The following is a 209,744-nucleotide window of genomic DNA, read 5'->3' as shown; positions in this document are numbered from 1 at the left end:
AAATGGCTCAACAGCGCCCCCTGGAACCCAGCCCCTAGGTTTCCACATAACCGATTTTCACCAAAATCGGGCAAGAGGTGTATCGTGAATAATCATGAAAAAAAGTCACAAAGGGCATTATGAAAAACGCAACAGGAAGCCCGCCATTTTCAATTTAGTGGCCATTTTGGCCATTTTGGCGATTTTTACTTTAATGTACTTGTCCCAGGGCTTTCATCAGATCAACTTCAAATTCAGATGAGTGTCATCACAACAAGATGGAGAAAAAAGTTGACTTAAAAAATCAACTTTTCGCCACACCGTGTGACCTTGGCGTGGCATCAAAGTTTGATTAAACGCCATCAAAACACGAGGTTCTGTATCTCGGACAAACACGATCCAATCGAGTCCAAACTAGACACATAAGACAAGAGACCCGGCCTGATGACATCTGCACTGAAATCATGACTTAATATCACAGCGCCCCCTGGTGGCATCAGGAAATGTATGTTTTTTTGCATGTCTTACACTTGGATGTATTTCTCCTCATCCACTGACCTCAACCATGTCAAACTGTATCAAATGGGTCTCAAGACATTGATAATGAAGATATAAGATTACTGTGACTTTTCGTCAAACGCCATACTAATGGCGTGGCATCAAAGTTCATCAACTCGCCATGACACACGAAATTGCTGTAACTTCCGTGTTCATGGTTCCATCTCACTCAAACTACACGTGTGTGTTAACATCCCCCCCCTTAAGATATTCATATGGTTTTAAGAAATGAGCGTGGCAAAAAAACTGACTAGCGCCCCCTAAAGGGCAGCCCTGGCACTACGATTGGTTGACATGTACAAAAATTGATTATGGCATGTGTCTTTTCATAACAAACAAATAAGTCTCTTGGATCGATATGTTAGACCAAACAGGAAGTCCGCCATTTTGGATTTAGTGGCCATTTTGACCATATTCCACATTTTTACTTTGACATACTTGTCCCAGGGCTTTAATCAGTTAATCTTTAAATTCAGATGAGTGTCATCACAACAAGATGGAGATAAAAAATGATTTAGGGATTGTTTTTTTGTCACACCGTGTGACCGTGGCGTGGCGTCAAAGTTCATCAACTCGCCGTGAAACACGAAATTGCTGTAACTTCAGTGTTCATGTTTCTATCTCACTCAAACTACATGTGTGTATCAACAGCCCCCCCCCCTGAAGATATTCATATGGTTGTAAGGCCGTGTGACCGTTGCGTCGAAGTTTGATTAAACGCCATCAAAACACGAGGTTCTGTATCTCGGACATATATTGTCCAATCAAGTCCAAACTAGACATGTAAGACTAGAGTCCCGGCCTGATGACATCTACACAGAAATCATGACTTTAAATCACAGCGCCCTCTGGTGGCTACAGGAAGTGAAGCTTTTATCCTTGCCACAGAGAGGAAATCGCATCCAACGTGGAGACGTGCGCTTGGTCATCGACCGCTCTCTCCCCCGACTGCAACAGGCTTCAACGTGCAGGTGCTCGGGCCCGCAAGTGCTACAACGTAGCTCTAGTTAGGGCCCGAGCACCGAATGGTGAGAGGCCCTATTGAAATTGTAATGATTATTATTATTATTATTATTATTATTTTTCCGGCAAAAGGATGGGCTTTTTGAGGGCTTTAACGTGCTCAAAAAGTTATGAAACTTTGCAGTAAATTAGTTACTGGTGAAAATTTACGTATTCTGGAGTATTTTGAAATGGGCGTGGCAAAATGGCTCAACAGCGCCCCCTGGAACCCAGCCCCTAAGTTTCCACATAACCGATTTTCACCAAAACCGGGCAAAAGATGTTTCGTGACAAATCATGAAAAAAAGTCTCAAGGGGCATTATGAAAAACGCAACAGGAAGCCCGCCATTTTGGATTTAGTGGCCATTTTGACCATTTTGGCCATTTTTGCTTTGACGTACTTGTCCCAGGGCTTTCATCAAATCAAATTTAAATTTAGATGAGTGATATCACAACAAGATGGAGATAAAAAATGATTTAGGGATTGATTTTTCGTCTCACCGTGTGACCGTGGCGTGGCGTCAAAGTTTGATTAAACGCCATCAAAACACGAGCTTCTGTATCTCGCACATACATGATCCAATCAAATCCAAACTAGACACATAAGACAAGGGTCCCGGCCTGATGACATCTGCACTGAAATCATGACTTAATATCACAGCGCCCCCTGGTGGCAACAGGAAATGTCTTTTTTTTTGCATGTCTTACACTTGGATGTATTTCTCCTCATCCACTGACCTCAACCATGTCAAACTCTATCAAATGGGTCTCAAGACATTGAAAATGAAGATATAAGATTACTGTGACTTTTCGTCAAACACAGTATTAATGGCGTGGCATCAAAGTTCATCAGCTCGCCGTGAAACACGAAATTGCTGTAACTTCCATGTTCATGGTTCCATCTCACTCAAACTACATGTGTGTGTTAACATCCCCCCCCTGAAGATATTCATATGGTTTTAAGAAATGGGCGTGGCAAAAAAACTGACTAGCGCCCCCTAAAGGGCAGCCCCGGCACTACGATTGGCCGACATGTACAAAAATCTATGGGGACATGTGTCTTTTCATAACAAACAAATAAGTCTCTTGGATTGATATGTTAGATCAAACAGGAAGCCCGCCATTTTGGATTTGGTGGCCATTTTGACCATATTCACCATTTTTACTTTGACATACTTGTCCCAGGGCTTTCATCAGATCAACTTCAAATTCAGATGAGTGTCATCACAACAAGATGGAGATAAAAAATGATTTAGGGATTCGTCCTTCGTCACACCGTGTAACCGTGGCGTGGCGTCAAAGTTTATCGACTCGCCGCGAAACACGAAATTGCTGTAACTTCAGTGTTCATGGTTCCATCTCACTCAAACTACATGGGTGTGTTAACATCCCCCCCCTGAAGATATTCATATGGTTTTAAGAAATGGGCGTGGCAAAAAAACTGACTAGCGCCCCCTAAAGGGCAGCCCCGGCGCTACGATTGGCCGACTTGTACAAAAAATGATTAGGGCATGTGTCTTTTCATTACAAACAAATAAGTCTCTTGGATCAATATGTTAGATCAAACAGGAAGTCCGCCATTTTGAATTTAGTGGCCATTTTGACCATATTCACCATTTTTACTTTGATGTACTTGTCCCAGGGCTTTTATCAGATGAACTCCAAATTCAGATGAGTGTCATCACAACAAGATGGAGATAAAAATTGATTTAGGGATTTATCGTTCGTCACACCGTGTGACCGTGGCGTGGCGTCAAAGTTCATCAACTCGCCGTGAAACACCAAATGCTGTAACTTCCGTGTTCATGGTTCTATCTCACTCAAACTACATGTGTGTATCGACAGCCCCCCCCCCCCGGAGATCTTCATATGGTTTTAAGGCCGTGTGACCGTGGCGTCGAAGTTTGATTAAACGCCATCAAAACACGAGGTTCTTAGCTCGGACATATATTGTCCAATCGAGTCCAAACTAGACATGTAAGACTAGAGTCCCGGCCTGATGACATCTACACAGAAATCATGACTTTAAATCACAGCGCCCCCTGGTGGCTACAGGAAGTGAAGTGTTTATTGTCCAATAGAGTCCAAACTAGACATGTAAGACTAGAGTCCCGGCCTGATGACATCTACACAGAAATCATGACTTTAAATCACAGCGCCCCCTGGTGGCTACAGGAAGTGAAGTGTTTATTGTCCAATTGAGTCCAAACTAGACATGTAAGACTAGAGTCCCAGCCTGATGACATCTACACAGAAATCATGACTTTAAATCACAGCGCCCCCTGGTGGCTACAGGAAGTGAAGCTTTTATCCTTGCCACAGAGAGGAAAACGCATCCAACGCGGAGACGTGCGCTTGGTCATCGACCGTTCTCTCCCCCGACGGCAACAGGCTTCAACGTGCAGGTGCTCGGGCCCGCAAGTGCTACAACGTAGCCCTAGTTCTTATTATTATTATTATTGTGACTAAAGTGAATTGGCTTTTTGAGGGCTTTAACATGCTGAACTTCTTACCAAACTTTGCAGATAATTAGAGAGTGGTGAAAATTTACGTATTCCGGAGTATTTGGAAATGGGCGTGGCCAAATGGCTCAACAGCGCCCCCTGGAACCCAGCCCCTAGGTTTCCACATAACCGATTTTCACCAAAATCGGGCAAGAGGTGTATCGTGACAAATCATGAAAAAAAGTCTCAAAGGGCATTATGAAAAACGCAACAGGAAGCCCACCATTTTGGATTTAGTGGCCATTTTGGCCATTTTGGCGATTTTTGCTTTGACGTACTTGTCCCAGGGCTTTCATCAAATCAACTTTAAATTTAGATGAGTGTCATCACAACATGATGGAGAAAAAAACTGACTTAAAAAATCAACTTTTCGTCACACCGTGTGTCCTTGGCGTGGCGTCAAAGTTTGATTAAACGCCATCAAAACACGAGCTTCTGTATCTCGCACATACATGATCCAATCAAATCCAAACTACACACATAAGACAAGAGTCCCGGCCTGAAGACATCTACACTGAAATAATTTCTTAAAATCACAGCGCCCCCTGGTGGCTACAGGAAATGTCTTGTTTTTTGCATGTCTTACACTTGGATGTATTTCTCCTCATCCACTGACCTCAACCATGTCAAACTGTATCAAATGGGTCTCAAGACATTGATAATGAAGATATAAGATTACTGTGACTTTTCGTCAAACACAGTATTAATGGCGTGGCATCAAAGTTCATCAGCTCGCCGTGAAACACGAAATTGCTGTAACTTCCGTGTTCATGGTTCCATCTCACTCAAACTACATGGGTGTGCTAACATCCCCCCCCTGAAGATATTCATATGGTTTTAAGAAATGGGCGTGGCAAAAAAACTGACTAGCGCCCCCTAAAGGGCAGCCCCGGCACTACGATTGGCCGACATGTACAAAAATCTATGGGGACATGTGTCTTTTCATAACAAACAAATAAGTCTCTTGGATCGATATGTTAGACCAAACAGGAAGCCCGCCATTTTTAATTTAGTGGCCATTTTGACCATATTCACCATTTTTACTTTGATGTACTTGTCCAAGGGCTTTCATCAGTTTAACTTTAAATTCAGATGAGTGTCATCACAACAAGATGGAGATAAAAAATGATTTAGGGATTGTTTTTTCGTCACACCGTGTGACCGTGGCGTGGCGTCAAAGTTCATCAACTCGCCGTGAAACACGAAATGTTGTTACTTCAGTGTTCATGGTTCTATCTCACTCAAACTACATGTGTGTATCAACAGCCCCCCCCCTGAAGATATTCATATGGTTTCAAGTCCGTGTGACCGTGGCGTCGAAGTTTGATTACACGCCATCAAAACACGAGGTTCTGTATCTCTGACATATATTGTCCAATCTAGTCCAAACTACACATGTAAGACTAGAGTCCCGGCCTGATGACATCTACACAGAAATCATGACTTTAAATCACAGCGCCCCCTGGTGGATACAGGAAGTGAAGCGTTTATTGTCCAATTGAGTCCAAACTAGACATGTAAGACTAGAGTCCCAGCCTGATGACATCTACACAGAAATAATGACTTTAAATCACAGCGCCCCCTGGTGGCTACAGGAAGTGAAGCGTTTATTGTCCAATTGAGTCCAAACTAGACATGTAAGACTAGAGTCCCGGCCTGATGACATCTACACAGAAATCATGACTTTAAATCACAGCGCCCCCTGGTGGCTACAGGAAGTGAAGCATTTATTGTCCAATTGAGTCCAAACTAGACATGTTGGACTAGAGTCCCAGCCTGATGACATCTACACAGAAATCATGACTTTAAATCACAGCGCCCCCTGGTGGCTACAGGAAGTGAAGCTTTTATCCTTGCCACAGAGAAGAAAACGCATCCAACGCGGAGACGTGCGCTTGGTCATCGACCGCTCTCTCCCCCGACCGCAACAGGCTTCAACGTGCAGGTGCTCGGGCCCGCAAGTGCTACAACGTAGCCCTAGTTTTACGTTGTAATGGACTGACCACTAAATGTCGCTATAGGAGCAGTAATCTATACTCTTAGGACCCCCACCCGCCCCTCGGCTCTGCCTCCTGAACCTGACACCGACTCTGACGAGCTGCTCTCCCCGCCGCTGCAGCCTCTCTCCCGGCCTCCCCGTGTGCCTCCACCTGCCTCTCCATCAAGCGGCTGACGGTCCGACGTGGTGATGATCTCTCCTCCAAATGTGTAAGTGTTACTCTTGTTTGCATGTCACTGCTGCACAAACCGCTGTGTGTGTAGCTAACAACACGTTAGCCTTGTTGTTGATAACAGAGCCGTTTCTGAATCTCTCAACGATCATCACTGTCCAGCAGCTTCTTCTTTGTCTGTGGCTCCTGCAGCCGCTGAGGTGATGGAGGCTGATGGTGCTTGTTGATGGACGACGACTCGAGATGGAGGAAATATGAGAACAGACGCTAACGGACCTGGAGGTGTGAGCACAGACAGCAGGTACAGACACTGATCGGGATCCCAGGCTGGCTGATCCAAGAAATGTCCCAAATCAACTGGGTCCACTTTGTTATTTGTGAACATTGTATTTTCAGTTAAATTCACATCACTTTGTTGATCTGCAGTGTGGTAATGTCGAAAGAGAACACACACACACACAGACACACACACACAATCACACACACACACACACACACACACACACACACACACACACACACACACACACACACACACACACACACACACACACACACACACACACACACACACACATATACACAGACACACACACACACACAAAGGATAAACTGATTAAATTGCATAATAACAGAGTACATATAGGTGCTTATTTCAAGTGTGGGTTCATTAGTAGAGCACTAGAATAGAAAGCTAATGAGACAACGCCCCCCCCCCCCCCATGGGGCCTGACACTTGTCCTACTTATAAGAGCAGGGGCTCAGCTACACTGGTTTGGAATCTGTTCTTGATAGTTTCCAGGCTCTTTATGTTAAACGTTGATCCTTTGTGGATGTTTTGGGTCTCTTTGTCTCCTTTTTTCATATTCTTTATTGTTTTTGGTCATTTTTCTGTCCATATGTAATGGTGTTGCTGGATCAGGCGCCATTTGAACAGGTCAGCATTGCAAAATGTGGATGGGATACACTGGGCAGACGGTAGCCGCTTAGCAGCCCATGTGAGAGGGCACGAGTCAGAGTTTACCGGCCTTTGTTAAGACTTTGTCCTTCTATTTTCCATATCGCCTGTCCTGTGAAGGTTGGGTTAAAGACACAGGGAGGACATGTCAACTCCACAAAGAAAGAAACCTTGAACCCTTCAACCTTGAAAGGCCTCAAACACATGTCAGGTTCAAATCTAGAACTTTCTGCTCTAAGGTGACAGCGCTAACCACAAAACCACCATGCAGGATAAAGATGTCACTTCCTCACTAGAAATTATGATCTCTCTTTAGAAGTTACCTACAAAGCCCTTTACAGTAAGAAAATAAAGTGGCCACAACCGAGCCACACAACACTATTTCAGCCAGTCAGCGAAAGGGTGCATTTCTGCTTTTAACAAAGAAAACAAGTAGAGAAGAGCTGATGTGTGGGAAAGGAAGCAGACAGAGGGAGAGGAGGAGGGGATGAAATTTTTTGTTTTTTTGTTCATTCTCCAGAATCCTTTACTCCAGCTGCAGCCCACAGGATGCAAATAGTCACGTTCAGTTTTGACATTGGCAAGTTTGAGGAATCTCAGCTCAAGGTCCACTTACTTTCATGATTGGAGTTTTCATGTCACACATTTGTTTATGCGTCATGTAGATGGACCATTGTTGTCTTATTGTAACTGATCTGAACAGAAATGCCTTTTGGACAAGCAGACTTTAAAGACCAAGTGATACAACTTAACAAAAACTCTAACCATCTACTAATTGGAGCTTGAGCTTGGATTGTTGTTTTTCAAATATTGGGGAATTAGGGCCTGAGCACTGACAGGCACTGACAGGTGAGGCCCTATTGAAATTGTAAGGATTATTATTCAGGCAAATTTATTGGCTTTTTGAGGGCTTCAACATGCTCAAATTCTTACTAAAATTTGCAGAAAGTTAGAAAGTGGTATAAATTTACGTATTCTGGAGGAATTTTCAATGGGCGTCGCAAAATGGCTCAACGGTGCCCCCCCCCCGAGACCCCCGGAACGTGTTCACATTGACCGATCTTCACAAAAATCGATACATAGGTGTATCATGACCAGACAAACAAAAAAGTCTTTAGGAGCAATTTGATAAACGCTACAGGAAGCCTGCTATTTTGCATTTAATGGCCATTTTGGCCATATTCCACATTTTTACTTTGAGGTACTTGTAGCAGGGCTTACATCAGATCAACTTCAAATCTAGATGAGTGTCATCACAACAAGATGGAGATACAAACTAACTCAAAGATCGATTTTTCGTCACACGCTGTGACCGTGGCGTGGCGTCAAAGTTAGATTACATGCCATTAAAACACGATGTTCTGTAAGAGTCCAAGCCTGAACAGCTCTGTGTCAATATTTCCTCAGTCATTATTTATTTTTTTCAGGCAAAACGCATGCAACGCTTCAAAATGCATTCTGGTTTATATTGATGTTTGATGATGAATGAATGTTCAGATGTTGGTCTCACACTTTCACCTTTGACCTCCACGTGTTATGATTTATTTTTTTACATGATAATTACTATACAATTTATACAGCTGTATGTGGTGTATCTAGTGACTGGTTTCTGTGTCCGGCCCACTATGATTTTTAAAATGGAAAAAAAGAATCTTCTCCAAAAATACTTTTTTTGCATCATCTAACCAACAGAGACAACAACATCTTTGAAAAATCTAAAACCATAAATGGCCTTTGTCTTCAGTCTCATGATCACATGATCCATACACATCTATTTTTAGCTTTCAAGAACAGAAGTAGATGTTCCTGTTTTTCTGTCTGATAGCGTTCATCCGTCAGCATCGGGCGCTGAGGACGGAGTGATGCCATCCTCGCTGTGGTGACAGCAGAGAGAGACGCAGGGCCGGATTCTGGGAGACAGAGGCAGGTCACCATGTGCCGGAATCCGTCCAAATACGCCCTCATCTTCCTCTTCCTCGCTCTGTTTGGAGTCCTCTTGCTGCTCCGCAACATCCACACTGTGGAGGTGAGGAAGGAGGATGGATCAGTGTTTGGTTCTAGCTGTTGGTTAATTTTATAGTGTAGCATAAGAAGTAACAGGACCCATCTCTGAATGTACTCCTATCTTTCTATTTCACTGAATTCTAGACATTTTCCAGAGGGGCTATAGTGAGGAAGCAAATCTCCAAGTAAATTGCTCAAAACATTTCCCTTAAAATGTCACGCCAGCCGGGTAAAATCTCCTGAAAATGTCCGAATGAGCCCACGTTAGAATGCAGCAGGAAAGTGTCCGGACAATTTACAGCAAGCGAGTGGGCGATCGATGACGTTTCTATCATGCGAAAGACGCAAAACTGTGAAAATACAAATATCTCAGAGGGGAAAAAAGGAGCGATACACGTAAAGGATGCTGACGAAGATGTCAACTTAGAAAGACAACAGGATCCCAGAGCTTCTGATGCTAGCACTGGGGTTGATGTGCTGTAAACAAAAACACTCAGCGGAATGTCCTGCCTAGTGCATGCTCTACCAGGCGCCTGACGCGTTGTGGTGAACTTTTATGACCCTGACATTCTTCTACTGCATTCTTCACATGTGAAACAAAGTTCCCGTCTGAAAAAAGCTCGAGTGTCGGTTATTACATTAATTTACACTCTTACTGTATTGTGCATCTGTATTCAATGCATTTGAATCTGCCAGTCACAGGATGATTGTTTCATCACCTCCAGCATCTCTTATTTTTTTAGTTGTCATGCTTCTACAAGTCACCACTCTTCTCTTCCTCTCCAGAACTGGAACTGTCACACGATTTCCGCGCTCTACCAGCTGCAGAGCAGGATCCAGTCGTCCTTCCTCCCCACTTTCTATCACAACCACACCTTTTGTGCTCAGCTGGGCCAGAAACCCTCCCCCGAGGATGAGCTGGAAGAGCGCTACCTGCTGGACTCCATCGCCTGGCCCGGGCCGCTCACCCGCTCCGCACAGACGGCCTTGCGCCTGACAAGCGACCCTATGCACAGCCTGTTCGCCATCCTACCCACCAAAGGAGGCAGGGAATGGCACGTGGGCGACCAGCTGGAGGTCCTCGTCCAGATGCACGACTTCCACGGTCGTCCCAAGCGCTACGGCGGCGATTTCATTTTGGCCAGACTGCACTCTCCGGAGCTGGGCGCAGGCGTGGCAGGTAAAGTGCTGGACCACAGGAATGGATTCTACTCGGCTCTGTTCCCGCTCCTCTGGGTGGGATCTGCCCAGGTGGAGGTCACGCTGGTGCACTCCAGCGAGGCGGTGTCGGTGCTGCAGCGGCTGAGAGAAGAGCGTCCCGACCGGGTTTTTTTCAAGAGCCTGTTCCGCTTGGGCTTTCTGTCTGAAACCACTGTGTGTAACATGTGCCTGCCCCCCGACCAGCAGCCACTCTGCAACTACACAGACCTTTACACTGGAGAGCCATGGTACTGCTATAAGCCCAAGATACTCAGCTGCGACACCAGAGTCAACCACTTCAAAGGAGGCTACCTGAAACACCTCATCAGCAACAAGGAGGCGCTGCTCTTCCAGAGGTTTGTCACTGATTGAAGAAAATATTGAATTTTTTTGAAAGGATGAGACTGGTTATATTGGGAGTTTTTTTCTTACTTTGAACAGATCCCATGAAAAGACCAAAAACAACCAACATTGTCCAAAAACGGTTTAAAACACCGGAGTTCATCCAAAATCGATCATCCTGCTTCTAGAAAGTGTGCCAATCGTCAGCTGAATGTTTTCATTTAGCGACTATTTTCAGAGCTAGGCTGTTATAGGATCTTTGAAATCCATCCATTGATTATTGATAACGGTTTGGGAGGGTGTTTGGGGCTAAGTGTCACAGAGTCTGGGAACCCCTTTAAATATTTAGGCACGGTCTAAATGCCCTGTCACATAACTTTGGTTCATTTTGTCTGGCGATATTCGCTACACTTCACCGCATTTGTGACTGTGCTCTAACATTGTTTGTTTTGGTCTTTTGATAGGATTGATGACGGCAACAAAAATGGTATTCTTTAGCCTCAATCTCTAACATTGAACTACTTCTTTTCTGTTTTAGTGGCGTAAACATCAAAGTTCACATACACCCTTCAGGACCCGACAGAGTCACTGTGCTCCCACCAAGAAAAGGTACAGTTCACCTGCAGAGTAACACTAACATTTCAGTTGGAGCACGTTTTTTTGGATTGAATCTACTCAGGTATATTCAGTTCTCTGCACCATTTCTTGGCTTGTGTCAGATAAAGTAGAGGCAGAGAGCAGCAGCGCAAAACCAGACGCCATTATGCTGGCGCCATCGGGGTATTACTACGAGGAGTCATGGAGGCCATTAGGGGGCGCCACAATGCGCCAGTTCAATGATACATCTGCCATCATTCGGTGTTTGAAGGACAAGATGATCCACCTTTACGGAGACTCCACCGTCAGACAGTGGTTTGAGTACCTCATTGCTTTCGTCCCAGGTGAGGGTTGTTTTTTGTCTTAAATTTGTTTCAGTCCTTGTGTATTCCCCCCACCTGACCCTCTGTGTGTTCCTCTCTCCTCAGGGTTGAAGGAGTTCAACCTGAACAGTCCTAAAAACGTCGGGCCTTTCATGGCGGTGGACAACGCGCACAACATCCTCCTGAAATACCGCTGCCACGGCCCGCCCATCCGCTTCTCCACCGTCCTGTCCAGCGAGTTGAGGTACATCTCCAACGAGCTGGACGGCCTCTCTGGGGGTCCCAACACCGTGGTGGTCCTCAGCATCTGGGCCCATTTCAGCACCTTCCCCGTGGAGGTGTACATACGACGGCTGCGCCACATTCGGCTGGCGCTGGTGCGACTCCTGGACCGGGCGCCGGGGACGCTCGTGGTGATCCGCTCGGCCAACCTGCAAGCCCTGGACCCGGAGGTGAGCCTGTACAACAGCGACTGGTACTCCCTGCAGCTGGACGAGGTGCTCAGGGCCATGTTCAAGGGCATGAGCGTCCTGCTGGTGGATGCCTGGCAAATGACAGTAGCGCACCCCCTCCCCCACGACCTCCATCCGCCACCAGCGATCGTCAAGAACATGATAGACATGCTGCTGTCTTACGTTTGCCCAGAGAATAAGAAGAGCTAACAGGAGCAGGGCGGTGACTTGGAGGAAACTAAGGAGTTTTCAGTGTGAATCCACCGATATGTTCTTCAAACCCTGAAGCCAACCCCCCCCCCCCCCCCCTCCTCTACTGAAAGATTGACCAGACTGATCTGACTGAACGATCTGTTACATTTCATCTCAACCAGGAATGCCAAAGACCATGGTGACATGTGCCGAGGTATTTTGTGTGTGCATTACTTTGATTTAACTGGCCCACATCTGCTGTCGTTCTCTCAGAATCACAGTGAGCTTTGTTTCATTCATTTGGCCAAAGTTAAAATCTCAGTGACATTTCGTTTCAGTTTTTTTCTCTCAGGCTGTTCAGTGTTAAAGAATGGTCCTCTGATCCCAGCCACGTCACAACACGTCCACTACTGTCTATATTTGTTTATATGTGTAAACTGTGAGTCCATGTGCACTGAGAATTATCTATAATGTGAACCACATACTACCACATGTTTACTGTATTGTATCATGCATACCATTGCCCTGTAATGCACATGCACGTGTGGCAGCTACAGTATTGGCAACTGTAATTTTCTTTATCATATGTTTTCTTATCTATAATTTCTTTATCCTCTTTTATTTCAAAGATTTAACTGTGTTAGTTCCAGTCGACTTTTACCTGAAGATGTCTCTGACTCACAGATCTGCCTCTTTGCCTTTCAGACAACACATTTTACCGAGGTCAAAATCATCAAATCAAAAGCAGGCATTGTCCGTCCATCCCAGGCTTGACCTTTACGCAATAACTCCTTTGTATTAATATTTTAATTAATATTACAGAATTTCTTTCCATGTTCAGTTTTGTGTTTGGGATGTCCTTTATGGAGATTTGAGTGTTATACAAAAAGATCAAATAGTGTCACATGTTCATTGGAGCCCGACCGATATATATGAAGACAAAAAATTCACTTCATTTTTTATTGAGGTTTGATATTTTATGGTTTAAACTTTATCACCGCCTAAAAACAACCAAATATCTATTGAATGTAAACATATATTTCTGCTTTGTTAAATCGATATAAAGTTTTTACATCAGCGAACATAAACAATGATACAGATGGTGATAGGATCCTATATCGGGCTCTAATGTTCATCATAGGACATCAGTGATGGGGGGGAGAAGAGAGTGTAGATTGTTTATTGAGAGTTTTCTGATCTTTGTGATACAAAGAGATAATGTGCCTATTTTATATCTAATTCCGTCCCTGAATCGAACAAAGTTTTTATTCATAATTTTTAATACCTGAGTTGTTATCATGTATTTCTTGTTTTGTTTTTCATATATTGTTAAAAAGATCAACAAATGTAGCCATTAGCGCAAACTATGGATTATAGATGGAGCAGTAAAAACCAACATGTCTGTGCACTGATCTTCATCATTCAGGTAACTTCAACATTTAAGAATTGATAGATTATTCCTCAGTGCTTCAGAGAGTTGATCACTCATCTGAGAATTTCAGAAAGCCTGAAAGCCAAAGAGTGTAACTACTCTACCCGAGGAGTCAGACTGGACTCGCTTGGATGAAAGAGGCTAGCACCTAAAAATGTGTTTGTTATTGATTATGTTTCATAATCAACCTTTAATCATAACCATCAGTTCATTGTTATCCAGGTGTTGGGTAAAGACATGATTTTTTTTGGTCATATTTATCAGCTCTGTACTTGAAATCAAATCAAAGACTATGTTGTACATCAGCTCTCACTCACATTTTAAAGCCCATTCATTTGATGCCATCATGTTGCTGAGTCAGCACTAAGGTCTGAGCTGTGGTGGACGAGCTCTCATCAATGTTCCGTCGTGTTACTGTTGGAAATGTTGGAGGATTTCAACAAAATCAGATTGCAGCTTATATTAAAAAGAGACATGCAAAATCCTAGTGAATGTGTTTGATGTTTTTGTGAAAGTATAAAGAAAGTTGATGATTGCAGAATTTTTTTGTATATTTTAAAAAGGTGGTAGCCAGTTTTAAATCAGTGGAAACGGTGCGAAATGACCGGTTGAATAATAATAAAACCAGTCAAAGTGTTAAGCAAATGAAATTTAAAAAAACTATGAATCCAGTGTATCCGGCTAACACAAGGCTAAAAAGTAATCAAATTAAACCAGGATGTATCTCAGTGGAGTGTATACCCCTGCCAAGGCCCAACAGACCCTTTAAATTCAATCTAGCTGCACCAGATTGCACAGACTCCTCTAATCCTGTAAGCAAGCGAATGGATGAGGCGAAAACATAGCCTCCTTCCAAAGGAACTGCTCAAGTATTGAGGTTTTGGAGTTCTGTGAAACTGTGTCAAAGAAAGCATTGAAAGGGGATAAAAAAATGCAACAAATCATTCATATTGTGATAACAATTTTATTGAAAAAGTTTAATTTTCCCTTTAAAAAACGTCAAGCTTGTCTGGCAGTACTAAAGCGCTCTGAGCATCATATTCTCTAAGAGTAAAATAAGATAAGATCCATCTCATCTGTAACTTTGGCAAAAACACAACAGGCAGAGCTCCGTACAAAACTGGAGGAAAACACACTACCGCAAAAGAAACATCCCGACGGTCTCACTCAGTCGCTGGCAAAGCCTCCTCTGAACATACTGAAGAAAACAAGCAACTGATAATCACAGAGAAACAGAAACACAGGATGAGGCTGGAGTGTTTTTCAGTGTGTGCAGATTAACAGACGTGCACACACTGACCGGAGTGTGAAATATGAGGAAGCAGCTGAAGGAATGAGCAGGGACACAGAGGATTTAACTCATAATGTGGAGCAATGATGTCCTGAGGTCACACAGTCAGAGGACCCCAGAGCTTCAAAACAAGTTCTCATAGTCTGTGTCGGGACAAGAATGTTTCTCGTGCACCAGCTCCAATGCTTGGGTCAGAAACAGATCATTCACAGCACATGCGTTTAAATACTGCATTACAACATCTCAGCTGGAGAATCTAGTGACGGAGGAGCAGTTTCAATAATAGAGTTATAGATTACACGCTTCTGGATGTTTGATGTATCAAAGATTTTTCTTCGACTTTCAGAGAACGAAACAAAAAAGTACAGCACAGGAAAAAAGACACAAAGGTTTCCGTTCAGACCTGGTATCACCATCCCTCCTGAGCTTAGCGTGAAGTTCCCCGGTTCACACAGGATAATCAAATGATCACTTGTGATTGGATCTTACTAACACACTTATCTGCAATTAAACATGGAAGTCATTTGTGTTTGTGAGGGCCAAATGATTTGTGTGTGTGTGTTGGTGTGTGTCGACGTGAATCAGAGGGAGCGAGCAATGACTGAACACAATGAGCTGCAGATCTACTGTGACCAAGATTCGACCAATGTAAGAGAAGCACTGAGAGGCGCTAAAATAGATTCAACTCATTGTGAAACTGCAGCAGACCAGAGACGTCAGCTGAGCAGCTGCTGGCCCTTCATGTGATCCAGGCCAGATTTGCATTCACACAGCAAAGATGAATGAGATCTCACAACACACTAGGGAGCGTTCACACTTGTGCTTAGAGCCGACCACTTGTGATCGGATCACTCAGGACAAATGTTAATTTGATACCAGGTCTGAACGGGATCATGGAGAATAACTATATACAGCATGTAGCAGTGTTTGATGGGCAGCTAGTTGATAATGAGCACTATGGAAACAACCTTTTTTTTTCAACAAACCATAACAATAAAAAAAAAAAAGTTGCATATCATTGGCTAAGTACGTTTTTATGGAGGCAATGCAGAAATTGTGCGTGATGCCACGGCAGAGTATTGAGTTTAGACACCAGGTGATCACACATCCTGGACCTTGGAGGCCTCCTGTGGCCATTCGTACGTGTCCAGAGTGAAGGAGTCGTAATCAGGACTGTAGATGTGAGACAACACAAACGCCTCCTTGTCTTTAGGCTCGGGGTACACCGAAGCAATGTTGTGTTTGTACGCGTGGTTGACAACCTGGCAGAGAGGGACACGTAAAGGAATATGTGTGAGTGATTGATTAGATATTAATGATTAAGTCAGTCATTCAAGTGGCTATTTGACTCTTCAATGTCACTTAACAGGGTCTGTAAAGTAAAGATTTGATTTTTAAGACCATGATGAATGAAATTTAAGACCTTTGTCAAGAACGTCAGACATGAAGGAATATTAAGGAATATTCCAGAATTGCTGAGTACTGAGATAAATTCTGAGTTCTCACTTCACCATATTTGTAGTTTGGCTATAACGTGCTAATATCTATATCAGTGAGAAAGAAACTACAACACACAGAGACATGACAAACTATGCATGCTGTCAAAACATTTCTCTTTAAAGTGCAACAGAAGATAAATTAGATGAACATTACTATAATTAAGACTTGCTTTAAAACATTTAAAGACCTATTATGTAATATTTAAAATTTCTATGAGCTTAAGGCATAACATTCAGATGATTACATTTCAGACTTTTTAATACACCATGCAGAAACCCAGTTGAAGTATGTTTTTATTTTAAACATGAATGATATTTTTCTACATTCAGTTGATATGAGGGGTTATTAGTGAGCTGTGAGAACATGTTTGATAAAGTAGACATTTTAAATGTCAAAATTTTAAATGTCAATTGCCTCATTTGAATTTTTCTTCTCCAAGTTTTTAGCTCATCGTTCCATAACATCTGAACACGCCACCATACCTCACTATTATATTTTTATGTAGGACGTTCATGTTGAGGACACCTACCTTAACTGCTATCTTGAAGGACACCTCTCTGATGGTGCTCAGAGGAGGATAAAGTCGTCCCTCAGCCAGGTGCTCCTCTGTTACCATGCCAGCGATCGCCTGAGAGACACAATCAATAAAGTTCCACACGTCAGTCTCAGGTGTCAAACACCACATTTCGTTTTTAGAGCATCAAATAAGTAAATAAAACCCAACTTGTTGGACAAATGAACACTTGAACAAACATAAGTGTGATAAGAATGACCTAAAATGACAGAAACCATCAGAAAAATGCCTTTTCAATTTGGTCCATTTCCCATCCACTAGAGGAGACAGGGTTTATAACCAGCACTGAAGCAAGCAGCCAGGAGCCAATCAAGATGATTTTTGGAGCAAGGGAGTTGTCATCTCATCCATCTTTATATTAGGTCTATAGTCAGTGAGAGGAACGTACCTCTGCTGTGGTGAGGAAGATGTCGTCAGATATGTGGCGGACCCTGCAGGCTATAACACCCAAAGCCACTCCAGGAAAGACGTATGCGTTGTTTCCCTGCCCGGGGTAGAAGGTGCGTCCATCAGCCAGCGTCACCTTGTCAAACGGACTTCCACTGGCGAAGATGCCGCGACCCTGATAACAGAGAAGAAGAGGAGAAAAAGAGAGGGATGATAGAGGTATTCTGTGACTGCCGAGGACAGTGACGCACAAGTGTGTTAGGATGTAGATGTCAATATATAAAAGGGAAGGTTGATGGGATATTTTTCTCTATACAACCCGACAATAAAAGATGTCGTATGAATTTACTGGACAGCCATGTGTACATGATTTCTAAAAAGGAAAGATCACTTTCCAAATATTGTCATTTGGGAAATCTTACAAAGTCTCAAAATTCCTGGTCAGTTTGGTGTCAAATTTCCTGATATACTGGAACAGGCCCCGGACATACACACGATATTTCTGGGCAACAAAGACGATCGATAGCTAGAAAGGGTTTAGGAGAGTGCACAGCCCTGCCAGGGCTAATGCCTCTCGCTGTGTTAAAGACTGATTGACTTTTATTTGTTCTCTCTTGGGTCCTGCCCCACCCCTCCACAAAATGTCAAGGAAATTGGTTGACCTGTTTTTATGTTACCCTGCTAAATACAGTAACTAACTAACAAGCAAGTAACCATGAAAACATGACCTCAGCAGACATAACGATGTTTCTGTTCTATGCTGACTTTGGGGTCTACGATCTGCTGAGTGAGCCCCCCTTCAGTGAGGCTGCACACCTCTCACCTCTGTGAGCGTGTAGCACTGCTCCGCTGTGCACTCTGCCTTGCTGGTGGGGTTACTCAGGGCGAAGATGATGGGCCTCTCATTGAAGGACGCCATGTTTTTGATGATCTTCTCAGTAAACGCTCCTCCGATAGCAGCCACGCCTTCATGTTCAGGACACAGAGGGAGAATCCACAATCAGTTTTACAACAGAAATTATTTCAATTAATGAGAGCATGTGAGTAACGGTTTATTTTGTAGGATTCAATTCACATGAGAGCAATCACTGCATCTGGGTTAGTTGGACTTACATAAAATTACATTGTAGTTTTAAGCTGGAACCGTTTTCTCTCCCTCTTTGTTTCCACAATAATGTCGTCGTAAAACATTCAAACACAGTGGATTTTAAGTAGAAACCTTTATGGTCACGTTATCGCAGATTTGATTAGGAAACTGAAAGTAGCTTCCACTTCATCATACATGCAGTGTACGAATTTGAGGACCAGAATTAACATTTAATCCTTGTGAAACTGAGGCATCAGATTAAATAAACAGCATGAATTAGTTGATTTATAGCTAATTACAAAGTTGTTACTGTGGTGAACAAAACTGTAGAGAAAGGAAATTCACCTTTAACAGGTTTCTCTGTTTTTCCACTGATCAAATAAATGGATGAAAGAGACAATGTGGGTTATAAAGTGGTTTCATGAGTTAAATACAACAAAGTTCTTTGAGGGATGTCTCAGGATGTTTAGTGCGACAGCGTCTTGATGACAACCAACAGCTTTACAGCAGAAATCTACCAGTTGAACTCACCTATGATGGCAGTGGGTTTGATGGTTTCCACGACCTCCTCCAGGGTCTTCAGGTGCGGGTGGTCGTGGGCAAACTCCTCCTTCTCGTGGTTTATATTACCTCTTCCCTGAAATTGTTTAAAATTGTGTCTTTTACAAAACTCCACATGGAGCTGTTGGTTATTTATAAGCAGGGGACCTCTGAGAGGACTGAAGAGGCGAGGAACACACAAACCTTCACAATGAGACCCCTGGAGTCGACCATCCAGATCCTCTTGGCAGCTTCCTCTCTGGATACTCCCTCTTTGGCCATGGCCATGATGAGCAGGTTAGCGATTCCCAGAGCCGCCTGGTACAAGAAAGCAAAGTTGGGCAACTCTCCATCTGCCTCACAGTTTGAATTTCGGTCTCATTTTAATCTCTCTGGGATTAACTACAGTTATTTATATTTTGAGTCAGGATAAAAATCGGACAAACGTGTGTCTTCTCACCTCGCCTGCTCCTTGGAAGACAAAGGTGTGGTCTAACAGTTTGTTCTTGGTGAGCTTCAGAGCAGCGAAGACCCCGGCAACAGCTACTGACGCCGTGCCTGAAAGAAAAAACACATTTTCACTGAATCCCTTTTGTAAGAGGATTGAACTGAAAGCTGAAACACAAGACTGTTATTTTATATATTTTGGGCTCTTGATCTAATAGAAAACAGGCTGAAACCTTGGATGTCGTCGTTGAAGGTGCAGTATCGATGCCTGTATTTGTTGAGGATGCGAAAGGCGTTGCTGTTGGCGAAATCCTCAAACTGAATGAGACAGTCCATCCCGTACCTGCCGAGCGACAGAGAGTTGGTCAGACACCACGATCACCTGAACGCCTCCTGCTCACTAATGTTTCCACTCACTTGTCTGTCACCGCCTGCATGAACTCATCCACCAGGTCGTCATATTCCTTTCCTCTGATTCTCTTGTGCCTCAGTCCGATGTACAGTGGGTCATCGAGCAGCGTCTGCAGCAGAAACACTTAATCAGTGAATCATTAAGAGACAACTTGACATTACTCTCAGGATTCGGAGTTGATGACGCCTTTGAATCAGAAGAGGATTACACAAGTCACCTCAGTGACTCTCTAAGCTCGTCTGATATGTAATCTGTGACGACTGATAAGAGGCAGATATGAAGCACTGCACCAGCTCATAAAACCTGATTCCTACTTTCCTGCAGCTCAGCTATTACTCGCCTGGTTGTCAGTGCCGACGTCCAGCAGGACCGGGAGACAATTATGTGGCATAACACCCCCACACGCCGTGTAGAGCGCCAGTTTCCCGACAGGAATCCCCATCCCGTAGCTTCCAAGGTCACCAAGCCCGAGGATACGCTCCCCATCTGTCACAACGATGGCCTTCACAGAGACAAAACACATATTAGGCACATAATGATGCATTGTGTGTGCGTGTGTGTGTGTCTCTGTGTGTGTGCGTATGTGTGTAGAGAGAGAGGGTCATACCTTTATGTCTTCTTCTGGCCAGGAGTTGAGCACGGAGGCGATGTGTCCTTTGTCGTGGATGGTGATGAAGAGTCCTCTGCAAACAAGTAGTTTGGAAAGAGAAGATATTACTATTGGTGGCGTTGGAGATCTGACATGACATTGACTTCATTAATTAAAAGTAATTTCATCATCCTTTGTGTGGAGCCTAAAGTGACTGACATTAAAACATTTTAATACTTTTTATAACCCCAGTGTCTGTGTTTGGATCAAACTCTTGATTGGAGGTTTGGTTATAGATCTGAAAACTGCAGGAATGTCAGGAAAACAAAAATGCGCTGTGAAAACTGAGAGCAAAAATGCTCTCAGTTTTCCTGAGAGTAGGAGTCAGACCTCAACAAAACCCTCAGTGTGAGTCACACTCCTCTGTAAACCCTCACCGTGGTCTCCTGAAGGCGAGTCCGTACTGCTGACATGCCAGACCGACGGTGGGCGTGTACACGATGGGCATGAACTCCTCGATGTAAGAGGTCAACAAACGGTAGAACAGCTTCTCGTTTCTGTCCTGTAGCGTCATCAACAGGATGTACCTGAGACGGAGGAAGAGAGAAATCATGATTTATGGTTTGGAAATTTACATCATGGTCCATGATTTATCAAATATATAAAATATACCTGAACTCAAAATAATTATTCTGCTTGCATCATCTATTTGGAGGGGCAGATGGATTAAAAACAAAAAGAAAAGTCCTATATCATAACCATGCTCTATCATCATGTGTGTTTTATTTAGTACCTTCATTTTGTTCAAAGCATTTTATGCTCTTAAAGCAGCCGAGATACATGACATACTTGAACCAGGACAGCTCCACAGGTTCTTGATGGGACTGAACCCAGGAATGTATTGAGGTTTTAAACTACTAGAACCCTGTTGGCCTCTTTAAAAGCCTTTGTGGTGCAGTGGATACACTTTTAATCACGCGATGAAAGACGAAAACATCTGTGACCCGGCACCAGATGTGACATGCTTAAGAAGATTTAACCAAACAAGTGGGACAGGCCCCCGATAACTATAAGCTCATGTGACAAATCTTGGTCTGCACTTCAGCACAGCGTCCGAGTTTGTTCTCTCACTTGTCCAGAGGGTTGGAGCGTGTCTCGTAGCTCTTCATGACCCGCAGGACCTGCACGTCCTGGGAGAGGAAGCAAGGGGGCAGCAGGCCGTGGATGCCCAGTTGTAGGCGCTCTTCCAGGGTGAAAGCCATGCCCTGCAGGGTGGAAGAAAGATTGGTTTTACAACACTTTGATCTCAGGGAGGAGTTTGCACAAACGAAATAAAAAAAGCACACAATCCAGACCCGAGTGACTCACATGTTAGTCATCACGCTGTGCGGTGAGTCACGACTCATACTTGCTCCCAAATACAGAGGTCTTTTTCATCTTTTTTTCTAAATTATAAATGATTCATTTTTTGTATGGAAACAAAACAAGGCCCAGTAGAAATGTCCTGCGTTGTTCAGCAGTGAATTACATGAGGCCGAGCATTTACTCGGGTGAGCTGTGTGGAGTGAGAGGTTTAATCTATTTATTCTGTCCAATAGCGTGAGAGCCAGAACTCACTCCCTCCCAAATCAGCTCCACTTCTCTTTCCTCCTCCCTTCTTCATCACTCTTTCCATTTCCTCTTGAATCTCACACACCAGAGGAAACACAAACCTACATGAGGAATGAACTCACATTCTATGGTCAGTTTATTTGACCGTGTGTATTTTCTGAACACACTCTTGTCTCAATAAATTGTTCATGCCCTGGAGAGCTGGGTGTGAAATGTGACACTCTATTTGATATTTGGTTTCTAATTAAACCCACAGTTTACAATCGATACCTCTACAGTTGCCCACAAGCCGCATGCTTCCCCATTGAGGAGTATTTTGATGCTGAGCAACACTACAAAGCTTTAAGTTGCACACTGTGTAGCAGCTTTCACTGTAGCTGCCCAACATTAGCTCTGCCTGCAAGGTCAGTTAAGGAGATACTACTGAGATACCTTTAATACCCATGCCCTAAATACCAAACATGAGAGAGAGAGAGAGACAGGCAGTGAGATAGGAAGAAAGAGAGTGAGAGCCACAGAGAGAAAGTTAATGTGGAATACAATTTAAAAATACTATTACCATCAGGGCGCATGGAACTTTTCACATGCAAACAGTATCGACAAATCAGAAGCCGATCGATATGGATTTCTGGGGGCTCATGTTGATATTAGGTCGGAAACAATTCTGATAATATGTCAGGCAATATATGTATTTAAAAAATTGGCAATGAATTCTAGTATGTTGTTATCAAACCCTCATGAGTGAAGAAATGTAATTGAGCCTTAAAAATTTATAGATTACTCTGAGCTCTATTTTAAAAACTATAAATCTGCAAATACTTACAGAACCTGATGCGTTTGTGAAAGGCTCAGGCTCTAAAACAAATGTTGTTCGTCCACATTATCAATGAAATATAGAAATACTTCCAACACTACAGCAATACACATGTACAGAAAGCATGGATGCACAGGTGATAAATTCAGTGTTTCTTTTGCGTCACTTTATAGTTATTTGTTGTTGTTTTATGTCTTTTTAGTTTTGTATTTGCAATGTATTTGTGCACTCTATGACTGGCTGGGCCCTGGGGCCTGTGCCCAGTAGGGCTGCTCAGTAATCCATCCATGAACCATATCAGTGTGAACGTGGCCAAAGAAAAGTCACAGATTAACAGAGTTAAGATAAACCTATTAGAGTGAGCAGGTAAAGAGGCACTAAAGTAAACTCATTAAGGTGACACTCCTGAGCAGCAGCTGTAGTGACGCTAGCCTACACACACGACTCCAGTTCAAACCACATTGTGAAGTACTGTACCGTGGTGTTATAATATCACAGGACAACATATAATTACAAGTCCAATTAAAAAAAAATCCTTCAGTCAGTTTTTATCTCCATCTTGTCGTGATGACACTCATCTCAATTTGACGTTGATCCGATGAAAACCCTGGTACAAGTGTATCAAAGAAAAAATGTGGAATATGGCCAAAATGGCCACTAAATGCAATATAGCAGGCTTCCTGTTGTGTTTTTCCAATTGCACCCAGAGACTTTTTTGTTTGTCTGGTCATGATACACCTGTATATCGATTTTTGTGAAGATAGGTCAATGGGAACACCTTCCGGGGGTCTCGGGCTGTCTCGGGGGGCACCGTTGAGCCATTTTGCGACGCCCATTGAAAATTCCTTCAGAATACGTAAATTTTCACCACTTTCTAACTTTCTGCAAATTTTGGTAAGAAGTTGAGCATGTTAAAGCCCTCAAAAAGCCAATTCATTTGCCTGAATAATAATAATAATAATAATAATAATAACGAGAGACTTGTTTTTTCTCAGATAACTGAGATTCCTACTTTAACCTCTTGTCTCCATTGGTTGATCGAAATTATATCTATTTGGCAAAATTAACACTTTTTAGGTGACATATCAAGGTAGTATGTTGTGAATTATGTTTTATCACCACATCAATCTAGAATTGTTATTTCTATGTTAATGTTTTGGTTAAAGTCATGTTTTCATTTCCTTTTTGTTGGGGACCCAAAATGATTGTCTGCTTCTGCCAACCATGTTTCATATGAACCACAAATCACGTTAAGAAGCAATCACCAGTGAAATTAAATCACTTCCAATACACCTCAATATTGTTTTACTCAAATAAATACCAGCACTGTACTGTATAAAGCTGGTGCTGCACACGTTACAATATAAAAACCTTTTAAATACAAATTAATGGATTCAAGATTCAAGATTCAAGATTCAAGATTCAAGATTTTTATTGTCAAATGAACAGAGATAACATTAAGCACTCGCTGTCAATGAAATACTTGGGTCACAGGCTCTCTTTAAGCAATGCTCAGTAATTTCAACCCAAAAAAATAAAATTAAAATAGAAATAGTATAAAATAGAATAAAAAAGAATTAAATAGAACGAGCACATCCATTTTGAAGCGTTGCATGCTTTTTGTCTGAAAAAAACAAAAATAACCAGTTCTGAGAGAGAGAGAGACGTAACCTTTGCAAGACATAAAGTTTCCTTTGATCTAGGAAGACTGAAATCAAAGGATTCATGGTCCATGTATGTACGCGTTACAGAACATCATGTTTTAATGGCGTGTAATCAAACTTTGACGCCACGCCACGGTCACACTGTGTGATTAAAAAAAAATCCGTCAGTTAGTTTTTATCTCCATCTTGTCGTGATGACACTCATCTCAATTTGAAGTTGATCCCATGAAAACCCTGGTACAAGTGTATCAAAGAAAAAATGTGGAATATGGCCAAAATGGCCACTAAATGCAATATAGCAGGCTTCCTGTTGTGTTTTTCCAATTGCACCCAGAGACTTTTTTGTTTGTCTGGTCATGATACACCTGTATATCGATTTTTGTGAAGATAGGTCAATGGGAACACCTTCCGGGGGTCTCGGGCTGTCTCGGGGGGCACCGTTGAGCCATTTTGCGACGCCCATTGAAAATTCCTTCAGAATACGTAAATTTTCACCACTTTCTAACTTTCTGCAAATTTTGGTAAGAAGTTGAGCATGTTAAAGCCCTCAAAAAGCCAATTCATTTGCCTGAATAATAATAATAATAATAATAATAATATAAAAAATATAAAAATAGTACAGTATATATAGTATATAATATAACATAATATATATTTATATATGATAGTAATTATACCAATATAATAGCAGTATATAGTAATAATGGCAGCAACAACAGTATATATAATAATAGTAAATATAATAATAATGAAAATAAAAATTTTAGGGCTGCAAAGCAGCACTGGGTGGGCCCGAGCACATCCATTTTGAAGCGTTGCATGCTTTTTGTCTGAAAAAACAAAAATAACCAGTTCTGAGAGAGAGAGAGACGTAACTTTTGCAAGACATAAAGTTTCCTTTGATCTAGGAAGACTGAAATCAAAGGATTCATGGTCCATGTATGTCCGCGTTACAGAACATCGTGTTTTAATGGCGTGTAATCAAACTTTGACACCACGCCACGGTCACACCGTGTGATTAAAAAAAAATCTGTCAGTCAGTTTTTATCTCCATCTTGTCGTGATGACACTCATCTCAATTTGAAGTTGATCCGATGAAAACCCTGGTACAAGTGTATCAAAGAAAAAATGTGGATTATGGCCAAAATGGCCACTAAATGCAAAATAGCAGGCTTCCTGTTTTGTTTTTACAATTGCACCAAGAGACTTTTTTGTTTGTCTGGTCATGATACACCTGTATATCGATTTTTGTGAAGATAGGTCAATGGGAACACCTTCTGGGGGTCTCGGGCTGTCTCGGGGGGCACCGTTGAGCCATTTTGCGACGCCCATTGAAAATTCCTTCAGAATATGTAAATTTTCACCACTTTCTAACTTTCTGCAAATTTTGGTAAGAAGTTGAGCATGTTAAAGCCCTCAAAAAGCCAATTCATTTGCCTGAATAATAATAATAATAATAATAACAAGACATAAAGTTTCCTTTGATCTAGGAAGACTGAAATCAAAGGATTCATGGTCCATGTATGTCCGCGTTACAGAACATCGTGTTTTAATGGCGTGTAATCAAATTTTGACGCCACGCCACGGTCACACCGTGTGATTAAAAAAAAATCCGTCAGTCAGTTTTTATCTCCATCTTGTTGTGATGACACTCATCTCAATTTGAAGTTGATCCGATGAAAACCCTGGTACAAGTGTATCAAAGAAAAAATGTGGAATATGGCCAAAATGGCCACTAAATACAAAATATCAGGCTTCCTGTTTTGTTTTTACAATTGCACCCAGAGACTTTTTTGTTTGTTTGGTCATGATACACCTGTATATCGATTTTTGTGAAGATAGGTCAATGGGAACACCTTCCGGGGGTCTCGGGGGGTCTCGGGGGGCACCGTTGAGCCATTTTGCGACGCCCATTGAAAATTCCTTCAGAATACGTAAATTTTCACCACTTTCTGACTTTCTGCAAATTTTGGTAAGAAGTTGAGCATGTTAAAGCCCTCAAAAAGCCAATTCATTTGCCTGAATAATAATAATAAATATTCACAAATCACAATTTGTCTCATAGGGCTTGAACAAGGGTTGGCATCCTCTGCCCTTAACCCTCAACAAGAGTAAGGAATAACTACTAAAACTAAAATTTTTAGGGCTGCAAAGCAGCACTGGGTGGGCCCGAGCACATCCATTTTGAAGCGTTGCATGCTTTTTGTCTGAAAAAACAAAAATAACCAGTTCTGAGAGAGAAAGAGACGTGACCTTTGCAAGACATAAAGTTTCCTTTGATCTAGGAAGACTGAAATCAAAGGATTCATGGTCCATGTATGTCCGCGTTACAGAACATCGTGTTTTAATGGCGTGTAATCAAATTTTGACGCCACGCCACGGTCACACCGTGTGATTAAAAAAAAATCCGTCAGTCAGTTTTTATCTCCATCTTGTTGTGATGACACTCATCGCAATTTGAAGTTGATCCGATGAAAACCCTGGTACAAGTGTATCAAAGAAAAAATGTGGAATATGGCCAAAATGGCCACTAAATACAAAATATCAGGCTTCCTGTTTTGTTTTTACAATTGCACCCAGAGACTTTTTTGTTTGTTTGGTCATGATACACCTGTATATCGATTTTTGTGAAGATAGGTCAATGGGAACACCTTCCGGGGGTCTCGGGGGGTCTCGGGGGGCACCGTTGAGCCATTTTGCGACGCCCATTGAAAATTCCTTCAGAATACGTAAATTTTCACCACTTTCTGACTTTCTGCAAATTTTGGTAAGAAGTTGAGCATGTTAAAGCCCTCAAAAAGCCAATTCATTTGCCTGAATAATAATAATAATAATAATAATAATAATAATAATAATAATAATAATCCTTACAATTTCAATAGGGTCTCACCAGACACCTTTGATGTCTGTGCTCGGGCCCTAATAATAATAATCCTTACAATTTCAATAGGGTCTCACCAGACACCTTTGATGTCTGTGCTCGGGCCCTAATTATGGATAAATTGATGGTTCCAGCTTGGCTGAAACTCTGTTATGTCACAATTCTCTGATACAAAACTCAGAGCTCCCCTCTCACACCCATGATCCAAATACAATGCAAAATAATAATAATAATGAATAAAAAGAAAGGAAGCGAAAAAGGAGGAAACAAGGAAGGAAGATAAGAAGCGATGGAGAAAAGAAGACAATACAACATTAATATTAACTAAAATTTTTAGGGCTGCAAAGCAGCACTGGGTGGGCCCGAGCACGTCCATTTTGAAGCGTTGCATGCTTTTTGTCTGAAAAAACAAAAATAACCAGTTCTGAGAGAGAAAGAGACGTGACCTTTGCAAGACATAAAGTTTCCTTTGATCTAGGAAGACTGAAATCAAAGGATTCATGGTCCATGTATGTCCGCGTTACAGAACATCGTGTTTTAATGGCGTGTAATCAAATTTTGACGCCACGCCATGGTCACACCGTGTGATTAAAAAAAAATCCGTCAGTCAGTTTTTATCTCCATCTTGTTGTGATGACACTCATCTCAATTTTAAGTTGATCCGATGAAAACCCTGGTACAAGTGCATCAAAGAAAAAATGTGGAATATGGCCAAAATGGCCACTAAATACAAAATATCAGGCTTCCTGATTTGTTTTTACAATTGCACCCAGAGACTTTTTTGTTTGTTTGGTCATGATACACCTGTATATCGATTTTTGTGAAGATAGGTCAATGGGAACACCTTCCGGGGGTCTCGGGGGGTCTCGGGGGGCACCGTTGAGCCATTTTGCGACGCCCATTGAAAATTCCTTCAGAATACGTAAATTTTCACCACTTTCTAACTTTCTGCAAATTTTGGTAAGAAGTTGAGCATGTTAAAGCCCTCAAAAAGCCAATTCATTTGCCTGAATAATAATAATAATAATAATAATAATAAATATAACATTTTTAGGGCTGCAAAGCAGCACTGGGTGGGCCCGAGCACATCCATTTTGAAGCGTTGCATGCTTTTTGTCTGAAAAAAACAAAAATAACCAGTTCTGAGAGAGAGAGAGACGTAACCTTTGCAAGACATAAAGTTTCCTTTGATCTAGGAAGACTGAAATCAAAGGATTCATGGTCCATGTATGTACGCGTTACAGAACATCATGTTTTAATGGCGTGTAATCAAACTTTGACGCCACGCCACGGTCACACTGTGTGATTAAAAAAAAATCCGTCAGTCAGTTTTTATCTCCATCTTGTCGTGATGACACTCATCTCAATTTGAAGTTGATCCGATGAAAACCCTGGTACAAGTGTATCAAAGAAAAAATGTGGAATATGGCCAAAATGGCCACTAAATGCAATATAGCAGGCTTCCTGTTGTGTTTTTCCAATTGCACCCAGAGATTTTTTTGTTTGTCTGGTCATGATACACCTGTATATCGATTTTTGTGAAGATAGGTCAATGGGAACACCTTCCGGGGGTCTCGGGCTGTCTCGGGGGGCACCGTTGAGCCATTTTGCGACGCCCATTGAAAATTCCTTCAGAATACGTAAATTTTCACCACTTTCTAACTTTCTGCAAATTTTGGTAAGAAGTTGAGCATGTTAAAGCCCTCAAAAAGCCAATTCATTTGCCTGAATAATAATAATAATAATAATAATAATAATAATTAAAGTAGCAGAACAGACCTTCATGTTTAAATCGTCTCAACTGTGTTTTGACTAGGAATAGTTCACCTATAAATGTCATTTATGAATACAGCTTCCATGGATATTGTGAGTAATGGCAGTGTCACGTTTCACAAATTCCTGAATTGCAGATAAAATCAAAAAGTGAGACATGTCTGGCTTTTTGTGATTCGTGAATTTGTGATTGTTAAAATATTGGACAGAATAAATATAAAGGGAAAATAATATTCTGTTATATCCTCGTTATGTTTTGCAAAGACCCTGGAAATAATGGGTCTGTAATTTTGGAAGGTTTATTAACACTACACAATGTTTCCTCATGCAATTTGTCTACCGAAATAGTAAAGTTGTCCCATTAATATTACAGCTTTATCTCCCCGGAATGTGAGGATGTATTTAGAAAGTTGTTACTTTTTATGTTGCTGCTTTATGATTGAAATAATTGTATTCCCTCATGAATCTCGGTACCTCATAAGGATGAAGCAAAAGTGAAACTTGAAGCCCTGCATCACTTTTATTTATTTAGTACAAAATTATCAATCTAAAGGGATTTTCAACATGTTTACACTTTTAAGGTGGAAAGAAAAAAAAATCTGTTAATGAGAAAACTTTCAGAAAGAGTAACTGGAGGAGGGATCTCTCTTCTTGGACATAGATAACAATAAAAAACTAGTAAACACAAGTATGTTGGAGTCTGAAAACAGTTCGTTTGAATCCAATGAACACATTTCTCTCTGTGCCATATTGTCTATGGTGATTTGGAACCATTACATAAAAGGTACACAATTATTATATCAAGGGTTATATAAACAGCTATGTCCCCAGTTTGACACAAGTTGCAGACATTTGCTGCATGTCACCCTCCTCTCAACGTATTTTCTATCAGTCTCAACTGTCAAAGTAAAGGTGTACAGATCCAATTAGACATTGAAAATTCCTTCAGAATACGTAAATTTTCACCACTTTCTAACTTTCTGCAAATTTTGGTAAGAAATTGAGCATGTTAAAGCCCTCAAAAAGCCAATTCATTTGCCTGAATAATAATAATAATAATAATAATAATAATAAAAATTTTAGGGCTGCAAAGCAGCACTGGGTGGGCCCGAGCACATCCATTTTGAAGCGTTGCATGCTTTTTGTCTGAAAAAACAAAAATAACCAGTTCTGAGAGAGAGAGAGACGTAACCTTTGCAAGACATAAAGTTTCCTTTGATCTAGGAAGACTGAAATCAAAGGATTCATGGTCCATGTATGTCCGCGTTACAGAACATCGTGTTTTAATGGCGTGTAATCAAACTTTGACACCACGCCACGGTCACACCGTGTGATTAAAAAAAAATCTGTCAGTCAGTTTTTATCTCCATCTTGTTGTGATGACACTCATCTCAATTTGAAGTTGATCCGATGAAAACCCTGGTACAAGTGTATCAAAGAAAAAATGTGGAATATGGCCAAAATGGCCACTAAATGCAAAATAGCAGGCTTCCTGTTGTGTTTTTCCAATTGCACCAAGAGACTTTTTTGTTTGTCTGGTCATGATACACCTGTATATCGATTTTTGTGAAGATAGGTCAATGGGAACACCTTCTGGGGGTCTCGGGGGGTCTCGGGGGGCACCGTTGAGCCATTTTGCGACGCCCATTGAAAATTCCTTCAGAATATGTAAATTTTCACCACTTTCTAACTTTCTGCAAATTTTGGTAAGAAGTTGAGCATGTTAAAGCCCTCAAAAAGCCATTTCATTTGCCTGAATAATAATAATAATAATAATAATAATAATAATAATAATAATCCTTACAATTTCAATAGGGTCTCACCAGACACCTTTGATGTCTGTGCTCGGGCCCTAATAATAATCCTTACAATTTCAATAGGGTCTCACCAGACACCTTTGATGTCTGTGCTCGGGCCCTAATAATCCTTACAATTTCAATAGGGTCTCACCAGACACCTTTGATGTCTGTGCTCGGGCCCTAAATACAGTAAAGAGGGGGGTTAATTTGTATAATTATATTGTGTTTTAGAGAAGTCACTGAGGAGCTGTGGTTGTAAAAATGTAGGTGCAAGAGTGTGTTGCCCTTTGTCCATAAAAAGAGAATACACATGACAAAATATGTGGAATAAGTATATGTGTAAAACAGAGCTAATCACCCACGTGTTTTATGAAATTTCTAACAATGTAAATTCTTTAAACTTAATTGAATTTCAAGAATTCTCCAAAAGGCAAAACCACCCATTTCAAGTAGAGCTCCATTTCCTGACTGCTTGCACCGAACTAACCTGTGAGTCAGCGTACAATACAAGTGCTGACTGGGCATCAGCAGGGGAAGGAAGTGCGTTCTACCTCCTTAATCAAAGCTATAAACTCAGCTGAAGCTTCTTTATCTGTGCTGGTGTCCTCATAGAACAGGAAGGCAGCTAAAAAGAAGAGAGTTATTCCCCATTGGCAAGTTTTTTACTGTAAAACCACTGGTGAGTCACTTGCTGGATGTTCTTCTTTAGTTCTGGCACAACCAGTGAAACTGCAGAATCTTTTGGAGGAGCATTATTTTCCTCTTTAACACTGAAAACTACTCTTACCATAATGTGATTCTTTTTAAAGAGAAGTGGGTTGTCAATTCAAACCAAGTCTACACTGAGGATTGACCCTTGAGGAACCCCATGACAAGAAAGGGGAAACTGGAGATTGTGAGTTTCCAACCACAACAGAGAAACTTCTTTTTGACAGATAGGATTGTAACAGATTGTCAGCAGAGCCTTTTAAACCCACCAAGGTTTTATTCCTCCTCTTAGGGATCGACAAGCATCTGAAGTCTCCGTCTTTGGGTATCACAGCCAAACATTACGGGCAAGTAGGAATGGAGGCTGCATGATCTGACCACACCCAGACCTTTAAATAACTTCCACTTCAAAACCCTTTCCTTAACCTCGAATTTATGGTATTATGATTTTACTGAGACTGGGAGAGAGCAGAGATAGGGACAGACAACTGTACAGACAGGAACCATTCATAGCTCTGCCCACTTGACAACCTCACTTTAGATAGCAGCTTTTACACTCATGTGCTACTCCAGTGCCGCATAAATGTGGTATTTACTTGCTATATATGGTATTCTCTGTTTGCATGTGTCTAACCATCATGGCATATGGTATGTAGGACTTCAGGTTTTCTGTTGACACAGTTATGTGACTGTAATGGCAACACAGCTTCCCCGACAGAGAGAAGATCACTTTATTTTTCTTTGCTACACATTTGCACAGCTAAAGCGTTAATGTTGTTTTTGTTGAAAAATGCAATAGCCTACTTATATGACCTAACTATTATTTATACATGTTCTGTAGTTATTGTGTAGAATGTCTCATGTGTGTGTTTTTGCCGTATTCCCAGAGCCTTACAGGGCCTGTGGAAGTCCAGTTTTCATGACCTCTGTATGTGGTGCATGGTCAATAACACTCATGTGCAGGTAACACTGTGAACATGACCCACATAATCCACCCCCAGTATTATGACACAGTAATGAAATGAGCCTAAACGCACGTCAATAACTTAAAACTGCACCTTTCAAATAAATTAATATTAAACTGAGGGTGTGAGAAGATCTGTATATAGAGTTCTTCTAATAATAATAATAATATCACAATAAACTTTATTTATAAACCATTTTTTAAAAACGGACTTATCTGTGAATTTGGGAACAACGTTAAAAGTTAAATGTTGGATATTTTTTAGCTGAATAAATTCCTTATTCTTCAACGTGAAAAGTTTTGGCTTCTCTAAGTCAGTATTTGACAGAAAACAAAACATTTGAGTTTTAGTCAAAACAAATATGAGGATGTGTCTACTTGGGCTCTGAAAACCTGTGACAGTTAACATCCAATGTAATTGGAAACTTAATGTCATAAAATGTTTATTGACCAGGAGATTATTGTTTAATCTATGAAATATACAGCAGGTTAACAGGGGCCCTTTGGGGATCAATGTCGAACATTGCACTTTGTACTTTCAATAAAATTCATAGGCTGCGGAAGCTCTGTATGAGGGTGTGTGTGTGTCTGTGTGTGTGTGTGATTTGTACTGTGAACGGCTGCAAGCGGTTGTGAAGACTAGAAAAGCTCCATGTAAATGTAGTTTACAATTTGATGCTCTAAAATGCAAAATCTCGATATTGGCCCACAAAGATCTCATTTATCAGCTGTGCAGCTTTCACATACAGCACAGTGTTTGGTCCTTACATGTATATAACAATCGTCTTGTTGCGTTTGTTTTTCAGTTATGACTGTCACACTACATAATAAAGAAGTTCTATGGAGTTCATTCGCTGTATATATCTGTTTTTAAAGGGTCATACAACAATGACGGCAATCACCTCTTTCACACAGAGTTAGGAGCACAAAGCTGGTATTAAATGATATATACAGTGAGTTGTTTTAAATGCACTGGTTTCAGATCAGAATTCAGTTTGGCCCAGTTAACAAAGCCCAGGTATGGGAAAGGGAAAATGGTATTGGAGGATCTCTAGTTCACACCCTGACCCTCACCTAGTGTTGTTGTGTATATATAAGCTCCATGAACCTGAGGTGTAGTGATTTGTATTTAAGGATCCAGGCCCTTGTGACCGTGAGGGAAAGTAGCAGACGCATTGTGGACAGCTCACCTTGTTGAGGTGGGGGTTCCTGGTGATATCGTAGCCTCGCTTCTTGGTGCTGATGCTGCCCTTGCGGGTCTTCCCGGAGTGGCAGACCCGCACAGCCTGGAAAGAGGGCCTGTCCGCCGGCAGGCTCCCGGCGGGAGGACCCGCGGACCCGGCCAGGACCCGCAGCCCGCCCGCGGCCGTGCGCCTGCACAGGGACAGCGCTGCTCTGCCCGGGAGAGAGTTCATGTTTCCTGCAGACAACCAGGGAGACGAACAGGGTCAGAACCGGAGGGGGGGTGGAAATACAAAGTAATCTCCCGGTTACAAATATAAAGTAATGACAGGAATGAATCCAGTAAACAACCTGCTGTGAGTGCAATAGCTCTGGAGAAGCTGAGTCACCACAGTGATAAACAACAGCTCGTATTACTCCTTTATCTCAGTGCTAAGAAAACATTAAAACCCGTAATAATAAGGTAGAAAGTATTAAGATGTGGAGACTGAACCTCCAGCCGACGTGTTCCCTGTTTTCACTCAGATGTCCTGCAGCTAGCTCCTGATAGCATCCCGCAGGTTTTAAGAGAATTAGCTCTTTCTTCAGGGGACAATCTGCGCAGCTAATGCTAGCTGGCTAGCAGGAAGCTAACAACCAGCAGCTCCTTGTACCTGGAGATGACGTGAAGCTGCTGTGACCTCAGTCCTCAGGAGACGGTGCGATGCTCCTGTGGGTCAGCGGAGGTTGTGGAACGGGGATCGAACACACGAGCAGCTGATCCAGGATCCTGTGACTTTGACAGTTTGCGCTTGCGGGTCAGTCCGCCCACAGTCCGCCCAGAGCCCGGCCTCTCAGAGCCGAGGAGCCGCCAATCACATGGAGGAGGAGGCGGAGGAGCAGCCAGCACCTCCTCCCTGCTCCCTCACTGTAAACACTCACATCTGTTACAACTCTAAACAGAATCATATCAATGAGCCATTTAGTTTCATCTTGTTGTTGGAAGCACTGAAACAAAAGAATGTGTGTGTATTTTTTTTTGTGCTGCATGTTGTATTTTATTTCTCCTACTTTAATTTGTATACTGATATAGACCTTTAACTGGGGTAACGCCTTTAAAATTAACTTATTTTTTATTTTCTAGATTATTTTCCTTTTAATACACAATTGAATATATATATATATTTACTTAACTTAATACATCTATTCTCTTATCTTATTATTTACTAGATTCAATTTTATTCTCATCCTGCCTCTAGGGTTTCTTCAGTCCTAGTGTCTTACTATCTTGATATAGATATCGAGTCTAGATATAAAGTGTGAGCAATTCATTGATACATACATATTTAATGTTCTGCCTTATTTACATGGCATCAATTGTGTAACTTTGCCGTTGTTCAAGTTTCAAGCCTTCATCCCGTTTTGTTGAACCCACAGCTCAGCAAAAAAAACCACACATATTTGAACTCTGAGTAATTTCTCACAAACATCTCTGCAACATGCAGACGACACATATAGATTGTGTGGCTCCCTCTGCTGGACTACACATGTTCACACACTTTCTGGTTTAACTGGTTTAGTGCCCTCAAGACAAATGATCAGAAATAAATACACAAACATTACCAGTTGCTAAAAAGGTTTTAAAAACAGTTTTTTAATTTAAAAGGGACATTTCTGTCAGTCAAGACCGTCAGACATTAAATGTAATGTCCAAGTACATAAAGTAAAAAAGAACATGAAGGAACCAAGGCAAACTTTCTGTATATTTAAAAATGTTTATTAAAAACATACACATTTAGGACAGTGCATCTCTATTCATGTTTGTAACCAAAACAAACATTAATAATCACAATTATATTTTGGTTTTCGTCCAATAATTACACTAAGAGCTTCGATAGTGTCCACCTTACTTCAAATGTCCACACAGTATTTTCCATTGCTGCTACAGTCTAATAATGTTACTACAGATAAAGATTAAAAACGACACATTAAATAGTACACGATATTCTGTAAAAATAAGAAATTATAAAAAACAAGGACACATCATGTGTCTGAAAAACTCACATAGCATTCATGACAACCTAAATAACAAACACAATGTCACAGTGTCCAACAATCTGTTTGTTAAACAACAAAAGAAAACATTTATCCACCACCAGAAGCGAAACACACACATAACCACTTAATACAAAGACAAGAATCACACACAGTAATTATAACATGAGACCAGGCTTAATATAACTGCAAGTCTCCAATTCAAAGCCTCAAATGAACTTTTTCTTCATGCATAAGAATCATATTTTTACTAAATACACAGTGGAAGTTTATCCATGCAACACATTTTCACAACTTAAGGGTACAAACCAACCAACTACATTCATGCACACTCATTGAACTGATGAAGGTTTCTTTCTGTTTGTCTTCATTTTTCACCGTTCTGGAAACATTCAGGAAAGGGTCTAAATAGACGGAAATGCTTTAGATGACTACGCTCGTGCCACTACGGGAGCTTCTATCCTAAGAGAGAAGAGTGACAGAGATGAGGTTTAGTTACAGGAAGAAATGATTGGTGGACAAATTCAAATTTGGACCTGATGATGGCACGAAAAGAAAAGTTAGGTTACAGATCTTACAGAAAGGCGGTGATAGTTCCTCCGGTCGCTGCTGTGTTCAGGTTCGATCTCAACGGAGGAGTAGCTGGGAGGCTTCTCTGGCCAACCCTTCCCTTTTCCTCCTCTCAGTCCCCTGCTGTCCTCATCGTCAGAGCTCCATGAAGCTTTGCGGCGCTGAGGAGGTGAATAGCTCCTCTCCCGTCGACTAGCTCTGCTGTGCAGCTCCTCCATCAGATCATCTCGACTTCGGGTTCTCGGTTTGGATCCGCCTCCTCTCCTCTTGGCCCTGCTTCCTCTCTCATTCCTTGAACCCCCAGAGGGGGCTCTTCCTCGTCTGTTATCCCAGTCGGAGTCATCACTGTACTCTCGTAAGATTCCTGGCCTGGGTGGAGAGACTTCTCTGTCTCTATACGTACGTCTGTCGCGGTGGGAACTTCCTCCAGAATGATTTGTACTCCCACTGGACGGAATATAAATTCTGGGGGCCCCCCGGGCTCCGCTTCCACCTGCAGGCCCCCTCTGAGAGTTGAAGCTGGGTACACGCTGGATTATAGGAGGCAGAGTGATCACCCTTCTCTCCACCCCTCTCACCCCCATCTCATCAAGGGCCGACAACATACTCGGAGGCCCGGGCGTGTACGGAACTGCTTGAGCAGGCGACTGGCGGTGTAGCTGAGGCCAAGGCTGAAGTGGAGGCCTGTGCTGGACTGTGTGCGGAGCCATTTGAGGTTCCACTATATCCAGCCCCCTCACCTGGTTCTCCAGGTAGTCCAACACCTGGTTGGGTCCTTGAACGCTGCCGTGCATGCTGCCATTCATATGGTGTAGAGGTGGTTGAACGTGCTGGTGCTGCGGGTGCATCTGCTGCATGGGAGCCATGGGAAAGTTTTGTTTTGAAGGGTAGTCCGAGAATGACCCTGGAAAAAAGTTTAATAAAGTATTCAGTTTACAACAGAATTTGGAGACAAATAATTTCCAAAAACTTTTGCTAAGCCAATGGTTATTGGACAACCCGCTCTACTTCCTGGCCTATGTATCCCTATAGAATAGTAGGAGTAGCTAACAAGCACGAGTGAAGAAATTCCACTGACAGTGGTGGGATTTGAACCCACAACTTCTGAGACACAATAATCTTATTCAGCACTTTAGCCACACTACCTTTTCACAAAATTAATTTAGGGTTTGGGATAGGTAGACATTATATCTAGTATATATGATTATGTTATGGGGTGAGCAGGAGGATGTCCAGTCAGTAGTGAACTCTGATGCTTTCACAGGGTCTGGAGAAACACTCAACAAATGATTAACGATGAGTCTAATTGTGCTTTTGTGCCACTCACCTGAATACAGAATGGGGACGCCCGTTTGGGAGGGATGGGAGCTGATGGGAGCGTAGATGGGTTGACCGTTCATCCAAGGAGCCATGGCCTTCTGAGCGTCTCTTATCATCCTGTGCTGCATCACAGCTGTAAACCCAGCAGAGAAGAGACGCGATTAAAAACAGTTAACGTATCTCCGCTCACATATGTCTATGATGATTTTGGTTGATTTTTATTGTTCCAAAGACATCAGGCAGCTGATATTCATGCTCAGAAAAACAGAACTACTGCCGGTCACATAAGGTCAATGTTCAAAACAAAAGCCGAACAAGTTTTACACATCAAGTGACTTAAGATTTTTGGAACATTATAATTCAAATACTTTATATATAAAGTGGTTTAAACTAAACCTGAAGTCACATTCAAAAAGGTTTATATGGTAAAGCATTAAAACCATGTATCATAATATTACACTGTCAAGGGTCATTCTATTGTATAATGAATAATTTACCTAAGAACATGTTATTCATAAAACTTTGTTGCGATGTAGAATGGAATACTTTTTTATTTCTAAATTGTGGATACAAAATAAATAAAAATCAGCTCTTCTACCTTTCTCAGGGCAGCAACATGTCTGAGGACAACACGGGCAGCGGACGTAGCAGCAGCACTTCTGTGGACAGCACTGACAGCAACAGATGCAGAACAGCATGATGAGCAAGAGAGCGCCGATGATGATGAGCAGGACCGTCAGCCAGTCTGGAACAGAAAATAGAAAAAAATGTACTGCTGTCACTTGAAGCACCTCAGTTAAACCAACTAATGCATCCAGGCTAACATGGAGTGAATCAACTGTATTAACGTACGGTAAACGATGAGTTTCACTTCCCGATCCGAGTCCCCCGACGTGTCACCAGCAGCATCGATGTTGCAGTAATACACACCGTTGTCCCACCACATCACCTCACTGATCACCAAGTCCGCCTCTGTTGACAGATGATAGTAAAATAATGTAAAAATACAGAAATATTTGTTTCACAAAGTTCTCCGGTGGGTCACCGACGTCAAAAGGAATAACAATTTTCAGGTGATTACACTATACAACACAATAAAATAAGTTTTAACAAGCCTTTGTTTAGACACTTTTGCTTCTCCAGTTATGATTATAAAATTAAAAAACGTTACAAGGCAAAAGTGCAAAAAAAAAATATATATATATATATATATATATGAACATCGATATTATTATTTCCTGTTTTTATGCAGAAACAATGTATCCAGCCTTTGTGCTGTCTTGCTAAATCATCTAATTACACATCAGTGCATTCAGTAAGATTGCATAGAAATATTAACACTGTTAAACTGACTGTTTTGAATGGTGATTCTTCTCTCTCTGTAGTCAGCCCCCAGGATGGGCTCATTCGAGCCTCTCTTCTGGATCACTGTGCGGACGGTGCGCTGGCGGTCCGGGCAGTCGTTGGACGGGTCCTGACCCAGCTGCAGAGCTGCCTGATAACCTTCAGAAACACAAGTCATTGCATTTATCTTCTTTTTTCTTCTGTTTCTGATATGCTCATTAAACGTTTACTCATGAAAATGATAAGAACTGAATTCAGGTGGTTAGAAGTTAGAGGTAAATAAACTGACATCGAGGTTTGAAAAGCATATTTTACACAGAATTTACGAGGATTTGCTGTTTTGGAAACAAATAAAAATCATATCTCTAAAGGATAAATCAACTGTGAAACGTTCACCATCTATGGGAACCTTCCTGGTGGTTTTTTCTTTCATCCCCATCCTTTGGTTCGGCAACATTACAGCCCTTAAAAAAATCCCTGTCTCTTTTCTGCCTTCGTCTCACCTGTGGAGTAGTACTCCAGCACTGGGTCTTTACAGAAGGACTTGTATCTCCAGGTGACCAGAACATCCTGAAGGTTCGCTGAGGTCGAATAGTCACAGCGTAGAATCACAGAAGCAAACAGAGTCGTGCTCCTCTCCGTCTGTGCAACGATCACCTGGACGGACAGCAGCTCTGACACAAGCAGGAACAACAGTCAAATGAAAAAGTGAGATATAATGCAAAATACTTACATGACACAAAAAAAACATGCTTTGCTTGTGTCATCATAGCTTTACTCTTGGATGGTGGAGTGATAAGAATCTGACCAGACTGGTTTACAGCTTAGCCTTGAGGTCTTTCAGTCTGCCCGCATTACCTCTGTGTAAAGGAACTATTTCATTAAACGTCAATCAGGATCAGCGATTCAGGGCGTGAGAAAGGCAAGCACACTGATGACAGGCAACTGCTGCTAATAGAGATAGAGAGGTAATGGGTTTAAAGGTCAGTGTTTACATGTTGTCTTTTAAATGGTTTTTCAAAGTCCTGTTAGAACTCAGGCGGGCAGCAATTAACAACTTTTATTATCACTTCCTTATATGGTATTAGTTTGAGCAATTAAAAGCTCCCAAATCTAAATATATTCAGTTGACTACTCATTTAGCTCAAGCAATAGCTGATCTGATGTTCTTAAGAATTATTTATCAAGTAATCAAATGACTGTCTTACTTCTATGTTGCATCATGAAGCTCTCACATGACATCATTATTTAGATTATGCCACTCATCAATAGGAATGGTGACAAAATAATAGCAACACATGTTCTTAAGCCAATGGGAAATAACTAAAGCTCAACACTGGGAGGACTGGGCAAAACTGACGAAGGTGACATCGTCATCGTCATCATCTGTTCTCTGCAGATTAAAATCCTCGTTTGGATTTTTTAAAAAAAATATTTTAATCAAATTTTTTCATTTATGTTTTGACCAATTTTAAAAAATATATATTTATTTATCTGATCAGGTGGCAGATCAGTTGTGTGTTAAACCTTCTCTCTGTGCAACACAAAAGCAGTGTATTGATATCTACTGAACTTTTTTTAAATTGCTATTGATGAAAATCGTATAGTGATATTTATTGATATATTTTTATGGCCCAGTAATATTAGAGAGTAAATGCTGTGTACAGAGAAGTAGTGGTGCACAGTCACATGACAACATGTCGGCCTTGTTCTGTTTACACCTGTCGATTATTAACTTGAGCACATTGCCGTGAGTTTTATCTGTCTGTTTAAGTGGCTTCGCTCCACATTCCTGCATATACACACACTGAAAGAACAGATAATAAAGTGTAAATGTTATAAACGTATTAATTCTCTAAGAAGCGAGGCCTCACCTGTCGGTAGGTAAACCAGCAGCAGCAGCACCGTCACTATCGTGTTCCTCATCTCGCTGCTATTTATCCTTCCGCGGAAGCTCTGCTCTTTGTCCCGTCGGCGAGTGAAAATCCTTTAGAAAGTAAAAAGTCTTCGGAGGAAACCGTCCCGCGGCCGCTGCTCTTCATAGTAAACAGACTGCTACTCGGTAGGACGCCATGTTGTTGGGTGGGGGTTCGGTTCCCTGCGCTGAAAGACGAGTCCGTGAAGAGGAAACTTCAGATCTCACAGGTGACATCATGACTCCGCCCCCAGACAGGTGCAACATGGAGGACACAGAAGAAGAGGAAGAAGAGACACGTCACAGTTTCTATCCAAATAACCATTATTTATAACCATTAAATAACCACTATATAAATAACCATTATTCAGCAATTCAAGAAATACATGAATGATATCTGCTCCTTTTGTGGAGAACTCTAACGCTGCTACATTTGTTTTTGGACTTATACTTAATACTTAACTCATATTTACCCTTACCTCATATTTACCCTTACCTCACATTACTGTGGGAAAATGTGTTGTTTGGATGCATAGAGAGTGAGAGGAGACTTTGGCCAAGACTGTTTGATTCATTTAATTATTATTATAATGCAATGTTATTTCCATATTTTAGAATATAGGACAAGATGGTGAATATCCCTTTTACGTTTGTAGGTCTTCTGCACAATTTAAGTTACAAACCAACAGTAGATGTTATCAGGTGTAAGTGGCCACCAACAGATGATAAGGTCATAACCTCAGTTCTGCACCTTGGCGTCATCAGGAGCTTTGGTCATAGTTTGGTCATTTCTGCAGCATGACAATGTTGATCACACAAATCAGTATGTTGAGTAAACCATTTCACTTTTAATTTCTCATTTAAATCCAGGCTAAACAGATAAAACACCAGTCTAAAAGGTAAGATGGAAGAAACTAACATTATATCTAAATCATTGCTTTGTTAATTAGAAACTACTTTGTTTCCTGCTGAGTTCAACGCTTCTGATGAGTCTTATTAAAATCAAATGCTGTTCATTTGGCAACTGATGACATTTTATGTTAATGTTAACATTAATCTCAATCAGTCTCTCTTGTCCCTCAGCATGTGAACACAACTTTTTTATAAAACAGCCGTTGGATTAAAAGGGGTGAAGCCTGTGTTATCTGAATGTAAAGGAGGGAAGCAGAAGGAGGTCAGTTTCACCGAGACCATGGTTTTCATTTATTCAGTTTTGGCAAACAGCCGAAGAGAGTAAGGTTCACTCTCAGGATGAGTCATGTCGAGCGAGTGTCGGAGCTCTTTGTGTGAGTATGTTTACATCTCTTATCCAGGACATAGACCCCGGCCAGCTTCATTATTGACACAAAACAAGCGCGCCTGAGCTGGACTCAAGAGCGGCTCTCAGCTCTCTGAAGTGTGCTGCTTCAAATCCTGGGAAAAATGCTGCATGAATGAAAAGCATCAGTGTCTGTGCTTTCTATCAAAGCCCTTCCTTGGCAGTGTTTAGAGGAAAACATTTAATTTTTTGTGTCCCGGTTTTAAAATATCTACAACATATTTACAGAGGTACCAGAAGCAGCTCATGTGGTACCTCTGCTTCCAGAGTCAGAAGATGTTTGTGACCAGAAATCAAGGAGGGTTAACTTGTTCAGGCCCAAAGACGGCTGCACCAAAGCCTTTGTATGAACTGTCAACATTTCCTATTAAAAATGTAAACATTAAGAGATACTAATTCACAACCTAGACAAGTAGGATGACTCAGAAAAGATGTTCAAAATGAACATATAGTTACACAAAACAGTGAAGAGACAACTTAAACCATGACCACAAACAATGCTGTTGATTAGTTGCTCTTGGTTGGGGGGCCATGTCTGTGTTTAAGGTCCTATTGTCCCATAAACCTTCCATGACAGTAGGTTATTTGACCTATATCCATACTAAAATCGTTTCATTTTAGAACATTTAAAGGTGTTTCTTTAATATTCATTTATTACACAGGATAATCCTTGTGACTCATCATCGTGTAGAGTTTATTACTGCAGAAAATATTGGCTCTTAATATGATTATTTTCTCTTGTTTTATTTTGCGCCTCAGTCCTTTGTAACCTGGCCCCATTCACACTTTTAAAAGCCCTTAATATAAAGTTTTTAAAGTATAACATATGTAGCATGAGCGGTAACATGTGCAGACTGAGTAGATGGAAGTTATCTACAAAACTCTAGTGTTTGTATGATCGTGTGTGTTTGATAAGCTACGATAAAAAGTGGCCAAAGTACACACCAATAATCACACACATTGTTATCAAATAAAACAGCTACACAAACATTCAACTATTTGACAAACAAAAGGTATTAATATCAAAACAATGATCTCATAACAATTTCAATGCAAATGTGTAAGCCCAAAAAACACTTATTGATAATACAACTATACAACTTTCTCATTCAAAAGTGAAACAAGTGTTATAAACAAATTTCTTATAAAATTCACTAGTCTTGGTCATGATTTGTGTCATTTGAGTATCTTTCACCTATAAACATTTGAACAATTTTCTAATAAATTGTCTGATATGTATGATTGAGACTGATGCTGCAATGAGCCTGACTTGGAAATGAAATATCAAAAAAGAAACCACCAGTGAAAATAACTGATAGTTTAGCTCCTGGCTGTGTGTGTTTTCAGGATACATCAATTAAAATGTATTCATTTGAGACGATGAAGCCGTTAATAAAGTTTTCTTTATTCAAAAAGTATTTATTTAAACAGTGCAATTCAAATATGCTGGCAAATTCAAGGTACAGTACTTACATACAGTACAATATCAACAACAGACAACCACACAAATACACAGTGAACCTGAGTTGCAGTGTAGTGAGTATGAAGACTGTAGGAAAACAATAAGACTATGGTGTTCTGCTTAGTTTACAAAAGACCATTGGCAGAGAATTAAAAAAAAACACATCTTGGCACTGGTATGAAGTAAATACAGTCACACAACTTTTAAAAAACTCAGATAAAACTGCTGTACACACCACATACACACTGTCTATATGCAACACATGCAGAAATACGCTGGTGTAATTAATGCACTTGAGTAAAAATGTCCAGTACGAACATAAGCATCCACACATGCTGCTTTGTGCACATTTTTCTTCCATTTATGTTGTTTTTTTTCAGTGCAGTTACATCAGTAAGAGGAGTCAGGCTTCATGTGGCGGATGGCGGAACAGTTATCCCCTCCTGCGTAGCAACAGGACGGTTTAAATGAACGGACTGGCAGTGCTGTGCAGATGGAGGCTGGGAAACCTCGTCACACAATGAGTGAGTCCCTGCTCGGTGCGGTGCTCTGTTAAGGAAAACACCAAGAGCCACACGATTAGAGGCTTCGCATTCATGCTCATGCGAGGTTAGTCCAGCCTGATTTCTGAGGTATCAAAGATTTATTACAGGTTATAGAAGTCATGCAGCTCAAGCTTGAAGAGTAAAGACTGTATCACTGATTCCACACATGATTGTTTTTTGGGTAGTGAGCCTGAAAATAAGTGAGGTAACACTGTGATGGCTGCAGATTATACAAGTTCAAATGTGAATGTGATCATTTCAGTTTCACTTATCATTCATTCACTTCCTTTTTAAAAATACATTTGTTAAAGCTACCTATAAACAAATCAGATTCAGTGTTAAGACCATATAACTTGCATGTACATTGCACAATAGACCGATTATGTACAAAATACTGTGAAACATTCTGAAATGTTAAAGCGGAGACTGGTGCTGTTCTCTTTTGTTCTTACTGTCAACAAAAACGAATGATCAGAACTGTGATTACTTCACTTACCTTCCTGACGTAATAATAATTCTATACCTTCAGTTTTGATTTGATAGATACATTAGAGAGCAGACAAGAAATGAAGGTGGCGAGATAAAGAAGGAACAACAACAACAAAAGTCCCAACTGGATTTGAACCATGGGTGTTGCAGTTAAATGTTCCCAGTCTTAAACACTTTAACAGTGAAATTCTTAGCTTAGCACAAAGACAGGAAGCAGGGCAAACTCTTAGCCTAGCGTAGCTCTAAGACCGAATCAGTTAAATTGTTAAATAGTTAATTTAGCAAAAATATAGGAAAGAATGAAACTGTTAGCCTAAATAAGCAGAATGACTGGAATTAATGAACTTTTGATTAGCTTGACATAAAGACTGGAAGCAGGGCAAAATCTTAGCCTACTTCAGCACAAAGACACAAATAACAGCCATGTTTTATTTAAAAAAGGTATTTGGGGACTATTTTCAGCCATGGATTAATACATATTTGAGAGTTTTGTGAGTTTGCACCAACCCCTGGGCTGTAGACTGTTGGAATATCTAAACTATTTTTGTGGTAATGGCCTTAAACCTGCCTGTCAATAATGAGTAACACACACAATCTCTGTGAAGTCCATGGTGTTCCTGACTATCCCCGTTTTCTTATATATTATACAACCACAATGAGATACAGATCAAATAGGCTAAAGTTTAGTTTCAGTTTCAGTTTTGTGCCCCTCCTCTTCTCAGTTTTTCTATAATTCTTTCATAGAATATTCCTGTGTGTTTGTGTTCAAGGACAAACAGAGAACAATCAAGGTTGAACCAAAACTTGAATGAAGTGTGAGTGTTCACGTGAATATTCAGACATATTGGAAACCCCTTTATCTTTATCTCCCTCTACTGATGTGGTGCAGTGAATAATTCCACTCATGGCAATTGTCTAAAAGAGTAGTTGTTTTAACTGAGACTTTTTTAAGAGATTATGGATGGTGATGATGAAGAGAAAAGGTTTAAGTCAAATTTGCAATATTATTCACTGTCATGGCCTTTTCATGGGATTTGTTGACAATAAGAAAACTATAGAATACCACCAGCCGCATCCTGTAACTATTTACATTATTCAGAGGCTCCTTTCCTGAGGAGCTGAAGAGGAAGGAAGTCCTTGTTCCTGCTACAAGTAACTCACCAGGGTTCGGCTCCTCTCCTCTCTGCCCCCCTGTAGTGTCTGGGACATTCCCTGTTGGGGGCGGGTGTAAGAGAAAGGCCTCATGGCGTGTTCAGTGGCTCGGTATCTGTCTGGCCTAGGAGGTTCTGCAGTGCGGTACCGGTCTGTGGATGGGTCGGCCCTGCGGTGCCGCTCAGCCTCCCACTCAGAGTATGGAGGCAAAGGGTCATCCTCTTCTGGACGGTTGCTAGGCGACCGGCTGTAGTAACTATCGCTGGCTTTTCCTCTGGAGCTGCCTTTGGAGGGAGTGTCACTGTCCTCGTCCGTCCTGCCAGCACCTCGCTCCGCTCCCCGCCCCCTCGCCTTGCTCTCCAACACGTTGTTGAGGAGGGTGTTGTCGTATCCTCTGCTCTGAGGTGGCCGGCACGGACGATCACTGTCCCATGTGTCCCTTCTCTTTTGGGGTAATGGCGAGGGGCTCCTGCGCCCCCAGCCATCATCCTCATTTTTGTAGGAACGCCTGGGAGGGCTGTAATCCCGATCGTACGGGCGGTACGGAGGCTCAGCCCGTCGACTGTGGGAGTCATAAGAGTGAGCAAATTCCTCCAGCTCGTCCAGGGAGCCGGTGCGCCCTCTTCTGCCCAGCGTCTTTCTCTTCAGGTGCTCTGAGCGGGGGTTCCACCTACCAGCAAAAGAGCACGTTCAGTAACTCAGAACACAGTCACATGGGGGGTTACACTTACATCACAAATTAGGTCAGCAATAAATAACCTTGAAAACTGAATGCACAATACATGAAGAATTAGCCAAGAAATAAAATCAAACAGTAAATCATAGTAACTTCCTGGTCACCCCTGATCTGGTGATTGGGATGGAGGGGATAAATGTTGTAGAAAAAGTAAAGAAAGAGAGTGTGATGGAGGCAGCAAGGTCTCTATAGTTGTGGAGGGGTTCATGAATGAAGAGAACGGCCTTGAATTGAATCCAATGTAGGTCAGGGAAATGCTGAATGTGTTGAAAGACTGGTTTGGTTTGTGTAAGTGACGGTAGATAAGCCGAGATATGAATAAACAGTGACTATGTTTACATCAATAAGACATTATGATTACATGAGTGACTAATATAATTCATATTCATAATCTCTATAATCTGATTATGATTTGCATTAACATTGCTACCTACTTGTGTACATTCACAGCCAGAGCATATGTTGTCAAGCAGTTGGAAACGGCCATATGTCGATGTTGCAAAAATGCTTGTTCAGACTATTGTCTTAATCAGGTTAATATTGTAATATTGTGTCCATCGAGGTAAATTAGAAGATGTTGTCCTGCTGCATGTGATGAGATTTAATTGATTAGATATGGGTGGTGTTGCTGAGGTTGCTGTCAGGATTCCTGCTGGGTTGTAAAAGTGTAAGGAGGAAGGCAAAGGTTGGTTGGTTTTTTTGAAGGATTAGGGGCCAATAATCATTTATCACGATTCAGATTGAGAATATTGGCTCGCATCTATGGACAAGTTTCAGTGAGACAGTTAGTCAGGATGGGTGAGTTGCAGCTGGACATCATCAGCATATAAACTGAAAAAAAATACAAAAAAATTAAACTATAAAGCCACATATTGTAGCCTATGTTCAAACAAGTATAGAGCTAATAACAACATTTCATGGGATCTTTACTCTCTTCACACATAAGGACACAAACAGACAAAATTACACTGGTTACATCTTTTGAGACTGCACCTTCGGTCTAGTTCATCATCTGAGAGGTGTTCTCTGTCGCGTCTGAGCCTGTGCCTCTGTGTAGGTGGAACTGCTCTCACTCCTGACTGGCCATCGAGATCTGCGATGGGCGGGAGCGCCTTCATCTGGACCGTCTGATACGTGTGTCTGAAGTCTGTTGTCCCTCCATCGTGCAGGGAGCTCAGTTCTGATAGGCTCCTGGCTGTGGGCACAGATGCATCAACCCAATTTCATCATGAAAATTATTTTCAGGTACACTGTGAAATGTTGTTATCAAACATTTCAAAATAAGAGGTGGTCAGGTAGAAGTACTAAAGAGGTGTATTCGAGAGGAAGCATGTCGCAAACTATATACTGTTTAATATATAATCATGACTGATGATTACAGCTCACTGTGAATTACTGAGGCCCGATATGTTTTCAGTGACCTAGCTCTTTACCATATACGCCACTAGGAGGTTATGTTTTTACGGTGTAAAAAGTAATCAACTGATTTGCACCAAACTTGGTGGAGGAATGGGGCGTGGAAACCCTTTCATGTTGATCTGTTTAAACTGGCGGATCCAGGAAGAGCAAAAGAGATGTGAGGAATTATTTGGCTCTACTAAGTGTCATGTGACTTGTTTTTTGAGTTAGAGATCAAGAGTCATGACCTTTAACTTACAACCGGCACAATAGTGGTGCTGTGCACAACACGATTATCTTAGCTAGCTTTGAACCAGTGTCATCTTTCTGTCGAGCACCCACATTTAAATAAGAAATAAGAAACAATTGAGCGCCCTTGTTGGTCCTAAACCAGATTTGTTAGGCTTGTTGTTGGTGTGTTGGTGTCTTGAGACACCAGTGAGTGATTGTGTTGTTTTTGAAAAACCTGGTGCAGTAACATTTTTCTGCCATTGAGAGACGAAAATGTTTATTTGGACTTACTCTACATGAACTTGTTCCACGTGCCTAAGACCATGTGTTTAGGTCGTTTAAATCGTCCAAATTCTTTTCATGGAATGTTTTCAAATATCTTCAACGCTTTAAGAGTAAAAGAAAGAGGGGCTGAACATATTAACATTCCTTTTAGAAAATGAGAAAGTATTAGAGTAAGATGTTATGAAATGGATGTTAGGATTACATGAGAACTAGTTAATTTACACAAACCATGCACATAACATAAAAAAGACATTTGGACAAACACACACACTGTCACACTGCCACACAGATTTCAGACACTGGCCTCATCTGCGCAGGCTTACGTTTGAGTGCAGCCATCTTGGCAGAGGGAAACTGAGCCAGGTCCTGCTCTATGTAGTACAGAACTTTCGATGAGTCCTGGTCTTGACTGGCATTCAGTCGATAACCACTGCGCACTGTGGATGTGGACACACACACACACCCGTACACACAAAAACACATACACAGTGACAAACAATAATCATGCAACAGACACTTAAAGGCAAAAACTGAGAACCACAAAGATTAGATGTAAACAACAAACATGCATGTGGCTGATGGACATTCCTGTAGTTTCCATGACAGACATGAGGATGAGGGTTAGTGAAGGAAGCGGTTACAGAGCGGTCTTATATCTAGGAACAACATTGATGACACTCACCTGCAGCCAGGTTATGCTCCACTGAAGGGATGGAAGTCATTTTTGGGTCCATGTGGGATGACGGGGCAAGAGGGACCACAGTAGGGACACCAGGGATGTAGTAGGGATACACAGGTACCTGGGCCTGTTGTCCACCCTTTGCCATCTTCCCTGCCTCATACACTGCACAGGATAACAACAAAACAGTAAAACTACAGTTAGGCCATTTGCCCATAGCACTTCCCCTTCGTTTCGCATGTTCACCTGTAGGTGTAGGCTGTCCCCAAACCTGTTGGGACAGAGGGTTAGGGCTGATGCTTAGGACTTGATAGCCCTCGAAACTCTTTTTTTCACACGTCACTAACCCCAAACTAAGGGGTAACCAGAATGTTTTGCAAAATCATCGGCAAGCTTGGAGAGAGGGCCACAAATGTAGTATTTTCTCCAATAATAAGGATTAAAAATGTTCAATAATGATTGTAATATCTTAGTTTAATATCATTTCAATGTAAATGAAATGTAATGAAATAATGCAGAGCATCCAAGCTTTTCAATTAGAAATGTAATTGATACACCTGCATTAGCATGGATGTTAATTGGATATTATAGGTTTGTCAGTTTAGAAACTGCAAACAATAGCATTGGTTTATTTAAGATCTCAACAATGTTATTACAATGAAATCGTTGGGAAAGATTTCAACCACTACCCCTTGTGACTCCGTTTCAATGGGCAAGATAACCCCCGAAAACAAGGGGTTGGGCCAAGGGGTGAAATGGGATGAGCCTTAACCTGCCGTCAATGACGCAAATAAAGAAAGCATAGTCATGTTTTAAAGTAATTCATTCAATTGTTTTGTTACTTACGGTGTCTTGGACAGCAGCAGGTGTCAGGACAGCAGCAGCAGCTGACGTAGCAGCAGCAGGAGTGAGGACAACACTGGCACCAGCAGATCCCCATCAACAACAGGAACAGGACGCTGCCCAGGACTACAGATCCCACAAACGCCCACTCTGGAATAGACATATTTATCTATTATTTCAGGTGCACAGCTTCTTAGTTTAACTTCCTAATAAAGTGATTTTGACAATCAGACAAAACAGTTATTTCTGTTTTCTTAGCAGCAGCTAAAATTTTAGTTTTTGCCAATTATTTAACTTGTTAATTTTAACATTTTGACAACATCTCACCAAAGTTGTTTCGGTGAGTACACTGCCATCATAAACTATAGATATATTGGCCAAATCTACACTTGAATTGTAATTAATTACAACTCTCCTTAAAAATCATGTTATCTTTCTGTGTCTTTCCAAATATGCATCCAAAACCACAGAGTCTTTAAATAGGAAACTTCAGCAGATCTCCAGGGAACTCTAAGTGACTCTTATCCATCATCACATCTCTTAAGTATCCAGACTCTAACAACACACTTCCTCAGGGTGTGCCGTAAACCCAAATCCACTCGAAACCCCTCACTCAGTCAACATGCGTCCCTTGTGAAATTCAAATCATGGCCAATGCATTTCTTTATGTCGCTTCAATAACCTACAGACTATGTGTATATTCAGGTTGGGTTAGATTTTGTAACTGGTAATATTTCCTCAGTCAGACAATGTTTGTTAGTCAAAGTTTTGATTAGTTTGTGAGAATTATACATTAGGTCGCATTAGGAAAGCTAGAAAAGGCCAGGAAATGAGACATAAGTGCAAGTGAAGTGCCGTACCTGGCATAAACTCCACATCAATCTCAGGTAGGAGATCGTCCCGCTGACCTGTCCTGCCTGCAGAGAGAGGGAGAGCAGAGGTGAAGGCCGGCAGAGAAGGCAAAGCAAGAGTCAAAAGGTCAAGCAAATAGAAAATCTGGCAGCAGGGTGGATTATTAACGGCCATGCAGTAACAGAAGGTACTAACTTATCTTTTAAAGAAAGCACTGATGTTTAATTAATGTAATATTAAACTGTTTTAATTAGATTTGGTGAATTATCCTATACGCTGTCTTTTCTTTAAGATCAAAGAGGTCACGTTAACTTTTTAACCTTGTTTGCAGCATGACTATCAGTGGGTCAGTCAAGATATCTCAACAATCATTTAATCAACTGCCTTTCAGTTTCCAAATACATTCATAGTCCTCAGAGGATGAATCCTAATGGTTGCAGGGTTGCACTGAATTTTCCTGTAGTGACAACATGTAAATGTAAATAGTTTTAAGTGAAATATCTCAACAACCGGTGAAATTGCTCCAGACATTCATGCTCCCATCAGGATGAACTGCTGCTGGATCACTTTGGTGAACCTTAAATGTTTCTTCTAGCGCCACCATCAGGTCAAATATTTCAGACTTTGGAATACTTTGGTGTAAATACCTAATTCAGTCTCTGCAAACATATGAACATGAATAAAGGTTACAGTTGAAAGGTCAAACTCATTACTTTGAATCTAAATTTAGGAAGAGGCCTGCAGTGCCATGTTTCTGTGATGAGGTGCACAACAAACATGTGACCTCTCCACAGCACACGAATGAATGCACATGCTGATGTATGTTACGCGCACACAGACACAGACACCATCAAATTTAGAGGTGCCAACAATGTGGGTGAGGACCAAGAGGGGGTTTTGGAAACTGGGGCATATCACGATTCTAGGGCAACAATTTACCACGGGAGTTTGTCTAAAAAGGTTGTGCAAGTGGTGGTTGTGAAACAATGCCTCCTCTGTGTTTCAGCTACAAGTTAAACAGGTCAAAATGTAGGGAACCAAAAGAAATGCAGAAAAGAAAAGAGTCAGTAGGCGTTTGTGTTTCTAATGTGTGTTCATCATGAGGTGGCGATAACAGACTATAATTAAGAGTAAAGACCAGTCACTGTCACTGACTACATGGAGACTTAATAACACTACAGGAAGTTGCTATGGTGACTGGTGCTGAGTATGTGGTTTCTAGGATCATCATTAAAAAAACAAAACGATACACCCCTCCCTGATAAAATAAGTAATCTTGCTTCCCTGGCCTGGCACACTCACATACCATGAGGCTCAGTAACACTGAGTAACCTGAGAGAGCAGAGCAGCTATGCAGGCCTGAGAGGGAGGGAGGCAGTGAAAGATGCAGGGAGAGCAGTAAAGGTTGAGGAATGAATAATGGAGGAGTGCACGAGAAGATTTAGCAAGACAAAAATTGTAATTCCAAGGAAAAATTAAACCAGAGATTAGAGAGACTGTGAGAGAAGAGGCAGGACAAGTTGGTGCTTTAACGCTTCATCAGTCGGATGAGAAGGTTGACAGGGGTATTTGTACAGTTGTACAGTACAAGTACAGTTGAAGCTAGTGCTGAATGCTGGTAAGTTTGGCTGAGCATAGTTCAGCTTGAAGACTGCGAAAATCTGTGGTTTTATGGGAGTTTATGTGAGTATGTGCTAAACTAATAAAAAACAAGATGTAACATGTTAATGGTGGAACTTTAGAGGTACTGATATTGGTTTTAATTTGTCATTTAATGATACAAAACGGGGTGAATAATCATGATTGACAGTTGAGACTGACTCATAACTAGTTGTAGCGCAACTGCTACTCCATCCCCAATCGCTATTGTGCAGATTCTGAGTTCAAATGTGCAAGATGGCAGCGTTCATATCCAGGGTAGTGTGGCTTCATTTCTGGATGCTGGAGACATAGAGATCCATCGTCCATCTTTATATACAGTCTATGGTTTAACCCTGTTTTCCCTGTTACACTAACCTGCTCCTGTCAGGAGGTTGATGTTGAACTGACAAATATGAGACATATAATTATTTTATCATCTACTGCTCAGCACAGTGAAAACTTCAGAAAATGCTTATCTGGTGCTGAAGTGGTTTGACACACTTTCTAATTTTAACTTTGACGGTGTAAAGTGGCAAAGCTAAGACAAAATCTAGTAAAAACCCAGTGTAGTTTGGTTATTCTCTCAAGTTTGACCCCCTCCTTTTCTCCTGTGAGCTGATTATAATCAGATTAGTGCACAGTGGATGAAGATAACATGAAGGAACAAACTTAAACACCAGCTTATCATGGTCAGTTTTAACTTTAAGGAAGAAATCTCCTTTGGGTCATGTTCAAATCCCACTATCATGAGAGTTTACAGCCTCAGTTTGCTCCTTTTCTTTGTCTCTCTTCTTTTTTCTTCCCCTCTCTTTACGTCTGCTCCAGCACCAACCCTTAACGTGCTCCCGTCGGCTGTGAAAAAGACCGTCGCCATGGTAACGGCTTAAGGAGTGGCTTTGGCAACAATGGTCTCCACAATTTCTCTCTCTCTCAGCGAGTGGACACGCTCCTTCAGGTTTCATTAACAGTAGATGGTGAATCTCTGACCTTTAGCACTGAAACATTAGCTGTTCAGTGCAGTTTCAAGAGCTCTGTTTAATCATTAATCAGCGGCGCGCCTTTACAATGGGCAAATAAAACACACCCAAACATAAACGGTTGTGCAGCTGGAAATATGACCACATGGTGTCACAACTCTTACATTCATATTGTTCGACTGACTTAAGATGTACATGAAGTCCAGTCCTGCCAACCTGGCTAACCAATTGAGTCCGTCGTGAGCTGCTTTCAGACATGCACTGAACTCCAGTTATTTTCCTGGGATTGAGGGGCCGTTTGTGAGAAAAGGAAATGTCTGAGTCAGTTGCTCTCGACCCCTAGTAACAGTCAATGAAAACACACGTGAGAATACAACAGGAAAATTACCTGCAAGTTCTCAGCGAGCAATTGGGTGTGTTTGGATGTCAACTCGGAAAGACAATGAGATTCAAGAACTGCCGCCGGAGTTGATGTTTTGTAAACTAACAGGATTCATATCCTGCCTCCTGTTCTACCCAGAAGCAACCCTTAACCTGAAGGTTTTGGACATTTTCCTGTTGTTGTGAATCCGTCTGACCCAGACAATCTCCTGCTGCATTCTAAAGGCAAACTCTGGATAATGCCCAGTCCCAATTTGCTGCACAATTTCTAAAGGTCCATGTCTGAAAATGGCTGTTGTCTTATGAGCTGCACAACCCTGATGTTCATAATGCAAAACTGACTTTACACCAGCCAACTCGGATAAACAAATGAGTCTGTCATAGAGGATCAGGACCATGTAAAGAGGAAAATACCGTTCAACTGTCTCCATGGACAAAGGCAACAAATATACTCTTCTAAAACCTTTACTAATGCATAAAAAGGACACTAAATATGCAACATATAAACATAAATAACCTCAACTGTTGCCAACCAATCATGATCTGGCTCAAAAAGTGTGTACTGTCATTCCTTTCATTAAAGAGTTAAGCACAGACATACCAAGCACAAGTAACTCCAGTTGGCCCTCATTCTTCCCCTCCAGATCGTCAGCAATAATGACTTTACAGAAGTACACTCCACTGTCGCCCCACTTCAGCTCTCCGATCCGCAGGTCTGCTTCTGCACAAAGACAAGAAGATAAGGTTAAAAGTACTGAAGTCAAACAGTGTTTAATCGCTGCATTTTGCAAATTCAAATGTTCCTCTGTGGCGAACTGACATCTGTTTGTTGATTTATGAATACATGATACATCTGCAATTTGACACGTTGAACCTTTCTCTTTTAATTCGATTCTAATCCGTTTTTTTACTTTATTTAAGAAGCATCATAGAATTTAATAAAATGTGAAAATGTTTTGTGAGAATAAGAGTTCAAAATACAAACATATTCAATTCACAATGATATAACAAACGTACATCATCTTTGTGTGTATCTCACTTCGATGAATAATCATTTCTCAAAAGCCCTTATCAATTAATCAGCTAATTGCTATAGCACTAATATAATTATTAAGCTTTGCTGTTGTGTCATCTGCATAAAATCAACATGAAACTAAATTCTAAATGTTTACATGTCAACAACAACCAAAAACCTTATCGTTTAAGTTTTAATTCATCATGTTGGTATTTTTAACTATACTGAATGATGAGATGAGCTGCCTTGTTGCATGTAGGTTGTTCTACCAGTACTTTTGGATAGTGGACAGGTGTTATGTCTTGATAAGGCTTGAGGTTTAAAAAGAGACATGAACAGGCTTGAGAGTAGGAGTTGATGTTTGTGTGAGTGTGTGTTAATGCCTGCTCTATTGTAAGACGAGGACAAAAGGCGTTTATTTAGAGAACAGGAAACACAAAGCACAGTCAGCTATGATTCCTGGTCAGGGATTAATCTCAGGGTGCAGTGGTCAAACAGCTGCAGCCTTTCTTTCTCTTTAAATCATATATTTGTCTCAGAGGATAAGAATGAGGACATTACTGTTTACGATGGAGATGTCTCTGCCTTTGTAGTGCTCAGCCAGCGTCATGGAGGCTCCCTGCGCCGAGGCCACGACCCGAACCGTGCGGCCGCTGTCGGAGCACTCCAGGTGGGAAGTGGCTCCGAGATCGGAGGCCTGCACGCCCAGACTCTCTGGCAGGGTGAAGGAGTCTCGTGTGCGGTCTCGACAGTAGGACTTGTACCACCACTGCACCACCGGGGCCTGGGTGGAGGCCGTTTGGTACTGACATGGGAGGACCACGGACTGGAAGAGCATCCCAAGCCGCTGCTTCTCCCGCACTGTGACATGGACACCATAACACACACACACTGACGCAGACAAAAGAAACAGGGAGAGAAGATGACAGATAAGTGAAAGTGAACGTTTCTCCAATGTCTAGTTCGATAATAACGTCTAATGTCTTCAAACTGCCATCTTGCATAAGCGTCATTAAAGTGCTAATAATAAATTATTTTTACAGCCCGGGGTTACCAGTTTGTATTTATAAATATTCATTCATTACTATTATTATCATATATTAATTTAATGCCATTCATTATTCATTCCAGTCCTGCATAAATTATACCATCGTGTGGGATATTATGTTCATGTTTTTCTATGTTTTTGTTTTAAGGGATCAAATTTCAAGGTTCAAGTCCACATTTTAGGTTGAATTTTTTATACTGCCTGTATTAAAAAGTAGAGCCTGACCAATAGGGATTTTTGGGGGGACATGCAGACAATTACGCAAACCGATTTTTACAATTCAAACTTGATTATACATAACTATTAATTAACAGAAAAAGCAAATGCAAACACATATAACAGTTTTCTTAACCTAAAGTATAAACATAGATGAACATGAAGTATCCTGAAAAATAAACGTTTTCACATATAGTGCACATAGGCAAACATAACATCCAATACTAATATGTCTGTGAAGGGCTTATTTAGGCAGATTTTTTTCGTCTAACAGAAATATCGTTACTAAAGAGACCGTAACTTCAAGAGATGCCCACTTGAAGTATCTACATCAGACTGCTAAGAGTTCAGATTAGCTTTTGATTTCCTGCACAGAATGAAGAAGGTGGATCTTGCTAACTTTAATTGGGAAGGCATGTCTTCTCAGCCGGTATGAACAGAAGGCCCAGTTACCACCGTTTTATGCTATTTTGAAAGGTGTTACTAATATATTTTGTCAAGGCTCATTCATAACAATGGGCTGGACAAAATATCAAAAGGCTGTATAAGTTTCACATAGTCTGAATAGACAAAAAACACTTTATAGACTGTAGGATGATGCACGTGATCACATCTCAGTTGCTGCCCAAACAGCTCTGTATGTTTGTTTGTCTGCTGAGATGCTTCACGATCACACTTCACCTGGGAGATACAGTAATATCAGTCATATCGTCAAAACAAAATAAAGAGAGATTAGGTGTGTGTGAGGGAGGGGGGCTCCTCTGTTGCTTGGTACCAGGGTCAGGAAGGTCAAATTCCAGTGTGTGTGGGGGGCTGGGAGGCCCGTGGAGAGGCAGGGGGTTGTCATCACAGAGGGAGGGAGGGGATGGAGACGCTGGTGGGTGTATTCTGCGAGTCATATTAGCTCTAGGTGGGGCAGGAACTCGCTCTAAATGTTTCCCAGCAGACAGAAAATCAAAACCAAAGACTACTAGCGCGAGTCTCCTTCTGACCGGTAAGAGAAACGTATACAGTGTGCGTTTATCGCCTTCATCTAGAATGCTATATGCTTCTCCTACGTTCCCTCTAAAATGAGAGCAAGTCGGTCTATTTCCACACCACCATTGGACTGCAGCGAACTCTGATTTTCATTATTTAAAAGATGGACGGATTAGTCAGTTAGTCGATTAAAAACAAACTATAATGACACTCAGTAGTGCGCATGTATCCGCCAAGTCCCCTTCAATCCAATCAAGTAGCACCAAATTTCACAGGCTCATGAATATCAGTTCCCTTAATATACTTTTCATCAAGTTACATTAATTATTGTCAGGGAATATTGTCTCAATGTAAAATCCATATTTGCACCAAAATGTAATGGGTTTTTCCCTGACTCATACGGCTTCCTTCCACTTAGTATCAAAGTAAACCGTCTGGATACTTTTGTGTTATCTTGTTCACAAACAAACGACCAAATGCACGGACAGGGGTGAAAACAAATCCTCCTGTTGTGATAATTAAGTCATTGTTTAGTAAATAAAATAATCAGTTATCAAAATTGTCGCTGATCACTTCTGTCTGATTGAGAGTCAAAATGAGTCTCCTAACTCAAATCTGATATGCCTGGATCCTGATGGCTTGGGCCCAAGACATCCATGGACAGTTAACCCCACTAGCCTAAGACTTGTACCCGTGGCACCTAATTTCATGTTAAAAATGTTTGGATGTGATGTACTATATGACTGCATTTGATAAAAGAAATAAAAAGAAGTTAAAAAAAAAAAAAGAGTATCCAATGGGAGTGTTTGTCCTCCATGACACACTGGCCCCGGTCGGCATCACTAGGTTTCTGGTTTCTCTGACAAACAGAGATGACGGTGATTAAACCAAATGATTTTACAGGATGGGAGAGCAGGAGGGGGGGGGGGGGGGCTCCTAAATTCTTCCCATGAAAGAGCATTGCTCTTCCCTTTGTTGCTTTTTTTTCATGGGCCAGTCCATTGTTAGGGCCCCCCTCCCTCTCTTGTCCCACTTGAGGAAGGGAGGAAGGGGGGGTGAAGTCACAGATTCCCGGCCAATGGGAGTGCCTGGCCTTATCCAGCTGGGTGCGGGCAGCCCAATTATCTGCTAGAGATTTGAACCAAACCGTTGCTGCATGTTTGCCATGAGTCTGAGGTGAGAGGAGGTTCTCAGAGGCAAACAGTACCTGCTGGGTGCATCACCTTTAACTACTGTTTACACCGAGCTCACATCAGGTGTGACTCACTGTAGGTTAATGAACAGGTTGCACAGACAGCAGACAGTCTCCTCCTCCTCCTCCTCCTCCGCTTGAGTAAAGACGAGGCCTCAGTTCATAGCAGCATATTTTCAAACAGTGTGTGGTCACAAATGTAGTCCAGGTCAAAGCTCTGTTAGCTCTGCTGCTCATGCTGCATGTTTCCTGAACACCAGCAGACTTTTCCTCTGCAGAGCCGTCACATTTCCTGTCTTTTCTGTGTCACGCATTCCTTCACATTGACTCAACGGCCCAACAACAAAAAAAACACTGATAAGAGTGGATATAGTCTCCATGTTTTATCAATGATTTCACTACAGTGTGACACCAAAACTCAGTCTGGGAAAAGTGAGCATTCACTGTCACGAGCGTGTTTCACCCAGATGTGTCATTGGACGTCTTTAGGACTATTGTGCACTTTTTGAGGTGCAGATTTGCAACAACTGGTGCACTTTATTTTTACTGGAGATTAGGATGTTACTACGGATTACTTTCATTATCGATTAACCATAAAATGACTTTATATTAAATGATTATTTTGCCTAAAAATGCCTGAAGTAATATATTGAAGTAATCATTTTTTTCCAGTTTTGAAAACACAACAGGAAATACCACAAGACTGGTCCACAGCGTAAAGAAGGAGGCACAGAACCCACGTAACATCGAACAAGTTGCTAAATTTATTCAATCAAAGGCCTAAAAGTCCTAAAAATATTCACTCTACTATAAGAAATGTCAAAGAAAAGCACAACATCTTTGTATTAGAGATGCTCTGGCTAAATCAATGAATCAATGATGGATTATTATTAATTCTCTATTGATTCATAGTTACAGGAATAATAATTTCTTATTAAAAGCATTGCATCTTCAGTAAAAAGTAAACCACTCTATACAATATATTATAATAACAACAATATATATAATATACTACACTGTGTATAAACTAGTACATTGGACTAGTTTAGTATAAAGTAATTACCCCAATGTTCACTATTGTACTTCACAGGTTATCTGTACCTAAAGGCCTGTAACAACACAATGATAAACACACATGGAATATTGTTACCATGTGAGAATAGGTGATGTTTACTATAAATATACACGTTATAAATCAGCACACACTATAAATCCAGGGATTAGCAGCGTTACCCTATCAAGCCCCTGATGTGTTATTAGTTCTTAAAAACGGAGGGAAACATTTCTGTAAATGATATTTACAATCTTATCTAAATCACTCAAATGGAAATGCAAAAGAAGAACGAACAGTTAACTTGAAGGAAACCGCCTGTGCGGAGTAACGGTGCCTGGGATAATGAGGCGGTGAGTTTATAGGATCAACCTGTTGCGTAAAAAGGAGACATTTTAGCGCGGGTTAGGAGTTTTGTAGAATCAAAATTAGACTTACATGATGTCCCCAGTAAAACAGCCAGCTGGTATAAGTTCATCCTATTGTCCGTGTTAGAGTAAAGTGCACTTTATCCGCATGTTGCTCATCTCGTCGTGCGCTAAACTGCCGCTGCTGCAAACACAGGAGGCTCCAGAGAGAAGTAACGGGACTGTACCACTTCACACTCAGGGGGTGAGTCCCATCAGCGACACGACGACACAGCACCGAGACCCAACCGCTTCTTCTGCACACGAGTCCACGACACACGACAGGGAGGTTAGTGCTGTGGTTTACGGTTCTTTATTTCTCCCTGCAGCGGCTGTAGGAGCAGATGTCTGCGGCAGAGTCGAGAGGTCTGCCCGGCGTGAGGAGGAGGGAGGGGGGCAGACGGGGGGGACTTGGTTGGTCGATTTCTGGATAATAATCATGATAAATGTCACATTATTATTCATCTTACATTCAGAGCGTCTTTTCCCCAATGAGTAGGTTGTGGGTGAAGGTATAGTTCACCCAAAAATGAAATTTCACTCATTATCTATTATCACCACTATGCCGATGGAGGGGGTGGGTGAAGTGTTGGAGTCCACAAAACACTGCTGGAGTTTCAGGGGTAAACAGCATTGCAGCCAAATCAAAAATAATGGAAGTAAATGTGGAAGATTCTTACAAAGTAAATAAAAAGTACAAAAACAAGCCTCAGTACTGCTCTTATAATGTCAACCAGGTGTCCATAAGCCCTGATGGTCAAATTCGACTAAAAATTAGGTCATTTACACCATTATTTTCATATATATATATATATATATATATATATATATATATATATATATATATATATATATATATATATATATATATATAAAAATGTATATCAATAATAATTGACTTTAAAAATCACAACTCAGGAGCAAAAGAGAACATTAAAGAAATAATAATGTGACATTTTATCATGATAATTATCGATATCTCTATATCATTCTTGGCCAGATCACCCAGCCCTACTTTCCTCCTCTTTTGGCATGTTTAAAAATGTGTGATTTGTATGTCCCATTGTGTATTTTTGTAATAAATTCCTGTATGTTTCTGTGTCTATTCTGTGCGTTAGTCATATTGCTGTGTTTTAGAATATTATTTAATAAAAAAATATCAGTTATTATTGCAGTATAATTTTCATCAATCAATATATCAAAAGATCATTATATATATCCATATAATTCGTAAGCAAGCACATTTTTTGCCAATTTGCTTTATTTAATTCAATTTTCATTAGCTTCAGCTCTTACAGTCAATATAAATCATTTATCACACAAAGTGTAATATGTAATTAATGTAAAGAACAAAAAACAAATTCAAGTTAAACACAAATTCAACATAAACTGACACTCACTTTGCCTCTAATTCAAAGACATACAAAAGAAAAAAAGATGCGATAAGCTTGGCTATTGACGGATGTTCACTACACACATAAAAAATGGCACCATTTTAAAACTAAAAATTGAACAGACATTTCAAATCAGATATAATGCAAATAACTTTCATGAAGTGTAAAGAATATTCATAATACTCTAAAACTATTTTTTCAATAATTACTGCAAAACATAGGTGTCCTATGTGTGCAGGGTATTAGTCATTTATGAGATTTATGAGATTTTTTTATAAAATACGAAAAACACTATGAGAGAAACAATACATATGTAATAAACTATTTAAAAAGGAATATATCTCTGTTTACCATCAGATTTGATTTTTATTTCCTCTTTGACTAATGTGATATACACAGCTTGTTGACAGCACCTCGGCTAAGTTTGGGTTTAGTAAATGAATTCTGATTTTGTGTAATCAGAAGAACAACATGCTCATGTTTTCTTTACCATCTGTTATTCTCCTATATCACGATACCAATACATTATATATTTTTTCTTTTTGTTGACTATTTTAATATATTTATGGTTGTTATTGTAATATACGTTTTTCATTCAGGTCATCCTAATCTGATTATAAATGGTAGCAAGCTGCCACTGGGGTGCAGAGCCAAAAGTTCCCAGGTTGATTTGTGCAACTCAGACCTTCAACTCATGCCTGTGTTGATCGTCTATATAATCGAGACGATCACGGCTGCCGCTATTACGACCACGAGGGTCATCGAGTTGATCTCGGCTGCCACGGTAATTATCACGTTGGTCGTCAAGTCGATCCCTACTGCCGCCATAACGATCACGAGGGTCATCGAGTCGATCTCGGCTGCCACGGGAACGATCGCGTGGATCGTCAAGGCGATCACGGCTGCCACCATAACGATCACGAGGCTCATCGAGTCGATCGCGGCTGCCACGGGAAAGATCGGGTTGTTCGTCAAGTCGGTCACGGCTTCCCTTATGATAGCTAGGTTTATCGTCGAGGTGCTCGCGACTCCCACGATAGTGATCATGCTTGTCGTCCCGGTAACGTTTAGAGTCGATGTTACTGCCCTTGCCACCATCTCTTTCTTTACCACTGCTGTGACTGTTTTCATCATCGTCAAACGTGTGTCCAATTGCTGCAGTGTAAATGTTTTGTGGAGCAGCTCCTTTGTCTTCGTGCTGTTTGTGCTGCTTTGTCTCGTTGCTCGTCTCGTTGTCCAAGTACTGCTCTCCAGCCTCAGGAGCATCTCTGTCATAGAACTCTACTCCTTCAGGAGCACTAACAGAGACAAACAGGAATACTAATAATCAATACACTATAATTAATGTTGCTGGTGGTTGACAGTGGTGTAAACACACATGACACACAATACGTACCCCTCAGCATACTCCTTTTCCTTTTTGCCCTTTCTGCGCCAGCAACAGAAGGCGACGATCCCCAGAACCAGGAAACCAGCGAGGACTCCTACAACTATACCTGCAACTGAGCCCTCACTCATACCGCCTGCAGAGACAGGACGAAACACAAGGGTTTTCTCACTCACCCTATTCGACCACCATTTTGAGTGCAAGTGTTAAACCAGAGTTGGTTTATAAAGATGGACCATGTGTCTCCACTTCCTCCCATTGTGCAAAAATAGCCAAAATATCTTTGATGCAGGCAGTGCCATCTCGTATCATCCTGCTGTCTTTGACGTCATATTGAGCGAGAGTGTGCAGATGTTATCTGGGTTTGGAACTGGTATCTCCCATCCTCTAACATGGAGGAGGCGGATTTTATGACCTATACTGCATCCAGCCACCAGGGGGTGATCAAGATGATTTTACTTCTATTTTTGGGAGCTGTCATGTCGTCCATCTTTATATACAATCGACGTACACGTGAGGCCTAGACATACTAAGAACTGTTAAAACTAAGATAATTGTATCTTTGGAATACTAGAGGGCAGCAGAATAAAACCGTGACCACAAGAATGATGGATTATAACCTGTCACTGACTTTGCAGACTGATATTGTTGATATATTTCATTGTAACTCGTCATTAAGCATTATGAATTTGCTATATGTACCCTTGGTTTAATTGAAAAATGTCAATGAAAAATGTCAGTTCTTGCTCATATCTTTTGCTGGCAGGATGTAATGTACATTAAGTTTATAAGAGCTTTTGTGATGAAAGCAGCTGCAGGAAATAAGCTTAAGGGACATGGAACAGGCAAATGAACTAAAATAGGCTAAAAGGCTCAGAGGAGCTGAATTAAATGGAATTTATTTGATGGTTCATTGTGAAGAGATGAGTAAATAACGTCTTCACACTCACCAGGCGTCACCGCTAAGGTAAAGTTGCAGCTGGCAGAGCCGACTCGATTTGTCGATGTGCAAGTGAAGATCCCTGACGTCTCTCTTGAAATATTGAAGAGAGATAGAACTCCGTCCTCTGCAACATAATGAGATGAAGAGTCATTTGTTCATTCTGACACTGACGAATGGAAAATAAACTCTTGGGCCAGCTCTCAAAGATGTCTGTCTCAACGAAACATACTTTCAGTTGTCTTAGGTGGAAATGCTCTGGGAGCGTTTTTGACATCGAAGTTCTTCCATACATAGACAGGTTGAGGGGATCCCTCCTGAGACAAGCAGGTGAGGGAGATGTCATTCCAGTACTCTGCTCTCCCATTTATGCTGCAGATCGGCGGAGATGGCGGCACTGAGACAAAGCACAGATTACCATGTAAAAACGGTAACTTTATTAAAAGGGAACTCTATTCAATCAACGTAATCATGGAGTCAATGTTTGAATACATGCTTTCACTGCAGACAGATAACTAAAGTACGTCGGTGGTTAACTCTCACCCAGGACCAAAAGGGAAGTTGCGGCTGCTGTGTTTCCCTCGTCGTCATTTGGGATCAACACGGTGCACTGGAAACGACGGCTGTCCCGTATAGTCACCTTTTTTAGGGTGAGTGTGCTCACATGGTTTGTAAGGTCGACCTCCAGAGTGGCTCGGCCTTCAAAGGCAGGTGCAATGTCAACAGGATTATTCATAAAGTAGGTGGCCACCGATTCCTGGAGATATAAACACAAACAACATATATTACGAAGAGATCTGCTCAATTTAATACAATAATAACATATGTTTACAATATAATCAGTGCTGTGCCACAAGTCACCATGATACTGTGAGGTATAAGAGGCTACAGTATACAGTGTGGAGCTGACTATTAGTCGCAGGTCAAATTGATTGAATTGGGTCCAGCAAGCTCAAAGTCAGTAAAAAACTGTGTTTGTCTCCAATGTTCATTGAGGAAACTTTTAAAATAGGAAATTCAAAACAGAGTTTGGTGAATTTGCCACAGAAGCAGCTCTTCTGGTTCAGGAAGCTGGGGATCATTGGTAATATTCACCATCCAGTTGTGTTTATAAGTTCAGTGAGTTGGATAACACAGTCAGAGCTCCGGTCAAGAAATTGATAGGCTTAGTTTTTTCTTTAGTGGCTGCAGAGGGCGCCATTGCTCGGTAAAAGTTCAACACAATTGTGTTGCTGGTTATTGAACGTTGACCCTTCAGTGACTCAACACTCCACAAGTTGGCAGCAAAGCCCTGAACTCCCAACTTTTGCCACCTATATGATGAGTTACCATGAAATTTGGTTTAAATGTTCATGGTCTTCAGAGGATGTATCTCTATAAGTGATAAACTAACCTTCCTCTCAGTGCCAGAGGCTGGGCAGCATGTTCACTTAGTTAATCAAATATTTCAACAGGCACTTGAAGGATTGGCACAAAATGTTTTTACAAAATTTTATACAGGACAACTTTCACTTTAATAAAGATACTACTATCTCACTTGTTTGGAAATAGAGTAAAGTTGAGTTTGCAGTGAACTTGAATTTGTAACTTATCATGTATTTAAAGTCAACATCTTGATAAAAAGTAAACTGCAGTGAATCATCAGTTTCAGGAAGTGTCCTTTGTCCATTTAAGGAAGTGATATTGTTATTAACTCAATAAAATAATAATCCGTTATATACTGAAATTCACTGGCTTGAATGATAAAACATGGACAAAATTATTTGTTAACTTTATCCAGTACCAATGAGTTGTTAGTGTATAATTATATTACTCGGTTACTGAATCAAAATATCTGCTTGTCTTGGCTGGTTTAACATGCATGGCTTAAGTTGTTTGCTAAGTTAGTGATCCACAGTGTTAACTGCATTGGTTATTTTACTGTGCAACATTTTAGAGTTAGGAGGTAATAACAATATGATTGAAATTGTTTTCGGATAGATTTGAAGATAGGAATACACAACAGATATGTTGGTGATGGGAATTAAAGGGTAATAAAGTGACGCAACACTTCACGCCCACAAGTTTGACTTTACATTCCAACCCGTAGTTGAAATAACCCTGATGACCTCATCAACCTTTTTATACCTCTACCACAGGGAACTAAATGTCCTAAGGCCTATTAATACTCAATTTGGCAGGTAAACTTTAAGCGGTTTACCACAATATTTCCGCACTTAGAAAATGTTACCATTACATATTTTTTTACAGGCAGTTAGTTTAAATTCTTACCATTGGATCGTTGATATCCTCGGGGTCGACATCCCAACGAAGGACTATTGTGTTGAAGTCTCGGGCTGGGATGAAGGAGCAGGTCAAGGCAACGTCGCCTCCGCTTGCAACCATGTATTCAGCCTCAGGAATAGAAACCTTTAAGCTCCTGCAGCAGGGCAGCACTGAAACAACAAGGAATACCTAATAACAGATACCAATCCCTGCCCTCCTAAGTTTATAATAATATTACTTTTTATTTTTGCAAAAATGAATGACATCCAATTTTGTAACATGTGACTCAAGAGAGAAATTCTTTAAATCTGAGTAACTTAAACTACAACAGTTTTTTGTATTCAATATATATTCTACACATATATATAAAATAAATAAATAGAATGTTATAAATAGTTAAATCTGAAAAACAAATTTGAGGGAAACCAAACCCTAGTTCCGGTTGTGCAGCAACACGTTAGATTAATGATTAACATGGACGATAATGGCACAGAGGTGTGGTGGTTCATAGAAAAGAGAAAGAATGAAAGTATGAAACCAACCTGTGAGAATCAGAAATAGCTTTCGCCATCCGTCCTGCTTCTTTGTCGTCATCGCAGTAACAGGATAAAACCATCCAGACATTAAAAGATATCTCAAACTGATGGTCTCAGTCCAGGAGAAAGAGCCCGCCTAACCTTCACGGTGAACTCCCAGGTACAGAGAGCATGACTCTTCCAGGTAATAAGTCAACAGGTCAGGTCACATGTTGCCAGAGGGCCAATCATTGAGGAAGAAGAAGTTGTCGTGGAAATTTATCATGAGATTTGAAATAATGAGTTTCTCAGACCGGAGTTGCCGTAGAGCTTTAATTATTAGCTCTGCAGAGGGTTACACAGACAGCAACATGGCTCAGAGTGCAACCATGAGAAGTTAAAAAGGAGGGTTTTTATACAATGTGATAAACAGGAAAAAAAACAGAAAGCAGACAGGCCGTTTGCTGTCTGGCATCACTGTTACAAAAATTAATTTAATTACTCAGTTGATCACAGTCCGTTTATTTTTGTCTTTCTACAAAGCCAAGGTATTTGTGGACATTATATCCCGACAACTAGTGCATTACTCAAACTGACCTGCAGGGGGAAGTATTACACAGAACACATGGAACTCAATTCCATACAAAGAGATGATCACTTGTCTCTAAGTTCAGCAAATCACAGACAATATAAAAACATTATAAACGTCCCTGAGGGATAATGACCTTCGACCCTACTGCTTAAATTAGCACTAGTTTCTGCTGGTTTTGGGCGATTGGCTATTAATAGATAATAACAGCTACCATCAACCTTCCAAAAACAAGCAAACGTTAAATTAAAGGGCCATACCAGTTCATATATTTAACTTGTTAATCTAGTTTTGTTTACATTTGAACAGTTTTACATGGCTATTTTCCCCACAATTCCAGATGCCTCTTGCATTCCGATCGCATGGAACGACTTTGTATGGTCAGATTAACCTGGTGAGGGGCCCCAGGGCAAACATTAACTGCTGAGCCCTCATTAACCCCTCTCTTACCACCCTCTGTGCTGTGTGCATGAAGTCTGACCTGTTCCCATCCAGTACAGTGCTACAGTAGACAATACATTCAACTCCATTACACGCAGGGACAACTTTTTGTTAGATTTTCTTCTGCATAATTCAGGTTATAAAACTAATCCATGTTTGTAATTTTTTAATAAAACAGAGTAAAACACGTTTGCACAGTCCATTTGTAAACGTCCATCTTTGACCTGTTAATCTGTTTCACTGGGTGAGGCAATCTAGTTAGTTGATGTAATTTAATGTTGATGTAATTCAATGGACAGTGAATCTCAATGGGTAAGATTCAGGAAGTGGCTGGAATAGAAGGACACGTGTCTGCACCTCAAAACCCAACGTATCAGAGAAGTGAAATTTCTTGGGTCAGGGGAAGGCCACGGACACATTGACCAGTTGCATTTCAGACAGTTTTTAAAGACAGATGTGTAGAATGGATGGAGTGAGCGAGATCTGTGCAGCTGAAAGTACCAACAATGACAAATCACAATAAAATGGCATAGAAATCAAAAATGTACCGGTTATTTTTCATCTAGATCCATGACTAAAGCTATCTCACAATGATAAAGAAAGTGATATATTGCGTTATCTAACAAACCAAAGTTGGAAAACATATCCACTATAGCGGCGGCCACAAACAGTTATAAAAACAATACTGCTACCATGATTTTATGTTGCTCAAGACTAACTTTTGAGTAGTAATAATATGTTTGTAATTTCCATCTAATAGTCGGGGTCTAAGTCATAAATAAAGATATGTAGGCTAGATAAGAAGAAGTGATGTATTTGATTTTTGAATTTAGCTTTATTTTCTTTATCTTAATCTTCATTTTTCTTTTTGACATTGCTCTTTTTGCTGAGCGGACATGTCCTTGTTTTCACAGTACTGTTAACGTATCAGAAACGGAATTTATTGCTAAATTGGTTTAAACAAACAATACATTACAGTATTACAGTAGTATGTTTGTGCTTATGCATTAATATGAAAATTGGTAAATATTATAAACTTAAGGAAAATATGTGTGCAATTGGAACAATAGATTTGACGTATTTACGGTATGACGGTTACCGATCTCTGAAAGTTCAAGTCTCACAGTAACAGGTGAGGAAATTTATGCCAAAAATAAAACTTGAGCTTTAAACTAGAGCTCTAACATGATGGTGAAAATGAAACTGTAGTTAACCGAGTGTGTTTTATTGTTGTTGTACAGACCTAAACACAGTTGAATTTTCCTGACACCTTATCTTCCCCTGTGATACCTCTGAGTAGTGAATCAATCAATGAAATAAAAGGCTGCTTGATCTGGGACCTGCTAAAGACTCAACTGTTTGACACAGCCTGGTATTAAATCAAGTTATGACCAATTACTTGCAATGCTCTGTCAATATGTATTATTCTAATTATCTGTTTAATTTCCTGTAATTGTTTGCACCTCTTTTTACAATTTGTCACGATGCCCTCGATATATGATGTAAAGCACTTTTGAAATGTGTTGCACCAATAAACCCTGTTGTTATTGTTGTTGTTGTGTAAACAGTGTCAACGTGCTGCGGGTCAGATCCGCCCACGTCCTTCTGGGTAATTTTTTAAGAGCAGTCAGATGATTATTTAAGTATGTAAATAAGTCACAACTCACAACAAACACCCCACCCTCTGTTTTACACTTCTATGTGCGTGTGCGTGTGCGCGGGAGACACACACACACACACACACACGCACACTCTCTCTCACAAACACACACACGCATGCACACACTCGGAGGCAGCCAGGCTCAGGGCTGGGATTTCGGGTTAAATATTCAAAATGGCGGACGGAGGAGCAGCGAGTCAAGATGAGAGTTCAGGACCAGGTAATGATTACAGCATTTTACATATTCATACTCATATTCAAACCGTGTTCGTGGCGAGGTATCGTGCCGGGCCCGCGGGTCGAACCCAGGCGGACCCGCGGAGGAACCCCGGGGTTGTGGCGGGTTGAGTTTATTTTTTTTACACCCAGCGACTCCAACTGTAATTTGACAAGAGGAGGAAACGAGCTATTGCGGTGCGACGGCACATTACATGGAGACATGCCTCCCCCCCTTTGTGTGATTAGACGTGTGTCCGCCGCTACATATTCATACCAGCGCCGACACACAAGGTTTAGCATATTTTATTAGTAGTCGGCGTCGCGGCTCCGCTCGTATCGGACACATTGGAGATGTTTGCCCAGCCGCAGGTTGATGGAAGCGGGGGGATGCTAGCGGGCTAGCGGTTAGCTCGCATGCTAGCAGCCCCGCTTTGTGTTGATGCTTGACGGAGCTTTTTGACCGAGCTTTGCATATTCATGTGCTCGGTGCTCCGGGGCCAGCGGCGGCGCCCGGTCCCCGTTCGAGCCCCCTTGGCGTCCATGTGTCCGGGGGAATGCGGGTTATCTCTGGCTTGTGGAAGGCACGGTGTCACATCTGTGAACACGGAGCTCGACGTGATTTTTTTTTCTACAGCAGAGCATTTTTTTTTTTGCCTCAGCCTTTTGTGTGCACGGCGCAGAGGGAGAGCTCCCGGCAGCCTGTTGTGTTATTCATGCGGGCCTGCCTCCACCGGAGTGCGGACTCCAGCATATTCCTGTGGCTGGAGCCCCCCCACCCCCTTTACAAACACCCACATCTAGTTGTATTAAAGATATAATAACAAATCCAGTAAACTGTACGTGTGACGAGCGGCTGACTGGCTGCGGTTCTCTGAACTTGCTGGGTTCGGAGGCGAACTTCACGTTTGTGATGATTGAATTCTGCTGGAACTCCCGCTGAGGGGGGGTGCAGCTAACAATGGTGGGTTAGTGTCTAGTTCGACTTGTTTCTCAGCAGTGGAAACTACAGGCTGGTAGAAGTTGGGGCCAAGCTTCTGTTTTTCCAACTTTGAGTGGCAGCAGTGTGGATGCTGCTGCTGCTGCTGTTAATCTGCCTCATTTGAATATGTAATTTATTTTGTCGGCTCTTTTCGTGGCTCCCGGCTGAGTTTAATATTTCTGCAGTTTAACCCTGTTTCTGCAGCGAGCGCTTGCAGGAGTTGTGATCCAGTGAATAGAGAGACTGTACCTGTTTGACGACCCCCCTCCTCCCCCCTCTCTCACCCCTCAGCCCGGGGAGGGGTTGTGAGGCCCACTTCCGGAAGGCCATAATAATAACAGGCAGGGCATTCTTACTATTCACTCTGCAGGTTTCATGGCCGGGCAAGACACAGCTTGACACAGCCCGATGACACCGTCCTTTTTCAGACTCGTGTGCTTTGACATTGAGTGGTTTGTGAATGAGGTCAGTCCGTTGTAACGCCACCACAGAGGAGGGGCTTCTCACTTTTCTTTGCTCTAACAGTTAGTTGGAGAGTTGTTTTTTTTGCACCTCTGGCTGCGCTCAGACATGCACAGAAGTTCACACATTTTCCAGACATATTCAAGTATGTGAACATGCAAATCTCAAAGTCAGGTGCTTCCCCCAACATATTAAGGAACTTTCCCCAGCCAACTGCCAAATATCAGAGTGAGCCCATGTGAGATTTTGGAGGGAGATTGTCCGAAAAATTTGCAGCGAGCAAATGGGTCGTGTTGGTGGAGTTTGTAACACGCAATTTGATTGTAGAGAAACAACACGAAAGAGTGCTAATAATTTAAGATTAAAAGAACTTTGTTTTGGAAAGACGGAAAATTCCTTTTGGTGATGAGGGCCGATGCTGGTGTGTTTGAAACAATAACCTGTGATCTCTGCAGCAGAATTTATTGGTTGTGTCCTGCTTTCTCTCCAACGCTCTACTACTACGCAAACGCTGCCCCTCGCCTGAATGTTCCTGACATTCTCCTGTTGTTCTGACTTGTCTGACATGGACAATGTCCTGCTGCGTTCTACAAATCTGAAAGGCAACTCCCGGAAAATAAAATCCAGATATTTTCTGGACTTTCTGTCTGAAAATAGCTTAAGCTGTTTCCATTTTTCTGAACATGTATGTTTTAAGAGGTTTTTTTTTTTTACCATCTTTACTAATCAAAATTAGATATTGAAGAGATCTGGAACTTCTGTCTTTTAATCATTTGGTCTATTTTAATAATATTTATGTCTCAGGCCTTACCGCAGAAGTGGACCTCTTTCTTTATGACGCAAATACCCTACAGTCATACCATTGTTACAACGAGAATCACAGACTAACTTTGCACACACTAATACTATTATCACATTGCAGGCATTACATGTGATATATTGTAACACAGTGGTGATGCTAAGTTATTTTCTTTAAGTCAAGCCAAGTGAGTTAATGCATTAAATGTTGTGAATAGTTAAATTTTCTGTCTGCTAGTATTTTTGGGCAATGAGATCCATTGTATGTATGGAAACACTCTACTTGCACAAAAAATAATGATTGACTTATTAAACTAGGCTACTTAAAGAATAGATGAGAAATAATGCTGTCACCACCACACTTAGGCTACTTTTCTCATTTAATCAGTTTTACAGTTCCACCCTCATTCCAGCCTTGTAGTTCCTCCATGAATATTCATTAATGTAAACACAGTTGCTATGAATAATGCATCACTTGTGGTAATACATTCAGAACATGCCACCTCAAAGTACTGAGGAGTCCTCCATGAAGGCTCCAATCAGACAAGTTTTTTCTCTGTGGATAAAGAGAGTCATAACTAATAAGAGCTGTTTGCTGCGCGCTTGACAGGAAACTACTTTTTTTTGGTGGTTCATTTCTGACTAAACAATGCAAAACAACTATGCCCTGTTTCAAGCATAGCAAGGTAATATGGAAATCTTGCACACAAAAAAAGGCCTTTTATTTGAATAATGTTTTATTTCTTCTTTTGATAAATACCACACTTAGCTTTGAGGTTGGATTAGGCAGAAGCATTTAAAATTGAGAAACACAAGTAACCCCGTTTTGCTAGATACCAAAATACAAATCAGAATTCTAGAGTATGAACCGTGAACTGTAGGTTTCAGGGGTGAACCAACTTAAGTGGGTGAAACTCTGAATAATATGTTACATTTTAGCTGTTTCCAGACATGCATTGGACTGTGGAGGAGGTGCATGTGTGAGCGCAAAAGTCAGAGTGAGACGCTCCGCAGATTTTACTGCAGGAAATTCCATTATATCATATTATTTTTAACAACTGATTCGGTTTATCTCGCATTTGTTTATATAATTGATTCAAGGACATTTTATTCTGCAAGATTAAAGTGTGAGGCCAAGGCACAGCTACATTTTCACAGAGACCTCTAACTTTCACAACATTTTCTGTTTGGAGAGCACCTTAGCAATGGCTGTAAAATGGAAATGTAAATAAAAATGATTCATTCATCCTCTGTACTCTGAGCCCTTAAATGTATCTGTGGTGGAAATGGAACGTGGAGAGTTTTCGTTGGACTTTTTAATGCTTAATGCACAACCGTCAAGTTGTTGCCTCAAATGTTTTCTAATGTAGCCTGTCTAATGAGGATGTCCCCTCCCTGTCATTGTAATCAAGCAGATCATAATGTGTTTTGTCATCAATTATTTTGCTAATATTTGTCAAACCCTGGAGATGATTGGCCAAGCTTTACTGGGCAGGCCACAACCTGTGTACTGAGCACGTGCACATTCAAACAGAGCATGTTGGGGAGGTAATAATTCGGGCAGACATCATGTTCCCATCATTTTAAAGCAGCGACTAGTGGCAAATTTCAAATCCCAACTTGTTCATCAAACTTATTTAATTAGAATCTCAACTTCTTAGACTAGAAGAGCACTCAGTAGAGCTCATATCTTTGCTAAGGCTGAACAGTTTCCTAAAATCAAGCTGCACCAAATTGCACACACTCATAGATATCAGTCCTCTAAAGATGCCTTAGGTGGAAACAAACCTGGATCTGTCACAACATTTATTTGGTTCTATCTTTGGCCATGTCCCATCGCTCCACCTGGGTTTCCTGAACATTCTTACATTAGTTGTTTTGTATTTCTGGTGACAAACAAACCATCCAACGGACCGATACACATGACAGCGGACAAGGAAGAAAAGTGTAATAAAGTTGCCCGACTTTAATGCGTAGTCGATTTGTTTGCCAGCAGTTGGCGCTTATGGTAAGAAGTATTGCAGTAAACAGAGATAATATGTTGCTATGCCAATTACACATGAATAACCATAGGTTGATGCTAATATCAGCATCCTAGGTGATAAATTTACATCTGAATTAAGGTTGTCAGCACCAATAAACTGCAGCAGTGAATCGTGGCTGACCTGTGCATGGGTTGATTGGAAGGAGTTTAATATTCCTACTTTGCCAACCCTGTAGAAACTGAATTTTAATTTGGTTGGAGAGACATTTCCACCTAGCCTGTAGGCAGTTGGCTAATGACCACTCGAGAGAAAACATATTCTCTTACAGCGATGTTACTTTTCATCAGATATCCCTGCATCCTGTGTTTGGTATTTTCAGTGTTGCTTGTTTGCACCACTATTGTCAGATTGTTTTTTTTTTTTAAACTTGAACTGGTATTAAAGGCTATTCTAAATGGTTTGGATATCCATGTTGATTCTGCATTAAACCAGTAAGCTTAAGGGTTATTTGGTTATTAAGTCCGTTAAATTGAAAGATTATCTGTCGTGACCACACATCCTGTCTGCTCAAAACTCTGCTTAGTGCTCAGACGGTTCTAGGTGGGGAGAAAGTGCTCTTGATATATTCTGTATTTAAGATGAAGAATATAGGTATCAGGGCAGAATATGGATGGGCTAATTAAGTTTTTGCTCAGTCTCATGTTGAATCTCTCCGCTCACATTAACGGCCCTGCAGTATTCAGTCAGCCTCCCTGTATTACCCTGCTAATGAGATACCTATTTAAAATTCTCTTCACAGGATATTTGTATAATGTATTGTTCCACAGCATGGTTTTTGCAGACCGTTCAACCGAGTAAGTGTACATGTGTTTAGGTGCACTGCTGATAACTGCCTTAGCATCCATATCTCCTTTGTTTTTCCCATTTGGTTGCATGATGTGAATGTTGAAGAGGTCATTAGGACTTGGACCAATTTCCCAACGTCTCAGACTAACTCTGTGGAGATGGTCTGTTTCAGATATTTTACACCAGTGTGCCAACTGTGTATACTCTGTGGCAGACACCTTGGTAAACAGCAGGCCGGAGCTAAATAAACACTGTTGTTTGAAGTGATGAACAGTGGAGATGGGTGTGGAGTATAATGCAGTATTAATTGACGTTGAAGTGATAACAAAAATATAAATTATTAGTTGATTAAAGCTGTCCATATTTCTGTTTAGGGAGAATAGAAACAGATAAATATGATAACACATCGACGGCTCTCGTGAATCTCGTGATATTAATTAACTACCAGTAGATTTGACAGGACACACCTTTAACAACCTGAGTGAGTTGTAAGACTTTAACATCACCACTCTGACTGAAAGTTACTGTAACATGTCAGCAGGCAGATACAAATACATTACTCCAAGTCTGACAACTTACTTATCTTCAAAAATATATCAAGACAACAAAAACCTTCAGGAGTCACTGGTTGTGGGTTTTTAAAGTACACTGCTGTGTACAAACATTGCTCTCTGGTTGAAGACCTGCCCTTTGTGTACTCGCACTGCTGATAAATATTTGTTTATATATAAGTATATAATATAAGTATGAACTGTGTTAAAGCCACCATGCCCTCTTGGCATCATTAGATCAGGTCAGCTAGTATGTAAATACCTTTGTCCCGCAATGCGATAAGGGAAAAAGTTGATTAGCGCTAAAACCAGGAGTAGCATTGTGGACTTAGTTGGTAAGCCCCTTCCTCTGTAGACTCCAATACAGTCATGCATTCCAGTCCAGTCATTCTGATTCACCAGACACCTGTGCAGCGCCATAGCAAGAGCGTCCCCCCCGCTGTATTAACTCTCCGAGCATGCTGGAAATGAATTTAAAAGGCCCCAAAATGAAATAGTAATGGAATGTAAAGCTAATCTAAATATGCTAATCCCCAAGCACTTCATAAACATAGACAGCAAAAGCCTGCCACCCACTCGCTGTGGTCGCTCGCTGTGGAATGCTTTAGCCACAGGGGGTCTAGCAGTAATGACAGGCTTGTGTTGGATTAATGTGGAGTTATTTATTTCCGTTTGAGCAAGTCCCCCTCCCACCCGCACCCCTCCGTCCTCCTCCGCCCTCCTTAGCAGTTAGGTCGGGTCTCCATGACTCCTGGAGATTCTCTGAACGAACAGTCTTGGACGTGCTATTAATGCAGTCTACTTTACCAACACTCCCAGACCACCCCCGACAAGCCTCACACTGCATTCTGGGATATCTTCGGCCTGGTACCTGCTCTTAGCTAATTACTTTTTAGCCGTGCACTGGCACAATAATTGGTCTTGTGCTGCTGCCTCCCCTCCCTCTGCTGCGCCAAGCGCTAGTTTGAGCACTTTTTTTTCACCCTTTTTTTCTGTCGTCCTTATTCTCCTGTTTTTTTTTTTATCGTCCTCCAAAAGCCATCCAATTAATATGCTAATGAGCTGATAAATATTTATAGGGGTTTAAATTATGCAGAAAGCTTTCAGAGCCCGATGTGAGATGCGTAGCTCGCAGGACTTCAAAGCCTTGCATTGCTAACGAGGCAGGGGCAGATTTGCATACGGCTTTAATCAGCTGAATACTGATTATGCTTCATTATAGAGTTGGGGTGGAGGGTGGGTGGGGGGGGGTGCGGCAGAGCTGGAGGAGGCCGCCAGCTGCATTCGTCGTTTGTTTCATTCCAGCAAGAGAAGGAGAGGGTGAACTTCTTCTGAAGTACACACAGACTTGGCACACTAGAGAGAGATGGAGAGAGGGAGTGCGGTGGAGGCACTGTAAAGAGAGCGGGGCAGAGCTATAAGAAAAGAGAAGAGAGGGAGCGCAGACAGAGCGAGGGAAGGAGAGCTGTTTGCCTAAACTCTGCTGGCTGTCCCGGTGAGCGTATCCCAGTGTTGCTCAGTGAACCGTGCGGTGGACAGTGCCACTGTGTCTGCGTGTAGCTCCGCTGGCATTGAACTCTGCTCGCTGCTGACCAGTGGAGAGTGAAGAGTGGGAGGAGGAGGAGGAGCACAGTGCCGGACAGCCTGTTGGTGGGTTTGCACCGGCGGTGGCAATTTTCCTTGACAGGATCAGCAACCATGCTGGAAAACCCAGGTGGAGCAGCTGTGGGTGAGTGTTTGATCAGCTGGGTTCTGTTGCTGTGTGAGACACAGGTTGCTTCAAGATGTCACCGATGCGAGATGAGTGCATGTATCTGCTCGGGCGGTTGTTTTTTTTCTTCTATCACTGGGATTGTAGATGGAGTTGGTTTGTTTAGGTGATTCCTTTTGGCTCGGTATTGTTTGAATGATGATTAAAATGCCAATGTTGAGAATCATGCAATTATGCAAAATATGCAGGAGACAAGACAGGCCACCCCTCAAATAACTGAAACAGGGCTGTGTTGTGTTTTTATTGGCGATAGTGTGTCTCACTATCTGTCTCTGTCTGGCTCTTCCAGATGCTAAAGTGAATAATCTGTCAGAAACTACTAAATGTGCAATGGAAAGTGGTGACGGGAACACTGGTGAGTGACCTCCAGCTTTTTTGATTGTCTTTTTTTTTTTTTGCCTTTGCCTTTGCTAGGATGTAATCAGGATGTTTTACCGCGACATTCAACAGGTTTCATATACACTACTGAAATGAACATAGCAGATACTACTTGAGAATGCTCACTCCTGTGCACCTTTTTGGTATTATTGGGTCATTTAATAATAGCTGACGGCAGCTTTCTAAAATCCTTGTGAGCAGTTCTCCTTTTGTTTCCCTCACTTGTGAAACTTGAATAGCACAGTAATTTGCTCTGTCTCAGTAATTCACTGATTTAAATGTTAGAATGACGTTTCAGTGCTCATCTTTATGTTTCTGTTGCACAGCGATGACTTACAAAAATATTAATGATACTGTGTGCTTTGAGTTTTTAGTTCTCCCACAGAGTTAATATTTAATTTTATGATGATTCAACAGCATGCATTTGAACATATTTAAGCAGCACTTCTATAACCTTTATACCTGTACATAATGTATTATCACTTGTAAAAATATGTTTTTAACAAAAAATGTTTCACCTGAAATCTGTTACTTTACCTCTACTGAGTTCCCAGTATCGGTTCCTAATTGATATTGTGTTTAACATATATATAATGTCTCTGAGCTCTTCTGAGCGCACTTCTCATGAACCCTATTTCTTTCCTCAGGAATCCAAATCAATGGATTGGACTTTCAGAGACAGACTGTTCCAATCACAAATGCACATGCACAAGCCCTCATCCAACAGGTAAAACATGATGCACACCATTACGTACTTAACGTCACAGGACTTTTTGTTTTTCTGTTTTTGCAGCAGGAGCCTTCTTCTTCGATTTTTAAATGTTATTCTGGTGTAACGACACAGTTTAATTGTAAGCTTTAAAGTGAACGTATGAAGTTTGAACATAGGTATGCTCATCTGCTCTCACACATGCACAAGCAAATCATTTAAATGAGCCAGACTCTCGGGGTGTCGCCAGGCAACGAGGCAGATTAATCAACCCTGTATGCTAATTAGCTGCTCTGCGGTTGCTCGGAAACAGATGGCCGAGAATATGCAAATCTATGCAGAATTTACATGCACTGCATAACAGTTATTTTAATTAGCATATCAACGCCCCCTCCGCTTTCCTCGTCTCCGAAGGCTGCGGCACATTTGAAATACCCACTTTCTCACCTCCTTTTCAATTTAAATTCCTCTCCCTGCTCATTCTCAGAGTGCTGCTCAGGTACACAGAGATTTGATCTTTCATTGTGGTTTGAGTTTCATGCCTTTTTTAATGGAAGTCCGTTCAAATTTAATACTCTTTCCAGTTGCCTTAAGTTAAGACATTAAGAAAGTTTGTCATTTCTTAGTTTTGCCTGTAGGAAAATCTCCTCTAAGCCCCCCCTTCTTTGCTTCACCTCCACTAGTCTAAGTTGGAAGACTCAAGTGCTCTTCCGGCCTCCGTCCAGCAGAGCGTATTGCCTCAAACACAGCTAATGTTGGCCGGGGGACAGATTGCTGGAGTAAGTGGCCTGTTGCCTCACTACTTAAAGTTAAAAACCAATCGTAGCCATGCATCTGAGGTGACACCTGAACGTCAAACAGGAGAGCTCTGGTGATGAAACCATCGCTCGCCCTGATTCTGTGGCTAAGGCTGGTGTCTCCTCTGCCTGTCTGTCTGTTCATCTTTGTGGTTGTTAGGCTATGTCCAAATTCCTCCATACTCGGACATAGTCTTCGCGTTACTACACTCATGGTTGGGCTGACCTCACAACACTACTCATGTCCATCTTCTCCCTAAGGCTGTACTGTAGTTGAGAAGACCAGATGGCTTGTATGCGGCTGCTCGCTGTCGTGCTGTGCGGGAGTGAAGGGCTTCTGTGCATGTGGAGTGTGTGCATGTTTGAGTTTGACCACGACATCAACATGATCATTTGCACTTTTGACCAGCTCAGCTGCATGAGTCTTTCCTCCATTTTGCTTGTCTGGGCTCGTACTAGTGTTGCCATGATAGCCAAGGTTTCAATTGTACTTCGATACCTTTGTGAAAAGTCAAATTTACATATAGAGGTCAGTGCTCTAACCAAATGTATTCAGCATGTTGGTGAATCCACTTTAACTTCAACCTGTTAGGGTGTGTACAAATTGGAATAATCAAAATGAGAAATTGGAATAGGCAGAGCTTCGGTCGACTGCATGCCATACTGGAGCAATTTAAACAGCAGTTGGCAGCAGCATAAACTAATGCAGTCCACCTGCTGTTACTATACTAGGGAACAAATTAAGTGTTTATCTTAAGGTACTTAATTAAGACGGATTCCTCGTCAAGAACAATGAGTTACATTTGTCACACCATAATCCTGTTGTGGTATTGTAGTGGACATGATGGAAATGAAACTTAACATTGGTATCGAAGCCAAAACTTGAGTATAGTGACAACACTAACTCGTCCTGTCTGTGTTATACTTGAAACAGATTTTTGTAAAGGAAGCTTATTGTTTTTCTGTTTCCCTTCCCCCTATCTCTCTCTCTCTCTCTCTCTCTCTCTCTCTCTCTCTCTCTCTCTCTCTCTCTCTCTCTCTCTCTCTCTCTCTCTCTCTCTCTCTCGCTCTCGCTCTCGCTCTCGCTCTCGCTCTGAAACCTCCCTTGTCTTTGCCTCTCTGTCAACGTTTCTCCAGTTGACCCTGACCCCAGCAGTACACCAGCAGCTGTTGCTCCAGCAAGCCCAAGCTCAGTTTCTGGCTGCAGCCGTCCAGCAGTCAGCCAGCCAGCAGAACAGCACCACTGGGGCGAGCATCCCAGCGTCTGGTGCCACACAGCTATCACAGCCCATCCAGATCACACAAGTACGACACAATCATGCAAATCCTCAAAGCATATTTTCACAAATGTTTAAATGTGGTGTTAAGTTGCAACACAAAGTATTGTTTTTAAAAAAGAAGTAGAAATACTACATTTATTTTACAACTGACCTCATGTAACATGTTAAATTAGACTTTTTTTTCAATAAGACTTTTATACACGTTTCAGTCCCCACTGAGGAGGTCATGTTTTCATCCCTGTCTATTTGTTTGTTGGCTGGTTTGTAGGTTTGACATTGTTTCTGTGTTACAATAAAGGATCAGACTTTTGACAATCGCATTGATTTATGTAAATTCTCATCATACAACGTATAACTGCCGTATCAAGGGAGTGCAGATACTATAAATGTTATACATTTTTTCCGAATAGTATGCAAACCTCAAACACTGTATTATTTTACTGAATGAACCAGCAGCTGACATCCGTGTGGATAGTATGAAACTGCAGTAATTTTTCATCTTTGCTTTCAGTCTAAACATATTATCACTAAAAACCGAACACAATACATTATTGTGGTAATTCATAATGTGTTTTTTTCCCCTCCATCAGATACAGCCGCAGAATCTGCCTCAGTTTGTTCTGGTTCAGCCTGGCCACCACATCTCCTCTCCCCATCAGTTCATCATCTCACCGTCGCAACCCCAACCAGGTAAGTTACACACGTGCAGTGTATCATTTGCATGCAGAACAAAATACACAGACAAATTATTGGATTGTCATTTAACATTTCTTTGGATTTTCCCTCCCTTGTCTTTCACTCTGCGGGCATACTGCAAGCCCTTCGAAATCTACCTCAGACCCAACATAACCTCCTGCAGACTCAACCTAACATCAACCTTAAAACTGAGGTTGGTAACGAAGCGAAGCAGGTCCAACACCTGCTAAACTGTTTCAGTTATACTGGTTTGACTTCACCATCAGTAATCCAGGTATAAGAATAAAAACACATCACAAAACCTAGCTATGCTTTTATTTTCTTCTACAGTTTGACTTTTGCTCCCTTTTGCAGACCCCTCAATAACAGTCAAATTGAATCTTTCGATTGAATATTTCTGCAGCCTGCAACTCCACCAGCAGCCACGACTATTCAGACCCTCCACAGTCAGACACCACCCAAGCGGCTGGATACCCCCACTCTGGAGGAGCCGAGTGATCTGGAGGAGCTGGAGCAGTTTGCCAAGACCTTCAAACAGAGACGCATTAAACTGGGCTTCACACAGGTGAGTAAAGGACTGAATAGATAAGTTCAGTGATTCTCAGATTTGCAGTTCCACTCATCTTTTGTGTATATATGTAAATACTGACTCTAATGATTCTTGAACCAAAACCGAGACCGTGGTGGAGACGTCCATGTTTGAACTGGATTTAACTAAACTGTGTTGGGCTTGTCGGGGAGACTGAAACAGACCTTGTTAAATATATGGATTGAGCTCTGGACGTTGAGACTGTGGGAGACACACACGTGCACACAAACCCCCTCTTTCCTATTCTTTGGTTCATGTAGTTTCATGTGAAGTCAAGTTCAACATGTTCTCTAGTGTTCTTCTCTTTACTGTTCCAAATTTTGTTGTTTTAATAAAACCAAGAAATTTCCCCCCACTTTTTCTTACTACCCTGACCCCAAAAGAGATATAAAAAATAAAATGAAGCATGAAGCGAACCGTGGATTCTGAGTATCGTTACAGCCCTAATATACAAATATTTATTTTTATATACAAGATATTGAATTATTGACTCAAAGGGGATTTTTTGCTGTGAATAAAATGAATTGTGACCCTGGGGCTTAAATAACTGTCTCACTCTGTCTCTAGGGTGATGTTGGCCTGGCCATGGGGAAGCTGTATGGAAATGACTTCAGCCAAACCACAATCTCTCGCTTTGAGGCCTTGAACCTGAGCTTTAAGAACATGTGCAAACTCAAGCCACTGCTGGAAAAGTGGCTCAACGATGCAGGTTTGTCCCTGAACCAACCTGAATGAGTCAAACAGAGGCAAATGGCACAAGGGGATAATACTTTTAATCCCCCTGCATGTGCATCCAGTTGTTTTCCTCGCATCTTTATTTGTGTCATGGAACAGGGTGAAGGACCAGTTGTGTATCTTTCCAGTACCTTTTCTTTACCTCCCTCCCTCTCCTTTGTTCCGGTGCTGTTTGTGCAGAGAACCTGACATCTGACCAGGCCCTGTCCAGCCCCAGTGCTCTGGGCTCCCCAGGCATGGGCATAGAGGGGATTAACCGCAGACGGAAGAAGAGGACTAGTATTGAGACCAACATCCGAGTGGCCTTAGAAAAGAGCTTTCTGGAGGTGAGAAACTCTTACTCCTTAAGTCCCCGATATTGATCTGACCAGGAAGTATGTTTCTATTCACATTAAGCAAAACTTAGGGCATGCCATTTGTTGCTTATTGTGCAAAATTCGAAACAAAAGACAGACAAATTTGTAACATTTGGACAGAATAGTATTGCAATGGATCCACAATGGAGACGTGGGTTGTGCAGCAGCAGTGGTTTTGGGGTGGGGAATGTTTTTTTCTGCTACCTGGTTAGCCTGGGTGAAGTTATGTGCATTTTACCAGTTTTTAAGTATGTACAATCATCATAGAATATTGGTGACGTGGAGGTAGCCAATCATTTAGTCTCCTCAGTGCTGACAGGGAATCCCTGGCTTCTTTGTCCTCTTCAAGCAGAACCAAAAACCTACCTCTGAAGAGATCACCATGATCGCTGACCAGCTCACCATGGAGAAGGAGGTGATCCGGGTCTGGTTCTGCAATCGCCGACAAAAAGAGAAGAGGATTAACCCGCCCAGCAGTGGAGGATGCGGCACCCCCATCAAAACCCTCTTTACCCCCAGTAGCCCAATGGTAAGGTTGGCCACTCACACGTAATGATACTTGTAGAACCATTTTGTGAGATGGAGGAGAGATGTTTTCTTTGTAGTTGTAGATCATTGATGCTGAAACTGTGTTTTCAATCCCTCACCTTGTTCTGTTGCTCAGGTGCCCAGCACAGCAAGCCTTGTGAGCAGTTCAACACCCACCACTCTGACTGTAAACCCAGTGATGCCTCTCACCAGCACCAATGTCTCCACTTTGACTTTCACAGGTGTGTGTGTGTGTTTGCTTTTTTGAAAGTGTTTTCCTTATCACACAAAACAATTGAATTTAAGGTTAACTTTTATTTATTGTATTTTCTCCCCATTTTCCCCAAAAGGCACAACAGCTGGAGCTACAAACACTGCATCCGTCATCTCCACTTCACCCATGCTCACCACAGCCAGCTCTCCGTCTTTAAGCCCATCCCCGACTATTCTGTCCACGACCGCGGACAACAAGGCGACCATCTTTTCCCAGGCCCCGACATCCATAGCCACCACTTTGGGGAATGGACAGGTGATAATGGCGTCCCCGGGGCTCACTGCAGCATTGCAGGGGGCTACCCAGTTACCCAACAGTGCTAGCTTTGCTGCTATGGCTGCTGCTGCTGCAGGGCTCAACCCTGGACTGATGGCCTCCTCTCAGTTCCCTCAAGGGTTAGTACTGTTCATGGTCCAACTGGCGATCTAATTCTTACCTTTGTTAATCTTGCTTAGTTGCTCTTCTTCTTCTTTGACCTATATGATCTTCATCTATGTTTGTGTGTGTAGGGGGGCCCTGCTCAGTCTGACTGCCGGTGGCCTCAGTCCTGCCTTCTTGAGTAACAGCACCCTGGCCACCATTCAAGGTGTGTACTAATGTCACCACAACACTACAATTCACTTCCTGTGCACCGTATGGAGCTGGGGTTCCCAGACTTTTTGGAACGTTTGACTGTTTTTCTATTGACATCTCATTTGGATGGTTTGTCTTTCTTCAGAGAAAAAGAGGCTGCATAAAGTAGAGGATGAGCATAAAAACGGAATGAGAAGTCGAAATTAACTTCATTTACGTTATACAGCATTTCATAATGGTCAGTTTCATGAGTTGCACTGACTGGATGTTTTTGCCAATAAAATGGCTTCTCATAGCTCATATGTTTATATCATTTTTATTTCAGCTTTTTATGAATTATATCATCACCTAGAAGCACAGTTCAAGTCTCAGGCTTTGAGATTTGAGAATCTTTGAGTCTTAGGATTTAGATAATCAATAAATACAAGACCAAATAAATTGAGGAGTACATAAATGAGCAAATATAGATGAACATATACAGATACAATGACATATTAACAAATCAGACAAGAAAATTCTGAAATTTAATGAAGCGTAAGCACATTTGCATATTAACGTGGATCATTCAGGCCACGCCCATGGAGTTAATCCTGCAGAGGGAAAAATAACTTCTGCAATTATGAACATTTATCCTGATGTGCGTCAAAAGATTTTGATGATGTATAAAACTAATCCTGCCCTAAGTGAGCACCTTCAACTATCTTGTCCTTCTAACACTAAATCCATCACCTGCTTATTCTGTTTCACATTCTCCACAGCTCTGGCTTCGAATGGCACAATCCCCATCACCTCTCTGGACGGCCATAACCTGCTGTTCGCCAACACCTCTGGCGGGAACGGGCACAACATGGTGACCTTCCTGAACCCCCAGAACCTGTCGCTGCTCAACAGCCCCGTCAGCTTGGTGTCCACTGGGATGGGGCTGCAGGTCGACCCTCACCATCAGTCCATGGCCGCTGTGCCTGTGCAAGCCTCAACCATTCCCGCCACCTCCAAGGCTCAGTGAAGCCAGTCCGGCTGCACCCCGAGTTAACGCCCTATTTCTTATGTCGTGCACTACTCTTATCACACCATATAGGGAATAGGGAGGTCGTTATATGCTCTGTGCTTCACTAACCACGCCACATTCTTTCCGTTATATCTATCATTATTTAATCCTTTTGCTGCCACCAAAAAGAAAAGAATCTCAAATGAGGTTGAGGTTAACTCTTTGCTTTTTTTTTTTGCTGTCTTTTCCTTTATGATTCTTGGATGTTTTTTCCCACACACAGTTGCCAGATGGACACTGTTGTTGGCCTGCCGCTCCTCATGAACCTTGAAAAGTGTCCAGGAAGAAAATATCTTCGGCACCATCAAGCTGTTCACATGTTGCGTGTGTGTGTGTGTGTGTGTGTGTGTGTGTGTGTGTGTGTGTGTGTGTGTGTGTGTGTGTGTGTGTGTGTGTGTGTGTGTGTGTGTGTGTGTGTGTGTGTGTGTGTGTGTGTGTGTGTGTGTGTGTGTGTGTGTGTGTGTGTGTGTGTGTGTGTGTGTATATATATATATCCTCTTTCCAGGTCAGAATTTTCTCTGAAATACTTCTAACCAAAAACTTTAGGATTTTTCTCTTTTAACGTTCAAACTAAACAGATTTATTACTAATTTCACAATGTTCATCATCACTAATGGGGATTTGTGTGTCAACACCCCATCTTTAATTATTTAGGGTTTTTTGGACAGGCCTTGATGTAAATCATATCAAAGTTATATTTTAGAGACCTTTTTTTTTTTATCTTTAGTGTGTGTATTTTTGACATTTTCAGAACTTTGTAAGTCTAATATTAAGTTAAGATTTAACTATCACTTTTTAATCGTGGTTATAAGGCTTTAATAACAAGTAATAAGTGGCGGATATAAAGGTTATAATTGCTTTAAGGGTGGGAGGGACCAGGTGTGTCTCTCTTAGTCTCTCTTTGTGGAAACACTGAGTTTTGCATCACGCTGAAGTGGCGAAGTAGCCGCTAAGCTTGTGTAAAACGGCGGTCTTGGTGCGGATTATTGACACTGACAGGAAATGACTGAAAACGTGATGTTGAGAGCTTTAAAAAAAAAAAAAAAAAGCTGCAGACATGCAATCGTGTGTCTGAAGGGTGATTTCGTATTGGTTGCTGATCCAGTGGAAAACTGTACATTATGTTTGGATTCAGAGGTAGAAAGTAGACGTCTGCATGCGTTCTCTTCAGCTCAGGCAGATGCTGAGAGTTCAGTAACAGCGTTAAGGCTCTACGACCAACTGGTCTTTTTTGTGGAGGACTAGTCGCGGGACATGGTCATCGTACCAAACATGTGATCGTTGGCTAGGCGAGGTTATTGTATTGTGGGTGTTTTTTTTTATTTTATTTTATTTTTTAATACTAGTACCGTTGTATCTACTTGTGCACAGTATCTGTACCAAAAACTGGATTGATGAGCTGCAGTCTGCCTTTTTTGGGAGGAATGGAATTCTGTCTTTCTTTTCTTTTATTTTTTTTGTCTGCAGTCACTTGGCTGGCTAACGTACTTTAAGATATACCAAAAATATTTGTTAAAATAATTGCTGTGTGTAGTCAGTGTCGCTTAGTCTAGTCAATATATTTATGAGAACAGAATCTCTCTTCATTGTCAACAGATCTTAGAAATGCAATATTTTGATGATCATTTTCCAAAGATGACCTTTTTTTTTCTTTTATTTGACCAAGTGTCTCATAGCTCAACGTATTGGCAGCACAACTGACCAAAAAGAGAGGGACTGTTGGTTTGGGGGCATTTGAAAGTATTTTCCTTTTTTACTCTTTGAATAGATTTTTCTTTCAGCGGGTTCTGGCCCCTGACGCCTGATTCTGGTTTCCTTTCAGCCATGGACGGCTTGTTTTCCTTCTTTAATCAGTTTTAGGCCGTTTCGGTAGCAGTTTTTGGACTTTTCTGAAGCAAAAAAGAAAGGTTCTGTTTGTTTTTTTACTAATATATTCAGCCATAAAAACAACAGCTTGAACCAAAGTGGTTTTTCTCAGTAGTTGATGTGCCTGTGCGAGCACACAAGTTGCTGTTCATCTCTTCTTCTTCACGCCGCTGAAAGCTAAATATTTCCCTCGTCGCTCACCTCGATCAATACCTGATAATTCCTGATTTGGTGCTGCTGGACAAGGATCATAGAAACCTAGCTTTAACAACTTGCTGCTGAAGCTCCCGGGGGACTTGTGCTGTTGAAAGGTCTGCATGCTTTCCTATAGCTTTATGACTGCTTCCTGTGCTAGGCAGGTTTTGTGGTTTGGACTCTCCATCTTAGAGGGCTCACCTTTGTAAATGCATAGATCTGTTCATCAGATGGTACTACACCTCCTCTCAGCAACGCCATTTTGAACCAGCATGTTCGGAAACAATATGCTGCTCCCTTAGTCTGTCTGTGGGCTATGATAGTGCCCAGCACAGAGTCAGGCTAAATACTCCTATGTGCTACACATTTGACAAAATCCCAAACAAAAGTAGCATCGTTCTGCTTCTTCCAAATAAAAACAGTGATTACTATCAGATCACTGAGACTGAAAGCAGCAAACATTTGTGCTTGTTATCCTCCTCCTGTGTACGTCTTTTCTGTTGTCGATTTACTTTGACTGAATATACCTCAGCAGCACTTAAACACAAGGTTCACCCTTTGACATTTCTGTGTATAGACCAGTGTAGAATGTATAAGTACTGTCTGGCGTACCATTCAGAGTTTATACTGATAAACCACACATAGGAACCATACATAAAACAGACAACCTACTACTGCTATTTTCTAGTACTACTATTTATGGGGTATTTCCAGGTTTGATTATTATTTTGAGATCCTTCTTGCCAAAGTAAAAGCCTTTCTCTTCGCAGCCCGGCGGGTGTCTGGCTGCTCACAGTTTCCCCGTCTCTGAGGCCACGACAGGCCGAAAAGACTCAGTCCTGCTCCATTGCTGTTCGTAGTTACTAAGAGTTGAACATGTGCTCGCAAGATGAACCAGTTGCCATTGGTATCATAGGATGTTACTGAAATATTTATCTGAGGAAAGACTGAAGAATTAGAGAAACAAACTTTTCTTAATTCTATACATATAAATATATATATAAACACGTGTAAGATATTCATATTTTATATTTGAACTAGTATGTTATCAAGACTGAATGTAGTGTTTACCATGCTTACTCAAAAAAAACTCCCCTAAATCTTCCTTTTTTATTAGTGCGAAAAAAAGGTAATTCTTCTTTTTCCCAAAACCATTGAGACCAAAAACGTAAGAGAAGAAACCTGAGGCCCTGGCGGAGCGTGAGCCGCTGACACCGGGGGGGGGGGCTGGTTCAGGTGCTCCTGGCAGAAAGGTCCTGTGGTTTGGTAGGAGATTCTGAGGCATCCGATCGAAATCTTTTTAGAGATTCTTTAGTTTTTTTGGTTGAGTCATTGTAAACTTGATTTGCTGTGCTGTCTTTAACAATCATTTGATTTTTTTTATATTACTTTATGCCTTTAATTGTGTTGTATAGTGTGAGAGGGCAAGATCACTGGCTTTCGTTTGACAAAGATTAACATTATCATTTATGCCTTATTGTTATGTAGAAGACATGAGCATTGTAGCATTGTTGTTGTGCGTGTGTGTGTGTGTGTGTGTGTGAGCTCACCTGGTGCATTGTTTTCACTGAAACAATACAGTGTACTTTGGGCATTTTTGGCACTTGGGATGATAACGTTGCTACCTATGATTTTTAGGTGTGACTCAGACAGGTTGATGATGCCTGTGAGAAAAGCTTTACTAATAATTCCAGCAGGTGGGTGTGTGTATGTGTGTGTGTATGTGAGAGAGACAGCATGTCTTACAAAGAGAGAAAAGTGAGGGCAGTCTGTAAACCATTATAGTGCATTTTTCCCATCCCGGCGGGTGTTTGAGTGGCTTTAAATAGAGGCGAGACACGGGAATACTTATTTTTGTTGTTTGTCTAGGGGAGGGTTGGGGGTTCCTCTACTGATCAACTCGAGCCTTTAAGCAAGCCAGTTGTTGGTTTCTAATGGTTAGCTACAGTTTGGGTTCTACTTGTGTTCTTCTTTGCTAAGAGCTGATGATCTTCTTGCCACTGACTCTGCTTTGACACTTCGGGTTTCAGTTGGTAATTCTGAGATCTTTCATAATGCTTTTGTGAATCGGGCCACACATCAAGTTGCCCTACGTTGATTCACCACACTGGTTTGTGGGTCTTTACGTGTTGACTTAGGCAGCGTGGAGCACCGTTAAGGCAAAAGGAGCTGTTGTATACCTCATTTCTAACTCGAGACTGAGTGAAACCTGCTTTAATTTACTTAACAAATAAGATAAATATTTTATAAAATCTCACCAAAAAAATGATGAAAATACACAAACTTGTGTCAGTGGAGAAGCGCGGTCATACCTGTACTTGGGGAAGAGTTGAGGAAGATGTTGCCACAAGGGGGAGACAGAATATGTACCAGTACTCATGAATGTCTGCTGTTTTTCTTTCTTTATGTTGCACACTGATATAGTTCAACGTTGGGTGAAATTATATGTTTTTGTCAGGTTAATGTTGCTCTCTGTTATATCAATTAACCACTTGATTGCTATGGTGTAGGTAGAAGTGCATTTTATACGCCTGCCTCTTTTTTTAAGTTTGACAATCTTTTGAATTTTATTTAATTCCCCCCCACTTGGACCTGGTACAGGTATGTTCACGTCTTCTCACGTGGCGCTGTGCTGTTGCAGCCCGCTCTCGCTTCCCTGTGGTACCAACATTAACCAAAGACTTTAACTTGATTGTAAACGAACGACACCCTCTCCCGCCTATCCCCGCCTCACTGCTCAGAATAAAATCCCGGCTGCACGACCTCGATTAACCTATAAAAAAAAAATAAAATATAAAAAAAAATGTTGTAGCTTTTTATTGCATGCGAATGTGTATCTGCCCGGAAGAAAGAACCCCTCCGGCCTCTCGCCCGTGCAGCGGTTTCAGTGCCTGTGGGCAGGGATCGGCGGGGGTTTGAACGGGAGCTGAGCGGGCTTCTCTCTCACAGACACGAACCAAACTGGTGGTAGCTGGGTGGTGTTTGTTAATACACACTGAGGGTTAATCCTGCGCACACTGTACATGCTCAGGACTCTGTATGTTTATCTGTCTTGAGTGCTGTTGCTAGGATGCTCCCCACCTCCACTCTATCCCTCCCTCTCTCTCAAGGACTGTGGTGAAAATGCTGTTCCTGCCTATCGCAGTGTGTCCGTCTCTTCCTCCTCACCTGTACACTGTAGTCCCCGGACATTTACCCTGTTGTCTCCAGGAATACACATCCTGCGACCGCTAAAACTCACTGCTGTGTCCCCTCCTCCTCTTGCTCCCTTTCCCACTTCCACTCCGCTCTCTCCTTTGACATTGTCTCTTCACTACAGACTCTGTTCAGCTGTGACACTATGCATCATGGTCCTTCACTCTGCATGGACTGTGTCCCTCCGGCTCAGACCTCGGACCAACGGGCTTCAGTGACACTTTGTTCAATGCTTTACTCTAACATGCGGCCGTAGGACCTCACGAGCGCTATCCCAAAGCAAAAAATCCAAATATTTAACTTTTGACAAATGCAGATACCAAAGATATCTCTATGTCCTGTGTCTCTCTCTCTCTCTCTCTGTTTTCTGTCCCTTCCACCCTGCAGCATGTGTATTAAGAGACAAACCCGGCACTGGCTTTAGTCCTAGCCTCAGTAATTCCAAAGCTTAGATGTATATTTTGGTATATTTCTGAGAAAAACTTGCGTGAAAAGCGTCTGTTTCTCGTTTGTTTGTTGTAATCTCTCTTTTCTGTCACAGCATGGAACTAATTGCAAAACTGTCTTACTCTTGGTAGGTAAAAGATATAGTATTTTTGTATGTTTTTGGGTGTGTCGTGTGTGATTATCAGTTCACAGCCCAAGTGACCATAGCTTTCAACAAAAGAAAAAACTAAGGAAAAAAAAACGCCAACCATGTACATAACAAGTCTGTATCTCAAGAAATGAATTCTGTAAAACATTAACAACTCATTTTGGAAACTTGGGTTCATCTAAAGGAATGTGTCCCTGTTTCCTCCCTTTTTTCTTACTCTGCAGTCCAATAAGAATTGACTTTCCAGGACTCTAATGTAAAGTCTTGGTTTCCATCCTGGACTACAACACTGAGGGACACTGCTCCGATCTTACTACAACATATAAAAAGACAAAAAATAATAATAAAAAAAACAGGCCTCCAGTCATGGCGGCATAGAACTGAAAGATTGTGTAGGAGTTTTAAATATGTGAAACAGGATACATAGTAGTTTTTGATGCATTTGTCTGCTGTATTTTTGTTTGTTTTGTTTTATACACCTATAAAGATAATCTTTTACTGTAACTGTACAGTTCTCTTTTGTTGTAAACATCATTAAACCATTTTCCAAGTGATTTGACGTGCTTTGTCGTTTTTTGGGATTCCGTCACGCAATATCGTATCGGAGGCAGATCAATTGCCACAAAATTCATGTTCCCTAAAGAAAAGCTAAATAGCTAAATAATGAACATGAATAAATACTTATAATTATCCCAATCTTCTCAAATATATTATAATCTGTTATTATATATTATTCTGTCTGTCTATAGAATTGCAAGCCAAGGAATTGGGAATTAAAAATACATACATACACAATGACAAAACAGTAAATTGCATTTGTAATAATGTGCATTTACAATGTAATAACTGCAGACCATATATTAAATAATTTCTACAACTTCATAACATCTCCACCAGACTAATGTGATATAAACATTTTTGAATTTACTCATTTGGCTTTAGAAATGCTAGACAGGAATTTGTGTTTTTAGAATTTATTGAATACAAATACAGAAAATAAATTTTTTGCATACAATATTTCTTCATAAGAATTTGTGTTGTGAATGTTGGGGTATTTAAAGATATTGATTACAATACAGTTTAACATGGGTGTAATAATTCATGATATGTGTCAATTGTCGAATTCTACTGAATATATTAATAATGACGTAATATACTTGTATATTTACTTACAACTATATTATAATGTACTGTATGAACATTGATTAAATGTTTATACACCACAAAAATGCAATTGCTAGCATAAGAGTTTTGCTCAAAGCAGATGAGGCGCTACCATGGTTTTAAACTTCAAACCAGAAATTATCTATTGATCACTATTGATTCATTTTCTTTACTTATTTAGCGTATAGGCTTCAATGTGAGAAAAGGAGAACAAACTGCCAACTATCACAAAAATTGCATAAAATTTCCACATTTTAGAAGCTGGATGCACAGAATTTTGCATTTTTTCTCGATATATATATATATTTTTTGTTATATGTTATCGTAAAATAGTAGACGCTTAGCTTGTCTGTTAATTGATTGATTAATCAGATACTAATCTAATCTCAGACACAATTAATTGTGAAGCCTGTTGACCCAGCAGTGCTGATGCAGAACATCAGGGGGGAGACTGAGCTGGAGGTGGAGCTGTGCTGGTCAAAGTTTCGTCATCTCTCTGCCCAGGCTGCGACGATTGTGGGGGAGCGAAGGGTGAGAGATGAATAAAGATCAGTCTCAAACTTTTATCTGCATGTTTCCATTCACACTGACCACAGAGCAGAGTTCCCCAGAAGACACAGTTTTAATGGGATAATTCAACCAAAAAGGAAAATTCACTCAGTATCCACTCACCACTAGGGTGGGTGAAGTGTTTGATTCCACAAAAGACATTTGGAGTTTCAGAAGTAAAACAGTGTTGCAGCCAAATCCAATACAATTGGAGTAAATGGTGACAAGTCCAAATGTTTGATGTGAAAAAAGCGAATGGGGAGAATTGGACTCAATCTCAAAAAATATATCTTTACCTTTTTATTAAAACAAGATCAGGGTTCAGTGAGACTTGTTTAGTTTTATGGTTCTTACACATTATTTTACTTAAATGCCACAATTTGAATAACTGTAAAATACTTTTTCTTATGTGAATAAATAACCTTACCTCAGGTTTCTTTCTCCTTTTGACCCTTTTCTAGAGATGTAATACAACATGATGATTGACAGTTTAGGTGGCTGAACAGTTGAGAATGTGACCTTCAAAAGTCTTTATCACAAGAGTAAGTGACTTACTTTTCTTTTTGATGGTTCAAGCATCTCATACGGATCAGCATCCATTGGTCTCCTCAGCTCCTACAGATGAAAATATGAATAAATATAACACGCGGTTCAGCAGCAGAGGTAAACATCATCTTGTGTGTGTGTCAGGGATAATAGTCTCCTTTACCTGGTAAATCCTGCCTTCATCTTCCTGTTTATTGGGGAGAAATACACAAAAAATTATCATAGTATTTTACATGCTTAATTTCAGTTAAGAACCAGACAATAATTATTTGTATTATTGAAGTGACTTTCACGAATAAAAAAGAATGTGGGTTGCAAAAAAGAGACTCACAGGTTCAACAGGTCCACGTGAGAGCTAGAGATGGACAAAGAAAAATAAATCTATTAAACACTAAATATGTATTTTTTTCAAACTATTTTATGGCATAAAGTTCAAACAATAACAGTCAATCATAACAAATGACCCTAACACATTATTTGATGAAGGAGATAATGAAGCAGGGTTGAATTCTTTATCTGATCAACATTGAAATAAATTATTTGTAATGGAAAAGACAAAAAAGAAAAAACACAAGTTTGTATTTGAGAAGCTGAAATAAAAAATGTATTTATGACTTTAGAGCAGTGATTTACTAGTTACTTATATAATTTTATATATGATGTACATGATTTGATATATATGATGTATATTATATAATTTTGTGTTAACATATATATAAGAAAATATAACAAATAATTTGGATCAAATTCTATTCGATGGTTCCAGCTTCTCAAATGTGTTGACATGATGCTTTACTTTGTCACACATGTAAATTAACTGTCCATATTGGTGTTATTTATTTATTTTAACAATTTATTGATAATCTGAAGTTAATGTCAGCTATCTCATGTTTAGTAACTCACCTTTTCTTTAAAGAACAAAGCAGTGACCACGATGCAGTAAATAATCAGGATCCCGTCAAGGAGAAAACAGACGACTGGTTCGGTGAACATATCTACAGAACAAACACAAGAGAAATATTCAACTGCAAGCATATGATGAAGCTAACAGTCCTTTTTTTAAAGGTTCAGTGTGTAGAAATTAGCTACATCTAGTGGTGAAGCTGAATACCCCTCACCTCCCCCTCCCCCTCCAAGCATGAAAGAGAACGTATGGTAGCATTTAGTTGTGATAAAAACTCAAAAGGTGTTGAGTTTGTCCAGTCTGGGCTACTGTAAAAACCATGGCTGCCTTCGTAGAGGGGACCCGCTCCTGGTGTCAATATAAAGTATTTAAATATAAAGGGTACATCATAGGGTAAAGAAAACAACATTTTGTACAATTTAGATGAAACTAACACACTTATGACAACTTCACTATGATTATTTTATATTCAATATCTGCTGATAGATCCCTTTCCCCTAAATCTTACACCCTGGAGCTTTAAGGTATTCAGATGTTTTACTTTTGTAAAAGTTTACTATTTCCTCAGCTACATTCATTTCAGAAAAAAAATTGTGCAAAAAGTCTTTATTCATGCTCAGGAGGGAAATTAATGTTTCTTTAACTTTAATCATGATTGAGTTTCCATTAAGCCATCGTTCATTTATTATTTGTATCTCTGTGTTTTTCTACTGTGACATGTGTCAAAATACAGGAAAAAGGCCGATTGAGGGTAAAACAGGGATTAGTAAGTCAAAATATTTAAAACATAATTAACATAAATCAGATACCACAGCTGATAGCTAAATATCTTGTATTTGTTTTTTGTATTTGGTCATTCATGTTTTACCTTATTTCTAAAAAATAAATGCTTATATTTTAATTAATATTCCTGCTACTTGTTGTCATGTTGAGTTATACAAATAAGACTTTGCATCAAAATACAATAATGATATAAATAAAAAATATAAATAATAAATACTCTCCTTCTCTCTCTGTCTACATATATATATATATATAATTTGTCATTATTGAGATATATATATACAATTCTGTACATATTAACATCGTGAGGTACATGTGAGGATTGAGCAAGACCTCTGAAACAGGAAATAAGATATGTATGTTTATCAGTTTACAGCTTCCTGTCAGTGCGATGGGCTCTGAGGTTTAGGTGCAGGCTCATTTATATGACTCTGCGGTTGGAAAAAATAAAGAAGCTGTGAGATGTTGTAAGAAAAACAGCCAATCGTGGTGATTCACTCCGTCCCATTTCGATCCTCTCAAGATGTCATCTAGCACAGGACTATTTTTAGAATGTGAGATTTAGCAATGTGGCACCAAATTAAATACAATAAACATGCAGGAGAGTCGAATAAATGTAGAATTTTTCACTTCTGAAGCTACTTCAAGGGGACACAGGGGTTTTGTGGACATTGCTGATTAGGTAGGTTGTGTTTTTATATTATGGAGGTTGGGTTTTTTTTGTTAGCAGAATTATGCAAATTTAAACTTGTTGGAAGTGTGGGGTACGGACCAAATAAGTTGTGTTATCTACTGAGTGTTGTGTTTGTCTTGAATGGTGAAAACTGTCTTCAGTGTTATAACTCACACCGCTGTTTCTTTATGAAAGGATAGTGAGTGTTCCTAGGTCAGTCTCATGATGAACATAATAAACATTTATTTTGGATTCATAGAAACCAGATAGACTGCGATCAAAGGTTAAAAAAGGGCCAAAGGTTACAAATGTGAATCCAATTAAAAAATAAAGTTAAATGATTCATTTAATAATGAATGTTGTCGCTGTGAAAACGGATCGTTGGAGAATGACTTTTAATGTTTTCACTCAGTGTCCCGAGGGAGATTATTTATTTAGGCACACTTTCTTGTAAACCCTTCATCTTGATGAATGGTGCTCCAATACATGATGGGATCCAAAAATGGTTTTCTTCATTTGGAAAATATTTTTCTCTCTCTCCATAACTGTGTCATAAAAGAGAGAGTCTGGGAACCATCAAATGTTTGCAAACTTCTGCTCATGACAATTTCTCTCAACACAAACCCAAAGGATGGAAGAGGAGAACATAATTTTATACTCTATGTTGATACTGCCTGGGAATTATAGATTAATTTCATAAATAGGTACTGAAAAATAAAATGTCTCTGCCGTATATAAAAATGTAATATATTTAACTTTGTGCCAATATAAGACAGTGGGCACGGCCGTAACTCAATTTGTTTCCTGCGTTCCACATAGCAAAGATATATACTTTTATATTATGGAATCCAAAATGTGCATGTCTTATATTATTTTATTAACTTATTATATTCCCTAACTCCAAACGTTTGCAAAACTTGAAGTAAATCTCGCCAAACTATAAAAGGCGATTGTCTGCAGCAAACACCACAACGGCTTTTTTTTTTTTTTTTTTTTCTGATGTGATTGCAAATAAATGTAGTTGTCCCTACAGAAATTATTTCAGCAAAAAGTGAGTGAGCAAGGGATTTAAAGAGATTTGACAAGGTTGCATACAAGAGATTCTCCGGACTGTCAGAGGAGGCCTGTGTTACAGAAGAAAACAAGAGTATCCAAATGAGGGTGTAAATACACAACGCTGTGTTGGGTTTAATTTTGTTGAATTAATATAGGAATCTTATTCCTATCACTAACCAGTGGAAATTACTTCCCTTCTTTCACATTAACATACAATTTACATTTAAACTCAATAATACCATTTAGGAAAATATGACTTTGTCTCACTTACCTCTACAGGAAACAGGCACCAGGAGCAAAAAAAGCAGAAACACAACTGTTCTCACTCCGTCCATGTCTCTCTCTCTCTCCTTTTGTCTGTACTAAAACACACTTTTCTCTCTTTCTTTCTATTTATCTCACTCCGTTGCCTCTAGTTGTTGCCCCAGTTAAATGTTTTCTCCTCTCTGATCACAGGAAGTGGCTGAACTGACTGCCGCTCAGTGGACTGACACTCGGTTTTGATGTAGTTTCAACCCCACGCAGCCTTGAACGCCCACAGAGAGAAAGTTTCACTCACTGTGTCCTGTTCAGTGGTTTTGCTTAAAACTTAAAACAAGCACTTCCTCTGGCTCGTTTCAACATCATGGACGAAAACCTCTGCCTTAACATTCAATACATAACCTTTGAATAAACTGTCCATAGTACATTATACATATATAGACATACATATATGAGTGTTTTGAATCAGCTGTCTTTTAATTATTAATAATTTAATCTAATTTCATGTCAGTGGCAGTTGTAAGACAAATTACTTATAATTATTTAATGCCTTATTACATACTGTTTAGTTGTCTTATCATTCATTAAACATGAACACATTCAGCTACTGTATATTACACAAAAATATCTTAATAAGCTTTTTTATGGACCCTTACTGGTTTAATTACACAAATGTATGTTCTTATATTTATTTCTAATGTATAGTCATATAACCTAAGTGTACCACTTATAAATGATGAATAAAGTTGGTAGGGCTCAAATTGTGTGTCAACTTTATAGTGCAGGATAATTGTAGCATCCTAAAAGACTAGAAGGGCGTCAGACGGCATTCACCAAATAGCTCTGTGAAGGCTAACCTTTATCACCATATTTAAGAAGGTAAAAAAATAACCTGATCCATCCCAAAGTTTGATGGGTTCTTCCTAGAGTCATGATCCGCCCAAGCCAACCAAATTTCATGGAGATCAAATCAATAGTTTTGTGAGTAGTCTTGCTGACTTATTATATTTTAAGGAATATATAAGTGATCTCAATTCAATTTTGTCCATTTTAATTATCCCAGACTCAGATAGTCGTGTCAGTAAAAGTCCACTAAAGCCGTGGCAAATGCACAAACACATGTTATCAAACAGAGCTAGACAATCTGATCAAATTAGTAGGAATTAAGTACAACATGTGGCGGTTGGTTAACTGGAAAAGAGAAAATGTGAGGAGTTCATCAGAAGTCTGCAAAAAGACTGATTTGACATATATAGCTAACTCGTTTGAGTTACTATGTGTAAAAGGTCAAAACAGAGGTTGGCCTCATGATATTTATAGGTCAGTTTGTGTGTTTGTGTGTGTCTGTGTGTGTGTGTGTGTGTGTGTGTGTGTGTGTGTGTGTGTGTGTGTGTGTGTGTGTGTGTGTGTGTGTGTGTGTGTGTGTGTGTGTGTAAAGGAAGGGGTTACCATGCACAAGACCTCAGCAGCTTTCCAAAGTATTGTGTCTCGCTCCAGTTGCACAATCACACTGATCTGTGACACCAGTGAATGAGCTATGCAGGTTAAGTTGCACTAAGAGGAGACCGCATTTTCACATGTCTTTGCGAAAATGTTCAGGGTCTTCTGAGGACTGACCTTATGGAACTTTAATTAGACGCCTATACATCCAGGCATCTGGACCCTAGACGCAACAAACAGATTCACATTTTTATTTACATCCCTATTTAATCTCTTTTTAAATATCTAAACTTAATTTAACCATAGAAGTTTTGAACAGAAAACTAAAAAAAAAAAAAACAGTACAGAACAACAACAATATGAGACATTATGACGTCCATACAATTACGTTCATACCATCTAACAAGCATATATATATATATTATGGAATGTGGCCAAGGGGTCTCTATACAGCACTACTCCATTTATAAGTAACTCAACAAGAGTTTTTTCACATCAACATACAAATAATCACATTTTTGTATGAAAAATGTTTATCGATTGTCTTCAATGTTCAGCAACTCAATGTTCAGCAAAGTAGAGCTGCTGAAACCTCAACGTCTCTCGATGGAGCGTCTTCGACAGTCCCCTTCAATTCAATCAAGCTGCTCCACATCACACACACTCATACACGTCCGTTCCCATTAAAAAAAAGGTTTCAGAGCACCTCTATTGTATTTGATTATACTTATTTCTTTAATTTAGTCTTGTAAAGCACTTTATCACTTTCTTTTATAGGTTCTATATACATTTTATTGAGTTTTATTATTATTATTATTAGTAGTAGTAGTAGTAGTAGAACCTCTCTGCATAATGACTATTTTTACACTTTTTGTTTTAGTAAACAAATGTGTGCATCAATTTAATTATTTGGTTAATCTGTGTTTTTTTTATTGAAACATTATCTGTTAAATCAACTTAAAAATGAAAAGTAGTAGTAAAATCTCCCCCTTAAAACACAAACCTCTCGAATGTACTCTCCTGCTGTATTTGTACTGCATGTGGTACATGATGATATCTACCCACACTCTCTTGTATAAGTTGAAATAAACAAGCTGGGGCTGACCACGTGACTTTCTGGGTGGTTCTTCTTCAGTCACATGACCCAGGGGTTCAGTCTCTGCTCCGACCACCGACGCGGCGAACAGAACTCCTGATTCCCGCAGAAATAACTCACCGCCGGCGGCTGTTACTTCACTCCCGGAGCTTCGGGCGTGTGCCCGGGACGTCAGCGGGGGCTCCAGACACCCACAGCGGCTCTTTGTCCTCTCAACGAACCGCGGACTTTTGTTTCCCCCGCGGTTGTTGTGACGCTAACGTTAGCTTAGCCAGCTAGCATAACATCCACTCACCTCGCTAGCCCGCAGCCGCTTCCTGTCCTGACCCGGCGTCCGAGCGCCTGAGCAGCCGGGGAACGGGGACAAGCAGCAGGGTAAGAGCCGGAGAGAAGCCGGATAAGAGCCATGACGCAGACCGCTGTCCAGTCGTGGAGCCTGGGACTAACGCTACACTTGGTTTTAGGTGAGTTATCCCCGGTTTCCTGCTCCGAAGGTCACAGATAACCACAAGTGAATAATGTAATGTGTCAGTGACCATGAAGCTGAGTCGCTGTTTAACTCAGCTGAGTTCACATCTGTGTCCCCGGTCAGCCCGGTTCTCTGAGCACTCAGTCCCTGGAGCCTTAGCCGAGTTCAGGCACTCATGAAGCGGCCAGGGTGAAGTTAGCTCCCGGTCCTCAGGTCTAATTGTCCCCCACTGTCCTGGTCCTCAGACAAGTGAAGGTTTAATGGTGCTTTATCTAGAGCTGCTTCAGTGTTGACTAGACGAAGAGAACAAAAAGCTGTGAAATCGCCATTTTATTTTTGTCTTTTGGAATAAAACAAATGTTTAGCAAAACTGTGTTAAGCTATTGTCTGGATTAATGTGTTCCAGATTTACCAATTGTTTCTGATTCATCTAGACATGTCCCTGTGTGGACTTTGTTGAAATGCTATCAAATCGTATTTTTAATGTGTCTTAACAAATAAAACAAAGATTTCATTAATCAGAGGCTGTGTCATATAGTTTGTCTGGATTGGTGGGATCAGGATTTGTTCATCTGGAGCCAGACCATGCTGGGCTAGATGTCTGATAGAGAAGAAGGGAATTTGTCATACTCGTTTTACAAGACCTCACACAATTTAGAAACTTTCAACAATGTTCAGTATGTCCGAGGTTCTCGAGTCCAGGTTTGTTGAGCCTAATTTGTGTGTTTTCATATAGACCCGGCCTGAATAGTCTGATGTGGTCTAGAAATGGAAAAATTAGGTGTTATTGCAATTGGTTTTTGGTTTTCATGAATAAAATAAGAGTCTTAAACTAGTTCAGAATTTCCAACTTTAGTTTGTGTATTTTTTTTTAATTTGGAACTGGCTCTATTCAGTCTAGGAGAGGGGGGGACAAGTCAGTAAATCACAATTTACGTTGTCTTCACGTATAAACTATTAACGTTAAAAAAGTCTTCTGCTTGTCCGTATTAAAGTGATCAAGATTTGCCCTGTTTAGGTGAAGTGTTTATCTAGAGCCATCTCAACCAGTCTGAACTGGTTGAGATGGATGATGTGAAAAAATGAAGTGAAATCGCCCTTCTAGGTTTTTATAAATAGAATAAGTTTCACAAGACGTATTGCAAATCCGAAACTGAGGTTTTAAACCATGTTCAGTATCCCACAGATTCTCTGTACACACATTTGACAAGTACTTAGTACAATGTGTGTTGTGTTAAGACCTGGTCTGGATAAGCATAAATAAAAGCAGGGAAATTACCTTTTTTGTTTTCACAAATAAAATAAAGATTTCACCTATCAGAGTTTAGTTCTGAGTAAATCAATAGTTGGAAAGTCTATGTCCTCTGAATTGTGGTTTTTGATCTAGACCTGGTCTGATGTGGTCTAAAGGGAGTAGGACTGTGGAATTTTACTTAATTAATTATTAAAACAAAGGCTTTGTGAATCTTAGATTGTATTCAAACTGATTATCTGAATAATATATGTTAATGATGGTTGTAGTTACTTATATAGACCAAGATGAATTAAAAAAAAAAAGGTGAAATATCAATTATTAATTTTTTGTTTTATGAGTGGGTAAATATTTTTTCAAAAAGGTACTTTGTATTTTGTAATTGATTTAGATTATTTTATAGAGATCTGTTCACAATTTTAGAAAAAAATGCATTTTTATGTTAACATTTTAAAAACTACAAAAAAAGTTGTCTGTTTTTAAACATCTTTTCATGAAGGTTTAATATTTCTGTCTTGTATTTTATAGGCATTATCAAATAATGATTAACTTGATGTCACCTGTAATTTAACACCTGACTCATACCTTAATTTATTTTGTAGCCGTCGCTCTGCACCAGGCTTTTGCTACCGTTGCTCCACCTACTGTCGCCCCGACCACCGCTGCACCGCACAGAGACCCCAGCAGCCCTGAAAGAGGAAACTACGTGGTGAGCAGCAATGGTTCCGCCTGCCTGCTGGCATCCATGGGCCTCCAGCTCAACATCAGCTTTACCTCCTTGTCCCAGAATAAGGTATCAAATTATTCTATGTCAATACTGTTGGAGCTACAAATGTAGACAGTCCCAGGTTCTTAAATGCTTCATCTTTTATTATTTTATTTACAGACCGTGCAGGAGGTTGTAAACATTCAGCCTAACTCAAATAGCTCTGGATCATGCAAGTCGGACGTCGCCACCCTGACGCTCACAACAGATGCAGAGAAAACCAACCTCACCTTTTCCTTCACCCTGGTAAGTTACTGCATCTGCTCTCGCTGCTTTGTACGTCACAACCATTTGAATAAATTTAATTTCTCCTTTAGTGTACAGTACAACATTTAGCAGGCTTTCATTTTTTTAAAGTACTTCCTGGAACAGCCAGTAGATGGCAGCTAGAGCCTGAGGAATGGATGAGGACCTGGCACTGACTTCTGTGATACTGTCTTATTTTTCCAGAATACAACATCCAACAAGTACCACTTGAGTGACGTGATTCTGTCCGCAGCCTGGCCAGACATGAAAGGTGAGTGCACTTTACCCCCCAGTGTAAATACAAGCTACCTTCTATCAGATGGATAAGCACATGTCCAACAGATAATATGTTTATAGCCGTTTTGCAATACAATTTGATAATATTATTAATATGACACAGAAAACTTTGGTAATGGTTTATTGTACAAGTCTGTTTTTTATATTGATTTATTGATCATTTCTCAAATTTCATGGAAAGAGACAGACACTAATCACAGATAAACATATAGGTACAGCTTTATCGTCTATTCTAAGAAGTCACAGTTTGTTTTTTTCCATATTGTGACATATTTCCAGGTAATAGTGTATAACCTTCTGTCCCTTGTTTCAGACCCCGTCTCAGTGCACAACAACAGTCTGGACTACTTGCGAGGAAGCCTTGGCTTCTCGTACATGTGCCGAGAGAAGCAAACCCTGGACGTGGTCCAGACTGTGTCCATCAACATCTTCCAGGTGCAGGTGCAGCCGTTCGGTCTGACTGGAAGTCAGTTTGGAGCCGGTAAAACACATAGTTTGACTTGAACGAGAGAAGAGTTTCTCATTATCAGTTAAAGCGCTTTGATGATTGGTCACTGTCTAGTAAAGTGAAATACAAAATGAATTTCCTACTTTGTTTCTTCTCGCCTGGCTCAGCTGAGGAATGTCAGTTGGATGAAGATGACATGTTGATCCCCATCATCGTGGGAGCAGCTTTAGCGGGTCTTGTCGTGGTCGTGCTCTTGGCCTACCTCATCGGCAGGAAGAGGAGCCACGCTGGCTACCAAACCATCTGAGGTGGCTCGTCACTCTCACACCCCCCCACCCCTGGGCCGGAGAGCGATAATAACCACCCATGATATTAACCACTGTTTTATGAGACTTAACACTTCACCTTGTGCCCCTCTGTCCCTGCACCCTTCATCTCTGTGTGTGCTGTTCCTTGCCCTTATCAGTAACACTAGCTGTCATCACTTTGTGAGATTGATATGTGCTTTCTGAACTGACCCACTCTTTCATTAAAAAAGGGACGTTGTTTGGAGATTGAAGTGAAGTGAGGGAGAAGCAGAGGATGTTGTCAGAGGGTCCGCGAGAGTCCTCAACTTGTGTCGTACTATTTATGATTTCTGTAAAAGGAAACTTTGGGGGATTTGAGGGAATCGCTACTGTAGCTTTTCTTATCCAATTCCGGGTGACCATGTTTAATGGTGTCACCCAAGCGAGGTGTGTTATTATGAAGGGAATGTTTCTGGCTGTTTAACTTGATCCACTTCAGACAGTGAAGAACTGACATTTTTTATTGAAACTCGACATTTAGGCCAAGTTTGCAGATTTTAGGGAACACGCTAAAAACATGGAAACCTAATGAAAAGTGTGTGTGTGAGGAGACTCCTGAGTGGCTGTGCTATATTTAGCAATTCATTTTGTCCACTGGGATTTGTGATGAAATGCATGTCTTTCCTTCTTATAGGTACTCAAAACAATTTGTATGAAGATGCAGCTGCAGGCTTTGTAGGGTTGAAGGCATTTTAAGCTTTTTTTCATTTCTCATGAAGAGGTAGTTTTGTTGTTTTTTAGGAAATGGGCTCATTTGTTCACTTGTGAGGATTTAGATGAAACGATTTATAACCCTCTTATATTCACTGAATCTCTAGCTACAGCAAGGACAAGGTTTGCTTAGTTTGGCATTAAGACTTGAAGGGAGGCCAATTTGTTTCAAGTGTTCTCGGTTGGGAGCATTGTATTTTGGAGTAGATTCTAGAAAGTGAACATATCAGGCGTATAACCCGCAAAAATCACAATTTACCAGTTTTGCACATTGGTTCTTGTACAGATATATTAAACTAGACACAGTGGGATGTTAGTCTTTAACTTTTTGACCCCAATGTGTAACACACAACACATCAGGTGCTGATAGGTGGATATTGTTTTTTATCTCCTTGCTTCCAGTCTCTAAGCTAAAGTAACCATCTTCATGCTGCAGCTTCATATTCATTGCACACATGAATATTACGTATATCCCAAAGTTATGATTGGGTATATTTTGGATTCCTTCGATACAAAATCGACTCGCCATGATTTTCTTAAACAATCTAAGAAGTGCTGTCGGCTAAGTGCATGAAAAAGCTCAGGACATAATTGTATGGACATAATAATATTGCTCTGTTAAAGTCCACTGGTTGGTTTTGTTTGTTTGTTTAACTTGGATTTGGGCCTGCTTGGGACTTTGGTTGCTGAATGGAAAGAAGTTGCACTAAAGTCCTGACACCTGGCCCTGTGTAACTGTTCAAATGGCCAAAATGCTCTGGTCAGGGTTCATCAGTGCCTTCCCAGCTGTTACTTGGGTGGTATTATAGCAAAGCCAATATTCACAGAGGTGCTCGCTCACTCATCGACACCACGCGCTGCCATTTCTGGGACATTCTCTTTGTGTCTCACGTCGCCATGTACTGTTACTAGCATTAATATGCATTGTTTGATGTAAAATGCGAAAGTTCCATTTTTTGTTTTGTTTTTGTATGTTTCTCTTCTCCCTCATCTAAATATCCTTGTAGTGACTTGATAAGGTTTTAATGGATTCATTTGAGCTGTTTTCTAAAGGAAAGGTCAATAAAAGTGAACAAACATAACAGTTCGACCCTTTGTTTTGCCTTCATCCAGTTACTCAGCTGTCAAACCTGTTCCTGGTCGCTCTGGTTCCTGCTCAGAAGTGAGAGTTCATTATGTAAGAATAATTGTTGTATTGAAAAGTGAAAATCACTATGCTTTTAATTTGTTTATCATGTATCAAATACGAAATCACAATTTTGTTATGTAAAGAATTAGAGTACATCACTTTTCCTCAACTATTGGTTAAATCCCTGTTAAAGGTTTGGTCAAAGTGTAAAAGGAGTAAAGATTGTACGTCATTGAGGTTTAAATCAGTCTCTAATTGGCTGGAAGTAAATCCAGCAGGACCATGAACTACAGTGTTTTAATAGTTAACAATTCCATACACGTTGCTCATAAGAACTTTTTCCTCCTGACAAATAATGTATCTGTAAACACAGGGTGAGGAAAGTTGTTCAAAGATGTCTGACAGACATGACGTAACAGTCCTCAGGTCCCATGGAGACTGTCTAGACGAGGCTAGTTCAATAAATAATTTTACACAATTAGATATCTCCACGTTGCAGGTGTGGGGCCAGAGGGCTCTTCTCCTGCTAACCCTACCTTAAAGGTAGTGGAATATTTGGTACAGATCACATTTAAAACAATTAAAGTGTCCCAAAATTAACAAACGCAAAGCAACCACAAAGACACCCAATTCCTTTTTGCTGTGTTGTGTTTTTGTGTCTCTTTTTTTGTCTTGTAATATTTCAATTTTTTCAAGAGAGTCTTTTACATATTTATGTACAGGGGTCCATTGTGTCATAATCTGTCCATGACTGTAGGTCAAATACAGATATACAAATAGCAGCTATTTATTGACATATCACATCAGAAGATTTTTATATGTTTATTTGAAATTGATTTATTTCACCAAATTGATCATGTACAGGTTATTGTTGCCAAGAGCCAGAGCTTTGAATTTGAAGACATTTTTCTCTTAATTTACAAATGTTTCCCTGTCATTGACCACAATCTGTTCCCCCAACAAAAATATATTACACCGGCTCCCGCTTAAAGTTTATCTAGGTTGTAGAGAGAGAAGGAATGGAAGTTCATGCCTCTTGAAATGGTGTCCAATTCTCACTTGTAGTTTCAAAGTGGAATTCTACTTTTCATTATTCAACCCCAGGTTTGGCACTGCCCAATAACCGGTTGTTTAAGATGATCATGTTACGCTAAAATGTTCACTTTGTCTAACATTTGTTTGGCAGAGGAATTTTTTAGGTCAATTCAGTTGTAAGGAAATGTGTTCTTGTTAACAATGTACAACTGTTTTCCATAAATGTGGACAGCACCACACCAAATTCTTAACTTTTAATTTGACTTCAAATGGGGAAATATTGGTGAAAAGGGCATTTGATCTTTTTGGTACCATTCAAGAGGCATTGCACTAAAGGTGACCTATTAACAACTGTTATTCTCCACAATAATAAGAACTAATACTAGCATTTCTCTGAGTTATTGCAATACCATAAAGCATCAGATGTAGTATCTATACCTGCAAAAAATATTCATAAGACTGTACCGGCCAGCGAAACTCAAGGTTTAAAACGTTGCTTCAGCACATTCTGCAGATATCCAGTCTGCTGGATTAGGGTTCAACATATCTAAAGCCGACACTACGTCCACTGGTATGTGAGTCCAATAACCGACGAACAGTGGATCCAAAACTTTTACGGTTGTCTCAAGTCCCCCGACAGGATTTGTTGTCTGCATTTCTCTCTCAGTTTCTCAATAGTTGCCATTGAGAGGCTTCCAGGTTCTGTAAATATTTTCTGTTGACAGATAGTTTGAGAGACCGTCAACAAATGGATGAGGAGGGACCTTCAATTTCTCCAAACTCAAACAATTCAGATTTTCATTAGTTCAGATTCTTTCTGAGGTTCATTCATTATCACAGGGAATAAATGAAAGGCCCTTCTTTTAAAAAGGTCACAGCAGTTCCCAATAAACCAAGTATATTGAAATTATTAGCATAATAAGTATTATAAATATTATTGTTTAGAGGAATATCTGGATGAAACAATACTTTTGAAGAAATTACCTTGAGATTCAGAAAGATGTGACAACCATTATGTTCTATTTCCTGACATTTTATACAACAAATGATCAATTCATTATATATTCAGCAGATTATAAAAATTTTATAAACTCTTAGCTGCAGCTTCAATGTACTTAACACAGGGGATTTTCCCCCCCTTAAGTTTGTCAGTGGTGGAAAGATGGCATTGGTGTCAGAACTGTTTCAAAGTACGAAGCAAGTAAAATCAAAAATCCGTAATTGTGATGTGAAAAGTTGTTTGGAGCCATGTTACTGCTAATCTCACCTGCATGAAGGTGTGGCAGTCCAGCGTGAACGCTCCACACGTGATCTGTTTGAAGCACTCGCACACATCACACAGAGAGCGTGCTCTCAGGATCTCCGGCTGGTGGTGAGCAATGAGTGTCAGAGCGACACGGAAGAGAACCTTAGAGCCTTCATAGAACAGACAATCCCAGATGCGTAGAACTGTCTGCGAGTAGAAAGGAACAAGCGAGAAGTCTGTTGAATGACCTGCTTCAAGATCACTGTGACATTCTCATAATGTCTGCCCCTATTCTCACCTCTATTGGGAGGATGTCAATGTAGAGGCAGATGAACCAGCGTGACACCACCAGGGTCCAGATACCGGGATACTGAGCCATGAGCTGTCCGACTGCAGGAGACTTTGTCTTCACCAGCTCATCAATAACCTCCTGGTCAATCTTCAGCCCCAACATGGCCGGGCTGTAATAGTCTATCAAATCCCACAGTTAGATGAGCTGACTCATTGGTCGGCTGTTCAAACACATCTCGTAGATCAGGTCTAAATGTCTCATTTAATCTTCCATCTGAAGTATAGAGAGCTTAATTATACAGATGACAAATGATGTATATTATCACTATTAAATGCTTTAGCTGGCTTCATTCACTAAAGAATCAGTTATTGGTGCACTTGTGGCTTGCTTAGTTAAGCATAAACCATTTAGGCTGAGCTCTTACTGCACCAACTCGGGTTGAGATCCGGCCCGGGACTTTTGCTCTTGTGTATCCTTCTTTCTCACCAACTTTCCTGTCTCTGAACTATCGCAATTAATGAACGTTGAAAAATCTGTCTACAGTCTCCTGAGCTGTTTTTCAGACGACCCACAACAGTGATTATTACAAATATATGTATTGCCTTGTTTGGATATAAGAAAAATTTAGCTTATTATACCTTCATTAAATAAATGTTGATATTATTGATGATCTTAATCTTCAGCTGCACATGGAAAACAACATAATTTCTTCTCTCATTTTTAAAGATAATATCTTGTCTTTCTTCCCCTTGTTAACAGTGACATGTGGGGACCTTTGCTACTGTTGCGTGCTGCCCTCAATTAAACCTGTTGAACATTTTGTCTTTAAAATATGTTTATTTTGAACCCCATATGTATCCCACCTTTGCTCTATCTCTCTGGCTATATTGAAAATATCAGAGGAGGTTTGAAGGGACATGAATTGTGTGTGTGAGGATTCTGAGGAATAAAGAAGACGCTCTACCTGGAAGTATTCTGCCCACCAGTGCATCCATGAGCCAGAAGGATTTCTCTTCATCTTTGGTGATGATGATGAGGTAGCCTACAATGAAGTTCATTCCCTGGAATAAACAAACAATACTTTGTCTGTAGATATAGTTTGTGAGAACATGTGTCACCTTTATGAGTAATACAAGTTATTTACACTGTCTCTATTTATTTAGCTCTCACGTTGCATCTTGAGCTAATAGCTGGGACTAAACTAAACTGCCAGTCCTGTTCTTTATGCAAACAGACACTTTCCTTACCTGACAGTACCCCACTGTTTGATTATGGTGCCCATACGCCAGCAGCACATTGTACAGCGCCCTCTGCAGGCCGGGCTCGGCTTTGCTCTTGAAGAGGACGTTGTTCGGAAAGGTTCTGTTTATATCTACCAAAAATTTAAAAAAGATTCTTATTTCCCAATTATTTTGTGATCTTAAGTTTTATTGAAACAGAGACATCGGTTTAGGACCAAAGGCGCTATCCATACATTTCAACACAGATTTAAAGAATAATAAAAGTGAACACCACAATAACAACAATGAGAGTGACAACAGAAAAGGAAATAAATCTAAATAAATACAAATAAATACAAATGAGATTGTAGCAACTACAAATTATATAGGTTATTTGCCAAAGTGCAATTATCAAGGTAACAATAATGTTTACCAATTTAACTAGACTTACGTGGTTAATAAGGTTGAGTAGTGTGTAGGGTTTTTTGTTAATAGGATTGCAACAACAGTTTAGTCTCACCTGTTTGAATGGTTTCCTTCAGCTTGGGGTCATGCTCCGCGACCAGCAGGGACTGGTAATGACCCGGGTTACTCTCCAGTCGTTCCTGGGCACCACTTGCCGCCATCCAGATCCTGGCCCGGTGCTCGTTGGGAACTCCTTTACGCACGTACCTCTTCACTTCCAAAACACATTTTATAATCCCATCACACAACCACAGAGCGACAGAGCTACAGCGCAACCAAACAGGTTTGTGTTTGAATGTGTGTTTGTACCTGTCAGGTTCTTCTCCACGTGAGGTGTCTCTTGGAGGAGCTTGGACCATCTCATGGATCTTCTGTTGAGGACAGCCACGTACTCGTCCATCATCTCCTTGTAGGATTCAAAATCATGATGTCTCTCAAAGCCGTAGGAGTCAATCCTGCAGGGGGCAAATCCCATCCAACCAAAAGCTTACAAATTAGTACAAAACACTGATGAAGGCTATGAAGAAAGAATCAACAGTGGGGTCACCTTCCTCCCCCACCCTTCTTTCCTTCTCTTTTCTTTCTCGCCTGATGACAGACACTACAACAGCCATACCTGGGTAGGGTTTCTGCAGCAGGGAGATCAAATACCCAACGTGGATGACGAGTGAGTTTTAAGTTACTTTCAAGTGGGATTATAGCAAGGAGCAAAACTCAAGCTTATTTCACATAACAACACAAAGCTGAGATATTTCTGATAATCCTGGAAGCTGCTGTAGGGGCCTGTCAAGTGGGATTATAGGAGCAAAGGAGAAACATTACAGAGCTATATTTCTGATAAGTCTGGTGGAATGTGTACATGTTTTTTTTTAAGTAAAAGGAAATCCGGAAAGTGAGGAAGGAAGGAAGCAATAGTGATTCATCAACCATTTGAAAAACTTAGTAAATAAAGGTGACACATAGAGTCAGAGTCTTACCTCTCACCGCCATTAATACATGTTGGAGGCTGAGCAGCGTTTCCTTGAGTTTCCTTCTCCATCGTGCAACAGGTACAGAGGTTCACCGAGACTCGAAACAACCAGCACGGTGGAGGTTATTTCATTTTTACCTCCGGCTGCTGTCAAGGTAAATAACAAAGCGACCTGAGTTTCCAATGTCTCATCTTACAGCACTCGTTCTCTGAGAGGAGGGGCCAGGTTAGGAGGGACCAGGTGACCTGATGGATTTGCATACAAAACAATTGTAGGAAGAGAATCACGAGAGTTGGCTTTTGTTCTCTTTTATGTCACAGTCCATAATGATGGATAGTAGTAGATCTTAATACAGTGGTGTTAATGATGGTATCAGCAATTTCAAGATTGCCAAGGAGGCAAGGTTTACCCCTGTCACTTTGTTTGGAAGTTTGGAGGTTAGTTAAGAAGATCAAGCAAAACCCACTGGACAGATTAAAGCAAAACTTTAATGCAGGGATGCGTTATAGTTCTGAAAAGAATCCTTGAAAGATTCAATGTGTAAGATTAGGTGAAAAAGATCTTTTGGCAGAAATCTAATTTAATCAATCTAAGTGCTGTTTTCACTAGTGTGTGATCATCTCAATTGTAGGAATTATTTTCTTTGCTATAAAATAAGCCCTTTATATTTAAATACTTTGTATTTACATCTGGAGTGAATCCTCTCCATGGAGGCCGCCATGTTTTTTTACAGTAGCCCAGACTGGAGAAACTAAAAGGCATTATTCTGGATGAAAAAATCTGTCATGGTTTAGGGGACAAATTAGGGCATCTAGTGAATTTAAATGGAATTTGATGAGCAGACTGTTGGGTCTTGGTGGAGATATGCTCTCTACTCAAAGCCCAAAGGTTCCTCAACCTACCACAGATGATAAATGTTCTTTTCTTGTCGGGTTTGGGACAAGATTTTGAAATACAACTCACAGATCATCCTCTGCTGTGGTCAGATACAGAATTTGGTTCAAATTCAGCTAATTGGAATAAAGACATCATTAATTGTATACTAGCACCAAAGAGGTCAATGGTTTGACTGTTTGTCAACAGGTTAACACAAAAACTACAAAACAGACTTCCTAAAAAGCTTGGACGGATGTGACATGGAACAAGAAAACTCATTGAATTTGGGTGCGAATTGACACTACGATCATTTTTTCCCACTTTCTTTAGCATTACAAATTTTTTTTTTTACATTTTAACAATTTCCAAGGGAATAACTTATATTGAAAAAAAATCAACACATTTAAGGGAAATGTGTAAAATTAGCTTTAGCTTGATTTAAGGGGACGGAGGTATGTACTTTGAGTCCTATTCTAGCTTTCAGTGCGTTTTGAACTGAGCCACATCAAAATCTCTATTGTGAATAAGCCAATAAACAAAATAGGTCACATTATTATTGCCATCATACTAATTCTGTTTTATGAAACCCATTCTTGTCTAAACGGTTGTGCTGAATGTGTTAAATAAAATGTTCATTATATATTATGAACAATGAAAGAGCTAAATACATGTATGATTATGGAAAATCTCATGCTTTATTCATCTTTCTTAAATGAACAATATACTTAGGCTACTTACAGGATGTAACAATATATTCTGTTTGCACTACCTTCAGTAACACTGAACAGATGGGCTTGAACAGAAACATGAATATTGAACAGAACAAGAGTTTATTCTTAAGGCTTACGTTATTGTCCTGTTGCCCTCTTCGGTGTCCCGGCTTCTGACGTAAGGGCTCTGTGCTGCCATAACATACAGATATGTGCCATGCAATCCTAAGGGCCTGTACGTGTCTTAACTGTCAATTTGTCTGAACTGCAGCAGAGCAGATTTCTCAGACGGGTCAACTGATGAAATGACTCAACGCTTTCCTCACCTTTTCCAAAGAAATTATCTTTTGAAAATAAATATAAAATCATGAATACTGTGGAAAGGAGTGATTACATTTAGGATTTTAAGACCCACTCCCGACTGCGATTATTCAGTCAAATCAATACCACCAACTAATATCAATCATCTTAATTAAAGCACTGCCTTTACTCTCATTTATTTGTGAAACCAGCCCAAAATGTAGCAAAACGTGTTCAACATGCTTTCAATGAGAAGCTCACAACTCCATGATTTGACAGATCCATCGAACACTTAAACCGACAGCAAATCATCCACAATATTGAGGCATCCCGTTAGAGATCTGAGCATTTCCTGTACATAAAAGAAATCATCTTTTGCATTTATAAATTCAACATATTTATATTATTCTTCATATAGCTCTCTTTGTAAACTGTCCCAATAGATACAGTATGTACAGTAAAAACGGCAACAGTTCAGTTGATGCTGGTGTCGTGAGCATGATGTCCCGAAGTTAGAGTAAGACATTGGAACTTTGCACAGTCACTCAGAGCTTCATATAACAAAACAAAGCTGACTAGAAAGAATCTTAAAACACACTGCATTCTCCTCTCCGGTCCTTTCAGAGTGCACACAGCCAGGAACCTCCTCTCAGTGCTGTGTCCGTCCTCACATACAGGGCTGCGGCCTGACGGCTATCGCTCCTCCTGGAGCAGAGCAGAGTCCAGGATACTGAGTGTCCAACAGGAGAGACATGAGGTGAATCTGGCAGCGTCCATATGACGCCTCAGTCTCACGAGGACAGTTGTTCCCAGTTTTTTTACTCAGCTCCCTGAAAGGGGGTTTCCTGACAGTTCCAAGTGCTTCTGTTTTCTCTCTGAAGTCTACAATTTTCACCTTTTTTGTACAAGTCTTAAAAAAAACTATGAAGTCACTGTAAAAGAAACAACGTTCTGGTTTTCCAGAGTTGCGATTGGATTTAGAGAGTTTTACGTTTGGATCCTGTTACAATCGGTCGAGCGAATTCCACAAAATCATCTATAAGAACTGGCCACGCTCCTGAGAAAGAAAACAAAACATATGATTAGTGTCACAGTGACGGATCAATTATCAATTTGAACTTTTCATCCACTGTTCCATTTCCAACTCACCTTCCTCATCATAATTTGACATGTCATCTGCAATCATGTTACCAAAGTCCAACAATAGATTCCACGTGTCCTTCGGAATTGATCGTTTATGGTGTTCCTGTAAAGAAGAGTGCTGATGTACATACTGGTATATGCAGAGTTTCACACATGCATTTTCTCTTCAACCAGGATGTTTTGTCAGTCATTTAAATGATATTACATTGCAGGTTTTGATCTTATCAAACATCTGGTGTGACTGGCTAATCCCACTCTTTTACAAATATGTTTAACAATCTCTGCATCAAGTGTTGTAGCCCTGAATTAAAAGTTTTCTTCCTTTTCAACAAACCTGAAAACACATATCAGGTGACCATTCATGTACACGGGTCATGTGAGTGCCGGTGTCAACAGAAAGCAGAGTGTCTACTCTACAGCTGGTTGCTTAGTTACAGAGAAAAACTACAAACAAGTAACAACAATGGTGAAAATTAAGAGGCAGGGATTTTTTTCTTCAGAGTTTTTAAACTGTAATCAGGCCAGTGGCGTTTGCAGCATTTAAGGCACTCAAAAACTAGAGTAGTGTGGACGGCAGGCGCAAATGTAGCAACAGTGATGTCTTTTAAAACTAAAACGTAGTAGAGTAGGTGTGACCTTAGTAATTTGATTACCTGAACTCAGTGTGCTCTTATTTTCCTTCTATGTAATTTAAGTATGTACCTCATTACATAGACATCACTAACATTGTTTTTATGTCAAGTAAAATGAGGTCAGGGTTTGTTGTGGCCAGAAAAAGCTAAATCAGTGTCCAGCTATGACTAACATAAAGACTGAACTTTTAGATTTACACTGACAAAAGAAATTGTTTTTAATGTGAATGGCTGATAACCTGCTCGACCCATCCATGCGTTCACTTTGACTCACCAGAAGAAATCTATTCCAAAGATCGAGGAACTTAAATCGTCCTGAGAGAACCAGGTTCCAGTAGGCTACAGCCATCTCCAGGTCTGCAGACACACACAGAGAAGATCAACTCTTAAAAATATATAACAGAACTGGGCAAGGTGCTGTTATTACAATCACTCGGTTTACCTAAACCCTTCTGTCCAGGATTTTTGGCAAAATTAAAGGTGAACTGGTAGAAGTCCTTGAACTTCCCAGTATCTTTTAGCTCCTGCTCTAATCTTGGCAAGATGGCCTTCAGTTTTTCTGGGCTGTCACACCTGAAAATAGAAGACAAAATGAGCAACAGCCTCTGAAGGATCATACGTGAACGAGCCGACCCAACTGCAGCATGACGGTGCATATACCGAAGTGAACTGTGACACATGAGCCTCAAAAGTCAAAACAAGCCGCACTTCCATTGAGTAACTCCACGAAGACACAGAATACTCAAGCGGTGGTTGACTGAGTCTATATATAGACGGCCTTCCCTCCCAAAGAGCCACACCAAGAGATCGAACAGGCAGAGCTACTTCAGCCACAGTGTTTATGTCCCACCCGGTAGCATGTCATAGGCTGTTGATGTCAACACTCACCCCAGCTCCGTCATTCCATCCACAAACTCCTTCTTGGAGAACTCGCACTGAGTGGCCGCACGAAACTTCCATGCAACGACCAGCACGGAGTTGCTGGCTGGATCCAATGATAGGTCATCACAAAACTGCTGGATCCCGTCAATACCAATCTTATTCTCATCCTGTGGATCTATCAGGAAAAACAAAAACAAAAATATATATATATATATATATAACATTTTTGCAAACATGTTGTGCCTATAAGTTATAATATAATTGTTTTGGGAATAGCTCTATTCAATTAAACATATCACAGTATAAAACACTCTTAAATGATCCCACCTACCTTTATAGCGATTGTAGAGCTGCTCCAGCCTTTTCCGGTCAACGGAGGTTTTCATGGATTCCTTACAATAAAGATCTGGGTTCTGAAAATAGTTGTCGGTCGCCACTTCTAGTTTCCAGTCATTCTGCGTGAGGCAGTACACAGCTGTCTTTTCCCCAGCTTGTGTGAAGGACATGAACTGCCGAACCTTGTCCCTCTGCGAAGATTTCAGCTTATGCTGTGTAAGAACAGGACAGGGGCTGTCAGACACCGGTGCAATCAGACCGAGGAGCACCGAAAACAACGCGCACACACAGAACGACACGCAGACAAAAAGACAGAACGAGAACAACACATCTACGAGCATTCAGGCAACGTGGTAAGGACGGTACAGAGCGGGAGGCACTCACAGGCACACTGACACATATTTAAAAAGGTTAGTCTGTCACACCAACACACACACAGGACAGTAGGTGAGCCAAGACGCTGTGGGGATAATTATGTCGAGTCCAAAAGCAACTTGACTGGCTGGGCTTTTCTGAAGGGGGATGTTGTGGATTCTCAGAGCACATGCTGTACCCCTGTGGGCCCCTCAGATAACTACATTCATAGATGTAACATGAGTAGGGTGAAGAGATGCCAGCACCAGGACCTAGAGGTGCAACAAGTCTGGAGTGTAACACAAGCACTCTGCCCGGAATACTTACAAATATATAAATATATATGTATATATATTTTAAAAAGTAATGTTAAAACAGTCAGGATATTGTTAACAGTGACACTGTGAGGACACTTTGAGGAAGGTAAAGTTAAGCTTTAAAAAATGTATGTTTATAAAAGAATATAATAAATCAGTAATGATGTAAGCAGGAAGAGTCCTCAGTGTATATTTCTCTGATGGAGTAAATCCTGAGGACTGTAGCATTAAATTGTAATGTAGCTTTTAAAGACCAGTAATAAACACGGTTCACACTTCAAAGTTAAAATAATACTTTTAGGCAAATTCTAGACGAAATCTAATTCCTGACACTATATAAATGCTATGATCAGCTGATTAATTGATTAGTATATTGTAGCTGCATCAACAAGTTGATAAGACTACTACCAGAAATACAAATCAATGTTTTGATAATCAAATTATAATATCAGTCACTTTTTTAGGTAAAATACCGAACATTTGTTTAGTGTTGCAGATTTGATGTTTTATGTTACAGTAACCTGAATGTTTTGGGGTTTTAAACTGTTGATCAGACAAAAAGAGACATCTGAAGATGCCACTTTGGCCTTTGAGAAACCATCAACTTTAACTTCTCATTTGTTTTGGATATAGATACAAAACCAGTGATCACTTCACCAGGAAACAGACTGATTAATTTATAATGAAAACAACCGCTTGTAGCCATATATAAATACTCAGCAACAAATCTGATATAAGATTCTAAACACGTTAGTTCATTTTTATGAGGTAAAATGCAAAAAAAAAGTTTGAGCTAATCAAATATGAGTTTTATCTTATCTTCTCCTGAAACAATATCAATGTTATGAATATCTAATTAATCAATCTCACAACAAACAATAAGTTGATTATATTAGTTACTGTTTTGATAAGTTAATTATAATATCAGCCACTTTTTACATACAAAAATGCCAAAATTTAGTTTTTTCAGCTTCTCAATGTGCAGATATGAAGTTTTATTTTCTATTTTTTCTCACAGTAACCTGAGTATTTGGGGGTTTTGGGCCGTTGATCAGACAAGAGCAAAACACGTGATCAGTTAATTGAGAAAATAACTTCCTGAGTAATTTATCATGAGAATAACTGCTTGTTTTAGCCGTAGAAAATTATTAGAAAATTTTTTTACATACATTTCTGTAAAGAAAAGTGTTTGAGTTGATCGATCATGATTAAATGCACTTATTGGAAGTTGCATTGGATAAAAGAATCAGCTAAATTATATGTAATGTAATGAATATGACACTTTGCTTGTTTTAATCTTACATTAGATTAGAGTAACCTGAGTAATGTTGATTGGACAGAACAACCAGGTTGAAGACGTCCGCTTGAGCCCTGGGAAAGTGTGTGGTGCAGTTTCTGAGATTTTACAGTATAATTAAATATGTTAAAAAAAACAAAACGGTGTATGACTTGATAACGGGAAATACATCCCAGCATTTATAGATCCTATCCTGAAGAAGCACACAGCAGCAGCACCTCCTCAGAGCAGCTGCACGATCTGAGCACTTGGACGAAGAGTTTCCTGACACCAGAGACTGAAACAGTGACTTCTCCAACCTTCCCGGGTTCATTTTCATTAAACTCAAATCAATTCACGCGTCTGTGGTTGAGCACAGACGCGGATTATGGTGTCACCGGAGTGGGGAACGCTGGGTTAGCATCGTCCACACACACCACCCGGCTAGGAACTTCTCCCGGCTAACGCTAGCTAAGTTAGCCGGGGACTGTCTCGCTGACATTAGCGGTGGAGCTGAACCCGGTGGACCCGGCTGCTGGTGTGGATTACACCGACACAACCCCCTGTAGGTCCGGGTCTGAGCTCCAGAGACTGACCCGAAGTTACCAGGCTACCAAACAAGGACGTGTAGCTAGCTAGCTGCTCTCAAAACATCCACTGACCTTCCCTGTTAACAGCAGCGAACACAAGCGACTGAGCACCGCGGGCTCGTCGGACCGCGACACGACGTGCACTTTTAATACTGGGACCCCAGATGTGAAGCTGGGTCTTCACGGGGCTAAAGCCGATGTCTGGGTTCGTGTTTATTTTGGTTACCTACCATTTTTACACCCGCTGGTTCACCAGTTCGGTAGCCCGAGCGATGCTCGTTGTGCGCATGCGCCAAGGCAGTCGCACAGAGCTATTTATGGTTTGAACAGAAACTGTTCATGTTGTCATTTGACTTATTTCTAAATAATAGTTGTCAAACAGTTAGTGAAAATAAAAATAGAATACAAATCTGAACGATCCCCACAGTATATTACAGCATATACAGTAGTACTCAGAGGAACTGTAAAAAGTTGAATCAACAACCTTTCAACATTTTCTCTAAGAATGCAGGTTGAACTGCAAGACTTTTCTATCAGCCTGCATTAGTTTATAGGTTTTTCATATAATAATATCATATACCCCAGTGTGAAACAATATAATCCACTACAGCCTTAACATTAAATCAACAGTTTTGAATCAACAGTTCCATCCCTGAGACACTGGACATTTTACATCAGAAGGCAGGATTTATTGCAGAACTGCAGTATTAGGGTAGTTTTAGAATATAGATCAGGTATCATTACCTCTCTGCCTTTTTGGAACTAAACATGGCCCTCTTTAAGAACGTAGGACAAGATGGAGATTATCCCTGTTCTACCACACTTATCAATGCCTGTACAACAGTTGATGTTAGTGACCACCAGCAGAAGTTAGGTATAATATAATATAATAAGTATATATCAAATAAACTGGATACTTCCTATGAAAGTTCTACATAAAATAGTGCACACTTATTAATAACAGACTCTTAATATACCCAATTTCTTTCATCATGATTCCCACATAATTCTTAGAGAAATCAATAACAAAAAATATTTTAAAAAAGAAGCCCACCTCTTTGTGTTAAATAGAGTTAAACATACTCCTGGATCTTCCCCCATGATCTGGATCTACACAAAAAATATTTTTCTAAATCCTTCCTGACCCTCACTGGATTATAAATTTACAGTTTACACATAAAGAAAACTATGCGAAGAGTAAAAAAAACCTTCAAAAATATTTCTTATGTAGTGCAGGTTCTGAATTTAAAAGATGAAATGGCCTGACATTGCATAATGGTGATCCTCTTTAAATCAAACCAAACTGTAAAGTAAATGTTTGATTGAAAAGAAGTCTGAGTTAACGGTTGTTTTTCGATTGGAGCAATCTTTAAATTGGTGATTTGGAGTGCAGATCCTAAAATAATGGAAGAAGGATCTGTTATTAAAGAACTGCAGACAAAATATGCAATTTGTTGTTTAACTTGATAAACTGCGATGATGCCTGACTTTAAAAACCTAAGAAATGAATGTGGTAAAAAAGTAAATGTTGTTTGGTTGCTCAGCTGAATTTTATCTCATGAGAAAAGGAATCCACCCTTGAATAAGAGTGAATAACAAACACGGCTCCGCAGCTGATACAGTATCTGTGGGAGCCAGCCTTCCTCTTTTTTGTTGGTTCTGTTTTACAGAGACTAAGGCTCCAATGACATCGAGCACACTGACGTCATGCTAGTCACAGTCACAGCAGCATGCAAATGATCCTTACATTGATGGAAAACTACTGTCAACTCATTCAATGACTTTACACTTGTGGTAAACTGTGGGCTTTACTGTTGTTGAAATTAAACCGATAATAAGAGGTGCTTTGGAGTGAATAAGATGCTATATATATATATATATATATATATATATTCAGTTTGCATTAAAATCTGATACATTGTTGAGATTTCAGTTAATTCTTTATTCTTAGATGTAGAAATTACGCCTACGGGGATTAAAGCAACAAGACCCTTGTGCCTTTATTCATTTCTGTGTTCGGCCTGACAAATGCAGTGGCTTTTTGGTACTTACTTGAGAGCCAAACTTAAAAATGTATCCTGACTGCAAAACTCATCTCATTTATTGATGATCACAATCAGAGGTTGTTGATCCACCAAGGGCATTGGTCACTACAGCCAAGAATAGAAATATATACAGACCAGGACCAGTACAATGATGAGAAATACAAAATATAGGAAAGAGTATAAAATAAAAGGTTTGTCAAACTATGTGCCTTATAATGAAATATATAAAAAAGCCAAGTTGAATGTGTAAAAAAACAGTATATTCAATAATACAGTACAACGGAAGATATTTACATATATTAATATATATATTATTAAGTATATATATATATATATATATACATATTTTCTAAATTTACAAGTTTATTTCATTCATCAACCAAATAAAACAATTTAAAAGCAAACACTAAATGTCAAATCTTGAAGGACAAGGAGCAGAAAGAAGACATTAATTAACAAAGCAAATAATTCAATACAATTACCAATTTAAGTAGCTGCAGGCCAACACAGCCCAGAAGCATTTGAAGAAGTTGTCAGCAGTTACTTCAATTGTATTGGATTTGGCTGCAACACTATTTACCCCTGAATCTTCAAAAGTGTTTTGTGGACTCAAACACTTCACCCACCCCCCCATCGGCATGGTGGTGAGAAGATAATGAGTGAATGTTTTGGTGAACATCGATAACGGGGATATTCGATCCATTCTGGGTGCAACCAAAACTTTTTATCTGCAAGAACCAGAGGAGAATAGAAGTGCGGGAGTGAAGCAAACGCGGCCTCTCCCTCCTGTACGATAGGTGTCGCTGTGAGCACGTTGGACTCCAGTCCTCCGGGCTGCAGAGAAGCAGAGCGTGGGCACGGAGCACTTTGCCTGTTCTGCTGTCGTATCGTCGCCGTCGACCAATCACACTCCTGCAAAGCCAGACACCGCCAAGATCAGATTGAGAGTCGCGCTGCTGTAGCAAGCGGCTAACTCACACAGAGGAGGCTAACGAGCAGCTTGCTAACCTGCGAAGTGCACCGGTAAGTCGCTCCCATCGACTTGTGGCTCGCTGTCAATCCGCTTCGAAAACAAAGTTCTCCGTTTCAAAGACAGGTTTTAGTAAGCGGTCTGCTAGAGCCGCTCTTGAGGACTCGCAGCCCGCGAACAGGAGTTTGATCGAGGCTCATTCTGCTGGTGTTCTCGGTGACAGCTGTGGATTAGCTCGCCGGCTAGCTGCTAGCGTAGCGCTTGTTGGCTAACAAAGCGCCGGTGCTCGAGGCTTTTCAAACCGAAACATCCAGTCAGGTCGTCGCTGAAATAACAAGCGAAGCGTTGCTAACTAGCAGAGTAGCAGCACTCAACACTCCGCCATAACTTTAATGCATTTTCTGATAAGTTGCTAATGGACTGTATGTGTTGCTCAGACTAATGTAGTCATTAAGGGGGGGCTGTGAGTTTAGTGTAACGCTCCACCGTGATTATAACTGAATGGTTATCGTCGGATATGTAAAACTATATGTATTTTTCAAAAACTATTCTCATCACAAACACTCTGTATTGTGGAACTCCATGAGATTACAGGTCAACGCCACTTATAATACACGAACTAAAGTTATTACATTTACAGAATGTAAATATTCAGGTTAGTTTGTTTAATATTGATATTGATATGAGGATTAATGTATTCAGGTGTTCCTGAATGTAAACTCTGGGTGCTGTTATGTTTGTCGCTGACTAGTTGCGAGGTGATAAGTATGTGACAATAAAATGTCAGTGATTGTCAATAACATGAGAAATAAAACAATAATTAGCTTATAGTAACAGGCATTTCAGAAGTTGTTTCCATACAATATTTGCTGTTAGCTTTACATATAGATGATCACCATTCACAGTGGGAGAAAAGCACATTTTGTTTGTGTTTGTTGCCTCCATGTATTTCTGTGGTCCATCTTTCTTCATTTCAAAACGGAGACTTTTTTTAATGCAGCTTCCATAACCGACCAACAGGCAGAATCCCAGCTTCATGAACTGATCAACATCACAACACAGAAACCTGGGGAGGCAACAAACACAGGAGTAAAACACTCAGCACTAATAAAATACTCGAATGAAGGGTAAAAGTACTTCGACTTGACTTAGTTTGTTTCCTGTTCGGAAGGGATTTAGACCTCCTCTTCCTCCATTCTCAAATGCCAACAACAACAGCCGTCGAAGAAACGGGGGAGTGCACTCGTAAGTGCACAGAATTACTATTTTGACTTTATCCTCTCTGGTACACGCACACACCTTTCTTACACGTTCACCCACACTCCAGTTTGTCAGGAATTCGTAGCATGCAACCTGCAAATATGTATATATTTTAACGCGAATCCTTTCCAAAACGTGCAGAGGCTAACGAGCTAGCTAGCTGTGAGTGAGCTGAATGTAACGCTAGCGGTAACAGTTAGCTAGCTGCATTCAACAAAAGCTTGTTCACTGCTGCTCTGGGACCGAATGGATGTTGTTGCTACTCCGTGCATCCTCGTTGTCTGTAACCGTGAGGAACGATCACTTATTAGCGGATCTTTTCGGTGCAGGAAAGTTGAAACGTTTGCTCGACCCGTGGAAGTTCGACGATGCCTCTCCGGAGGACGTGCTCGGTACCTGAAGTAGGCCTCCTGCACACTTAGCGGAGAAAAGTTGTGGCCATCGATGGGTGGTTAAATGTGGATTTCTGCTGTCAAGCTGCATTCAGAATTCTTTCTCAAAGCTTCATATGTTTGAGCTTTTGATCAAATACGCACATTTCCAGTTATTTTTAATCCTATAAGAGGAATATCCGGTCACTCAAGCTAACGACAGTGATGTAGCTTCGTACAATGTGCTGGCAGCAAGCACTTCAATTGGGCCTTTGTGAAGAAATAAGTTTAGTTAAATTGCATAACAAATGTATATGAATGACTGTATTTAAACACAATATTGTGCAGACAAATGTAATGGTATTTGATTTATTATTTTATCATTATTCAGAAGTTTGTCCTCTGTGTGTCTCTAGGGGTCTGAAGAGTGAAGCTTAAAGGGACATTTTCTTTTCGGATTGAATCTCAACTCCTCCGGTCCTTTGGGATCATGGCAAAAGATGTAAGTAATCAAACACATTGGTTTTACTGGAAAACAGTTTTGCTCCAGTTTCACTTTGCAGATACTGTAGCTGATATTAGCTGATGGTATAGTGGTTATGTTGCTGCAATATTCCTATGTTTATACTCCTGGTTTCTTTTTTCAAAGCTGAACTCATGAATCACCTGTAACTTGTTGAATTTTAGATCGTCTTTCGTTCATGTCCTATGCAGGCTGGTTTGATTGAAACAAACGGAGAGCTGAAGGTTTTCATCGATCAGAATATGAGCCCAAGCAAAGGTACAAATTATGAATAATTGTCATCTACATAGAAAGCGTACAAAGTATTTTCTTTAGATAACATGAGGTCAAGCACAAGGAACCAATCTGTCCCCATGTGTAGTCCTATGTGCTAATAGCTGGCCGATAGAGGGCAATGGAGTTTCAATCATTAGCTCTGCTTACTGGTCTTCCTGTGGCTTCTGTCAGGTGTCCTATCTTTGGTTACTGTCCAGCCCACAGCTGCCCCTGTGGCCAAACAGCTGCTACCCAAAACTCTCGGGCCATCCAACGTGAACATCACTGCACACATGCAACATGTGCCACACATGGTGAGTGATGCTCGACAAACGTCTGGCTTTTGTGCTTTCACAACCAAATTTGTGGGAGAGTTTACAGAACCTCTAAATAGTTGTACAAGATTCAGCCTTCTAAATGGTCAGTGACTTGCCGATGCATTAGTGTATACATGTGCATGCTGGGCTTCTCTACTGTGTCTTACTGTTGTGTAAGCCCCCTCCATTATCATTGTGAGGTGACCGGGGCGGAGGGTAGGTGGAGGCAGTTGATCCTAAGCTTATCAACTCTACAGTCAGCAGGATTACACCCATCATCCCATTATACTGTAGATATGTAATATATACATAACATAAATCAGCTTAGATATCCCCTGAGTGATGGAATCGATTCCCAATCTTTTCAATACCTCATTACTATTATTAATTCAAATTTAAAGCAATGTCTTGAATTGATTTGGTCATACCATGGTCATGACCAGTAATTATTCAATAAATATTTCTCAAATATAGAATTTATGTTTTTCCTGATGTGAGGGAGCCCCATTTAAATTTACTTATCTCTTCAGTAAAACTTAATTTACACGATTAATTTTTAATACACATAGCTGGTGTCAAATTTACGTTCCTCATCTGTCAAGACTTGATTACACTGAATTTATGAGAAGAACTGATTTTATGCTGACAGCCTCACAAGATTACAGATGATTTTGAGTTTTAATATTTACTCCTTTCCCTTGTATGTCCTCTGCAGGTAATTGGAACACCTCAGAGACCCACGGTATCAAACACCATTTTGGTGAACAGTCCACATACACCAAGTTCACAGTTCCTCACTCAGAGTCAACCGTCAGACGCCTCTCCATGGTCTTCGGGGTAAGTCCTCAAAAAAAGATCCTCAATTTTATGAATTTGGGGTATTGTCAAGCTCTGTCATGATCAAGTTTTAATAGCATGTGTAAAGTCTGATATTATTCCATGTCGAAAAGGAAATGCATACATTTTGACATGATAATCATTGTGCTTCTATGGGGGGTCTTTTCTGTCTGCAGTAAGCGCGGTAAGAAAGGAGAAAAGAATGGGAAGGGCTTGAGACATTTCTCCATGAAAGTGTGTGAGAAGGTGCAGAAGAAAGGAGTCACCACCTACAATGAGGTTGCAGATGAGCTGGTGGCAGAATTCAGCTCTGCAGATAACCACATGTCACCCAACGACTCAGTGAGTGCGACGTGACATTTGTTTTTCGAAACCATACCAATCAAAATTGTACACTGACATGTTTGGGAAAGGGGGATGAAACCAGATATTTTATTTTAATTAATTTAATTTTCGATTTCGAAGTTATTTTAATATTGATAATCTTCTGTTTTTTCCTTTTTAGCACGTGTATGACCAGAAGAACATTCGGCGGCGTGTCTATGATGCACTCAATGTGCTCATGGCCATGAACATTATCTCTAAAGAGAAGAAAGAAATTAAGTGGATTGGCCTTCCGACCAACTCGGCACAGGAGTGCCAAAACCTAGAGGTAGAAAAACAAAGAAGACTGTTGTTTAATAGCTTGTATTGGGGATTTTAAATCTCAATCATTGTATGTTATCACTCTTACTAATTTATTTTATATTAACTGTAGGTGGAAAGACAAAGGCGGCTGGAGAGGATTAAGCAGAAACAATCACAACTTCAGGAGCTCATACTGCAGGTGGGGAAGAGTTGAATGCTTCTCTGTTTGTGTTGTGGCTGATCATCACTTACAGCCACTTTAGCTCTGATGCCAGCTTAAATGTAACTACATCTCAATGCCACAGAAGTCATGGAGAAGGGATGTGAGCTCTACAATAACTGAAACTGGCCTTTACGTGTTCCTCTACATGTTTCTGCTGTGAAGGAAACATTGAGCAAGTTAAATAAAATAATGCTGTTGCATGCAAAAATTTATATGTTTACTTTGGGTACAAAATGAATGCATCGCAAAGCTTGATAATGTCCTGTGTGTATGTCTTGTCTTAATAGCAAATAGCGTTTAAGAACCTGGTTCAGCGGAACAGACAAACAGAGCAGCAGGCAAACAGACCTCCACCTCCCAACTCCATCATTCACCTTCCATTTATTATTGTCAACACCAGCAAGAAAACTGTCATCGACTGCAGCATCTCCAACGACAAGTACGTGCTTCATCTTCTGCATTTTTATTAAAGTTATAAAGTGTACACCCATATGTCAAGTGGAGCTTCCAGTGTGTGACGCCTGTGGGCTTCTCTCTTTAGAGATAGATCTGACATAAATATGTTGCTTCATCGTAGAGCTGTTTGCAGTGCTTTTGCTTTGTCGTTCTCACTTGTTGCCATCATCAGTGTCAGGAGAAATCCTACTGTGTGGTTGGCCTGTCACCTTGTCATAGTGGAAGCTGTAGCTGTGTGTGTTTTTTTGATCTTCACATCGTTTGCAGCAAGCAGGCACCCGAGAGTGCATTGCGCATGAGATCAAACTGCGCAATTAAGAAATGTAACTAGTGGTGCATAGGTATCAGTAAGTTATAAACCTGATGACAGGCCTAAATGAGACCCGGCTGTTGCTTTTATAGAGGGAAGAACCGCCAATCTGTAACCCTACTGTACAATCACAGTGGGTGGTAAAAAGTGAGATACATAAGTGAGGTTTGTAATGTGCTACAGTAATCAGGATTTTTTAATTCCATTGTTTCCTCTAAAATGTTTATACGACACCATAACTTCTGGGAACATAACTTCTTAATACGGCAATCCATTTTCATATTTGAGACTAGATGAGAAAGGTAAAACAAGGCTTCTTGTTGTCCACTTTATCTAATGTGGGGCTTGTACCCTCCCAAATTGGATGGTATGGCTTTCTCAGTGTTTCAGGGAAACACACAAGGTTTGGAGAAGCAAATAGTCAGTTGAAGGCGAAACATTTCCTCTAGTTTCTTGACTTTGAAATGTAACATTTTTGAGTGGAACCTTATTATTATTATTATTCCTATGTTCCTATAACATATCTTGATGTCTGCCTGCAGTTTGACGGCAGCTGTTTTATTCAAAGTTTTTTGCTATGCTTGCTTAAGAGTCCATGTTTATATATGTAATTACAACCGTTCTGCACTGACCCTACTCCTTAAAACATAATTGATGTTTCCAAAATGCACATTTATCGCACGAACAAAATTTAAGCTGACAAAGTTAACAAGATTTGATATATTGCATTTCTAGTATTTTCCATTCTATGAAAGACACATATTAATCCTTGAACCACATATATAACATTATCATGTCTTTCTCTCTTTCTCATCTGCAGGTTTGAGTATTTGTTCAACTTCGACAGCATGTTTGAGATCCATGATGACATCGAGGTGCTGAAGCGAATGGGCATGGCCTGTGGTTTGGAGGTGGGAAAGTGTTCTCCAGAGGATCTGAAGGTCGCACGTAACTTGGTGCCCAAAGCTCTGGAGCCCTACGTTATAGGTCAGTGCCACAGCTTGTTTGCCCAGAGACAGTTCAATAGTTGGCCCTAGAGATGTCGGGATTTACAGATTTTTGCAATAACCGCGGTTTCATAACTCCAAGAATTGTGAAAACTACGATATCCAACTATGATGTCTTGCCTCTCAGGAGTCATGCAATTTGTGTGTGCGCTTGTGTGTATTACCAAGAGGGAGTTGAAGTAACATCGTTATTTCTACCAACGCTGGCCAAAAAACTTTATCGGAGGAGTTCTCAGTGAGAGAAGAAATCCATGTTTACTTTCGGTTTCTGTCCAGCTCCGAAGGAGCAACTGACATGCAGTCACATACACACTCCATTACACTCCAACCATTATAATTGTAGTCGAGAGTTTAATTCACCTATACTGAGAGGTAATAGTATAATAAGGACATGAAGAATGTGGCTTGAACCATGAGAATATGTCCGTTTATTTGTTCACAACTAGTTCACAACACAGAACAACTTCCTTTGGTGAAGCTTCACAATAAAATCCCCAAACAGATACGCTGCTCATGACGACAGGAAACAAAAAAATTAATAACCAACCTTCCACAATAAAGCAACTTAATAAAATGGCTTACATTGAAATTTTTTAAAGCCAAATGTTACACTATAAGAACTAACTGGATATAGTTGATAAATATTGATGTTAATATTAATAAATATTTAACATTATTGGCTTTATTATTGTTAGATATATATTGCTTGTCTTTTTCCTTCCATAATATCAATAATTGTGGAAACCATGATAATCCTCATATCGCTTCTGACATTTTAGTTTGTTATTATCTCAGCGATGTATGTTCAAGTGCTAATTCTTTCTAGCAGTTTTGGCTTTGATTATTGCTCGTGATTAGTTGGTTGAGCAGGTTTATTGGCGTGACCTCGCTACCACTCTGTACTACTGCACACAGATGACTTTGGTGCCAAATGGCAGCATTTGTATTAGGGATATTTTGGCTTCATTTCTAGATAGAAGTCCGTCTTTATTCACTCTATGATCGTGATTCACTAACAGTGGGTCTTCATTGTAACAGTGGTGTGACTTCAGCAGAATAATAAATTCAGGTATCATCACATTCATATTTCTGTAGGTTGATTTATTTTCTCTTTTCTCAGAGATGGCAAAGGGTCCCATTAGTAATGTCTACATCACTGGAGGCTCCTCAGCTAATGGAGCTCGTTACCCGGCAAGCAGGTGAGAAGGTTAACCTGTAAAGCAACCAACACATGTGACAGAAATCACTTTGTCGTACTCCTCATGTTCCTGTATCACCTTGTCCACCATTCACTTGTTTACTAACTGAACAATCAAATCCTCCTCCTCGTAGTGATGGCTGCACCGACGGCACTATGGCCTCCAGCTCAAATGACTCTCACTACAGCGGCTCTCGTGTGGAGACTCCAGTGTCGTACATGGGGGATGACGACGATGAGGATGAGTACGACGAGAACGACGACGAAGACTAAACCCGTCTTTAGACCGCCGTTCCAACAAGCACAGTCCCTCAAACCACCTTCACCGTGGGAATCTAGTCCCCATGTTTGTGTGTGCTTCTTCCACCTTCCCCCCTGCTCCCCATGCCTGTATTTCTGTCTGGCTTTTTCAGGGGTGTAGATGAAATATTGAACAGAGGTGTGTGCGTCTGTGTCGCACCCATCTTTTTGAATCCTGTGCACATGCACTACAGCTCTGGGGGTGGTGTCGTCCAAGGGAACTGTGGTCTGTGGCCCTGCCACCACACTGAAGTCTTTGTATGTCTATTCTACTTCTCAATAAGCCATCCCACTAAAAACAACCCTCTGTATTATCTACTGCTGTTGGAGAATGTATAATGTACTTGTTGGAATAGATATTCCTATTATGTTCCAATTACATATAGCAGACATGATGATCAAAATGTTCCTTGATGGCCAAAGTGTCTGCTTAACGTTTGTTAGAGCAGCACCATGGACACTGAATGGCATAACACAGTTGCCATGTCATCTCAGGATGGGGCTCCATCGGATGTGTCGATACCTTTTTTTGTTTTATGTTCTGGGCAATAATTTGATATAGTTTCTTATCCCCCATTGTGTTGGGCCGGCTTCCTTCTGTTCTATAGGCAGCTGCTTTCCTGATCTTGTTTGCTAGTTATGTTTATATATATTTTTTGTATTTCTGGAGTTGATGAATTCTCCATCACCACCCTGTTATCGCCTTGGTAGTGTTTACAAAAATTATGGCACCAGCAAGGTCAGAACTTTCATAACCCAGGCTCCTGATAGGTGAATAAGCTTTGTTTGTTAATTACGTACATGAGTCCTACAAAGATTGTAGCTTATAGTATCCTTTAGAGGCCAGTGGTAAGAGATAAAAGATATTGATGTAACAATGTGTGGTTGTGTAGGTCTTGGTGTGTTTCTTCAAAGATCTCTTTTAAAACTGAGCAACACATGTACTGACTTCCAAATACCTTTTCTGTAATCTAATATAAGTTTGCAAATTAAATATAGATTGTTTTAATAAGTTTGTTTCTATAATGTACAGTATGCAGGTTTGTTGCAGCTAAAAGTTGACCTACAGTTTGTGTCGAGCCTGGAACAACATCACGTTTTCTGTAAAAACTTAAGACACCTCATACCTCAAAGTATTTTTTCTTTTCTGTACCAACTGAAACGTGTAGGCTTCCTGTAAGTTCCAGTAGTAGTTGCTCTTTAAACAAACCATCTGAGAAGATCTGTTTTTTTAAGAGGCTCAAATGGTTTGAGAGCCTCTTCATCAAAAGCACATGGCTGCACAGTGCCACAGACATGTGCAGGGGAAAGGTGGGTTTGAGGAGGCGTCTGCCCATCAGAGGAAATCCTCATAACGAGCTCCAAACTCTAGAAAAGGGAGATTTCTCTGAGGTGAGAACAATTAATTATTTTCTCTTTTACTTGCATACTGTTTGTATTTATTTTAAGCTAGAGTTGTTACATGATTATTTGCATTTAACTTTAGTACAGACATGGATACAGAAGTGTAACTGCTGACAATGACACTGCCCTATGTTTGATGAAGTGTGTCCAAATGTTTTTGACATGGAGAACAGACGAGGGCCAAAATGTAGCACACCCTGTTAGCACTTGAGTCGATGTCAACAATGCATGAGAAGTGTAATCCTGCAGCCGCAGAGCTAGTCAGTGCATGTCGCTTTAAATCAATTTCACTTCTTAAACATTTTAAAGCGTGGAGACAGGTTTTTATCACAAAATTTAACTTTGAGGAAGGTTCAAATGGTTTTACTTGCAGATCTTGGGCTCAGTAGAAACCCGTGTAAAAGTCAGTGGTGGACAACTTGCTTGTGTTTCTTGTCTGAAACTCATGCAAGTCCACTGTGCAACTACTGAATATACCATGACGTGGATGAGTGGAAATATTTTGATATACATAGATATTTTTGTTTTGGAGCCGGTCATCCTGTTCCCCCTCTCTGCTCCAGGTGAGAAGCTACATCACATCCTAGAAGCTGAACATCAGGTTTAGACAAGGAAGAAGTGGGTGTTTCTGGTTCTGCTCCATCGAGTTTCATCTTCTTTAAACTCCATTGAGAGCCTGCCATGGTAGGAATGCAAGGATAAAAACTGTTGTTCCATTTAACAAATGTGTCCATTTTGTGACAAATTTAGCTGAAGTTAATGACTCAAATAGAATGGATGTTCTCTAAAGTAAGAAAGTAGGAAGAAGAAATTTGGAAGTAAAAGTTTGGTACTTTAGGAGACATCCTCTTTATTTGTCAGGCTGCTAAAGCCATTAAGCATTGAATGTTCTTAGACACTTTCTTTGCAGTCGGTGACGGGTTAATCCTTTCAAGGGACCTGGGAGAAAATCAGTGGAAGCATTTGAAAATGTTTTGAACTTGTTCTTTAAATTTCCGGCTTTTCAGAACACCTAAGCTTTCACATATGTCTACGTATAAATGATATGATTTGATTTTTTGTTAGCAGGATTAGGCAAAAAAACACTTGACAGAATGACACAAAACTTGGTGAAGGATGTGGCGTCAGTCCGGTAACAACCCAATTATTGTATTGATGTGGATCAGGGTGAATCCAGGAATTTCTTATCTGATTTCCCAGGGAGTAAGTCATGTGTCTTGATGTAAAAACATCCCCCACATTTTGTAAAATGTGTAAAATTTGGTGCAGCTTGACTACATATCAGACTTTTGGCTTTGGTGGTGGTATGTGTGATAAGTGCTATTCTAGTTTTTACTATTAAATGTAATAAAATGTAGAAATATTAACACCATTTGGTATCTTAATAGAAAACCTAGTTAAATCTATTGATTGTCTGTTGGCCTCAAACATAATGATTTTTCTCACGTCTTTATTTTTATGACATGATTGGTTATATGAAAACTAATTGCCAGGTGGTTACTGGTGAAACCTCAGCTGCGGATACTCGGTGTTCCTCTGTTCTAGCAGGTGCTCCGCACACTTTGTCTGGGGCATTAGGGTGTTAATGGATTACTGAAAGGTGTTGACTCAGGTGGGTGTGTGTGAGACTGAGGATGGTACAGTGCTCAAACTGTGCCTGGATCTCTTTCAGACACCACTCTCCAGTCCCCCCCTTTTCTCTCCTGGCTTCTGACACTCTTCTGCGATCAGATTTCCTCTTAACTTGCCCTCCCTTCGTTCTTCTGTCCGCCTCACCCCTGCACATTAGAGAGCAGCATTTATTCTCTGGCTCCAATGTCTCCTCTCTGTATCGCCTAAAAGTCACATACCCTCAACATGGATATCGGAGGTCTGACCACAGTGGTCGCAAATTCTGCTTACATCAATGCCCGTGGAAGCATCGATGGCTCCAACCCTGCAGCAGCTCGGGAGAAGAAGTACCACTCCCGCCTCAAACTGCCCCACATCACCGTGTGCGAGGACCTGAGGGATACCCTGGATTTGGCCTTTGACTCGGCCTGTGTGGAACAACCCATCGGCAAACGCCTCTTTAGGGAGTTCTTGGATGCAAATCAAGAGTATCACGGTGCTTGTCGTTTGTGGAAAGACATCGAGGGCTATGACCTGGCCGAGGATTCTGACAGGGCGAAGAAGGCCTCAAAGATTGTCCAGCGTTACATGGACTCCTCTGCCAAACACTACTGCCCCTTCCTGTCTGAGGACATCATAGCAAAGGTGAAGGAGGACCAGGGGTCTGTAGGGGATGATTTGTTTGAAGCAGTGTTTACCAGGACGCTGGACTACCTGCGGGAGGCCCCTTACACTTTCTTCCTGGAGAGCCTGTACCTGAAGAGGTTCTTGCAGTGGAAGTGGCTGGAGATGCAGCCCATGGACGCAGACTGGTTCCTGGACTTCCGCGTTCTGGGGAAAGGAGGGTTTGGGGAGGTGTCGGCCTGTCAGATGAAGGCCACGGGGAAACTTTATGCCTGTAAGAAACTCAACAAGAAGAGGCTGAAGAAGAGGAAAGGCTTTGAGGTGAGAGAACAAATGTGTTTCATGATGTTGGTTTTTTATTAGGCCAAGATAGATGTCTTCATATCAGCCTTTTTAAATCAAAAACACACTATATTGTTTCAAAAGAAATGGGCTCCACTAATGTTATTCTTGTTAATCTTAATTGTAACCATGTTTAACAAGTTATCAAAATATCCTGTCATTGAACCATCATTTCAACTCATAAACACAGTGAGGTAGAGACCTGTAATTAAAGTAAAGCCGAGTAAAACAATGAAAAAAAAAGAAACAGTGCAAGGAACTTAAGCCTAATATAAGGACAACAGATAAATTCAATCCAAATGATGCAAAGCTTTATTCATAGCACATTTAATTCCAGGTGGAAGAACAATGTGCTGCACAAGCAACTGCGGTTGTCACCAGAAAATAATGTGGAAATTAAGATAAATATTAGACCGGAAACTATCAAAAGTTTAAAGTATGAATAAATAAGTAAAATAATATTAGCTTGAATTTTATAGCGCGTTTCAAGAGACCCAAGGACGCTTATCCTATAAGATACGATACGATAACATAATAATTGGACAAATAAATTAAGACACATAAAAGTAATACAAATGAAATAGTAAGTTAAAACCAGACTACTGAAAGGTGCAGCTAAAAATGTATGTTTTCAGTTTCGCTATTTGAGGCATCTCTAATGCGAAGAAGTTTGATAAAGAAGCAAAATCTAATGACTAAATAATTAAATAGTAATTAAAAGTATATCAAAATGAGTCAGTTTAAACACAAGTTAAATTCAGAGATTTAATTTACCATAAACATAAAAACCTGTATATGGTTGTGCATGTTATTCCATGTTGCATGTGCACAGTGACAATACCAGTCCAACAAATAAATCATGTCTTTGGCTCAATCTACACTGTGCTTCAGAAGCGCTGCTCTTTTAACTGCTCTTTATTGTGCAGGTGTTTAGTGTCTGTTTGTTTCTGAGAAAGTGTCCCACACTGATGGAGCTGCACTGGTGCTAATCACCTTTGTCCCAGCAGCCTCTGTCTCGTTTGGCTTGAGCCTGCAGTATTAAACACTGACACGGGGATAGAGTGATTACTGGGAGCTTTAGTGAAAAGCTCTTCTGAATGGAACTCCTTGACACAGTTATATCTTGCCCTTGACATGTCTGAGGTCATTCTCTGAAATGTATTTCGTCACTAACACAAAAGTGCGGCGCACAGTTTGCTTCAGCTCGTTTAAAGAAAAAACACTTTCCTGTTTTTCCCCCTCTTGTGCATTATCCCTTAAACGTGTCTCTCTGACCTCTCTCCTGTAGGGTGCGATGGTGGAGAAGAGGATTCTTGAGAAGGTCCACAGTCCCTTCATTGTGTCATTGGCGTACGCCTTCCAGACAAAGGAGGAGCTTTGTCTGGTCATGACCATCATGAATGGAGGAGACCTCAAGTAACTTCACACTCTCACATAGGCTCATTGATGAAGGAGTGACTGCACTTAGCTTTTCTTTCCTCTTTGCATTATTGGCAGACTCATGCGTCACAAAGTCGGCTGTGACACCAGCTATTAGAATATTTGACAAGCTGGAACATGAACCATAATTCAACTAACAGTCATTACAGTGGGATGTATTAAATGTACTAATATTCACATGTGTGTATTATCAATCGCTGTCAGATCATTGACTTTATTTAAAGATGGACTGCTCCCAAAAGTGAAGCCCAAGCTTCTCAATCGCCACCTGGTGGCTGACTGCAGTACAGCTCATAAATTCTGATTCCTCTATGTTAATGGGTCAATCTAAAAGCTCAAAAGTTGGACGGTCACTTTAGACAGTTCTTATCACACTGACGCTTGTTTAAGTGTTTATGTTTCTAGTTAGTTTGGTTTTAACTAATGCTATGCTATAAAAAAAGGGGTTAAAATGTCATGATTGACAGCTGAGACTGACTTAGGATTGGTCAAATGCGTTTATTGACAATGACATCTCTACTGAGGGTCCATCCGCTGATCAACACTGTGCAGACAGTGTTTCTGCTTAATTTCTGGATACGGGGGGGAGGAGGAGACGCGTTGTCCATCTTTATTTACTATCAATGAGACTGACACTTGGGAGCATGTGACATCATGTGTGGTGGAAAACAGCATGTGAACTAAAGCTCTCAATGACATTCAGGAGTATAGGTCAGTTGCTGTAGATACGCTGGACTTCAGGCAAACATGTATCCTCGGCAGATGTCCATTTTAATGAGAGGAATAATCCTGAGTGGTCCCTTTTATAAAGCACCAGTCACTTAAATACACATCAAATAAACTAAGTGAGATCTGCTGATTTAAAAATCTAACAATAGGATTCTCAAATGTAAAAGGAGCAAAGCGCATAGTGGCAAATGTATCCAGATGACATGTCTTTACTATCAGAGCCATGTCTGACCTGTTGTGTCCGTGTGGCAGGTATCACATCTACCTGGTGGATGAGAACAACCCGGGCTTTGACGAGCCCAGAGCCTGTTTCTACACAGCTCAGATCATCCAGGGTATGGAGCACCTGCACCAGAAGAGAATCATCTACAGGGATCTGAAACCAGAAAACGTGCTGCTCGATAATGATGGTAATCATGTTCATCACATGAAAACTAGCCCTCATCCGTGTGTAACTATTGGCTGATGAAGATTTCTTTACGTTGTGGAACAGGGAACGTGCGTATCTCTGACCTGGGTCTCGCTGTGGAGCTAAAAGAAGGAAAAACATTGACCAAAGGTTACGCTGGGACACCAGGTGAGTCTCATCTGTGTCTAGTGAGTAAAACACGTCAAATTTAAAGGTGGTGGCTCACTGCAACCTGATCAGAACATATATTTCTTTTGTCATTGATTTACGCTGATTCTTGCAGGGTACATGTCTCCAGAGATGCTGAAAGGAGAAAAGTATGACACCTCGGTGGACTACTACACTCTGGGGGTGACGTTGTTTGAGTTCATGGCGGCCAAGAACCCGTTCAGGGACAGGGGGGAGAAAGTGAGTCGCCCTTTATAACCTCCGCAAGAAAACCTATTGAACCGATTTTATTGACACTTAATGTCAGGATGATGGGTCATGGAGGAACACATTTACATTTGGAGCAAATGTGTTTCAGGGAGCGCATCCAGGATATAAAAAAATGCTATTCTTTTACATGGTTAGATAGATGTTGCGTTTTGGGGAAATTTTTGGGAACCTCTAAACCAGTGGTTCTTAACCTTATTGGAGGTACTGAACCCTGCAAGCTTCATCAGTGCATTCACCGAACCCTTCGTAATTGGACAAATAAAATATTATTTCTTCAAAACATAGGTATATATTTTGTTAGTGCACAAAATTAACCATGCATCAGGTGCACACAAAATCACTGTGTTCAAAGGACAAAACCAATAAACAGGAATTTCACACAAAAACAATATAAAACTAATATAATAAATAATATTTATTGCAAATCAATGTGACTTTTGCTGTTGCCTTTCAGATACAGCTTCAGAAATGCGCGGCTTCACCTTGGCAAGTGCCACTCTCATATCATTTTCACAACACAAGTCTGTTCCTTTTCTTAATTTTCATGTCTACCATCCTCGAAAAGTATTGCTCACAAAAATAAGTTGTAACAAACGGTGTGAGTATCTCAAGGGTCACCAAAACGTTGAGAGCGTTGTTGTTCTGAAGAGTTGCTGTTGAAGCTGGCTCTGCTGAATGACGTACAATCACAACAGCCACAAGTCGACTACTGAGCGCACCAAGTTCCCTGCAGCACAGATATCAAAGCTAAGCATTGTGGCGTGATCAGGTGCAGCCAATGACGGCCAAGCGGAGGGGGACTTCACGAATAATACGAGTGGGCTGAATTTCTTTTGTGTAACTAATTTTTACTAAGCAACAAAATATTTGTTATCTGACACGGCGAAGAAAAATTGTGTGTTGCTATACTGTGTGTGTCTTGACCCCTGCCGAACCCCAGAGAGTGACTCACCGAACCCCTGGGGTTCGATCGAACCCAGGTTAAGAACCACTGCTCTAAACAAATAATGCAGAATTTAATTTAGGAGAAACAGGCATTTGTAGAGTGCTAATATCTATGAACCACTGAAATTGTATGTATCTGATCTTAAAAGATTGCATTAAATGCAACATGGTGATGAAGTGGCCAATCAGATCTCAGTATACACTCTCAGAGAACACAAAAAGGATGTGTCATGGTTCAGGGAAGACTCCGTTGCATTTTGGAGAAGAACATTTCTGTGTACATGTTATTTTTACCTGATCTCAATATGCGCTCTCCAAATCCACTTTTACTGTGACTGTGAGATAAACTGGAGGATGAGATGTTGGTCTCTTCATCAGCTCGACCGTGAGGAGATGAAGGAGCGTGTGCTGACGCGGGTGGTGGACTATCCGGAGAATTTCAGTGCGAATGTGAAGTCGCTGTGTGAAGGGCTGCTGGCCAAACAGGTGGACGAGCGGATGGGTTTTAAGAACGGAAGCTGTGACGAGATCAGAGCTCACCCATTTTTTCAGGACATCAACTGGAGGAAACTGAACGCAGGTATCATCCATTTATTTTTACTCTCTTATCTTGCTCAAATATTTTTTGGGCTAATTTCAAAGTAATTCCAACTTTTAATGCTTTTCTTTGAGCGTTTCGATTTTTTATTTCCATATCTCTAACCCTGACCCTTGCCTCTTCAGGTATCCTCTCTCCTCCTTTTGTCCCTGACCCTAAAGTGGTGTACGCTAAAAGCCTGGACGACGTCGGAGCGTTCTCCTCGGTGAAGGGAGTGGCCTTGGATGATCCCGATAAAACCTTTTTCGATGAGTTTTCCTCTGGTAACATCGCCATCCCGTGGCAGGAGGAGATGATCGACATGGGTATTTATGGAGAACTCAACCTCTGGGGCCCTGAAGGCAGCGTCCCAAACGACCTCCGCAGGGAGTCCATACTCGAGCAGCCAAAGTCTTCCACCTGCTGCGTATCGTAGAGTCATTGAAACACCTTGAAATTACATCAGTGTACAGACTCAAACATTCAGGGCAGACGCACGTCTCTATTGAATTTTCTGAATACCAGAATAAAAACGGTTTACACCTAACTTTTTATTCAGGGCATGAACAGAAAACACAGAACGGAGATGAATTTCCAACCTGGAGTCGACTTGATTATTGATTTCGTATTGAAAAGTGAAAGTTTTTGACATTATACCCTCAATTGTCTCTATTCTCCCTCCCTCACATATTCTCTTCACCTTCACTTCTCTTCCTCTCCTCACTCTCTGGTTGTATGTGCATGTTTTACATTATTATAAAGCTTTTAGATTTAAAATGCATTTTTTTAACTCACATTTTGGAGCCGGGATGCAGGGATATGGTACCTCTGGTGCTCAGCGACTGTCACATGTTTCACATTTTCTCCCGTAGAGAGTATGCTTTCTATAGTAAGGCCTACTTTTTTCTTCTTTTTCAGAGCTATTTTAAATTCATTACCACAAAGAGGGAAATGTTGACAATAAATCCATTTATTTTTTAAAGCAAATTATTGAACAAAAGTTGAATGAAGTCTCAAATGTATGAAAAAGTACTGGCGAATAAAATAGCTTATGAAAACTTGAGTCAGGAAGTTCATTTTGTTTCTGTGTGACAACAAACAAAAACACTATCTAGGAATGTCATTAAAACCTTTTCTTTCTTTTTTCAAACACCTAATTTCTAACTTTTAGAGGGTGGGGGGGTAGGGAAAACTACCCCCCCACCCTCCTCCTCAGGCTCCTGTCACTCCTTAGCTGTGGCCTGGTAGATCCTCACCTCCTGCTGTGGGAGCTCGGGGAGCAACGTTGTGTTAAAACTGCTCTCAAAGCGCTCGCTGAACCTCAGGTCTGACTGGAACCGGATCTTATTGGCCCAAAGCAGTGTCGTTCCACTTCCTGGTTGGCAAAAGTACTGCATGGTCTGCAGCAACTCCTCCAGGGAGGCGTGGTGATAGACGACGTCTGCCGCGAGCACGTAGTCGTAGTGGTAGGAGAGATGGGGAAAGTCTTGCTCCAGGTGCTGACCCCAGGTGAGGGCCGCCACCTGAGGGGTGTAGCGGGAGCGGCCCCTGGTGTTTCGCAGAAGGTTAAAGGTCAGATTAGGCAAGATGTCCGGCAGGTCGGTGGCTGTCACCCAAGCCCCTGGACAAGAGAAGAGAAAAACACAGAGCTAAAGAACAGGTTGGACGATACGGAAACATTGAAAGGATTGTATTTTACCAATGAGGTGGCACTTAAATCATAATGCACATGCTAACATGATATCTACATGTAGCATGTGAGGTCATTCCACACTAATTGTATGTTGAAGGACGAATCTGGTGAATTGATGTTTTATTGTCAAAAAATTCAAAACCATCAATGCCATCAAGTTTTTCCTTTTGAGCCCGTTCCTCATAAAACATCTTCTTATGTCATTTAACTTTATTGTTGCCTGTTGAAGTGACCTCACTAATGCAGCCAGCTGCTGTGAATTCTACAAATTAATCCAGGCCTGAACATAGTCCCCATCCAGTGCTGTTTTACTCCAATGCCTGGCTGTTTGAGTAAACCACTGAGCATTTTTGTATTAAGAAATTACACTATACATTATTTAACTCTTTATTTTTTATGTCCTCAGTGGGAACCAGTGGAACTGGGGCAGAGAACAGATGGACAAAAGTTTAGTTTTTATATTTACATGGCATTCATTTATATTTAACAACTGCCAGGGACTCTATATTCTCGTCTGAGTTAGTGTCAGATTGCATGATTCTGCAAAAACTGCTCAAACTAACATTAACCCAAGGAAGACACCATTACATTTTTGATGCAGCTCTATCCCACATGTTAAAATTTCTTGATGAAAACATCAGACATGTTAAGGGGACTGATATTTGACTAAGTTCAATTTGTTTAAGATCCCTCAAAAAATCTGAATCTGGGGAATTTCAGTGTGACATGGTGGTGAACTCCACTGACTTGTTATTAAATACACAAACACTTATCAAGTGAGCGACCAAAAATAGAAAATAAATGTGAACATGTAACATCTCAGAGGCCAGTTTAAGTATTTGTAAAGCTTATTTATATTAGAGTATTATAATAAATATTATATTATTATAATATAATATTATACACTATATTCTATTAAATCTGTGGTTTTATAAGTGTTGAATCTTAAAGGCCTTATGGAAAAGAAGTAGAACAAGGGAAACTGAAAGTTTACTGGCTGCATGTAAATGGCAAATTTTGGCACATTTGTCTATAAATTTCAAGGTCTTGACCTTATTATGTTATGATTTGGCTCTTAGAATTGAACTGAATTGAATACCTTTTATTTAAGCTCATCTTTTAGCCATGGATTTTGTGAAGCACTCTTTAACCTTTTTCAGATAAGTGTTAAATAAAGTTATTATATTATCATTATAAAACTTTAATTCCACCTTCAGTGGATCACAATATTGCATGACCTCTCTGAACTTTATACCTCTGACAGGTGCGGCTGCATATGTAGTGAATAAGACGTACAGGTCGGTCTTTTAACTCGAAATCTGTTTGGAAAGTCACAGACGCTCACATTGAAGTGCTTGTGAATTATTGTTCATAAATTCATGGATTTCCTTTGACAGACAAACGAGGAGAAAACAGATCTGAAGAAATACATGAATTGCTTTTGACTGAAAAGATGTTTTATTTGATGGGGATGAATGAACTTGTGTTTCCACTGCATGCATTATAGAGGAGCCGAAAGGATGAGAGCATTATTCCAATGATCACTTTGTTCATCCAGACATCTTTTAAAATCTCTTTACAGTCACTGGCTTGTTTGCAGTGTGAGAGATGTGGTGCGGGGGAATGGTCATGGTCGTCAGACAAAGAATCTCAATGTTTTGAAATGTTCCCTCATGTTCCCTACACTTTCTCCACCAGACCAAATGTTGCTTTTGCACAAAAGATGAATAGATGACTGTAAAGAATTCAGTGCATATTCATGCTGTAGAGGGAATTAACCTGATAAGGCTTTTCATTCACTATTATCATTGGATAACAGCTCTTTTGACATTCAGAATCATTACATACAAATTCCAACAATAATAGTGAATTTTGTGTCAGATTTACTTTTATTTTTTATATAGGACACATGGTTGTGTTTGGGATTCTCGAGGAAAAGTCTGAATTTTGAGTGCTTCAAAAATCCCAAACACAACCATATGTCCACAGATGGACAACCCTTCTCCACTTCTTCTCATTGTATGAAAGTGAAGCCAAAATGATAAGGGGGCCGCCATCTTACTGGTGTGTTTTGAATATTTTTTTATATAAAGGCAATGTCTCTCTATACAGTAATCCATACTGTGTGACTCAGCTGCATTATCTCAGTCTTACCCAGCAGACTTGCCAGTATGGAGAGTAAACCAGTCCCGGCTCCAATCTCCAGAACAGCTTTGTCCATCAGGTTCACTTGACTCCGGTTATTTTCCAGGAACTGGCACAAAGCGACAGCCTACAGAGCAAAGTCTCATCATTACAGCAGTTACGACCATGTAAGTGAATGAGTACTAACACACCATCGTTGTGGAGCGTTTACCCCGGGCCAGATCAGAGCGCCATAAGTATCTATTGATTCGCGGATGCTGATGTCATGACCCGCAAAATGAAAGGACTCCTTCCCCAGAGCGTAGTAAACACTCGGCTCCCAGATGTTCCTCCGGTTCAAAGCTTCTCCAGCCATCACTTTTTTGTCTGTGAGTTCTGTGAAGCAGGAAGAGGTAAAGTGTTGGTGATGTAAAGCCACACCTGAAAAAATAAAGAAAAATGACACAACGGTTGATTCCTACTTGACCTTCATCTGGCATTTCCTGCTTGGTTTGTAGTTTCACGTCCTGTATCTCGTCATTTTCCTCCGTCTGGTTTCCAGGAGTCTTCTGTCGCACAGGTTTGGAGACTTTGGACAATTTCTCCATGAGCAATAAATACAATAAATACAACTGAAAAAGAAAATTTGTATTAACTCTTTGCAGTAATTGGATGACACTTGCTCCTGAGAAAGTTAGCCTGTATAGTCTCAGTGCATACAGGACATTTTAGCCAAACCAGTCATACAGTGATATCTCAAAATCTATTGTTGCCATGATTTTCTGTGGAGTCATGATCCCCGTAGAATGAATATTAATGACCTTGGTACTTGATCTGACTTTTCTTCTTTTCTCATTCTAGATATAAAATATACATTATTTAGCCTTGTTAAATGTAATTGCATTTAACAACGCTAATACACAAAATTCTCCCCTCCCCATTTAACACATTCACATCTCAGAAAATGTCAGTGATAAATTACCCAGATAAGAGGGGAGGAGGAAAACATCTTTAAACTTTAAAACAACAACACCCAAAGCAACTGGACTTCTCCTCTGACTGTAGCTAGTATTGTTCTCTCATTTTTGTGTATCACAATATTGTGTATTAAAATATATTAAAAGAGGAACTATGAAAGTAATTCACAAGTCAATTATTCCATACTTCAAATTAAAAAAAAACTTTCAATCAAGGACAAATTTTCTTTTTCTATTTCTGTTTCATTGCTGCTAATGACTTCTCCACTTAGTTTTTCTTATGGCGTTATCTAGCAAAATGGTAAGCATAGTAAACCCTGTGAGTAAAACATGCCTTACTGACATGAGCATGTTAGCATTGTTAGAGTGAGAATGTTGACGAAAGCATTTGGCTCAAATCATCCTGAGCATCATGTGAGAGAGATTTATAGCATGGCTGCAAATTGTGTTATTGGAAATATGTTCAGACTTTAGGTGTCATTCTCTGAGATTATTAATTAATTTTAAAATGTAGTTTATCTTCTGTACTTTTTAAAAACGAATGAATAAAGGCACCCAAAATAAAAATATATTATGAAACATCTGCCCATACAGAAAATTAGTCAAACACCAACTGGGGGATCTGTTAAAATACTAATTTAGTTATTTTCTGCAATTTGACGTCGCCCTATTTTTTCCAGCATTTGAAATATCATAAAGTGTGCTCCTTTGCTGCCAGCGTTTATTTTTCTGTGTTTATTTTTAGTGAGCTCTGTAAATGATTTGTGTGTTTGTGATCCGTACAGTAAAGGTTGGATTTAGATCAGAGTTGACTTAATGACCCTGCACTTTATTCTGGAGCCCAGAAACACAGCTGGTTAAACCCTGAGGTCAACAGGCACTTCACAGTCTGCTGCACTTACACTCAAAAATGTGAAATGTGAATGTAATCAAAGCATTTGATATGATTGCAAAATCTTTTGTTTTGAAATAAGGCAAAGTGATTTTTTTCTGTCATTCTCCTCATTTGATGAAAAAGTCAAAAACCATTCAAAAAAAAGGTGTGAAACCTACCTGTCTGAACCAGTGGCCTCTTAGTCCCTCGTCTCGTTGTGCGCTGACGTCTCTGTTGTGTTCTTGTGTTTATAGAAGCAGCATCGCGGATGACACACCCCTGAGCCCGGCGCTGGTCTGTGGGGTCACTGGCAGCCGGATTTTAAGAGACAGAAGCAAACAAACAGATTTATAGACGTCTGACAGTGAGAGAGACACAACACAGACCCCTCCCAGCACTTAACCTCCACCCTTACTGTCAGCTTGTATGTTAAAGTCTATACAATACTTCAGCTGTAAATTCAAATCCATTGTTTCCTTTACTCTGAGGAATAATTCAACAACATCTGTGAGGCGCTTCTTATTATTCCCTGCTTTTGTTCATTATAGACCAGACATCTGGTGGCACAGGCAGGAGCTCCAGGTATAGGGACACGCAAACATTTGACAACAAAATCTATTCACACTTTGCACAGCTCTCATTTATTTAAATATTCATGTTATCCCAGGAGCCTGCAGAGCTGTATGAGGTCTGGCAGGGACGTGTGGAACGGAAGTGTTGCCACCTGGCAAGCTCCGAGAAAAATAATTACAATTTTTAATTTTTTTTTTACATCTTCTAAACTATTTCTAAGTCTATCAGCAGCAGGATGAGGAAAATGTTCTCCAACGGCAGGTATTATTAAATTTAAATTATTAAAAAATTAAATTTTTGAAGTCTGTCAATAACTGCATCAAATTTTGAAATAAAGCTGGAATCAAATCTGACTGTAAAGCATATTTACATGTAGAGCCCATATCTCTAAAATATGAGTGCTGAAATAAAACTTTGTTATTCTTATTTTCATTCTTATTCCTATGTCCTTCCCCTCTTCCTTCTCCCGACATGTGTTATCTCTGACTGATCTCCCCCTCCCCTGGCACCTGCCGTGTTTGTTTGTCAATCACTCGTGGAATTAAACCTTTAGATAGTTAAGAAATTACAACAAATATAACATAGAGATGAGTTACAGTGGTTTAAAATAGACTGGAGGAATCAAGGATTGTCTCATCTTCTTGTTTTCATCCCTCCAAATGTTTAATTAATGACCCCCCCCCCCCCCCGATCACTTTCACACATTCCTGCAGTGTGACAAGAGACGAAGCAACATATGCTAACTCACTGCATCAGTGAAGAGGAAACAGACTGATTCTCCAGCAGGGACTCAGATAATTACAATCCAGTCACTAATTTGGCTGTTTTCACTTGACCGTATGACCTTACTTGCAGAAAGTCGTCTGTTCACTATACATCAAGATGAAAGCAACTCTGTAAACATTTATAAACTCACAAATAACTTCAGGGGTTCATTCTTAAAGACTTATTGCTATCAGGGATGTAGCACTGGATTGGCTAACCTCTTTTATGTCAGTTACGTCCTGTTCTGTTGTGCTGTAAGATGCCTCCTCCTCCCGTGCACTTGTCTTTTTTGGGGTCCCCCAAGGGTCAGTTTTGGGTCCCTTCTTATTTAACATACTTTATATGCTACTCCTGGGGCAAAGCGTGCAAAATCATAACACAGATTTTCATTGCCATGCAGATGAGGACTTTGTTACTTTGTTTTGAAAGGTGAATATAAATAAAAACAGATTTTAGTGCAAATTGTTCCATGAGAAATTCATCTCAGATCAACTTTGTTATGTGTTTTTATCTGTTTTATCCTGTATCTCTCTGTCAAACATTGTTTACCACATATTTCTCTTCTGAAAATCCATTATGAGAATTATTATTATCATAGACAATATCTATCAACCAATCAACCATCTAAACGGCATTATCAAGCTTAGACTTTATATTAAATACAATGGCTTTAAAAGTAAGGAAAGTTTTATGACTTATAAGTTATTTGAGTACAAGCATGCCTATTCTGATCATGAATAGGCATATTTTGGCTCAGTCATGTTCAACCCGGTGAACCACACAGATGAATGAAATACACAGATTACCACTGGTATGTATCTGTTCTATAAAAGGCTATAGTGTAAACATTGTCTAGAGTCTGTTTTAGAACCAGTGGCAGAGTGCAGCTTGTAATGTGCAGTTTATGACTGAACATGGATACAGAGGGTATTCATTGTACCAAGAGCTCGTAAGCCTGGCTGCTCGCGGGGCTTTAGATGGGACGATTCACTGCCACAGACACACACCCACGGATCCCAGCAAACAACTGGTTGTCCTGTGTGAGATGAGAAAATGAGGTGAACTGACAGATGGGAGCAGCAACACTGAGTCACCCTCATCTAAATGGCAACCGTAATAATCAGTCAAGGTATTAGGGGATTTTCAGTGCATCAGAACCTTAAGACCAGGGGCCCATTCATATTCATCCATATTCCATTCATCAATCATTCTTGATGAATGTCATTTTGGACTGACTGTATGAAAAAGAATACCAAAACCATTTTTCAACTGTTATTCGTCAATTTTATTGTAAATACCCTACTGGTGATAATGATTAACCAGAGCTGATTAAGTGGAGAGTCTGAAAATATGACTTTCTAATGTACCCAGTAATGCTGTTGGATACCTGGTGTCTCCCCAGTAATTAATTGGAATGCAAATTCTACCATGATCTTTTAAATCCAAAGTCACTCTTCCCAGTAGAGGAACAATGGTGAATCTGCAGGGCTCACAGTGTATTTCTCAGAAACAAATCCAACTGTTTAATTTGAATCTTCTTTTTCTAATGAATGGCTTTGTTTGTGCTGGCGATGCATGGGTGTAAATAAGTATTGAAAAATGAATAAGGAAAAGCAGAGGGATGAAGAGCTGTCCGTCATCACCTGAGAGTTGGTAATCCTCACCTCCATGTCCAAAGGTCAGGGAAAGCTTGCGCTGGCCGGTGGAAAATGAGTCACGGTCACACAGCAGCAACATGTGAGGCCCCAGCAGGCTTTACAGTAGCTGCATGTGTGACCTGACTGTGTGAATCCATCAGTTACTGGGTGCTAAACTGCTGTAATTCATAAGGGTGTGTTAGGATTTGTATTCAATGAGTTTAGGTGGCATGTTAGGTAGAAAACACACAGCACATATCCAGACCTTATTTTTGCTTTTGCCACCATGACAGTTTTTTGGTATCAGGAAAGAGCGACTGCTTCCTGATGCTGTGACAACTGGACCCTGACCAAGGGAGGTGAGGATGAGGTTTATGTGTCACCATTAGGGTTGCAAAATTCCGGGAATATTCAAAGTTGGAAACTTTCCATGGGAATTAACGGGAATATACGGGAATTAACGGGAATTAACGGGAATTAACGGGAATAAACGGGAATATACGGGAATTAGCGGGAATAAACGGGAATAAACTGGAAATGTTGTGGGTAATTTATACTAACTGTATTTACCTTTTCATATACAGACATAAATATAAACATTTTGTTTTGTCATAGGCTGATTTGAGCCTGAGGAAACTTTGGGCACTTGACTATATGCTTCTGCATCGTTGTGTCATTCTTAACATAGGTCTTTGCACAGTATTTGCAGATGTACTCAGCCTTTCCTTCTACATTTGATGGGGTGAAATGTCTCCACAAATGAGATAGTGCACGTGGCATTGTTCTGTAGAATGAGATGAGAAAAAAGTTTGTAAAAAAACACTAATGCAATGCCAGAGATATAAATAGTTAGCCAAACAATTGGAATAGTCTGTAAACATATTTTACAATTGATGGATAAATGAATGGAAATAGGCTAGATGAACAGATGAACAATCCTCAATCAGCATGCTAATATATTTTCCACAGTAATATCATCGAAACTTACCTGACTAGTCCTGCACACTACAGCAGGCCTCAATAGCCCTGCTGTAGAGTGAAGGATGCTGGGAGTTATCTGTGCATGTGATGGAAGAATGCACATTGCAGGGTTGAAACTCAACGTGCAGCGTGTGCTGCATTCCATACATCTTTAAAATAGAGTTTTGAATTATATTTTTATTGCTCAGCGTTTAATTTGCGTATTTTTTTTTTTTCAAAATTCCCAAAATTCCTGAGCTAAAGTTCCCATGGAAAGTTTCCGGAAAGTTTCCGGAAATTTACCGGAAACTTTCCACCCCTTTGCAACCCTAGTCACCATAGATCCGTCTGTATCACTGCTTCCTGATTTATAACTCATCACAAATACATGTGTGTTATTATGTGGGTATTAAAGAAATATTTATATTTAAGTATTTGTAACTGTATGTGTTTAAATACACAAATTCGGTTGTACACATACTCAATCATCATGTCATGAATGTATTTCTTGAATACTATTAAAATGTTTTATTCAGAGTCATTCAAAGATTATTCTATGCATCTTACATCTTTACCATTATCTCCAATGTCTTCACACAAACACACACACAATTATATATAAAAATACAAACTTTGCTCTGTAATGGACAAATAAGAAGTGAAATAAATTACAAATAAATTTAATTCAGAGTTCAACATTGACAAAAAAATAAGTTAGATGTAGATGTATTATTATTTGTATCATTGTTATATTAGCTGGTATCTGCTGAAAAGCTGCTTAACAAATGTGAATACATATAGTACATATACTTAATCAAACTGAACATCTGCATAGAAATATAGTATTTCCACTGTCTTATGGGGCTCCCCCGACAGCCAATCAGCAAAGTTTTACTGGGATCCGTCCAACAGATAAACCCACTGCTCTGACAGATAATAGGAGATAAATGAGGTGCAATCAGAAATTGAAATATTTTACTTCATCCATCCTCCAGATAGAACTCACACAATGTGTGATCTCAATTATTATTTCATATCCTCAGCATCACATAGCCACCAGGGAATTGTGCCTGTCCAGAATAACTGCAGGAAACAGTGAAGAGAGGCAGATTACCAACAACAGTACCATAGAGAAGTCTAATTATTTAGAATTATACTTTGAGATAGTGGTGGTGAACGTGTGAAGGCCTCAGCATCTGCAGCTCTCTCACACTGTTTGAGGAACTTGAAGTACTTCCCATCAAGCATCACAACAGAACAGCGCAGCCCTGTGGCCAAAACGGGCCACACAGCACATGATAGGATTGATGAAGTCTGTGAACTCCAATGCACTTATGAACACTGAAATATGTTTTACTCTTTTTAATTTACTTTTGCTCTTTTTAGCTCACACATTTTCTGTTTATGTCTGTGAAGCACTTTGGAAACCTGTTTTTTTTTCCCTCTTACATATTTCTCCATACAGGAGGTGAAGAGACAAAGTCCTCGCTCCATGTAAACATGTTTCTGAGAAGTGAACCAACCCACGAGTCAGAAGTGACATCCTTATGTTTTGGGATCACTCTCGTTTCCACTGTTGGATTCCGTTTTGTGTTTTTTCTTTGTGTCGTCTAAATTTTCCTACTACTTCACTTTCAGTTTTTTGATCTGCTTCATTTAATGTTCTATAATCCCTGCCCATTATCTTAATAGGACATTATTTGATCTATATAGATTGCTGTCATCGTAATGTGCAGATTATCTGTCCTTTAAAAATAAAATCAAACATTAAAATAAAATAAAGCTTTCTCTTGCTATCTTCTTAAGTTCTACAGAGGCTATGAAGAGTTGAATAAATCAAGCAGGTATTTTCCAATGTTACAAAACCTTTAGCTACAAATTCCCACCTTTTGTTTTCTGTGCCTCCACCGCTGCTCAGCCACAAAACACGGTCATAGATGATTATTATTAAAGATGCACACCCCTCTTATCTCTTTTTTTACAGTCACTCATGAATCAACAATAAACCTGTTAAATATTAAGAATTCAGCCTTTGCTGTTATCCACATAAACACACATGTCCGCTCCATCAAGTATTCGTTTTTATTGATTGCGCCAAGGAAGTTATATTTTCATCAGTATTTTGTTAAGTATTTCATACACAAAAAGTATTTTTTCAAATATACATTTGAGCATGTGATTGTTTTTTTGCTGATCATATTGTCTCTTGAGCACCTCCATTAACAACAGGTCAGTCGTGCACCGCTGCCTCCTCAGAGAGAATCGCCTCACTGACAAGCTCCCGACCTGGTTTCTCCTCCTCTCCTTACTCCCACCCAACTGCTGTGAGAGAATCCATCTTCATTCTCGCCTCCTCATTTGATAATTAGTTCCCCAATGATGAGATCTGCTTTCACATAAAGTCCTATGCCTGCCCCTCTTCCATGATCGCAGCATCTGGGACGGCCTCTTGACTTTGAAAAGGTTCATTCCCTCTTCTCAGGCTGCAGCTCCATGACTGGTTCCTCATCCTGCATCACAAGCCACTCCGCTTCTGACCGAGGTTCAACGACGGCCTCTTGATAATCAAAAGGTTCATTCCTCATCTCAGGCTCCAGCTCCATGTTTAGCTCTTCATCCTTCGTCACAAGCAGCTCCTCTTCTGAAAGAGGTTCAAGGACGGAATTTTGGCTCTGAAAAGCTGCCCTCATAGACTTCTCCATCTCGTCCAGCTCTGCGTTTCTCAATTCCTCTCTGAACATGCTTACGTCGTCCTGTGGCTCAGACTCCATGACTGGCTCATCTATGATTTCATAATTTCTCTCCATGTCCATGTGCCTCTCAACCTCTTCAACCTCCTGACCCGGTTCAGCCTCCGCCTCCAGGTTCATCTCCACCTGAAACTCCTCATCAAACATTGGGTTCTCAATGAGTTCTGGCTCTAGTTGAACATCTGGTTCGACCTTAACCTCTGACTCCACCTTAAAGTCGGCGTCGGCTCGCATCCACTCTTGATCCACCTTAACTAGTGGCTCTGGCTCACCCTCTGGCTCTGATTTAACCTCCTGCTCTGCTTTCACATCTTGTGAATTTTGGCTCTGAAAAGCTTCCCTCATAGACTTCTCCATCTCGTCCAGCTCTGCGTCGCTCAATTCCTCTCTGAACATGCTCACGTCGCCCTGTGGCTCAGACTCCATGACTGGCTCATCTATGATTTCATAATTTCTCTCCATGTCCATGTGCCTCTCAACCTCTTCAACCTCCTGACCCGGTTCAACCTCTGACTCCACCTGAAAGTCGGAGTCAGCTCGCATCCACTCTTGATCCACCTTAACTAGTGACTCTGGCTCACCCTCTGGCTCTTCTTTAACCTCCTGCTCCTCTTTCACTTCTTGCTCCACCTTAACGTTTTGTTCCTCTCTAACTTCTGGCACTGCCTTAACCTCTTGTTCTTCAACTTCTGGCTCCACCTTAACCTCTTGTTCTTCTTTAACTTCCGGCTCTGCTACAAACGTTTGCTCCACTTGAACTTCTACTTCCTCCAGATTCTCTTTCTGGATCTGCTCCAAGTCCTCTGGAGCTGCGGCAGATTTTTGGGAGACCAGTCTGTCCTGTGGTGCAGGAACCTCCACATGACCCTGCACAGGCTCCCAGTCTGCCACCAGGGGGGGCTGGTCTTCTGCCACGCCAGGAGCAAGTAGAGGCATCGCCAGAGTCACTGTAAAGAGTAAATATTTAAAGTTAAATTTGATGAGATCCTGATCACAGACATGTAACAGACCCCCACTGCTCCTTTATAAGACTTAAATAATGATATAAACAACTTCAAACTAGATGTTTGTGTTTTCCATCTTTTCTTTTACCGGGTGTTTCTTTGTGGTTGTTCTGTCTTTTTGTGGTAATTTCACGTCTCTGTTTTTGTGTGTCTGTGATTGTGTCTCTTTTTATTATTTTGCATGTCTTTGTGTCCCTTTTGTGTCTTTTTGTGGTCGTTTGGTCTCTTGTAGTAATCAATCATCTTTTATTACACTTTTTACAGTGGTGGAGGAACTCAAACACTTTACTTAAGTCAAAGTCCAAATTAATAGACGCAGAAACTTAATCAAGTAAGGGTCAAAGTACCAGATGATTTTTTCTACATGAGTAAAAGTGAGACTTTTAAAATGCATTGAATCCAGTGTACAACACAGTACAAGGGCACATCAAGCAACTATCAAACCTCTCTGGCCTGCGAACAGTGTAGAAAAGACACAGACTGCTGTGACTCTCAAAAACGTGTCTGGTAAAGAATTAAAAGATACATCACATACTCCAGCAGTAACCCCAGCTTGCATTAATCAGAGAAAATCTCAGAAACACAATGAAAAGTAACAAAGAGAAATTAGTAGAATGAAAATCTGAAAAAAAAACATCTCTTACCTGCCACACCAAGTAAGAACAACATCAATGTCTTCATCTTGACGTTTTGGATTATATCTGAATATTTATTCTATAACTATAGACGGTGATCAACTGTAAAATCTTCCTCCCAGAGTTTTATCCAGCTGTTCAGGTGCCTTTATGTGTCTCCGCTCAAAGTAAAACGGTATTTATCAAGTTTTCTTATGGTTCTCCTTATCTTTATGAACACCACAGGTCCTGCCCCTTTTCTTTTCTTGAGCCTATCAGTAAGTTATCAGCACGTATCCTTCCCGTCACCGTATCTCGCCAGTAGTCCTCATTTTATCCTCTTTTCTTTCCTTGTGGCATGAAGTGGGTGGTATGAAGGGCAGGAACGATGAGCTAATTCTTCCTTCACCTTTCCGTATCAACAATTGTTTCCTTTTGCCTTCATTTATTTTTCCTAAAATGATTGCTTTGTCGACCAATGTAAACTACATTGAACTACCTGAGAAAATTGGTTCAGCTTTGGTTGCTGGAAACAATGTGTAGCAAAACCTTGTGTGTTGATCAGAATCGGAAATATTTTATTGATCCCCGGAATGAGAACTGGGTTTCGTAAGAGGTTCTCCTGCAAGGAATAGAAAAATAAACAGACCGAGACAATAACAATAAATAGAAATACAAAATGTAGATAAGAATATAGAATAATAGATTGTAAAAATATGTGCATTGTCATACAATATACAGGAAGAAGCCAAGATTAAAATAGATTACAAATTAGTTATTACTGCAACACTGCACCTCACCTAATTCTGTCATGTGGACTCTGACCTGCTGAATTCCCATTAATCATTATTTGCAGTTCCTGAAAGAACAGTTGAACCCCACACAGATCAGGGCTGGTGGAATCTCTTTTTATTATTTCCTGTTTCTCCTTAATGTCTCAAAATGCTGCTATGGTTAAAAAAAGGGCAAGTTCACAGACTGTGCTGAGGAGGAAACAGATTTGCTTCACTGTGATACATTAACCAATATTAACTCAACTTTAATGTGTGAAAATTGTTCCTCATGTACAAAAAGGAAAGTTCCAATAATGAATATTGGGCTCAGTCAACCAGTTTTCCAACTTTGTGGTCAAATTGTGATTCTGATTTTGTTTCTCAAACTTATTTTCTCACCTGTTGAGACATTATGTTGTTGTTATGTTATTAGCCTATGTTATTAGGTTGTCAATCCCTCGGTCCCATTCTAGTGAACACGATAACTCAAGAACTTCTTGAGGGAATTTCTCACACATTCACTTGGACTCAAGGATGAACTGATTACATTTGGGGGTCAGAGGTCAACTGTACAGGTCATGTGACCTCACAAAGCCCATTTTGCCTTGTTAAACTTGTTATGTTCAGAACGCAACAAGAGAATTCTTTCAAAACTAGGACAAATGCTCACTTAGTCAAATGGATGAACTGATTAGATGTGAGTGGTTAAAGGTCAAAGCTGACTTAACCAACTCTATTTTGTGTTGTTAAACATTATCTTACGAATGCCTCAAGAAAATCCTTTCAAACTTGGCACAAACTTTCACTTAGACTCATAAATAAAATGAATGTGATGGTCAAAGGTCAAGGTCTCTGTGGCCTCATAAGACACTGTATGTTGTTGGCCTCTTGAACATGATATTTCAAGCCTGCCTTTGGGAACTTTCTTCAAATATTGACCTGTCGTCCCTTGGACTCCAAGGTGAAGTAAATTGATTTTATTTCTCAAAAATCAAAGGTCACAGTTATATAATAGAGGCATACAACCGCAGCACGGTAAATCTAGTTTTGAACCTTCATCTGCTCACATGTGCCCATATCTGTGGTCTCGTTTATCTAAATCTGATTTATGGTAAAAAATATTGAACATGTAAAGTGATGTTTACAAATAAATCCAAAGTTTACCACATTTCAACCAAAGGTGTAATGATATTCTTTGTAAGATTATGACTTTTTTCATCACATTAAATGAGGACTTTATTCTTAAACACACAGATTTATTTTCTTAAACATTACTTCAATTCTCTACCGTACAATTTTCATCACTTTTGAAACAATATCTAAAACTATTCAATTCAAATAGATTTAAGAGGAACTCCTCTGATGGTCAGTTGTAAAATCAGATACTGTTTAGCTTGAGGCTAATGTTAACGTGTCCATGTGACAGATCAAATTCGGTCTGAGTTGGTACAAACCAGACACAGTATTGTGTTGAAATTTGTGCAGTAAAAAGTTTGTCAAACATCACAATACATTTAAAGTTAACCATCCCTGAATCTATAATCTAGAAGGTGTGATAGTTTGTTTGGGTGGAACATGTTTGTGGTCGCTGAGCAGCCGTGTGTGTCGTGGTGCACGCCTGTGTGTGTGTGTCTCACTTTGTGTTACATGACATCAGTGTACCCCGGCCACAGCGCAGCAGCTGGGACTGTTTATCATGAACAGGTGCTGCAGCTGAGGTTTTGTGAGTCCGTATATCACTCTCGTTCTCCGCTTGTGTCTGTGCACACGTGCCTGCATGTATGGCCCCTGTGTGGGTCTTTGTGTGTGCATATGGCCACAAATGCAAGCATGTGTGCACATTAAGCAGACTGAGCTACAATGGGCCGTTGTGTGGCTGCAACTGCTGCAGAGAAACCTAATAGCCAAGGACACAGTAGCTCAACCAGCAGCTGTTTCATCTCTGCACCTCCGATTACACTCATCACTGAGGACGTGTGGAAAACACTCAGCCTCCCGACCAGAGTTTCATCTGGTCACACTTTGAATAAGAATCATTTCAGAAATACAGAATTCATACATGGAAGGCAGATTTAAGTGTGACAGTGTATATTCTACTGCTGGAGATTTAATGCAGCATGGTACAGTAGAAGTTGTTCAGGTTCATATCGCCACCTTGATAATTTACCTACCTTCTCTATTTGCTGTAGATGTGTTGTCGAACTGACGAAGATCTTTTCTAAGTTTGCATGTGTTGTTTATTCACATATATTTGATAATATTGTAGTGCGCTGAAGTGCAAATCACAGCAACAGTAGGAAAACACAACATCAATTCACAAAACACGACTTGACTTGCAAATAAAACGAGATGTACCTGCTGTCCACAAGGATCATCAGTGATTGGACAAATGCTCTTTCCATCTTGTAAACAGGAAGGAAAAAAATCGATCTGGAAAAAGAAAACTACAGCCAGGACGAGGGGATCGAACACAGACAACAGATAGCGCATTTTTGTGTTAGTGTGTTGTCATTAGCTGTTGTGTTTCGCAGACTATTCTTTTTTGATTTGCTGTTTCTCTTTGTGACTTGCTGTTGGGTTTTGTTGGGTTTTTCCAATTTAACGTTTTTTTGTTTTTTTTCCGATTTAAGTTGTATTTTTCCGATTTGTAGTTGTGTCGAGTGATTTGCAATTCCGTTTTTTTAATGTTTTTTTGTTCAAATTTTTTATTTGCAGCTGTTTTTTCCTATTCTCCATTGCGAATTGGCAGTGCGGGTCCACAGTATCTGGGCTACCATAAAAGATACCTCAAAATGTTTATTGTTAGAAATAATGTTCAAATAATAAATATCAGAGGGCTTATCAGAGATTTACTTTTTTGTCTCAATGATACCCATGAAATACTGATAACACACTACAACAGCCAGTACGGTCATTAAACGCATCTGAGCACACGTGACTCTGAGCTTCAGGACAACAGCAGCTCCGCCGCCTGTGCGCGCTCCCCGGCAGTTGTCGTGTACGCGCCTGTGCGTGGAGCAGATGAGAGTAAAGAAGCTGCTGCACAAAGTTTGGAGTAAAACCGAATCTGACGCTGCAAGAACAGGACGGATCATAACTTCTGTAACTGAGCATGCACACCATGGAGATGTGGCTGCTGCCGCTTCTCATCCCTTTACTCTGCAGTAAGTTTGTTTTCAGAATCTTTATTAATAAGAAGAACATAAGCTGTGATGAGGTTTATTACCTCAAGACACACTGGTGGAACTGATATATGATGTGTAAAGGCAGATGTTTTTACATTTCACCCTTTATTTACTATTTACACAGTCTGGTGGATTTCTACAGGGTGCTCTTTGCATTTTGTGCTTTATTCATATGCAACTTTGAAGATTTCGGTCCAGTTATCCAGTTATCTTTTAGGAAGATCATAAAGTTTCTGATGGTGTGCAAAAGATGTAGAAAACTCATATATGCATTTAAGAAAGACTAGAGTTAGGGACTGTACACAAATTGAGGGTGAGGGGAAGCGTGGGGGTCCAAACATAGATTTTTAAAAAAACATCTAATGCATTATTCATATTTTACTCTCCTCTCAAGTTTCAACAATGCTGGCACAACTCTATTTACTATAAATAATGTATAGCGATAACACATACATTGAAATAAATTTAACTTTTAGCTGAAATGTGTTCTAATGTGTCTTTTTTCTATTTTTGCATATATAATTCGGATTTGAGAAAAAAAAAAAATCCCCACAAAAAAGGTCCTTTCAAGTTTCAAGTTTTCATTCTACCTCCCTAATATTTTCCACACAGACCCTATATGAATTGTGATGATGATAAAATTGAGGGAACATTGTTTCTTGCAGTAACTTCTTGTGTTTTCAGTATGAAGGAAACTTAAAGGTGTGTTGTACTAATGGTTAGCTTGTGTGTAACCGGTGGAGATTAGCGATGCCTGCGTTGTGATTTATTTGATGGAAGGGGCCAGACCAAGAATGTCTCTGGAGGGGATCTCGGCTTGTCCTGACAAAACAAGCAAAGCAACTCAATCCTCTGTTCAGTTACGTACATCAATACAAAGGGGGGAGGTGGGACACCCTTATAAGGAGGGGTCCCCCAAAAGTGGACATAGGGGTACAGAAACGTTCCTTATTCTGGCAATGGAGTCTGATGTGTCAGGTTATAACTAAACAGATTGTGTTATTATAACAATAAATATCAAAAAGGCACATTGGACTCTGCTGTATAACTACATGTGCATAACCAACACAAACAGGGGAGGAGGTGTCATGTGCACCGGGAGATGAGATTGTCCAGGGAGTGGTTGTGCTCTGGGCTCCGTGTTTACACTGAGCCCGCTCTGATGCCGTTTGAACCCGAGATCCACAGACTGATGAGACGCATCACATGGCCCAGCGGACGTCCCAGCGTTACAGCGTGGTGATAGCCCCTGAGTGACCCTGCTGTTAATTGGTCTGAGATGATTACGGCCACTCACTACCTGGAAAAAAATTGCATTTGAAGTTGCTTTGGGAATTTTTAAAAGGAAGAGGCTTCATATCAGTAATCACAGCTTTGATATAGTGTGTGTGTGTGTGTGTGTGTGTGTGTGTGTGTGTGTGTGTGTGTGTGTGTGTGAGTGTGTGTGAGTGTGTTTTGATCTTTCTTGAAATGAGGACCACTCAGAGATGAAAAGATAGGAACCTTCATCTTCCGTTTGGACAGAGCTGGCAAAAAAGTTTAGAACATTTTGGGCAAAATACATTTTTCATTAGTTTCTTGTCTTTTGGATGTGGTCACTTACATCATCAAACAGCACGTCTGTAAAATGAAGCCTAAACTGCTGACAACCTGAAACACGTATATTTAAATACGGTCAGTAATAAACAAAAACATTGACTATGGACAATATAATTCTGTATATACATTAACATTTGTTGTTGCTGTGTATTTTACCTTGTTTTACATGAGTAATTTACATGAGTTAAGATCAAGATATTGACAGATTTCTGATTTTCTGTTGAGTCAGAGTAATGTTTAGAATGTCTAGGTTTGAACGAAGGTAAAAGTAAATAATACGGTTGAGAGGTTTCAGAGTTCAATCAGTGTAGAGCCTAAGAAGTGTGCAATTCTGTGTGTGTGTGTGCGTGTGTGTGGTTGGTTGTGTGTGGTTGTGTGTGGTTTTGTGTGTGTGTTGTGCCAGCTGAGAAGGGTAAGGTTACACACACACTTACATAGATACTGTCTACATTTTCCCTCCCTCTCTATACTACCAAAGGAATTAAGTGTGTGTGTGTGTCTGTGTGTGTGTGTGTGTGTGTGTTTGTGTGTGTGTGTGTGAGAGGTTATCAGGTTGGGATAAAGCTGCTTGTCAGAGCGTCATCCATCACTTGCATTCCTACACACCACCGCTCCTGGTACCACCAGGTTGTAGCTTCACACTCTGTATGTTTGTGCGTGTGTGTGTATGGAATCTTTTATCCATCTTTGAGAGGACCATTTTCATTTTTAAAGGACATCTTGACTGGTCCTCACTACTTCTGAGGACAGTTTGAATGTTAAGATTTTAGTTAAAGATTCGGCTGGAATTAGGGTTCGGGACTTGGAAATGCTTTACATCAATTATTGTCTTCACAAGAACCATAAGACAGAGTTCCACCAAAAAAGTTTGTGTACCTTTTTTTATATATATGGTCATCAATTGATATATTTTACAATCAACTTGAAAAAGTAGCTTCTAATGTGAATTAGTCAAAAGTTGCACTAAGGAAAGAGGTGTCGCGGTGTTATTTAATGCTTCAAACACATAAATATAACACTTGTTTTTCCACATTCCGACTTCCGAGCACATGCACACACCGAAGTCGGAACAATGAGTCCAATGAGCCGCGGTAGGCTCACAGTCTTAACAGTTGATATATTTTACTATGTTTAATGTTGTGATTTTCCGTACGATGTTTTAATTCTCTTGAAGAATGTAACAAGAATTGACCCCTCCTGTCCCCACAGGTCCTGTGTGCCTGTCTGTGACAGTGAGCAGCAGTAAATCCAATGTAGAGGTCCACGAGCACACAGGTGAGACTGTTTTCAACATTTCCCCTTTCTGAGCATTATTTATCTGTGTTTAAATCTATCACTTTCAAGACTGAAAACGAATAAACTTGTATAAAGTCGTGTTTCCTGTCCTGTCAGATGCTCTGCTGTCCTGTGAGTTCAAGACAGAGACGGAACAAAACCCTCGGATTGAGTGGAAGAAGAGAGGAAAGAGCGTGTCATACGTGTACTTTGATAAAAGATTTATTGGTGAGTGACTCCCCTGATTTCAAAATCACCAATCCTTTCATTCGTATATCACATTTTATTTATTTATTCTTTTATTTTTGATACCACTTAGTTTAACTGTGTCCCTCTTCTGCCCACCTTCACCTCAGGGCCTTACACGGGACGGGCCACTATAGATGGAGCTACGCTGATGTTACACGCGGTCACTCAGAAAGACTCGGGCGAGTATCGCTGTGAGGTGACCGCCCTCAACGATCACGTCAAACTGGGAGAGACGTCTGTAACCCTCAATGTGCTGGGTATGTATGTATGTATGTATCTATCTATCTATCTATCTATCTATCTATCTATCTATCTATCTATCTATCTATCTATCTATCTATCTATCTATCTATCTATCTATCTATCTATCTATCTATCTATCTATCTATCTATCTATCTATCTATCTATCTATCTATCTATCTATCTATCTATCTATCTATCTATCTATCTATCTATCTATCTGTCTATCTATCCAATTAGATGAATTAATTTGAACGCATTTATTGGTTTGATACAATAAAGGCCCACACTGTATCCACCAAACATCAAATATGAATATTTCTCTGTTTTAAGGTGGATTTTGTCCTTTAATAAAAATGACAAATGCAGTGTTTCTCCCCTCAGTACCTCCTCATGTGCCGTCCTGTGCGGTGCCGAGCTCCATGTTCGTGGGCTCAGACCTGGAGCTGCTCTGTAAGGACAAACTGAGCGTTCCTCCTGCCACCTACCGCTGGTACAAAGACAACAAGGCCCTGACAGCCACAGCCGACACGTCATACGGAATCGACACCCACACAGGCACACTGGTGAGTATGGCCGAAAATATCTGATCACAAACGCAACACCTCCTGGTTGTTGCTGTTCTAATTTCCCTTCTTTTTGTGTGTTTGGAGCAGAAGTTTAAGAGTGTGTCCAAAACAGACACAGGGATGTACCGCTGTGAGTCCTCCAACAATGCGGGGGCGCCCAAGAGCTGTGTGGCCCAACAACTCAACGTTAATGACTGTAAGTGGTTTTGACACATGTTGGCCTCCACATGTCATGATCATGGATTGTCTATAAAGATGGCCGACATGGCAGCTCCCCAGAAGTGAAACTAAAGCGTCTTCAGTGCCATCTGGTGGTTGGCTGCAGTATTGGTCATAACCCCACCTTCCCAATTGTAGCAGTTGGGACATGGACCAAAGTAAAAAGTCAAAGTAATGATAAAAGATTTTTTCTGAGTGATGTCTTTATTATTTTAGGTACTTCTCATCACTCTGTTGCATTTTTATTCTTCCAATAAATTTGGTTTTGGTTATTTATTGCCATAGAAACAGGGTGAATGTCATGATTCACCGGAGACTGATGAAATCATCTCTTTGCCCTCTTTCTAGATCCCTTGAATATGACAGTTTTGATAGCAGGTGCTGCAGCTTTTGTGACGCTCGTCGTCTTCTGCTGCATCTGTGTGTGTGTGTGTCGACGCCGAGGCTGCTGCAGGAGTGAGTAGTGTACTCTTAATGAACTTGTGTGTGTGTCATCGCTTCTTTCAGTATTCAATATATTGACACTATTAGATACATTGAAATTTAAGTCAGAGCAATGAATAATTTCACATTAACAAAATATATGGATGTAAAATATATATTTTTCGGAGATGTGGTGGATAAGTATAATATGAAGATAGTACTAATAATAATACCTTTATTTAAAGAGCACTTTTAACAAGAAGACATATGTTTCAAATACTGAAGGAGCTACATAAATAATAATGTAGTAATGATAGTAGAGATAAACACCACGAGGAATAGGGCCTCCAAAGAAAGTGTTTTAGCCTTGACAATGGTAGTATGGAAGTACCTATTACTCTGTAGGTTACTTTGGTAGATATATTACTTACAAGTTACTGCATGTAAAGAGGCAAATGTCCATCATCTAGTATGATTGTGATAATTGAAGATATTAACTTTTCACTGTCATCTGCTCTTTGTTTTGTCTTTGAACAGAAGAAAAAAGTATAAAAAGGTGAGCGTCTCACTTTTCAGCCTCTCGACTCTGTTCGGCCTGCAGCTGTGATGTGTTTATGACCAGTAATGAGCTCAGACTAAATCACCGCCCTTTGTCTTTCAGCAACAACTCCTACAACCCAGCGCCTCCTCCTCCTCCCTGCCGCAACGTGAGTGATCAAAGCGGCTGTTATCACGACAGGGCTTGTTTTGCTTGCTGCAGTGAATTTGGGTCACCATTAAGCACTGTTGACAGTGTTGATAAGTCGCTTATAACGCAAATGAAAGGAAAAGGTTAATTGTACGTCTCTCTCTTTTTCTCTCTCTCTCTCTCTCTCTCTCTCCCTCTCTCTCTCTCTCTCTCTCTCTCTCTCTCTCTCTCTCTCTCTCTCTCTCTCTCTCTCTCTCTCTCTCTCTCTCTCTCTCTCAACAGCTCAAGCATTACAAACAAACTCAGTCCTTCATGATCTGAGGGTGAAACACTGAGTCGGACTTCAGGTCATCCAGAGTCAGAAGTGCTTCATTAATGTCCGGCACAACTTGCTTTTGGACGTCTGCTCTCTGCTGCCTTGAACTCACACACATACACAGTCATATCGTCTAATATCAAGCAAAAAAAACGATTTCTGCAAAAACCTTGCTCCCTCCTATAAATGGCCTTTTATGTGTTGCCAGTTTGAGAGAGGGATCTTGTATCCAAATCTACTGTAAATGAAAAACTCAACTCAACTTTTTTATAATGATGTGATATATATTTCATAACCTTATTTTTTAGTGTGCTTTTGAAAATATTGTTAAATCTGACTTTTTTCATGTTGTTGACTTGTGTTTCATATGTTTTCAGTTGTTTTGCTCTTAAACGCCACCTATAGGCTGTTAACTGAACTATCCACAATAATTAGGGTAAAGACTGTATATTTCTCGTCACAAATGATTGTATCCTTCACAATACTTATCTACATACAGAGATATCACTTGTTATTTTTATATATTTTTATAAACCTGTTTGTATTTTTATCTCATGTTGAAATTGTCCTTTGTTATTCTTTGGTTGTATACATTTTCATGATGTGAATCGAGTGAAAATTGGACAGGTGTCTGCATACACTGAACGGTGCGTTGGAGGCTTTCAAAATCTTTTGACACTCAAATATTTGATGAGTCTATTTCCTGATCAATAAAGAAATATAAATTAAAATCAGCACATCAGTGCTGCACATTGTTTTGTGTATTCTTGTAATAAAGCACGGGGAATGGGACGTCTGATGGGTATAAAATACAAAATACATCCCCTAACGAATATTTACAGCTATAATGAAGTTTCAAGAAAAGGAGAATTATCACAATTTTAAAAGCCTTACAAACATTCAAAATGTTATATAGCGATAAGACAATGATCACTAGCTAAATGCATAGAAAGTATTCATTGTGCAGAAACAACAATCCTTTCAGTTTTATATTAATAATAGTGCATTGTATCATCACACATTATAAGTTTATATTGGTATTGGGATACTTTAACAGTAAAATAAAAGTAGTATATAGTCAAAGTATAATATGGGATATAATGAAAATATTGAATCCCAATTGAGGAGCTATACACTCAGGTATCAGATAAAATAAGATTTATATTAATCCTGAAGGATTTGCTTGAGCCAAGATTACATGATCGCAATATGTAATATAGCACAGTAAATGAAACAATAGCATGTTATGTCTACTAAATATAAGTGAAAATATAAACTAGAATGTTTTGCATGAATTTTCAAAATTATATTAAATGAAATGTGTCCCACACTGTGATTCTTGTAAGGCGTCAGAAGCCAAGGCTGGAAACTACTGGGTTATTCTCTAACAATAGGTTTTTAAAGAATGATTCAATCATTTTTGTATAGACCAGTCTTTCGGATGTGCTCACAGTCAGATTCCCTCAAGCAGACCACTAGATGGCGTCACACTCCTGACTGAATGTTTTCATATCACAGACTATAGGCTTTCATCCAAGAGATGCCCTCCTTTGTCCATTATCTGCGTAAGAACAGTGGCACTATTGTTCTCCTCCCTTTGTACTCGTCTTCCTGCTTATTGTGATGCCCATAAATTACAAGTCTTGAAGAAGCGCAGATTACCGACGGCTTCACTTCCACTTGTTTGCTGCATTATCAGTGTCTGTACTGCAGAGTTAAAGGTTTGACTTGTGTTACTAGCAACACATTCTGGATATGTTGACATCTGGCTTGTGGATAAGCTACATCGTCCAAGCAACGGATCTATTCTTGCACGTGGTCTTAACCTTCTCTGACCATCACTTTAAGTGCACACTATTGATGTGCTAATATGGCTCGCTTACTGGCTCAGACCTTTGTGATCACTTACTGCAGGTGGAAGGAAAGAGTGAGCTGTAAACATGCACATTTTGCTTTGTCATTTCTGAGTAAAAAACCTTATCTAAACGGGAAATGCAACGATTACAGGAAAACGATAATGCATGATGATGAGTTTGTAGAACTTCCAAGTCATTGAAAACTGCACTCCTCACCATGTACAGACCACTGTGTAGCCAAAATCAAAACTATATCTATCAAATAAAACTATAGTTCATGCATTGTGTATAAGGGCAGTTCACCATGAAAGTTCAGTTATTGATCCATATTTATACACATACACGTCATCATACACATCCCCTTATTACAGGTTATTTTTTATTCTAACTATACATATAGTTAGAATACGGATGTGGGCCACTCCAGGCAATGATGCAGCACAAAATGGACGTGAGCCTAAAGTGGCCCACTTGTAAATTAGCAAACATGGCCCAAATATCCCAAAACTAATCTAAGCCTTTGTTGGCAAACATGCGGTGCTCTATGCAAAGTGTAATGTGGATGTGAACCTAAAATGGCCCAAGTGGTAAATGGTGAAAAAGGGCCAAATAGCACAAAATACATTTGGTAGACATGATGTACTTCTATTGCAACATTTGGCCCGGACAGGCAAACATGAGTGGAATGCCCAAATACCATCATCTCAGGCGTTATGTGGGCCGGATGACAGTGTGGCAGTGTGGGCCAAATCTGGGCCAAAACCATTTAGCTATGTGGGAATGGCCACACACCATAGATTATGACTGCATATAAGCCTGAATAATACATTTTTATTTTGATAATTGCATTTTTAATAATTATAATAAATAAAAAACATATCTAAAGGAATTGCAAGAATATGATGATACTCAAATCTGGCCAGTTTTTCTCTGTATTCTTATTCACCTGTTATACCTGAAGTTAGTATTTGTTTTGATGGTTTAGTGTTGTTGTGTTTTAGCTGGATTCTAGATTTCCAGTCTGAAAATACGGTGGATATTACTTGTCTCGTAACCAGTGAGGAAAGAAATATTGAGAATGTTTGGTACGATGTAAAAATAGTCCTTTGTGAATGAAAGTGCTACGTTCCAAAAATCAATAAAACTACTAATCATGTTCGACCTAAAGCAGCGTTTTAATGTAGCTTGTCGAGGTGGAGATCATTCAGACTGTTTTATACTTAATTATTCTAGGTATAGTTCAAGGAGCCGGCTCTCATGGTCCGCCCACATGAATAATACTTTTCTTTCTCACATCTTCTCTCGGGACTGTGTGGGTGTGAACTGACTGGGCTTGACGTCTCTCTCACTTCTCCTGTCCATCTGTTTTCTGGACAAGTTACAATTTTATCATCCGTGTAACAACATGTCGTTTGAGTTTCCTGCAGAGCTTTGCACAACTAACACCTGAGCAAGTTTTAGTTTGTGTAAATAATGTTGTAAATAGTTTCTATTTCTCAGCTTTTTCTCTACATTTGCACACTTGTTTGGTCAGGTAGCTTCTCTGAGAACTGGGCCCAGTTCTTCTGTGGATCGGCCTCGTCGGCCTCTGCCTCTTCATGTGACTCCAGTCTGTCTCTGTGGTGTGAAGATCAGCTGCAGCACTCTCCTCACGTCGCTGGATGTTTATTTATGACTCTGTCAGTTGAGGTCACTGACATGCTGCAGAATAAATGAAGGAGCCATGTGATAACCGATGTTTTATAAGTGAATCGTTATATTTACATGTAGAATCAGATTATCAATATCAATTTATGATGGACCTCTGGAATAACAAGTGGACTATTTTCCTCCGATGTTTGGTGGAGAAGAAATAAAGAAATAAAGCAGCAAAAAGGAAAGTAGCATCAATTGAAAATATTCAATTAAAATACCTTGAAACTTTACTACCTTTCCCAGCTGACTACCTCTGCCAATCAGGGTCATGTCATTGTCATTTCATCTTCATCATCATCTTCTTCAAAGTTGTATGACACCAAAGTCATATAACTTTGGTGCGGATCCAAGAATTTGTATTCACTTTCAATGACATTGAGAGATAGGGCTTTTTTATTGACATTTTCACCACTTTCCCAGAGAATAATTCATGGATCAATATTTAGGGGACTGATGCATAAGACTGTGTGAGATGTGGTGCAGCTTGATTGAAGTTTAGGGGGCCGTGGGGCTTTGGTGGAGGTGAGCCCTCCTCTGCTCTTCAAATCAGACAGACCACAGTCAAATATAGCAGCATAATAAAAAGCAATAAAACTGCCTCTTATCTGTATTTGAGAGTGAATGTACTTTGATACTCTCCAACACTGATTGTAATCATAAATAGGGCGTTCAGTAAAAACCTACTGCACTTACTGCATTCTGCTGCTGAGCAAAGCATACCTTTCATAGAGCTGTACTGACTGTAAAGTATGTGGTGAATAAACTTTGAATAATCTTGGAGATCTTGCAAATCTTGCAAATATAAATTCATCGTATCGAAAACGAAACGTCTCACATGCAAATTGGCCAACTGGAGTTCCTGGGTTGTATATTGCAAAGAGAACACAGTCACACAGAGCTCCATTGAGGGACCTTTAGTCACTGCACTTTACTGCTGCGGCTGGCACAATAACATCTGTGACTGGAATTACCCAAATGATAAACCCAAGGACACACACACACACACACACACACACACACACACACACACACACACACACACACACACACACACACACACACACACACACACACACACACACACACACACACACACACACACACACACACACACACACACACACACACACAAACACACACACAGACTCTTACATCCGGATCTGGCGGCTGGTTAATGTCACTGCTCAACTGGCCACTACGTTGTTTTGTGGTTTCTTTTGAACATCTTAACAGGCCTTCTTTATGGATGCTCGCTGTGGTTTGCAGCTCCAGGGCGCTGTTACATCACATTTTTTAAGCGTGTGTGTGTATGTGTGTGTGTCTGTGTGTGTGTGTGTGTGTGTGTGTGTGTGTGTGTGTATCTGTCAGATAGCGACAGAGGAAAGAGAGGGAGAGCGTGTTAAAACAAGTGAGAGAAAGTGAAACAGAGAGAGAGAGCAGTTGAGCGTGAGTGGGTGGTGGCTGTCAAATGAAATCTATGTCAGTACCAGTGTTTTTCTCCTCAGATGTTAAATTAAGCCTCAAGTCAGGTTTCCTCCAAGACTTTCTCCTCTCTGTGCGGCCCGATGCCAAAAGCGGCCCGGCCTCAGCCTCCTTGTGTACTTTGAGCAGAGCTCCCCTGCACACCCGCGGGAGCCTGGCTCACCTACGAACTGGTGGCACAGCAACACAGGACATGGCACACTACCCTCAAGGAAGCTGTTCTCTTAATTTTTTAACAATAATTTTGCTGCAGAAAAATGAACCTGTTTCTACCACTTCTTTTGTGTGAGTTCAGTTTATTCGTATTTTCGCCTCCAATATTGTTGCGCTTCTTCAGCTCCTCTTCTACCGTGGCCCTCTGCATTAGCAACTCATGGGTTATGCAAAGCTTACATCATACGGCCATTGATGTATTTGTTCCTCTGGGAAATCGACCAGTGACACAGGGATTACCACAGGAAACTCTCTCCTCCCGCTGTGGCAGTAAGAAATAGCAACATTTAAACATTTAAACCCTACCAGACGACATCCCCTCCAGTTTCATTAAATCTTTATACTAAGGTTGTTGTACAATACCAAGATGCTGTGTGTGTGTGTGTGAATCGGGAAGCAGAAGGAAATTTCGCTGTCTGTTTTGTTCTCTTATTCAGCACTGTTCACTCACAAGACTGTAATTACAGCAGGAAGAGGATGGAAAAGGTTTTACAACTACACACACACACATGCACACACACACACACACACAATCCAGTCCTTATGCACAGGCAATTAGTCAGGACTATTACTCCCACAGCAGCATTGTACTTATTTGAGCACTCAGAAAGGAACAGTGTGGGCAAAGTGTTAAATAGATGAAATGTTTGAGCTCCATGTGTGTGTGTGTGTGTGTGTGTGTGTGTGTGTGTGTGTGTGTGTGTGTGTGTGTGTGTGTGTGTGTGTATGTGAGAGAGAGAGAGGGAGAGAAAGAGCATTACGTTATTTCTGCGTTCTGAATGCCAAGTAGGTTTGTTAATCGCAGATGTATTAAAACAATTTGTTTGACAAATCCAGTCAACAGACCTGACTTTTATCAGACGCCAAAATGAAAAAGCTGCGTAAACGCAGACTTGAATTCTCAGAGTCTCCGAGAGAAATTGAGGACACCCCCAGTGAGGGCTGAAGCAGAGAAAAATGGCGTAAACAGTGAACAATTGCAATCATAATTTCTCAGAGTTTAGGATGACGCATTTAAATGTCTCCCTTTATCTGAACAACAATGGAAAAGCAGCTTACTATGGAAAGGACATAAGCAAATATTAGGCTGATGAAACATGTGATGAAACAGGTCATTGAGAAGCAAAGGTTTGGAGATACAGAGCAGTGACTTACTGCTACAGCTCAGATGAGATGTGGGTCTGAGTGTGTGTTGTCCAGTGCACTGGTCCGTTGTTCAGTTCCCCCGCAGCAGTTCAGAGTATCATCTGAATAATGTGCAGTTGACAGTCTAGTGCTTAAAATGTTTACTTAAGGGGGAAATGATGCTGTCACATTATGGTCAGTGAGTGAGTGGATATACTGTACAAATATGGAAAATCCAGTTTGTCCAGACACACTTTACTATAACTCCCGTCTTCAGCATTTAAAAGCAGTGCATGAACACATAATATATTATTTATAATGTAGCTGTGAGCAGATCGAAATTTTCAATAATATATTTTATAGACACCAGAGAAGTATCTCTATATAGGTCACAAATCTAGCCTCATCCATGTTAGTGGATGGGGTATAGGTCTAAAACAAAAAAGTCAAATTACACGTCACACGTTTTTCTCAATGACGGTTTCTGTTATTTTAGGCAGTTCTTATGCTCATTTTCAGTGTTTATGTTTTACAGTAACTTTGGTTGGAGTTATTTGGTACAATAAAACAAGGTGAAACATCATGATTGACAGCTATTCAGAGGAATATATAATAGTCCTTTTTAGTTGTTCAAATGAAGAACTGTTACACACTTAATCTCTAAATAGAACTTGTACACTATAAAGTATGCTTGTTCAGTGCCGTCAGTATGTGTGCTCCTCGCTGCCCATCAGTAGCTTGGATCCTGTGCTGCAGTGTGTGTATTTGATCAGACTGTTTAGCATTCAAGAGTGAGCCTCAGCACTCAAGTACTCTCAGTATTATGCTTTTAAATCACTCCCCCCAGAGGAGAGCAGGGATAGAGAGAGTGAGGAGGGAGCAGTAAGGGATGCAGAAACAGAAGGATCCTTATGGGAAGAGTGAAATTTCATAGGACAAAAGCCTGTTATTGAATTCCTGTCAGGATTCTCCGGATAATAACCTCCACTCTCCAGCCCCCGAGAAGCATTTTAGGTCTTGCACAATCCCACCCCCAACCGGTTTCACTGTACGACTGCGTACAATCCACTGCACTGTCCCACCACTTTCTGGATGCTACTCAACGCCTCTGTATTGGATAAGACCGCCTGTCACTCGAGCAGAGCTTATGAAACACATCACACTAATCCCATATGTATGTGAAATGCAAAACGACCGGGGTGAAGTCAGTTCCTGTAAGAGAAAGGACCCAAGCTTTAGCTGAATGCTAAGCCCGCACTAATCACCGGGCTGCAGGAGCGATGATGAGGCCTGATTGCAGTGTGATTTGAGCTTCCACAGACCCACAGCTCATCAATATCGCTCACAGCTCGGCTCTGTAACACACTGCACTGCAGCAGGACGCAGGCAGGATGAATATTTATCAAAGCCGTAAAAAGGCAAGGGAAACCATTTATTCGTCACAGAGAACAGGCAGGGGCCCAAACTACCCTGGCTGCCTTTTCGAAACAATGCTGTAATTCAAACACACGGCATGCCGGGAAAATGCACTGATATCAAGTTGTTTGTACACAACCTGGCAGGACACACTGTCAATGCCTCGGCTTCGGCAACAGCCATGATGTCTACAGGTTTTCCGTCCGTCCCATTGTCGTGAACACAATAGATCAAGATCGCCACACAATAGATCAAGATCACCTTGAGGGAATTACTTCAAAGTTTGTTCCAACACATCAGTTGGACTCAAGAATGAATAGATGTAGATTCAGTAGATGGATAAGAGACACCATGTCTTTCTTGAAACTGGAGAAATTCAGATATACTCTGAAAGGTTTGAGAGAACCTAGACCCCTTTCTTGTCGTACTATGAGAGCATACAAAGCCCACTACAAGAGAAAGATTAGATGGCAACCAGCCCCCCCCTCCCCTCTATCTCCTTTGTTTTTTTTTCAATATTTAAAAATGTTCTTCCCTCTTTCTTTTCTCTGATTTCTCATTTTTGTATGTTATTGTATTGTAATAATCCAATATTCCTATAATTATATATATACATTCTAAATTCTCTCTTAATGTATGTACTTCTGCTGCATGGGGTAGGCTGGCTGGGAGTGGGTGGGTCTTATTGTGGGTAGAGGTATGACCAATAGATTTGTGATGTGTTATTGTATAATTGTATTGATAACCCAAAAAAACACCAATAAAAAAGTATTAAACCAAAAAAAAAAGAATGAATAGATGTAGAATTGGCTGGTCAAATGTAAAAGGTCAAGGTCCTTGTGACATGACAAAACACAAGGACCTTGAACGTGTTGGATCCCGATCCCACTGCAGCTGAGAAGCACCTGCTCAGAATAATAATAATCATGATCATAGTAATTATAACAATGATCACATTCTTTTGCCTTGTGAATGCGATATCTCAGAAACACTTCCACGGATCCTTCCAAATTTGGTATAAACGTTTTGGGCTCATGGATGAACAGATTTGAATTTGGTGGTCAAGGGTCACTGATCTAATAACGATACAAATGGACAATAGAATGGACTTGTGAACGCAATATCTTAAGAATGTCTTGAGTGAATTTCTTCAGATTTGGTGCAAACCTTCATTTGAACTCAAAGATGACCCGATTCGATTTTCGTGGTCAAAGGTCAAGGTCCTGGTGGCCTCACAAAAAATGATTTTGACCTCTTGAACGTGATATCTCAAACTCTGCATTTAGAGAGATTTCGACCACTCAAATTTGAACACATTACATATGGTGATAAAAGATCAAAGATCACAGTGAATTCATATTATTGTTAATGTTTAATGTCAGAAGCACATGTAGGAACTGAAGCTGCACCAGTCGGCAGAGGGATACAAGCTCAGGGCTGTATTTCTAGTTCCACTTTTTTTAGCTGATTGAATGAAAAGAGGACCAGGTTCAGTTGAGTGTTCTCTAGATTAGAATAATTGTCTCTGCTAATCTGCTGGGATTCATTATGGAGGTGACATATAGGACAGTTCCACCTCACGGATTAAAGAGTGAGGAGTTAGAGCCGTTCGAGCTGCAGCTCCGCAGAACGTTCCCAAAATGTGAGCAAATATGGAGGAGAGCGATTTTATCCTCTCTGAGTCCACCCTCCTCCTGCCCTCAGACACAACTCATCCCCTCCGGTTCTTGCTCAGCCCTCCTCAGTCCAGTGAGCTAGCTGAAGACAACCCCCCACACAACTTATTAAACCCTCGAGTCTACAGGAAGACCCTTTCATGTGGAAAAGATTTAAGCAAGGCGGAGAATTTAGTGAATTCTGTCCTCATTTCCGTATGCTGTACGCACCAAATCCGCAGAATATATTTGAGTCTGGCCGTGTTCTGGCCTCAGAGACCAACTTTTCTCTCTTTTTGTCTGTATTTCTCCATACTGATAAACTGAGAGGGCGTTTTAGCAACAGGGCCCATTTGATGTGCTGGCTCTGATTAGAACATGTTAAAAATACCTCCTCCCCGCACCTCTCCATCTACTCCATCCTGCCTTCTGCCACCCCTCTCCGTCCACCTCTCTCATTCTGTCTGTACTCTGCTTTTTTCCTCTCTAATTTTTCGTCCACATAGATTCCCTTTGTCCCTTTCTCCCCGTATGATGAAAGGCTTTACTTCAGATGTATATTTATCAGATTCCTTGCTTCCTTGCTATGATTATGTTTCTTTTGCTTTTGTCACGCTTTGTCTGTTTTCTGCCAGAGGTCAATGTTTGATTATAGCTTGGTTTTCCCTTGTCTCGATCAGTGGTGTTGTCTTCCTCGTGCTCTCCCTTCCTATCAGCTCGAGTGACCTTGACAGAAACACAGAGATAGCGACAGATTCAGCTTATCTGGTTGGAAAAAAACAACAACAAAAATAAAAATGGGACAGCTCAGGGCTACAACGTCGGATTATTTTGTTTCACATATCTACTAGGGAACAAAATACAACTTAAACGATTAAATACAAGAATGAAGGTAGCATCATGAATTCCTGTTGCTCTTTTTTAAGAAATTATAATGGCACCTTGTGTCGGGGGTCGAGGAGCAGGTGGACCCAAGATGCAGAGGCAGATGTTTCAACAAAAAGTGTCCTTTTAATGGCAAATATCTTAACAGGACAAATCAGCTAAACAGAGGGATCACAAAAAGCCTAAAGTGAAAAGACCTAGAGCACACAAACACGAGGGTCTGCATAGACCTGATGCAGAGGAAAGACTTATATACACAGGGAAGTTAATTGAACACAGGTCAAACACATGAGGGCCGGAGCAGACAATCACAAGTGCGGGAAACAGGACAAAGACAGGAAGTGAAGATTGAAAACACACAAGGAGCTGAAACTAAAAAAATTAAAACAGGAAACAGAACACAGGGAAAAAAAATTAACCCAAACACAGAATGAAACACGAAGTGGGAAATCACTGATCTACACCTCCTAACAGGTAAAATACAAACATAAACACAGGGATAGAAATGGAGGTAATAATGAAACTGAAAACACTCTTCATAAAGAGGCGAAAATAAGCAGTCTGGAGTTGTAGCCATGACACCTTGAGGTTAGGTTCTTTTGTTTGTTTTTATTATTTGTCAGCTGACATCTCATCTTCAGCATTTAAAGTCGCTTATTTGCACTTTCAGCATTTACCGAGCAACATTTTTCATTAATTTAGTTTGGGTGTAAGTCCAGTATTAACTCTCTCTTGGTTCTATTTTTGGCTCTTTATTGGTTAAACATTCAATGATATGTTCAACGGCTAACCACTAACAGCTGCCTGCCGTTTGGTGCTGAGCAGGGAGTGTGTGTACAGTACAAACAGTTAACTGCTGAATATGATGCAATGGGAGTTTGAATAAAAACGGTAAAGTCGTGGGTGGACAGCTGAAAACACAACAAAACTTTTACAGAGAAACAACACCGTTTTTTTAAACAAAAACCTGTGTTAATTCATAGTACAATAACTTTTTACTCCTCTCATAGTAGTTTTATAATATTTTAATAGTGAGGGAAAAAAAACAGGATATATTCTTTTCCCTCTCACCTCCTACTAATTTCACTACAATATGTCTGTGACAGATTTTAAGCCTTTTTTGTCTCCTTTCTTAACCTTCTTTGAAACAAAATGAACCAACAAATGTCATATTAGCAAACTTATCAACTTAATGCTAACAATATGATCCCTAACATTACTATATCTCCACTTCAACAATGAATCTACCTAAGTGCTGCTTGTTTTTTGCACGCTCGCAGGCTTTAACAGGCTTTAATAGATAGCTGGCTCTTGAGTGTTTGGCACAGTCTTGAAGTATATCAGTGAGATTTGGTGCTTCTCTTCCCCTGTCTATTCTGTCTCTCCTTCTGATTGCACATCCAGACTTATGATTCCTCTGCAGCGCAGGCAGGAATCCATTCAACCAAGGACAATATCATAACTGTGTGTTATGTCTGCAGACCGTGTTACTGGAGCGAAAGAGAGCAAGAAAATTAATGTTTTCCCAGAGGAATTACATTCTCCGCCTCTTGCCATACCTGCTATTCATCCAGAGAAGAAAAAAGTAATGAATTTGGCACTGAATCACTGCAGATGTTATCAGTTGCACGGTGCATAATCTGCAAGCTTCTGATGAACAGACTGCACATTTCATTCAAAAATTCCACCGGCACCACAAACGTTTTGTGAGTGAATATTTTATGGAAATATAATAGGATGTGATACTGTTGAAAAAAGGAGGTAGGGCAGGTAGGGCAGACAGTACACTGTGTCTCCAGGTAATAAAGCTTCTATTGTTCCTCAGTGTGCAGGTGCACGCTGAAGGTCAGAGCCGAAAGCAGAGCCGAAGACAGAGTTTAGGGCTGGTTGCTGAAAAGCGGTGTAATTGGCAAACCATCAAGAATTCACCACCATGCTGTATGGGGTTTTACAGCTGTGCTTAATGCTAATGTCACTTTGCCATAGATTGTTTATGAAGATGGACGACATGACAGCTCCTGAGTGTGAAGCCAAAGCGTCCATTGCAACCTGGTGGCCACCTGCATTATAGGTTATAAATCCTACCTCCTCCATGTTAGCAGATGAGACAAACAGCTACAAGTACATATCCTACACATTTTTCTCAAAGATCGTTTCTAGCATTTCGTCATAATTGTTATCATACTGATGTATGTTCTCATTTTCAGATTACTTTGTTTTTGATTTGTTTTTGATTTAATGTTAAGGTTAGAGGGTGTCATGATTTACAGCTGAGACTGCCCTGTGATTGGTGGAGTCTGTGACCTCGCTTCCATGAGTTCATCTCCCATTCGCTACTGTGCAGACTCTGGCTCCAGATGCCCAAGCTGGAGACTTCCATATCTGCAAGCAAATATTTGCTAATCCAATCGAAGCACAAAGTGTAATTGCATTGTACAGTTGCGTACTTCCTTTTCAGAGCTACAAGCACCTGTATAGCATCACATCTCAAATAGAGAAGATTACAATCTTAAGTGGTGGCTGGCTTGGAGTTTCCCCAAACAACGGCTCACTTGATCGCAGTCTCTCTGCTCATTTGTCAATCTCCGTGGTTTCTCACTTTCGTTTTCAGCTTTTGAAGTTGTTTTTTTTCGTCAACGTGCTTGTGTTCAACATCTCAGCCACTGAATGAACTTCTTGTAGTTTCAAAACTCTGAGCAAGAATTTTGCAAAAAGATTTAACTATCCCCTTAATAAGGTTCCTTTAGGTCAACCATCTCTCTTATCTTTTTAAAGCAGTCTTTGCTCACAATTGCATCACATACACAAAGCCACAAAGTAACTACAAATTGAACAAAATTCTGACATTATTGTAAAACAATGGCTGGAGGGTATATCGTCAGTTCTGTAAAAAAGGCAAAGTGTACAATAAAGTATGAAATACTTGTACTTTACTGGCTTAAATAGCAGAATCTGTATCTTTCAAAGAGAGAATAAAAGCAGGATTGATAGAGAGGTGGACAGAGATCATAGGACGACACAAGAGATGGCCTCACAGGTTCACAGCCACAGTTAAGTCGGCATAAAGGAAGTTTTTCTCCCACTATAAATGGAGTCATTAATCATTCCTTCATTGCAGTCGGACAAACATTCTCGTTTTTCTCCACTCTCCATCTGTCATATCTGTCTCGCCACATCTATCATTCACTGTCACTGCCTTTGACTCCACACATGCTGTGCCACTTTTACTCCACACTTTTAGTTTGAGCTCTTTCTGATGCTTTCAGTTCTCATCACTGATGATTTCTCATCCATTAGAAATAATCTGATGGGTAGACACTGAATATTTATTACAAAGAACTACTATGGATATTTACACTATCAGGTCATGTTTTTCTTTGTGTATGAATGGCAATAAGTAGTAGTATCCAGCTATGTTAGTTTACTGATATCGTGAGGCAGCGTGGCATCATGGGAATCATTGTCTTCTACGATGTTGATGAATTTTTGATCAGCCTCATACAGTACTGTGTATGCCACTATGTATTATCTATATAATGTATATTGTATATTACACATTGTATCTGTACAGGAGAATAATGCCTGTCATATTCCACAGATACTCCCTTCTCTCTATAAGCAGTACCCAAGGTCAGGTTACAGATCACGGGCCAACCTACAGTACATTGTAGCGTCTACACTTAGGGACTTTCATATCTAACTCAGATGCTCCGGACAGAGAGGACACCAACTTCAGCTGTGTTTTGATTCCCAAGCCAGCAACACGACCCTCCTCCGCTTCAAACTCACATCCTTTTTAACTTTCTCACCCAATTATCTCCTCTTTTGTTCCAGCCTCTGTCTCCTCGGTGCTCCCTCCCTCACCCCTCTCACCCATCCCTCCACCACACATTCAGATCTTTGTCTGTCAACCTCTGGCACGGGGATTGTTTATTCAGCCATGCAGCACGACTTAGCAACCATCAACCCCCCTGAATATCACTTTCTTTTCCCCCCCATCTAATCTGCCCCCTGCCCCACAGACCCACACACCTCCTGGGGTTTGAAGTCAGGGCAGATCAGAATCCTTGGTCATTCGTTCTCTAGTCAGCCAGGAAGTCACACAGGAACTACATTTACAGATGGTTCAAACAGGAAAAGAGCAAAGAGGAAAGAGATGTTTGGGTTGGCAGGACGTCCAGCTAACATATGGAAACATGGTGTGCAAGATACAGATCTTAGATAACGGCGACAGTAAATACCACTGAGAGTTTAGGTTAGATGGATATCAGTTACATGTCCCCACCACAAAATACATTATTTTATATATAATATTATAAGGTATTTCATTTTTATTCTTATATTTTTAATGAAGTTTTTGCATGTAATTAGTAAAAATGAACACGATTTTGTCTTATCACTTGTCTAAATAATGACATCTGAAGAAAATAAACTAAAAATAAATAAATAAAGGCAAATTGCGGCTTGTCTACATCAATGTTATATAACTGATTAATAGTGATTCTGCTGCATTTTTGTCATAAGTCTTGTTTTCTTTTTTCCTATCATCATATTGGATTATCAAAAGATAGGCTTCTCATTGATAAAGAATAATTTAGTATCAAAAGAACATGTCGTCAAAAACATTAAAATTTCTTTGAGGAATAAATGATAATTTGTTTATAATAAGACTTTTTTTTTTTAACAATGACACAATTAGTAACAGAGACTCTAGATGTTGCATAATAGTTCTCAGAAAAGCTGACGTCCATATTTCCACACACGAAAGTGGTGAGCTTTGCAAACTTTCTGCTGATCAGTGTCCTATCTGAACAGGATGTTTCATATCTTTTGTTATGAAAAACATTCTTTGACTGTCAGATTGAGAACATGATATAGCAGAGACCTATGGGAAAGGTGGTTTATCTTGCAAATTGACTGCAAGAAAGTACGTCAATGCACACGTAAAAGAAAAAAGAAAAACGATACACATGTAGGTGGGAAGGAGACTGACTAGAAGGAAATGTTTTATAGCTGAAGCACATGTGCAGACAGGAGTGCACTGACTTGTGGTTGGGTGGGGTCACTGCTGCAGAGGAGCTGGACTTTAAGGTCCTGTTTTTCACCAAGCTATAGTATAATGCTTATTCAGCCTCTTCCCTGAGGCGTGTCTGTAGGAGTATCAGAAGCAGCAGTCAGGCCTTCAGGGAATGTTCATTTCATCCAGCTGCTCTTTCATGTGACTGAGCTCCTCACAGTGGCGTTGCTCTCTGAACTCTCTTAGAATTCTACTGTTTTAAGGAAGGTTAAAGTACACAAATACAAACTGCAGCTGAATATCAAGGTCTCCAGTCTTTCATTTGCGTTTAACATCCCAATGAAACCCTGGGGAACTATTAGCATAGGCAAACCATGAGACAAAATGTTCTGATTGACACCAGTGTGTGAAAGAAAAAGTTCAAAATCACTGGATTGCAACAAGAAAATGTCAATTAAATGTGCAATGTGTAACTTCAGCTCCCAAACTAAATTATAACAAAATACTTAGTTTGATGACATGTTCTGAACTATCGCTAATGAAAATCCACCAGACACGACTATGGTTTTCATTCATGTTACGCAATTCATGACAATTGACTAATCAGTGGAAGGAACAAACAGCCGACTAGCTAACAGGGGCAGGTGGAGAAAGTTTGCAGAAACTCCGGAGGTTCTCACATTCACCACCTTCAGATAGAAATTGCGGAGGATATCCAGAGTTCAGTGTCTGAAAGCAGCATGAGTTGCCTTTGCTCTGGGTTGGTCACAGATGGTTCTACACAGTTTGGCTTTTTACTCTAATGTAACAGTCACATAAAGTCAATTTGTCTAAAGGTTACTTTCACAAAGTCACTTGAGTGCACTTCAAGTTTGTCTTCTCATTGTGTTCACTTTAAAAGGACTGCACATCTACAACTGTCGCGTGTGATACATGGAGGGTAGAAGAACACCACTCTCCTGCCTGTTTGGCTTTGAACCCTAATGTCTTTCTCTACCGTTTAAATTGATGAAAAAATTATTCATAATCTACACAAAGTTTTTTCTAATGCTTTCCTGCTTAAAAGTTTTGAGGTTGTTAAGTATTAGAGAGTTCCAACCAAAGATTGTGGATGAAGATGGGCGATGTGACAGCTTTCCAAAAGTGAAGCCAAAGTGTCTTGATAGCCACCTGGTGGCTGGCAACAGTATAGGTCATAAACCCTGACTCCTCTATGTTAGTGAGTGGGACAGAGGCCAAAGTAAAAAGTCAAAGTACCCGTTTAATTTTCCCAAAAATAGTGTCTGTCATTTTATGAAGTTGTTATAACACTGTTCTAGGACTTATTTGATACTACAAAAACAGGATGAAATGTCATATTAACAGCTGAGATTTGTGATTGGTCCTCAATACTGCAGCTCGATCAACCCATGATTCTGCACAGACTCTTTCTCCAAATTACATAGGAATGCTGCAAGATGGCAGCATTTGTATTACAGGTATATTACTTGTAAAGTGGGACACATACCAGAGGAATTGTCCATCTTTATATACTGTCTATGGTTCCAACTCTCCATGGGGAACAAGGCAATCTCAACTGGAATTTGACTTAAGTTTTGGGGCTTTGAACAGTGTTCAGCTGCAAAGCATGAATTTGTAATGACTTAACAGGTGTTATATTACCCATCCTCATATAAACTGGGCTATTTATGTCAAAATATCCCTGTCAAATACTTAGACACTTCTCGAGAGTTATAGGACCCCGGAGAGAACATTTACAGTTCAGATTCCTCCAGCCTGAGCAGGATAGAGTGAAGGGAGAGAGAAGAACCAGTATCGGGTGGGGCAAGGAACTAAATCCTGGTGGCCACGGGTAGCCACAGTGCAGGGAAGCCAAAGAAGGAGAAATATGATCATACCTTCTGGTTCTTGCAGGAACCCTCACAACAGTAATATGTCCAAGTTGAGGCCTATGAAGCAGGATAAGCTAGGTAACTTTAGGTCTATCCCTGGATTTTCAGGGTGAGAGTGATGGAGTAACTTGTTTTATCCCACTGCAAGGAAGCAGTTTAATTTCAGAGTTGCTACATATTTTGAAGGTCTGAATTGTCATTCTCAGTTGCAGACACCTTTCAATCTACATTTTCACTCAGATCCTCAGAGACATGTTGAAAACAACACTCACAAAAGCAACATTACCTTTTGTTTTCGCTGTGTTTTGGTCTCCACCATCCAAATTCTGGCTCTTACGCTAATACCCAAATACGTTCATCATCACTGATAATCATCGTTGTTTCCTGATTCGTTCTGACTAGGCTGTACGAATAGAATTTTTCTATACTGTGAGAAAATATACAATCATTATCAGCAGCAACATGGATATGTGAGTAAATGCACAACAGTGTTTTAGTTTCATTTCGTAATCTGTAGATCTTTGTTTGTATTCAAGATGGATCTCTTTTAATTCAAATGGGTGAAAGTGAAAGTGAAGATCTAATTACACTTCATCTAAGCCATACACATGCATCTCTTGAGGATCCAGAGTAAAACACAAACACCTCAGAAATGAGAAGCAACACCCTACAGTGAAATGGGCACAGCAGCTGATTTAAAAAATAACAGTGTCTCTGTCTGTCATTGCACTTGTTCTTTTCCCCTGCTGACCAACCCCTGCTCTGTCGCAGCCTTCTTTCATTCAACGCACTCCAGCCAAGCATGAGATGGTTGTGAAAATGTTATCTCACATGATGGTGACCTCTCAGGGGCATAATGCCGCGATACCGCTCCAACTGCAAGCCTTGAATAGATCTGTGATGACCTGCTGTGTGCTTCCCCCAGCCCAACCAGTCATCACACTCGGACGAATGCACAGAAAAGCCCTTCTCATTCCATGCTCCTAATGGTTGCCTCCGGGCTGAGATGCTGGGGAGAATGGATAGTGTAGCAAGGATAATGTTGATGGTCTGCCAGATGTTCCTCTAAAATCATACAGTCCCTTGTGAGATCATCCCTCAGCTTACGTTTCTACCTTGACAGACCCGCAGCCTGCTGCAGAGTTTATGTGCATCTCATTTTTAAATTTCACCGTTTCACTTTCTTTGGCACGGTATGTTGAGTTCCTGTCGACTTTTACACCACTAAGAGACATTGCGTTCTCACATTGATAAAAAAAACACAACAGACACATTATTTTAACTTACCCCCTTAAGTTAGATTTTTCTTTGCGAACTGCTTCAACAACTCCACCTCTTCCCGTTCTGGTTTCTCATTGGCAGACAATATGCTCTGACTTTAAATGCAGCTTTGCCTGCTATTTCAGCTATTCTCTAAATTGTCCCAACATCTACCAGATGGTTTGGTATAAAAATTGCATTGGTGATAACTAGTTTTTCTCTCAGCAGTACCATTATAAAGTCAAATTTTAAATCTCTCCTATAAAACTTAACACATTCCCATCAACCTAACCTGTTTAGTGCAAATTCACAAAATCAGCCCACTAACATACTAAACTATTCCCATCAACTTCAACTGTCAAGCGATAATTCACATAAAAGGACTTGCTAACATGTAAAACTAAACAGATACCCATCAACCTATGCTGTTTATTTTTTAAAGAACATAACATATTAATCAAAATTTCTGTAAATGTTCCAGCGTTGGCAAAGTTTTAACTGCAGTCCTTTGGCAAAATAACCAATTTTTATCATGCTAACATTCTAAACCAAACAAATGGCTTATCAACTACAAATGTTACATTTCATTTCTGCTCATGTGCCAGTGATAGTCACCTTGCTTATTTTCAGCTGCAGTACCTAATTGGCAAGATTTTTTGATAACAAATATGCCATTATTTATTCATTAATAATTAATAAATCACTGTATAGGTCAGGATAAAAGAACTGAATATGTCATGCTTTCAAATACGTTACCCCTCAGTACCAGGCAAACCATGACGTGTGAGGTCAGAGTACATGTCAGTGACGTATTAGCTCTCCAGAGTCATATGAGCCTCATGTTTTTTTATCTAAATACTTAGTTAATGTGTTGGAGGCAAGCAGATGGTGGGATACGATTTGCAGTAACAATTAGTTGGTGAAAATACTTGTGATCATGAGCATGTGATTGCAGTGTTTGTTCTGCTAATAATTAAAGAACAAGGATAATATAGAGACATTTTCTTTGAAGCAATACGTCTTTCAAGGGTGTGAATGTATGATTTATCAAGTGTTTGAATGTTGTCTTCTTTGTTCTTCTTTGTTTATTCTACTAGACAACATAAACAACCCTTGTTGCATATGGATGGAGCAACGTGTACATCATAAAAGATACTATTCTGCTTGGAAATCCTACAACCTAGTCATTTTCTGTAGAGCCGATCAAATTTAAACCGCATGCTAGTATGGGCCTTTCCTATAAATATATGTTATAGATGTTGAGCTACAATCTGAATTCATTCAATTGCTTCTTCTGGGCAGCACAGCTAAATATATGACTGCCATCTAAATATGTCCTCATGCTGTCTTTCAAATCTCTTATTTCTGCTGTGCTAAATCAGTCCGTCTGTCTCTTTCTGTTGCAGGGAGTCTCACTAATTACCATTTCAAACCTCTACTTTGGCTGCTATGTTCCCTCATTATATCTGGAAGAGTCTGGCAAGCTTTGGGGGGAAGGAAAACAAGCGTTCAGAGCTTCAAATGAAGGACACGGACTTTCAAGAACCACACATTCATAAAACAGGAGTGGCTTTGGTGGTGAATATGGTGACACACATAAGCTTGGCACCATTAAATGTTGTGCCTTTGGGCATTCAATAAATGTGGCCATCAGAAAAATATTGAATATTAATATTTGAAACATTAAATAATAACTTTAATTGACTTCAAATCTACCTCGGGGCACCACCCTTCAAAGGAAGGTAAAAGATAGTCAATTTATCGATTTAGTCTGATGAAAGTACTAACTACAAATTTGGAACTCTGATAAATGATTAAATTAATAATTATTACCAAAATTACCATGTCAGTAGTTAGCTAAGTTGAAGGATGTGGAGTTCTTGACCATGTAGATGTTGGCAAAGTTCCCCCTTATGCAACATTAATGAAGACATCATTTGTGTTAAAGAAAATTATTTATTATAAAAGTGATAAATATATAAACACACAAACTAACTAAAGGTGTACTTACTATATACAGATGTGCAAATGTGTAAGTGAGTATGTGTGTGTGTGTGTAAAATGGCGGCTGGACACTATGAAGATAAAAGACCCCCTGGAGTGTGAGGGTCATGTGGCTGAATTTAATGAAATGTTGTGGTTGTGTTGGCAAGATGTTTTGTCGAAGCAGCTCGTGCTGAAGTTCTGAGGCAGGCTCTTGCGTCGCTGCCTTTTGGAACGTTTTATCAGTCTGCTTCAGACAGGCCTGCTTGGAGGTTGGGAGAGCTGGGGCAGGGAGAGGTCTCCCTGGCTGGGTGAGCAGGAGATGTACCTACCCATCCTACCGAAGAAGTCAGCAGAGAAGAGGAGAGATACCCACCTCTCCTCCAGGAGAAGTGAGTAGAAAGAGAAAGAAAAGAGGGGGGACTGGGCTTTTATAGGCCTGCTGATCCCATGGTTCATGGGACACAGTGACCAATAGTTGTTGAAAGTTGTGTCCAGGGGCAGTTTTATCACCTAGGTGTGAAGTTGAAGACATGCGGTTGCAAGCTTTGGCTATTAACTATTGTTCACAAATACTAGGTCCCAACCCACACCATATTTACTGATGCTGGTATGAGTGCCTTTCGGTGTTATTTGTACATGGATTACAAGCTTTCTCACTGCAAAATAATTACAGCCCCGCTCTCCAGCAACAGTTAGCCACACTGGGAATGAATTACGTATTTCTAACAATACTGACTGCTAATATCAACGCAAATGTCTGCTGCTTAACCTGTTGTGCTCTTCATACTTCATCATAACAAGATGAATTCAGACTGTGAAATTATGCAGGAGGCCAAGGCAATTTCATTTAGTCCTCCACTTATCTCAATAAAAGTTCACCCTATTTGTTTTTTCATGCAAATCCCCATTGCCCGGAACTTCTTGATGGATTAGACAGGTTTGAGTCTCATCACGAGTGCACCTTATTCTGCGTAGGCTACCTGTTTCATTATAAAACCATAAGCCTGTGAGAAGGTGTGAATTATGGAGAAATGTTATTTTACCCTGAAAAACAACCAGACCTCAGGAGGGAGAAATATGTGCTGAAGATATGACATACAATCATAATTTGGATTTAACAAGTATGAAGTGTAGGTAGTAATATGAACTTGATACATAAAAACTCGGTTCTTCTCTTTTGGGTCCTGCACATGTTGAGAATGTCAAGGAGAAACAAGAGTCCAACAGGAGTGGAATCCCAAGATCAGACATTCTGGTGCTCGAATATTACAGTTGGTTCTGGTTCATTGGACAATATTGTTTTTGTAGTTTTAAAAAAGTTGATAGTTTTTAGACATTTCTTTACCTGTGAAAAAACATTTCAGTAGCAAAATCACACACTGTAAAGCTAGTGAGTTAAGATACAGGGTAAAGAATATAAAAATCTCATCTTACTCTCAGTAATCGTTCAAATAGGGTTTTGCTGCCTGTCACTGCCTAACACTTTGATACACCTCTTTTGAAAAATAACTGATAAAAGAGCTGGAACAGAGTGATGTTAAAGGAATTGAGGGGGGGGAAGACTTGCGGTTATTTCTCATTTCTTTTCATGCTGAAACAAAGTTTCAGGAAATTGCTCAGAGCATCGTCTGAGGGAAGATTTTTAAATCTTTTGTTTCTTCCTGCTGATCATGCGAGGTGAAAGTTTAAAGCCTTTATCAGATTGTTGCAACAGAGGAAGTATTCAAATGATTTACTTGAGTAGAAGAAGCAATACAACAATATTATACTCGATTACACATAAACGTACTCCATTGAAATCCACATAAGTAAAGGTACATTGATTGTAAGTGGTATCATGAGACTTATTAATCTAGCATTGTGACTATAGCTTCTTGGTGAGTTCAGTATCAAACCTCATTCCTTTGCTGTCTGCAACAATGGAACGCAACACAAATGTGTGTTAATTTGCCTCTATTTTTATTCTTTGCTAATTTAGTTAGCATGCTAATCAGCTAGCCATGGCATGTTCGTTCAATTTCTGATTGCGAGTCACTATATAGCAGCAGCGACTTACATGTGGGACCTTTAACTTTCAATAATTACTCATGATGCCAAAAAAAGTCCAGATATCAGTAAAAGTTATAATGTATTTTTGGATTATTTCTGATGAATGTATCAGAAACCTCTGTTGTTAGCCAAAGTTAAAGCTCATATATTGCTGTGTACTATAATCTATAACAGTGGAACATATTTTATTAGCTGATCCATATCGTGTTTACATTTTAATCTGTATGTGACAACCCTCCCAGTCTGAACTCTCTGAGACGGCCTGTTTCCTGTGAGTTTTGCTGCCTTGTTCTGGTTTTTGAACTTTGGCTTGTTTTGGGATTTTATGTTTTTTACCTTTGAAACAAACTAAAAACTGTTAATTTGAACTTTGAGTTTAGCCTGATTCTTGCAAGTGAGTCTCTTTCCATGGTCAAGTCATCACATTATAACAAAAACTCAGCTGTCAAAAAACCCCAAACAGTTTCTCCCACTTAATGTGGTGGAGTAGAATTGGCATAAAATTAAAATATTCATATATAACAATACAACTTGTGCTTTAAAATGTACCTGTGTCACCATGGTTACAATTATAAACACTTATGTTTATGTACTGGTTAATCATGATGTGGTTTTGGCACACAATGACTTTGTTGGGGTTACGGAAAGCTCATGATTTGGGTAACATGAGCAAGCACTTCAGATTACGGGATTTTCATTGTCATGGTTACGATAATAAAAACGAGGTTAAGGCTATGGAACGGTCATAGATCAAACAAACATTACACAATATTGGTTTCACACACATAAAAGACAGCCGTCTCCTGTGTAACAGTCTTGTTGACCAATCCATCCACCTCAACTTTATCATTCACTATAAAACATCATCTGACATCCCTTGCTTACGTCACAAGTACAACTGATTACAGTGGTTGTCTAACAATAAAACTTTTTCCTAGACCATCGTACTGTTAGTATTGTTTCGTTTTGTGATGTGTATTCTTTGCAAGCACACTGAGAGCTACTTCACCATGTCAAATTCCTTGTTTGTGTAAACTTACTTGGCCAATAAAACCTGATTCTGATTCTGATAACGATTGATTGGCTGCTGACCTATTTGGTCATCTTGCTTAAGCATACTGCAAAAGCACTCAGAATACAAAATGGTTTGAATATATAAATCTACAAGCTTTGAGTTTCCGAGCAATAGTGTAATTAAGTCCAATTTCACACATCAAAGACACAAAATAAGTATTTTGCGTCTGTATTCTTTGTGCTTTGGCTTTGTACAATTAGCACAAATAAAAACCATGAAGGCTTTTGTATTTGAGACGACATGCCGAGTGTGGGCTGTGAATGCAGCTGTATCATTTCTTCATTTAGCTGTCAGTGGAGCCATCACAGTGCATGTACTAAATATATAAATGAATATGTAAATGTATTATTGAGTTTTGTTCATATGTAGATGCTAAATCCTTAGCATTCCATTTGGAAGACAGTAGCGCGTGGAAGCTCTCCCAGTGCACCAGCCATGATACACAGACCTGTCCATCAAAACCTCGGTCGCCATGGAAACAACCTAGTTCCCAAGTAGCACAAGGCGGGTGCAGCAATATAATAGAGGAGCAGACAGAGCCGTGCCTGCCTGTGTATGTGTTGCTTTTAAAGAGACCACCCTCATCCTTGTCTTTTCCAGTTGGACAAAATAAGACCAGGGGGGAATGAGAGACTGTGACACAGCATCTGGCAACGGTACCCAGAATATACACAAATAGAAAACAAGTTGAAGTGTCCTCTAATAAAAACACAAGCCAGCTTAGTAAGGGGGTGCTTTTTTTTCGTGAAAGTAAATCTCATGCTCCAACCACAAGACATCTCTTCCAGCGTTTCTCTGGAAACGATCTTGTAGATTCAGAGAGGTTTAGACAAGGGTTTCGAGGAGCTCAAGATGACTTATCTTATCAAGAACATGCAATCATTAATGCTATTACAGCCAGCTTACATCAGTCTGATAACAGGCACGTTATAAGCAAAGACAGAAAATAAGAGAGTTGGACAAAGGAAGCGATAAGGACAAAGCCATCTTCCTGAGTTGCAGTTAAAAATGGAATATTGATAGAGAAACACACTATAGGTTGAATTGCAGAAATGCTAATTCAATGTCAAATCTTATCAGTGTGGTGACTGTTGTGGCCTCGCACTGTCAGACATGTAGAGAGAAGACTAATTGCTGTGTGAGGTGGGAAACCTGTGCAGGAGAAACTGAGGGGGAAATAAATAGAGCAAAGCAAGTCTGGCGCCCAGGAGACGAAAGAGACAACTAAAAGTGACAAAAGGTTAGCTGATGTCGTCCGCTGTCGCCGTAGGCTGGGGCTGCAGGAGCGGGCTGCCATCTCTCAGGAAGTGACAGGTACAGTGTGAAGAAATCTCAGGGAAACCTCATGGGATCCAACACTGCTGTTAAAAAGAGCAGCACAAATTAATGTTACTGCAAGTGACAGCAACTGGCAGGGTCTGAACAGTGTGGATCCACTGTAATAAAAATATACTTCAAAATATCAGAATTTACATTCAGTGATGTTTCCATCTAACTGGCGGACTGAAATCATTCTTGAAAGGTCCCGACTCATACGGAAAATCAATTATACTCGTCCGCTTTCATCCTCTATTTAAAAAATGTTGGTGAAAGTTAAGTGCTTCCACATTTCCAGGTCCTTTCGTAAGGACCTTTATACACAACAGAATACTAGAAAAATGTGTAAATCTCTTAATTAATCAGTAAGTAATTAGCCAAGTGCCTCAAATTGTACTGACTGTCATTAGATAAGCAAAAGATAAGCCCCTTCTTACACAGAAGGCGGCACAGGTTCTGGTCCAGGCTCTTGTCATCTAACGCTGCAACTCCCTCCTGGCTGGTCTGCCTGCTAGTGCCATCCGACCTCTGCAGGTCATTGAGAATGCAGAACGTGTTTAAAACCTTACACCCCAGCCCGTCCACTTCGCTCCATTTATCATGTGTTTATTATTGTTACCATGCCAACAAAGGTCCAGTATGATGCTATGAGTCGGATCCCACACTAGGGAGAAGTGATGGTTGTTTATGTTGGAGGACTTTATTGGAGGATTCATTTTTCTGGGCACTGTTTCTTGGAAATTCAGGGTTCACAATGACTAAAGGCCAAAACAAGGTGTCTGTCTTTCAGATTGATTTAATGTGGACGCTGTAGATGAGATTTGAATTTGGGGTCCTCCCCTCCACATCTTCATCGCCAAATCTATAAGTGAGCCCATTTTGGAACACAGGAGGAAAATTGACAGTGAGACAGCAGGCAGCGATGCTGTTTCTAACAGGCGACAGATGCCAAACTGAAACCCCCCCCCCCAAAAGAATACAAATATCACAGGATGGAATAGAGGAGCCACACACGCAGAAGATGCTGATGTTGACTCGGAAAGCCGACAAAATTCGAGAGCTGTGGCGATTCGGACGGATGCCGATGTTGATGTGCTGTAAATAATAACCCTGGAGTTTTGACGTCATGTTCTGCTTCATGCATGCTCTACCAAGGCACCACCTATTACCTGAGGAAATGTTCCTGTTGTTGTGAATTTGTCTGAAATATGAAAGGCATTCTTTTGTCATCTCTGAGCTCAAATGTGCGTCACAAAAGGTTGGATGCAGATGCAGCATGACTGGTTGAATTATTTCAGGTGGCTGACTGCTGACTGCTGCAGGTTGGCTTACAGGGCCAGCAGGCTTTTCTTTGGGACATAAATTTGAGTTGGGAAAGAAAATCTGGAGAAAAGGGTCTTAATGTGAGATAATGGTGTTTATTGTCGAGTCCCTGGGGGTCTCTGTTACATGCAGAGGTCTTGTGGAGGTGTCAACAGACACAAAAAAAACTCTAAATACTGAATTTCTAATCCGGAGTCCTCAAGTTCATTCAATATTTGTTGAGCATAGGAAGAAACCTGGAAAAGAGCAAGTGTAGTGGCTACCACAACAAACCCATCATTCACTGTGCTTCCTAATGCACATGTAATATTTAGGTGGAACAAATGTGGGAACGAACCAAGTGAAAAGCAGAAGACAGAGCAGACAGCCACTACGCCTAACTCACCTTTAGACTAATTTATTATTTTCCCTTCATCTGTTCCTGCATATTTAATGAGTGGCAGGGGCCATATCACAGTGATGTGTCCTATGCTGACATTTCAGATTTGTCTGCAGTATTTTTATCTATTCTCATGCTGTGGTGCATTTTTCTAGTGTAGTGTAGTCTGGTACTCCTCTGAAGACTATATGAAAGGAGAAATGTTGAGTAAAATATGAAATCAGCACAGGCAGATGAAATGGATTTTAGTTAGCGTGTATTTTTAGGTTTATGCACTTGTCCATAGTAATTAATTAATTCTTTTTTTGAACTGTAAAATTGTCTGTAAGTATTTACTTTCAGTATTTTGTGTTTGTTGAATGACTTTCTGAGGTCCAGAGAAGTATCCTGTGGGCTCGCTTGGCTGTGACTTTGATTCATAGGAAATAGTCCTTTTAAAAAGGATGATATGCCAAAATAAGATTTTTGGTCCTCTTATAACTTATTCCTTACCCCGCCCTTGTTCGATAATATTAGATGATATTTTAATATTATGCCAATATTAGGAATTATAAAAATAGTCAATAATTTTGCAAGGAAACTCCATGACATTAAAGCTGTGATTTGTTGTAGGAAGGTGAATTACTGAAGAAGAGTGACCCATGTCAGTGATGAAGTGGAGTTTATGGAGAAATGTTCAACTTCTGTAGAATTGTCAGACTGTAAACAAGTCTTTGCCGGGATATCTGCCCCAAAATATTGGCCATAGTCCCCAGAGGTTAATTTGTCATCGGACCAAAGCTGATTGACTCTGACATGTTCTGTAGTTGACTGTAAGTCTTTCCTCTGTTTTGATTTGTTTTGCTCCTGCTATACCTGTTTGCTAATGATCTATATCGCTTTTAACCATAACCCAGCGTATTTAGTTGATTACGCACAGTGAGTAGTCCATTCATCATGCTGATCATGTTAGTTAAGACCCATGAAAACATAACCCTTCAACAATGTCATAAAATACAATGGAGTGTGGCAATCGTATTTCCAGCCCATTCACAGCCATTAACACCAGGTGATTTGTCGTCTTTTTTTCCCGTGTATGCAGACCACAGAGACCAGCACATCAAACATGCAGGGCAATCAAATGGTCCATTGCCACCAGATTTAATTGTCTCTCTTGAATGTCTGCTTAGGGCAAAGTTACCCATGCTGTCATTTCACTGCATCCTGTGCTGTTTACTTATCACTCACGGTGTGTCAGGATAGAATATAAACCTAATGAAATGCTCTCAAGTCTCATCCTTCAATCTGTCAAACACCTCCACCAGCATTTTGTTGATATGAATGAGCCCATCAAATCAGCACAGCTTCATCTTGATGTGTTGACTCACATAATTCATAAATCAGTCGAGATGCTGCGATCAAGAGAAACAGATGGCGTGAAATAGCCGGGACACTGAAGCCTTGAAAAGCCCGAGCACATCAGCATATCGCCATGGAAACCGTCACGCTCCTGTGAGTTCCTAATGGTCACAATTAGTTGAGAGGAACAACAAAGTGGGTTGGACCGGAGAGATGGCCAGATGTTCAGCTATGGTTTTAGCTGTGGATGAAAGCTGTGACTGCCTTCTGTTAGGAGTCCCAGGGATGATTACAAAGGTAGTGATGATGAGGGTCTTGCTGGTGGCAGTGTTTTGTTTTTAAAAGAGCTGACAGTTCATGCTCTCAGGAAAAAGGCGAAAGGATGTTAGCCTCACCGGCCTTTTTCTAAGCATCGCCGAATGACCTTTATTCTGATAGATGGGAGGGTTTAGCTTTGAGTGTGCATAAAACTGAGAGAACATATTTTTGGTGGTGTGAGACGTGTCCGTGAAGTCGGACGCTGTGTCTCAGATCATTAACTCACAGTACAGAACATTCTGTATACTCAAACATGGCCGTGGTCCACTAACCATGGATGACAATTACAAAATTTGACAATGGCTATAAAATAAACGGTTTGCTTTCTTGTATGCGTGCGACATAGAAACAGAATTGCCCGATCTCTTTCACTTTCGCAGCCCGATGGTGACCGTTAGGTGTGAGAAGAGTCCGTTTACACTCAAATGCTTTCGAAGCACTTTGACATACTTGTCATTGTGAACACATTTTCACACTTGAAACAGTGACTACCAAGTTGGGGCACAGCAAGACTGTGTTTTTTCCAAAGATAGGAAAGAAAACCTGGTGATTAACTAATCCCCAAGGTGATAACATAAAATAGCACTATATTTGGTAAGGCTCCTAAGGTCGTCATGTTGAAGGAAAGCCAAAACTGAAATACGCATAAATGAACTCATGTAGAAAAGGATTCTTTTTATTTTTTTTAGGTTAAACATCGAGACATTGTGTAAGGGCAAAATAACAGTGAACATGTGTGTGTCTATCAAGAGCTAGCTACTAGCTAAAGGCTCTTATATACTTCTACGTATCTGTTTCTCGGAGAGGGCTCGACGGGGGGCAAAGAGTCTTTTTGATTTTTACTAGTCCGACCACTGTACGTCGAAAAAAATTCACCGCCAAACCCATAGGTGGCGCAACGGAAGACGAGCTCAGAGAAGCCTACCCCAATTTTGGGAAGAAGAAGTCCACGTGTGTCTGTTTATCTCTGTCTCCCACACACTGAACCATGGCAACTAACAGGACTAAATAAAGTGACACCCAGCGGGTCAAAATGCTGATGTTATCGTTTCTTAGCGCAGCGGTTCTCCGGTCTTGTTTCCGAACTGTGTTGCTGATTCCACAGCTTGAATCTGCTTGAGGCTACACGGAGCTAGCTAGCTCTCCCCCAGCTTCCACACTCAGTCAGCAGGACTCCCGACACTAACTACTACCCAGTGTTTGCTTCTAACCTGGCGGTATTATAGAAACAGTGTCATGATAGAAGTGGAATTAAAGTCGGGACGGCGGGTTCTTGCACTGTTACCACCGCAGTTAGCATGGTGGCTAGCCCGCTAGCCTAGCCTGCTAGCGCCGTTTTGAAAGCTTGTTATAACCGTATGTGACCGTGCACACATGCCGTCAGTGCTCTAACGAGCCACCGTCAGCCGGACAACTCCGCTGGCTTAACACACACGTCACATTAATCGTAGAATCGTAGTTGTGTTTGATGCTACAGGGAAGTAATCAGGAAGTTTGAGGTCCGGAAATGACGTCGTAGGGAAATAACGTCGTAGGGAAATGATGTCGTTCGCGGACCAATCACAGCCAAGAGCTGTCCGTGGGCTCTCCGACATGAAGACGGATAGTTAGAAAAATCAGACGTGTACGAAAAGCTCTCCGAGGCGCTCGGAGAGGGCGTTCCACGACGGATAGGGCGGTCTTATCTATCCGTTTTAGAAAAGACCTAAAAGCATAAATTGGCCTTAACATTTCTGCTCCTTATTTCCATGTCTTACATGAATCATCTGTTTGGATCATGGACCTTGAATGTGAATAAATCATGAACGTGGATCATGATTACAACCAGATTGTTTATATGCCTACTTACATACACTACAATTATTGACAAAACCGGTATCGTTTTTTTATTGCTGCTCCCTTCATCTGTCAGTTTTTCTTTTGTCTGAATACTTTAATAGATTATTTGTATATTGATCTTAGATACTGTCTATTCTTAAGAATATGGTAAATATTGTTATTTAGTTTACTGAAGTTTCTACATTTTCTACATTTTTTTAGGTATTTTTTTCCTTACTCTTGTTGAAGGTTAAGTACAGAGAATGTTGCACCTTTATGCCCAATGAGGCAGATTGTGATTTGTGACTATGGGTCAAACAAATAAAATGAGCTTCCTTGAGGTTTGTGAGGGTGCTGACTTTGCAGCTGTACAGGATGCACTTTTATGCACAAACTAACACAGTATACACTTCATCCACAGTCGACATGCACTCACTTTCTCACACCTGGTTACGCACCTTTTTCTCATTGAGAAATTCCTTTTTTGCTCGTCCACTACAAAGCGCTGCAGTATAATGAAATGTTGCTGACTGACACCTGGACACCGGCGATAAGCACCTGAATCCAAGTTTTCACAAAGGGATTGCTGAGCTGCTGGGGGAGGGGTGTCTGTTGAGACGACTGTAGGTGACCTTTCTGTGCAGAGGTCTTAGCATAATGCTCTGGGCTGGAAACACACTTTCCACAGCCCACTCACACTCTCCACTTTTCGGTCACAGTCTGTGAGCTCACCAATGAATTTGTGTGAGTCACCGTCCTCCAAACAATCCCGGTATTTAGCTGCACTTTGAAGAGAACAGCGTGTGTGCAATGGAGCCTGTGTCGCTGGTTTCATCATTTTGTGGCAACATTGTGAGGATCCGTGCAAATGCCCTGACTCATGCATGCTTATTCGATACTTTGTGTGTGTGTCTTTGTGGTTGCATGGGAAAGAGCCAGTTTAAGACTGCCATTAGTGTTCCTGCTCTTTTCTCCGAGAGGCCATCCGAGCTTGCTGCAGAGTTTCATTCGTTAAAGAGGATGTTTCCACTGTAAACACCATCTACTGCAAGTTTTTCTTCCAGTCGCCGTCATGGTTCACAGACTGCTTGTTAGATCTCTTTGTGTTGTGATTTATTATTCATTGGCACATTTGGCGGTGCAGCAGTAATTGCAGCATGCAGCAGCAGTGCCTGCATCTGATGGAGCACAAATGAATAAATAAATCTCGACCAGGGTGCTAGTTGAACAGGTGACATTTACTGATGAGGCAATTAAGAGAGCAGCGCACAAACACACAACCTGATTCCAGCATGGCACAATAACAGCAATTCTCTGTCTGTCTCGCTCTGTTATGTTAGCAAACTTTAACAAATATCCATCGCACAGATTATTTGCTCCGTCCGAATGTCCGTGTATATTTATAAAATGTAATAATTCTTTATTAAAATGTCCCACAATGACTTGACCTATGTTATATAGTTTGTTGACCTTTGTATTTACATTATTCAAAACGTTTTTCAAAACTAAAACCTTTTAGTGGCATCATATGCAATTATAGATAGGTCAATAAAACTGCAGATTATTTCCTTGAGTCATAGTTTCTTTTAAGCATCATCATAACAATTTGCTGTAACTGTGACAATGATTTCTAAAAAAAAAGTCGTTGTTGTACCTGAGCCAAAGTATATTTTAATGTATCACACCAGAGACACCACAATAGAGATTTTTTATGTTTTTGGAAGGTACCGTAAAAATACATGTCAACCTGTAATAACCTTTGTGTAAATACTGTGGTCAGTTCAGCCAAAACATTGTGGCAAACGTTTAAAGATCAACTGGAAGATATTCCCCCACTTCTTGCCTCTAATCTTTGGGTCCCTGTCACACTTTGAAGTTGAATCTTCATATCTGTTTATTACAGTTCACCTAGTCAAAAAAACATAAAGTTTAATGTCCCCATATAACCCAGCCAGACACCTACGGCCCTCTTTCACTGTGTATTTACAGAACTTTTTTTAATTTCCTTAGTGGCTGTGGAAACTTCCCCCTGTTTAATGATTCTGATGCTTTGGTAAACAACCGCTTCTTAATGGAATGCAACTGTTTTAACTCAATTTAATTGCATGCATGTTGGGAGTGTCACAGTGGATGTGTCATGTGAACACATCATTTTTTATCATTGCCTTTATTGTTAATTCTCCTTTCATTCATTACTATCCTTCTTAGCACTTGGGATGATTAAATTAGCTGTTTAAAGCAGTGGCTCGAAACCCGGGGTTTAATGTTCCCTCTGAGGGATCACAAGATGAATCTGAGAGAGGATTCATGTGATAAGAAAGTGAAAAAATAAAATAAAAAGGTTGTGTTATTAACTTGGAATAATGTTACCCCTTCTTTCCACTCTCTTTAAAGTTAAACTGTCTGAGAACTTCACTCTTTGATGCGCAAATCATAGACATATAGTACAACCTTGTTTGCAAGTAAACACTCCTTAATTAGGGCAGAAGCCCAAAAGTTTTGGAATCACTGGTTTGAACCACTTAATGAATAACAAACTTGACATGACATTTTTTTCTGAAGCAAAAGTACAACATTTTGGCAAATAAAAATGTTCACATTCTAGTTTAGAGTTTTTTATCGCAACCACTCACTTGAAAATATATTGTAAATATAAGGCGACTGCCAGAAGCCTATCGAGAGCAAAAGTGAGAGGACATAAGAAAAAAAATTTACATTATTGCTGTGGAGGACAACACCACAACAAAATTATTATGCTACTTCCTGAATGTAACACGTCTCATGTTTACACATAGACACAGAATCTGGAGTTTTTGGTTAACTAAACTTTTGAAGGCGATTGTGAAGATCGTATTGACTTTTTGCATGTGGACACTAAAGCTGTTCAGACATGCACTGAACGCTGCAGTTCCTCTTTATTTTCTCTAGAGGAAGGAAACAAAAAAAAAAAAAAAAAAAAAGTTTCCCAGTGAAAAAGCAGTGTCATACAAGTAGAAGACACTCACCAAGCTGTCAAAAGAGTTTGTGCTGATAAGATCTTGATCTACACAGCAGAGCTATTACGTCACTTCCTGTCTCTGTCTGCTGCTCCACCTTTCCCGAAAAGAATGTGGAGGATTTGATGCTATTGTGAACGTGTCTGTGCAGAAAACCTCCTGCCGCGTTATCTGGTAAAGTCAGATGGCTGGTAAACTCTGCAGCCATTTCTCCGGATTTTACCCGCATGCCATGTCTGAACAGGGCTAAATGGCATGTGGCGCATTCATTTAATGTCCTGTGTCACCTGCGAGAGAGTGGTAGTTTGAAGATGTGTAGGGCATGGTGAGTTGGATCACAGATGTTGGAGGCCATGATATACGGCCTGGATCGTCTCAACTTTCAGTATTTATGCCTCAAAGATCCTTCCTGGTGCAGCTGGCAGGATCTATAGTTTTGCTTATCTAATTTCCCTAGAAGGTCCCACTTGCGCTTCCTTAGAAAAACATTACAAGCTGGTTAGCCTGTTAAAAACCTGATTGTTGGCAGTGCGACAGGCTGTTTTGTTTGGTGCTGACCAGCTGTTGGAGACCAGGTCAATGATGTTGGTGTTATCTTTGAACTTGATGAATGTGTTTGTTATGTCGACAAGAAGAAAGCCAAGGTCATGCAGGAGAAACCAGACTGAAGCCCCACCACAGGCAATTGATTGTAACTGGGACTAGTACGCAGTCCCCTTCTGACCTCATCAGTGTCATATTCATGTAAGGAAGTAGTGAAAAGGCCAAACTCAAGATTCTCTGTGAGTTGGTTTTACTCTGCTAACGAGAGTCTTGTAAGAGGGCAACATTAACAAAGGAAGGTGGTCTGCCGGTTGTAGATAAGGGCAGGGCACAGCCTCGTATTCCTTGTCTACATTTGTATAAACATGTTCTAACATGTTGTCCCCTCAAGCTGAACTTCAATCACTCTGATAAAATCTGGGGAGAAGTGACCTGAGGTATTACTGAATGAACTCCCCTGCTACAAATGAACTCCTCCAGGCTGGCAGCTCTGTTGTCAGCTAATAGTTGTGTGTAGTATGTGTGTGTTCCGGGTCTGATGCATTAGTTTGTGTTTTATATAGCCTTTAGCTTCCCTCACTCCTGCTTCCGAAGGCAGTGCTGGTATCTTCCTTCCGGCATAATAGCCCAAAACGGATCCTGGTGATGAGACGATCTCTCTTGATAAAGGATTTCATTCAAACAGTGCTTGATTGTATGTAGTGCAGACTGTCAGATATCATTGCCGTGTCATGATCAGACTAGCCTCTGTTCCGCTAGCTTCTGTGACTCACTGTATATTCATTCAGCATTTCTTTATGTTCCTGGAGTTGACAAATTGCCCAGCACTAGTTGCTGTAGGAAACTGAAGCCCATGTAATTTTCTGTCTAAAAACGTCGACAGGGTTCAGTTCGCTCTCCTCTGCTGTCATTACAGACATGTCATGTCTGACTCACTTCTTCGGTGAAGCCAGGATGTTTAACCCCTTGAATGTCAAAGGATAATGGGAATTTGTTTTACTTAACTTTAGAAATACACTGTCACATGCATGGGACACTTGGTAGGACTTGTAGGCGTCTTTAAGTCTGTAATTGACTAAAATGGTTGAAGAATAGTAACCTTTTTATTTTGTACATTATCTGGATTTTGCACAAAAGGGTGGATTATGTCAAACAGAAAAACAATGATATTAAACTGTTTTTAAAAAGACCTTCCTATCTTAACCTACGAAAACATTAATAAGATATACACTTATAAAAAGGCTCTGCTCCAAGACTTTACTGTTAAAAGTGTAGTTAGGAAATGACAGAGGGATTTTATGTGAGATTTCCTTACTTCTGGAAGAGAACCAAGAAGTTCTGGTTTCACTTCAGCTGGGATTAAGGCTGGAAACAGGAGGAAACAGCCAGACTTTATCCAAAGATGAGAAATCTACCAGTAACTTTACAGCTTATTAATCAATGAATTAAAGGCCAGTGCTCAAGATTTAGGTGAAAGGGATCTATTGGCAGAAATTTAATATAAAATAATGTTAGTGATTTTTTTGATGGTGTTTAATCATCCTAATTGTACTAAGTGTTGTTTTCTTTACCCTAGAATGGGCCCTATATATTTAAATTGTTTATATACAGATCATTTGCGGGCCCTCTCTATGGAGGCCACAATGTTTTTCTTACAGTAGCCCAAACTGGACAAACAAAACAACCTTTTGAATTTGTATGACCACTGAAGAACATGTTCTCTTTCATGATTGGAAGAGGAGAGTGAAGTGAGGGGCATTCAGCTGCAACATGCAAATTAACCACTAGTCGGCACTAAATCCTACATAGTGATCCTTTAAGTAATATTTTTATTCTAAACAACATTGTGTTGTTTCGCTTATTGTCTTTTGTTTTCTTGTTTTAAATTGTTCTCTTTTTAAGCACTTTGTAACTGCTGTGTCAAACTGCTGCTATATAAATACAGGTATTATTATTATTATCATTATTATTATTATTATTATTATTATTATAATAATCATCATTATTATTATTATTATAATTGTCTGGTCCTAATACAGGCTAAATGCCTTTCCCTCTTCCCCCGCTTTGTAGCTGACATATCTACTTCTGTCGGTGAGGAATCAATACTAATATTCATTCACCTTTCTTCCTTCCTTCTTTCCTCCCATCCTTCCTTCCATCCTTCTCATCAGGCCCAGTAAGCCACCTTGGTGCCTCACTGTGAAAAAAAGAATACAAAAAATATCGGTCCTCCCTGACTCCGCCCCTCGTTTTCAGATGTGGATGTTAGAAAGGGGCTAGCAACAATGTGACAGACACCACACACACACATACACACAGCTCCGACCAGTGGATAATATCTTCCCAGAGAACAGAGCGAGCCGAGGCGGACCAAACCACGGTTGCATGCTCGCTCTGCAACAAGGCGAGCCGGAGCCAAGCATGCACCGCCGGGCAGCAGCCGGAGCAGCAGCACCAGCCCCCCAGGAGCGACCCAGTTTCTAGGTAAGGCTTTGTTCGCTCTCCCGCAGCATGTCCACTCAGATCTGCATGTTCTCCGGAGCGCTTCGTGCAGCACAGGCTGGAGGACGTGCGCGCACGAATGCACGAAACGACTCGGTGTTTGAAGGATGTTTTTTTCCCCCCATCACCATCTAAACCTGCTGATGAGATAATGTGACAGGAAAACAAAAATATTTTGTCTTTACGGGATCACCGTGTCCATCAAAGGGAGCTCGGCAGATCGTTGAGATTACGCGCGGTTCTGCAAGGTTTGCACCTAAAAAAAACCATGGGTTTAACCAACGTGAAGGGGTGATGGTGCCACATGGAGCAGAGGTCTCGGCTACAGCCTGCCATTGAGTAGTTTGCAAGAAAACCAGGTTCCTGCACACTGAGGAGTTCATTGACAGCGAGAACAGTGGGAACAGGCCTGCACGCTGCTCCAGAACTTGAGGAGAAGATGCAGAGGTGTATTGTTCCCCTGACCCTTCTGTGTTTGGCTCCATGCACATGGTGAAGCTGGGAAACTGGAACCACAGATTAAAAGAAAACAGCCTCCAAGGCAATCAATCAATCAATCATCAATCAATCACAATAATATGATTTGTCCCTTTTGGCCGCCTACTTAAATTCCTGTAGCCCAATCATTTTGGTGTTTAATAGGGGATAATTTTAGAGTTCAGCTTCCTTATCCGCTCCTGTGCACGTAAAGTAAGTAAATAACAGCCGTGCTGCCGTAATGTTGACACACTGCTCACAGAAATATGTTTTTTTTTCAACACTACACCTCTCATGCCTTAAGCCCTGCTTCAAAGATGGAGCAGGCGTTTTTGTTTGCAGCAATTCGATTTGAAAGAGCCAGATAAAATCTCAGCTCCAGCACCCTTTTGTGTTTTAAATTAAACACTAAGGTGTTACGTTCCGAATGACCTGGGCATCACACAATGGAGGAGAGCAAATGCTTTTAAAAGCAGAAAAGCGGATGAAAGTGTCAAGGGCAATTAAGTGTTTTCTTTTTCCGTTGGGAGTGTGATGTCTTTTGAAGTGCAGCGAGTTGTCTCATATCAGCTCAGGGAAAGTGGAAGTTTGTCACTCCAGAGCTGTCGGGGATTCTTCTGGTAGACGTTGAGAGGAGGCTGAAACTCATTACAGTAAAATAGAACACACACATATGCCTTCACACTTCTCTGTAGTCCACTTGATTCAAAGGCAGGTCTGTTTTCCTCTATTGTCTTCCCTGTGCAGGAAGCGTAAACAGCCGGGGAGGAAAATGGAAATCTTCTCTCTAGGTTAACATGACATTGCATCAGAAGAGTGTCATTTTTTTGTGTGTGCGGCTGCTGAATAATTATGTGCCCACCGGTTTTCAGAGCTTCTCGGAGGTTGTTGGGAGGACGGAAGTTGAATTTGTTGAACACTGTTGAAAATATGCACTTTATACTAACTAAGAGTAAATAATTAAACTTTGTCAGCACTAGTAGTGAATAAATTATATGGGATAACGTTTAACCAGTATAAACATTTAGAATTGTAGAAACATTTTCTTCTCAAAGATGTTTTTGTCATTATATGCATAGTTCTTATCACACTGTTTGCTCAAGTTTGTCCAGGATGTTTGGTTGTTATCAGTTCAATCAATGTGTTAACAATGGGCTGAAACTTAATGCCTGATAGCTGGGACTGACTCACAAATGCAGACGTGGGTATCGGCCATACTTTGACAATGTGGCTCCAGACCCTGGCTCCAAATGGCATCAAATGCACAAGATGGCAGCACCCGTATCCACGATAGTTGAGCTTCATTTTTTTTTTCAGGATTAAGTAGAGATTCATTTTCCGTCTTATATACAGTTTATGGTTTTCTCCAATAGAGCCAAGGGCTTCTCCCAAAATGAAAGTAAAAAGACTATTTCTGCTCACTAATATTTTCAAGCATCCCAAATTTTTCGATTAAGAACTTGCATGATACAAGACATAAACCATTATTCCCAAACATTATTAATCACAGAAATAATGCAAACTATCTTCAAGAATGGACTCTAGACCATGCAATACTGAAAACCACCATCTAGCAGAGGGCAATGTTGTTATGCAGCTCAATATGTTGAGGATTTTGTATGTTCTTGTTTAATTCTAATCCAACCATTATTATTGTCGAAATTGATACAATGTGGACAAATAACACGTCAAAATTGGAGCACTGGACAGTCCATTACAGTTCCGCGCAAACAGTGTGAGAATTTTCATTCTCACTTTGTTGCTCTCTTGTTTAAGTGCAAACAAACACGTCAGTGGGTTGAAAGCAACTGTGTGGAGGTTGATTTTCAGTTTTTAAGCCGCACAGAATAGCATTGAGGAAGTGCTGCTGTTCTAAAAACACCAACTGATTTCATACATAATTGCCAAAAGTGATGACCTCAGAACGGGGTGAAACCTAAAGATTGACTGCTCACACCAGAGGACGTCCGAGAAGGAAGCGTGTCATGAAGACACAGTTCAACATAAATCCCCGTATTTAATGATTCCTCTTCACTCAATTCCTGCGTTCGCATTAGTCAAAATGATACTGAACAAAATATGAAAATGTGCAGTTGCTCTCCGAAGTCTCACAGATCATTGTGATGGAGTGTTACTATTTAGAGGATGAGTCCCTAATGTCTGTTCTATGTTGCACTATGGGGTCCATTAGGAAGATCATTTAGTGTTGCTGGCTGATGTGTGTCATGTACGTGTGTGGAAATGAGTATGTATCTGAACCAGAACCTGATCCTACAGCATTGGTAGTAGAGGGAAAATATATTAATAAAGAAGTTTTGCCTCGTGGACATATTTGCAAGCGCTATAATATCAATAAAGGGCTGATGCACAGAATCAGAGGTTGATCTGTTCATCAGCAACATAGTCAAACACTTAATACTAAATACTGGACCATTACAGGTCTGGAGATCCGTAAGCAATTGCATTGATTTTACAATAGGATGAAATTACGTCTTGAAAGAAGTGTGTTTTTATGTCAATTAAAACATTTTAATATCTTTTTTTGTTGTTGTACCGATTATTGTTAATGGAACATTTTGGTCACTTGTGGGGCGCTAAAAAAAGTTGATTTAGCAAATTAATAGTTGCTTGTTTATTTATCTAGCAGTTAAGTTAGCATTAATTTGATTAAAGCCAAACCAATGTACCAGTTGGCCTGTCACATAGTTGCTACACTTTTGACGGATATATCGGTATTGGTATTTATGTTTGCTAATATGAATACTTTTACTTAAACGATACACATTTCTGTTTATATTTTTAATTTAATCAGTTTTCTTAATTCTAGTTCTATATACTGTATTTGTGTCCTTTCTTTTATAATAAAATGTATCGTTAAATTGTAAACTATTAAACTCCAAACATTATAGGAATAATTTGAAAATTAAATTATGAGCCAAGATATGTATTGGTCAGTACATTAGTGTCGGAATTAAGAAAAAACTAATATCAGCATCTGCCCCCGAAAATTCACATCTTCAACTTTTTGCTCTGTTTTGAGTCTCCACCAATTTGTTACAATTTATATCTGGCTCTTACACTGTGAGATGCTTCACTACGTTGACCAGCTCGTCTCAAACAGTGCAGTGGTTTTTTTTTTATAGCCTTTAGAGGCCCCAGAAACAAAGCGATGAGATTGATTGAAAGGGAAGTTTGGAAGCAGACACCAAGACAATGAGCTGAAACAAAGCCCAGTAAAGCTATGGGGGGCTGCATATTCAGGCAGTAATTATCTGTGAGTTGTTAACCACAAACGTCTACACTCACATTATCATAATTTAATGTCCAGCATCTCACATCTGTTCATCAAATTGCAGAAGTTTTCATTCGATTTTGCTTCTTATTTAATCCTGAATTTTGCATATAATTTTACTGTTGTACGAATATGGGGGGAAGTGTTTTATGTGTATCTCTGCCAGACTGTACACGTCGAGCTACAGTGGAGGGACCGCATGGGGCCGAGCACTCTGGGAAAGGTAGAGGTGTAATTTCAGATGCACACTAACAGACCAGACCAGCAGTTATCTGAGCTCAGCCTTCAAACGCAGGAGCGCTGGAGTCATCAAGGCCAGCTGTGCCGCTCACTCCTGGCCGAGCGTGTGAGCGCTCCGAGGACGGGACCCTCCATGAGAAACACATGAACGTCCAGGGTAATTAGCTGTCTCCACGAGATTGTAAACTTCCTGAGCGGAGACGTTGCTCGGGGTCTTGTTTCTGTGTGTGGTGCTTTCCTCCCTTTGTTGTGTCTTCTTAAAAAGGGACATGGGACGTTTTGAGCAGCTTATTGTGGCATAGCTTTCCTAGTTGTGCTGTTAGTCTGTGATGGTCGGCTTATGTCAGTCTGTGTTTAGAAGTAAGTGACCAAGGTTCAGAGTGATTATAGAGAGGTTAAGCTGTCTGAAAATGGCTGCAGAGCTGTAGATTAGTGCGCATCTCTGCTTGGTCAAACATAATTTTCTTCTCCACTAATACCACAGCCAGCGTGTGATATGAGAATGAATCTTACCAGCATTTTTTTCCCCCCCATCAATGCTGCAACTGTCGGTGTGCACTGATGCTCTGTATATGTTAATCCAGCTCACAGTTTCTTGAAAGTTTCCTCGCAAGAAACTAAAGTTGACTATGAATCCTCAGCAGGACACCCGACCAGTCTGAAGTCGATCTGATGAGCATTATACAATGAAAGCATTGATGTGTCTTGTTCTTAGCTTGGTGTGTGGGGGGGGGGGGGGGGCTGCTTACAATAAGCTCATAAACATTCAGTGTAGGCAACTTACATTACCAAGGAAACCCTTACAGACTGCAGTGTGTGTTTGTGTGTGTGTGTCAGTTGTTTTTGTTTCTTTTTGTGGGAGTTGGCTTGTCCACTCCGTTGGTGTCTGCTTGATTGCACAGAAAGTGCCGTCACAGTTGAGGTTCCCCTTGCTTAAAATCCTGGCATGTCAACACTGGGTCCTGGATGCATATGTAAGCTGCTTTCACACATGCACTGAACTCCAGATAATCTCCTGCAATTATCCGTGGGGCCCTACCCAAGAATCCAAATATCCCAGTTAGTTGTTGGGGCAAACCTCTGGAGGTTCTGGATAATGTCTAAGTGGGACCCCTTGTCTGGCTGCAGAATCTCCTGCTGTGTTCTTCATATGTGAAAGGCAAACTCCAGGGAAGGGCCGGACCCCACAGAAGGCATTTCAGAGTTCCTCTCTGAAAATGGCTGTGGTTTTGTCAATTCCTTTTTTCTAAAGTTCAAGTACGGTTCAGAAAAATCAACGTTGAAAACTTTCTCTAGATCTGCTCAACCGAAACAAATCAAGTCGACACTGCACTTCCTTGGGTCCTAAGCAATGCAGCTGCCGCATTTGATCAGATGAGAAGTTGTTGAGGGGCCTCACCTTTCATCAGAATGCGTCTCCACATGTGTCTCAAGTGACCACTTGTCGTCTGACCTCACTTCCCTGATCCATATGCAAATAAATCATCATTGGTGTTGCAACGACTGAATGTGTTGCTGTTCCTCTCCAACTGTGACGGATGGGCCTATTGTCACTGTGGGCTTGTGTTTGCTCCACAGTGAAAAAAATATATTATTCATTTGAAATATGTGGTGATAAACGTTGATATATATATATATATATATATGGCGGTGGCCACAAATAAATAAGTGTAAACATATTTTGGGTTTATTGGCAAGATGGAGGATAACCTTTTGAGCAGGTGGTCCTTCAATGTGGCCCAGGAAACATTTGCATCGACAGAGTTAAAGGTCAGTTGTCAAGACCACCCCCAAACGTGGCCTGAAGTGATCACATCTCAAATGTGTGATTAAAGCATCTTGGTTGTGTCCACACCTGAACTTGAAACTGTCTGATCGCATCACCCAAGATGTATGTGAATGCCAGGTCTGAACTCGATCTGTATCTAGACCAGAGAAATGTTGTTGGTGTTAGCTGGTCTGACTGGATTGAAGCTTCTCAAGGTTTATTTATTTATTTCCTAGTTGTTAATGAGCATAAATAATAAATCTCAATCTCTTCCCAGTTCAGAAACAAATGGAGTGACTGTGTCCGATCATACAATCTGGTGGATACAAGCATTGTAACAGCCACTAGGCCTCAACAAGCAGTTGAACGAATAGTTAAATTAGCTTCAAGTGGACTTTCTTTACCTTCTCACATCAAAGGCCCGCCCACCTTTGGCGTCTGCGCTCCCAGCTGTATTTATGGAGCATAATGTGAGGTGAAGAGCCTCATTTCCTTTACAGGACCTTGCAGGCTGTATTTGAGAGGGCTCTGCACCGTGAAAGCCTGTCATCAAGAACTGCTGTCCTGTGTGATTTATCACAATGCATGTGCTCAGAAGGTCAGTATGGTTCAACTCTTCTCGGTCCTGTGTTTCTATCAGAGTGGAGGTGCGTTTTTTTAATGAGACATTGGCACCGTTACATTTTTTTCCTGTGTGTGTTAAAGGGCTTTAGGTACTGTAACTATGTGTGTGTGCGTTTTGTACTTGTTGGTTTTAAACACCCACCTCCTATTAAGGCATGAACAGCCATTTGATGTCAGATTTCTGATATTTGATGACTTTCTCTTGTCCCTCATTCACGCTGAATGACTCAGATACTTGTTTTCTCTTGAGTGCTGTGTCAGAGGTGCTGGTTTTAAATGAAACATGTCCTGAGTTTTGGTAATTACACGGTGCATGAACACTTCACATGGTGCTGTAATAGAGAGAGAGAGAGAGGAGGCTAATTGATAGTCCAGTGACCTTGGCCATGTCTGTCCCTGTAGCTCCTTCCAGACATGCTCTGAAGTCCGGACATTGTGCTTGTGAGAAAGTAGCAAGAAAATGTCCTGAATATTTGCAGCGAATTAATGCCCCAGGATGAAAAAGAGGTGCCATACATGTAGAAGGCGCAGACAAAGATGTGGACTCGGAAAGACATCGAAATAAGAGAGCTTTTGGTGATCAGAACTGACACCAGTGTTGTTGTGCTGTCAACAAAAAATATGACTCCCGCATCAGAATTCATATGACATGTCCTGCCTTCTGCAGGCTCCATCCAGGCGCAACCCCTCGTCTGAATTCTGAAAATTGCTTGTTGCTGTGTAGGAGGTCTCACTGCTGTCTTCGTGTGTTAAAGGCAAATTCCATAAAGTTCGACAGGATATCCAGAGTTCATGTCTGAAAACGTCTTGTGTATGTGTTTCCCAGGTGTCAGGTCAGTATTGTTGTTTGGAAGTCTGACCCTGTTTCGGGATCAGGTGTGAACTTTCTACAGCAGACGGACTGTGACAGCGACGCATGGGAGACTTCTACCTCCCTGTTCCCCTCGAACATTACTGGATATGGTCGCTTCTGTAGAACGAGATTAATGAGTGTCTAAGCACGTCTTTGCAAAAATAGACATTTTTTGTTCTGCTGATACAATCAGTGCTGTGAAGGAGGATAGCGGGGGACAGGACAGACCTAATCTTCCTCAGCGGGGATCAGTCTTTAATGGAGTTAGGACTTTCTGGTGTGACCTTGCTGCACCTGGTATTACAGCAGCATGAGACCATCCCCTCATGAGCCTGATCCCCCCCACCACCTACAGAGAAGTGGGATCAAAGATGCCTTGCTTGTTTTTCTTAGATCCTTCCTCAAAATCGTGTGAGTGCGTGCTTGTGCGTGTGTGTGTGTGTGTGTGTGTGTGTGTTGTATTTTGCTGACTTGGCGGCAATGGACACAAGTCTTGAAACTGACATGATACCTATCGAACAGTAGATACACCAAATCATGGAAATGCATAGTAACAGTTCTTCAAAAACAAACCTAAAGCTGCTCTTATGAACCCTTTTGTGTTTGCTGTCGCTCAAACGAGTGTTCATTGTGGAATGGGTCACTTGTCGTGTAGTTTATTGCTAACCTTACCTAACCTGACGTGCCAGATGGTTTGTGGAACAGAACCATCTGGGATTCTCCGTTGGCAACTGTTTGGAACACTGCAGGAGCTTTCAAAGAAATACTTGGAAGGTGATTGGATGAACCATCTGTCTATCACAGTCTATCCTGTTTGCCAAAGGCACTTCTCAGAAGAGCGGAAACATCTTGCCTTCAGTGCCATTCTCTGTTCTTTGCTCTTCTTTCAATAAGCGACTACTTCCCAGTTCTGATGCTATTGCAAGATCTATGCCGTCGTATTTAGGAGCCACCAATGTTGGTAACACTTACAGGCCTGGACGTCAGAGACTACAGTCCTGAATGTTTTATGAATAAGCCTGTTTGTATTCAAGCTCAGGTGGGTGAAGAGGAGTGCTTTTAAGCTCACTGACTACCTTAAGTTAGATTTTAGTTTGCATTTATGCTGACTGCTTCCTTTTCGTGACCAGGACTGGAAATGACAGAGGTGATGGGGAGAGCTACAGCCAGATGAAAGAAATACTCGAGAGGTGAAAAAGGGAAGAGTCTCCGACATGCAGATGAGACGCAGAGTTACCAGCTGCACAGTTTGTCTGGTAGAGCAAGGTGTCTTGTGTCTTATATTCAATTAACTCTGAAATATCAAGTGAAAATCTAAAGAGGTCTCAGCTTGACTAAGATGAGTTGTTTCAACGCCTGACCACAATTGAGACGTGCACATAGCTGCCGGTGGTTCCTCCGTCATTGGACACTGATCCGTCTGAACCACCGCTGTTCAGCCACAATCTAAGTGCTTATCCTTTACTGGGCCAGTCCTCACTTGCGAGAATTCCAGCTCCCTCAAAAGGTTCCAGATATTCTCATCAGTGGTTAAAAATGTTGCTGATTAATTCCCTGTCAGATGTTTCAACTTGTTCCCGCTGTTACAAAGAAAACCACATAACCCTCAGGGACTAAGTGCAGGTGTTTTTTAGTTTTTTTTTTTTTTTTTATGAGTAATGATATAATAATTTAATTTATACAGCATCTTTCATGCATAATATTCAGCTGAAAGTGCTAAATTATAAAGTTCAATAAAATAAATCTATAAAATGGAATCAAAAAAAACAGGCAAATTTGTTTAAAGAATTACCAAAATAAAAAGCCAATAAAACAACACTTCAGTGAATCCGTAAAACAGTCTGGTATAAAACAAGATTCCAGATCCTAGATAAATGTTTTTTAGCGTTTTCTTAAAGTCAGTGTCTGATTGTGGGATTTGCAGTGGTAGTCTGTTCTATAGTTTTGCTTGTTTAAAAAAATAAATAAAAGTACTTGTATTAATTTATTTATATTCTTTGAATCATTTTATAATGTGTTGAGCCATCATAATGGTTGAGAGTAACCCTCATGCTATCTTGCATTACATTCAAGTCCCTGCAAGTTGATGTTGTCAGGCCAAGCTCGGAATGCATGGCTGTCTATTTTCTAGTGGTCTGTTTGTGTCTCCATTTAGCCTCATCACTGAAGACAAGAACTGAAATATAACTCCCTTTTTATTAGGGCCCGAGCACTGACATCAAAGGTGTCAGGTGAGACCCAATTGAAATTGTAAGGATTATTAGGGCCCGAGCACTGACTTCAAAGGTCAGGTGAGACCCTATTGAAATTGTAATGATTATTTATTATTATTATTATTATTATTCAGGCAAATGAATTGGCTTTTTGAGGGCTTTAACATGCTCAAATTCTTACCAAAATTTGCAGAAAGTTAGAAAGTGGTGAAAATGTACGTATTCTGGAGGAATTTTTAATGGGCGTCGCGAAATGGCTCAACGGTGCCCCCCGAGACCCCCGGAATGTGTTCCCATTGACCGATCTTCACAAAAATCGATACACAGGTGTATCATGACCAGACAAACATAAAAGTCTCAGGTGCAAGTAAAAACGCCACAGGAAGCCTGCTATTTTGCATTTAGTTATTATTATTATTCAGGCAAATGAATTGGCTTTTTGAGGGCTTTAACATGCTCAAATTCTTACCAAAATTTGCAGAAAGTTAGAAAGTGGTGAAAATTTACATATTCTGAAGGAATTTTCAATGGGCATCGCAAAATAGCTCAACGGTGCCCCACAAGACCCCCGAGACCCCTGGAACATGTTCACATTAGACCGGTCTTCACAAAAATCAATATACAGGTGTATTTCTATTTGTGGTTAAAATGTGCGCTTTTACTTTAGGTTTCAGAGCTGGTCTGTACTTAGCTATGCATCTACATGCGTGCATGCACTTATGCGATTGCATGCCCTTATGTACGTTATTGGCAGGCATTCGGATCTCTGGAACAAGCTGTATCGCATGCAGTGTGTTATCAGCTCCGCATGCTAGGTGCCAGTGGTGAGGATGTGGTTGAGTTACTGCTGGTAGTAAGTCACATTTCCACACAAAGTCTGGCAGGCTAACAGTAGTACAGTATCTGCACACTCACCCTTTTGTTAACAGAGATGCAGTAGTGGATGCGTTGTTTATTTTATTATTTGTCGGTATGGAATAATAATTATATGACTGACACAAGGACGAACGTTCACAAATGTGGTCAGTGGAGCGGTGTCTGCATTTACATCTGCATGCACAGCAGCACAGCCGAATGTAGGTCAGAGAATAAGGCAGATGTGGGGGAAGGAGAGAAGGTGAGCCTTGGAAGTGAGGGGAATAGGAAGCCTTTCATTATGTCATGCTGGAGCAGAGGCAGGATTAGGGCAGGACATATAGTTTTTCCCATTCATTCTCTGGCACTCAGAAAGAGTGACCTTTTGGGTTCTTGGTCACCTCTTAACAAAGCACCTCAATAACAATATTTGGCTGTGTGGTCTGAATGCGTTTGTCAAAGCAAAATTTCAGTTTTTTATATTTTAATCAGTGTTTTTAACTAAACATTGTAATTTAGATATTGGGTGGAGATTGATGAAGGCAAAAAATTACATCTTTTCATTTTAACAATAGGTTGCGTCATAATGGAATAGAATAAAAGTGAAAGAAAATGAATAGTGTGTTGCATGTTACTGGGTGCAATTTGGAGGGGGAGAGTATAACCCAGATTATTTCCCATAGAATTTACAGACGTCCCCTAAACACCTCATGTGCAGGCTATTGATAGACACTAGTTTGGCAGAGAGGGGTTATGCAACATAACATCAAACTATAATGATCTAAATGGTATTGTCTCATATGTCTTGTTTGAATTTGTATAAATAAATCCATATAATGCTATAATGCCCAGCCCTTTCATCCGCTCTGTCCTCGCGTAATAACCTGAACCTTTTGTATAAAGTTATTAGTTATTATTACCAATGACAGACGTTAAACACAGGACACCGGATGAAACTGTTTTACTTGATTGTTTTTCCCAGCAAGACTCTGCTTTATATGAGCTCAAGCTTCCACTCGTTCAGTCGACTGGCTTTTCTTCACAGCTACACTGTGGAGTTTCAAGATGTGATGAGGTGCAGCAAACCCTCTGGAAAGCGCAGACACTTCGCTGTATAATTACACATGTGAATGCAACGGCTCATACAGTTCCATTGCTGCGATTTACACATGTTTCATAAATGCCTCATATGCATGATAGATGCTAGCTTGGGAGAAAGGGGCTATGGAACATGATAGTATGTAACTATGACATGAAAGGTTTAGTCTCATCCTATGCCTCGACTGAAAATAAATAATACCTTTTTAAAAAAATAAAAAAATACTTCCCAGCCCTGTCCATCTTATGGATTTTGATTCTACAAAATGAGCAGCGATGACAAACATTCTACTTGATTATTTTTCACTGCAAGACTCTGCTTTATATGAGCTTATCTGGTTTAGTCGACTGGCTTTATACTTAACAGCTGCGCTATTGAGTTTAAAGGTGTGATGAAGTGCAGCGAATGCCGGCTGTATAATTACACGTGGTGAAGTTTGCACAGTAATAACCCTCATTTCCTCCGGGGGCTGCAGCAGAGTGGACCTGCTGCAGGGGCTTCATTAAATGAACAGTTAGTCTGCACATATGCCTTTTAGTTTGAGCTCCGATTTCTCTCTGCAGCTCAGGACTTCAGGTGATGATTGTGATGCAGCTTCTTTGCTCTTGTCTCATGTAACCACTCAGGCTTTTGTCTCTAGATATGATATATGAGAATGTACAGGTGGTACGTGTTGTACAGTGAAATATTATACCTTGGATTTGCTGTGTTTGGGAGGTTCATATCGCAGTTACAAAAATGGATCAATATCTGTATCAACCTCTGCATTAAGCACAGTTTTGTGACTGGAAACATCAGAACTCTATACATATGACAGGCACTGTTTAAAGTCTGAAAATAAAACTGTTGATAAGATTATTTCTATTAGTGCAAGACCTGGCAGTTAAAATGGTGAAATTAATTACTGCTCAGTTGCCTCACAGGTTTACACCTTGATGTCTTGTCTTGACATTAATTTACAATCTCCGGTACAAAACCTCCGTGTTAGAACAACTTTTTATTCAAACTCTGTAAAAGAAAGATTTTAGATGGAATTTGCTCATTTGAAGTGGAATGTGTCAGATTCCATTGGTGGAGCCTAAACTCGACCCTTAGTTGATTTTTATTGGAAGATGTGAAAATGATAGATTGGAACAAGCAAAAAAACCCTGCCAGGTAATTGTTCAGGATTCAGGAACAGTCTTTATCTTTTGAGGCTTTCGTTTCCCCCAAAGTCAGAAATTCCACTTGAGAAGCCACATGCAGTTTAATAATGGAGCCAACTGAGCTCATTATTTAGATTATCCATTATTCAAATATACATGAATTAATTAAGTTGCTCTTAAATATGGAGGGAAATTATATTGCAGTTGTGTTCTCAAGACTGCTGCTCAAATAAAACCTTTAAAGTTAGGGCTATATTTGCGGAAAAGTACCAAAAAACGCAGTATAATTCAGAAGACACAGCTCAAAATGCATGGAAGAAGTCACCATAGTCTTATTTAAAATCTAAATTACCCATGTATTAGTTCGTTTGGAATGATTGTGTGCTACTTCTGTGGATGCTACTCTCTTGAGTATGTGTGAGCAGTGGAAAAAGGTCACACTCAAAATCTTTTTTCATCAATGTTTGGATTCCGCCACTCCCAATTCCAACACTGGTAAACTTTGGGGGTTAGCAGGTTTTGATGGACATAACATACTTATTTTCTGAGTAGCAGTATGTTTTCATGGGTGGTGTTAACCAATAAAAAGCACTTCGCCCAAGCTAGAGCTCATAAATAACTGGGCCCCAGTAGTGAAAATACAAACACCCACCTGACACCCACCTCTGTTTCAGGCTACATCCTGTTTCTAATTGTGGCCCCTCATGTTAGACCTCAGTTGAAAATCTCCTCATACATGGAGCTTGTGCTGCTTTTGCAATTTTCCATGTTCTCCTCTCATGATCCTGGGAGACTTGGCCTGGAGGTTCACAAATTAATTCAGCGATCCAAAATTGAGCCTGACTGATGTATTGCCTGGCAGATTTTATCAGCCAATGATGGCTTATCACAGAT

The 209,744-nt window shown here is 40.4% G+C and overlaps 14 protein-coding genes across 25 annotated transcripts; 6 read left to right on the top strand and 8 right to left on the bottom strand.

Annotated features, from left to right (window-relative positions):
* Positions 1–6,464: 6,464 nt before the first annotated feature.
* On the top strand, positions 6,465–12,307 carry nxpe3 (neurexophilin and PC-esterase domain family, member 3). Its single transcript, XM_061088539.1, has 6 exons — positions 6,465–6,516; positions 8,999–9,199; positions 9,964–10,733; positions 11,258–11,328; positions 11,439–11,660; positions 11,745–12,307. The coding sequence occupies exons 2-6, from the start codon at positions 9,107–9,109 to the stop codon at positions 12,299–12,301; spliced, it is 1,713 nt and encodes a 570-aa protein (XP_060944522.1). The 5' UTR covers positions 6,465–6,516; positions 8,999–9,106; the 3' UTR covers positions 12,302–12,307.
* Positions 12,308–14,665: 2,358 nt separating this feature from the next.
* me3 (malic enzyme 3, NADP(+)-dependent, mitochondrial) lies at positions 14,666–34,708 on the bottom strand. The gene is made up of 15 exons (XM_061088537.1): positions 34,592–34,708; positions 33,947–34,176; positions 21,674–21,807; positions 20,980–21,129; positions 20,561–20,636; positions 20,294–20,455; positions 19,959–20,062; positions 19,775–19,884; positions 19,555–19,652; positions 19,299–19,412; positions 19,086–19,191; positions 18,291–18,433; positions 17,469–17,642; positions 17,036–17,134; positions 14,666–16,268 (listed from the first exon to the last, which is right to left on the bottom strand). The coding sequence occupies exons 2-15, from the start codon at positions 34,169–34,171 to the stop codon at positions 16,107–16,109; spliced, it is 1,857 nt and encodes a 618-aa protein (XP_060944520.1). The 5' UTR covers positions 34,172–34,176; positions 34,592–34,708; the 3' UTR covers positions 14,666–16,106.
* Positions 34,709–35,678: 970 nt separating this feature from the next.
* Positions 35,679–41,358, bottom strand: ildr1b (immunoglobulin-like domain containing receptor 1b). Its single transcript, XM_061088540.1, has 8 exons — positions 41,081–41,358; positions 39,710–39,880; positions 39,216–39,365; positions 38,715–38,834; positions 38,461–38,607; positions 37,870–37,995; positions 36,551–37,446; positions 35,679–36,434 (listed from the first exon to the last, which is right to left on the bottom strand). The coding sequence occupies exons 1-8, from the start codon at positions 41,130–41,132 to the stop codon at positions 36,396–36,398; spliced, it is 1,701 nt and encodes a 566-aa protein (XP_060944523.1). The 5' UTR covers positions 41,133–41,358; the 3' UTR covers positions 35,679–36,395.
* A 2,466-nt stretch (positions 41,359–43,824) lies between these two features.
* On the bottom strand, positions 43,825–60,377 carry ildr2 (immunoglobulin-like domain containing receptor 2). Of its 3 annotated transcripts, XM_061088534.1 has the most exons (10): positions 60,049–60,377; positions 55,687–56,016; positions 54,712–54,831; positions 51,120–51,176; positions 50,263–50,409; positions 49,420–49,581; positions 49,061–49,174; positions 47,817–48,018; positions 46,097–46,757; positions 43,825–44,450 (listed from the first exon to the last, which is right to left on the bottom strand). In XM_061088534.1, exons 1-10 carry the CDS (start codon positions 60,086–60,088, stop codon positions 44,415–44,417), a joined length of 1,869 nt encoding a protein of 622 aa, XP_060944517.1. In that variant the 5' UTR covers positions 60,089–60,377; the 3' UTR covers positions 43,825–44,414. The 3 variants fall into 3 exon arrangements, with proteins under 3 accessions (XP_060944517.1, XP_060944519.1, XP_060944518.1); XM_061088536.1 differs by lacking the exon at positions 49,061–49,174; XM_061088535.1 differs by lacking the exon at positions 51,120–51,176.
* A 942-nt stretch (positions 60,378–61,319) lies between these two features.
* Positions 61,320–66,892, bottom strand: LOC133021622 (cell surface A33 antigen-like). Its single transcript, XM_061088544.1, has 7 exons — positions 66,546–66,892; positions 66,010–66,173; positions 64,282–64,495; positions 63,971–64,135; positions 63,749–63,865; positions 62,808–62,934; positions 61,320–62,709 (listed from the first exon to the last, which is right to left on the bottom strand). Exons 1-7 carry the CDS (start codon positions 66,625–66,627, stop codon positions 62,091–62,093), a joined length of 1,488 nt encoding a protein of 495 aa, XP_060944527.1. The 5' UTR covers positions 66,628–66,892; the 3' UTR covers positions 61,320–62,090.
* A 2,456-nt stretch (positions 66,893–69,348) lies between these two features.
* On the top strand, positions 69,349–85,110 carry pou2f1b (POU class 2 homeobox 1b). 6 transcript variants are annotated; one of them, XM_061088532.1, is made up of 14 exons: positions 69,349–69,428; positions 77,109–77,174; positions 77,845–77,924; positions 79,841–80,008; positions 80,574–80,673; positions 80,802–80,872; positions 81,083–81,244; positions 81,836–81,977; positions 82,184–82,329; positions 82,712–82,888; positions 83,024–83,129; positions 83,238–83,556; positions 83,671–83,747; positions 84,493–85,110. In XM_061088532.1, the coding sequence occupies exons 1-14, from the start codon at positions 69,383–69,385 to the stop codon at positions 84,738–84,740; spliced, it is 1,908 nt and encodes a 635-aa protein (XP_060944515.1). In that variant the 5' UTR covers positions 69,349–69,382; the 3' UTR covers positions 84,741–85,110. The 6 variants fall into 6 exon arrangements, with proteins under 6 accessions (XP_060944515.1, XP_060944514.1, XP_060944512.1 ...); XM_061088531.1 differs by having other exon boundaries at positions 82,709–82,888; XM_061088529.1 differs by having other exon boundaries at positions 80,802–80,953.
* Positions 85,111–91,680: 6,570 nt separating this feature from the next.
* Positions 91,681–96,766, bottom strand: LOC133021636 (T-cell surface glycoprotein CD3 zeta chain-like). Its single transcript, XM_061088564.1, has 7 exons — positions 96,580–96,766; positions 93,796–93,887; positions 93,224–93,247; positions 93,056–93,079; positions 92,902–92,961; positions 92,774–92,803; positions 91,681–92,302 (listed from the first exon to the last, which is right to left on the bottom strand). Exons 1-7 carry the CDS (start codon positions 96,641–96,643, stop codon positions 92,237–92,239), a joined length of 360 nt encoding a protein of 119 aa, XP_060944547.1. The 5' UTR covers positions 96,644–96,766; the 3' UTR covers positions 91,681–92,236.
* Positions 96,767–99,170: 2,404 nt separating this feature from the next.
* On the top strand, positions 99,171–104,723 carry lamp1b (lysosomal associated membrane protein 1b). Its single transcript, XM_061088559.1, has 6 exons — positions 99,171–99,569; positions 101,429–101,619; positions 101,713–101,838; positions 102,043–102,109; positions 102,449–102,616; positions 102,751–104,723. The coding sequence occupies exons 1-6, from the start codon at positions 99,512–99,514 to the stop codon at positions 102,888–102,890; spliced, it is 750 nt and encodes a 249-aa protein (XP_060944542.1). The 5' UTR covers positions 99,171–99,511; the 3' UTR covers positions 102,891–104,723.
* A 1,695-nt stretch (positions 104,724–106,418) lies between these two features.
* Positions 106,419–110,067, bottom strand: LOC133021628 (growth hormone-regulated TBC protein 1-A-like). The gene is made up of 8 exons (XM_061088552.1): positions 110,006–110,067; positions 109,338–109,483; positions 109,084–109,242; positions 108,591–108,715; positions 108,308–108,404; positions 107,350–107,522; positions 107,073–107,258; positions 106,419–106,520 (listed from the first exon to the last, which is right to left on the bottom strand). Exons 1-8 carry the CDS (start codon positions 110,065–110,067, stop codon positions 106,419–106,421), a joined length of 1,050 nt encoding a protein of 349 aa, XP_060944535.1.
* A 1,501-nt stretch (positions 110,068–111,568) lies between these two features.
* dcun1d2a (DCN1, defective in cullin neddylation 1, domain containing 2a) lies at positions 111,569–120,001 on the bottom strand. 3 transcript variants are annotated; one of them, XM_061088554.1, is made up of 7 exons: positions 119,943–120,001; positions 114,874–115,090; positions 114,549–114,717; positions 114,103–114,233; positions 113,935–114,017; positions 113,035–113,131; positions 111,569–112,942 (listed from the first exon to the last, which is right to left on the bottom strand). In XM_061088554.1, exons 1-7 carry the CDS (start codon positions 119,979–119,981, stop codon positions 112,863–112,865), a joined length of 816 nt encoding a protein of 271 aa, XP_060944537.1. In that variant the 5' UTR covers positions 119,982–120,001; the 3' UTR covers positions 111,569–112,862. The 3 variants fall into 3 exon arrangements, with proteins under 3 accessions (XP_060944537.1, XP_060944538.1, XP_060944536.1); XM_061088555.1 differs by lacking the exon at positions 119,943–120,001 and adding an exon at positions 117,646–117,684; XM_061088553.1 differs by lacking the exon at positions 119,943–120,001 and having other exon boundaries at positions 114,874–115,219.
* Positions 120,002–120,402: 401 nt separating this feature from the next.
* On the top strand, positions 120,403–128,428 carry tfdp1a (transcription factor Dp-1, a). Of its 3 annotated transcripts, none has more exons than XM_061088546.1 (12): positions 120,403–120,483; positions 122,478–122,563; positions 122,749–122,842; positions 123,032–123,153; positions 123,872–123,993; positions 124,170–124,335; positions 124,499–124,645; positions 124,751–124,819; positions 125,131–125,282; positions 126,430–126,596; positions 127,737–127,815; positions 127,949–128,428. In XM_061088546.1, the coding sequence occupies exons 2-12, from the start codon at positions 122,552–122,554 to the stop codon at positions 128,085–128,087; spliced, it is 1,269 nt and encodes a 422-aa protein (XP_060944529.1). In that variant the 5' UTR covers positions 120,403–120,483; positions 122,478–122,551; the 3' UTR covers positions 128,088–128,428. The 3 variants fall into 3 exon arrangements, with proteins under 3 accessions (XP_060944529.1, XP_060944530.1, XP_060944528.1); XM_061088547.1 differs by lacking the exon at positions 120,403–120,483 and adding an exon at positions 121,628–121,675 and having other exon boundaries at positions 122,776–122,842; XM_061088545.1 differs by lacking the exon at positions 120,403–120,483 and adding an exon at positions 121,628–121,675.
* Positions 128,429–131,375: 2,947 nt separating this feature from the next.
* Positions 131,376–137,069, top strand: LOC133021621 (rhodopsin kinase GRK1-like). Its single transcript, XM_061088543.1, has 7 exons — positions 131,376–132,074; positions 133,384–133,511; positions 134,517–134,674; positions 134,758–134,841; positions 134,957–135,081; positions 136,435–136,636; positions 136,780–137,069. Exons 1-7 carry the CDS (start codon positions 131,376–131,378, stop codon positions 137,067–137,069), a joined length of 1,686 nt encoding a protein of 561 aa, XP_060944526.1.
* A 787-nt stretch (positions 137,070–137,856) lies between these two features.
* mettl21cb (methyltransferase 21C, AARS1 lysine b) lies at positions 137,857–145,309 on the bottom strand. Its single transcript, XM_061088014.1, has 5 exons — positions 145,304–145,309; positions 140,938–141,082; positions 140,683–140,846; positions 140,481–140,598; positions 137,857–138,254 (listed from the first exon to the last, which is right to left on the bottom strand). Exons 1-5 carry the CDS (start codon positions 145,307–145,309, stop codon positions 137,857–137,859), a joined length of 831 nt encoding a protein of 276 aa, XP_060943997.1.
* Positions 145,310–154,504: 9,195 nt separating this feature from the next.
* Positions 154,505–160,266, top strand: jam2b (junctional adhesion molecule 2b). Its single transcript, XM_061089115.1, has 10 exons — positions 154,505–154,541; positions 157,371–157,436; positions 157,554–157,664; positions 157,793–157,942; positions 158,311–158,492; positions 158,583–158,691; positions 159,063–159,170; positions 159,675–159,693; positions 159,799–159,844; positions 160,108–160,266. Exons 1-10 carry the CDS (start codon positions 154,505–154,507, stop codon positions 160,144–160,146), a joined length of 867 nt encoding a protein of 288 aa, XP_060945098.1. The 3' UTR covers positions 160,147–160,266.
* The last annotated feature ends 49,478 nt before the right edge of the window (positions 160,267–209,744 follow it).

This window comes from Limanda limanda, chromosome 16 (genome assembly GCF_963576545.1).
Source record: "Limanda limanda chromosome 16, fLimLim1.1, whole genome shotgun sequence".
Classification (NCBI taxonomy): domain Eukaryota; kingdom Metazoa; phylum Chordata; class Actinopteri; order Pleuronectiformes; family Pleuronectidae; genus Limanda; species Limanda limanda.
This window is presented reverse-complemented; position numbering and strand designations above follow the sequence as displayed.

Excerpts from the sequence above, each read along its gene's own strand:
- nxpe3 (XM_061088539.1), top strand. The coding sequence starts at position 9,107 with ATGTGCCGGAATCCGTCCAAATACGCCCTCATCTTCCTCTTCCTCGCT. Across the intron at positions 10,734-11,257 it reads GAGGCGCTGCTCTTCCAGAG|TGGCGTAAACATCAAAGTTC; the intron begins GTTTGTCACTGA and ends TTTCTGTTTTAG. Across the intron at positions 11,661-11,744 it reads CCTCATTGCTTTCGTCCCAG|GGTTGAAGGAGTTCAACCTG; the intron begins GTGAGGGTTGTT and ends CTCTCTCCTCAG.
- me3 (XM_061088537.1), bottom strand. The coding sequence starts at position 34,171 with ATGAACTCTCTCCCGGGCAGAGCAGCGCTGTCCCTGTGCAGGCGCACG. Across the intron at positions 21,808-33,946 it reads GGAACCCCCACCTCAACAAG|GGCATGGCTTTCACCCTGGA; the intron begins GTGAGCTGTCCA and ends TCCACCCTGCAG. Across the intron at positions 19,413-19,554 it reads TCTTCCAAGGAGCAGGCGAG|GCGGCTCTGGGAATCGCTAA; the intron begins GTGAGAAGACAC and ends TTCTTGTACCAG.
- ildr1b (XM_061088540.1), bottom strand. The coding sequence starts at position 41,132 with ATGAGGAACACGATAGTGACGGTGCTGCTGCTGCTGGTTTACCTACCG. Across the intron at positions 38,835-39,215 it reads AAGAATCACCATTCAAAACA|AGGCGGACTTGGTGATCAGT; the intron begins GTCAGTTTAACA and ends ATCTGTCAACAG. Across the intron at positions 37,447-37,869 it reads CGTCCCCATTCTGTATTCAG|GGTCATTCTCGGACTACCCT; the intron begins GTGAGTGGCACA and ends ACTTTTTTCCAG.
- ildr2 (XM_061088534.1), bottom strand. The coding sequence starts at position 60,088 with ATGAACTTATACCAGCTGGCTGTTTTACTGGGGACATCAT. Across the intron at positions 50,410-51,119 it reads TGATGTGGAGTTTATGCCAG|AGTGGGCGTTTGTGGGATCT; the intron begins GTACGGCACTTC and ends TGTCTATTCCAG. Across the intron at positions 44,451-46,096 it reads AGGAGAGGAGCCGAACCCTG|AGCACCGCACCGAGCAGGGA; the intron begins GTGAGTTACTTG and ends TTTCCTTAACAG.
- LOC133021622 (XM_061088544.1), bottom strand. The coding sequence starts at position 66,627 with ATGTCTGGATGGTTTTATCCTGTTACTGCGATGACGACAAAGAAGCAG. Across the intron at positions 64,496-66,009 it reads AGGATATCAACGATCCAATG|GAATCGGTGGCCACCTACTT; the intron begins GTAAGAATTTAA and ends TTATATCTCCAG. Across the intron at positions 62,935-63,748 it reads TACCTTAGCGGTGACGCCTG|GCGGTATGAGTGAGGGCTCA; the intron begins GTGAGTGTGAAG and ends CTGTCTCTGCAG.
- pou2f1b (XM_061088528.1), top strand. The coding sequence starts at position 69,383 with ATGGCGGACGGAGGAGCAGCGAGTCAAGATGAGAGTTCAGGACCAG. Across the intron at positions 82,889-83,023 it reads TTACCCCCAGTAGCCCAATG|GTGCCCAGCACAGCAAGCCT; the intron begins GTAAGGTTGGCC and ends TCTGTTGCTCAG. Across the intron at positions 83,748-84,492 it reads CACCCTGGCCACCATTCAAG|CTCTGGCTTCGAATGGCACA; the intron begins GTGTGTACTAAT and ends CATTCTCCACAG.
- LOC133021636 (XM_061088564.1), bottom strand. The coding sequence starts at position 96,643 with ATGGACGGAGTGAGAACAGTTGTGTTTCTGCTTTTTTTGCTCCTGGTG. Across the intron at positions 93,888-96,579 it reads GGTGCCTGTTTCCTGTAGAG|ATATGTTCACCGAACCAGTC; the intron begins GTAAGTGAGACA and ends TTTGTTCTGTAG. Across the intron at positions 92,303-92,773 it reads AAAGGAGAAAGAAACCTGAG|CCTGGGCAGAGAGATGACGA; the intron begins GTAAGGTTATTT and ends CAATCGTCGCAG.
- lamp1b (XM_061088559.1), top strand. The coding sequence starts at position 99,512 with ATGACGCAGACCGCTGTCCAGTCGTGGAGCCTGGGACTAACGCTACAC. Across the intron at positions 99,570-101,428 it reads AACGCTACACTTGGTTTTAG|CCGTCGCTCTGCACCAGGCT; the intron begins GTGAGTTATCCC and ends TTTATTTTGTAG. Across the intron at positions 101,620-101,712 it reads CCTCCTTGTCCCAGAATAAG|ACCGTGCAGGAGGTTGTAAA; the intron begins GTATCAAATTAT and ends TTTTATTTACAG.
- LOC133021628 (XM_061088552.1), bottom strand. The coding sequence starts at position 110,067 with ATGGAGAAGGAAACTCAAGGAAACGCTGCTCAGCCTCCAACATGTATT. Across the intron at positions 109,484-110,005 it reads TGTATTAATGGCGGTGAGAG|GATTGACTCCTACGGCTTTG; the intron begins GTAAGACTCTGA and ends TGCCCCCTGCAG. Across the intron at positions 107,523-108,307 it reads GGTGGGCAGAATACTTCCAG|ACTATTACAGCCCGGCCATG; the intron begins GTAGAGCGTCTT and ends GGGATTTGATAG.
- dcun1d2a (XM_061088553.1), bottom strand. The coding sequence starts at position 115,219 with ATGCTCGTAGATGTGTTGTTCTCGTTCTGTCTTTTTGTCTGCGTGTCG. Across the intron at positions 114,718-114,873 it reads GCTCTACAATCGCTATAAAG|ATCCACAGGATGAGAATAAG; the intron begins GTAGGTGGGATC and ends TTTTCCTGATAG. Across the intron at positions 113,132-113,934 it reads TTTGGAATAGATTTCTTCTG|GAACACCATAAACGATCAAT; the intron begins GTGAGTCAAAGT and ends TCTTCTTTACAG.
- tfdp1a (XM_061088546.1), top strand. Across the intron at positions 122,843-123,031 it reads GAATATGAGCCCAAGCAAAG|GTGTCCTATCTTTGGTTACT; the intron begins GTACAAATTATG and ends GGCTTCTGTCAG. Across the intron at positions 124,336-124,498 it reads ACATGTCACCCAACGACTCA|CACGTGTATGACCAGAAGAA; the intron begins GTGAGTGCGACG and ends TTTCCTTTTTAG.
- LOC133021621 (XM_061088543.1), top strand. The coding sequence starts at position 131,376 with ATGGATATCGGAGGTCTGACCACAGTGGTCGCAAATTCTGCTTACATC. Across the intron at positions 134,842-134,956 it reads AGGTTACGCTGGGACACCAG|GGTACATGTCTCCAGAGATG; the intron begins GTGAGTCTCATC and ends TGATTCTTGCAG. Across the intron at positions 136,637-136,779 it reads CTGGAGGAAACTGAACGCAG|GTATCCTCTCTCCTCCTTTT; the intron begins GTATCATCCATT and ends TTGCCTCTTCAG.
- mettl21cb (XM_061088014.1), bottom strand. Across the intron at positions 140,847-140,937 it reads GCAGGAAATGCCAGATGAAG|AACTCACAGACAAAAAAGTG; the intron begins GTCAAGTAGGAA and ends CCTGCTTCACAG. Across the intron at positions 138,255-140,480 it reads CATACTGGCAAGTCTGCTGG|GGGCTTGGGTGACAGCCACC; the intron begins GTAAGACTGAGA and ends TCTCTTGTCCAG.
- jam2b (XM_061089115.1), top strand. The coding sequence starts at position 154,505 with ATGTGGCTGCTGCCGCTTCTCATCCCTTTACTCTGCA. Across the intron at positions 154,542-157,370 it reads TCTCATCCCTTTACTCTGCA|GTCCTGTGTGCCTGTCTGTG; the intron begins GTAAGTTTGTTT and ends CTGTCCCCACAG. Across the intron at positions 157,437-157,553 it reads AGAGGTCCACGAGCACACAG|ATGCTCTGCTGTCCTGTGAG; the intron begins GTGAGACTGTTT and ends CTGTCCTGTCAG.